At 46.4% G+C, this 283561-nt stretch overlaps 9 protein-coding genes and 4 long non-coding RNA genes across 47 annotated transcripts in view; 5 read left to right on the forward strand and 8 right to left on the reverse strand.

Annotated features, from left to right (window-relative positions):
- The first annotated feature begins 8713 nt into the window (after nucleotides 1–8713).
- Nucleotides 8714–19687, forward strand: PIK3IP1 (phosphoinositide-3-kinase interacting protein 1). Its single transcript, XM_082697961.1, has 6 exons — nucleotides 8714–8981; nucleotides 9947–10063; nucleotides 10160–10279; nucleotides 11211–11411; nucleotides 11509–11587; nucleotides 18088–19687. Exons 1-6 carry the CDS (start codon nucleotides 8897–8899, stop codon nucleotides 18290–18292), a joined length of 807 nt encoding a protein of 268 aa, XP_082554087.1. The 5' UTR covers nucleotides 8714–8896; the 3' UTR covers nucleotides 18293–19687.
- A 1193-nt stretch (nucleotides 19688–20880) lies between these two features.
- LIMK2 (LIM domain kinase 2) lies at nucleotides 20881–82275 on the reverse strand. Of its 3 annotated transcripts, none has more exons than XM_082697886.1 (16): nucleotides 82064–82275; nucleotides 69083–69182; nucleotides 37968–38103; nucleotides 37202–37311; nucleotides 36440–36628; nucleotides 35132–35237; nucleotides 34574–34770; nucleotides 32090–32276; nucleotides 31173–31259; nucleotides 30145–30276; nucleotides 29931–29987; nucleotides 27680–27745; nucleotides 26584–26758; nucleotides 25804–25859; nucleotides 24631–24788; nucleotides 20881–22713 (listed from the first exon to the last, which is right to left on the reverse strand). In XM_082697886.1, the coding sequence occupies exons 1-16, from the start codon at nucleotides 82077–82079 to the stop codon at nucleotides 22569–22571; spliced, it is 1917 nt and encodes a 638-aa protein (XP_082554012.1). In that variant the 5' UTR covers nucleotides 82080–82275; the 3' UTR covers nucleotides 20881–22568. The 3 variants fall into 3 exon arrangements, with proteins under 3 accessions (XP_082554012.1, XP_082554013.1, XP_082554011.1); XM_082697887.1 differs by lacking the exon at nucleotides 82064–82275 and adding an exon at nucleotides 74363–74522; XM_082697885.1 differs by lacking the exons at nucleotides 69083–69182; nucleotides 82064–82275 and adding an exon at nucleotides 47693–48062.
- A 4276-nt stretch (nucleotides 82276–86551) lies between these two features.
- On the reverse strand, nucleotides 86552–124674 carry RNF185 (ring finger protein 185). 2 transcript variants are annotated; one of them, XM_082697963.1, is made up of 8 exons: nucleotides 124511–124674; nucleotides 101826–101876; nucleotides 99329–99549; nucleotides 96701–96719; nucleotides 95409–95521; nucleotides 93926–93980; nucleotides 90521–90638; nucleotides 86552–89024 (listed from the first exon to the last, which is right to left on the reverse strand). In XM_082697963.1, exons 3-8 carry the CDS (start codon nucleotides 99502–99504, stop codon nucleotides 88927–88929), a joined length of 579 nt encoding a protein of 192 aa, XP_082554089.1. In that variant the 5' UTR covers nucleotides 99505–99549; nucleotides 101826–101876; nucleotides 124511–124674; the 3' UTR covers nucleotides 86552–88926. The 2 variants fall into 2 exon arrangements, with proteins under 2 accessions (XP_082554089.1, XP_082554090.1); XM_082697964.1 differs by lacking the exon at nucleotides 101826–101876 and having other exon boundaries at nucleotides 124511–124666.
- Nucleotides 124675–132572: 7898 nt separating this feature from the next.
- On the reverse strand, nucleotides 132573–139345 carry LOC309847309. Its single transcript, XR_014302390.1, has 4 exons — nucleotides 138834–139345; nucleotides 138399–138452; nucleotides 136019–136230; nucleotides 132573–133052 (listed from the first exon to the last, which is right to left on the reverse strand). It is a non-coding gene; the product is annotated as an uncharacterized lncRNA (long non-coding RNA).
- On the forward strand, nucleotides 136862–144888 carry PLA2G3 (phospholipase A2 group III). Of its 2 annotated transcripts, XM_082697296.1 has the most exons (9): nucleotides 136862–137653; nucleotides 138316–138477; nucleotides 140394–140598; nucleotides 141614–141746; nucleotides 141994–142128; nucleotides 142439–142746; nucleotides 143372–143501; nucleotides 143608–143724; nucleotides 144310–144888. In XM_082697296.1, the coding sequence occupies exons 1-9, from the start codon at nucleotides 137432–137434 to the stop codon at nucleotides 144515–144517; spliced, it is 1620 nt and encodes a 539-aa protein (XP_082553422.1). In that variant the 5' UTR covers nucleotides 136862–137431; the 3' UTR covers nucleotides 144518–144888. The 2 variants fall into 2 exon arrangements, with proteins under 2 accessions (XP_082553422.1, XP_082553423.1); XM_082697297.1 differs by lacking the exons at nucleotides 136862–137653; nucleotides 138316–138477 and having other exon boundaries at nucleotides 139818–140598.
- Nucleotides 144889–145533: 645 nt separating this feature from the next.
- On the reverse strand, nucleotides 145534–154205 carry INPP5J (inositol polyphosphate-5-phosphatase J). The gene is made up of 13 exons (XM_082697295.1): nucleotides 154026–154205; nucleotides 151280–152439; nucleotides 150801–150917; nucleotides 150578–150686; nucleotides 150229–150345; nucleotides 149710–149885; nucleotides 149223–149334; nucleotides 148972–149081; nucleotides 148648–148831; nucleotides 146910–147047; nucleotides 146735–146812; nucleotides 146505–146609; nucleotides 145534–146302 (listed from the first exon to the last, which is right to left on the reverse strand). Exons 1-13 carry the CDS (start codon nucleotides 154134–154136, stop codon nucleotides 145796–145798), a joined length of 3024 nt encoding a protein of 1007 aa, XP_082553421.1. The 5' UTR covers nucleotides 154137–154205; the 3' UTR covers nucleotides 145534–145795.
- A 7026-nt stretch (nucleotides 154206–161231) lies between these two features.
- On the forward strand, nucleotides 161232–164487 carry SELENOM (selenoprotein M). The gene is made up of 5 exons (XM_082697965.1): nucleotides 161232–161616; nucleotides 163183–163218; nucleotides 163598–163632; nucleotides 163974–164052; nucleotides 164125–164487. The coding sequence occupies exons 1-5, from the start codon at nucleotides 161497–161499 to the stop codon at nucleotides 164281–164283; spliced, it is 429 nt and encodes a 142-aa protein (XP_082554091.1). The 5' UTR covers nucleotides 161232–161496; the 3' UTR covers nucleotides 164284–164487.
- Nucleotides 164488–164650: 163 nt separating this feature from the next.
- On the reverse strand, nucleotides 164651–186795 carry SMTN (smoothelin). 17 transcript variants are annotated; one of them, XM_082697873.1, is made up of 22 exons: nucleotides 186620–186795; nucleotides 184769–184896; nucleotides 179892–180040; nucleotides 179399–179492; nucleotides 179229–179307; nucleotides 179035–179132; nucleotides 177792–178112; nucleotides 177631–177703; nucleotides 176959–177036; nucleotides 176356–176877; nucleotides 175982–176154; nucleotides 174007–174099; nucleotides 172971–173123; nucleotides 172808–172883; nucleotides 171538–171702; nucleotides 171378–171440; nucleotides 171093–171159; nucleotides 170016–170189; nucleotides 169682–169796; nucleotides 168946–169097; nucleotides 167821–167986; nucleotides 164651–164952 (listed from the first exon to the last, which is right to left on the reverse strand). In XM_082697873.1, exons 2-21 carry the CDS (start codon nucleotides 184817–184819, stop codon nucleotides 167842–167844), a joined length of 2841 nt encoding a protein of 946 aa, XP_082553999.1. In that variant the 5' UTR covers nucleotides 184820–184896; nucleotides 186620–186795; the 3' UTR covers nucleotides 164651–164952; nucleotides 167821–167841. The 17 variants fall into 17 exon arrangements, with proteins under 17 accessions (XP_082553999.1, XP_082553998.1, XP_082554003.1 ...); XM_082697872.1 differs by having other exon boundaries at nucleotides 169682–169799; XM_082697877.1 differs by lacking the exon at nucleotides 174007–174099.
- Nucleotides 186796–186878: 83 nt separating this feature from the next.
- LOC309847529 lies at nucleotides 186879–197871 on the forward strand. Of its 4 annotated transcripts, XR_014302486.1 has the most exons (5): nucleotides 186879–187024; nucleotides 188870–188903; nucleotides 196388–196523; nucleotides 196622–196795; nucleotides 197412–197871. It is a non-coding gene; the product is annotated as an uncharacterized lncRNA (long non-coding RNA). The 4 variants fall into 4 exon arrangements; XR_014302487.1 differs by lacking the exons at nucleotides 196388–196523; nucleotides 196622–196795; nucleotides 197412–197871 and adding an exon at nucleotides 189975–190576 and having other exon boundaries at nucleotides 188870–188980; XR_014302488.1 differs by lacking the exons at nucleotides 196388–196523; nucleotides 196622–196795; nucleotides 197412–197871 and adding an exon at nucleotides 189975–190576 and having other exon boundaries at nucleotides 188870–188970.
- Nucleotides 197872–198714: 843 nt separating this feature from the next.
- Nucleotides 198715–200224, reverse strand: LOC309847531. The gene is made up of 3 exons (XR_014302491.1): nucleotides 200033–200224; nucleotides 199540–199607; nucleotides 198715–199001 (listed from the first exon to the last, which is right to left on the reverse strand). It is a non-coding gene; the product is annotated as an uncharacterized lncRNA (long non-coding RNA).
- Nucleotides 200225–266738: 66514 nt separating this feature from the next.
- LOC309847596 lies at nucleotides 266739–276996 on the reverse strand. Its single transcript, XR_014302515.1, has 2 exons — nucleotides 276922–276996; nucleotides 266739–269167 (listed from the first exon to the last, which is right to left on the reverse strand). It is a non-coding gene; the product is annotated as an uncharacterized lncRNA (long non-coding RNA).
- On the reverse strand, nucleotides 267293–276913 carry TUG1 (taurine up-regulated 1; the record flags this gene model as incomplete). Its single annotated transcript, XM_082698179.1, has 2 exons — nucleotides 267293–273356; nucleotides 274512–276913. A coding segment is annotated over one exon (468 nt), but the record flags the coding sequence as incomplete, so codon positions are not given.
- The window catches only part of MORC2 (MORC family CW-type zinc finger 2), a 61542-nt gene continuing 54877 nt past the window's right edge, over nucleotides 276897–283561 (forward strand). For 9 of the 12 annotated variants that reach the window (XR_014302497.1, XR_014302498.1, XM_082698012.1 and 6 more), the window contains exon 1: nucleotides 276907–278460. Coding sequence is in view for 10 of the 12 variants with exons in the window: in XM_082698012.1 (XP_082554138.1) it covers nucleotides 278393–278460 (68 nt within the window). In the remaining 2 variants the exon portion in view is untranslated. Of the gene's footprint in view, nucleotides 278461–283561 lie in introns of all 12 variants that reach the window. The other 3 variants (XM_082698007.1, XM_082698008.1, XM_082698004.1) reach the window with 1 other exon arrangement.

The raw sequence follows: 283561 nt of genomic DNA on the forward strand, positions 1-283561 counted from the left end.
ATCCACAACTGTATACCAAACCCCTAGCCATTACAGAACCCAGACCGCCAAGGTCTTTCATTCTTTAAAAATCTTTAAAAAAATATTTCAATCTTAAAAAAAAAAAAAAAAAAAAAAAAAGATCCCAGGGTTCTGTGATTGAGCCCTGCATCGGGCTCCCTGATCAGCAGGGTGTCTGCTTCTCCCTCTCCTTCTCTCCCACTCATTCTCTCACTCTCAAATAAATAAATAAAATCTTAATTTAAAAAACCTCTTAGAACAGTATCTGGCACATACTAAGTGCTCAATAAATGTTAGTGATGATGCTTTTATTACTGCCACAATTTGAGCTACTATTTGGTAAATATTGGATGGCTGGATAAAATGTACATCATTCTAGGCAGAGATTGCTGGATTATCCAACTCACTGGCAAGGGAGGACTATAGTTTCTTAGGAACCCAGAGAGGAGGGGCACATGGGTAGCTCAGACAGTTGGGCGTCTGCCTTTGGCTCAGGTAGTGATCTTGAGGTCCTGCAATCGAGTCCCATATTGGGCTGGGGAGTCTGCTTCTCCCTTTCACTCTATTTCTGTGCTTCCCTCTCTCTCTCTCAAATATATAGTTAGAATCTTAAAAAATAAAAAGAAATCCAGAGATGAGCTATTAAAGCTCTAGTAAGTAAAAATACTAGTGTGATAATGTTTTGACCTTTTTAAGACTCTTTGAGCTGACAATGGCTATAAAACAGAGGAAACCAAATATTTTCAATTCCATTTTCAGATAATTTGGACTTGCTTAAACTATCCAGCAAAATAGGAGCAAAATCAGAGGTTCAGCTTGGCTCTAGCTTCTGATCCTAGATGGTGGCAGTAACAACAACAACATTAATAATAACAGCAGAAGTTCTTAACATGTGAGGTGCTCTTCCAAATGCTTTACATACATTAACAATTTAATGTTTATGGGAGATTTCCCTACTATATCCAAGATAGCAGAAACTCAGAGCAAAAAGGTTGTTACTAGCCTAATGGCAGAGCTATTCGAGGAATGGGAGCCTTTCTCCTAAATCTGATGACTTATGAAGGTGACAAAAGGTTAGGCCACTCAGTGTTGGAGAGGACAAGATCCTAGAAAGTGGAAATGTTCCACCACTGCCGAGGTATCAACAATGTGGCTGCAACTGGGCAGAATTTCTATTTCTAATGTCAGGATAATAAGGAAGTTGCTGCCAATACTGCATAAAACTCAAGACACTTAGCAGGGATGGCTGGCTTCCAACTGAGCCATTAAGGTAAATGTAAAAGAAAGCTCCAGGTAGAAATATCATTAGGAACTCAGAGAACACACTGAGTGTTTGAAGCTGGTACTTAACCTTCTATTATTGAACTCAGGGTCTTGCCATGCTGGGACCAATCTGAGTTCACTTACGACACCCCCTCGTGCCTATAATACTGCTCATTTCTGTTATCTGAGCTTCACGGAGGTAATTAGAGCAGCAATCTCTTATGTCTGGGTCTCAAAGTACCAAGATGTTGATTTCTCCTGTCCTTGCATTTCCTTCCAGCCACAATTGTTCTGTGATCTTGTTTGGGATTCCTTTTTTCTTTTTTCCATTTCACTGTAACAGAGTCTGAAGAATATATAACATATATTAGCATTCCCTGACATACAAATCCTTCAGAGGATCTCTCTTAAGAGGAGAGGGACTGGAGACAACCATGAGAAAAGATAGGTAAAGGAAGTTTTGAAGAGAATAGTTCACGTGACTGTGCAACATGATAGAGACACCCAGGAGGGAACTGAGATGGATAATAAAAGGAAAAGCAGTGCTTGACACAGAAGATACTCAAGAGCTGTTTGAGGACTGAGAGAATTAAATACTAACAGGAGAAAGAAATACCAGGATTCTAAAGGTGGAACAGACATATTTTCCCAGGTACCTTGCTACTCCCAGACCCAGCATATATTTAATAGATAAACATCAGACTTACATTGTTTATGTAAATACAAATGCTAATTACAACACTAAATGATAAATTAATCATTACCTGTAATTCATGGTAAATATCACAGTCCAGGGGCACCTGGGTGGCTCAGTCGGTTAAGCGTCTGCCTTTGGCTCAGGTCATGATCCCAGGGTCCTGGGATCAAGTTCCAAATCAGGCTTCCTGCTCAGTGGGGAGTCTGCTTATCCCTCTGCCCCTCACCCCACTTGTGCTCCCTCTCTCTCTCTCTCTCTCTCTCACTCGCTCTCTCTCCCTGTCCTTCAAATAAATAAATAAAATCTTAAAACAAACTAACACACACCACAGTCCAGGCTTGGCACACCTGAAATACACAGATGAATGTTCTTTTTACATTTTGAAGACAGAACAAATAGGACAAAAGTGTTGCCTTCCTCAAGTTAACCCATAGAGCCCATGCCAAGGTCAATTGTTCCAACTCCAAACTCGGGACTTTCCTTTCCTGCTCCCTCTCCCTGACAGTTTAGAACTGCTGGGCTCCATCTCTGAGCAACTCTGTTTATTGTGAATTCTCTTGGCTTGGTTTCTCACTTCCACTTTGAGACCCATTTCCTACCCACCAGCACCTGCCTTCATGGATTTCACACACTCTCATTGTGCTCATGAGTTCTAAGTCTAGATCCAGAGTTCCTTTGTGCCTTCTTCTCAGCCTCCTTTTGTTCTGGTACCTCCTTAGTTCATCCCACTAACCTGCATCTTACTGGGATTTTTCTGTCCATTAGTTCCATATCAAACTGCTCGCTGGGCATTTCTACATGCATATATCAAATTCAAAATCCTGAGGCCAAATCCATTATTTATCCCCAAATCAGCTCCCCCTCTCAACCTCCCTTGCATAGCTATGGGTTAATTAGAATGGAGGCACAACCATTTAGAGAACTACCACCGGTAGGTGAGATCAGTGTATTGGGTCCAATGTCAGGCTTGCCCATAATCCTTCTGGCCACTTCCAGTCCTATTCAGCTGAACTTCTTTAGGCAGTTGTCCATTCTCACATTCTCCCTTCATCATCTCCTTTTCCTTCTGTAATCCATACATTTAGCTCCCCTGAACAGCCCCACCCAAACAAAACTCCTCCTGACAAAATCACTAATGGTTTTCTTGTTGCTAAAACCAATGGATTCTTTTTAGTTCTTTTTTTTTTTTTTAAGATTTTATTTATGTATTTGACAGAGATCACAAGTAGGCAGAGAGGCAGGGGGAAGCAGGCTCCCTGCTGAGCAGAGAGCCCGACGTGGGACTCCATGTGGGGCTCAATGTGGGGCTCAATGTGGGGCTCGATCCCAGGACCCTGGGATCATGACCTGAGCCGAAAGCAGAGGCTTTAACCCACTGAGCCACCCAGGCGCCTCTCTTTTTAGTTCTTAAGTGACCCTCTAGTAGCATTTAACAATGTTGACCACTCCCTCCTTCCTGCAATACTCTTTCTTTAGCTTCTCTACCACCGCACTCTCCTGATTGCAATCTACCCATCTTTGGCTGCTTTTTCTCAGCCTCCCCCAAACCAGCTTTTCCCCTTGTTCCTTATCTCAATGAATGACACCACCATCTCCTAAGTTTCTAAACCCAGAAACCAATTTCCTTGGCTTCTCCTACTTGCTACTGACATCCCTCAGTAATAGGGTCTTACCTATTCTTCTTCCTAGTTTGCCTTTCTTCAGCTTCATTACCTATATTTGTAGAGCACTTACTATGTGCCAGGCAGGAGTGTTCTAGATGCTTTAATTCTCACAGCAAGCTCCTTAGGTAAATTTTATTATCATCAGTTTTCAGATTAGGAAGAGACCTAGGATGGTTAAGTAACTTTCGTAAGGTCACATAGCTATTATGTGGTAGAGCAGGATTCAAACTGAAGCAGCTTGACTTAATTCTGGGTCCAGGCCCACCATTCTCCTTCACCTACATTAGTCCAAAAGCCTCCTTACTGGTCTTTCTGTCTTGGCTTCTTCTAATCCTCTACTCTTCAGCCTGAGTGATCTTGTTAAAACATGTCACTCTCTTGCCTAAAACTTTTACTGACTCCTCATTGCCTTCAGGATAAAGTCTACTCTCAGGGACCTACATAACCTAGTCAACAAGTATTCACCTCTTTGGTTGCTTGTTTTTTGGCCTCATTTTAATCACCATCCTGACTGCCCCACTAGCATACTGATAGCCTACATTTCCAGGCTTCTGCACATTGTCTGACCTGCCAAGAACACCAACTCCTTCCCCATTCAGATTATACATTATCCACTAAGCCTTTTCTAACATCCTAAAACTAGGCCATAACCCCCCACCCGCCCCGTGCATTCCCACAGCCCCCAGTACTAATATCCACTGTAGCATTTATTTCACTGTTGTTTTGCCTACTAGTATCTGCACTATCACAAAATTATGAGCTTCTTGAGAACAAGGACCTTGTAGAGTTCACTGTTGTATCCTCAGTACTCAGCTTAGTGCCTGACTGGTATGCAGTGGCTATTTAATAATCACTGAATCAATAAGCCTTTATTGTCTGTATCACACTCTTAACACCTACTTACAAATGCCGTCTAATATTTTCATTTTCATATGTGTTAGCCTGATCTTTATGACCAGATTCTGAGTTTCTGGAAGAGAGCAAATATACTCAGTACTTCAGAGTTAGAGGTTGCTGACACAAAGACTGACACAATTAGTATTTATTCAGGGCTGAGTGAACATCAACAATCTAGTGGTGTATGTACTATTTTAATCTCTCTCAACCTCCATTTGAGGAAACAGAGTCATAGAGAACTTAGTAGTTTCCCTAAGATGACATAGCCAGTAAGTGACAGAGCTGGGATTTGAATTCTGACATTGATACCTTTACTCCTTTTTTTTTTTTAAGAGATTTTATTTATTTATTTATTTGACACACAGAGAGAGATCAAAAGTAGGCAGAGAGGCAGACAGAGAGGGAGGGGGAAGCAGGCTCCCCACTGAGCAGAGAGCCTGATGCGGGGCTCAGACCCAGGACCCTGGGATCATGACCTGAGCCGAAGGTAGAGGCTTTAACTCACTGAGCCACCCAGGCACCGCTGGTACCTGTACTCTGAACCACAGTAAGAACAGGCTGAGGAAACAGAATTACAGATGCTAAGTAATTTACCCAAGACCATACTATAGTGCTGAGACTGGAACCTAGGTCTTTCCAAAGCCTACACCCTTAACTATTTGGCATAAGGCTTCTCTTGCTTTAAATGTCAGCACTAAAACGCATACTAGGTGTTGATAAATTTTAAAAGCTGCAGCTCTGGTTTCCTGAGATTGAAGAATATTACATTCCCTTCCCAAAGAGGCATCACTGTAGCTTATTGGGTTAATTTACCTTAAATATCAACAGCTTAGTGTTATAAGCCAACTTATATAGTCTCTAGTGTTATCCCTGCAACACTGAAGACTGTGTTTTCTTCAGTGTGAAAACCCATGTTTTCTAAGACTGGCCTCTAAGTAAAAATTGACTCTCATTCAGAAATTTACTATTCCCTTTATTTTTCCAAAACCAGTTATGTGATATTCCCAAGTTCTCTGCTTTTGTGGCTCCTCATTTCCTCAGTGTAGAAGGTCTTGTTTCCGAAGGTAACCTATGATCCACAAGCCCTCTTGGCTGTTTTATTGTTTACCCTTAAAAAATTACCATCCTCTATAGGCTTATTAGACCCTTTATGTTTGTGTGGTACTCTGCTTTCCCCCTTTATCTCAAACATTTATTAAAAACTTAACTGTGTATCAAAATGCAAATAACCTAACTCATTGAAGGCCATATTTTCAAAGAAAATGGGCTTGGGGTTTAGATATTGGAATATTATTTCCTTAACAAGCTTCATAAAGTCATCCTCTGCTCGGTCTGCAATTATACACCCAAGTATCTTTCAACAAAATCTCAGTAGCTACTTCTACAGCACATTATATGGAGAGAGTAGCTGGAGCCAACTCATTAGATCTTACTCCAAAGATTTTTACCAACATGTTAGCCCTTTTTTGCTGACAAAAAAGATTCTCAAGACTTATTAGAGCTCTTCCACTAACATTCCCTGTTATCCAAATGAACTGCCCATCTTTCTTGGGAAATGTTCTGGAGGTTATTTCCTGAATTAACAGTATGGCTCTGTCTTTCTGGATCAGTAATGATTTAATATAAAACTGAGAATCAAACATCCCTGAAATATTTAGCAAAATATGAATATTATATTTCACAATGTTGTCTTCAACGATATACACAACCCCAAATGAGTATATGAGTAGTGCTGTATCATATTGTTATTGTAGTAATATTTCTGGGAGAAATACGGAATTTGGAGTAACTACAGGCCATGAAATATGGCCATATTGCACCAATACATGAGGAAAGTTCAAAACTAGATCATAAGAAAAAGACCAAAGCATCATCAGTGATGATGAAAGGCACATCTCTGAACTAAATCTGATTTCCCTGAGAAAGGAATAAGTACTGAACTTATTATAATAGAATACGAAAAAAAAAAAAAAAGAATACGCCTTTTAAGGACTGAGAAACCAGTCTGTCATTCTAGAAAAAAAAATCAAATCATGCAGATAAATGTCTTACCGGCGAGAAAAAGCAGAGATGACTAAGCTGAAAAAAATCTCCTCTAGCCTGTCTTATATCGTTTCTAGGTAGTGCTGTTCCTGATAAGACACATGGCACAAAATATGGTTTCTCTGTATATCAAGGTAAGTTACTGAAGATAGCAGTTTTCTGAATAGAAACCTTAGATAACAGCAACAGGTAATGCAGTTTGAGATCCTGAGGAAGAAATACTGGCACCCCTACATGGGCTCAATAGATAATCTGAAAATGGTACAAGTGCCGGCCTGTGTATAGCCTGTCTATTATAATCAGAGGGGAGAGTGTTATAATCTGGCAGAAGTAACCCTTCAGAGTCTGCAGAGCATTTCATCAGGTAACTGAACACTCACTGCATACACAGGCAATAGATTAGATGCTGAGAAATCAATCCAAAAGAACCCCCTGCTACTCTGAAATTAAAAACTTCATTTTCATTTTCTCAAGCCTATATATTTTATGATGAAACAGGATGTACATTATACTTCTCTTGCAATGATGTAAGAGGATTTAGGATCCTCAAGGAAAATCGTGCAAAGAGCCCTTCTCCTCCAGCCTTCTGCCTCTAGAAATATCCTACAGATTCCCTGAAAAATAATGTAAGCTTTTTTTAGCAAATGAAATACACCCTGTTATTCTCTCCCTGACCATTTCACTTTGTTTTTCATGACACTTAAGACCACCTGACACTTTACGTATTTATCACTTATCCTTCCCAACTAGAATACAAGCTCCTAAGGGCTGAGGTTTCAAGTATTTTGTTCACAGATATGTTCTCAGTATCTGGAACTGTATCTAGTATGTAGTAAGTTCTCAAAAAAATTACAAAATTTATAAGTGTTTTTAAAAGACCCCTGAATAATATATTAGAATTAAATCCTAAAATTTTGGCATACCTGTGTGTATGCATATGTGAGTAAGTTTATAGATTCTGTGTAATATTCAGCATAGGTCAAGTCAGGAGTCAGAAAATCAGAAGCTTGTGTGGGGAAACAGAAGCACGACTGTAAAAACAAAGCAACACGTCTTATTAAATGGACTGAGGGAATCAAACACAGTCAGCAAACTTCTGTAAAAGTAAATTAAATTTATCTCTGTCCTTTCCATATCTGAAATCTGACTGTAGTAAATTCAAATTTACTTCAGATTGGTTGGATTGACATTAGCTTTCTTCCTTGATAAAGCTTTTGAAAGTTAGTGAAGTTTTTTTCCTTCTCCCTATAAAATACTGCCTAAGTTATGCTGTAAAGATACAAGCCCTCAGATCGAAACAGTTTCCTATTTCTATTTTGAGATTTGCCTGAGTCACAACATAGTCTTGGGAGAATCACTCTGCTCTGTCTCTCCATTTACTAAGACTGCCTGGGAACTCAAACTGTCAGCCAAACAGGAAGAGGACCCTTCTGCCTAACTCCAAAAGGCCTAAGTCATATGAATGTGGTGAGGTTTAATGATGGATATAAATCACTGCGAATGGACTTCCCACAGGGTGGATGAAAAAAGTCAAACATTTGACTTAACTTCCTCTATATGAATTCAGGGCTGTAGAAAAGGTACACTATTAAATACAGCCGAGCGAATGTCCCAATGTTTGTATAACATGTGTTTTCAACTAAAGAGACCCCTTCTGTGTTCCTACTATACATGACCCCCCCCCCCAAACCCAAATATAAGCAATGTAAAGTGACTGATCTGATCTTGGCAAAGTTATACTGTTAAAAAAAAAAAAAAAGTCAGTGTTCATAAAGATGTATAAGCCACAAAGGCCCTTTTTCTTTTTTCAGAAATGGATAAAAAGAATTCCACCTGGATTCTCTTATTTGAGCCCTATGTGGTCTTGAGTTCCTCCTGCTTGTGTAGTTAGCATGTCCTAAGTTGTTCTGCCTTTGTGACTATAATTTCAAACCTTCTTCCCCACAACAAAGCCTTTTGACAGAGTTACTCTTTCTGTACTCACACAAATGGAAACAGAAGAGATGAAAAGCCCTGGGGATGCAGTAGTTATAGGTCTCAAATTGATCCTCTGCTAAGTACAACCTGAACTCTGCCCCTCTCTTGTCTGGGTGGAGTTCCTTTCTGGGCTTAGTGATCTTGCATGGCATAGGAGGCTTAGGACCCAGGGGGCGCCTTTCAGCCGAAAAACACCTCGCTGCAGCAAGCTAGCTGGGAAGCTCCCAGTTCTAAAGAGAGGCTGTTTACCAGAAGAGCAAAACAAGGGCAGGTCTGACTGCAAGGCTGGGACTGGGAGGCAGAGCCGACGCCAAGGCGACCCCGGTTGGACACTGGTTGGTCAATCACCCGCAAGATGAAGGAGGTGAGGATGCTCTTGGCCTGGGTGCAAACATTCCTCATCAGCAACATGCTCCTAGCAGAAGCCTATGGATCTGGAGGTGAGATTACAATCTTTCCTTCCTACAGCAACTTAATGAAGTAGAAAGGGTAAAGCAGTTTCCCAAGCATGGCCAGGCTAGACAGGAAGATCACTGGAAATGAAGCTTTTAGCTGGTTTCTCTTATTCCAAGAAGACTTCTCCACCCCCTCCCCACCTTTTTTTTTTTTTTTTTTGCTCTTCTTTTTCCTCCTTTCCCTGTCAGGGTTTGCAGCTCCATATTTGCCATTAAGAACAAAAGCAAGTAGCCACTTTCTCTCCTTCTCCTTGCCTGTGGCTCATGAATGCATGGAGTTTGGGATTCATCTCCCCTACTCCCTAAGTCCTGCTCTTTTCATGGTAAGGTTAGGGCACAGGCCCGCCTTCCCCATGCTCTCCTGCTGGGGGGAGTGGGAGTTTGGAGTCACATCCAAGCAGCGATGAGGTAGGTTCCCTCCAGTTTGAGGCTCTCTTTTGCCTGACTGAATCAAGGCTTTTGTAGAATTCTCTTGGGAGGGAGTGTTGCCAGTGCTAGTGTGGCCATATCCGTGAAAGGAATACCCCAGTTTATGTAATGTGGAATTACAACACAGGGATCAATTTCAGGTCCGGCCACCCACCGACTCAAAACTCCCAACATCTCCAGAAAGGTACTCGAACCCAAGCCTCTCCTGCACACTCCTCCAAAGTGGCCACAAGTTCCAGAATAACAACCCCTTGCACTTGTGCAGTGCTTTCCGCCTTTCAAAAAGCAAAGCAAAGCTAACATGCTCTGACCGCTGAGTGAGGGCCGGGCACCAAAGAGGCGCTTTAGATGCGCTTTCTCTTCCTTCTTTTTCGGGACTCACAACAACCCATCAATCAAGGCAGCAGGGGTTTTCCACATGAGGTCAGGGAAGCCCAGCTGGGCCTGTGGTCGCCCAGGCAGGGTAGGCCCGGCTCCACTGCCGGTCAGTCAGTGTCTGGTGGGGCTCCTCTTCCTCACAGACTGCTTCTGGGACAACGGCCACCTGTACCGGGCGGACCAGCCCTCCCCAGCACCGGGCGTGCGCTGCCTCAACTGGCTGCAGGCGCAGAGCGGCCTGGCGTCTGCCCCCGAGTGGGGTGAGTGTCCGCCGGGGGTGGCGGGCGGGCGGCGGCGGGCGGCGGGCGCGGTCTGGGTCCTGGCCCCGTCTCATGGCGCCTTCTCTACCCTCCCAGACGCCGGCAACCACAGCTACTGCCGGAATCCGGACCAGGACCCGCTAGGGCCCTGGTGCTACGTCAGCGGCAACGCCGGTGCTCCCGAGAAGCGGCCTTGCGAGGACCTGCGCTGCCCAGGTACCCGCCCGGACTCCGAAGACCTGGGGACCCCCGAAACCCCCACGCCCTGGAAGGCCTGGGAGCGGCCGTTACACCCGCCGCGCACGTGCGTCCGCGCGTCGCCGGCCGGCCCCGCCCCGCCCCCGCGCCGTCCGATTGGCCAGGGCTGTCTCCAGGCCTCAGGGCCTAAAGCCCATTGGCCGCTGCCGCCTCTCGGAGTGAGCTCATCCTCCGCGAGCGCCTTGTAAACAACCGTGGGAGGCGAGGCCCCACCTCTTGGCCGCGCTCTCCCTCCTGGGTGCGCAGCCTCCGGGAGCTCACCGGGCTTAACTCCCAGCCCCACACCCTTGGCGAGTCTTCTCAGTGTGTAGTGGTCCTTTGTGGAGCGTCTGCTGTGTGTTAGGCGCTCTACTCGCAACGCCGCTGGAAAGAAGGTGTTTGCGGGGATCTGAGCCTCAGAGAAGTTCAGCGACATATGGAAGGACATGGCAGAGTCCAGATTTGAATCTGAAGTTTCTTAGATTCCAGAGCGAAGGCTGGTTGCTCCTGAGGCGGCTAGACCGTTCTCTGAAATTAGATGGATGTGTAACGCATATAACATAGTGATTGGTAAACAATGTGGATTCATGGATTGTTTCCTAGCGCAGAGGGAGACCCCTTTGAGAAGACGGCAAACTGAGCCGGGCCTTGAAAGACGGCAAGGATTTGAACAAAGATTAAAGAAAGAGAGGCTCTTTCTTAGTCCTTCCTCTCACATTTGCCTTGTCCCAACTGTAGTGTGGCCCCCTCAGACCTGATCTCGCCCCTGGGGCAAGGATGGATTTCAGTGTGTGTAGGCATCCTAAGGTGAAATCCTTTCCCCTTACATCCCCCAACACTCCAGGCCAGTTTCAGGTGTGAAATTCACTCAGGCCACTCTAATGAGACATATTTTACACTTCACCTCCAGAGACCACTTCCCTGTCCCCTCCAACCTCCACAACAGAAACTGAGGAGGCATCTGAAGTGCCAAGTGGAGAGGAGGTGCAGTTGTTCGCTCCTGCCAACGCCCTGCCTGCCCGGAGTGAGGCAGCAGCCGTGCAGCCAGTGATTGGGATCAGCCAGCGGGTGCGGGTGAACTCCAAGGAGAAAAAAGACCTGGGAACCCTCGGTATGATTGTCCCAACCCCTCCTGTGCCGATCATTAAGAAATATTTTCTGATCGTCTGGGGTGAAGCTAATGGGACCTTGTGCCCTCTCCTTGGCAGGCTATGTGCTGGGCATTACCATGATGGTGATCATCATTGCCATTGGAGCTGGCATCGTCTTGGGTTATACCTACAAGAGGTCAGTAGCTTCTCTTCTGGGCTCTCTGAGAGGAGGGGAAGAAGGTGAATAAAGCCAAATCCACCTTCTTTGTGGCATACATGCCCAAAAAGGACGTGAAGTTTGAAAGAGGAAAACTAGCTTAAGATGTATAGACTTGGTTCTAGTCTTTAGCAGATGACCTTGGACAAACCTTTTCCTTGGGGGCCTCTACTCCTCACCAAAAAGCCTTGTTAGGTAGGAGCTCTGGTTTCCCACTTTATAGATGAGAAAGCTTTCATCAGAGAGGTGAATTGACTTGTTCACGGTTGCAGTGCCTGGGAGTGGCAGAACCAAGATTCAAACCCAGCTCTTTTGATACCAGATTCTCTACTGTCTAACCCAAATGCCTGGTATGAAGTGAGTGGTACTGCAGAAATCAGGCTGAACACTCATTGTAGGGTCCCAGAGGTTGATTTCTTTCTTTCTGTGACAAAATTCTACCAGAGGGGCACCTGGGCGGCTCGGTTGGTTAAGCCTCCAACTTGATTTCAGCTCAGGTCATGATCTCAGGGTTGTGAGATTGAGCTCTATGTTGGGCTCCATCACACTGGGTGTGGAGCCTGTTAAGATTCCTTCCACCCCTCCCCATTTAAAAAAATACGTAAAAATAAAATAAAATCATACTAGAAAAGGTTCCTAGCCACTCCTTTTGCAGTTGGGGCTTGAATATCCTGGACCCTAAGTGGGATCTCCTTCAGAACAGGAGGAAAAAAATGAGTTGGAGGACATAGAACCTGTTTGCTATTCATCACCAGATATGAGAAAGCCAGAGAGGTTTCTGGGAAACTCAGGGACCTGACCTGTGGCTGAAACAACAGGAGGAGAAATGCTCATTTTGAGAGGCTCTCTGAAATATCCTATGGAAAAGGCTCTCAAAGTCCATAGTGGGTGCATGGTGATAAGTCAGAGTTGCATTCATTTTTACAGCATTAGGAAAATTATTTGCCAGTCTGGGCAATATCAGGAGGTTTGACTTCTAGCCCTGAGTGCTTGTGATATTTCTCTTCTGTGGTCTGAGAAGGCTTTCTGAAAGGGAAGTGACATGGTAGCCTGCATTTTCTAGTGGTAAGAGCTATGACTGAGCTTACAGCCCTGGTGGGTCACCCAGCATTAAATAAAACTAGTGTGTCCTTAGGGACTGTATAGTTACCCTCCTCATTTTACAGATGAAGAAGGGGAAGTGTTGGCTAACAATAGTGGCAAAAGTGAACATTTGCCATATGCCAGGCCCTGCTTCAAGCAATTTGCATGCTTTAACTCAGTTCTTACAATCACCTTTATGAGGCAAATGCTGTTATTATCCCCAGTTTACACATTGGGAAACAGACAAGAGAGGTTATGTACCTTGTGTGAGGTCACACACCTAGCATTTGGTGGAGCCAAGTCTTAAGTCTTGCCACAAACTATCTGTGTGATTTTGGACAAGTTGCTTCCGTTTCCTACTGCAGAGCTTAGCTCAACGTGTAGCACATAGTAAGTGGTCAGTAAGTGATAGCTGTTTTTTCTTTTCTGTAAAATGTGAGTCTTGTACTAGCACTCTCTGAGCCCTGGTTCCTTCTCTAGTTTTCTATGATTTAGGAAGCAGGGGTTCCGAGAGAATCAAGTATTGATGTAAGAGGCTCTCCTGACTTCTGTTCTGAGGCTATTGCCCTTAGTGGAATGGTTAACAGGAAGGTCCAGGGACACCTGCTTGTTCATTTTAGCAAGTTAGAGAAAATTATGTGGTAGCCCTGGCCTGCAGTTCATAATCAGACCCAAACTTGTTGGCTGAGTTGAGTCCTTGAAATATTTCCTTCTTCCTCAGCCATTGGATAGCAGTTGGCTCTTCTCCAATCTTGTGACAGTTTCCAGGTGCTTGAACTGACTAAATGTTCTTCATTCTGAGCTCAGCTCTCATGCCCAGTAAGGAATCCAGGCCTTTTTTTCTTCTAAATTTGCTCTCTAGGTTGTCACAGGACTGCCCTGAGGCCTAGAATTTACTGTCCTGTAAACTCAGGGCAAGGCACCAAGTCACCAGACTCCCTGTCACTAACCACCGGACCACCCCTTTCCTCAGCAAAAGTGCCCTGAGAACAGACTGTAACAGGAAACCACATGTGGGCTAGAGCAAGCTCTCAGCTCCCATCTCTCTCCAAAGTCAGAGAACAGTGTGTCCTGGAAAGAGCTGTTGAGTGTAGGTTCTGCTGTTCCTCCAAACTTCAGTTTCTTGATTGTTGAATGGGGATATATCCCCCTCCTTACACCCATACCCACCCACCCAAGATTATCATAAGTATTAAATATAAGCAGAACACCAGTCAGGTTAGATAATCATAATAGCGGCCAGCATTTATTGCATGCTTTCTAAATAAATAGAACCTTACTGAATGTTCTTCTCTGATGATCTATTTCAGGCCTCATGACCATACTTACAAGGCTCATTTTTTTTTTTTTAAAGATTTTTATTTATTTAACACACACAGAGAGATCACAAGTAGGCAGAGAGGCAGGCATAGAGAGAGGGGGAAGCAGGCTCCCCGTCAAGCAGAGAGCCCAACGCGGGGCTCCATCCCAGGACCCTGAGACCATGACCTGAGCTAAAGGCAGAGGCTCAACCCTCTGAGCCACCCAGGCACCCCACAAGGCTCACTTTTTACACCGTTTTACAGTAAGCTGCTGAGACCCAGAAGAGTTAAGTGCCATGTCTAAGCTACATAGCCAGTTAAGATGTGTCCAAGGATTATCAGTATCTCCCCAAAGCCCAGCAAGTCTCAGCAGCGTCATGCAAATTTGCTTTGAAATTGCAAAGTATAGTAGGAAAAATGGAAACTGAAAAAACAGCTGGGTCTAGAAGTCAAAAGAACCATGATGTAGTTTTGGAACTGCTGCCTATTCTGGGTGCGACACTGGACAAGTAATTTACCTTCTCTGGTTTCCTCAGTTTCCTCATCTGTAAAAAGTGTAAAGGCAGGAGGTCAGATGTGATGATCCTCTGAGTTCTAATGTTTCCTAAAAAGACAATATTACTTGCTGGTGGCTACGGACAGTACTGGGTTCAAATCCCAGCTCTGCTATTTGCTTAAATAAATGATTTAACCTCTTTGCACCTGCCTTCCCATCTCTGAAACAGGGATCCTAATAGATACCATTTGGTTTGTTGTGAGGATGAAATTAGACAGTGTATTTGGGCATAGGGTTTGTGTGCATAGATTTAGCTACTTTGAGGAACTTTTCCTGAGCAGCAGTATGGCACAGCACTACTTCCAACTGGGAAAATAGTGAAAGAATAATTGGAAGAAACCTATGTTGCATGAAGGAAGTCTGGGGTGTTTCCATCACCCCAAAGAGGAGTCAGAGGCAGGCAGCAGCTGCATTCACGCCAGCTGACTCTGGCCAGCTGAGCTCCTGATCATAGCTCTGTTGTAGTCATAGATAGAATTACTGTAACCCTTGAACTTTGCAAAGGACCAGGAGGCTAATGGGATGGAGCTTTCCCCTGGCTGGGAAGGACAAGCAGGAAGCAGGCTTCCTCTCAGGGGAGTAGGGCCGCAGGTGGGGGTGGGTGAAGGCTCAGCCTGTTGGGTCTTTGTCATGGTTGTCTAGGCTACAGGGTTCAGCCAGCCAGTCTGCAGCTCCCTGTCCCTGCCCCAAGAGCGGTTTCTGTGCTATCCGGAGGGAGCAGGGAGCGTTTATTTTCTGATAAAAAGGCAAGGGAAAAACTGTAAGTCAACACTACTCCACCCCCTTAGGAGAGGAGCTGAGTCAGTGAATAAGCCTTTTGTTCCTTCTTGGCTGCCAGACAACAGCCTGGCTGCCCACCCCCTCCCCCCCACCAAGGCGGTAGGAAGGGACTGAGCTGCTTGATGGTCAATACTGCAGGCCTGGTGGTCTCTCTTGGATCTTGACAGGAGCTAGGGACAGGCTCTGCATCTCAGACTCCTAAGCACCATTAACAGGAGGCCTGTTGGGTTGGGTGTGTTTTGAGGCTTCTAAATGAATGAGACTATAATCCAGATAAATCCCAGTACCTCCTTCCTTTACCCTTGGCTGTTCCTCCAGTCCTGTTCTCCTCCATTAGTATGAATTGATATATTGTCCCCTAAAGACTTATGATGCAGCCTGACCATTATCAATAGCTGGCCACAGCCAGGTGTTTGGTAAAGAAGGTAGCTGAGGAAAGCAGGACAACTCCAAAGCCTTAGTTTCTTTATCTATAAAATGTGGATAATATTATCTTGCAAAATTGGTGTGGAAGTACACCAATTTTACTATGTAAAGTACATGGCATCCAGTAGGTGCGTAGGTAGCTCTTTTCATCTTGGATAATGGGAAGGTCATTTCCTGGCACCTTACTAGGTACTGGATGTATGAGTTCTCACTTTCCTTCGTCCTCCAGCCCCTTAGATTCTGAAATTCAGGCCTCAGCAAAGGACACTTGCATACTCCTCTGCTTTTGTTAATTGCCTTTTGGCCTTCTACTGGCTTGGGGTTCCCTTAATAAAATTAAATCCAGACCTTCCAAGTTTTTCCTTACTTGGGCAACCTTGAAGAATCTGGCTTTTGTTTTATTATGGAAGGAGGTATTTCCTTCTGTGGTGGCAGCTGTAATTGATGAGCAGAGGTCAAAGTGAATCTTAAGCTGAGTGGGCATACACTTGGGCCAGACAGCCATCTTCCCATGTCCCTCTATTTCCTTTCGGGGTGCTCTGGGAATTATTTTGCTGCAGGAGTTGGTGGTATCCAGTCAGAGGCTAATGATGAGGATGGGGTAAGTGCCTCAGGCTTGCATATGCAGATACTCAGTCACGGAGGGTGACTCAGGGAGATGAGCTCACAAATTTGCCTTCTGTGACCTTACAATGAAAAAATAGGCAATCAGAGCACATCTCATGTGAGGAATCTTACATGTCAGGGACCCTGAAAGTTATCAAGTCCAAGTCCTTGTTTTGCAAATGATAAAATTAAGGTCCAGAAAGAAGGGGAACTGCTGAGGTCACATAAACAATAATTGCCTTGGCTGGTCAGTAGGAGTTTCCTTGGGAAACAGATTAAGATAACATGGCTTGGTGAGTCACTCATATTCAGGGCAAATCATAATAACCTCCTCTGTGAGTTTTACAGAAGTTCTGCTGTTTTCAGAATGCATTCTCTTTCATTATCTTATTTTGAGACAGATATTGTCCCATATCACAGATGAAGAAACCAAGGCTCAGCAAGGCTAAGTGTTTTGCCAGGTGTCACTCAGCCAAGGCTGAGCTGGTATTAGAATGCAATAGAATTGGTTGATTTACAGATAGTTCTGAGGCACCTGTGCAGACTCCACCCCCTCCCGGTCCTGCTGTTTTCTCAATATCCCTCAGTCTCTAGAAACTTGTCATTGTACCTCATATGATGGATGTGTAATCCATCTGCTCTCCCTGAGGTCATCCATCAGCTGCCTGTTTCAAAGCCTCTTTGGGGTGGGCTCCTTCTAGGAAGATTTCCTCTGACAGTTGAGCCCATGTGTCTAGTTGTGACTTCAGAGTATGCTGATTTGGGTCCTGAGTATTGGTTCTGGTGTGTAGTGTGCTAGGCACTCACCAAATTCTTTGGCCTGGAACAGGCATGGGCCAGGCCAGTGGGAAGGACCCTAAGTGTGCAGCCAGAAGACTAGGTTTGAGTCCCTGTGCCACCATTTCTTTGGGATGACCCTGATTAGATCAGAACTTCCCTGAGTATCAGCTGGAGTCGAACGGACTTGGGTTTGAGCCCATTAGGTTACTGGAGAGTTCCTTCACTTCTTTGAACTACTTCATCTCTAAAATGAATGATAAGACCTAATTGCTGGGGTTCAGCCAAGAATGAAGTGAGATAATGTACACAAAGTTCTTAGCATGGAGTGAGCACTCCCATTTGAATAAAATGGGCAATGCCATGGTCTGATTGGGTCACTCAGCACCATGAGAATTCAAAGGTGTGTGAACATGGAGGGATCCGATAGTCACTGTTTCATTGTCTCCTATTGACCTGAACAGCCTTTAGTCCCTTTTGCCCCCTGCATGGGCTGGGGACAGTCCTTGTTTCCAGCCAGTGCTCACATCTTCCTTGAACTTTAGAATAAGAGAGCTGTCTTGGAATAGGTCAGTTTTCTGCACAACTTTATGAGTTAGGACTGAGATGGTTCACTGAGATGGTTCTCTGGGTCTCTTAGAGCCTTTGGCCGAAAGAACAAAACTGTATCTTGCTTTCAGTCTCTCCCCTCTACACTATCTTCACTGAGCCTGTCTGCAGCTGTTTGAGGTTCATGCTACTATACACCAGTTTTACAGATGAGGAAGCAGAGACCACAGGTGTAGGAGCTTCTTGTTAAGGCAGTGTGGCAGAATGGAAATCTCAGATATCAGCCACCGATTTGCTCTGACTATGCTTAGCCCTTGCCTCTTCCTGGGTGCAGCAATGCTGTTTAATGAGCAAAGCCACTCGGGAGGCACAGCCTGAATGCTTCTTTCTTTTCCTGCCAGGGGGAAGGACCTGAAAGAGCAGCATGACCAGCAGGTGTGTGAGAGGGAGATGCAGCGAATTACCCTGCCCTTGTCTGCTTTCACCAACCCTACCTGTGAGATCGTGGATGAGAAGACTATTGTGGTCCACACCAACCAGACTCCAGTGGACCTTCAGGAGGGCAGCGCTCCCCTCATGGGTCAGGCGGGCACTCCTGGGGCCTGAGCCACCAGTAATGGGCAGGAACCCAGGCAGATACTGGTACAGGACAGCCTACCCTCCTCCTACAGTTGGGAGGAGCTACACTTTCTGTTGTGGTTAAAACCGACCCTCAACCTTTTTTTTTTTTTTTTTTTTTTAAATTCTAAAACAGAAGCAGGTGTTGTGCTAGGCAGGGTCTTACCAGTGTTCCTCCTCCATCCCTTGGAGCAGGATTTTGCCTATGGATGGAGACAGCAGCAGCCCACACAGCAGTGCTGCTGACAAGGGCTTCCAAACATTGCCTGTGCCCTGGAACTGAACCAGGGACAGACAAGGAGCTCCCCCAGGCTCCTCTGTGCTTTATTATCTAAGATGGCCTCAGTCTCCACCCTTCCATTTGTTCTCTGTGGGCTTCAGTGGCGCATACTGTTATCCATAGTTCAGGTCAAGTGGGTCAAGAGGTAGTATTTTAAAAAATATATTTAGTTTTTAAAATAGTTGGGATGTAACTCTCAACTGACCTCCGAGAACCAGAAATGAGTTCATACAGAAGTCAAAACTGTGGGTTGAGAACAGGATCTAGGCTGGGGGCTCCTGGGGGTGCTCCAGCTTGTTGGTGGTGATGTGCCTTGATAACCGTGGGCTGGCCCCGGGCCCAGGGACTCTTTCTATTTCAAAAAGAAGGGAAGGGATTCAGAATCACATTGAACATTCCACTTGGGAAGAGGGCAGAAAAGGATCCGCGGCTGCTTTAAGCCACAGGACCTGAGGGGGACCTGGGGTACCCTAGACAGTCTCTGTTCAGGGTGGATAATGACCTCTTCATTTTTCAGGGGTAAGACAACAGCTAACTAACCTATGGGAATTACACTGTGGGGCATTGTGAGCTGCTTCTGCTTCTTAACTCAGAAACTAAGCTCAGAGTTTGCAGGTGGCTCTCTGGCCACTAGGCCAGTGCATTCCTCTGGGGTAGTAGAGCTAGGGTAGTAGAGCTAACTCCTGAACAATCAGAACCATTGGAAGGGACCTTAGGGTTCCTCAAGTCTTTGGACACAGGGGCCCATAGAGGGAAAGTAATGCTCAAGGTCATAGAGCAAGCTGCTGGCATGGCCAAGAGGAGAGTAACATTTCTCCACAGCACTGTGCTGCCCTGAGCCAATGGCTCAGCAGGGCCTCCAAGCCCTGATGTCACACTTGGAGGCCTTAGCAGTGCTCCCTATCCAGTGCTTCCTTCCCAAAGCCCTTCCACTGCCCCACATGGAGAGGAGGGTCAGTAGGGACCATTCTCTTCAGCAGACTCTTTCTGGGAGTGGTTTGCTGAGGGGACCTAGGCCTCATGGGTCCCTCGGTGTTAGTGATGCTGAAGAGAACAGTACATTACTGGTTTCTACTTTTCTATAAAAGCATTTTCTCTGTGTACATGTTTTATATACCTCATTCTGATACCTGCATATACAGTGCAGGAAATTGCTCTGCATTTGACTTGTATAAATTAAAAAACAAACAAAAAAACCCCCAGAACTCTGTATCGCCAAGTTTTCATGGGGTGCCAGGACACTCCTCTTATAAGGTGGCTGGGTTTTGGTTACCTTGTCCACACCTGTGTGGCAAGTGCTGTATGTCTATCATTAACCCTGGCCCTGTAACAGGGAGGCAGCAACTGAGTGGTGGGTAACTGCTGCCCCTGCGTTCTGTCATCAGTAGGAATCATTCAGGTTGAAGCTGTAGGAAAAGATGGGTATGCTGACTTCCCCACAGGTGATTTTGGTCACTGCAAATCTCCCACCTCAGCATTCTTCCCAAGGTGGAGTTAATTAAAATGAACATCCAGGCAGCCCTTAGTAGGGGCTGGAGACAGAAGTATTGGATGGTGGTGCTGCAGCAGCCAAAGAGGGGGATGGTCCTTGGGCTGCAGGGAGCAGCTTTAGCTTAGAGGAAGGCCCCTGTGGGGTTAACTCCTAGGGCTCCAGAAGAAGCTACCAATAGAAGTTGTTGGACTTTCAGCATGAGATTTCAGCAACATGTTCTCTATGTCTTGGAACACCCAGGGTGATCTCTGTCCATGCCTAGACATTGCTTATACTTCTACAAACAAGGGATACCCTAGATTATCAGTTTAGCCAGAAACCAGGTTCTGTCCTTAAATTGAACTCCCCAAGCTTTGTGAGAAATCACCTTTGGGTTATAAGGATTTATACTGTGCCAGGATCCTACTGGCCAGATATTATCCTGTCCAGTGCTCCATATCTCCCATATGCAGAAGGCAGGTCTTCTCTCAATCAACACAAGGGGTAGAGGTGACTTGCATTCATTTCTTCCCTTTACGAAGGTGGCACCCAGCCTTGCAGAGAGGATATCCAGGTTTATAGGAGTATACGTGCATCAGAGGGTGGAAGTGCTGTCCCCAAACGAAGGACTGGGTTGCCTTGTTCCTTGGAGCAGATTGGTGTCTATATAAATGGGAGTCGGAGGTGGGGTGAGGCATGAGAAGTCCCCGCGTTGTGGGGAGTCAAGCAGGGGCCTTGAAAGTGGCCAGCAGACCACCCCACCCCCACGTGTATCCTCCTGCTGAGTCAGGCCCCAAGTCAATTTTTCATTCTCAGTAACATCACTTATGTTAACTGCTTAATTTATTTGGTCTGCTCAATGGCCCACCATGGGCCCACCATTCCCATGCTTGCTGGGGACAGCTGAGATACAACCAGCTGACTTAGGGTTGCTCAGAGCCAGGACTCACCCCTACAGCAAGCTTACACACTCCACACATAAGTATGGTCTATAAAGCAGGTAAACTCTGTCCAAAGAGGACATCTAATCCCACAACTTATCAGGTCTATGTACAGTATTTTCACATATCACCCAACAGATAAAGCAACAAAAACAGTATTAACATCAACCACTCTCCTGGATCACTCCCCCCTCCCATGACCTCCCCCTATCTCCCCAAAAAACACAACCACCACACATTGCAATAATATCCCAAACCCATTCCCAATTTGTTAAATATGGTGCAAGCTCACAGACACACAGGAGGCGGCAAATTTTTAAGGGTCCCTGAAGTTCTGGGAGCCAATGTAGAGCATGCCTCCAGCGCTTTTGAGTGCCCATAGCTGTGCCAGGAAGCTGCAGCCAGGAGCTACAAGGAGCTAGTGAGCTGGGACAACCAACAAGGGAGGTAGAAGCCAGAAAGCCCAGCTCAGGGAGCAACCTTCCCCAGCATCCCAGCTCTACTCTGCCACCACCTCTTCCTGCCCAAGTTGCTGCCTGGACCAGGCATGGTGAAGGGGGAGCAATGGCTGCCACAAGGGAAGGGCTGAGATTGCTGAGACAGCCATTCTCTTGGCTCATATGCTGGGCCTGTGGCAAGCCACACAATCCTCCAGAACCCACCCAGGACTAAGCTAATGGTTCTGGGCACTGAGGTGCCCACCAGGGAATGAATGACAGCAGCCAGAGTATGGGCTTTCTAAAGGGCAGGGCCCCTTTCTCTCCAGGCCCCCGTCTCTTGCTGCATTTGTGAGTGAGTGCTTGTTGCAGGTAGAGAGGCCCAGGAGCTCTCAGCTAGCCTCTAGCAGTACAGTTTGACAGCGTGAGGAGGAAGCTCCCCCTCACACTGATGTGGCCCCTAGGCCTGGGAGATGAGCACTCTAGCCCTTCCCCTAACTTCTGGCCAGTTCCACCACAAATGAAGGGACTCTTCAAAACCTGACGCCTCAAACCCTATCCCAGAGGGTGGGTGGATGGGACACAGAGTGGAAGGGGAGGGGTAGCACCACTGTCATTTCACATCCTTGGACAGCCGCCTGGCCACCAGCCTTTCTCTTGTCCACACTCCCACTTGAAGTCCTCCTGTACTCAGCTGGACTAGAGACTTCAGAGCCCACAGGCAGGTTCACCCTGGAATCCTGCCCAGCAGGTCCAGGTCATGCTGATTAGTGTAAGGAAGAGCCTCCTGGAATCCCAATGCCAGGGAGGTCCCAAGTGGTCACAAGTAACAGATTCCTCCTGGCCCATGGGCCACACTTTTTTTTTTTTTTTGCTTTTTTTTTTTTCTTTTTCTTCTTCACAGCTTTCAGACGAGTGTTGATCTACAGACAGTAACCAGGCCCCCAAACCTTGATGTGTTTTCCTGGTGCTGCACCCGCTTGCCTCCTGGGGAGGTAGTAGGGAGGGCTTGTTCTGTTTCTAAACAAGCCGCCAATCCACAGGAAGCCTGGGTGACCCTGCCCACAGCAGGGATGGGGTGCAGAGGGGGCAATGGTGGATGCAGAACGCCCCCCTGCAGGGGGCTGGGCCAGGGCTAGGTGGGTGAGTCCCGGGTCAGGCCGTACTGCATGCTCACAGTGTGGTCCAGCTCTTCCAGCTCTGCAGGCAGCGGGATGCCCAGCTCTCCCAGGTACAGGCAGAGAGCCTCAAAGGAGTCCTCCAGTTTTGAGAATGCTGGTCTATTTAAAAAAAAAAAAAGGGGGGGGGTGAGTTGGAGGCAGGTGAGACAAGGGCAGGGCCACAGGATACTGTGTAAGGCCTGCAGCTCAACCACTTCCTAGTTGTGTGACCTTGGGCAAACCCCTTAACCTTGTGCCTCTGCAGGAAGCGGGGAAGTTACATAACTTGACAGCTACTGTGTAGGGCTGCTGTGAAGATGAGCGATAGCACTGTGACAAGGCTGGCCTTGCTACAAGGGGTAGCTTAAAAAAAGAAAGTCCAGGGGGAAAAAAGCTCATCTCATATCTTGGAGAAAATGCCCACTCTCACCACCGTATATAAAATTACAATTCATACTCTACACATCCCTCTTTCTTCAGTTCTGCTCTTTTTTCCATACCATTTGTCACTTCCTAATATTCAGTGAAGGATATTCTACCTATTGCTTATAATCTCTCCTCGTGAGAATGTGAGTTCCAGGAGGACAGGACCATGTCGAGCTAGGGTAGGCACTCAGTGTTATCTGAGTGAATTAAACATGGACGATTAAAATGACTAGGAAGGAATGTTAGCAAACAAATACTATGTAGCTTCACATTTTCTCCTCATGCTCTTACTCTGGTATTATTATTGAAGGACTGCAGTCCTTTGGCCCATGAGGGGAACAAAACGCAGAACCTCTCACCAGCAAATTCCAACTCTAACATGGGCCTTTGGAAACTATTTTAAAATAAAGGCTATGTACCAACTGGTTATCTTGAGGGGATGGAACAGGAGAGTGAGGAGAGCTGAGGGGCATGATAGTTATATAATCACAGAAAATGTGTACTTTCTGTGCTATGTATTTTAGTCATATAGGAATTTTTTTTGAAGATTTACTTATTTAAATAATCTCTATGCCTAAAGTGGGCTCGAACTCATAACCCTAAGATCAAGAATTAGATGGTTCACTCACTGAGCCAGCCAGGTGCCCCTTGAAATTGTTTAAAAGAAAGGGTTTTTGAGAGCAGGGAAAAAAAGGCATAGATTTTAGTTGTGTAATGCAGAAACTTGGAAAGAACTGGGGTAGTGCTGACAATAATGAAAACCATTACCTGAGATGAATAAAGGTCATTTAAAAATTTTTCTTTAGGGGCGCCTGGGTGGCTCAGTGGTTTAGGCCTCTGCCTTTGGCTCAGGTCATGATCTCAGGGTCCTGGGATCAAGCCCCGCATCGGGATCTCTGCTTAGCGGGGAACCTGCTTCCCCCTCTCTCTCTGTCTGCCTCTCCACCTACTTATGATCTCTCCCTATCAAATAAATAAATAAATAAAAATCTTAAAAAAAAAAAATTGTTTTCTTTAAAGGAGATGATTAGCTGAATGCATAAAGACATTCACTGCAGTACTACCTATTATAAGGAAAAACTGAAAAAAACCCCGAGTATCTACATTATGTATATTATAATATGTTCGGACAGTCTCTTGAACTGAAGTTCACGTAGTCAAAAAAAAAAAATGATAAACAGGAAGACTGGGTAGTGGAAAATGCAGGGCAAAATATAAAACTTTTCTTTATTTGAGAGTATAACTGTATGTATTTGGACATAGATGAAAAACACTTATTCTGTGAATTTTCTTCTGTTCCAATTAGCAATAATCGCGCCTCGGATAAACCTCATTGGCTACGATACTGCCACTGCGCAAAGCTCTTCTGTTCCAATTTGTTTTCATGGCTGTGTCTGTGTTATATCTAGGTCACTCATGGCTATGCCCTTGTCCCCCTCACCACCCCACTGGGCATGTCAGAGGTGTTAGAGCAGCTTTAGCGGTTGACGGCCACATCCTTGAGCTCAAGGCTTTTGCCACCTCTGCACCTGGCAAGGGCTTGGGGATGGCCAAGGCTGGGGCAACCATCCCAGGTCTATGTGAGCTGGCAGAAAGGGGCAGGATACCAACCTGCTCTCGGGCTCCAGTTTGCAGCAGATGGCAGCCAGGGGGAAGAAGGCTGGGGGGCAGTCTGTGGGGACAAACTTCTCCCAGAAGAGCTTTACGTTGAGGCCAAAGTCCAGTGTTCGGGGCAGGCAGTCAGGATCTGCATACACCTGCCCGATGATCTGCAGATGAGAAGATGGCTGGTCAGGAATGGACTGTGGTGGGTGCGGTCACAGGGGAGTGGGATACTAGTGTATGGACAGGAAGGATGGGTAGAAGAGGGAGATAAAAACCAAGATTAGAGAACTGTCCCCCATGCCCAATTGTCACTAATTCAGACTCTTCTCTCAACTCAGAATCTGGTTACTGAGGAGGGTTTAGAAGAGGCTTCATTGTAGTAGAAGCAAGAGGTTTCAAATTGGAGAGGCAGTTACACACATCCCACTCTGTCCTGCTGTGTCCCCTCATGTCTATGTCCCCTGTCAGAGTTCAGGCTCTGGGAAGTAAGGTCCTGGGTCAGATTCATGTCTGCAACCTTTCAGTGGCAGCCTTGTGCTTTGCACACAATAAATGTTCAACTGACTTCTATTAAAGAAAATAATTTTTTAAAAAACCCTCCTTCATTATTCCAACTGTCCCTTGTCTCCTCTCACCATTTGTAGGAATTACAGAAGACTCTGAACATACGTGCTTGGCTGTTTCCAGAAACACTGAGCTAAGCTCCTAATGGCAGCGATCTTTCCAAGACTCACTGTGTCCACCCCTAGTGCTCAGTACTGTGCTAGACAGGCTGGCACTTGTTGCAGTGGCTACTTCCACTTGTGGGGCTGAGGACCAAGGCACTACTAGGATCCAGGGAAGGGAGACCAAAGGGAAAGGTTACATCTGGACCAAGAGCTAGTCGGACAACTGTAAGGACCCTCTCATCTGTCCCTTACTGGCTGTGGGACTAAGAGCAAGTCCCTGCCCCTTTCTGAGCCTGTCTCCTCACCTGAATAAACCCTGCCCAATCCTTCTCATGGGACCAAGGATTCCAGTGTGTCAAGAGATGTGTGATAAACTGTACAACCCTACACCACTTGTGCGGATTTTATGGTGGAAATGCTCATCATGAGGCGCAGTAGTCCCAGTACTAAGGCAGGGCAGAACTACTAGGCCTGCTGCCTCAGGCCTGGCCTCTGTGCTGGCTGAACTCACCTCGCAGAGAACGATCCCAAAAGAGAAGACATCCACCGTCTCATCATAGCTCTTTCCTGGGGGAACACAGGAGAGCAGGCTGTTAGGTTTAGTCTCTTACCCACTCTGTACTGAGTCTGGGGCAAAACCAGGCCACAGCCAAGAACCAGGGCTAGAACAGGCTCCGCTGGGATGCCGTAAAGGCTGTTCAGGACAAAGTGCCCTCTGAATAATGTCTTTCCTCAGCCCTGCATGGGCTGCCTCAGAGTCTTATAAAACACACTGCCCAAAATGAAACTGCATGGGACAGTGAAAGAGAACTGGATCGGGGTTTGACCTGCACTCTGTCATTAGCTAGTTGTATGTTCCTGTGCAAGCCACTGAACTTCTCTCGGCCTCCGACTCCATAAAACTGTTGAATCAGGCCATTTCTGAGGCCTCACACCCCGGTTCAGTTCAAGAATTCCAGCCCCAGAAATCTCTGGTTGGTTTGAACATTGTCCATAAGGGGGCACCATACTTCAGCTCTCAGCAGGGAGCTTTTCTCTGGCAAATTCTCTGGCAATCAACACCCTGAGTTCTCAGCTACCCCTAGGGCACAAAAGTCAGTCGGATCTCACCCTAGGTCCAGGAGATCAGGGAGAAAGGAGATAATGAGATCCAGTCTGGCAAGGGATAAATCATCTGCTATCAGCTGTGGGTACCTGGCCTTATACTTCACAGGCCTCCCCTGAACACCCAGGACTCTGATCCAAGATGTGGACCCCAAACTCCCCTCCATTGTCCAGTGTCAGGACTCACCATTCAGCATCTCAGGGGCCATCCAGTAGGGGTTTCCCACCACTGTATAGCGCTTCTTGCGGTCATTCTTACGCAAGGTGCGTTTCTTGGTGGTGGCCTTCTCCACTGGGGGCTTTTTCCTCTCCTCAACTATGAGCCGTGACAGCCCAAAGTCTGCCACCACCACGGTCTTGTCCTGGTAGGACAAGGCCAGGTAAGGGCTTGGTGAGGACATTCCCAAGAGAAGTCATTGAGAAAGGGAGAAAAGGTATGTAGTAAAGGGGAGTCACAGCTAAAGATCTCTCTCGCTGACAAGGCTTAGTTATTTGTTTTCTAACAATCTGCATCTGTGTAACAGATTCCCCAGACCTTGGGGTGTTCACAGCAGATATCCTGGAGCCTGGAGGGGTAAGGCTCTGGGATCTGGAAAGTGGAACTCAGGGGCAGAAATCTGTTGTTCCCCAACAGATTTAAGGCCTGGCTAGAACCGGGATAAGACAGAAAAAGGTAAGGTGGAGAAGTCAGTGGGGGAACTTGGGGGGAGATAAGTTCTTCAAATAGCTCCAGGGCAGTCATGCAGAAAAGGGTTAAGATTATTTAGTATGGACCCAGACGGACATCTAGCCAGGGCCAGTTACTGGACACCCAGGGAACTAGACTGCAAGCTAACAGGAGAAAAGACTTGCTAACAACCAGAGCTGATGGGTGGTGGGGAAAAATGCTGGCCTCAAACTGGCCCCTGTATATTTACCAGCTCTGTGGCTTCAGAGTGAGGCTTCGAGGTGCCACAGCTATAGAACAGGGTGTGTAGGGAGCTGCATTACAGAACTACCATGGGGTGGAACCAGGAAAAACAACAGGGCATTATATACAGTTAAGGAACTTCTGGAACTCCTTCTGACCAAAGGATTTCAAAGCCTGCTACTGGGAGGAGGTATAACTGTGTTGGCATCTATTTGAGAGCCCCAGAAGACAGAGGAGAGCATCAGGTGCAGCAGGAAGGGCAAGACAGGAGCCCTAGGTGACAATTTAGGTCAAAGCACAAGGGGACAGTAAGTCTCCTCTGTGACACGGCAAGAGGGCTGGCCCCAGGGAGACTCAGGGTGGTGGGACATACCAGCTTGATAAGGCAGTTGTGGGAGTTCAGATCCCGGTGGATGATACACATGGAGTGCAAATAGGCCTGGAACAGAAGTACCAGCTGAGGCCAATGGCCAGTAATTGAAGCAGTTGCAGACACCGCAACTGGGGGCTGCTCTTCTCCCAGGCCATCCCTACTCAGCTTCAGAACCCAACCTGGGCCCTAGGGCGAGGGCCTCCTGTAGTCACTCCCTTATTCCAACACCAAGAGAAAGCCAAAGGCTGCCTGGGCTTCCTCTCTCTTCCTGCTACCACCTTCTGACCATCCTTTGTTCACTGACCCCAACCCAGTGGCTGCTCTAGACCCTCACAGCTCCCTCCTAAAGTCCCCAACTCTATGGGCCCTGGCTCCCGCATGCTCCCAGCCCCTCTAACCACCTGAAGTGAGTGCCCTCAGATGCACTGCTCCTAGGCCCCCTCACTGCCATCCTCACCCCAATCTCTGGCTTCAGCTGCCCTGGATCCTTCCGGCCTGTCATAGGGGAAGCAGTGACTTCCCCCAGGTTAGCTGGTTCTGTATTCCTAACATTCTCCTTCCCTGAGTCTCAGCACGCTCCTTGCTCTTCCCTGTCTACACTTTAACTTCTTCCTCTTCCTACCCCAATGTTTTCATGCAAATCTCTGCTATTCCACTCCCGGCCCCCACAACATCCAGGCCTCCACTCCTGGCTCTTGTTACTCTGCAGCCACTTCCTTTTCTTTCTCTTCCCGTCCCCATAGAATGTGGAAGGAGCTACCTACACCACCCCTTCCAGTCCCTTACAATACTGCTTCCATCCCAGAGGTTCCTGGCTCTGATCACATACCCAGGGAGCACTTCCTGAATGTTGAAGCTCTTGTGACCTGCCTGCCTGTCCTTTCTCCAAAGGCTGCCTGCACTTCTCCCATGATACCTACTCCTGAGACTCTTAATGTGCCCACACTTTCCTTCCAGCCTCCTCAAAGCCACCTTCTCTACACATGCTGACCCCTACTAACCCAAGAGAAGTCATTGAGAAAGGGAGAAAAGGTACAGCTCAAGATCTCTCTACTAACCACACATCTGCCTCAGCCAACACTAGCTCTTCCCAAGCCTGTTTCCCCAACATCTCTTTCCTGGGGGAACACAGGAGAGCAGGCTGTTAGGTTTAGTCTCCTGCAAACTGCCCCAGCAAACATCTGGTAAATGACCCCCATTCTTCTAGGTACTTCAAGCCACCCCAACTTCTCCTCCCCCTACCTCTGCTCCCTTGCTGCCAACTAGTGTCTCTGCACCCTGCCTCCCAGTCTCCCATCCCCACAGCCATACCTTAACTCAGAAACCAGGAATGTTTCACTAGCCCCAGCCCTGGTCTCCCTGCCTTCGGTTCTCCTAACTTGACTACCTACTGACTGCACCGGACTCATATTAAAATAAAATAAAATATAAAAATCGCAGCTCTGCTCACAAAACTTTCTTAAGTATCTTTTACACCTGTCTTTTTGGCTTCCTAAATAAAATCCAGACTCTGTCGTCTGAAACACAGGGATCTTCATGTATCTCCATACTAACAGTCTTCATGGACCCCACATGAAGAGCAGTGATTAAAATCTCAGGCGTGGGGGTCAGACTGACGAGCCTAATCTCCTTGCTCTGTCCGTCCCTTTCTAGCATCAGCTTCTCATCTGGAAACTGGGGTTGTCATGAGGAACACATACATACATGTTACTCCCTCAGCTCAGTGCGTGGCATATAGGAAGCACTGAGCAACAGTCACTGGTATTACTACCATAACTGGTCTCCTTTCCCAGGTGAAACACTATTTCCTCCTCCCAGGTCTGTGCTGCTGTCATCACCTCACCTTGGGGCCTCTCTGCCAAGAGGAACTTTTATCTAATTCTGATCCATCTTTCAGGCTTAACTAGAACATATATCCCCCTCTCTGATTTCATAGGCCATGAGGTTCTCTACCTGCGCCAAGTTCCCACAGCAGCTGGACACTACTAATTTGCCTTACCCATGCCCTGTTTGCCTTGAAGATTTAGAACTCGTTGAGAGCAGGTTGTGAGTGAAGAGAAGGCAACTGGGGACAATTTCACAGGAACTGAGAGCAGCTCATTAAACAGCTGCTGACTGACCCAGCCCACACAAGCTGCCCAGGCTGGGGGCTCTGCCTTCCAGCCCCTGGCTGTAATCCCTGCAGCTATTCTGACTCCCCAGCCTGCCTTGCCCCTCACTCCCACCCTTGGCAGTTGTTGGCAGAACTTACCATTCCAGAGGCGATGCCTTTGGCAAATTGGACCTTCTGCTGCCAGGGAAACGGATCCTATGGGATGGAGGAATGCCATCAGAGGCTGTGGGGCCCTGTCCCATTTGGAATCCAGGCCCCACAGGTAAACGTGGTCTGCCACTGAACCCTGCCTGTGCCCAGTCCTGCCCAGCATGACCCTTTGTAAGCAAAGCTGTGAGGGTGGTTTGCTTACCACACTGCGCAGAAAGTCCTTCAGCGTGCCCCCCTCAATGTACTCTGTCAGCAAGTTCAGCTTCTTGTCCTTGTATAGCACACCAATGAACTTGAGCACATTGGGGTGGTCTAGGCTTCGCATCACCTTCACCTGGGGGTGGTAGAGGCCAAGGAGGGTGGATGGTTACTTCCTCCTATGTCTTCCTTATCGCCTTCCCTCCAGGGAGTCAGTCTGACACGTGTCACCTGGGTCTCCTACCTCCAGTCTTATATGACAGGATAGAATACTTCCACATGGATAGGGATGCCTCAGAGGCCTCACCCTTGGGATCCTGCTTTTCTAGGAATTTTATTTGGGGGGAACTGGAATGGGAGGGTTTGAGAGTAAAACAAAGGCCTGGAGGGCAATGGCCAGACCAAAGGAATACCAACCAAAGGAATAGAACAACTTGGGAAGGGTGGTAAAAACTGTGTAAAAACTCCAGGGATGGCAGTTCTCTGGGAGACCCCACTCCAGGCTCCCTTAGCAAGGTGTTCAGGTGGTGAGTGTAACTCCTAGTTGTCCTAAACTGGTCTGTTTTCATGTCCATCACCCCCACTAGCTGTAAGCGCCTCTGAACCACATCCCATTTGTTACTGTATCCTTTGTAACCAGATCATGCAGTCATTAGTAAATGCTCACTGAAGAGATAATTATCCCGTCTTCTAGAGCTCTTTTCTCCTCTGCTTTTAGGAAAGTGATTCTAAAGTAAGTTTTCTCCCAGGGAACCTGGATGGCTCAGTCATTAAGAGTCTGCCTTTAGCTCAGGTCATGATCCCAGGGTCCTGGGATAGAGTCCTGCATCAGGCTCTCTGCTCAGCGGGAAGCCTGCTTCTCCCTCTTCTACTCCCCCTGCTTGTGTTCCTATTCTCGCTGTCTTTCTCTGTCAAATAAATAATAAAATCTTAAAATAAAAAAGTTTCCTCTGAAACTCTTGTTTATTAAGATCTTTCCCTCTTCCAACAGTGACACCGGAACTTCTACTTCCCACCACCCCATCCTCTTACCTCAGTCAGGAAAGTCTTCTGTGTTTCCTCATCACACCGAATTAACTCCTTCATGACCATCACTTTGCCAGTTGCTTTGTGTGTTACCTAGTTACAAAGGAGGGCAACTATTACTGGCACAGAGTCCTGGTGAACTGTGTGGAAATATATGCAACTGGGCATCCCATCCCCTGGAAGACACACTGAGCCAGATCAGACTGACAGAGTTCATCTGTAGAAGACACAGCATGAGGTAACAGGGGCCTCAGAGGGAAGCATACCCTTTTCCTTGGAGAGGTGGGCATGCACAGAGGGGAGGCGAGAATGCAGAAAAGGGAAGTGTAGGAGGCAGGAGGGGACACTGCCAAGCCAAGCAGGGGCTCTGGTCATCTGACACAGGAGTGAATCCCTTGGACGAAAAGAAGTCTAGGGACAGGAGGGTCAGTGCCACAGACATGCACCAGGGAGCTGGGTGGGTCAGGGTGAACTCTCCAGCCCCAAGGCCCTAAAAGCTGAGACACACGGCTTACCTGACCCCCCCTCCCAGCTCTCAGCAGAGGAGGAGGAGGAGAGAAAGAGAGAGAGGTTAGTCCCCAAGACTGTTCATCAGAGAGGCAAGAGCCACTCCCCCTTTGCTTCCTGCAATATGCCCAGCACTGAGGCCTCAGGGTACCTAAAAACACCCGCTGACTGGAGGTGGCAGAACCATGGGCACAATTCATCCCAACCTGGGTCTCCAGGTCCACCAAGCTCACTGTGACAGCAACGCTGCCTTTAGGTGGCCTGGGAGGGCCAGAGTGTAGCCCTCACACCATCACCTGCAGCCAGGAAAGGGGCCTAGCGTCCTGTAGGGTGTGGAGTGAGAGCAGGTGATGAGAACTCCCTGAAAGAGAGAGAGAGGTTGGGGGTAGAAGAGCAGAGCAGCTGCCTGTGCTCACCTTGATGGCCTGCCCAAAGAAGCCTTTCCCCAGGACCTCCCCGTGGATCAGGTCACATGGCCGGAAGATCTGCTGTGAGTTACTGCTGGAACAGCGGAGGGATTCTGAGCGGCTGATGTCACGGCTAAAGAGCAGGGGCTCCTTTGGGGAGCTGGGGCCAGGGGACTTGGAGATGCTGTTACTGCGCCTAAAAATGAAGAAAGATGAGGATAGGGCTAGGGTGATCCTCAGAGACCTGCCAGTAAAACCCTTAAGTAGAAACCTCAAGGCCACCCTACTACCCTACCAATCCCAATGTCTGTAGTTCTGGTGCTATGATGAGGGGAAGGAACTCTTACGTCAGACAGATGTGCCATTTTGGGGCTGCAAACATCGGCAGTTTATTTAAGTATCAAAGCAGGAACCCTTGGGGTACCTGAGTGGCTCAGTGGGTTAAAACTCTGCTTCAGCTCGGGTTATGATCTCAGGGTCCTGGGATCGAGCCCCGCATTGGGCTCTCTGCTCAGTGGGAAGCCTGCTTCCCCTCTCTCTGCCTGCTCACCTACTTGTGATTTCTCTGTCAAATAAATAAATTAATAAATAAATAAATTTTTTAAAAAGCGGGAACCCTGAGTACTCACCTGAAATGACTTTTACTAGCTTATAGCGCTCAACATGTGACAGCTCTGTAAGGTGGCAATCCACTTCCCATGTCTGCTTGAGTCAAAGTGCTAAATGGGTTAGAGTGAGAGCCTACCACCATCCAAAAAAACGACATGGGATTCTGGCTATTTTGCTCATCTTTCTACCTGTCTACATTTCCCAAATTCTAAAATAATGAGCATGTATGATTCTTACAGCAACAGAGCCACTGTATTTACATTTTTTTTTTTTTAAGATTTTATCTATTTATTCGACAGACAGAGATCACAAGTAGGCAGAGAGGCAAGCAGAGAGAGAGAGAAAGGGAAGCAGGCTCCCTGTGGAGCAGAGAGCCCGATGCGGGGCTCGATCCCAGGACGCTGAGATCATGACCTGAGCTGAAGGCAGCGGCTTAACCCACTGAGCCACCCAGGCGCCCCTGTATTTACATTTTTAAGAGCAGTCCATAACAATAATGGTTGGTAACTGTTACTGACTTCTTTTTTTTTTTTTTCTCTTAAAGATTTTATTTATTTATTTGTCAGAGAGAGTGAGCACAGGCAGACAAAGTGGCAGGCAGAGGCAGAGGGAGAAGCAGGCTCCCCGCTGAGCAAGGAGCCTGATGTGGGACTCGACCCCAGGACACTGGGATCATGACCTGAGCCGAAGGCAGCTGCGCAACCAACTGAGCCACCCAGGCGTCCCTGTTACTGACTTCTTGAAGGATGGACAAGAAGGCTGAAGTCACTGCAGGTGAATTGCAACCCTGAAAACTTGTCTCCCATACATCCTGTCTCACTTGGGCTCTGAGAAAGGACTGTCCACAGGCTTCTTAGCCCTTGCTCTACTCTTTGCCGCCCACCAACCACGCCCACAGAAGCACGTAAGCTGAGCTGCCCTCTCTCCCACAACGGCATCTAAGCAGCTCTCTGGCTGCACCCATGTGCTCAAGGCTTCTCTGCCCTCGGGCGCACTACTCTACCAGCTCACTTGTGCTGAGGCCAAGAGGGCAGCCTGAAGTTTATGCCAGCAACCTGTGGAGAGGGCCCTGTTTTCAACAGATGCCAGGCAAGTGCCCTGAGTGATTCAGTCTGTTTGATCAGGAGGGCGGATAGAGAACTTGACTCTTAATGATACCAACAACACCTCACTTAGTGCTGACCCTTTGCTGGCACTGTGCTACTTTGTATCCCTTTCCACACTGAATCCTTATGTAATTGGTGAGACAGCCATCTTTGTCTTACAATCCCACTTCATAGATGCAGAAACAGAAGCTCGAGAGATGAAGTGATTTGTGAAGGGAGGGAGCTCAGCTCAAAGGCATGGTATGGGTGTGTCTATCTAGAGAGCTGCTGCGTCTAACTCCTGTTCTTTCAGTCTCCCTACTTGGCACCTGCATCCAGGGCGAGTGCTCCCTCCTGTTGCACCTGGACAACTCGGGTTTTAACTGTTGGTCCCTCAAATCTAAAACAGCTTGCATTCATCTCTTGCTTTATAGTTTTCAGTGTTCTTATTTATACTTATTAATCCTCCCTGTGCCCCTACTCCAGTCTCTGAGCCCCATGCCTCCCTTTGCTGGTCCTTTAGGAGCCAGCACTGGTGCTTCCTGTTCAGCTCAGGAGTTCAGTGGACAGGGCCTGATTCTCTGGTTTCTAAGGAAACCTGGCAGACAGTGGGTCAGATCACACACAGGCCCTGGCTATAAACTGTGACTCCCATGGGGGAAGCTGGGTCAGCACAATCCTCATGGCCTGTCCCTGGCCAGCGGTTTCCCTTCCTAACCCTGCCAGCCTCCCAAAGCCAGCTCAACCTCATCTGAGGGATAAGCATGGGTCAGCATGGAATCAGGATAGGAGGCAGCACCTCAGGGAGCGTCTCCTGAGTGTCCCTTCAAGATTCTCCTTGGTGTCCAGGGTGCTGAGGGTATGGGAGTGTGCAGCATTCTGCATGTGGGGAGAGAGTCGTGCATCCAGCCGCAGCTGATCCAGGCGCTGGGAGACAGGATCATGTTCAATCAAGAGCTGAAGTGTCTGGCTTGTCTGGTTAATCGCATCCTCTACCTGTAGCCAAGAGCAGTGTAAGGCTGGCTCCCACAGGCTGTCACAACCCAGACCACCCACCGTCAGCCCAGATGATCCAAGCACATTATGGCCTATGTTCAACTTGCTAATGGTGGCCTCCAGCTGCCAGGAGCCCCCCACTGCCCTGTCTCTGGCATACTGTCAGATATCTCATCTGTCAGGCCACCCCTGCTGTCCTGGGAATGTGCCAGCCTGATAGAGGAGGTCACCAGTGGTCACAAGCTCTGTGGCAAAACAAGAGAGAGACTGGGGGTGGAGAAAGGCAAAGGCCATAGCATGATGTCCCAGAGGGTCTGTTCCACATCCTATCCTCATGTGACAGACAAGACACACATTGTACCTCTTCCACTCGGAGTGTGCGGACAGGGGTCCCATTGATCTCCAGGATACGATCCCCAGGGTGGATGGCGTTGCGGTTGTTGGGACTGATGTGCATCCGGTTGACCCTGGGCCAGACAAGAGTTGAGGCAGGACGAAGACATCCTAAAAATGTATCTGACCAATTTCACTTCTGCAGGAAGGCTCAACACGCCCCAGGCTCCTCCCAGCCCTCAAGACTCAAACCACTCACAGGAGAAATGCAATGCCCTTTACAGGGTGCCCTCAGTGAAGGGCACCCCCACTCACCCAGTGGCCTAAGCCAGACACTTGGATGGCATCTTCTCTACCTGGAGTCCCCCAACCCTCTCTGTCTTCAAAAACCCTGTCTTCACTTCATCACCATAGTTACCAACACCTCTCACCTGATCTTTCAATAGCCTCCTAAATGGTCTTACAATACCAGGCTTGTGCCTCTCCCATCCAGCACCCATTCAGCACCCATCCCAGCAATCCTTTTAGAACACTAACTGGGTTGCTTCACCTTGTTGCTTATCCCTCAAAAGACCTCCTCAGTTTTCACAATCCTTATATGTCTTAATAGCCCCTTTTCTGGCTATTCCCAACCACCCAATCTACACTAGACACAATCACAGACTCCCACCTCTGCACTGAACACAATGGCTTCCCGTCTTCATCTAATGAGGTCTGAGTGCAGATCTCACTTCCTGATGACTCCCCCAACCCTCGTACCTCTCACCTATACTGCAAGCACCTGGTGCTCAGCACACAGTAAACACACAATCACTATTTACAGGGTTGGCAGCCACAGGTGCCTCATTAATGGTATGAGACAAACACAGACTCTTTCCCTATCTGGTCTCTGGTCTGGACCTAGGATGAAGTCTTAACTTTTTTCTCTTCCTTCCTCCATTTACTCAACCAACAAAACAATCATCAATGAACATGTACTACATGCCAGGCACCGCTCTAGGCCCTGGGCATGCAATACCGAACAAGACTAAGTTCCAGAAGGAACTCATCAGGAGGACAGATGATAAACTAATACACATACTCAAGCCAGATAATTTCAAAGAATAAACATGATCTGAAACTTGACATGTGAAAGGTGAGCCGTTCTGGCATTGGTATCTGGTGGGAAGCAATCGAGTCAGAGGAAGAGTATGTGCCAAGACCCAGGTGGGGTTACAGCATTGCGAGCTCCAGGAGAAAGATATGAGATGGGGGTGAAAGGAACTCTGCACCCCTGGAGCTCCATATAAGGGCTCTGTGTAACAAGTCCTGCTCTAGAGGTCCTCAAAGTACTCACTCTTTGACTTGCACAGTGGTGGCGTAGTTGGAGCAGGCCCTTTCCACGGACACGGAGAAGCCCCGTCTGCCCTCAGTGGTGGCTGGCATGGAGATGTGTGTGACGGAGTAGGGCAGCTGGTCCTGAACAGACTCAGTGGAGAGCCTCTCAAACATGGGTGCCAGAACCACCTCATTATGGCACTTCCCACTGGGAAGAGGAATATAAAGGGGGTTAAGATCCTGGAGCCCCACCTGGAAGCCCCCAACAACTACTGCATCATGTGGCTTCAAGCAATAGTACCCACATTCCCACTATTACCATCCTTGTCTGCTCAGAATGAGGAGCCCAGGGTCTCTAGGGTAGCCTAGGAATGTGGGTGCAATGACCTGGGTTCTCTTCGCTCTGCTTCTGACTCACAGTGAGAACCAAGCCCCCTTCCCCTCTTAGGGCCTCAGCCTGACTTCTTTGTCAATTGAGGCAATTGGACCAAGTGAATTTTAAGGGGCTTTTGCCTTTAACTTTCTGGTATCCTTCTCTGAGAGCATCTTCCCAGCCATTCTCCCTTCGGGAGGACTCCAGGGCCAAGTGTCATTATTCTCACAGCAGGTTGAGGACAGAGGGCAGAGAGATGTTAACTGTCTTGCTTACAGAGGTGGTTACAGGCATTGGAATGATAGGAATCCAGTGTTGTGATATGCTCGCTGTTTCTGCCCAATTCACACTGCCACCTCTTTCTCTCTCTTGGCCACTCTTGCAGGGGGAGGATGGACACCACCTTACCAGTAGAGAGTGGCATGCTGCACCAGGGCATATGCATCCCCATCCTCAATGATCACCTTGCAGCTCATACAGGCAAAGCACTCTGGGTGGTACTTGAACTCCCCAGCCACCTGTTAGCAGACAGGGAGAAGGGTAGACAAGAAGACAGACATCACCGCTGGAGGGTAGGGGTAGCTGAGGTGACCTTCAGTCAAGGATGTACAGGTTCTAGTCACAATCCACCTTTGCACTCCTTGCCCTAGGAGCTTCCAGAGGACAAGTCAGATTGGTGCCTCCCTGTCATTTCTGAGATTACAAAATGTTTTGGTCTAATCCATGAAAGCAAGTCGCCAGAAGTCATCATCCCCACTAGAGAGGGACAGTTCCTCCAACACAGGGTTGGCAATTCTGTGATTAGGCTTAAAGCCCTTTTCTGGAGCAGGTAGGGAAGGTGGAACTTCTCTCTAGCGTCCCACTCCAGGGTCTCCTTTTCTGATTCTCTACACACAACGTGAGTGTATCCTCCTCAACCTGTAATGCTCTCCTCTGAGGTCTTCACCGCACTGTATTGTGTTTCCTCCCTGCCCACCAACCCACACCCAAAATCAGACTCTTCAGTTTTTAAGGGAAAGATCTTACCTGGCACTTAACTGGTATTCAACAAACATTTGTTAAATGACTGAAAAAATAAAAGGGGAGGGCTTGGCTGATGGAAGACTAGATCAAAGGCCATGGGGAACCAGAGGTGCTGTCAATGGACTCTAATTACCAAGAGGGACTCACTTACCATGACAGGTCCTGTCATCAGCAGAGAGCATCCATGGCAGAACTCCCCGAACTTCCCCCAGTAGTCCTTGTGGCAATAAAGCTTCCCATCCTTCTCATAGTACCAGTTGGTGAGGGAATCCTGGCATTCTGAACACCTGAAAGGCAGGAGGCAAGAAATTCTTCTGGATCCTTGGAGCCAGGCTATATAGGCTGTCTCTAGCTCCCAGGTTTAACAACAAAACGGACAAACCTCTCTTTGATCCAAAGCGAGATGGGGGTAAGTTACGGTTTACTGCTAGCCCCTCAAAGGAAGTTGATTCAGAGTGAAGATGATCCCAGAAACCAGTTCTGTATTGCCTGCTTCACCTAGCAGACATTAACCTTTTTGGGTCTTCAAGCCCTTAGAGAATCTAACAAAGGTCAAGAAGCCTCTCTCAGAAAAAGGCACACACAAGGAAAATGTGCGTATTTTAAAAAAGATTTTATCCATTTATTTGACACAAAGAGAGAAAGATCACAAGTAGACAGAGAGGCAGGCAGAGAGGGAGAAGCAGGCTCCCCACTGAGCAGAGAACCCGATGTGGGGCTCCATCCCAGGACCCTGAGATCATGACCTGAGTGGAAGGCAGAGGCTTAACCCACCGAGCCACACAGGTGCCCTGAAAATGTGCATATTATTTAGGTATGGGCTGTGTGTGTGGTGTGTGTGTGTATGTGTGTCAAGGACTGAAACCAAGTCATGGCTCCAGTTAAAAACCTCTAGTCTACACAGGTATCTTGATGAACCAAAAAAGCTCAAATCACCTCTTTTTAAAAAACCTACCCACCACCACCACTATTACTGATGTAACACTCCTGTGAAAAAATTATGTTAAGCATTAAGAAACAATCACGCAAATCCAGAATGTGGGTCATTTTTTAAGACTACTGGTCTTGACTCTTCCAAAAAGTTAATGTTGTAAAGGAATAAAGGTACAGGGATTAAAAAAGCCTAGAGACGCAGTAACCAAGTGCAACACAAACCTAGGATTCAATTCTGGACTGAAAAACAAAACAGCCATGAGTGACATTTTTGGAACAACTAAGGAAATTTGAATTTGGGCTGTACATTAGATTATATTGTGAGGGGCACCTGAGTGGCTCAGTGGGTTGGAGCCTCTGCCTTTGGCTCGGGTCATGATCCTGGGGTCCTGGGGTTGAGCCCCGCATCGGGCTCTCTGCTTGGCGGGGAGCCTGCTTCCTCCACACTCTCTCTCTGCCTGCCTCTCTGCCTGCTTGTGATCTGTCTGTCAAATAAATAAATAAAATCTTAAAAAAAAAAAAAAGATTATATTGTGAAATCACTTTCTCAGGTGCTGTAATGATACTTTGGTTATATAGAAGAATTTTTAGAAGAAACATTGTTAGAGTAAGGGTGAAAGTTACCCACAACCTAGTTTTTCATAGTTCAGCAAAAATTAAATACATTGTGTGTGTGTGTGTGTGCATGTCTGTGTGTACATACTTAAAGAAAAAAGGGCTTGAGGTTAACAAATCTAGGTGAAGGATACATGGGTATTCTTTGAACTATTCTTTCAACTCTTCTATATAATTGAAAATTTTCAAAATAAAATAACTGGGGCAAAATTCCATTAGCACTGTGTGAGACACGTTAGATCCACAGGTCCTTTCTCCTCCAAGTTACCTGGTTGTAAAGCTCCACCCCTCAGCCAGGTTGGGTATGTTCACAGGCCAAGTCTACATAAGATAAGCTCCTCCTCATTTCTGAGCCTCCCAGGACCCAGAGCTAAGTGCTTCCTGGCCCGCTGAGCCCATGTTATCTTTCCAGTGAAGAATCTACTCTTGCTGTCAAGACTTTATACCACCCACCCTGGCCACATCCTTCTTTCTAAGAGGCAGGATGGAGCCACCTCTTAGTGTGAAACCTGACCCTGCCAACTCATGTCATCTTGGGGAAGTTACCTTATTTCTTTGACCCAGTTTCCTCATCTGTGAAATGGACTACTGTGAAAATGAAATAACACGTATCGAACTATACAGATGTTTGTATAAAAGGCTAAGTCCAGGAGGAACTCGGGAAGTGTTAACTGCTAAGAGCAGATGATAATTATGCTAGCCACTAACATTATTTGCCACTTCCTCCACTAGCTGGGTAGCTCTGGACTTCTCATTTGCTTTTCCTCCTTGACAAAATGTGACCAACAGCATCTTAGTACAAAGAGCACTGTGAAGATCAAGCGAGCTAATATATGAGGAAAGCCTTTTGCAAACTGTGAAGAGCAAAGCAAGTATACTATTACAGTAACTTGGCAAGCACTGTAGATATAAAAGATAGAGGTACAAATTTCCCTACTCCACTTTCCAAGAGCTTATAATGAGTTAGGGAAGAGAAAGTCTAAACAAGACTTTACAATGAAAGGTGAGAAGTCACAATGGGTGCTACTACTTCCGGGCACTGCAGGAGGTAGAGGAGGGAAACAGGAAGGCACTAAAGCAGCTGTGGAAAGCAACCAAGCAAGAGAGGTCTAGAGAAGAAGGACCCTGAGAATTTCTCTTTAAGGAGTGTCCAGTTCCCTCTTGGTGCTCAACTCCGATGGCATCTGCCATCAGTCATTCCAATCCTATAGCATTTCCTCTTGTTCTTTGGATGCTGAACTTCAAGGACTTGAGAGCTGGGTACAGCATGAAGAGTATGGGTATGCAGTACCTAGAATGGTGTATAATCAGAATTATGAATTATTGGAGGTGGTGGAGGAAGACCCTGTTCTGGGCAAGCAGTTCAAATTCCTTTCAGTGTAAAAGGCATGCAAGATGAGCTCTGAATGAGGGAAGAATGAGGTCTGGTTCAAGTTCTTGGGAGCTACCTGTCCGAGCTACTTGCCCTTGGACAAGGCCCTTTCTCTCTCTGCATAGTTTCCCCATCTGAAAAATGAGGTAATTATACCTCATTTCCTTTAATCCTGTGCATATCAGGTCTTTCCCTAAATGATCCAAGGTTCAAATCTCAGAATCACCAATTACCACCTAACTGATGTTGGGCTGGCGGCTTCACTTCTCATCTGTGAAATGACGATACTACCTACTTTTAGGGTAGCAGTGAGGACATTAAATCCAGTTCTGAATGACTGCGAGAAGCCTAGCAAATGGCCAGCACTAGAAGCAGGGGCTTCCTTCTTGCCTCCCAGCTTCTGACTTGAAGCTCTTAGGTACCAGTCTCTCTCCTTCACTGGATTGTGAGCTCCTTGAGGACAGGAGCAGTCCCATTTACTGCTGGTAGATTCAGCACCTAACAAAGGACCTAGCAGAGTAAGCCCTTGGCAGATGTTTCCAAACTGAAAATGGTGGGAGTGGCAAGAACAGGCAGTCTAGATGGGAGCACAAGCGTTCTGTGACTCACGGTCACCAGGTCTTGCCCTTCTGCTGTCTGCAGTGGAGAAAAGCTGGTGCACATGTATTTGCACCTAACTGCAGGCCTGGGCCCTGTTACACCCTCTCAATGGTATGTGTGCTGCAGGGCACAGGAGTACCAGAACATGTCCTCCTTTCCACTGCCAATATCCTGCTTTTGTTTGTTGCGAGTAGCCCTGGCCAGGCCCAGGAGAGTGGGGAGAGAAACGAGTGCAGACACGCCGGACAGAGCCACGCCAGGCTTCTGGGAAGAACACCTGCCTGGAGAATGACATTACCAATGCACACATCTGTTGTCAAGAAATGCCTTTGGAGGGTATGGCCAGCTATAGTCAAAGTTGGCTGTCAGAGGTGTCTGAAGAACAGGAAGCTGAGCAGCTGATAGGAGGGCTGGCTGTGGATCCCTAAGCTGTTTTGTCACAACTGGTTCTTAGGTCACTGGAGTGGCAGACTTAGAGTCCTAGTTTAGAAATTAAGGAGAGTTACTATTACCTGTTACTTGAATGCCAACCGTATTCTGGGCACTGTATGAGGTGCCTTACTTCCACCATCTCTAGTCTTTTTTTTTTTTTTTAAAGATTTTATTTATTTATTTGACAGAGAGAGATCACAAGTAGGCAGAGAGGCAGGCAGAGAGAGAGAGAGAGAGAGAGGAGGAAGCAGAATCCCTGCTGAGCAGAGAGCCCGATGCGGGACTCGATCCCAGGACCCTGAGATCACGACCTGAGCAGCGGCTTAACCCACTGAGCCACCCAGGCGCCCCTACCATCTCTAGTCTTGATCGCATCCTACAAGGTGACAGGATTATCCCTATTCTAAGACCAGAGACCGAAAAGCAGAGTCAAATCACTCCTGCAAAGTCACCTAATACATACTGATGGAGCTGGAGTTTTAACCTGTGTATAGTTGGCCATGAAGCCATTTCTACTAGACTAGAGTAATGCAGCACATTCACTAAGCTGGGCCTCAGGATTTGCATCTGTGAAAATAAGGTAGTCTGGAGCCCTGAGAGCTCAAGTCCTTTTGGGGATTAACACATAATGAGGTTTTTCTTTAAATCCAAGTGCTGAATGTTAAATGGCACAATGATTCTCTCCTTCCTTTAGTCCACAGCTGTGTGTTCCCCAGCAGTCTCTGCCTTTTTAGGAATCTAAAATACACTCTGAAAATTTAAGAAGCTACTCCAAAATATCCCCCCTCAGATTCTTGGAGGACATGGTCACAATATATTTTCCAAAGCCAAGGCTTTTTTTTTCCAGCTTTCAATTTTTTTTAAAGTTTCAAGTGAAAGTCAAAATCTGCCCTAGCTGTGGGCTACCCAAGGGTATCCAGCGTAGAAGTAGTGGAGCTATAAATCAAGGTCTGAGGCATTGGTCAACACCCTCTCCCAAACAACCAGAGTGAACAGACCCGAACCCCTCCAGCCAGGAGAGATCACAGAGAGGTCCACATGCACTGAGGGCAACCTCCAAAATTCCTCTCCCAAAGCATTAAAATGGGCCTGGGTAGCCACCAAGTGAACTAAAACTTGGGGGTTAGTTCAGTGGGCAGTTCAGATCCAAACTAAAGACTTTCTTTCTTTCTTTCTTTTTTTTAAAGATTTTTATTAAAAAAAATTTTTTTTTAATTTACTTATTTTAGACAGAGATCAAGCAGGTGAGCAGGTTGTAGGGTGGGGTAGGGGAACAAAGAGAGAAGGAGAGAATCTGAAGCAGATCCCTGTTGAGCATGGAGCCTGACCCATGCTCAATCCCAGGACCTTGAGATCATGACCTGGGCCGAAATCAAGAGTCAGATGCTTTACCCACTGAGCCACCCAGGTGCTCCTAATGATTTTATTTTTAAATAATCGCTATACCCAATGTGGGGCTTGAATCCACAACCTCAAGATCAAGAGTCACATGTTCCACCAACCAATCCAGCCAGGGATCCCAAACTCCGGACTTTTGAGTCAGCAGGGAACACACAGTTTAAAAAAAAAAAAAAAAAAAAAAAGATAATCAGGTTGAGATTCTCACAAGTAACTCAAGACCTGGGTCTACATTCCTTCTTTGCCATTTACTATCTGTGTCACCTCAAGCCAGTTATTTCATGACTCTGGGCCTTAGTCTTCTCATTTGTGCATTGGTGATGACAAAGCCTCATGAGTTTATGAGAATTACGTACAAATGCCTAGAATGATCCCAGGCAGGTGTCCAGTAAATGTTCATTTCCCTTCCTCCCCTCTTTAATTTAAGAATAAGGGCAAAGGCAAACAGACTTCTTTCCCTCTGTGCCTAAGCAGTATGGATCTGTACCTAGGCCCAGAACCAAACAGATTTCTGTGAGTAGAGAATGTCATAAAATGAATTATTTATCAAACCAGTTAGAAAGCAATTGATTATTATCAATTCCTATCAATTGGGAAATAGTTACTGTGCATCTAGAATGTGCAAGACCAAACAGGCAAGGTGCTGTGCTGGGAGAAGCCAAGTAAGACATCATCAGCCCAGCCCTCACTCACATGCACATTCTTCAGACCAAATGTTTACAGGTTAAATTTTCAACCTTATGTGGTTGAAGCAGCCACTATTCCAGTGTATTTGCAAAGGTTAAAGAACAAGCCCTCCCATGTCCTGGTAAAGGCCTGGTTGGATGCTCATCCTTAGCCTCCTGGAGGAACAGACTGTTGGAGAGCAGCTGTTTCTAGCCCCTTGCCTCTGAGCTCTGACTGGGCTAAAAAGGGAAAATGGGCAGGTGTCTCTGCCACAGCCTGAGGGTACTGTGACCAGAGATGCCAACTCTCCCCCAGGCACAGAAGGGCAGATGTAACAGGGGCCTAGTGACACTGGACCATCAGAACTCAGTCCCCTACCACTGAAAATCTCTTTATCACTCCTCTTCCTGCAGAATCTGTAGACTGAAACAGGCTGTCAATGAAGCTGTAATTATTATGGAGTATGTTGTTATCCAGTTTAAAAAAAATCAACCAAACACATAAGCCTCTGATCAGCAAGAAATAAGCGTTACCAGAGTGTGTTGATTCATTTCCAACCCAAAGCCAGGAAACCTGTAGACTCAAGTAATGCGTGTAGTCACACTTCAGGGTAAAGCCTTCATGATAAGGAAAACGTGGAAAAAAGCTTGTGTGTCTCTGAGGAGCCACATGAGTTGCGGACTTACAGGAATCACTCACCTGATCTGAGTCCTTCACTTTCCAGATAAAGAGTCCTAAAGGACCTAAGGCAGCTGCCAATGTTACTGCTAAGCTGGACAGAGTTAAAAATAATTTTTCCCTTTAAACATGGGTTGCAGGGGTACCCGGGTGGCTCAGTGGGTTAAAGCCTCTGCCTTCAGCTCAGGTCATGATCCCAGGGTCCTGGGATCAAGCCCCGCATCAGGCTCTCTGCTCAGCAGGGAGCCTGCCTCCCCCTCTCTCTCTGCCTGCCTCTCTGCCTACTTGTGATCTCTGTCTGTCAAATACATAAAATCTTTAAAAACAAACAAACAAACATGGGTTGCAAAAACAACAGAAAAACCAGGGGTTGCTTTAGAATACAAAGATGTACTTGTTTTCTTCAAGAGACAATGTGTAAATCAAATCCATTAAGTCAATGTTGGACATTAAGTGAAATTCTCTAAGAAAAAAGACAGATATCTAAGAAAAAGATATCAGACAAAAAGTCACTGCTTAATTTACCTCTCCTATAAATTCCAATTTGAGCGTTTTCTTACTTGGAGCACACCTGTAATTGTATCTCCCCCCTTTCACTAGGGGCAATGGCAGAGAAGACCATGCACTCTGCTGAGTGCAGTCTGTCAGGCAGGGTGGTACAGGTTACATTAATTACATTCTTCGTTCCCTGCTCCCTCATCCCTCCCTGGTGCATTGTCACGCCTGATCATGTCCCCATGGAATTTGGTTGCGTCACTTTCCTACAACCACAGCACTAGAACTCCTGTGGACTTTGAACTCCCCCAGATACTTGGGGTCAAGGACTTAATTTGTTTCACAGAATCTGTCAAGGGTTGTGTTCAGGAGCCCAGGAAGTCCAACCCCTATGCCCTGCAGCAGAGGAAACTGAGGCCCAGGGAGGGGACTGGCCCCTGGTCAGTGAGGAGCCCTTGAGGATGCCCTGTAATAACGGAGGAGGCAGATAGTGGGAGCAGTTTTCTGACCAGTGACAGTGGTGATTGATTAGAATGATACCTGGGAGAGCAGGTCTGGGTGATCCCTCCTATGGGGCACAGGTCCCTGCATGCTGGCTATCTCTTCAGAAGTGGCTCCAGGAATGTGGCCTCTCATTTGGGGGAGGTTGTGGGGGGCTAAAGTGCATGAGTACACCCCTGACTCCAGCTGGGCAAATAAGAACTGGAGCAGAGAGAAGGTAGTCAGTTCCCCAAGGCATGGAGAGAGCAAGACAAGGAACAGGCAGACCTGGGCGGCATTGGTGGCATGACCCTCAAAAGGTCCAGGTCGAGAGTTCATTATCTGCTCTAGCTCCTAAGTTGTGTCCAGTTCCCAGAGATTAAAAGGGGCACGGCATTCCTTGCTCCTAAGGGAACCACCCCTCCCCCAAGCTGCCTTTCCAGGATTAAGAGTAAAAGGATTAATGAGGCCCTGGTCTAAACTAGTGGCTACTTCAAACACTTGGCATCTTGATTCCACATGGTAAAACCTACTCCTCAACTCAAGATCAATTCCCATTTGCTCTTCAGAAAAGAATTTTTGCCATCCCTTCAATGCGCCAGGCAAACTATGGGAGCCCTTTTTGGACTCTTTCTGCTGGAAGAGAAAAGCAAATCTGAGACTTGCCCTTGCAGGAAGTGTGAACAGAGGATGATGCAGCCTCCTGAAGGATGAATCAAACTCAGGAAGACGGGAAAAGTTGACCAGAGATCCCCCCACATGTTAATTCTGTTGAAAGTGGTTGCCTCTTCTGTAAAATGGGGATACACAGTTCCAACAGGCTTTGAGAGAATCAAAGGATAAAGTGCCTAGCGAGGGCGGGGGTGGGGGGAGCGCCTGGGTGGTTTAGTCGTTAAGAGTCTGCCTTTAACTCAGGTCATGATCCCAGTGTCCTGGAATGGAGCCCTACACTGGGCTCCCTGCTCGGTGGAAAGCCTACTTCTCCCTCTCCCACTGCTCCTGCTTGTGTTCCTTCTCTCACTGTGTCTCCATCAAATAAAAAAATAAAATCTTAAAAAAAAAAAGTGCCTAGCAGAATGCCTGGAAGGGTCAGCACTGAGGACTGGTTCCCTTCCCCCTCCCCCCAAATCCAAAGGCTTCCCACCACTCTACCAGGGTCCAGTAATTCCGGAAAACCACATGGTGTTCTGCTTTTCTGCTCAGGGCATGGCCACCTGACTAGTATCCTGGCAGCGAGGTTTGGGCATGGAGCTGAGCTGAGGAAGCCAAAAGGGAGAGGTCGACCAGGACCACTGGTGAGGGGGAGGCAGCCCTTGGAACAACAGGCTGCTCCCAAAGAATGAAAACAAGCCCCACCCTGGCCAGGAATGGCTCCATTCAGGAGGGACCCTAAGGGCCAGAAACCCCCTGGGGAGTTTCTGTTGGAGGTAGGGTGGGGCAGAAGCAAAGAAAGGCAGGTCAGAAGTAGAAAGTTTCCACATCTCCCTCGAGAAGTCCTGCCAAAAAAGGCCCACAGAGGTCTCAGGCTTGGGGACCTGGCCTGCATGGGGTGGGTGTTGGGCGGGGGTAGGCAGAAGCTCAGAACACTCCAAAACCAATTGCTCCAGTCTTGGAAGCACCTGCCCAGGCCTTTCCCTAGCAACTGTACTCATCTGGGAGCTTAGAAGCCCTCAGAGCCAGAGGCAAAGGTGCCTTCCATTAACAGAAAAACGTTTATAGAGTACCTACTGTGTACCAGGCTGCCCACACCCAGGCCTTGCCAGCTTCTTCCATGCTGTTTGACAAAACCTGCCTATCCTGTTTGTTCGGACAAATTCCTGGCAGACAGTACGGCCTGCAGGTAAGACATGTGAAAGCTGGAAGAAAACACCCTATTTGTGCTCTTCCCCCGGAAGCAGTAAGAACAGGCAGGGTCACCGGCATCTTCTGGAGGCTTTTCCAGGTGTGCCTGGGAAGGAAGGAGAGCCGGAGTTCCCCAGGAGCTTCCGTCTGGGCATATCCCCCACCTCACCATTTCTAGAACATGGTGGAAGCCTTCACCAGGCCTACTCTGCTTGGGAAGAGCTTCTGCTAGCTTCTGCCTGACAGTACCAATGGTGAAGGGACAAGTGAAATCTGAGAAGCAGGTTCAGGGAGACCTCGGCCCTCCCCTCAGGACCAGGGACCAGGAAGAGGAGATGGAGAAGGAGACTCAGAGCCCAACTCACCGAAAGGGGTCTCTGGAGGTGAAGTAAGCCGGGATGGACAAGTAACTCCCCATCTTCTTCCCACACCAGATAAACAAGCTCAGCTGCAAACCCGCCTGGGAGTGCCTCAGGCTGGCTGCGGACGGCCACCATGACAGGCCCAGGGCTCCCAGCACCTCTGGCTGTGGGCGGGCTGCCCAGGGCTCACCTCTCCCGCCGGAGAAGCCGGAGGGGCGTGAGGACTCCAGGCCACTTGCCCTCCAGCAGATTCCCGCAGGGGGTCATGACTGGGACGGCTCCTCCCCAGTTCTCGGAAGCTCCAGCAGACCCTCGGGACTCCGGGAGAAAACACCTCTCTGCAGAGGCTATACACACAGAGGGATTCTCCGGCCGGGCCGGCCGGGCCGGTGACTAGCTAAGAAAGAAGCGCGGCTGTCAAGTTAGCTTCTTCTTCAGTCCCTCCCCTGATGAGGGAGGGAGGGAGGGAGGAAGAGGAGGGGCTCCTCGCGGAACCGAGGTGTGTGGTTGGAGCAGCTATTAGGAAATAGACCTTGCAGACAAGGGGTGGAGCTGGGCTGGAGGGAGGCTGCAGGCTAGCGCCGCAGACAATAACCAGGACTGGCTGAGCGTCCATCCCTGAGCTGGGGAAGGGCAGGGAGAGAAAAAGAGCCCATCTGCCTCCGAGTGTCCCTAGCTTGAGGAGCCGCCCAAAGGATAGTCAGTTCTGCTCGGAGATGAAGGAAAGCATAGGAGACCAATTCCAGGCCAAGCCACGCCCCCCCCAAAAGCCGGGGAGGGGGGTATCTTGGGTAGGGGAGGCCGGTCTAGAGACTAGAGAGCCAGGTCTAGAGAGCTGCCCTCTAGGCTCTGTGCTCGGGGCTGGTATCTACTGGGTCCTGGCGCTAGGTCCCCATTTATCCCTTTCCTCTGCCTGGCCTGGGGACAGCCCCCAGAGCTAGCCAATGCGGGTTGCCACTCCACTTCTGGGCAGAGCTGTGCTAAGCATGAGGAAAGGAGACCTAGAGTGTTAACTGACACCTGATGTTTCTCAAAGTGGCAAGCCCTGTAAGGCACTCTCTTATTTCTCCAAGATGAGAATTATCTCCATTAACAAGGAAAGCAAGGTTCAGAGAGATTAGCTAACTAACCCAAGGCCAAAATATTATTCAGTAGCAGGGCTGGGATTTAAAGATTTTTTCATTTAATATAGAGAGTGAGTGGGGGGACAGAGGGAGATGGAGAAGCAAGCTTCCTATGAGCAGGGAGCCCGAGGCAGGGCTTAATCCTGGGACCGGAGGATCACGACCTGAGTGGAAGGCAGATGCCCTACCGACCAAGCCACCCAGGCGCCCGAGGGCTGGGATTTAAATGTAGGTCCCTATGAGAGCTCCATAGCCAGAGCTCTCAGCCCAGAGCTCATTCTAACTCTTTTAGGAGAAATATCTCCCTCAAAGCCTTTCTTCAAGTTGGAAACAGCACAGGAACTGGAGCCCAGGTCACCTGTTACCTCTCTCATTTTTTTCTTTCATTGCTAGAATGCCATCCATTGGCCCCAGGGGGCAGTGGTGGTGCTTCTACTGTGCCATGGCAACCAGGCTTCTCAAACTGAAAAATGGGGCATGATGGAGGACAAGCGTCTGGGGGGATGATGTGCCTTGGTATCTGGAGGGTGGCCTGGCAGAAGAGTAACAGCTGAGGGGATGACCAAACGGGAGCTCACCATTGGGAAAGCCCCTTATCCCTCTGCCTGCAGGACTGTGAGGGAGAAAGCAAGGTTGCTGGAGTGGGACACGTCCAAACCTCACTGTTGGACTTGAGGGAGTAACAGCAGCTCTCTCTCACCAGGCACACATTCCTCTCTACTGAAGTCACCCTGTCACCATGACAGGAAAATCTATGGCAAAGGTGGTGGCTGGGTTACAAGGGAACATTTCCCCATTCCTCTATTGATTGGGCACACAGGTAACAATGAATGTGATAAGAAAGATTGTGTTTAAACTCTATTATAAGATACCATTTATTAAACACTTAGTATGTTCCAGACTCTGTGTTAAGTGCTCTCCACTTGTTATCTATCATACTTAAACTGCTAATATACGGGGTAGATATTATCATCCCCACTTAACAGATGAGGAAACTGAGGTTTGGAAGGGTTATATCAATAACCTGAAGACAAAGCACTAATAAGTGGTACAGCCGGGTTTCAAACCTAGTCAGTGTGATTGTAGATCAGGGGTCAAGACACTTTTCCCCTAAAGGGCCAGAGACAAATTTTAGGCTTTGCAGGCCTACACAAATACAGAATCATCAGTGCAGTGCGGAAGTGGCCATATATAAAATATAAACAAATGAACATGGCTATTTCCCAATAAGCCTTTATTTGTGGACAATGAAAATTGAATTTCATGGAATTTTCATGTGCCATGAAACATTCTTTTTCTCCCCTCCCATCGTCATTAAAAAATGTAAAAATCACAGGCCAAACAAAACCAGGCAATGGGCTATAGTTTGCCATCCTCCACTCTGTAGCCAAGGCACTCAACCACTCTGCTAACTGCCCCTAATACTGAAGACCAGCTTTTGGCATGTGTGCAGAGCTCAGCCACATCTATCTACTAACACACACAGTCACCACACTCCAGACCCAGAGGCAGCCAGCAGGGAGTAAGCACTGGACAGGCGCTCACTCTACACCAAGCACTGCTCACAGCACTCACACATAAAAATGAATTTTAACCCACACTAGTTAGTGCTATACTTTCTCCCTATTTTTTTTTAATTTGCTTTTTTTCCCAGTGTTCCAACATTCATTGTTTATGCACCACACCCAGTGCTCCATGCAATACAAGCCCTCCTTAATACCCACCACCATGCTCATCCAACCTCCCACTCCCCTCCCCTCCTCCAAAACCCTTAGCTTGTTTCTCAGAGCCCACAGTCTCTCATGGTTCATCTCCCCCTCCGATTTCCCCCAACTCCCTTCTCCTCTCCAACTCTTTCTCCGTTTTTACAGAGGGAGGAACTGAAGTACAGAGTCTAAATTGCTTGTATCAGGCTACCCAGTAGTATAAGTGAAAGAACAAGCCAGGATTCGAACCACAGTTTCTATACTAAGCTCCACCATCGCTATGCTGGAGCCCAGTCTGGGCCGGGAGCCAGACTGTCTGGGTTTGAATGCGACAATGCAGTGTGTGTAAGCCCTTGGCACAGAGTCTGGAATACATTAAGGGTTGATAAATGTTAGCTGCTAATATCATTAAGACTATTGTTACTATCACTATGGGCTAGCTATGTGGCCTTCAGCAAGTTGCAGCCTCTGTCTGGGCCTTGGTAATATGTCTCTAAATAGCTTCCGGCTTCAACATTTGTCAACCCTATGAGGTTCCAGAGGGCTCCCTGTTTTCCTTGGGTCTGAAATTAAGTTTAAAGCTCTTGAGCCAGCTCTGAGGTGATTGGGATCCCAACCTGGGGGCCACACAGGAGCAGCAGAGGAGGTCAGGCAGGGTGGAAAGGGTAAACAACACAAAGGATACCAAAAGGCCTGTCCAGCTGGAAAGTTGGGAGCTCTTTCTCCCAGTGACAGAGCCAACTATTTTGCACCAAAAATCTATTATGTTCCCTTGTAATTTGATCAGGCCAGAAGGGGGCCCCAAATTAAGTCTGGAACTAGCAAATTATCTTCTAATTGCACCCTCTGATTTCCATCTGATGAACAGAGTGCAGATGGAAGAAAATGCAAGCCACAAAGAGACTGGGGCCAGGAAGCCCATGAGCATAACTCCTCTTGACATTTCACACAGCTCTGCTGTTCCAGCGGCGGCGGGCGCAGTGAGTCGGTGTCTAGGAATGCGAACAGGAGGCTGCAGGCGTTCTCTATTCCCCCCTAACTCTGCTTACAAAGGACTCGGTGGGTGGGTGGGCGGGTGTGTGTGGAACTAGTGTGAGGGCTTCTCAATGCTATGAAAACTGACTCCCCCTCAAAGAGGGGCAGCTGTCTCCCCACGTCATGAGCGGAAGCCCCTCCTAGGTGGAATCCATCTGACCTCCATAAATCCAGACTGCAGGAGGAACCACTGAAGGACTGATCACCAGATGTGATAAGCTGTTGGCTGCTCAGACCCAAGTGCGTGGTTCCTCAAGGCAAACTTCAAAGGCCTACACCACCAGAACTGGGAGGTGAAAGGTCACAGTGGAGACTATACTTCCCCCCCCTGCCTTTGGATACTGGCCCTGGGTGGAAAGCTGCTCTTCTAGGTCCCTTCTACAGCATCTGGCAGAGGATTCGGCAGTTACAGATGACAGAGGCAACTGCAAGGATCCTTGGACTGGCAGTTACGGACAGGACAAGATGGCAGGAGAGGTACTAATCTCCAGCACATTTCATAAGTTGGAAACCTGATGAGGAGCCCAGCAAACTGATGCTTCAGAACCAAATGGGATGCAAGAGGCTGAAGGCAATAGCCTTCAAGGCCGGCAGACCCAAGTGAGCACTCTGCTGAGGAGTGGTGAATGAATGAATCATGGGGACCTCCCCTCAGAAGGTAGCTCTGGTTAGATCATCTGAAGCCCAAGAAACTGTGTTTGTGTGGGGCCCTCTATTGGTTGGGAGGACTCCATCCAAGGAAGGGAGCTTCTGGGGACTCTATAGCTTCTGAACCTTGAAAGGTGAGCATTGCCACCCCCATTTTCTGACCATCAGTCTCTGCTCCTCTCCTCTCTTTTTTTTTTTTTTTTAAAGATTTTATTAATTTATTTGACAGAGATCACAAGTAGGCAGAGAGGCAGGTAGAGAGAGAGAGGAAGAGAAGCAGGCTTCCTGCTGAGCAGAGAGCCCGACTTGGGGCTTCATCCCAGGACCCTGGGATCATGACCTGAGCCGAAGGCAGAGGCTTTAGCCCACTGAGCCACCCAGGTGCCCCTCCTCCTCTCTTTCAACATGACTATAGCAGTCATCTTTCTAAAACAGGAATCCTGGAAATTCCACTGATAGAAATTTTGCCCAGAAGGGGTGCCTGGATCAGTTAAGCATCTGCCTTCTGCTCAGGTCACTGATCCCAGAGTCCTGGGACTGAGGTACCCCTCTCTACACTCACCCCTTGTGTCATCAGGGTCCCTGCTAAGCTGGAAGCCTGCTTCTCCCTCTGCCTGCCCCTGCCTCTACTTGTGTGCACTCTCTCTCTCTCAAATAAATAAAATCTTAAAAAAGAAAGAAATTTTGGGGGCGCCTGGGTGGCTCAGTGGGTTAAGCCTCTGCCTTCGGCTTGGGTCATGATCTCAGGGTCCTGGGATCGAGCCCCGCATCGGGCTCTCTGCTCAGTGGGGAGCCTGCTTCCTCCTCTCTCTCTCTACCTGCCTCTCTGCCTGCTTGTGATCTCTGTCTGTCAAATGAATAAATAAAATCTTAAAAAAAAAAAAATTTTGTCCAGAGAAATATTCCTACAGATGAGCTAGAACATATCCAGCACTGTTTAATACTAAAAGACTAGGAACAGTTGTGTGTCTATTAATAGGAGTGGGCTCGGGACACCTGGGTGGTTCAGTCAGTTAAGCATCTACCTTTATCTCAGACCATGATCTCAGGGTCCTGGGATTGAGCCCCTCATTCTTCTCCCTCTCCCGCTCACCCTGCTTGTGCTCTCTCTCTCCCTCTCTCTGTCAAATAAAGAAAATCTTAAAAAAAAAAATAGGAGTGAGCTAAATATAATTACATAAGCACACTATAGAATATTATGCAGCTGTTAAAAATAATGAAGTAAGGTGTTACATAAAAAATCCAAGTGTCAGAGAGAGTGTACACTATAATTCCATTATTTAAAAACTATGTGCAGGGGCTCAGTGGGTTAAAGCCTCTGTCTTCAGCTCCGGTCATGATCCCAGAGTCCTGGGATCGAGCCCCACATCAGGCTCTCTGCTCAGCAGGGAGCCTGCTTCCTCCTCCTCTCTCTCTCTCTCTCTCTGCCTGCTTATGATCTCTGTCTGTCAAATAAATAAGTAAAATCTTAAAAAAAAACAAAAAACTCTATGTGCACAATCCTTAAAGAACATCTGGAAGACCCCACTACTTGGTTATCAGTTTCTCCTCTCAAGTAGTGAGACATCTATAAGCAGGGATAAAAACAGCATTGATTTTCTACCATGTTGATACTGTTCGCATTATTTTCTTACACTTAAGTGCTGCTTTTTAAAATGATAAGTGGGGGGCGCCTGGGTGGCTCAGTGGTTTAAGCCTCTGCCTTCGGCTCGGGCCATGATCTCAGGGTCCTGGGATCGAGCCCCGCATCGGGCTCTCTGCTCAGCAGGGAGTCTGCTTCCCTTCTCTGCCTGCCTCTCTGCCTACTTGTGATCTCTGTCAAATAAATAAATAAAATCTTAAAAAAAAAAAATCTTAAAATGATAAGTGGGGGGTGCCTGGGTTGCTCAGTGGGTTAAAGTCTTTGCCTTCGGCTCAGGTCATGATCTCAGGCCCTGGGATCGAGCCCCGTGTCGGGCTCTCTGCTCGGCAGGGAACCTGCTTCCTTCTCTCTGCCTGCTTGTGATCTCTCTCTGTCAAATAAATAAATAAAATCTTTCCCCCCCAAAAAATAAATAAAATGATAGGTGGAGGGGCGCCTGGCTCAGTCGTTGAGTGTCTGCCTTTGGCTTGGATCATGGTCCAGGGGTTATGGGGTCCAGTCCTGCATTAGGCTCCCTGCTCAGTGGGAAGCCTGCTTCTCTCTCCCCAACTCCCCCTGCTTGTGCTCCCTTTCTCACTGTCTCTCTCTCCCTGTCAAATAAATAAATAAATAAAATCTTAAAAAAAAAAAAAAGATAAATGGATAACAACTAAAAGAAGTCCCAAGATTTAGAACAAACACCTCCTTACACTTTTTTCCTAGTGCTCTTGTCCAAAGACAAAGCCTGCCTGGGTGCACTGCACTGAAGACTCCTGGGGCTATTTCTTTTTCTTTTTTTAAAACAAAGATTTATTTATTTATTTATTTGAGAGAGAGAGAGAGAGGGAGTACATGCACAAGAGTGGGGGGGAGGGGGAGAGGGAGAAGAAGTGGGAGAGAACCAGACTCCCCACTGATAAGAAGCCTGATCCCACAACCCTGAGATCATGCCCTGAGCTGAAATCAAGAGTCAGACGCTTTACTGACTGAGCCACCCAGGCGCCCCTCCTGGGTTCTTTCTTTAGCTTCACCAGCAGGGTCACGGCTCTGGCCACCTCCTGCCCCATTCCACTTCCTGACCCAGGGACATAGGCTTGCCCAAGCCTTTGCTGTCTTAGCTCCTCCCAAAGTCTCCTCCATCTTCAGGCTGGTGGCTGTCTCCTCCTTTTTCCATGTCTAACTTCACCAGAGCACTCAATCTCCTCTGGGAAAAGTTCCTATGATGTGTCCCTAAGCACCACACGCAGGAAGGGCTCTGAGCCTGTATCTGTCTAGTGTCAGGTCAAACTACACAAGGCCCATACCAGGCTCACCCTGCATCCACTACAAAACATATGACTCAGGAACCCCCTTATGAGCAACTACAGTAGTAAAGAATGACAATGTTAACTAATGTTTATAATGCATTTTCAGTTTACAGAGGGTTTTTATACTTACCATCTAAACAGCCTCATGAGGACTACCTATAGCACAGACCGGGTAAGGGAAGCCCAGAGATGTTAGGTGATCCATCCAAGGATACTGCTGGGAAGTGCAAGACTGAGATTAAAAGCTGCCTGCTGACCTCAAATCCCATGCCTTTTCCTCAACATGAGCCCTACCTAGCAAGGTGTTTAGGAATCCCACCTCTCTAGTATAGAGCCCCAAACTGCTGGGTGTGTTGAATTCCTGCATCTGATTTTTCTAGGTCTCCTGCCCATATTCTTACTGTCAGGATCATGAAAGAGTTTAACAAAAGCCTTGGGGCAGTCAAGAGAGGATCTCATGACTTTCAACCCAGTGAAAACATGAAGTCATGCCTTATTCACTGAATTCATGAACTTAGTCAGTGTTTCTGACTGAATCCTAGTGATCGGCTCTTTTCTAAGTGCTCCTGTCCACCTAGTTTATCATCTGCAGAATTCCACAGAATTCCATTAGGATTTGATGAGGGAGTCAAGTCAAAGGGATTTTGAGTTTGCTTTTTCCAGGACCTCTTTTTTTCTCCTTTTTGAAGACTGAGCCAGTTAGCCATTTCCACTTTATTTTAATAGATCCCTGGTACATGGCAGGTGTGAGTCAAATAATCATTATACTTGGGTACTGTGCCCATTCTACCAGGTTTCTCCAAAAAGTTACAAATAGTGGTTCCGCTACTATGTCACAGAGATTTTTCTTTTTCTTTCTTTCTTTTTTTTTTTTTTCAGTATAGTGAGAAATAATTTTCTGTCTAAAAATTAAACACATTTCATGTGATTGGGTACCCTCATGCATCTTGGGCTTCCCATTCTCCCTTCCTAGTTTCAAGTTGATGAGCTGTAAATCAAAGGACTGGACTAAATCTCTAAGGTTCTATCCAGATTTCCATGACACTTAAGACGGATACCAAGGATTATCTTTTGCTGGGTGTTTGTTAACATGACACCACATTCCAGAAGTTGTGGACACTGTGCAAAACACTGACTTCAGTTCCATGAGTTAGGCACTGAGATAGGCTTGCTCATATATGCTTTCATTTAATTCTCAAAACTTTGTGAAGTTGAGGTTGCCATCTCCTTTTTACATATGAAGAACTAAGGTCACAGAGAAGGCTGTGATTTGAGGTCATGGGTCTAGGAATTGGCAGAGCTGGGATTTAACCCAAGTCCTTGGATTCCAGATCCAAGACAGTAAAGTTGCCTCAAATAACTATTTTACACTTGCTATTTGAGTTGCAGGCTATTTCTGAAATGTAGTTGAGAGAATAGCAGCATCAGACTCCTGGGGGCAATTTGTTGACAGTGAAGACTCCAAAGCCTTACCTGAAGCCTATAGTAAGAACTGCTTAGACTGAGCTCAAGAATCCGCATTTTAAACAAGACCCAGTGTTTCTGATGCACACTGAAGACTGAATCCACTACTTTACTCTTTCCTATAGGCTCTTCCATTTGATTTTACTCTTCTCTCACATTAACCTTGAGAGGCAAGCAGGATAGGTCATTATTACCCCTAATAATGAGGAAACGATTCAGATAGGTTGTTCACCTTCTTATTGTGGACTGAGCTTAAAAAACAAATGTTTGGAGGCTGACATTTTGTAAAGCCTTGGCTCACTGCAGACTTTCACCTTCCTGGTATTGTTCTTACTCATTTGTAACCCCACAGTAGCTGCCTCTCTTTTTTTTTTTTCAGTGACATTATGTGGTATTCAGGGTACGGTGGGAAAAGATGGCTCCAGCATATAGGATCATCTCATGCAAGGCCACTTTTGGAACTGAAACAAAACACAAGGGCTGACATCAGCCAATTTCAAAAACAGCTGATGCCACTGTAAGAGTCAGTAATATTGAGGGGGGCCCAGTTGAGCACCCTCCGATCTAAGCAGGATCACTACAGAGCAGTCTGAGGAAGGTATGAACAGAAGATGACTGACAGAGAGAAGAAAACTGTCCTCAAATCTGGTTTGAGGTACTTGGGAAGTTTTTCCGTAATAGTGATGAATATGGAGAAAGAGCATTTGTTAGCACCCCTCTAGTACTGCCCAAGGGAAAAGGGATTCTATTAGCCTTTGGGGGAAAAATACAAGGCAAATTAGCTGCCACGGTACAGAAGCCATGCCATCCCTTGAGCTTTGATGGTTTTAGGCTTTGTAATGACATTTATAGGCAGAGGTCTGCTATGTCTCCATACTCTCACTTCAGAAGGAAAGCTCTTGCTTAGGCGAAAACTGCAGAGCAAAGAGATGGTGACGATGCATACCGAAAGGGCTTATCCATATGTCCAAAGAGAAAGGTGGTCATTTGATAAAAACATCATTTGCCTAACAAACACTGAGTACCCACTACGCTCTGGGCCCTCTGCTAAGCTCTGGGATACAAAGACGAACTAGATATGGCTCCAGACCTGGAGTGATGTTAGATGTGTAAATAAATACCAACAGAACTATAACAGAGGTATGAGAATAACAAAGGAGAAAGGCTCCTCTGTTTGGTGGGGAAGGTTCACTGGATTTGGTGAGGCTCTTCCACAGGGGACAAGATGTATCAGTTGAATCTAAAGGCTGATTACCAGGCAGACAAGAGGTATTCCAGCCTGGTGGAACAACATGTGCAAATGCACTGAGGCGTAACACAGTATGGTTCCTAAGCTGCAGAGCAGGGCACATGTGAAAGGTGACCAGAGGGGAGGCTGGGATGGTGGGAGAGGGCTAGGGCAGATCACTAAGACATAGGTCTGTCAGGTAAAAGAGTCACCCACAGGCAGTGAAGAGTTATCAGAGGTGTTGACGCAACCAGAGGTTCACAATAAATGGAACATAAAGCCTAAAACACCAAAGACAGTGCTGGTCTTTAGTGGTCAGTTTGTCTCCTTGAATGTCTCAAGTCTACACTGGCTGCAGATATGCTCACTTGAAGTTGCTGGCCAGTTAGTGTTCACAAACAGCAAACTATGACTTCATCCTCAACCAACAGTAGAGACTGAGCTGGTCATTTTATCAGCTGAAATTTGCCTGTATGGGCTACAAGCACTTAAGAATGAGGTTGTGACCCCTTATAGATAATCATCTACTGTTGCTCTGTGATACAACTTAATGTCCAACATTCAGTGTCCAAAACTGTGTTTACATAGACATTCTTCTCCTGGCTGCACTGGAAAATAAATGCTTTGGATACCTTAATAAATCTCCAGGTGATGCCAGGAAAAGAACCCTGGCCTGAAAGAGAAGATGTGAAAATTTGACCTGGCTAAAAATAGACTTGCTATGTGATCTGAGGCAAGCCATTAAACCTTTCTGGGCTTCAATTTCTTCCTCTGTAAAAGGAAGGATTTAGGTTAAGAAAAAAAAAAAAAAATTCCACAACAGTAGGCCAATACTGAAGACACAGGGAAGGGTTGTGGTCAGAAAAAGGTTGACTGGCTGATCACCCAGGGACCTTTCCAAGGCTAGCATTACCTTGGTGAATGACCCTAATTGAGGCTTCATTTTTGGCCTCTGAGGTCCAGAAACAGGTACCCAGAGAGGTGAAGACATTCTAGGATGGCTCTAACCATTTATCAATTCCATGGTCCATTTATGAATTCACACTTGAAATTAGAACACCTATATCATCTTACAGTTACCACCTCCAGACCCTTCCCGTTATCAAGAAGTGCAAGAAGCTGAATTAGGCATCAGAAGGTTGTTCTATGAGCATGGACTTAAAGGGACATGAGCAGCCACAGAGGGAAATTTCATTCTGGCACTAGTGAGTCAGCCCAACCAACTCTGTTTACACTAAAGAACCCCCTTCTGGTGACCAAATCCAGATTCAATATTTTTATCTGGTCACTGAATACTTCACTGGATTTTAACTCATTTTTTAAAAACATTATTTATTTATTTATTTATTTATTTATTTGAGACAGAGCGTAAGAGAGAGAACATGAGCAGGGGGAGGGGCAGAGAGAGAGGGAGAAGCAGGCTTCCCACTGAGCTGGGATTCCAATGTGGGACTTGATCCCAGGACCCCAGGATCATGACCCTAGCCAAAGGCAGAGGCTTAACCAACTGAGCCACCCAGACGCCCTCCACAATTTTTAATGGAAAAAATAGCATTACTTCTTCAGATACTTAACAATCACCGATTCACATATTATTCAGTTCTGAGAGACATGTGGCTCCCTAGTAGCTAGTAAATGGCTAACACTCATGAGTGCTCACTCCTTGTGAGGCCCTATTCCTACCTAATACTACACAGGACTTCCTTCATTTACCCCTCCATTATAACATTAGGAACTAGGCAAAAGGTTAGTATCTCCATATTATAAATGAAGAAATTTGGGCACATGGGTGACTCAGTAGTTAAGCCGCTGCCTTTGGCTCAGGTCATGTTCCCCGTGTCCTGGGATTGAGACCCGCGTTGGGCTCCCTGCTCAGCAGGAAGCTTGCTTCTCCCTCTCCCACTCCCCCTGCTTCTGTTCCCTCTCTTGCTCTCTCTTTTTGCTGGAAAAATAAATAAAATCTTAAAAAAAGATAGATGAAGAAATGAAGCACAGAAGGGTAAGTAACTTGTCCAGCGTGTACAACTAATAAATATGACAGAATCAGGACCTGAACCTAAGCAATCTGGTTCTAGAGTCTGTGCTCTTAACGACCATATGACACTCCTATTACATGTAGCTCTAAGTATTTAACCTCCAGAGGACAAATTTCATTTCTAACTTCTTGGAGAATCACCAACCTATTAACCCACTCCCTACCAAAAATTACCCATAAGTAAAAGATACTTTGTAAGTATTCCATTTTTTTCACACTCTACTTATGTATATCTTTAGCTAATGCTATCCTTCAAAGATTTCTAAAATATATAAAAAACAGGGGCACCTGGGTGGCTCAGTTAGTAAAGTGTCTGCCTTCGCTCAGGTCATAATCTTGGGGTCCTGGGATAAGCCCCACATCAGGCTCCCTGCTTTGTGGAGTCCGCTTCTCTCTCTATCTCTGTTCCTCCCCACTGCTCATGCTTTCTCTCATTCCAATAAATAAAATACTTAAAATAAATAAATAAGGGACGCCTGGGTGGCTCAGTTGGTTGGACGACTGCCTTTGGCTCAGGTCATGATCCTGGAGTCCTTGGGATCAAGTCCCGCATTGGGCTCCCAGCTCCATGGGGAGTCTGCTTCTCTCTCTGACCTTCTCCTCGCTCATGCTCGCTCTCACTGTCTCTCTCTCAAGTAAATAAATAAAATCTTTAAAAATAAATAAATAAATAAAATATTAAAAAACAAATAAATGGGGGTACCTGGGTGGCACAGTAATTTAAATGTCTGACTCTTGGTTTCAGCTCAGGTTCTGATATTGGGGTCCTGAGACAGCCTCATGTTGGGCTCCAGTCTCACCATGGAGTCTGCTTAAGACTCTCTCTCCATCTGCCCCTCCTCCCACCATGCACTTTCCTCATTCTCTCTCTCTCCCTAGTAAATTAAAATATAGTGGCACCTGGATGGCTCAGTCAGGTAAGCATATGGCTCTTGATTTGGGCTCAGGTCATAATCTCAGGGTTGTGGGATTAAGCCCCGTGTTGGGCTCTGCGTTGAGTATAGAGACTGCATAAGATTCTCTCTCTCTATCCCTCTCTCCCCCAGTAAACAAACAATCTTACTTATGAAATTTGTCAGATTTCAATTCAAATTTGTTTCATCTACAGTAGTTGAACTCATTCTTCCCTCTACTGCTTTTCTCTCCAGTGTTTGTTCCTGTCTGGCCGGTACCTACAGAGAAGTATCACTCTGGGTCATCCTTATCTCCTTTAGGGGAAGAAGACAAAGCTTTAACTTCTCGCCTGGACACTTGCAGGCAATTTTCCAGAACAACCCAATCTCTGGAACCTACTCCTCTCTGCCACTTACAGTAACTGCAGCCACAGTGGCTGCTAAGGGAAGGATATGGAGAAGGGCAGGGAAAAGCCTCACTTACACCATATCTCTTGGCCACCCCTGGCAATTCATATGACAAATATCTCCCCCATACCAATGATGTGCTCAGTGGTGACACAATGGGGGGCAAAATGTCTCATGGTCCATGACTAGGTTACACTTATAGAATATTAGAGGTCTCAGGATATCATTAAGGAGATGATCAAATGAATAAATGTAAAGTTAAAACCACAAAAAAAGCTTTAAATGGAAGGTCTGTGAAAGCATAGAAGAGGGGCCGTGACCTATTCTATTACTATCTCCCTGAGACATCCAAGTAAAGATCTGAAGGTTGAGGAGGAGTTAATTAGGCCAAAAGGGAGTGAGGGCTTTCCACACAGAGAGAAAAGCAGGAACAAGGGCCTGTCAGAAGGAAGCAGAGTGTATTCTGGGCCCTGTGAAGAAAAGCAGTGAGACTGGAATAGAGAGAGCAGAAAGTTGTAGGGAGAGGCCAGACCACAAGGGGCTTTGTAGGCCACATTAAGGACTGGTCTTTATCCAAGAGTGCTACCAAGTCATGGAGATATATAAGGATGGGGAGAAAGCAGTGTGAAAAAAACAGATTTTATTTTTTAAAGTCATTCACTCTGGCCACTTTGTGGAGAATGGATTGCGTAGTGTGAGTGACTGCACAGTTAGAAGGCTATTGCAGTTATCCAGGTGAGACATGATGGTAGCCTGAACAGGGTGGTGGTAGTAGAAATGGAAAGACATGGATGCATTCAAAATATAATCTGGAGGGGTGCCTGGGTGGCTCAGTGGGTTAAGGCCTCTGCCTTCAGCTCGGGTCATGATCCCAGGGTCCTGGGATTGAGATCGAGCCCCAAATCGGGCTCTCTGCTCAGTGGGGAGCCTGCCACCCCCCTCTCTGCCAGCCTCTCTGCCTGCTTGTGATCTCTGTCAAATAAATAAATAAATAATCTTAAATATAAACATATATATATATATATATATATATATATATATATATATATATATAAAATGTGGACAAAAAACCTGACAGGTGTGGATATGGGTAAGAGAGAAGAGCTATCAAGAAGCACTTCCAGGTTCTGACTTAGGCAGAGGGATGGATGGTTGTGCCATTAAACAGGATGGGTTATATTGAAGAGAAGCCAGTTTTGGGAGAAGATTAAAAGTCTAGCTGTGTCTGAGATGTCTGGAAAACACTCAAATGGGCAGGGGAAGTTGACAGCAAGACAAACAAGACTAGAGCCCAGTGGAACGGTTCAGACCGAAACGGTTCTGAACGAAATTCAGATATGAATTTCGGGGTCATCAGAGTGTGGAGGACAACAGAAGCCATAGGTGTGAATGCGATTGCCTGGGGAGAAACAGAATGTGCCTAGAGAAACAGTAACATTTCAGAGCCAGAGAGAGGATAAGCAAACTGGAATGACCAGAAGAATGTGCATGGGGGTGGAAACCAGGACAGTATGGAATTTCATGGAGGCCAAGAATTTCAAGAGTGACAAAGACAATAATAATAAATGCTAACATCTATTAAATCCCAATACGGCCAGGTACTGTGTGAAGGGCTTTGAATACATGATCAAATTCAATCAGCACAACCTTTTGAGGCAGGAAACATTTCTCTTCCCCTTTTCTAGGTGAGAAAACTGGCAAAGAAACTCAAAGTCAGCTGACTCAAGATAAACTAGGACGAAAACCCAAGCAGGCTGACTCCAAACTCATTTACTTGTCTCTACAACCTCTAGTGCAATTTGGGAGGTCATATAATATGAAGCCTGAACAGCAGCCAATGAATGGACCAATGTGACTGTCCCCTGGAAACTTACCAAGGGAACGCTGTTTCAGGGGAATGAGAATGGAAGCCAGACTAGAGCCCATTATTAGAAATGCTCCATATTATGACTTTAGCTGTCTGAGGGAGTCTGAGGGAGTCAGTTATGAGACGAGGCCACTATGTTAAATCTGTATCCCCAACATCATCTAATTTGGTAACTTTAATATAGCAAATGATGCTCAAAATTATAAGTGAACTGCAAATGTAAGCAGCCCAAAGTTGCCATGTGTGGCTTGCTGCTAACCCTTTACAACATACCATCCTCCAGTTTTCAGAGTGCTTACTTATCCATCACCTCTTTGATCCTCACAACTTCTTCATGAGGTGGATTACCTTTACCACATCTTTTTTTTTTTTACTTTAAAAAATTATTTATTTATTTATTTGACAGAGACAGAGAGAGCACAAGCAGGGGGAGTGGCAGGCAGAGGGAAAGGGAGAAGCAGGTTCTCCGATGAGCAGAGAGCCCCCTATGGAACTCGATCCCAGGACCTTGGCAGCATGACCTAAGCCAAAGGCAAACACTTAACTGATTGAGCTACCCAGGTAACCCTACTTTTACCACATCTTATAGATGAGAAACTAAAGCTCACAATGACAAAGGAACTTGCCCACAGTTACACAGCCAGCCTGGCTCAGCCAAGATTCAAATCCAGCTTCTCTGACTCCAAGTCTACTATTCCTTCTGGGGCGTCCCAGTGCTAAGAGGACCCTCTTCAGAGCCAGGGAGACCTGAGTTCAAATGTGTGAGACCCTGAGCAAGTTCTACCTTTCTGGACTTTGTTTTGTGTAAAATGGGGTTGTAGGGTTATTGTAAGGGTTGAATCAGATAATCTAAGTAAAACTCCCAATACAATGCTTAATAAATGTCTGTCATCCATCCCTGGCTCCACTCTACTCCTCTTCATCCCTGCCCTAGACAGTAGCTGTAGGGCTTCTTTGGGATCTTCATTCTCTCTTCCCAAGGAACAGAGCAGTATTAAGGCATGTTGAAGGTCACATACTGCTGCTATATGCTAGGAATCCCACTCTGTGTTCATGCTGGACTCCCTCTTGTGGGCAGAGGAAGGCCCAGGTGTTTGTCCTCTGTCAGGCACGCACCAGTCCCCTGTTTAACTGCCAGCCTTAATGAGTTGCTGGCTGGCTGTTTCCTTAGAGATAAACTAGACAAATAAGGAAACTAAAATCAAAGTCTTGGGTCCATAAATGCAGGAGCAACATCAAAATTACAACAGCAGAGGGCAGGGTTGCTCCATGAACTCCCATGCCAGGAGCCAGGGACCCAGGAGAAACCTAACAGCACGTTTATTTGACACTTGAAAGTTCATAAAGCTTTTGAACCAATACCCTTCAGTGTTATCTGACACCACCAGTGTTTGACAGGCAGGGTGAGTGTATTTTATTCTGAAGCTACAAAAGAGGAAACTGAGCTTCACGAGGTTAAATGACATGACCATATTCAGGAATGCAGAGACTCTTGTAAGCAAGGAGTTAGAATGCCTGGATTCAAATCTCAGCTATGCTACTTACTAGCTCTGTGACTGTGAGCAAGTAAACTTCATTTCTCTATTCGTAAAATAGGTATGACCAGTACTATAGTTATTACATTGTTATAAGAATTAAGTTATGGGGTGCCTGGGTGGCTCAGTGGGTTAAAGCCCCTGCCTTTGGCTCAGGTCATGATCTCAGGGTCCTGGGATCCAGCCCCGCATGGGGCTCTCTGCTCAGCGGGGAGCCTGCTTCCCCCTCTCTCTCTGCCTGCCTCTCTGCCTACTTGTGATCTCTGTCTGTCAAATACATAAATAAAAAAAATCTTTAAAAAACAACAACAAAAAAACTAAGTTAGATGGGGCGCCTGGGTGGTTCAGTTGGTTAAGTATCTGACTCTTAGTTTTGGTTCAGGTCATGATCTCATGGGTTGTGAGATGGTGCCCTACATCAGGTTCCCTGCTGAGCTTCTCCCTCTCCCTCTCCTCTGCCACCCTCCCACCCCACTGCTATCTCTCTCTCTCTGAAATAAATAAATCTTAAAAAAAAAAAAAATTAAGTTAGATGATACAAATGTGAAATGCTTAGGACAGTGTCTGGTACACAGTAAACACTCAATAAACAGTAGCCTTACTATAATTATGATGTACTATGCTTGTTGAGGTTGGGGTGCGGGTTAAGAAAATGAGCATGGCTTTCAGCATCACAGAAGCTATCCTATTGTCACCAGCCCATTACACCACAGTCTCTGGCTGCTCATTTTCACCTATCCTGAAGTCACAAATTTAGCAGAAATGGTCTGTTGCCCGATAAAATGACGACAGCTTTATATTTGTATTATTCCTTTTCCAGAGCATAGGCATTAGAAATCACTTCTCAAAAAGAGAAAGCTCAAAGAGTCTGTGCTCATGATCCCATGAAAAGAGGCCTGAAATGTTCCCAGGAGCCTTAAGTATGGAAAATACTTCAGTATTTTCCCTCTGATAATGTCCTTAGGAACCAGGTCAAGCTAGAGAGTCTCAGGTAAGGGTGATAAAGATGAATTAATAGAGGCAGTTTTCCCTTTTTCCACAACCCCTCCTCGTTGGCTAAGCACTTTTGATGAGGGTTAAAGGACAATCATCAGAAAACGTGTCAAGTTTCTTTGGTTTTCCGACATGCCAAGTCACCATTAAAAACATGCCAGCTCTATACTTTAACCTCAGCTACAAAGAATATGAAGTCTGGTTGCCTTCCTGGCCTCCTTCATGGAGAGGAAAACCAGTTCCAGAGAGCTTCTGAGAGAATGGCCCCAATGGTAGAACCAGTGGCACTGCTCAGGCCAGAGGTACTTAAGAGTCCAAATAGGCCTGTTGGGAAAGCTGTGGAGAAGAGGCAGGAGGGCTACTCAGACAAGCATCCAGGATCAGAAGGATCCTGGCCAGGTGCCCAACTGCACCAGACTACGCTACTTCCAGGAGGTTGTCAGCTGGCCTCTGCTGTACAGTCCCAGGTTCCAGCCTTCAGTGACTTCCTATTGTCCCAGGCACCTGAGAATCTGGCGGAAGCTTATCAGAGGCAGAATTATGGACGGCTACGAATGAGAGGGATGGGGTAATATAAGGAGAAGGTGAAGGGAGGAGAGTTTGGGCCAAACCCCAGCAATTTCTCCATTGAATACCCAGCTCCGCCCTGTAACTAGAAAAACAAAGGTGTGGGGGAAGGGGAAAAGAAAAGTCATTTCCTTTATTGTAACTAACTCAACTGCGTAAGAGCGAGGCTGGAAGGGAGACATGAAAAATGAATTTCTTTAGGTACCATGCAGGGAAGAAGGTCCTGCTTTTAGCAGGACCTAGACACTGTGCCTAGACACTGAATTTATTAGAGAATTTAAAAGACATTCAGCTGATGCCTCATGATCCTTATAACCAGGTTATTTCTGGGGTCAGATACAGTGTTCCCAGCCCTGTAGATCTTTCTCCAATCTGGGCAAAAGTCATTTGGCTCCAAAGCAGCCTGTCTCCCCAAGGCAAATTACCAGGCTTTGTCTGAGGACTTCATGTCATCCAATTTTTGTGGGAAAGCTCAGGAGTCAGGAAATGCGCTCCTTCAATAGAGCTGGATTAGAGAAACCCTGTCCTTGAGACAAAGATGTAACTAGGAGACCTACCCCAGATGCTCTACTTCCCCACAGGCATGATCTTTGGTGTAACTGTGCCAGGGTGGTTCAAAGTTAACCTTAATCTCTGAGGCTCCACATTAGAAGACCAATGGGTATGTATTAAGAGAAATAAATGCATGCATGTAGGTGTACACAGACATACTCAAAATATAATATAAAGTGACAGCTACTGAATATTATAGGAGTTCTATGTGTCAGATGCTATGCTGAGCACTTTATATAGATTATCACATTTAATCCTCCCTGACAGCCTGTGGGATGAGTACGTATCTCCATTTTATAGATAAGGTGCCTGATGCTCAGGGCAGTCACCCAAGGACAGTTAATAAATTGCAAAGCCAGGATTTGAAACCAGACAGTCTCATTCCAGAAGCTGCACTCATCCACCAGTATCACGTACCTTACTTTTTTCTGAACATGTATGTGCGTATATGTTTTCCTCTCACACACACACACACACACACACACACACGTTCCCTAACAAACTAGCATCTAATTGGACCTAAGACTTGAGTTCTTTTTTCTTTTTTTAAAAAAGATTTTATTTATTTATTTGACAGTGAGAGACAGAGAGGGAACACAAGCAGGGGGAGCGGGAAAGGGAGAAGCAGGCTCCCCACTGAGCAGGGAGACCCATGCAGGCTCAATCCCAGGACCTGATCTATCATGACCTGAGCTGAAGGCAGATGCTTAACAAGTGAGCCACCCAGGCGCCCTGACTTCAGTTCTAAGGTCAACTCTGGTCATCCATGACCTGTCTTTGTAACTCTTTTTGTCTTGTTGGTTTCAGGCCTCTCAACTGTGATATGAAGGGCTATATCACACAATAGATGGTCCCTTCTGGTTCTGAATTTCTTTGGTGTTCAGAGAATCCAGAAATCCCCAAAATTAACTTGTTCTATCCTATTCTGGTTATTTTGGATAGAAAATATTAACACAGGGCGCCTGGGTGGCTCAGTTGGTTAAGCGACTGCCTTCGGCTCAGGTTATGATCCTGGAGTCCCCGGCTCCCTGCTCAGCAGGGAGTCTGCTTCTCCCTCTGACCCTCCCGTTTCTCATGCTCTCTCTCTCTCCCATTCTCTCAAATAAATAAATAAATAAAAAGAAAGAAAGAAAGAAAAGAAAAAGAAAATGTTAACACAAATAGGAAAAGAGCAGGAATAAATATGACTATATGGGTTAGGTGCCAACGTGAGCCCTGGACTAGAAACTCATTAGGATTCGCTTCAGCTCTAAATGAAAGGGCAAGTCAAAGGCTTTATCTGTTGGTCCCTTATATTTCTGACATTTTTGCTCCAGCCCTTACTAAGAATCAACTTCCCTGAGGGTAAAAGGAAGAATCAAAGCAATTAGATCCACAGAGAAGACTGGAGAGCCCAGAGTTTGAGCTGAAAGGGCAGAAAAATGCAGTTCCTCTCCAACTCTTCCAGAGGCCAGAGCTCTCCAGGCCAAACCCCCCACACCGTTCCTGGGTGGAGGCAAGTGCTTAAAGGTCAATTACATTACTTGATATCAGCATGGGGGATGCTTTGTAACATGAGCTGTGTGTGGGAGCTGGAATCTACAGCACTTGGTGCCCGTCTACAGTCTGTCCCATCTAAAGATATGAGCAACAGCCCTACCACTTCAGACCACGGGGGCACACATGCCCACCCAGCCTCCAGTGTGGAATGACTGTAGGCCAGGCACTGTTTTATGTTCTGGAGAATGCAGACAGGCTCCCACTCTTGAAGATTCCAGTCTCACAGGGGAAAGAAATAACCATTCAGTGGGTGCCTACCATGAGCTGGGCCCTTGGCATATATGATTTCATTCGATCTCAACAAGTCTATGAGATAAATTTTTAACATCCGTGTTTTCCTGATGAGAAAACAAAGTCTCAGACAACAGGGACAAATCCAACTTTAAAGTCTCTGTTGTTATTTTTAAGAAACAGAGATGCCTTCAAACAATAATCTAAGAGCTAAAATAAAATTAAATAACAAAAAGCAGGAAAGTAAGGAGGCATCCTGCAGTGGAGGGCTGACTCTGCCAATTGCAGTAAAAACAACCCTTGAGGCACCTGCATAATGAGTAGGGTAGCTGTGGGAAACTCATTCTTTCTGGGTCTCAGTTTCCTCATCTGTAAAGTGAGGGTGGTGCTGGGACACCTTGGAGAGGCTGTTCCCACCACTTCACCCTACTTCTAGCTGTACCCAGCCCATTTGTGACTCTTTCACTTTCACACCAAACATTTGCTCACATGCTCTTCCTTGGCACGTTCCTCCCTCTCCCCTCAACCCACACCAAAATGGGAACTCTCAAGTCAGAAACGTGTTTTTGTCTTTTCCAGAACATGAAATAGTGGCTGGCCTGTAGTACACTGGCAAAGACAGGAGGATAGACCCACTTACCGGAAGCAAGAGCTGTGCCAGGCTTCGTTGACAGTCCTGTACCGCCTCTGGCTTGGAGAGACATGGTCCCCACAGCCCCGACACTTCCAGGTATCTTCACCTGCACACAAAACCAGGGAGTTTAGAGGCCCAAAGTAGCAGGAGGTACAGGACGGGATTCTTATCATGCAGAGTAAAACTGAGTTAATGGACTTACAATGAAAGGGCTGGCCAGTGCTCTGATAAATGCATAATTCCCTCCTCCGCAAGTTCTCTGGGAAGCACTTATCCAGCCTGCTCATCTCCCCAGGGACAGGAATTCATGGCCTTAAAAGCTGAGTCACATGAAAAAGCGCTCAACATCACTTAGCATCAGGGAAATAGAAATCAAAAGAGATGCTACCTCACACCAGTCAGAAAGGCTAAAATTAACAAGTCAGGAAATGACAGATGCTGGCAAGGATGCAGAGAAAGGGGAACCTTCTTACACTGTTGGTGGGAATGCAAGCTGGTGTAGCCACTCTGGAAAACAGCATGGAGGTTCCTCAAAAAGTTGAAAATAGAGCTACCCTACGACCCAGCAATCGCACTACTGGTTATTTACCCTAAAGATACAAATGTAGTGATCCGAAGGGGCATGTGCACCTGAATGTTTATAGCAGCAATGTCCACAATAGCCAAACTATGGAAAGAACCTAGATGTCCACCAACAGTTGAACGATTAAAGAAAATGTGGTGTACACACACACACACACACACACACACACACACACACACACACACACAGGAATACTATGCAGCCATCAAAAGATGAAATCTTGGGCACCTGGGTGGCTCAGTGGGTTAAGCCGCTGCCTTCGGCTCAGGTCATGATCTCAGGGTCCTGGGATCAAGTCCCGCATCGGGGGTCTCTGCTCAGCAGGGAGCCTGCTCTCTCTCTCTCTCTCTCTCTCTCTGCACCTGCCTCTCTGTCTACTCATGATCTCTATCAAATAAATAAATAAATCTTTAAAAAAAATGAAATCTTGCCGTTTACAACGATGTGGAAGGAACTAGAGGATATTATGCTAAGTGAAATAAGTCAATCAGAGAAAGACAATTACCATATGATCTCTCTGATATGAGGAATTTGAGTTTGAGAGGCAGGGCGGGGCATCGTGGGGGGAAGGGAGTGTGAAAAAAAAAAGATGGGACCAGAGAGGGAGACAAACCATAACAGACTCTTAATCTCATGCAACAAACTGAGGGTTTCTGGGGCTGGGGGAAAGGGATAGGGTGGCTGGGTTATGGACATTGGGGAGGGTATGTGCTATGGTGAGTGCTGTGAACTGTGTAAGACTGAGGATTCACAGACCTGTACCCCTGAAGCAAATAATACATTATATGTTAATTTTTTTAAAAAGGTGAGTCTCATTCCATCTTCTAGAAATGTTCTGATTGTTCCTTTTTTTCACAGAAACAAAACCTGCCTTTTCCTAGAATTTCAGCCCTTGCTTATTATAGCTCTGAGTAGATAAAATGAACAAGGTCTCTTTCTTTTCAGGGTCAGGCCTTCCTGTGACTATTCCCAGTCAGCACCCAGAAAAACTTCTCTGGGTTAAACATGTTATTGCCTTTTCCTATTCCTCAAAAGCCCTGGTTGTATAGATATTCCATCACTGAGTCCAGGAGCTCATTCATTCAACCAACATCATGGGTCCTCTTACTGGACCCATGGTTCCTCTCCAAACTCTATGTTGGAGACTCCTGGATAACATCATCTCTGATCTTCAAGGAGCAAATCCACTGAAAAGGAATCCTTCTCCCACATTGTAATTTTTCCCTTACATCTTATTGCAGAGTTAGAAGCAAAGTGCTATTTTAGTTTGGAGAAAGAAGTTATGGGTATAGAAGAAAAAGAACATTTAATGAACCCTTCCTATATACCAAAGGCTTGTGCCAGGTGCTTTCAGAGACCCAATCTCATTTAATTCTCAAATCAATCCTGTGAAACAGGTATTAAATTTATTCTAGGGGTGGGAGACTTGAAACCCAGGGCTAGGGGGTATCAGGCCAAGCAGCAGATCCAGCATTCCAACTCGGGCCCAGCTCATACTAAAGTCCATGCTCTTTCCACTCACTCTACCATGTTGATTCCTGCTCATTCCACTTAGCGAAGTCAAGAAAGTCTTTGTAAGGGAAGCTAATACTTGAGCTAAACCTTGAAGGATGGAGAAGATTTGCCTGAGGCTGAGTAAAGATGGGGAAGGGCTGTGTAGGCTGAGAGGTTAGCATGTGCAGTAACACAAAGTGAATCCATGTCCCTCCAAAAAGGACAAAACACAATATCCCTGTTGTGGCTCAGATACCAACTTCTTGAAATAAAGAAGGCAGCTGAGATCAAGCTGTGGTACCTGACTCAGCCCTAGAAAGCAGGACAAGGTTGTTACAAAACTCTCTTTTATGCTCCGTGTATACAGCTTTGTTCTCTCTGGGTAACTCCAGACTGCCACAGGCACGGTGACAGTCACTGAACCCTGTTTCATAGGCATAGGGGTCATGAATAGACAATGCACAGCTCCAGACACTTCAAGATTGCTCAGCAGCATTCTGGGACAGTCAGGACACAAGCTGGCAAAAGGCTTTAAAACCTTGACCCACCAGTTCCTCTCCTCCAGTTCCACAGCGGTAAGACATATATGCCCATCACCACATGAATCTAAAAATTCTCAGACTCTCAAGAGGGGCCTTTTTGGTTTTTTTTGGTGGCAGTGACCCAGAGAATGCACTACTATACTCACAAACTCAAACGTACAAAGTCTGAGAGACTTACTCAAATTAGGTTATGGATAGTGAGTGCCCAAGCAATAAATTTGTAAGGTTTTCTTTTCTTTTTAAAATTATTTATTTATTTGAGAGAGAGAGAGAGAAATAGTGCACAGAGCCAGTGAGAGAGAACACAAGTGGAATGGGGATGGGCAGAAGGAGAGGAAAAAGTAGACTCCCCTGCTGAGAAGGGAGCCCGATCTGGGACTCGATCCCAGGACCCTGGGATCATGACCTGAGCCGAAGGCAAATGCTTAAGAACTGAGCCACCCAGGCACCCCTATAAGAAGGTTTTCAATGAAGACAGACGTCCAAATGAATCTTCCAAGTTATAGAGGTACAGGTTTGAAACGTTTTTGGAACTCTTAAAGGGAAGGGTTTTTAGTTCAGTTTGTGAACTATTTTGTTCTATCCCCAGCAAATCTCATTATTTTAAGCCACATCTTGTTTCTAATTTTTATTTTTTAACCCAAAGGAATGGTCTCTAACTTGACTACTTACTCAACAATACAGCATCTTGGACCTGAATGACTTCTGGCTATTTACAAAATTCAAAAATAATCAGGACTTTCCACTATGAGGATATTTAAGATAACTTGTTATTGACACACCCTCCAGAACCTGCCCTTTCTTGTCTTGAGAAACCCAAAGCCATCCACCAACACTTATTTAGCACCTTCTCTGTGCTAAGCTCTAGGGATATAACTCCAGACTGCCTTTGGCTTAGGTCATGCTCCCAGGGTCCTGGGATTGAGCTCCACCTCAAGCTGTCTGCTCAGTGAGGAGCCTGCTTCTCCCTCTCTCTCTGCCTGTCACTTCCCCTCCTTGTGTTCTCTCTGTCAAAAGAACAGGTAAAATCTTTAAAAATATATATATCTAGGTTAAATCTCTTTCTCATTTGCTGCTCTTTCCCAACACGACACATAGTTGGCATGGACTAAATATTTGCTGAAAGAATGACTAAAGTGTGTCCATTCAATTTAGCAATAAGTGGTCACTTTGACCCTCAGTGAGACAGTTTCAGAGAAATGGTGGGGGCGGAAGTCAGATTGCAGTAAATGGGAAGTTAGGAAATGAGGGCAGTGATGTATAGATAGCTTTTTAAAATGTGTAGCTGTGAAGGGGAGAGATGTGGTAGCTCAAGCAGAAAACAGGGTCCAGATTTTTTTTTTTAAAGATTTTATTTATTTATTTGACAGAGATCACAAGTAGGCAGAGAGGCAGGCAGAGAGAGAGAGAGAGAGAGAGAAGAAGGAAGCAGGCTCCCTGCCGAGCAGAGAGCCCAATGCAGGACTCAATTCCAGGACCCTGAGATCATGACCTGAGCCAATGAGTCACCCAGGCGCCCCAGATTTTTTTTTTTTAATGGGAAAGACTTGAACTAATATAAATGATAACCAGAAGGAGCCAGTGGAGAAGGGAGTAGTGATAGAGATAACAGAAAGTGCACATCTTCTGAGAGATGGGATAGGATAGACTCTAGAACAGGAGTGCCATACGAAATAGTTGAGCCTTTCTTCTGTAGACACTGGGAAGTCTGGGTGAGCCAGCTAAGACTGTGCTGTAGACAGGGAAAAGAAGTGAAAGACCTGAACCCAGGCTGTGGTGAAGGACAGGGAAGGACTGGAGAGACATTTGGAAGGTGGAACCAGGTGGGTATGAGAGAAGGGAGTAGTATAATATTAAAGGAATGAATGGCCCTCTATAACGTGGCTCCAAAGAACCTTTATTTCTCACATCTGTTACAAAGGGATGCTCTAATCACATCTTTTTTTTTTTTTTAAGATTTTATTTATTTATGTGACAGAAAGAGAAATCACAAGTAGACAGAGAGGCAGGCAAAGAGAGAAGGGGAAGCAGGCTCCCTGCTGAGCAGAGAGCCTGATGCGGGCCTCGATAACAGGACCCTGAGACCATGACCTGAACCCAAGGCAGAGGCCACCACCCAGGCACCCCACTAATCTTGATCTATTTTCTGTTTCTGCTACACACATTGATGTTCTTGCATACTAACATTCACATCTCAAGCTTTTGGGTGTTTAAGATACTTTACTGTCTCTTTCCTTAATCAAACTTCTATCCTTCTTTGATGGTCCCCCAGAGGGGGACTTTTTTCACTTTGTCTATACCTGCTTTATATCGTTTGTTTTGTGATTATAGTTCATTATGTTTCATTCCCTCCCTCTCTCTGTTCTCCATCCCCACTCCTAGATCTAAGGGACAAAGGCTGCATTTTGACCATCTTCAAATCTCCTGAGCCTAGCATAAAACCTGATGTAGAACAGACACTCCTTTGTGTGGCAAATCCAACCGAAAAGCTGGACCAACTGCCAACTCTAAAGGTAATTTCCAAAGATAAACTTCAATAGTCAGAGGAATGATTCCATTGAATAAGGATTCAGACTCTCAGGATAATTACCTATGGGTAAAGTCACAGGTAGATGCACAGGCCTCAGCTTTTCTGTTGAGCATTCACACTGTTTTTCAGTTATGTACCTGAGCAAGAGGGGCGCCTGGGTGGATCAGGGGGTTTAAGCCTCTGCCTTCGGCTCAGGTCATGATCTCAGGGTCTTGGAATCGAGTACCGCATCAGGCTCTCTGCTCAGCAAGGAGTCTGCTTCCCCCTCTCTGCCTGCCTCTCTGCCTACTTGTGATCTCTGTCTGTCAAGTAAATAAATAAAATCTTAAACAACAACAAAAAAAGTACCTGAGCAAGAATATTCACCCAAAGCCTTCAGCTTCTCAAGCCCAGATACTCTTTAAAAGAAAACTCTTGGCTTCTTCAACTCTCTACAGCCCTGAAAGCTGATGATCTTAACTCTCTTACAACTTCTTTTTTTTTTTTTTTTTTTTTTTAAGTAGGCTCTACACCCAACATGGGGCTCAAACTCACAACTCTAAGATGAAGACCTGCATCCTCCCCCAACTGAGCCAGTCAGGTACCCCAACCCTTTTACGACCTTTATTCTAAGGAATGCAAGAGAAATATAATAATACAAACTCTTGGAGATTACTATGAGGCCCAGTGAAAGACCAATCCAGAGTCCAGTCTGCCTGGAAAATATTTCATCTAGGAAAATACCTCATTGCACCAGGACCTTCACCCTCTACTTCTACAATATTCACTTCTCATATCAACCATGCCTACTGATTGTCAGAGGCCATAAAAGGAGTTTGACAAATTAAATGTCCCCAGCAGCCTCAAAACAATAAGGGGCCCTTATTAGGAGTTTAATAATCAGAAAATGATTCCACAGTTTTTATTGCAATTTGTTGCTTTTAAGAAGTTATATGTATACAATGCAAAGAGGGTAAGAATTACAATAAATGGCTCATTACTAAAGTTCTTACCTTCAGGATCTTTTGAGTCCTGGCATAAAATATAGTTAAAAAATACATACATATATTCAGCTTATACACACTTCTCTCTCCTGCCTTAATAATTGGTGATGTGGCCCTCAAATAATTTCTGAATCCACTGGGGCAGGCAGTAGGATGACAGGAAGGTAAGGCTAGAAGGGCCCTTAAAAATCATCTACTCTAGTCCAGTCTTTCTATTTTTCTGGGAAAAAAAAAATGGATTTGAAGAAGGAAATTTGATTTGCCTAACCATCAGAAAACTGGTCCAGGAGGGGCTCAAATCCAAGTTCTGAAACTACCAGACCAGTTGCATTTTTATTATCATATGCAGCCTAAGACAAGTTAGGACTTGCTTAAGACTACACAGTTATTCAGTGGAAGGGCTCAGCCTGGTACCCCAGCTCAGTGCCAGCGCATTTCTCACAAGACACTAACGTTCACCTTAATCTTGGTCTAAGAAATGGATTTCTGCAAACTAGCCCTTTTCAGACTTCAAAGTGATGAGAAAATTCCAGGTACTGAAAGCTCATGAGACCATAAAGCCTAGCCTGAACCAACATGCACAGACCCAATCCTTTCATTTGAGAAAAATCTTTGATGCTTCTCATGTTCCACTAGACAATGAGAACCAGGAACAAAACCCAGCCAGTTCAGTGCAGCACAAACAACTTTTATGGTAACTGCTGTGCTCCCTGGGAACTGGGAGGTCAGGTGTATAAATCCCACTTGTCCCAGGATAAAGCAGGAAGCAGAGGGGCAGGGCAGCAACTGGTAGGGATCAACCAAAAGGGAAAAGATCACACCTTAATGAAGTGAGTACCAACAAGACTTACAGTACGATTAACATTCCTCTAGATACTCTTCTTTATATCCCAAAGGTTTTCCTCCTCACTAGCTTACCAACTATTACCAAGTGTCTATGGAAAAAAAGATTAGATGATTTTTTTTATTAACATATAGTGTATTATTAGTCCCAGGGGTACAGGTCTGTGAATTGCCAGGTTTACACACTTCACAGCACTCACCATAGCACAAACCTTCCCCAATGTCCATAACCCCACCACTCACTTCCTACCCCCCCACCCCTCAACCCCCAGCAAGGATTAGATGATTTTTAAAGGAGCTTCTGGACTTCTCCAAACCTTATATTTCTCCTTCATAAGAGGAGGGATCAAATTATTCCTTCTAGCTCTGAGGTGGTGACACCAAACTGGGGACTCTCATTTTTTGGCTTAAGACACATACACACACACACACACACACACACACACACACACGTGTACACACACAGACAAGACACAAACACAGACATCTCAGAAGGTTTCATTCTTGCTGTTGTTTCCATCTGCCTTTTATTTTATTAGGAAAACTTTGTAAGGGTCAAGAAGAAGAGCAGGAACTAGACCTAGGTTTGAAACCTGGTTCTGTGTCCTTGGGCAAATTATTAAACCTCTCTGAACTTGTCCCTTAATCTTTAAAAAGAGGATAACCACCTACCTTACAGGATTACCAAGAAGATGAAGAGAAATAACTTAATGGTTGTGAAAATACCTCCTGTGGTGCCTGGCACTTAGTTGGCAACTGAAAGCTTTTCTTTTTTTCCTTCATGTACATCTAGAGAGTTGGCTAGGGAAAGGGTTGAGTTGAATTACACTAACCTCTAAGATCTGTAGGAAATGTTTTCAAAACAAATTCAACAAACGTTTTCTACGTGCCCGTGTGCAAGACAAAGACTAGGTCATGAACTTCTGGGGCCCTTGGTGAGTAGTCATGGAGTGTAAGAGACAAGGATGTGTACAGAAATAACACATGTCAGAGAGGGACAAACTAGGTGCTGAGAGCAGCGCAAACTTGGTAGAGTAATAAGACACTTGGTAGAGAAACAAATGAGACAGATGGTTCCTGTGGCTTTCTAGCGCTCAGGTTCTCCTTTCCAGCCATAAGTCTCCTTAACTGTGAATGAATAGGCATTTTCTTATCTGGGAGAAGGCATTTTCTTATCAGAGAACTGGTTAACCAATTAATATGTTCCCAAACAGCAGTTCACTACCCATTGTCAATGATATGGTGAAAAAACCAACTACTTTCGAGTCCTTATAACTGGACAATGGTGTCCTAAGCATATGTGAGCATGAATTAATAGAATATAAAGATCTGTAAGATGAAGACTCATACTGAAGGACTATTACTATTCCCATTTTATGAAGATGAAGCTGAAAAGCTCAACTAACAAGTGTTAGAGCTGGGTTTAGACCCAGGTCTGCTAACTCCAAAGTCTATATGTTTAACTATATTTTAGATTTTCTTTCCTAGAATAAAGAAATTATAGGCAGAAAGACTCGACAATAAAATGCCAAGGTAGATGCTCAAGGAATACTCTAATAAAACTAGGCGATGGTTTCATGTTCTAGCTCCTGCTTGGTATATATTAATAGGTCAAAAGAGTCTAATTCTTTTTACTATATAAACAAAGGTTAAGAATGAGAAGGTTGACAGGCTTGTAAAAGAATCCTAGAGCTCCAGGTCTTCTCACTGAAACGCCAAAGTGATACAGTACCCCTTCCTAATATGCCCCTGAACCCTAGCCCTTTCCAGGTTTGCACTGACCAAAAGCCAGCTCTGCAATGGTAATAAGCTCAGTCTCCAGAAGACATTGTAAACCTAACAGAGCCCTTTGAACATGATGGGTTTCTTTTTAGCTTTAAAACTTTGTGGTCCTCTTGGACTCTATGTTGCTCCCTCCATCCCATATCCATGGTATCCAAATCACCCTGTCCTGCCCAACATGAGGTAATTCCTATGGTCTGTGCCTTCTTTTTTCTTTTAATTTTTAATTTTTTATAAACATATATTTTTATCCCCAGGGGTACAGGTCTGTGAATCGCCAGGTTTACATGCTTCACAGCACTCACCAAAGCACATACCCTCCCCAATGTCCATAACCCCACCCCTCTTCTCCCAACCCCCCTCCTCCCAGCAACCCTCAGTGTGTTTTATGAGATTAAGAGTCACTTATGGTTTGTCTCCCTCCCAATCCCATCTTGTTCCATTTATTCTTCTCCTACCCGCTTAAGCCCCCATGTTGCATCACCACTTCCTCATATCAGGGAGATCATATGATAGTTGTCTTTCTCCGCTTGACTTATTTCGCTAAGCATGATACGCTCTAGTTCCATCCACGTTGTCCCAAATGGCAAGATTTCATTTCTTTTGATGGCTGCATAGTATTCCATTGTGTGTATATACCACATCCTCTTTATCCATTCATCTGTTGATGGATATCTAGGTTCTTTCCATAGTTTGGCTATTGTGGACATTACTGCTATAAACATTCGGATTGGTCTGTGCCTTCTTCCTCATTCCTGTCACTAACACCTAAGCTCAGGGCTCACTGTACCCACCTCCAGATTAATGCCTTCCTCAGTCTTGTCCAATCCATCATGCCCACCAGTCAGATATACAGTCTAAAAATAAAATACATCATGACTCTCCCACCCTCTAAACCTATGGTCTCTACAAATTTCGCAAGTCTACCATTAAACTCTGCACGGTCTGGCTTTACCTACCCTCTCAGCTTTATCTTTCACTTCCTATAATTTCCCCATTTGTGCATTCTGGCCTCTACCATACATATCAATTCACTCTCCCTTGTGAAAACCTTGAAACTTGCCCAGCTATGCATCCTACTTCCAGTTTCTTCCCTACCAGGATATCATACCCCACTCCACCCTCCACACCACTTTTAATCTACCTAAAACTTCACAAATTTTACCTCAAATTTTGGTCAGCATTTCCTGACCAGATCTGGTAGCCACCCTGGATATCTTGCTTTTCTTCAAACATGCCAAGCACATTCCTGGCTCAGGGCCATGCCTCATTCCCTTTTATTCCCTCTGCCGAAAACGTTCCTCCCACAGAGATCCAAATAGCTCACTCCCTTGCTTCATTTCTCACTTAGATGTCATTAACCAGGGAGTCTTCCCTGACCTCCCACCATCCCTATGACTTTATCCTACTTTCTTTCTCTTTGGAGCTTTTATCACTGATGTTTAATATTCATATATTTACATATTGTCTATCTCTCCCACCAGAACATACTCTCCATTAAGGAAGGGATTTGGTCTGTTTAGTTTCTTGCTGGTTCCACCAGGGCCTAGAAATGCTTGGCATATAGTAAGAATTCAATATATATTTGTTGGGATAGATATATGAATAGAGTTCTCCCCTACCTTTGAAATTCTATAATGTTATCACATATAGGCTTTCTTTCTTTCTTTCCTTCTTTAAGATATTTAATTTGACAGAGAGAGAGATAGTGAAAGGGACAAACCACATATTATTCATTTCCACAAATATTTATTACGGACTTTTTATGTGCCAGGCTCTTTACCTCAAGCAGCTAGAGTATCAGAAAGAGCACTGGAGGAGAAATCCTAGGTTAGCCCTGTCTCTACCATTAATTGAGTGACCCTTGACAAATCCATTTTTCTCCCTGGGTTTCTTCACATGTAAAACAAGGAGAGTTACATTATCTCAAGTCTCTCCTGGCTCTAGCATCTGTTAAAATTGATAAAGGTAAAACATGGCTCAGTTCAATGCCTTAGACATCACAGGTATTCAGTAAATATTTGGTTTCTTTGTTGTTGATTCTCCTGTTACAGAGGAATCTGAGTATTCTTGGAACAGTTTAGACAGAACAAGTAAAAGTTTAAGCCCCACTTCCTTCTCTGACTCCACGGGACAACGTCATTCTGGTGTTTGTGATAATAAAGGATTCTGGTGTTTGTGAGAGGACAAAGCACTGAATTTGAAGTTGGAAAATATGAACTCTGACCACTGCCATTTATTTGGCTACAGAACCTTGAACAAGTCATTTCTGAGCCTAAGTCTCCCCACACATTTAAAAAAAAAAAAAGTCATATTGGCCTACCCTCAACTCCTCAAAGGCACCTTTTTATGCTGTTACGTCTACTTGGAATGTTCTCTGCCCTTTTTTTTTTTTTAAGATTTTATTTATTTATTTGACAGAGAGAGATCACAAGTAGGCAGAGAGGCAGGCAGAGAGAGAGAGGAAGCAGACTCCCTGCTGAGCAGAGAGCCCAATGCGGGACTCGATCCCAGGACCCTGAGATCATGACCTGAGCCGAAGGCAGCGGCTTAACCCACTGAGCCACCCAGGCGCCCTCTCTGCCCTTTCTTTGTTGGACTACTTTCTACTTATCCTCAAGGACCAGCATAAATTTGCTTTATTCACTCTCCAATCCCTTACTCTTACAACATTTACCTCCATTGTTTATCTCAATTATTATAGCATTTATTTCCATTGTTACCTCAATTATTTACTATCTGTTTCTAGAACTGTAACCATCACAAAGGCAAGGACTGTGTCCATTATACTACTTTATAGTAGTATATATAGTCCATTATAGCCCATTATTCTACTCAGCACTTGGTTAAGTGCATGGCACAGAAGTATCCAACAAATATTTTTATGGACAAATGTCTAAATTAATGCACCTAGACACTTTAATACCTCTAGAAAGCTTTTCGTTCACTCAGAGCATCTAATAAACACTATCACCCTCTAGAATCTTTTACAAGCTTCTGTGAATCAAGGTTCAAAACAGGGAATGTACACAGAGGTTAGAAAAGTCACTGGAAATCATTTGAGTTGGAGAACTCTGGAAGCTAAAAAAATCAGAGAAAGGGACAGGGGATATTTATACCCCAGCCCTCTTGCTCCAGAAGCCTATTATCAAGAATGAGAAGAAAAATCCCATGCTTCCACGGTGAGGAAGTGAGCCACTGGTGGCCTGGTCCTTGTATTCAGGATGGAGGAAGTGACTGTCCACGAGCTGAAAGCCAGGAAGTGGGGGCAGATATCCAAGGCAGCCTCCTCCCTCCTCCACCATTCCCTCCTGCCACCTCTAGAAATCTTCTGGACGCTGACCCTGGTCAACCTAGAGGCTAGGCCACCCACACAGGTGGCTGGGAAACATAGCCAACAGAAAGTCCTGGTGTAGGGAGGACAGGGCAGAAGGGCAGGAAGCTGTAGGGTGGTGTGTGAGGTGACTGGGAAGGGACTGCAGGCCTGGCTAACCTAACTCTAAAGCGACCATTCACCTCTGGACAACTCTTCCTTCCAAGAGTGGTTTGGCCACATTTCTCTCTTGTCTCAGAGAGGCCAAAGGAGGACCCAGTTCCCATGGAGGCCCCAGAACCCTACGGAATAATGCTTCAAACTCTCTCTAACCTCTAATCCGTTTCCTAAACGCCAAGGGAGCCCACGCTCCGGGTTGTGGCAAAGGACCAGGGGTCACAGGCACCAAGATATCCGCGAGAAGCCTTGGATCCGGTCAGAGAAGTCATACTATCCACCATTTTCCACAGAAAACGCAGAAACCAGGGTAACTCTCGATCCTCTTATAACTGCCCCGAACCCTGAAGATCCCGCTCTCCCCATATTCCACATATCACTCACGCCAAGGGAACCCAGACCCCCAGCTTTCTTAGAGTTTTAATTTGAGGGCTTGTGGTCACCACAAGAAAAGCTGGCCCCCTGACAGAGCCAGCATCTTTTCCTTCAGAGACCTCAACTCTCAGGGAGCCTCCCAACCCCCCTGCTCCTTGGAGCCTTCTGTCTCCGGTCCTCCAATTCTCGAAGCCCCACAACCTCTTCGCGGAGTGTTATGCTCATTCCCCCCAATTCTGCTAAGGAGCGGAAACCCACGGGAGTCCACTCAGCCCGAAACCCCCGAGGCTGCCAGCTCCCTTCAGGCGTCTTGGGCCCGGGCTTCCGAGATAACGGCGGGACAGGACAGGGAGGCCCTTCCTTACCCGCCTGCGCGGCCATGGTCCCGGGACGCGGAAATGGGGAAGTGGCGGGGACCGCAGCCGCTCCTCTCCGATCCCGCAGCCAGCCGCTTCAGGCGCCGGAGGAACTCAGCCCCGGGCGCAAGCGGGATGCATCGCCTACGGCGCCCGGGGAGGACCAAACCGCACCTGGCACCGGGGTCCGCCCGCCGACACCCCGCCCCACCCCGCCCCCGGGGCCAGGCCCCGCCCCCTGGCTCGGGCTCTATGGGGACCCTGACGCCTCCTACTGCGACCGGCGCGGAGCTGGTAAAGGTGGTTGTCAAAGGCCCTGAGCTGGCTCCTCAGGAGAGTCCTCAGGACTCCCTGGTGGTCTCATCAGAGGACCTTTAGTTCATTTTACAGATGCGGGCAGCCTAGGACCTAAGGGAACAAGTTTAACTGCCTTGAAATGGCTCAGCTCATTAGAAGCAAAAGTGAGATAGGAACCCAGGTCTCCAAACTCCCAGGCAAAAGCTCTTTCCAGTAGAGTGTTTGGGACCAAGAATATGTATGAAGGGATGCCTGACTGGCTGAGTCAGTAGAGCATGTGGCTCTTGATCTCAAGGTTGTAAATTTGAAACCCCACGTTGGGTGTAGAGATGGTTTAAAAATAAAAAACTAAAAAAAAAATGAATATGGAGAAGATAGCCCACAAAACTTAGGAGTCTGAGGGTGGACTTTTCTTAGAAGCTTCCAGCTCAGAGAAGACACTTATCTGCGCCACTATGAGTAAACTGGCACCCAGTAGACAATCTCTAGGTCAAAGATGGAACGAAAGTGGTGCAACCAGCATTCCAGGGGCAGATCCTTCTTGAAGCCAAATAGGTATATAAATGAATCCAGCATACCAGATCTTCCAGTTTTTCAAGATAAGTCAAAACTCCAGGTATTTAGGTGAATTTTCCCACTTTTTAAATGTTAACATTTGGAAATTTTTTAAGCCATGTAGACAAAAGGAAACACTTGTGGAGTGGATTTGCCCTGCTGGCTCCTCTTTGTGGAGGAGAGAGCAGTGGAAAAAGTAGTTAGAACAGAAGACTGGTTCCTGACAGCTGTTAGCTGGCTGAAGGATCTTGAGAACCACTTCCCTTCATTGGGCTTAGTAAGGAACTGAGGTCTTCCACGTGACAAAGGATGGACTACATCAGCTGGACCTGCAGTCCCTCCCATCTAATTCTCTGTTACTGGATGTTTGGCAGCTGTCATTTCCTCTAATTGGATTTAGGTCATGGGAAAAGTGTCCAAATAACCAGGAAGAGGCAGGGATGGGGCTCAAGGAAATGGATCATGTCCTACCAAGGACAAAGTTCAATCCTGCTGTATCTGATTCCAGCACTTGAGTAAGCAAAGATGAGCACCATTCTCTTTCTTGCTGCCCTCTACAATCCAAACTGGATGCAGGTCAGTTGGTTCTCCTCTGGGTGTGGCAGGTGGCTCCTGAAGTCCAGAGTGTGGAGAAAGTGCTGAGGGGGAGAAAGTGCTGAGGAGGGGATGTGCCTGACTTCCTTTAATTCCTGGGAACCTCCAGTGGTTGGTTTTTACAGTTTGAGGAAATCTCTGGATTATAACAGCCACAGGATTGTGTGTTGAATTAAAGTGACAGGTGACAAGCCACCTATAGCTAGCATAAAGAAAGCAGGGATTCTATTTATCCTATACGTGCAAAAAAGTCATGCTGTGTTGCCAGGCTCACGGGCACTGACAGCCTTGAAACCAAGACCCCTGTTTGCCCCCTTTCCTCTGCCCCATAGCAACACAGTCAGGTCTGTCTCTACTCCCTCCTCTCTCATTCCACTTCCTTCCCACCTCCAGCCTCCAGGTGTTCCCTAACAGTGAGTGCAGGGATAACCAACTCCCCCTAGTTCCCTCCAAGTAAGTTTAGGTATTTTTTGAAAAACACAAATTGAAATATAAAGAAAGAAAGTAATCTATAGAAATGGTACAACCAAGAGATAGCATTCCAATATAGATCCAAAGAATAGTCCCAAATCACTTGTGAACTTCAGGGGAACTTCTGGAGGACAGAAAAGCCCTGTGTAGGGAGAAGATGGGGTTTTCTAGTGCTCAAGTCACCTGTTCAGGTTGATTACCTGACCATAGTTTGGTCAGTCCCTGAGGCCAGAGCCTGCTGACTGATTCACAGTCAACTCTTTGGACCTATAGACATGAGAAACCTGGACACTGAAAACCACCTTAAGGTTCAGACTCTGCCTCTCAAAAACCTTCAATAGCTCCTTGTTGCCAACAAAATAAAGGCCAAACCAGACCCTCATGAGTGAACTACATCTCACTTTGCAGCCTTCTCTCCCTACTGTCTTCACTCCAGAACTCTTTTTCCTGAATACATTCTGCCCTTGTACCACTCTGCCAATCCTATAACCCCTCCATGTTCTCTGTAATTTTATTGCCCTATTCTACCCAGAAATGCACTCGTCTCTAAATGCTTAACACATTATTTTGAATTATGTCATTTTACAAACCCTGTAAATTAATAAAAATCCACACTGATAGCCCCATTAGCCACAAGGGGCTATGTAAGTTAAAATGAAATAGAACTGAAAATTAAGTTCCTCAGTCCACTGTCCATGTTTCATGTGCTTGCTATGTATGCCTAGTGGTTACTGTGTTGGACAATGCAGATAGAGAACATCTCTATCATGGCAGAAAATTCTGTTGGACAGTACTGTTTTAAGACAATGATCAGGACGGGCTGTTAACATCACAAAGAAGGACCACCAGGCATTATGTGCCTCCTGAAATGATGCAACAAGAAGTATACACTACCATTTATGACACAGTTGTACCAAAAGACAAGTCTGAATCTGGTCAAACTTCTGGATCTAACAAGCAATTTATAGGAAATATAAAAGGAGGAGGAGCTTCTTAACACCACAGTGATACATGTAGCAAAACACTGAAGCTGTGGGAAAAATCAACAGGACAAATGAACTGGTTTCTTTTGCAGATAAACTACAAGAAAAAAGAAAAGAGGGAACGTATGGCTGTAAGAGAGACTGAAGAGAAATCTGATACCAGGGTATGGATCTGATTTGGATCTCAGTGCAAGCAAACTGAACAAAAATGTTGAGACAGGGGTGCCTGGGTGGCTCAATGGGATAAAGCCTCTGCCTTCGGCTCAGGTCATGATCCCAGGGTCCTGGGATTGAGCCCTGCATCGGGCTCTCTGCTCAGCAGGGAACCTGCTTCCCCCTCTCTCTGCCTGCCTCTCTGCCTACTTACGATCTCTGTCAAGTAAATAAATAAAATCTTAAAAAAAAAAAGTTGAGACAACTAGGAAGACTTGAGCAATGATTAGATATATGATGACATTTAGGAATTATTGTTAATTTTTTTAAGGTACATTAAATAGTATTTTGGTTATGTTTTTAAAAAATCCTTACCACTGAGATGCATATTTAAAATACTTAATGAAGGGCGCCTGGGTGGCTCAGTGAGTTAAGCCGCTGCCTTCGGCTCAGGTCATGATCTCAGGGTCCTGGGATCGAGTCCCACATCAGGCTCTCTGCTCAGCAGGGAGCCTGCTTCCTCCTCTCTCTCTCTCCGCCTGCCTCTCTGCCTACTTGTGATCTCTCTCTGTCAAATAAATAAAATAAAAAAATCTAAAAAAAAAAAAAATAAAAAAAATAAAATAAAATACTTAATGAAAAAATAAAATATCTAATAGATGGCATAGGACTAGGATTCCCTTCAAAATAGTCCAGGCAGGAGAGAGGAAGCAGTGTGAGGGTGGTGATGAAACAGGATTGGACACAAGTTGATTATTGGGGTTGGGTCATTGGTACATAGAGGCTTAACTATCCTGTTCTACTTCAGTGTAGGTTTTGTTTTCCATTCCTTATTGGGCTCAGAAGTTCTTGGAAATCCCTCACCTTCGCATTTTCTACCAAATCTTGGTGCTACTCAACTTGCTAACTCTTAGGTCAAAGTGGAAGAGAAGGAGAAAAGAGACCTTTTCAGAGGGATGACCTACAGCTCTGGTGTGCTGGGGAGCCTGAGGCTAGGCCAGGTTTGTAACCTCACTATTTTCCATCTCATCTGTGCTACTGAGGAACCTCAGGAAACTGCACAGCCACTGTTCTAGGTAGAGGGCTTGGCCAGGGGCCCATCTGCCCCCTTGCAGAACATGTGGAGATACAGACACTGAATAACCTGTCATTGTCCTCAAGGTTCTGACTAACCACAAGCTAAGCTCCATCATGGTAGCCTGCAAGCTTAGGAATTCCATACACTTGTCAGGACCAGGACCGTCAGATGGGTCACACCTTGGGCAGGGATGTGTATGAAGCACTTCTCATCTCTAATTGTTGATGGCTACCTGAGCCTTTGCTCCTCAATGTGACATTCTCACATATGCAGGGTTGTTTCTCAGAGGCCAGACCAGTGTGACTACTCCCCATTCCATTCATGCCCCACCCCATCCCCTTACCCAGACAAGTCCACAACTCACAGTAATGTAAAACCATTTGTTTAATTCTAAATCAAATCACTTTCACAACAGTGAAAATTAGTGACTGGTTAGGGTGTGCCACTGTACATGGCGTCATTCTCTGACTGTGGGTGGGACCTGGTCCTAATCCACAAAGGTGGCAGAAGGGGGTGGAGGCCAAGAACATAGACAACACACAAAAGAAAGGAAAACTGCCTTGGTAGAGGGGCAACGTGGTGAACCTGCAGAGGGGTGGTGGAAGGGGGTTTCCTGTTGGGGCTGGGCCAGCAGTCCCAAGTTGGCTCTCCTGCCCTAGCTCCCAATAGAAGCTGAGTGGGGACCTAGAAAGTTCAAAATCAAAGGGCACATGACAAACCTGGCTTTGCTTACAGGTTCCTGGGATGCCTTTGCTGGTGGAGTTCTCCTGGGCTTACTACTTTGTTAGAGTCCAAGTGATTTCTCTTCCTATCCACAACCCTTCTTTTTTAACTTTTCTTCTTTCTGGAAACCCATTTCTGGTTGAGCCCATCTGACGGAAGTCCTCTCCCTCACCACTAGGTGGGGCTACCACACTGAGCGATCCCACCAATTCACTAGTGCTGAGAATTCAGGACATCCTCTTCCCCACAACTTTCTCAACTTTGGGGATTTCCAGGAGGTGATTAAAGAGGCAAAAAAAAAACCACTCATGAGTGGGTGTCCCAAGGTTTAAAATCCATCAGGGACACTAAAGCTGGTGGCTTAGTCCTACCAAATGAATTTGGCAAACCAACCACCTATTCAATACTTACATTTTGTCTGATTAAACACTGAAATCTGGTACTGACAGGTACAGAGGGGCAGGGGTGGGGCCTGTGGAGAGGACAGTAGGACCTCTCTCATCTTCCTTAAGGTCTTGGTTTCCACATGCTATGCAGAGCCACATCTGGAAAAAACCATTAGGTGGGGCTTTCTACCACTTGTTGGCTATGGCTGCAGGTGAGCTAGGAACAGTGCGGATGGAAAAGTGATAGAGAGACCTCCAAAGGCTGTCCATTTCCCTCCATCTCTGGACTCTCCTGGAAGAGACTGGATTTCTAGGAAGAGGTCTGACCAGCAGAGTGTGAACCATTCTACAATTAAACTGTCCTCCTGCCTGGAATCACTCCCTCAATCATATTCTGAGGAAAAAGTTTATGAAATGGAAAAAAAACAAGTCAAGGGCTTGGGAAGATGATTCCCCCTGGAAATTTCCTGGGGAAGACCACACCGTATCATCATGCCAAGATTCTCTAAGCCCTGCTGCTTGGCTTTAGAAATCCTCAGGAGTTGCCTGCTCCGCAGTTCCATGCTTCTCTGGCTTTAGCACACACGCAAGGAGTTTTCAGGGGTATCCACCCAAACCAGGGTTACATGTGGGTCTCCCCACTCCTGCCTCTTCATAAAGGACAATCTGGCTTCTGGGAAGATGGTCTTCAACATGCAGCTGAGCTGACTTGACAAAGCATTCCACTGGATGTACCCAGAGCTTCTGTAGCCTTGGGGACAGGGCTGCTTGTTCAGCTGTTCCTGCAGCAGAGCTCCAAATCCCACCAGAGTCCCACTGGCAGGTCTTTCCTAATGAGCAGCAGTCAGTCCCAGCTTCAGCAGTAGTCTCCACTGTGGGTCCTCTGGCAGATGTGCATACTTTGGGAGGGAAAGATGATGGGAAATCTGTGACTGAAGCCACATGTCTCTGGGGATAATCTACTCCAAGAAACCAGGAGGTCATTCAAGCCACTCTCTGAAGCCAAAGTGACTGAGCATGGCTCAGAGCCAACGCAAGATCTTTGGATCTCTGATTAATTCTAATTAGTTAGCAGCTAATTAATTAGCTGCTGCAATTATGATCGTCACAGAACAGCAATTTCTTGCATTTCTGCTCAGGAGGAGGAGACAGGGCAGAGCAGCACTGGGATATGGGGGAAAACCTCTATATGAGGAGTCCACTGATTTTGGGAGGCCACTTACCAAGGGGTATTTAAAGAGATGAAACAAAGTTTCTATTTGGTTCACCCCTTTGTTTTCCTAGTATCAAACTCAGGTGAAATTGTACTGACAGTTTCTCTCTTCCTGCCTCTTCCTTGTGCAGAGTCAGGACCTGCTGAGCTGGCTGGAACAGGACTTGAGGGTGTAACTCATGAGACAGGATTCAATGCCAAGGACTGAGGTTATAGCAGGGTGTTTACAGCAGTGGCCATACTCTAAAGTCCTTGACAACTGGTCTTGAGTCCCTAAGCTCTGATGGAGAAGCAAAACTCCTTGATGTGTTACTGACACCACTGATTCCAGGGGTCAGGATTAGCCAGGAAGCCAAACATCAAGAGTGGGTGTGGCATGTCACCAGTCCAGAGGCCCTGCCATGGATGTAGGCTGGGAGCTAGGCAATCAGGAGCCAGAACATGATCACTAGGGCCACAAACAGGAAGAGGCGTGACAGGAACTGCTCATCCACATACTGGGGTGTTCCAGGGACAGCTGCAGAGACAGGAGGGAAAAGAGAGGCTGTCAGAACGCTGCAGCTGTGCACAGTGCTGCCCAACTGGGCCAGAAGTTGAGAGCATCAATCTTCATCTCCTTATAGAACTGCAGAGAGCCCCACACAGTGTGTCTTCCTTTTCCAGAGGAGAGGAAGTAGAGCCCCAGAGGGAAGCAGTGACTTGTCTTGCCTATCACACAGCAAACTAGGGGCAGAGCTAGGCTTCCACTCCTCCCTGCTTTGAGAAAAGCTCCTAGGTAGCTGTCCAGACATTGGGGAAAGGAGAGTAAGAAATCTATATCCAGAATGGGAAAGTTTTATCAAATATGACAAAGGAAAACTGTAATCGTGGCAAGGAGATAAAGAGATCCAGAGTCCAGCCGACTGTAGAACTCTCTTTACCTAAGGAACCCAGGGTGAACCCTGAAGCAAGAAGGGAAGCAAGCTGCCAAGGGTTCTTGCTGCCTCCATAGTGCCCTGTCCCTCATTCAGGGAAGAGCACATCCTGCCCTTTGAAATCTCCTTTGAGAAAATGCATAAATGAAGGAGAAACCTTTGAGGTAGAGGAGGTAAAGAAGGGCATTCCAAGATCTCTTGGGGCTGTATTATTCCCCAGGTAGGTGCTCTGATGATTCATGCAGGGTGTCAGTCAACAAAAACTTGTACTCATTGCCTGCAATGTGCCAAGCACCAGGATAGGGGGTGAGGAAAATTCCTGGGATGACCCAGAAATAGGTTTCAGTCCATAAGAGCCTAAGCTCCTGACCAGGAACCACACACTGATCCCTTCTACACCACACACTGTGCCCAGCACACAGGAGGTTCCAATGAGTGCAAGTAGAGCTCAAATGACCTCAGCACCTCTGCAGACTCCATGGTAAGGATCTTGGCACAAGTGCCAGATTAAGACAAAATACTGGTGCTGCTGGCAAGGTGCAGCTGGCACCTTTAAACTGGCTGGAGAGAAAGGTAGTAGCAGATAACAGACCTAGAAAGGGAGAAAGGGGGCTGGTCCCAAGCCCCACATGTATCCTGAGGGAAGCTGGACAGAGATACCAGAGAATAGAAAGGCCTTGAATCCTGGTGGGTTGCCTCACTCCTTTCTGTCCCTAAATGGGACATGCACAGGGCTAGGCTTTTCTTTAGCTAGGTATCCTGGGTCTTTAATTAGGTATCCTAGGTATCATTTTATTCTTTTCATCTTATAGGCACAGAGTAGGTCTTGGGAAACATACTGAACATTTTCTGATTGTAAAACAGAGCTAAACAAACACTCATCCCACAGGCTTATGGTGAGGATCCCCTGCATTTGTGATGACAAGCACTTTGAACATGCCTAAGTGGGCAATATACATTATCATGACTACCAGTAATCCGAAAAGAGTTCACATTTTGAAAAGGCTGACTGACCAAGCAGTGACAGTTATCTGTAATCTGCATACTAATGAATTCCAAATAGCCTTCAAGCAGAATTATCAAGGAAGTAGGGTCTCACCTGGAGGAGGCCGCCCATCATTTATGTTAAATGCTGTGGCAAATATCCCAAAAGGAAATGCCCCAATTCCAAAAGACATCTGGAAGCCACCATCTCCAAATCCAAAACCTTGAAATCCCTGTATGGAAGAAATGCAATTCAGAACAAGCAACCTGTCAAACATGTCACCCACAGGTGGCACCTGCCTCTCCTCCCTACCCTCTGCCACCTGTTTCCAGGGAGATATTTTTTCCTTCCATTTAGACTGCAAGGCAGAGGAACCCTGGTGGGCCCTCTGCCCTCCTGGCCTGCAAGGGGTCCAGCTAAGGAATTGTGAATGCCAGAAAGGACTGGCTCTGGTCCAAAGTAAAACAATCTGCTGGTGCAAGTTAGGGTTCTTAGAGCACCATGTTTTTTCCCAGAGGCCCACCCTAGTCAATAAAATTTTCTACATGCTTTAATAACATACATCTTATATATATATATATTGCATATATATGAGAAATATAACGAGCAAAACTGGCAACAACCCCTATACCTAATTACAAGGGAACATCGGAACAAGCGGCACATTGCTGATAATAGCAAAAAAAAGTGGAACCCTAATTAACCAACAATGGAGGTCATGATCAAAATCTTGATACACACTCTCTAAAGACCATCATGCTGACTATGCGACAACACAGAAAAACTCCTGTGACCAAGCTACCAGACAAAACTGAACACTATGGTCACAAGTACATGCCAACATGCAGGTATGGGAACAAGATATAAACAGGTATTTTCCCTCAGTTTTAATATTTTTAAGAATTTAAAAAACACAAGACAATTTTTTTCTGATTATTTTCATACATATGCTTGTTATAAGAAACTTACACATGAGAAGAATAATTGACGTAAAAAGTCAAAGATCTCCTTATTCACCATCTTCATGGTGTATCATCCTCAGCTTTCCCCCTCCTTCTCCCACCCTCAACTTTCCCCTATACCACATCATCTTTCATATGAAAAGACTTAGTAGGAATTCTAACACTGTGAAAAAGTGCATTTTCTATCCTGACCAAGGTTGCAGATAGGGGAGGGGGTAGAGTTTAGACCAGAAACTAGGTCAATATGATCTGAAAACCCATGCTCTTAATTACTGTGCACATCTTATTAAATCTTCTCTCCTCCCCCACATCCCTAAGTAGATATTTAGAGCAAATGATTAAAAAATAATAAGTAGAAAATGCATTGGGTCAACTGCGCTCCACAAAGAGCTGGTTGGCTTTCACTGATGAGTCCTCTGCAAGTCATGAAAGTGGCTGTTCCCTATCCCATACCAAGCAGCTTGGCATCCAGCTCCAAACATCTTGCTGGGCAGCACTACCTACATAAAGCCTAGTAACAGATATAACAAGAGGGTAAGCCTAGACAGAAAAAAACAACCAGTTTTCCATCTCCTCAGTGCAGATGCCTCCTACTCAGAACCAGCATGGTTGAGTTTGAGGGCTCCTGGGACCGAGGCTGCCTTACCCAGGAAGGTGCAACTGTTTCATCACGAACTACCACTTCACTGAGAGTAATCCGGAGGACTGACCCTCTGGCCTCCCTTTTAGCAACCTCCACACAATTCCACAAGCCCTCACATATGCGGAGTTTATGTTCCTGGGAAAATGTAGGCAAAAAGCATCACTGGTGCCTGCAGGTACTTGTATGTGTTACAGCTATGCACTAGGACCTCTGGCTTCCTGAGGTTAGGAGCTGATGCTCTCTGTTGAGAAACAGAGTCTGTGAAAGTTAAAGTGATGTCACCTGGTAGTCAGGGGGTAGCGTTTACACCAAAAACTGTCAATATGTCAATAGCGTTTAGATAAAAAACTGTCAACTGTCAATATGATCCTGGGGCACCTGGTTGGCTCAGTGGGTTAAGCCTCTGCCTTCGGATCAAGTCATGATCTCAGGGTCCTGGGATGGAGCCCCACACTGGGCTCTCTGCTCAGCAGGGAGCCTGCTCCCCCACCCACTGCCTTCCTCTTTGCCTACTTGTGATCTCTGTCCCAAAAAACCTGTCCATATGGTCCAAAAACCCCATGCTCTTAATTCTTATGGGGAAATGAAAAACTCTTGTGACCACACTGTCAGACAAAACTGAACACTATCGTCATAAGAATCCTCAGGACAATATGTAGGGATGTAGACAAGATACAGATAGGTATTTTCCCTCCAAAATTTTAATATTTTAATCTGGAGAAATGAAAATATACTTGTTAGTGTGGATAGATATTCTGCTTTTATAATTTCTTCAATATTTTATTTTATCTTTTGAAGATTTTATTTATTTATTTGACAGACAGAGATCACAAGTAGGCAGAGAGGCAGGCAGAGAGGGAGGGGAAAGCAGGCTCCCCACCAAGCAGAGAGCCCGACGCGGGGCTTGATCCCAGGACCCCGAGATCACGACCCAAGCTGAAGGCAGAGGCTTAATCCACTGAGCCACCCAAGTGCCCCAATTTCTTCAATATTTTAACAAGAAAATTTTAATATTAGGGCGCCTGGGTGGCTCAGTGGGTTAAAGCCTCTGCCTTTGGCTCAGGTCATGATCCCAGGGTCCTGGGATCAAGCCCCGCATGGGGCTCTCTGCTCAGCAGGGAGCCTGCTTCCTCCTCTTCCTCTGCCTGCTTCTCTGCCTACTTGTGATCTCTGTCTGTCAAATAAATAAAATCTTTAAAAAAAAAAGAAAATTTTAATACTAACATCTGACTTAAATTAGCATTTTTGAGCTAGTGATTTTTCTAAGAATTTATCCTAGTAAAAAAACCATGAACCTCAAAAATGTATCTATAAGTTCATCAGAGTATTTTTAAAATGAAAAAAGAAAACAGTTAAATGTCCAACAAAGGATCAAATAATGTTAAGTTCATACAACTCAACACTAAACAGCCTGGCATGTAAAATCTCAAGATAATGTCATTAAAAAAGTCTCCCTCTCTGTGATATAAATTGGTAAGGCCAGGAATCTTTGCTATGTTCACTGATGTATCACCAGTGCCTAGAATAATGCCCAGCATCCTGAAGGCACTTAATATAGAATGAATGAAATTTTTAAAAAGAGCTACGAAACAGGAGCTAAGTATTGTTAAAAATAAACAAAAATGTATGTATACCCATATGTATACCCACTATAAAATACGTGCACATAAACAGATCTATAAAATTTACATGTGTGTATATATAAGTATAGAACAATAGAAAAAAATAGACCAAAATATTTCCTGTAGTTATCTCTGGATGGTGTGATTGTAAGTTTATTCCCTCTCCTTTCCTTTGTGTTTATTTCAATTTTTCCATTACTTTCATAATCAAGGAGAAAACGTATAGGTCCAAGATGGAAACTTCTTAAGCCATAAGCTCATTTCTAGAAGGTTCTCCTAGAATGTTCCTCACCCCTCTGTTCTCTGGCTCTGGCCTCTGTCCTTGAGGACGGGGAGGGGTCTTCTCTCTGAAACAGAAACATCGTAAAATAAATAATTATAAAATGCTTTCAGCGGCTCTGAGTGGGGTGGGAGCTCAGGGTCAGGTCCACTATGCGCAGCACAGGAACTTATACCAAATTAAACTAAATCCTAACCTTCATTCTACTTGCGACTGTTTTGCCAACTATACAGAAAAGCAGAGAAAAAAATCTGCTTATTCTAAGATGTTCATCATGTTGCACTAGAGCCTACTCCTCTCACAGGAGCCTGACCCAGACTGGTTATGAGTGCTAGCCAGACACCTTCCCTGGACCTGTGTAATAAAGAGGTCACCAATGTTAAAAATCCCAAATCCAAACTGAAACAGGAATGGCCTTTCAGCATAGAGGGCTGAAATTCAGGATCTCTCTATCTGCCCCTATTAACTTCAGCTTTACTTCCCACTATTCCTTGGTAAGCACTCTATACACTTTGCTTTTTGCCTCTGGGTCTTAGCCTCTTCTATCACTCATCCTCAACATACTGGACTGAGGGCTTGTTAGCCGTGAGGCACTAGGCAGGACACTACCAATACTAAGGCTGTGATGGACTCTACTCTTGAGGTGTTTATGGTTTAAAGGGGGCCACAATCAATCACAATACAGCATGGGAAGGGACTTCTTGAACAGAGATCTCAACCACATAGGATGGAAGCATGGCTGAGAGCAACTGATGTGAGGAAGAAGGACCACTTCAAGGAGGAGGTAACTTCAGGACTGCTCCTTGAAGATGGACCAAAATTAGCGGAGGAGGAGGGTGTTGAGCAGGACTGGGGAGAGCAGAAGAGACAGAGGGAAAACAATTACGAAGGCTCATGAATGTGAAAGGCTAAGTTCCTTTAAGAGAAGTCCAGTATATGTGGATACAGGGTATGCTGGGGGTGGGGTAGTAAGAGACAGTATGAGACACTGCTGGGAGAGTCTGGGGGTGTGTGAGCGTGTGCACGCATACGAGCAGACCATGAAGTGCTCTCAGCATGACAGGGCTCTCGTAGAATGACAGACCCATCCACACCCCAAACTCCACAAAGCCTCCCAGACCTCCTGTCCCCTTTCCCTCTGTACTTTATATATCACTGCTGCAGCAACCCCCCTCCTTGCAGACTCTCCTGCTAGACACCCTGCTTCCCAAGCTGCTCCTTCACAGCACTTTGCATACTTACAACTGTGCTATCTTGTGCACTGCCTAGCACATTGCCTGCTCGCTGGCAGACACTCAGTGGATATTCATATTATAGCCCAGTGAGGAGCAACTTGGCTTCCCTTCCTTCCTGATGAACTCCCATCTGGATCCCAATTGCCTCAAAACTGAGGGTCTGTAAGCACTAAGTAGAAGGTGGAGTGAGAAGGTGCTAAATGGAAGTAAATTCATATCCAAAGGGAGGAGTAGGTGTGAGAGGTGCCCCAAGGCCTCACCTGGGGTCCTGCTGCCCAGTGCTGCCCCTGCCATAGAGCGGGATCACTTTATCTCGGCTGATGCCGGCTTTGCAAACTGGACACACTTGTCTGTTAGGTCTGGTCTCCAACCACTGCAAACAGGAGAGAAAAATGCACGAATGGTGTTTAAGCCCACTACAGAGCAATCACAGACAGCAAAACAACATGGGTCAGGGGCCTCAAACTGGAAACACTGACACCAGCACGGAACACTTCAAGGAACCCCATTCTCTGATTCCTGCTCCTGGCACTCAATAAATATTTACTAGCGGTAAAATAAAAATTGCCTTTAAATACCTCATAATTAAACAGGCTTCCTCATGCTTCATTACTTCTAGGGGCTCCCTGCAACACAGCAGGAAGGAACTCAAGCCTAGAGCTGTGTCAAGGGGTCAAGGAGAAAGCAGCATTTAATGATTTTATATCCCACTTCCTTTATCCTACTGTTGAAAGCTTCAAAACTTATGTTATGTGCTTTTTTAAATTTCCAGCAGATAAATTTATAAATTTATTAGGTTCTGCTGGAGATCAGAATGCATAGCCCTAAACGTAGTGGGAACCTCTCTCTTCCTTCCTTTACTTCTTTCTCCCACCTCAATTCTGAGACTCTAGAGCTCTGGAACTTCTGTCCTCCCCCTACATGCCTAAGCCACCTACTAGTGTGGTGCTCTTTTGCCAACAACCGTGGAGACAGTCAGCTCACAGTGATTATTCACAGCCAGCTGTGAATGCCAAGCCCTGCTCTGTCTCACCGAGCATGTGCCTGGGTCTTGGTGAATACTTAACTGACTGGTTTTCCTAATAATGTAGAGCTGAGAAAACAGACTTTTTCCCCCCTCACACAAAAACTCTCTGTTGAGACCAAAAAAATTTCTTCCTTCCTAACATTTTCAAGGCCTTTACAGGTAGGGGGAATAGTTGATATTCTAGGAGGTTCTTTTTGTAGAGGCAGAATCTCAAAAATAAAAACCACACATACTATCAAATCCAAGCTATCTATAGATAGGGAACTGTGAGCCAGAGAGGTGGCCTGCTAAGGACACAAAAACCATCGATAACAGAATCAGGACCATCCCAGGTACTATACTGACCCCTTGTTTTCAGCAAGTATCTGTCAGTGGGCAGGTGTATAATGAAGGTTGAGGGGGGTAAAACAAGCAAATGAGTCCACAAATGGGAGATTGCAGCTTCTGACAGTAGTCTCCTGAGATTAGGGGTGTCTTGTGCAACCATAGCTGATGAAAGACAAAGTAAAGTGAAATGTATCTTACCTGATGTAAACACGGCCAACTGCCAGAGTCCCCAGGGCAACCAGTCATCAAGGAGAAAGAGAATGGGGGTAAAGGAAGCAAAATGCTTTCATTAGAAAAAACACCAACAGTGGGAGCAGAAAAAATGGGAACACAGGGTGGAACTATGGAGCACTACAACCCCCCTGAGTGTCTGTGGGGAATCACTAGTACCAGAAATCAGAAAAGCATGGGCTAAAATCACAGGAAAAATCAGGCAACAGAGAGACAAGAGCCCAGTCTCTACCTCTGGGATCTTACTTGTAAAGGACCCCCATGTCCCAGACCATCCCAGACTCAGCTTCTCTACAAGTCAATCTCTGAGGGATTGTGACCTCTGAAGGAATCCAATATAGGCTAAAGACCCTCTATGTAGAAAAATTCATGAGGCATTCTCATACACACAGCGCACGCACACACGCACGTGCACATACACACACAAACACACCGTATTTTAGACTCCATTTCAGTGGGTTCCTAACCTAAGACTCACAATGTGTGACTCTAGATCTGGTTTAAGAGAATCTTCAGGCTGTCCTCAACCTTGAGTGCTCTGCTGGCAGGAAGTTGTTTAAAAGTTCAAGTTTACTATTAAAAAAATCTTTAAATAATGAAAACGGGGATGCTTCTTGGCAGAAAGGGCTACCTTTCACAGCTTAATGAGTTGTATTACCATGAACAGCTGCCCAGTCTCTCATTTTTCAAAAGAGGAAACCAAATTCAGAAACAAGAAACAACTTGCCTGTGGCACCAGGACTAAAAAGTCTCCTAACTTTCAGCTTTATTGTCCCTTCTATCACCCAGCATTGGGTGCAAAAAATGATATTTACAGAATTGAAGGAAAAGTTACTCTAACTCTAGATTTTTCATTTTTACTCTCTTGGTTTATTCATCCAACTAACAGATATCCACTGCACACCTCCTGTGTGCCAGGACAGTGGAAAATGTGGGCACGGTTTCTGTCCCTCATAAAACACGACTCCTTTAGCTGAGTAAAATTCATTGGACTCAGAGGTTAATTCCTTATCCAGACATGCAATCTCCCTGAATGTAACAGACACACCTGACATCTGACTCCTACATTAACCTTGCAATGTCATTCCAAACTGAGCCCAATGCACCCGAAATCACAGATCCCCTCCACTGGCAACTTCCCTTGAAGTCTATGGGGGAGAAGTGGAGGTGACTTTCCTTTAATGGAAAGTTCAAAATTATTACAAAGATGGTGATCGCTTCAATTTATTAAGCAACTATTGAGTGCCAGGATATGGCTGATTAGCTTTCCATTTGTTAATGTCATTGGAGGGTCATATTAACCTAAGACAAAGTGTAATTAATTCCATTTTACAGAAGAGGATACTGAGGTAGAAAGAGGATTGTAGATTTGCCCAGGGATAAACCACTCTGACAGGAAGCATCTGTTTCATTTTAGAGTCTATTCTTTCTAATGGTACGTTGATTTATTCTTAATTTTGTCACTTGTTTCAATTCCTGGTTTTATACTGCCCCAGAGAATCTTCAATTTCTAGGAAACAACGGTTTCTGCATAAAACTTAATGATTAGGGCAAGAGCTGCCAGAACAAAATATGCCCCATTCTGTTAATTCAATAAAGTTATCTCTTTATCTTAAACTACCTTAAATAATACTTAAATGACTCTTTCTTCACACCACTTTCCTGCTCAAAAATATCCCACAGCTTTATGTCCTAATCAATCAAATCTGGGTTTGAGAATCTGGCCCAACCCTCTCTTAACCACTCTTGTTCCCTAACACTTCCCAGTCCCCCATCCAAGGTGCTATCTGAGGTACACAGCAGTCTCAGGGTCTTGAAGTCTCATACCCAAAAGTGCATATGTCTACCCTAGAAAATGTCTGCCTTGGGGGGCATGTTCTCTTTGTCTTATCTGCCATTCTTACCCCTCCACTTAGCCCAATTCACCCTTCAAGGTCCAGCTCAAAATTAAGGGAGAAGAATAAAATCACAACATTTACCCAGAACCTCAGATCCATGAGGGACTCCTATGATGGAGGCCAGAATGAAACTAACCCTCCCACTTCATTTTGATATACATAAAATATAGCAACAATTATTAGGATCATTGCTAATACACAGTATGCAGTGTGTGCTATGTGCTCTTCTAAGCTTTTTATGTATTTTGAGTCATTTGATTGCTCACTGACAACCCTGTAAAATGAGTGTATGTAAGCACCTTGCCCAAGGTCATCCAGGACCGTAGTGGCAGAGTCAGGATTCAGAACAAGGAAGTCTGGCTCCACTGTCCTTGCTGAATGGTATACCACAGTATAACCACTGTACATACTGCCTCTTCACTCAGCACAGCAAGTGGCACTTCGTAATTGATCACTAACTGCTATTTTCACATTAGAGGTGGGGGTACAGAGTCCAGAGTGGGGACAGGATTTGCCCAAGATCACTCAGCTTATCAGCAGCAGAACTGGGATAAGAACCCAGGGCTTCTGCTTCTTGGACCCGATCATATCAGGAGGCCCAAAGTGAGTGGGAAACCTCCTGTTCCAAAGCTGCCCAAACCACAGGTTTTCTAAACATGGCCATGTGTCTTCTGTGGGTGGTGGCAGGGGCACTGACCAGAAGAGGTGGCCACACAGGCTGATGACAGCATCCTTGGCTGTGTCCAGGCAGATGTTGCACTCGAAGGTGCTGTCCTGCCCTCCACTCTCGCCAGCACCATTGCTGCTACCGCTGGGCCCCCCTGCACTGGAGTTCTCAGGGGAGGCAGAGGCCGAGGGCCCCTTGCTCGCCATCCTTGGCTGTCGGCAAACTGACTGAAGATTCTCCCCAGGAAAATCCTGAAAGGCAGAGAGGCCTTGATTATTCATTTCTGCATACCACTCTCCCCAGCTTCCATGGCAATACCCTAATCTTCTCTCAACTCCAGAAGTTCAGATGACTGAACCTTTACACAGACTCTGCAGAGGCTGCAAAGGATGATACTCATGGGGCACTACCCAGAGAACAATGACTCAAAAACTTTCATGAATAGCCTAGAAAGTACCACGCAAAACATACTGCACAAAAACAGAACATCCTCCATGCAGATGGCTCTCCAAAGGAAATGAAACCTTTTCTCACATGTCTTTACATTCTCCCAGGATAACCAACCCAGGTAATATGTGCTCAATAAAACTAAATGTTCACAGACTGTCCTCTAACTTTGGACTGCCTCTATACTGGAGGGTGAATCTGCTTAGACCAGAAGGCTTATGTCACTGCTATACATAAAAAACCAGTTATTAGTTACTGTAAGTGAAAAATAAATACAAATACATAATGACAGAAAAGCTGTTTATCCTCACACAGAACCATGTGGCAATTCATATAATGCTTTAGGCAAACTTGATCTGGTCCAGTTTCTTCAGGAAACTGCAGCCCAAGACCTCTCCTCTAACTGACTAATGTGGAGCTGAGACCGGGAATTCATGACCTCCAGTCTGTATTCAAACTACTGCACTGCCACAGATCAAGCTGGCCACCAAACGCTGAGAGAAACGGACCGCTGTTCAAGACTGCCTCCAAATCAAAGAACGCGCCAGGAACTGAACAAGAATGTAGACAAGACCAACACCAACGACACCCAGAAATTCTGGGTGCAGATTAAGAATCTGTGAAGAGCTTGGTCGGGCCACCCCCACCATCTTAGAAATTCTAAGCGGGAAGTGCTGGCTGGTTATCACAGCCAGAGAACCACCAGCTTGGATGCTGGCTTCAGCTAAGCCTCCAGCTTGGCAGATGTTTTAAGAACCTCCCTTCTCTGTGGGCCACAGTTTCCTCATCTGTAAACTGTCTCCTAGTTGTCTCCTTCTAGCTCTGATACTGTGCTACTCCAGGTCATCTCATCCGCTCTTTCCAAAGTGGGCAGCCCCTACCATAAGTGTGGGACTCACCACTGGAGTGTCAAAAGACCGCTCTGATGTCAGCTTCCAAAGTTTGAAGATGTGAAGGACCAAAAAGCCAGTCTTCTCAGACCAACAAGCAAGCCTTCCTACACACCACCAACTCAGAACTCTGGACTCACGAGTATCCCTCACCACCACAGCACCTCTGTGACTTGGGCAGGGAGAGGAGACCGGCTCACTGCCACTTTTTCACTCAGTTACATCATTTTACATAATGTCCCTGAAGGGCAGCTGGCTGCTGGCAGCACCAGTGCCTCACTGGCCTCAGCTCCAAGACCTTCTCCCTGACCCAGTGCTTCTTCCTCTCCACATACAACTGTTCTCTTCTTCTTAGGATAGAGGCTGCTTCTGAGGGACATGTTATGGCCTTCACATGTCATTCCAGCTCAAGTCCTGACCTGTGCGAGCTTCTTTAAAATATGTTTATCTTTTAAAATTAAGAACTGTGTGGGTACCTGGGTGGCTCCGTCAGTTAATCATCTGTCTTCAGCTCAGGTCATGATCCCAGGGTCCCAGGGTCCCAGGATCAAGTTCCTCATCAGGCTCCCTGTTCAGTAGAGAATCTGCTTCTCCCTCCACCTTTCCCTGCTGCCCATGATCTCTCTCTCTTACTCTCTCTCAAATAAATAAATAAATAAAACCTTTAACATTAAGGACTGTGCATACAGAAGTGGAAAGACAATCATAAAGTCAGGTTCACTGATCAATCTTAATGATAGTCTCCTAATGTGATGCAATAGGAAATACATATCACCAACAATAAAGCACTCTTAAAACATGGACTCTAGGGGCACCTGGGTGCTCAGCAGGTTAAGGCCTCTGCCTTTGGCTCAGGTCATGATCTCAGGGTCCTAGGATGGAGCTCCACGTTGGGCTCTCTGCTCAGTAGGGAGCCTCTTCCCCCCCCACCCCCGCCTGCCTCTCTGCCTACTTGTGATCTCTGTCAAATAAATAAATAAAATCTTCTAAAAAAAACAAAAAAACCATGGACTCTAATGATGTCACCAAAATAAATTACCCATTTACAGAAAATATGGAGCATAGAAGGACATGTTTAACAACTCCAGAAGACAATCTCCAGAATACCGGATCTTTTAAATACAAATAATCCAAGTTCTTAAAAACTAAATAGTGGGATGTGGAGTTCTAAATTGAGACTTGAGACATACCGACCACTGAAAGTGTGTGGATCTCACCGGAACCAGGTTCAAAACAACCACCTGTAAAAAGACACTTGTGAGATGATTGTTCAAATTAGATTTAGTCTGGGTATTAGTTATCTTGAGAAATTAATTTTATTGAGTATTAATTTTATTGAGTATGACAATGGTATTGCATAATTTAAAAAATACTCACCTGCTAGAAATATTTTTTTAAAAAAGATTTTATTTATTACTTGAGAGAGAGAGCGAGAGAGCGCACAAGCAGGAAGTAGAGGCAGAGGGAGAGAGAGAAGCAGGCTCCCTACTGAGCAGGGAGCCCAATGCGGGGCTCCATCCCAGGACCCCAGCATCATGGCTTGAGCCAAAGGCAAACGGTTAACCAACTGAGCCACCTGCCCCAAGAAATATATACTTAAATATTTATGAAGGAATGATGTCTGGGATTTGCTTTAAAGTACTCCAGGGGGAGAAGTGAAAATGGAGAGAAAAGACTAAGAACAGGGAAGGTGGAGGTTGTTGGAACTAAATGATGAATGGGGGCTTATCCCATTAGCTTATTTCTGTGTGTGCTTGTACATTTCCACAATAAAAGGAATTTTAAAAAAACAGGTGAGGATGCATAAAAGTATGTGTCTAAACTTATTTGGGTAAAATACAAAATATATAAAAATACAAAATATATAAAATATATAAAATACAAAAAATACAAAATATATAAAATACAAAATATATAAAATATACACATATATAGATACACACACATACACACACACACACACACAGAGGCAAAGAAAACGTCTAGAAGGCACACACTAAACTATCAACAATTATTTCTGGGATTAGGGAATGCGGAACTTCGAATTTTATATTCTCATCCTGTTTTAATGTTTTATGAAAAAGCAGGTTATTACTTTTATAAGAACGTTTAAAAAAACTGTAAAATGTATGTAAAATATTAAATAGTTAGAATACTGAAATATAAATATTAGAAAATGTCTTTTAAAATGTGGAAAAACACACCTGGTTTTTTGTTTTTTTTCCTTTTCTTTGTTTTTAAATTATTATTACTTTTTAAAGATTATTTATTTATTTATTTGACAGAGAGAGAGAGAGAGAGAGGTATCACAAGTAAGCAGAGAGGCAGGTGGAGAGAGGGGGAAGCAGGCTCCCCGCCGAGCAGAGAGCCCGATGTGAGGCCCGATCCCAGGACCCCAAAAACATGACCCGAGCCGAAAGCAGAGGCTCAACCCACTGAGCCACCCAGGCGACAATTTTAATTATTATTTTTATTAACATATAATGTATTATTGGCCCCAGGGGTACAGGTCTGTGAACCGTTAGGCTTACACACTTCACAGCACTCACCATATCACATACCCGCCCCAATGTCCATAACCCAACCACCCTCTCCACACACCTCCTCCCTGCAGCAACCCTGTTTGTTTCATGAGATTAAGAGTTTCTTATGGTATGTCTTCCTCCCAATCCCATCTTGTTTCATTTTTTCCTTCCCTAACACCCAAACTCCCCACTCTGCCTCTCAAATTCCTCATATCAAGGGAGATCATATTATACTTGTCTCTGATTGACTTACTTCGCTCAGCATAATACCCTCTAGTTCCATCCACATTGTTGCAAATTCAAGATTTCATTTCTTTTGATGGCTGCATAGTATTCCATTGTGTGTGTGTGTGTGTGTGTGTGTGTGTGTGTGTATCACATCTTCTTTATCCATTCATCTGTTGATGGACATCTAGGTTCTTTCCATAGTTTGGCTATTGTGGACATTGCTGCTATAAATATTTGGGTGCATATGCCCCTTTGGATCACTACATTTGTAGCTTTAGGGTAAATACCCAAAAGTGCGATTGCTGGGTCGTAGGGTAGCTCTATTTTCAACTTTTTGAGGAACCTCCATGCTGTTTTCCAGAGTGGCTATACCAGCTTGCATACCCACCAACAGTGTAGGAGGGTTCCCCTTTCTCTGCATCCTCGCCAGCATCTGTTGTTTCCTGGCTTGTTAATTTTAGCCATTCTGACTCGTGTGAGGTGGTTATCTCATTGTGGTTTTGATTTGTATTTCCCTGATGCTGAGTGATGTGGAGCACTTTTTCAAGTGTCTGTTGGCCATCTGGATGTCTTCTTTGCAGAAATGTCTGTTCATGTCCTTTGCCCATTTCTTGATTGGATTATTTGTTCTTCGGGTGTTGAATTAGGTAAGTTCTTTATAGATTTGGATACTAGTCCTTTATCTGGTATGTCATTTGCGAGTATCTTCTCCCATTCTGTCAGTAGTCTTTTGTTTTGTTGACTATTTCCTTTGCTCTGCAACAGCTTTTGATTTGATGAAGTCCCAATAGTTCATTTTACCCTTGCTTCCCTTGCCTTTGGCGATGTTTCTAGGAAGAAGTTGCTGCAGCTGAGGGTGAAGAGGTTGCTGCCTGTGTTCTCAAGAATGCTGATGCATTCCTGTCTCATGTTGAGGTCTTTCATCCATTTTGAGTCTATTTTTGTGTGTAGTGTAAGGAAATGGTCCAGTTTCATCCTTCTGCATGAGGCTGTTCAATTTTTTCAACACCATTTGTTGAAGAGACTGTCTTTCTTCCATTGGACATTCTTTTCCTGTTTTATCGAAGATTAGTTGACCATAGAGTGGAGGGTCTATTTCTGGGCTCTCTATTCTATTCCACTGGTATATGTGTCTGTTTTTGTGCCAGTACCACACTGTCTTGATGACTACAGCTTTTGTAATATAGCTTGAAGTCAAGAATTGTGATGCCACTAACTTTGGGTTTCTTTTTCAACATTCCTCTGGCTATTCGGGGTCTTTTCTGGTTCCATATAAATTTTAGGATTATTTGTTCCATTTTTTTGAAAAAAATTGATGGTATTTTGACAGGGATTGCATTAAATGTGTAGACTGCTTTAGGTAGCATAGACATTTCCACAGTATTTGTTCTTCCAATCCATAAGCATGGAACATTTATCCATTTCTTTGTGTCTTCCTCAATTTCCTTCATGAGTACTTTATAGTTTTCTGAGTACAGATGTACAGATTCTTTGCCTCCTTGGTTAGGTTTGTTCCTAGGTATCTTATGGTTTTGGGTGCAATTGTAAATGAGATTGACTCAATTTCTCTTTCTTCTCTCTTGCAGTTGGTGTATAGAAATGCAACTGATTTCTGTGCGTTTATATCCTAACACTTTACTGAATTCCAGTATGAGTTCTAGCAATTTTGGAGTGCAGTCTTTTAAGTTTTCCACATAAAGTATCATATCATCTGCAAAGCGTGAGAGTTTGATGACTTCTTTGCCGATTCAATGCCTTTTCTTTCTTTCTGTTGTCTGATTGCTGAGGCTAGGACTTCTAGTATTATGTTGAATAGCAGTGGTGATAGTGGACATCCCTGCCGAAACACACCTGTTTTAAAACTGTTTATAGTGACTATCTGTATTGGTGGGGTCTTAGAGGTAGTGACATATTTTCTTAGTCCTCCGATTTACAAAACTGACATTTTTACATGTATTATTATGAAATCAGACAAAAACAAGAGCAATCGTGCATTTGAAAACAAAAACAAAAACAACAACCTCTGGGGCTCCTGGGTGGCTTAGTCAACTAAGCATCTGCCTTCGGCTCAGGTCATGACCCTAGAGTCCTGGAATGGAGCCCTGAGCTGCCACAGGCTCTCTGCTCAGCAGGGCATCTGCTTCTACCTCTCCCTTTGCCCCTACCCATTTCAGGTGCACATGTACAGCTGTATGCACTCTCTTTCTCTCCAATAAATGAAATCTTTAAAAAAAAAAAAAGTAAAAATCAAAAACATTTCTCAGTGTTCCAATTTTCCCCAAATTCTGGAAATCAACCACTCTGAGTAGATACCTTGATGACTACAATCTCTTTTCTCACCTGAAAAGTGAGGGTGTCATGCTTTCTACAGGGCTGCAAAGGTGGCCCTAAGAGATAATACAGTGACCCTCAGTGACACCAGAGGGTCCACCAAGGTAGGAGGGGGCCACTGCTACTGGGCAGATGTACACAGACACCCCTTATCCTGGTTCATTACCCCCCCACTGGACCCAACAAGGCTCTACATGGCTCATAATCCTAAGGGACAGAAGGCTTAAGGGGACAGTCAGGATTAAGGCAGGTGTGAGGGTGGGAATGGCCAGGGGACAGTAACAGGACAGATTAGTTTGCAGATAGCAGCAGGCTTACAGCAGGTTAGACACTGGAGAGGCCTGCACATTTCAACTTCGAGCAGACCACATTAACTCTCATTCTAATTCTTAGTAGACTGACCACGTGGTCCCTACTCAGGCTCTAAAGCCTCCTCCTAGAAGGCACTCAAATGTTTGCGAAGTGAGTGCGTGTGGGCACGTGTGACTGGTTTTGATTAACAGGCTGGCTGCTCACAAACCTCTCTTTGCAACACATCATGGGCCATAGAGCTGTGCACCTACCCATGGAGCCTTTTCTCCTCACCTCCTCCCTACCCTCATGTAAAGGAACTTTACCACGCCAAGGCAGTATGGCAGAGATGAGCAACCTTCCCTGGGGGCTAGCTACTAAACACTGCCAGAACAAGAGAATGTGACCACATCCTCCTGTACCCAGCAGAAGTGGGACAGTGGCTAGAGGCCAGAGGACCCTGGTTGGCTCAGGAAGTGCACAGAATAAAGGGAAGCAGGTCCTGAGCATGCCTGAGCTGCCATCCTACTAAAACTTTCTCCTGGTCCAGGTAGAGACTATGAACTTCAACCTGACCACACAGCAATCCTGCTCAGGACAATTCTTCACTCCTGATCTGAATCTACTTTCTGCTTTTCAAGCACATTCACATTTATTTCCACTCTGATTGTCACTCCACTTTATAGAACAGGCTATCAGGCCAGGGAGGTTGGAGGACCTGCCCAAGGCCAGGCCACCACCCAGCGCCAAATTCAGACTTTCCAACACAACACTGGCACTCTTTTCACTTTTACATGTTATGCTTTACCATGTAGCTTTACAAAATTAAATAACTGGTCTTTGTTTTCTGTCAAGTTTATTGCGCAATGCTTTAACTTTTGAGTGAGTGTGACTCATACATTCATGCATTCAATCAATGTATGTCTAGCACCAACTACATTTAAGGCTTGGGGCTACCAGCTCTGTGTGTGGAGGGAAGTCACAAAGACCACAGCCAAGCTGAGGCTCTGGAATCTGGAATAAGAGCTAAAGAAGACACATGGATAATTATAAGAATTCTTATCCAGGGGCTCCATCAAACTTGCCTGTTTTCCTAAACAAGGCACCCTCTCAGAAATCTGGCTCCTAGGGGTACCTGGGTGGTTCAGTGGGTTAAGCAGCTGCCTTCGGCTCGGGTCATGATCTCAGGGTCCTGGGATCAAGTCCCGCATCGGGCTCTCTCTGCTTGGCGGGGAGCCTGCTTCTCTCTCTCTCTCTCTGCCTGCCTCTCTGCCTACTTGTGGTCTCTCTCTCTCAAATAAATAAAATCAATCTAAAAAAGAAAAAGAAGAAAGAAAGAAATCTGGCTCCTAGACCCCTCACTGATTTTCTTTTTTTAAATTTTTATTTATTTGACAGACCAAGATCACAAGTAGGCAGAAAGGCAGGCAGAGAGAGAGGAGGAAGCAGGCTCCCCGCTGAGCAGAGAGCCTGACGCAGGGCTCGATCCCTGAGATCGTGACTTGAGCCGAAGGCAGAGGCTTTAACCGACTGAGCCACCCAGAAGCCCCCACTCAGTGATTTAAATAGGATTTGGATCTGGACAGTGCCCAAGAATCTGTATTTTCAAATAAGTGCCCCTACCTTTCACATCAGGTAATTCTTTGATGAAGTTTTGGAAACCCAGCTTCTAAACTCTACCAAAAGCACAAAGCAATATGACACAACACAGAGTTTGGGAGGGACAGCGACCTCTGGGCCTGTTCTTCAAAATGTACAAATGTACAAACCCCAGCTACAGTACAAAGAGGTCAGATAAACTTGGGGGATGGGAGACAGACAAGTCAGCTGAGATCTCAGACCAGTCAGCACTTCTGGTCCATCTAAGACAGAACTGATCCTTAAACAAATTCATTGGGGCACCTGGGTGGCTCAGTGGGTTAAAGCCTCTGCCTTCGGCTCGGGTCATGATCCCAGGGTCCTGGGATTGAGCCCCGAATCAGGCTCTCTGCTCAGCAGGGAGCCTGCTTCTCTCTCTCTCTCTCTCTGCCTGCCTCTCTGCCTACTTGTGATCTCTTTCTCTGTGTCAAATGAATAAATAAATAAATAAATAAATGAAAAAAGAAAAGAAAAAACAAATTCATACTTAGTTTCAAAAGACATTCCTAAATTTGAGATGTTCAGGTTGGCACAAGTGGTACTGGGACTAAAGCAGTTTGCAATACTTAATGATCCCTTAGGAATGCAGAGCCTGGAAGCTGATATCGGCTTCCAGCTGATATCGGCTGACCCAGCATCCTCACTCCTATTATCTTCCCAGAGCTGGCTTGGTCTACCTCACAGGAACTGAGCAAGGAGGAGAACACAAAAGTTGCATATCCCTTCAGGAAACCCTGAGGAACTTGACCTCATAAAGAAATCTCTTCGTAGCATCCTTGTATTCAGTTCTCAGGTTCTAGAGAACTGCAGGTATTCAAAATCTGCCTTCTTAGTGCCTTTAAACTCTAAGAATTCTTGGACCAGCGTATGCCAAGGTATCTAAGTTAATCCTAGTGATGAAGATTATAAATTTGGGTGATAAATGACTAGCACGATCTCAGAGGATACCCAGAAGAGTTCTTGTTCCTGTGGACACATGCTTGTTCACGTGCCCTCACGTGGAAGCCTTCTACCAGGAACTGTAGCTTGCCCGAGCCCATCTGTGTTGCTCATTAGGCTGCTGCTGGACCACGTGTAGGCAGAGATGAGAACTGCATTCTGAAAATGTCTACATCACACTCACAGAAGACTGGAGTAGGAAGAAATCTAAGTAAGTTGATTGGAACTTGGAACACACAGAAACCAGGCTCTAAAATTTTAGAGTCTGAATGTGGTTTAGATAGGTCCCTAAAGAGAGGTCTGGCCCTCAAATACAGGAGCATGGGCATGAATGACCTTCCACGTCCGAAAGAAGAGAGGAAGCTGAGATTGGCCTCTTTTCTTTGGAGCAGCACTGCTCCTTTTCTATGGCATCCTTTAACCTCCCTATCTGCTCAACTAACCCCTCACTTATCTTCAAAGATTTTTTTTTTAAGATTTTATTTATTTATTTGAGATAGAAGTGAAAGCACAAGCTGTAGGGAGGAGCACAGGGAGAGGGAGAAGCAGGTTCCTCGCTGAGCAGGGAGCCCAACCAGGACCGAGATCATGACCTGAGCCAAAGGCAGGCAGATGCTTAACTGGATGAACCACTCAGGCACACTATCTTCAAAGATTTACCAAAGATCTTATATGCCAAGCATTCAGGATACAGAGATAAAGGGTTTCAGTCTAAAGGGGGACACAGATAAGTAAACAAGGCAGCCTAAGCTTGCTGAGTGCTGACAGAAATACACATAGAGGGCATGACTTCAAGGCATGCTGGGGAGACATAGAACACAGGAGAAGTGGACAATGCACTGTGCTGGGTTCAGGGTGGCTGGAGCCCAGAGCGCATATGGGCATGGTAAGGCAGCAAGGGGCTGGGACTGAAGCAGAAGAAAGGCCTTAGATTCCTTGTGCCCTTCATATTTGAGTGGGGACTCTGGGATCAGCTATTCCTACTTTTTCATATTGTCTTCAGATACTTCTGCATAGAAAGGGTTTTTCTTTGATTTGGTTTAAACTTCAATCCTTCTCCTTTTTTTTTTTTTTTTAAAGACTTTATTTATTTATTTGACAGAGAGAGAGCAAGAAGCAGACTCCCCACTGAGCAGAGAGCCTGATGCAGGGTTTGATCCCAGGACCCTGAGATCATGACCTGAGTTGAAGGCAGAGGCTTAACCCGCTGAGCCACCTAGGCGCCCCTTTTTAAAAGATTTTATTTATTTGAAAGAAAGAGTGAGAGAGAGAATGAGCCAGGGGGAGGGGAAGGGTAGAGGGAGAGGGAGAAGACTCCCCACTGATCAAGGAGCCCCATGTGGGACTCAATCCCAGGACCCTGGGATCACAACCCTAGCTGAAGGCAGATGCTTAACTGACTAAGCCACCCAGGCACCCCTTCAGAGCTTTTCCTTAAAGCTTACCAGGTTTCATAGGAAAAGGTAAAGGAGGATTTGCATGATCAACGGTAAAAACTTTCAAGGGTCATCCGAGAGCTGCCTTTTATCATCCTTTCTATCACGGTCTTAAAATGTTCTTTATGGGGCACCTCACCCCTGCTTGTGCCAGAGCTCACGTGCCCACACTCTCTCTAAAATAAATAAAATCTTTAAAAAACAAAACACAAAAAAACAAAACTAGCATAGCAGAGGAATTTGACGGCTTTGGGTTCAAATCTCAGCTCTGCCACTTACTTGGTTAACTTTAGACATTATTTTCTGAGCCTTTATTTTACTCCTATGTGTAAAATGGGCTATTACCTTTCTCCCAGGACAGTTTATAAGAATTAAAGAGATAAAACAATAAGGCACTAGCACAGTGCCAGCAGACTTAAGAGCTTGAAAAATATTAATCTTACCCTCACTGTCAGATCTCACAAGGTACATAAAGATCTCACAAAATATAAAAAAAGTCATCCTTTTTTATATTCCCCACAGAGCTATGTAATCAGCAAGTACTTGGTTAATTTGCTTAATGAATGAGTCACAACTTCCCTTTCTGAATGGCCATCATTCTTTGAAGGCATAGTAGGTGCAACATCAGAACTGTATATGAGAAAATCCAGAATGGGATACACTTAATTTGATTCAGGCAAAATCAGATTTTCACCAAAAGTTTTAAAATCAGGAGCCATTTTTAATATTTATTATTACCATGAATAATGTCAGCTAACACACAGCATTCTTTACATGAATTATCTCATTTAATCTTCATAACCTACCTCTGCGGTAAGTACTACCATACCATTGTTAGCATCCCCTGGGGTGTTAGATTAAGGGTTAAGAGTAGTCAGGTCATTTGATCAGAGCCAGTCAGAGGCAAAGCTTCCCAACTCCCAAGCCAATGTGCTTAACACATTTCAGTGAGCTGTTTGTGTGTCTCCATCCTTGGTCCCAGCTTCCAGGTGCCTTACTCAGCACAGGGCCAGGAACCTGAAGAACACCTCATAAATGTGCGTGGGTTGATAGATCTGATAGCCAGACTTAGAACTATACAACTCAGACATCCCTCCCCACCCCCTCCTGCCTGCCTCTCGGCCTACTTGTGCTCCTTGTCTGTCAAATAAATTTTAAAAATCTTAAAAAAAAATCTTCAGATTGGACAGATCTCAGTTAAGGGCTGTAGATTTCAAGTATAATACAGGGAAAGGAAAAATCTGGAACCAGAACTAGTCTGACACTCAACTCTGCCATTCACTAAGCCAGGGTCCTCACCTGCACATAGAGTAACTTTGTCTGCCCTTCCTTCTTTTTGAGAAAAGTTTTCAAAATGAGAGTTTTGCCTTTGTTTTCATGTGGTCAGTAAATCCTTATTAATACAGAATCTATAAAATCTCATTAATTCAGATTTTACCTGAGGCTGAGCTAAAGAGCTCTAAAATATCCTGAAGGTAGAGTATAAAAAGTAAATAAAAGATAAGATTTAACTAATTAAGGAGAACACTTCATAAGAATTTAAGAACTCCTAGCTCATACTTGACAAAACAATGATCTCACTTCTCCTTTGAAAAGGAGGTCCAAAAAAAAAGGAGGTCCAAAGGAGGAACATCAAGAGAGCATATGTAAGATAAACCAACTACAGTTTAAAGTAATAAAACCAAAATGATACCATTTAGAATAATATATAATACTGACTTTTACAAATCAGGTTTGTGTCCTGAGCCACTTGATGTTAATTGTCAGAGCAGTTCGGGAAACATTTGGAGAATGCCAAGGACTATGCTCAATGATAAAAATAAATTAGAGGGCGCCTGGGTGGCTCAGTGGGTTAAGCCGCTGCCTTCAGCTCAGGTCATGATCTCAGGGTCCTGGGATCGAATCCCGCATCGGGCTCTCTGCTCAGCAGGGAGCCTGTTTCCTCCTCTCTCTCTCTGCCTGCCTCTCTGCCTACTTGTGATCTCTCTCTGTCAAATAAATAAATAAAATCTTTAAAAATAAATAAATAAATAAATAAATAAGACAAAGTTCTGGGTCCTGCCCTCAAGAAATCTATGGTCTAGTCATAATATAACTGTCCTTTTAAAAAAAGAATCTCACTGAAAAATGCCTCTGCAGAGCTGGTAGTGCTAAGAAAAGACAAGTAATTTCCCTGGGCTTTTGCCCAGGACCCACTCCCATATTGAGAGAGCTGTTCCTCTTTAAAAACTTCCCCCATGACTATACCACACAGCACTTCTGAGGAGCAACTGGGAGCATGGATATCAAATAACCAGGTGCTACAGAGACTACCAGGGGAATCAACCTGGTGACTAACACCAAGAGTGGAATGGCCAGCCAGACCACTAGACCATTTCCACAGAAACAAGTCACAGATTGCTGATTCTGACCTCTGTGTGTCCTTAGACCACCATTCAGTCATGTTTTCCTGCCACTGCTCAATGAGATGTACTCATGACATCCTAGCTGATGTGAAGAGTAGAAAAGTAGGGGCCGTGGTAGTACTATGTGACAATTCAGGCCACTTCAGAGACTCTTTTTTTTTTTTTTAAAGATTTTATTTATTTATTTGACAGAGAGAAATCACAAGTAGACAGAGAGGCAGGCAGAGAGAGAGAGAGGGAAGCAGGCTCCCCGCTGAGCAAAGAGCCCGACGCGGGACTCGATCCCAGGACCCTGAGATCATGACCCGAGCCGAAGGCAGTGGCCTAACCCACTGAGCCACCCAGGCGCCCCCACTTCAGAGACTCTTAAGCCAGAACCTACTTGGTAGCTTCTTCCCTCCTTTAAATACTACATTTCTGGGAATGATTTTTTAGACAAAACATCAAATGCAAAGGCAACAAAAGAAAAAAATAGACAAATTAGATTTCATGAAAATTTTAAAATTTTGTTCATCAAAAGACACTAAACAGAATAAAAAGGCAATTCACAGAATGGGAGAAAATATTTGCAAATCGTGTATCTAAGGGATCAATATCCAGCATATATGGAAAACTCCTAAAACTTGGGACACCCTGGTGGCTGAGTTAAACGTCTGCCTTTGGCTCGGGTCATGATCCCAGGGTCCTGGGATGAAGCCCTGCAGTGGGCTCCTTGCCAGTAAGGAGCCTACTTCTCCCTCTCCCTCTGCCCCTCCCTCTGCTTGTGCTTTCTCTGTCAAATAAAAAAATAAAATCTTAAAAACAAACAAACAAACAAACAAAATCCAAAACTCAACAACAATGAAACAACAGTCCATTTCAAAAATGGGCAAACGAGGGGAGCTTGGGTGGCTCAGTCAGTTAAGCATTTGCCTTCAGCTCAGGTCATGATCCCAGGGTCAAATTCCCCATTGGGCTCCCTGCTGGGGGGGGGGCTGCCTTCTCCCTCTCCCTCTGCCTGCTGCTCTCCTTGCTTCCCTCTCTGTCAAATACATAGAATCTTTAAAAAAAAAAAAAAAAAAAAGAATGGGCAAAGAACTTTATAGACATTTCTCCAAAGAGATACAAGTGGAAACAACATGAAACAACATGAAAAAATGCTCAACATCACTAATTACAAAAATCCAAATCCAAACTACAAAATACCACCTTATACCCATTAACATGGCTACTATAAAAACAAAATAAAGAAACAAAAAACAGAAAGTAACAAGTGTTGCTGAGGAGGTGGAGAAACTGGAACCTTAGTGTACTTTTGTACTTTTGGTAGGAAAGTCAAATGGCACAGCTGCCGTGGAAAACACTATGGCTATTCCTCAAAAAATTAAAAATAGAATTACCATATGATCCAGCAATTCTGTTTCTGGGTATATAGCCATAAAAACTGAAAGCAGGGTCTTAAAGAAATATCTGTACACCCACGTTGATATTTCCATTATTTACAACAGCTAAAACATGGAAATAACCCAAATATACAGCCACAAATAAATGGATAAACAAAATGTGATACATGCATACCATGGAGTATTCAGTCTTAAAAAGGAAGAAAATTCTAACACATACCACAACATGGATGACCCTTGGGGACATTATGCTAAGTGAAATAAACTAGGTGAAAAAAGACAAATACTGTAGGATTCCAGTCATATGAGGTACTTAGAAGAGTCAAAATCACGGAGACAGAAAGTAGAACTGTGGTTGTATGGGAAAGGAGAGAATGGTGAGTTACTGTCTGTTTAAAGATTTTATTTATTTGACAGACAGAGATCACAGGCAGGCAGAGAGGCAGGCAGAGAGAGAGAGGGGCAAGCAGGCTCCCTGCTGAGAGAGAGCCTGATGCGGGGACTCGATCCCAGGACCCTGGGATCATGACCTGAGCCAAAGGTAGAGGCTTTAACCCACTAAGTGACCCAGGAACCCTTGACTTAACTGTTCAATGGGTACAAGAGTTTCAGTTTTGCAAAATGAAGAGTTCTGGAGATGGATGGTGGTAATGGCTGCACGACAGTATGAATGTACCTAATACCACTGACCTATACACTTAAAAATGGTTAAGATGATAAATTTTATTATGTGTATTTTACTACAATAAAAAAATTGGAAAAAAGATCCTATGTTTCCACAAAGTGTCATTTATTTTATGATTCCATTAACAGAAAACATCTACAACAGGAGTTCCTGGCTGGCTCAGCTGGTTGTGTGTATGTCTTTTTTTTTTTTTTTAGGATTTTATTTATTTATTTGACAGAGAGAGGCACAGCAAGAGAGGGAACACAAGCAGGGGGAGTGGGAGAGGGGAAGCAGGCTTCCCGCTAAGCAGGGACCCCCAATGTAGGGCTTGATCCCAGGACGGTGGGATCATGACCTGAGCCGAAGGCAGAAGCTTAACGACTGAGCCACCCAGGTGCCCCAGTGTGTGTGACTCTTGAACTCATGATAGGTGTGGAGCCTACTTAAAAACTAAAACAACAACAACAACAATAAAAATGGGTGAATGCTGTCTTAATTTTAAAAAAAGAGAAGATCTACAATAGACAAATTCATAGAGATAAAAAGTGGATCAGAGGTTACCAGGAGCTAGGATGAAGGGGGAATGGGAAGTTACTGTTTAATGGGTATAGAGTTTCTGTTTGGTGTAATGATAAAGCTTTGGAAACACATAGTGGTGATGGTTGCACACACTGTGAATATACTTAATGCTACCAAATAGTACACCTAAAAATGGTTAAATGGTAAATTCTGTTATGTATATTTTATCACAATAAAAGTTTTTAAAAGAATCTGTGCTCCTTATTAGAAAGAAACCAGAATTCTCCTCACTAAGAACATGCTGTATACTCAAGCAATACTTATTAATTTACTGAATAACCGAATGGCTAAGTGTATGTATCAGAAGTAATGCTTACAAAAAAGACTGGCAAAAGCACAGAGACATCAGCATTAAAATGCTAACACAAGGGGCCTCTGTGTGGCTCAGTCCTTCCTTAGAGTGTATGACTCTTAATCTCAGGGTGTGGGCTCCAGCCCCACCTTGGGTGTGGAGATTGCTTAAAAATAAAAAATCTTTAAAAAATGCTAACAAGAAAAAGCAAGCTATAGAACTATGTGCACTGAATGGTTCTAACCATTAAAAATGTACACACTGGGGGAGGAACAAGGAAATTTAAGCAACTTAATAAAGGCTCTTTTCAGAAACAATGTGGGTAGGAAGAGAGGTAAGCTTTTCTGTATTTCCCAATATGAACATGTATTACCTTCACAATTAAAATTACTGTTTTGTGCCTCTCACCCAAAATAGTTTCCACTTAGAACTTCCTAACTATTTCAAAAAACAAGTTCCAAAGTTATGTGTCCTTTTAAAGGTACTGTGATACCAATTAATAGGGGAAAAGGGCTTAGTAAAAACCAAAGTTAACTGTGGAGAATTTATTTAGGTTGAAAGAAACCTCTGTACTTCATTTAGCCCTAATTCCTCATTAAACAGCTCTGACTTCTTTACAACATAGTTCCAACCCTAGGTTGATCAGTGAACAAAGAAAAATTTAATGATGATCAGTGGACCCCCCTTACACGTGCAAAGGTACCTCTCTACAAACTCCTCACAGAACAGTGTAATTTATAGTACAGACACACACACACACACACACACACACACACACACTCATTTCAAAGAAGAAAGTATTAAATAGAACTTATTGTGAATAGATTATCAGTGTAGCTGATTACCAAGTCTAATCTAATCAGTGCGCATATTTCCTTTGACTGAGCTGGTCATGTCCTTTAATTTCTCTATTTTAGCATCTGCCTAACTGCACTTCTCTCCACCACATTTCCCATTATTTTTAAGAGTATGTTCAATATCTCCAGAGATAACCTGCCTGGTACCTGATCCAGCCACTTGCTTCTTTAAGCTTTTCATTAATATCTTGTTTTCTGCTCAACTTCACCAACCCCTGCCTGTGGCCAGGCTCTAAAATTCATCATTAACTATTACTGGACTACTAAAACATGTATTTCAGTAGTCTCATCATCTGACCACCACTTCCCAAATTCTAGCAAATTCCTTCTTAACTGTTCAGTTTGATAAGACTTCAAATACCTGGTATGGCTGGTTCACTAACTTTACCCTCTTTCTACTGCACATTAAGGCTCTTCAAGTGCTTTCTTCCTTTTAATCTTATTTAGATCTCATGGTCCATCCTTTTCCCCATATGCATACCTCCATAATTTCCTTCCCCCCCTTAGTTTCCATAAAGGACTTACTTTAAAAAATGTAAACCAGTAAAATAATGCCTTCCTATTTACTGATATATTAAAAGAATTGAATAGGCCTACAAGAAGGAGATTTTCTGATCAACTTACCTTGAATTTATGACCTCAAGACCCCCTGCAATTTTTTTTTTAAGATTTTATTTATTTATTTAACAGAGAGACAGCGAGAGGGGGAATACAAGCAGGGGAGTGGGAGAGGAAGAAACAGGCTTCCCGCTGAGCAAGGAACCTGAGCAGAAGGTAGACACCCAACAACTAACTGAGCCACCCAGGCACCCCAAACCCCTTGCAATTTTTAGCAATCCTTTCACCATATTTTGAGTCAATGTAATTTATAAGTCTGTGATGGCTGTTTCGTAACTTTTTACTCCTTCAGTTATAAACAGCCCTTACTTTCTCTTCACCTTCACTAATGACCATCCTTATTATTTCCCTGAAAAAAACTAAAAACAAGAGAGCTGCCTTATCTTTCTACTTCCAAACAGGACGACTTGGCTCTGTCTGTAGTCTTATATTCTTTTTTCTCTCTTTACTACCATGCATGAACTATCTCTGCTCTTAACTAAGGCTAAACTACCCACTCATACCATGGATTACATTTCCTCTAACCTGTTCAAGGTATTTGCTCCCCAAAATATACCTTTTTCCTTACATCTTTAAAGTTTGGTATTTGGCTAAATCTTTTCTTATTTCTAAATCAATAAGAAAAATCTGTGTTATCTATACTGTAATGTCTCCCATCTTAATTTCTACATACTTTATTAAAATACTTATTAAATGAGTGAATTACTCAATTAATCGTTCTCAGGAATATGCCTCTATTTGGTTTCTAATTGTGAGGATTATCATATCTCATTCCTCATCCCCCAGTCCTTCTAATCTTTGGAAAAGGAAACCTATCCTTTTTCTTTCTTTCTTTTTTTTAAGATTTTATTTAACTGTCAGAGAGTTTCAGGCCCCTAATACTAGAAATGCTCTTAATCTGTTATAAGTCTAAAGTAAAAGGGGAATGGTGTACATTAGTCTAACTGAATAATTCCTCTTAGTTAAATGTAAAGATTCTGCATTTTGGACATTTTTTTATTAAGGACACGAATTCTACCAACAAATAAAATGCTGGAGGAAAATGCAGACAACCCTTGTTTGGTACAGTAAAGCAGAACAATAAAAATGCAAGCTGATACTATGAAAAATGGTCATAATAATCAATGGGAAAATCACAATTATCTGTGAATTTTTAAAATTTTATCACATTAAAAACACTCTTACTATTGGTACACATGCTTAGTGAAGTGAAAAAGTAATCAATACTCATTTAGTTTACTGTAACTTAAAACATTAGAAACATTGAAAATTAAAGTGTCCCTTTTCTTTGTAAAAACTTTCTTTTAAAGAGAGGGGGAGGGGCAGAAGGAGAGGAACAGATAAAATTTCTTTTTTTTTTTAATTTTTTATTTATTTATTTTAGAGAGCATGAGAAAGAGCAGAGAGCACAAGTTGGGAAGAGGTGGAGAGGGGCAGAGGGAATGGAAGCAGCAGATTCCCCACCAAACAGGGAGCGATGTGACACTTGATCCCAGGACCCAGAGATCATGATCTGAGCTAAAGGTAGATGCTTAACCTTAAGGGAGAGGTTCCACACACAATGCAGAGTCAGATGCAGGGCTTGATCTCACAACCCTGAGATCATGACCTAAGCCAAAATCAAGAGTTGGATGCTTACCCAACTGAGCCATCCAGGTGCCCCTGTTTTATTTTTTAATTATATGTGTAAGACAGTCTGGGTATAGCCAAATGCTCTGGAGTCAAAAGAGGCATAGGTGCACTGGTAGCTCTGCCACCCCACGCAGGTGCCCAATATCACAAGTCTGGAGTATTCCAAACCACCACTGACTCCTCTACTCCTTGACTGTGACCAGACAACCACCAGAGTAGCTCTCAGATGTCAGGACCTCCTAGTGGTCTTATCACATTTCAAATAATACTGTAGTACCCCTTTTACCTGACAATGGCCATGCCACCTGTGCATGATCAGTAGTGGTTGGAGCTGAGAGAAGCTCTGAATGGTCAGCAGTTTCAAAGGGACAATTACTCTGCACTTCAACATGTCCAAATCCAACCTCATTCAGATCAGGGAGTTACTGGCATTGCCCCAGATTTTGCAGTTCAGCTCACTCTCAGTTACTTCAAGGGCTTCAGGCAATCTGCAAGCTCTTTTAATATTTACATGCAAAACTGTGCATGTTAACAAATAACTCAATTACAAAACAGACAAAGGATCTAAATAGACATTTCTCCAAAGACACACAGATGGCCAATATGCACATGAAAAGATGTTCAACATCATCAGTCATTAGGGAAATGAAAATAAAAACTACAATTAGATGCCACTTTGCAACCACCAGGGTGGCTATAATAATAACCACAAAAAGAGACAATAACAAGTGTTGAAGAGGATGTGGAGAAAATGGAACCCTCACATATTGCTAATAGGAATGTAAAATGGTGCAGCTGCTGTGGAAAACAGTATGGCAGTTCTTCAAAAAGTTAAACATTGAGTTGCCATATGACCCAGCAAATTCCACTCCTAAGGAGACACATCTAGGAGGACTGAAAATATGTTCAAACAAAAATGTGCACATGAATGTTCACCAAAGCATTAGTCATAATAACCAAAGGGCAGAAACAATCTAAATGTCAATCAATTAATGAATGGATAAACAAAATGTGCTGTAACCATACAATGAAATATTATTCATCAAATATAATGAAGTACCAATACAGGCCACAACATGGATGAACCTAGTGAAAACATATGCTTAATGAAAGAAGCCAGACACAAAAAGACACACATTGTAAAAAGGGCACATACTATATGAATCCATATTAGTGACTGCCAGGGGATGGAAGACGGGGGATCAAGGAGTGACTGCAAACATGTGCAGGTTTTCTTTGGGGGGACACAAAAATGGTCTGGGATTAAAATAGTGGTAATGATTATACAACCTTGTGAACATACAAAAAACTACTGAATTGTACTCTTTAAATGGTAAATTTTACAATATGTGAATTCTGTTTTTTAAAAAAATCAAAAGGGGCGCCTGGGTGGCCCAGTGGGCTAAAGCCTCTGCCTTCAGCTCAGCTGAGATAGAACCCTGCATCAGGCTCTCGGCTCAGCAGGGAGCCTGCTTCCCTTCCTCTCTCTCTGCCTGCCTCTCTGTCTACTTGTAATCTCTGTCAAATAAATAAATAAAATCTTAAAAAAAAAAAAACAGAAACAAAAACCTCTGCCGTCAGCTCAGGTCATGCAGGTCATGATCTCAGGGTTCTGGGATTGAGTTTCCCACCCCCAACCCATGGGGCTCCCTGCCCAGTGGGGAGCCTGCTTCTCCCTCTGCCCGTCCCCCACATTTACACTCTCTCTCTCTCAAACAAATAAATAAAAGCTTAAAAAAATAAAGTTTACAGTTATGAAAGACAAAAAAGACTTGAGGAGGAGTGCCTGGGTGGCTCAATGGATTAAGCCTCCGCCTTCAGCTCAGGTCATGATCTCAGGGTCCTCGGATTGAGTCCTGCATCAGGCTCTCTGGTCAGCGGGGAGCCTGCTACCCCCTCCCCCTCTGTCTGCCTCTCTGCCTACTTGTGACTTCTCTTAAAATAAGTAAGTAAAATCTTTATACATTAAAAAAAAAAAAGAACGAAAAAGACTTGAGGAACTGTCTCAGATCACTAGAGACTCAGGAGACTTGACAACTAAATGCAATGTGGGAAAGTGGGCTGGACCCTGGAAAAGAAAAAGAACAATGGCTAAATCTGAATAAAGTCTACAGATTAGTTAGTAGTACTGTATTAATGTTAAATTACTTATTTAGATAATTTTAACATGGCTATGTAAAATGTTAACATGAGGGAAAGCTGGGTGAAAAATATACAGGAAGTTTGTGTATTATTTTTGTAAGTCTAAAATTATTTCAAAATAAAATAAATTATACAAAAGTTTAAAAATGTTAAAAAAGTTAAAAATGTAAAAAAGTCAAAGAGTTAAAAAATGTACATGGTAAAAAATTTAGAAAATGTACACAATGCAAGTCGGGGCTGTTAAATTCTTTCTGTAAAATGCCATACCATAAATACTTTAGACTGTAAACCATATGGTCTTTGGGGCAACCACTCAACTCTTCCGCCAAAGATGATATGTAAATTAATGGGTGTAGCTGTATTCCAATAAAATCTTATTTATAGTTTTAATTTTCCTGTAATTTTCACATATCACAAAACATTATTCTTTTTTGGATCTATTCCCCACCATTTAAAAATATAAAATCCATCCCTAGCTCACATGCCATGCAAAAACAGGCAATAAAGCCAGATTTGGCCTGCATACTATAAACTGCAGACTCTCCAGATGAGAATTTGCCAATGTAAGAAGCACCAGGGTGGGTCCAGTCCAGAAAAGCATGAGACTCTTGATCTCAGGGTCATGAGTTCAAGCCCCATGTTAGGTGTAGAGACTACTTAAATTAAAAAAAAAAAAAAAGAAGAATTTGCCAATGTGTGCTTCAATTAAAAAAGAAGTGTTGCATGCACAACAATTAAGTCTGGCAACGCTAGGTTAAACAAGATTAGGTATGCTTCTTTATTATAGGACATCTCACTATATTTAATGTGGTATTATATGCCGAGAAGTTCCAAGAAAAGATAATGATATACAGCATTTTCCAAACTTATTTTTACTTTTTTTTCAGAAGCATCACTTCCGAGTAGCGGCCTGAAGAACACACTTTGGAAATGCTGATTCAGGTACTTTTTTAAAAGAAAAATTTCAGATTAGTAAGTATTAAAGATATCACCAAATTATGATCATTTTAAACCAGCACCTGGATATTATCTGAATAAGCATTTCACAATTTTGTTTTTAATCCTAGGAAACACAAACAAAGCAGGAAGGTAAACACAAGCAGGAAGCCTTAGCGCAAACACAATCTATTTTTTGGGAGGGGGATAGGATGTAAGCAGAACTGGTTCATAATATGGAATTTTTGCTCCATAGGGCACTCTATATATTCTTCAGGTTTTGAAAACGTGACCTGCTTTTAGGAACTTCAACATTCAATTAGAAAACTAAAGACAGGGATGCCTGGGTGGCTCAGTTGGTTAAGCCACTGCCTTCGGCTCAGGTCATGATCCCGAGTCCCACATCGGGCTCCTTGCTCGGCAGGGGGCCTGCTTCTCTCTCTGCCTCTGCCTGCCATTCTGCCTGCTTGTGTGCCCAAGCTCGCTCACACACACTCTCTCCAAGTAAATAAATAAAATTAAAAAAAAAAAAAAAAAAAAAAAAAAAAGAAAAGAAAAAGAAAACTAAAGATGATCTAGTGGTGCATGGGGGGCTTGGTCAGCTCAGGTCATGATCTCAGGGTCCAAGCATGAGCCCTGGGGCTCTGCACTCAGTGCACAGAGTGTCCCTCTGCACTGTTCCTCACCCCCACAGGTCCTGCTCTCCCTCTCTCAAATAAAGAAATAAGATCTAAAAAAGAAAAGAAAACTAAAGATATGCTAGAAGCATTACCTGTAGATTATACATTAGGGAGGATGAACTGGCAGGCAAGGCAAATCCCTAGGATGACTGGTTTTAAATGCTGGATGAAAAGTTAGCCGACAGATTGCAAAAATTCTCTCATTAGATACAAGAGCTATATAATACATTGGTGGAGAGAGGATTAAAGAGGGATTTATGATCCGGGCAGGAAAGGCTGGCCTGAACAACCCTGAGGGGCCCTTCTCGACAAAGGTTCCTCAATTCTGTGATCCAAAGAGTTCACTGGCTTCTCCCGATCAAACACAGTCTCTCTCTCTCTTTTTAAAGATTTTATTTATTTGAAAGAGAAAGAGAGATCATGAGCAGAGGGCAGAAGAAGTAGACTCCCTGCTGAGCAAGAAGCCCAATGCGGGACTTGATCCCAGGAGCCTAGGATCAAGACCTGAGCCCAAGGCAGATGCTTGACTGACTCAGCCACTCAGGCGCCCTCAAACACAAAGTCTTTAACAGCATTTCCAAGTTACTCTAAGAACATAAGCTACACACCAATGGGGTGGGGTACCTCCTTAGTTATTCAACAACACTTAAGGAGCCCTTATCAGATGGGCCATTCCAAAGTCCCTGAAAAAAAAAAAAATGGTGCAGGGGCACCTGGGTGGCTCAGTGGGTTAAAACCTCTGCCTTCAGCTTGGGTCATGATCCCAGACTCCCGGGATGGAGCCCCACATCGGGCTCTCTGCTCAGCAGGGAGCCTGCTTCCTCCTCTCTCTCTCTCTCTCAGCAGGGAGACTGCTTCCTCCTCTCTCTGTCTGCCTGCCTCTCTGCCTACTTGTGATCTCTGTCTGCCAAATAAATAAATAAAATCTTTTAAAAAATAAAATTAAGGGGTGCCTGGGTGGCTCAGTGGGTTAAAGCCTCTGCCTTCAGCTCAGGTCATGATACCAGGGTCCTGGGATCGAGCCCCACATTGGGCTCTCTGCTCAGCGGGGAGCCTGCTTCCCCCTCTCTCTCTCTGCCTGCCTCTCTGCCTACTTGTGATCTCTGTCTGTCAAATAAATAAATAAAATCTTTAAAAAAATTAAATTAAAAAAAAAAAAAGATGGGGATAGATTACATTAAATCAGACCACTGGCCTTACTTCTAGAAAATGTAGGCTGGCTCGGGGGGGATGAAGGTGTCAAGAAGAGGGCAGAAAATATAAGTCAGTCAGCACCAGAAAGGTTGAAAGAGTTACTTAGAATCAGACATTTCAGGTTGGAAAGGACCTCCATCTAATATCTATATACCTCCTTTAACCGCAAGCTCATTACTTTTGGAGCCAATCCATTCCATTGCTGGTCACCTCTGACCAGCATTAAGTTCTTCAATTAAACCAAGAGAATCCGCCTACTGGTCTGAGCTCTGCCACTTTCAACCCCAAAGATAAAAAGTGAAGCCCTTTTCACCATAACAACTGTTCTCTGTTTTTAAAGACAGTTTCCTTCCACTCTTCTTTTCTGGGCTAAACATCCCAATTCTTTCAAAGATCCAGAGACGGCTCCAGCTGCCTCAAAGCAAAGAATAGGGATATCTAGTACTCACAGCAGGAAAGCACTTCAAATCAGTGGCCTTCAAACATCAGTGTGTACAGGACCCCCGAGGTGTTATGTTCAAAACGTTCCCAGGTTCCGACCCAGATTCTAAATCAGAAGTCTTATTTGAGAACGGCGCTGAAAGCATGCACCTCGAGACATTTCAAAACAGACCAGTATAAGAACCATATTTTAGGCACACTGCCCTGTTTTACAAACGAGGAAACGGAGGCGCAACAAAGGGAATGGATTGGGCCCATAACGCACAACTGGCTGTATGCCGCGAAGTCTCTCGGCTCTCTCACTCCCAAGCCCAACTGTGCAAAATCATTTAAAGCACATCCACCTGAGAAGGCTGTCTCGAGCCGGGGACAGAAAGTGAGTTAGAGTGAGTTCCTGCCCGGAAAGGAGAGCTCGTGGCTGTCTTTTTCCTTCTCGGGGCCTCAGTTTCCCAAAACTATAACCACAGGATAAAAGACCACAACGCCGACTGCACCTCTTTTCTGGGGCGAGGGTCCCAAGCAGAGCGGGGGTTGTTGTCTCTGCGCCGCTGGGCCAGGTGTCTCAGCCTGTGGGCCCGGTTAAGGCATAAGTAAGGCAGAAACCCTGCCCGCGTCCCTCAACTTCGACAGCCGCTAAACTACCACCCGAGCCCATCACGTACCTGCCTCTGTTCAGCTAACACCGCTGAAGCCAACCCAGCTTATCCGTCCGTCCGATGCCCTGCCACTCTGCCCCTTCAGGCTGTCGGGTAAGAACTGAGATCACTCCTACGCAGACTCCGGTCACCTGACACAAAGCCGCCCCTCTCCGAGGACTTCCGGCCATAACCGGAAAAGGTTGGTCCGCTGCGCGGGTCTCCCGCCCAGGTCAGGGGCCCTAAGGTTCCGCCTGAGGGCAGGAAGCGGAGAAACAGGGGCTGGTAGGCAGCTTTTTCAAAGAGCCTGAGTCAGGGCAGGGAAAGTACCAGCTAAGCTTGGAACATCGTGTTGAACCGAAATGTAAGGATGATGGGAATCAGAATGATGAGAACGTGTTAAAAGACACAGGAACTAACTTGAAGGAGAGATACCACTGACCAATTAGGGGCAATCTGAGCACCAAAATACATGATGATAGTGACAGAGTGTAACTAATGAAATAAAATGGTAACCCACGAGTCTGTGCTGATATAAATAAAGAAGTAAATAGATAAGGAGAAGGGAAAACCCCTCCTTTTAGTAGAATCCCAACTAACAAAACTGATGGAGTTAGAAAAACAATAATGAATGGTAGAACTAGAGGAATAGGGTAATTACACATTAAAAGTGTCTCCCATAAATTATTTATTGATTACGAAATGAAAATGGTAATTTTACAGAGGTATAACCTCGAGCAAGTGAATCAAAGTGATCCGAATTATAGGTCAAGTAAAGATCATGGTCCTTCCAATAAGACGCACTGATAAGGACACAACATCTTTTCTGTGATATTTCTATCAAAAATGTATAACCCATATCTCACATGGAAACATGAAATAATCCCAAATCGAGGGCACTCCACAAAATAACTGTCAGTATTATGAAAGTCAGAGATAGGCTGAGGAGCTATCCTGATTTAAAAGAGATTAAAGAGGCATGACAACAAAATGTGGTGTGTGATTCTAAATTGCATTCTAGAGGGGGAATGGGAAGCAGAATAGGTGTGATGTACAATATTGGAATAAGTGACAAATTTGAATATGGATTGTGGACTAGTTCCTAATGTCTATTATATCAATGTTAAATTTTCTAAATTTGATCACTCTATTGTGGCTTTGTTAAGAGAATGCCCTTGTTCTTGGGAAATACTCACCGAAGTATTTTGGAGCTAAAAGGGCACAACTTAATTTTGGATTACTCAGAGAAAAATGCATGTATGTGGGGAGGCATGATTAAGCAAATGAGGTGAAATATTAAAGCGTAGTGAATCTAGGTAAAGGGTACATGGGAGTTCCTTATATACCTTTTGCAACTTTTATTTAAGTTACTAAAATTTATCGCCTAAATGCGGGAGTTCCTGGGTTTTAGCCAATTTACTTATTTATCTATCAAACATTTGTTTGTATTAGGGACTGGCGATAAGAGACAAAACAAGATCTTTGTTTTCATGCCTTGTGGGAAAAATATTGAACACATGATCACAAAACTAACAGACTACTTATCCTGAAAATAACAATAGTTAACATTTGCTGAGCTCTAACTAAGCACACTCCACACAATAGTTTATTTGACCCTCACAGCAGTCCTTTGAATGGCTTTGGTGGTTTTCTCCATTTTACAAATGGGTAAAGGAAAACTTTTTAAAGTTTACACAATGTTATCATTTAATTAAAAATTTCCAGGGATGCCTGGGTGGCTCAGTTGCTTAAGTCTCTGGTTTCAGCTTGGGTGGTGATCCCAGAGTCCTGGGATCGAGTCTTGCATCAGGCTCCTTGCTCAGTGGGAAGCCTGCTTCTCCCTCTGCCTGCTGCTCCCCCTGCTTGTGCTCTCTCTCTGACAAATAATAAATAAAATCTTTTTAAAGAATTTCCAAATTACATACTGACAGGTGGTGGAGATGCAATTTGCACCCAGATAGTTGTTCTCTGGAGTTTTTGACATTTTCATTATTTCATTAATTCAACAAATATTTATTAACTGTCTGCAATTATCCCAAGGACTATAGGAGAGGTTGAGTCTGAGTAGGTGGTGAAGGTAGTAGATGAAATAAACTCATAGATGAAATTCTTTGTCTGCTTGTCTTCTTTTCAGGTTTCTATGAACAGAGAGTAACACAGGAAATGTTTTCAACCACACAAACCTGGATCTGGGTTCAGGCTCTGAGAAAAATAAAAGCAGTCCCTAGTATCCAGGAGCTGGCCTGGCACATACTGGTAGGCCTTGGTGTTCTCCTGTTGAACATACACCCTCCCCCAAATTACTTAATCTAAGCCCAAATCCTAAATGTCCTTTCCAACCCTCTGTTACTGAGATATCCCATCATACCTTATGTTTTGCATCGTCCACTTTGTGATAACAAGTAATAAAACCAACCTATCCAACCACAGGTATGTTCCTGGTGGTCTTTGACTGGAGGGCATTGAAAATTCCCATGCTCACCAACTATATGAATTTAGATGAGCCGTTTCACTTACAGAAGCCTCTATTTCCTCATTCATTTAATGGGGAAATTTATTTCTTCAGAAGATTATTTTGAGTATGTAGAACAGGCTTAGCACTGAATGAGCTCTGTATACTTAAAAAAAAATTCCTGCTTGAGCTAATTCCTTTGAAAAAGCCAGAGTACCATCATTATAGAACAACATGGGAGCATCAGCTTCAATTAAGACAAAGTTGTCAATTACATTCTCCTTTGATGTTTTTGCTGGTTTCATCAGGCAGACCAAAGGCAGGAGTTCAACTTTTCCTTTGTCAGAAATAAGGTCATTCTCATGGTCTCTTCTGGAAAGCAATAACCACATTCCTGAAACTTTAATATTAGGGAACCAGCACTGTTTATTTCTTCATGTTCTTGTTATTAAAGAAATTCTCAAGAAATAGCAGAATTGAAACTACCAAACTTGGAAGCACTTCAGTTTAAAAAATATATCAAGTAATATCTTCTCTGTTTTACCACACTAAGGCACTTATGGACCACAAAAACACACTGTTGGTGATGTTTGCATGTATTCTCCTATAACCCAGCCTGGATTTAATGTGATTTAATGCTTACAACAAATTATGATGAATAAAAAATATTCATTCCAGTGGGAAAGATTAAAATAAATAGAAATGCTCCGATTTCTTCTTCTGCTTGCTCTGAGCATCCCAAGGACTCTCATTTTAATAGCTCTAACCTTTCTCCTGCCCCCTTCCTTCCCCTCCCCTTCCTCTTCTGATATTAATACTAAAATTAATACTAATTCTGGCAGCTAATAGTTTGAATGTTTATTAAGGTGCTACACACTGTGCTAAGGGTTTTATGCAATTTAATCCTCACCCCTGAATCATGAAGCAAGTATTACTACATACGAGGATCTAGAGACCCAGAGAAGTTAAGCAGTGCCACACAGCTGGTAAAACTCACACTCAAGATTGGAATCCGCCTACAAAACCAGCACTTGTTGAAATGTTGCTTCACTACCCTGGGCCTGAGAGTAGGGTCTACGAAGGGATGGAAGGAGGGATGGGGCTGGAGAGGAAGGAAAGGGCTGGGGCATGCGTGGTTGGAATCTATGCAGAGGCATTCAGATCTTCTCCAGGGTACAGAGGAGAGGGTGGAGATTAGGAGCCCAAAACAAGTAAGATGCTCCTGCAGAGCCTCAGAGGGAGCAGGAATATCAGTCAAGGAGTTTGAAGGGCCGGGAAGGTTGAATAGTGGGAAAACGCAAGTAATTGAAGTAATTGGGGATGAGAAAGCTATGATTAAGGACTTGAGGCCTCAGATGTGTATCTTCCAGTTGAGGAGAGGCAAGAAGTCTGGTAGACCTTCTGGCTTCTTGGATCAGTTGAGGCTCACAGGTCCTTGCCCTTCTCTGAGCCTCCGTTTTCTCTTCTGTTCAATGCAGGTGGAAAATATTCCAGGATCCTAGGAACCAGCCCAACTCTGGTGGATGGCATCACTTTTTACTCTAGTCTCCTCACCTGACATGGGGGAGAATATTCCCTGGGCCTGGCCCACCCCCACCCTCACCCTTCACCCTAGGCTGGAGTCGGCCTCCCCTCATGGGTACAGGAAGCTCAGAGAGGAAGACCATGTGTGCAGACAGAAGGGAGAAAAGGCCAGAGAAATCATCCCCTAATCCTCCTCAACCCCAACCCTTAAACCAAGGAGGCTGGCAAGTTAGGAACATGACCTAGTTACCCAACCCACGGCAAATGTGCAAATCCTTGCTGTATGTCCTCGGGCATGTTACTAAGCGCCTGGGCCTTAGGTTTCTTTTGTTCTGTGCTTGGGTCCTAAGGTTAAGATAAAGCTCATTGCACCCCTGCCATTAAGCCTTGTGCCCCAGGACAGCTTAGGGTCTGTTTCTTCTGCCTCCTGTTGGAGCCTGACCTAGGACTCTGCCCTGATGGTGACCTGTTGGCTTCTTAGGTTTGGGTCTGGATAGCATTATTTGTTTAGGGACATGGCCATGAGGTGGTGTCAGAGTTGTATTCTAGAATCTTCTGGGATCCAGATCAGGAACACCTTATTCCAGGGAGATAGGCTCTTTCCAGAGGATTCTGGAATGTTCCCAAAACATGAGGTGTGGAAACCAAGTCTAGAAAACCAACGAAGGGGAAAACTAGTGAAGGAGAGGAAAATCTGAAGGCACTAAGAAATCCTGGGGTCCAAGCCCTGGGCAGTGTAGGGAGGAGGGGCCCTCACTGGGCAGCCCATCTCTGCCTTCCACCTCCAGAAGCCTAGGAAGAAAAGGTAGAATGTTCACTTAGGGCCCACTATGTGGCAGGCTTTATGGGGAGTCCTTTTTAAATATTTTTTCTCAGTGAATCCTCTTAATAGGTCATTAGGAAAAGAATTATTGACCATTTTACAGAAGAGAAAACTAAAGCTAAGAGAGATAAAAAAAAAATGTGGTCAACATCCCACCAGGAAGTAGAGCCAGACTGCATGTTTCAGAGTCCTGGAAGATGAGCTAGAAGTTAGCTCAAATAAAATACATGATACCCAGGTAAGTCTGAATTTCACATCAACAACACATGGGTCACACTTACACTAAAATTTTTTTGTTGTTTATCATAAATTCAGATTTAAATTGGTGACTTTTATTTTTTTCCTAATCTAGCAATCCTAGGTAGAGGAGATGCCCTTAGCCCCTACATGAGAATGGGAAGAGCCTAGGACTGTGGAGTCCAGGAGAGAAGTTTGGATGGGACCCATGACCCCTCTCAAGTCTTGGGGACAAGTCCTAGGTACCAAGGCTACCTGATCCCTGCCACCTGCTACCTGAACAGCTCCTGGTTAGTTGTCTCTGAACACTTTCCCAGGGCCTGGGAGCAACAAAGACCTAAAGGGACAAAACCCCTCAGGCTCTCAGCTTTTTCTCACCTTGTACCCCATCTGTTTTCCTTCAACCTCTCCCATTCCAGGAAATTGCCCCACCCTTTGTCCATCCAAGTTCAGGCCAGAACTGGAATTACTCTTTTGTGTTTTCTCAAGACTAGATATAATTTGCACACAAAAAATGTCAAAGTCTTAAGTGTTCAGCTCCACAAATTTGTACATATGTACACATTCAGGTAATACCCATACAGATGTGTGTGTGCAATACAGTGGCTTTTGACCTCATGGAATCCAAATTGAGACATACGTTAAGTGTAAAATACGCACCAGATTTTAAAGACTTAGTATGAGGAAAAGAATGTGAAATAGGTCATTGATAATTTTAGAATATTGACTACATTTTGAAATAATATTTTATGCATGGATTACATAAACATGGATCATGAGGGGCACCTGGGTGGCTCAGTGGGTTAAGCCTCTGCCTTCAGTTCAGGTCCTGATCCATCCCAGGGTCCTGGGATTGAGCCCCACATCGGGCTCTCTGCTCAGCAAGGAGCCTGCTTTCCCCCTCTCTCTCTGCCTGCCACTCTGCCTACTTGTGATTTCCATCTGTCAAATAAATAAATAAACTATTTAAAAAATGGATCATGAAAATGAATTTCCCTTGTTTCTTCTACTTTTTAAACTGTGACTAGAAAATTCCAAATTATGTTTGTGGCTCACGTTAAGAGTTCTGCTGTCCAGCACTAGTGGACAGAGCGTAATTTATTCACCTGTGAGAAAGAGGTGGACCCGAAGTTCATATTGCCTAACTGGCAGAGTGGGATGGAAAATCAGGTTAGTTTGAACCCTGAAACTGTGGGTGGGTTGAATGAACTGAATGGACTGAAAGGACCTCTTCTAGGACTGAAGTTGACCTCTTCTAGATTCCTATCTTCTTTGAGACCTAAATCAATCTTCTCTGGGGGCCTAAAGTACACTTGCTGTCCTGGGTTGTGGGCATCAAGAAATAGGGCTTCCTGGAGTGGGTAATTAAACTGACACATGAGGATGAGTAGGAATAAGCCAGGTAAGAGAGTGTTTTAGGCAAAGGGAATGGCATATACAAAAGTCTTAAGAGGATCCAGTTATTAAAGAAATAAAAATAGCTCTGTATCACTAGAGTGGAGAAGTGGGAATCTGGTAGGCTTAAATCATGCATGGTATGACAGGCTTCACAACCTGAAGCCCAGGGTGGGTCAGGGGACAGACGTGGTGAGGGCTGTTTTAGAAAGATCAGGCCTGCTGCAATTTGGAGAATCCATATTCCAAGAGAGAAAACTGAGAGCCAGAGAGGCGAAGGGCTTATCATGGTTCGACAGTGAGTTAGAGGGTAGAGACCAGAGAAGAAGGACCAGGAAGGTGCAAAAAGGGACCAGAAACTTGCAAAGACAGCCTACCTTGTTCGGGCTCTCTATGAAGTGCTGGCCTTGAGTGCCCACTAGATGGTAGCAGAGGCTGCCCCAAACATTGTGGGCTCCGGAAGCGCCTACTCTGGTGAACCCGCAAGCCTTCCTGTTCCCATCTCCCTAGTCTGGGCGTGAGGGGGCTCCTCCCTGGGCCCTCTTGTCCAGACCCAAGAGCAGCAGGAAGAGCCCCGGGTGTCAAGAGGCCCAAAGTCTCGTTCTAGCTCTAACTCCTATCTGTCATTGACTTTGGGCAAATTGACAGATAAAACTGTGCTTAAGGGGCACCTGGGTGGCTGAGTCGGTTAAGTGTCTGCCTTCAGCCTTCAGCTCAGGTTATGATTCCAGGATCCTGGAATCAAGCCCCATGTCGAGCTCTCTGCTCAGGGAGGAGCCTGCTTCACCCTTTCCCTCTCCCTCTACCTGCCATTCTTCCTGCTTCTGTGCGCTCTCTCTCTCTGTCAAGTAAATAAATAAAATCTTTAAAACACAAAACAAGGGACGCCTGGGTGGCTCAGTTGGTTAAGCAGCTGCCTTCGGCTCAGGTCATGATCCCAGCGTCCTGGGATTGAGTCCCACATCCGGCTCCTTGCTAGGCGGGGAGCCTGCTTCTCCCTCTGCCTCTGCCTGCCATTCGTCTGCCTGTGCTCGCTCTCTCCACCCCCCCCCCTGATAAATAAATAAAATTTAAAAAAAAACAAAACACAAAACAAAACAAAAACTATGCTTGAGAACTTGAGTGCTTGGCTGTAGAAATGGGATATTTATTATTTAGTCTACCAGGGCTTGAGTTCTGCAGTCAGATCCCCCTCTGGTCTCCTGATCCTTCTTTTATGCTCTCCACCACCCTCTCAGTTCTGTTGAGTGAGTTAGAATCCCAAGGTCCCCAAGGTCCTCAAGGGCCAGTCCAACCCAAAGAGCGAAGGGGGGCGGGTATTGTGAGCTATGGTCTCTGAGTTAGAGCCAACAAACAGCCCAGGTTTCATCCTCAGACAAAGAGCCCTACGTAGATTGAAAAGGTGGATAAGCAGCGGAGCTTTGGGCAAGTCCTATCTCCTCCTTGTGCCTCCACTGTGAAGGGGAATGAAGAGTTGCTGCCCTGCTTATACTCATCTCACTGCTATGTAGGGTCATCAGATGCAGCAAATAAAAAACACAAGACACCCACTTAAATTAGAATTTCAGGTAACCAAAAAATAATTGCAATGTTGGGAACATAAACTTTTTTTTTAAGATTTTATTTATTTATTTATTTGACAGAGATCACAAGTAAGCAGAGAGGCAGGCAGAGAGGTGGGGGAAGCAGGCTCCCTGCTGAGTGGACAGCCCCATGTGGGGCTTGATCCCAGGACCCCGAAACCATGACCCGAGCTGAAGGCAGAGGCTTTAAACCCACTGACCCACCCAGGCGCCCCTGGGAACATACACTTAAACTAAAAATTATTCACTGACTTCTGAAATTCAAACGTAACTGGGCATCTCTGTATTTTATCTGACAACCTTACTACTTGGGCTTGGTGAAAATATAAATGTCAAGTGACACCTGAATAGGAGGGTTGTGATTCTTGTCCTCAGTGGCATTCTGTCCCATACCCCGAGGCCCCCTGTGGTCACCACATTGAGTTAGACAGAGCTCTCAGGGCCCATTCTGCTCCCTGTTTCCCAACAGTTCTGGAGGTGGGATCTCATGCCGTATGAACTCACATGGGCTATTCATGACCTGATGTCAGTGAGCTCCTTTCACTCCTTTCACTCCTGGGAAGTGAAAGAAAGAAAGAAAGGGGGGGGGGAGAGAGAGAGAGAGAGAAAAGAAGAAGAAGAAGAAGAAGAAGAAGAAGAAGAAGGGAAGGAAAGAAGAAAGAAAAGAAAAGAAAAGAAAAGAAAAAAAGAAAAGAAAAGAAAAGGAAAAAAAAGGAAAGAAAAGAAAAAGGTAGGCATGAGCATACCAACCGATAGATTATATTATGGGATCCAGCCAAGATAAAAGACTTCCCCTAAGCTGATTAGGGAGGGGAAGTGGAATCAGAGGTTGAACTCAGGGTGTGGGTAAGATCTACTGAACCTCCTGGGACCCAACTGACAGGCTGGAGTCAGTTGGAAGAATGGAAGGAGCCCACATTCTGCAGCCTGGAAACTGGGCATTAAATTAGTCGCCCTGTGATCCTGCCTGACTCCTGCCTTCAAATCCCTGTCTACTTACCCAAGGCTGTATGTCAGCCACGGAGGTACCTTATATACAATCACATCAGTCCTCATGGTATAGGCACTATTCTCATCCCCATTTTACAAATGAGGCACAAAGAGGCAAAAGGACTTGCCTAAGATCACACAGAAAGTAAGGGAGAAGCTAGGACTCAAATCTGGATCTTTCCTGGACTTATTCTATTCCATTACACTGCTTTTTCCCATCCCAGGCATTGGATACACCTGCAGTTTCTAGGTGGATAAATCAATCTACAAACAATGACAGTTTTGTTTTTTCCATTTCAAACTTAACAATTAATATTTCTTTTTTTTTTAATTGCTGAGAGAGACAGAGCACAAATCGGGGAGAGAGACAGGAGTAGAGGGAGAAGCAGACTCCCTGATGAGTAGGGAGCCCAATTCAGGGCTTGATCCCACGACCCTGAGATCATGACCTGAGCCAAAGGCAGATGCTTAACCTACTAATCCATCCAGGTGTCCCTGTATTTCTTTTTCTTATGTTATTGCATTGGCTGGGACTTCCAATAGTATTAATAGTGGGTACCCAAGACATATACCTGAATCCTTCTGTGTTACTTATGTCTTGCTGTGTAATAAATATCTCAAAACATAATATCTCAAAACAACAAACATTTACCATCACACAGTTTCTGAAAATTAGGGATTAAAGAGTAGCTTCGTTGAGTGGCTCTGGTTCAGGTTCTCACAAGGTTACAGTAAAGATATCTGCCAGATTTCTTCAAAGAAAATATGCAAATGGCCAGTAAGGATGAAAAGATAATCAACATCATTAGCTGAAAAATGTAAGCAAAGCCCATAATGAGATGCCACTTTACACCCACTAAGGATGCCTATAAGATAGACAACAACAAATGTTGGCAAGGATGTGGAGAAATCAGAATTCTCAAACACTGCTGGTGAGAATGTAAAATGGTGTAGCCACTTTGGAAACAGCCTGGCAGTGCTTCAAGTGGTTAAAGATAGAGTTGCCACATAATCTAACAATTCTACTTCTAGGTATGTGCCCAAGAGAAATTAAAACATATGTTAACACAAAAATTTTTACATGAATGTTTGTGGAAACGTTATCCATAGTAACCAAAAAGTGGAAACAATCCAAGGCCCAACAGCTAATGAACAAATAAACAAAATGGAACTTTCGTATACAATGGAATATTATCCAGTCATAAAAAGGAATGAAGTACTAATACATGCTAACAGAAATGAACCTTGAAAACATCATGCTATGTGGAAGAAGCTAGTCACAAAAGACCATCTATTGTATGATTCCATTTATATGAGATGTACAGAATGGGCAACTCTATAGAGACATGAAATAGATTAGTAGCTAATTAGAGGAAGGGAGGAAGGCAGAATGATTGTTACTTGTTACAGGATTTCTTTTTGAAATGATGAAAATGTTCTGTACTTAAAACCATTAAGTTGGATACCTTCAGTGAGGGAATTGTATGGTATGTGAACGATATCTCAATAAAGCTATTACCAAAGGCAGAGGGCAGGGGAGGTCAGGTGGTGCTGTATTCATCTGAAGGCTTGACTGGGCCTTAAGGATCTGCTTCCTCGTATGGCTGTTGAATGAGCCCTTAGTTCCTGTAGGCTTGCTTGGGTGTCTTTGAGTGTCTTCATGACGCGTCATCTGGCTCCCCCAGAGCGATTGATACAAGAGGGAGAGGAAGAAGGAAGGAACAATGCCTTTTATCACTTAGTCTCAGAAGTTGCATCATGTCCACCACATTTTATATATTAGAAACAAGTGACTAAGTACAGCTCACACTGAAGGGGAGAGGAAGTAGCCTCCACCACTCGAAAGGAGGAATATCAGAGAATTCGTGCGCATCTTTAAAACACCACAGCTTCTAATATTGTTCAGTTAGTGGAATAGTTTCCAGGGTCCCTCTGACTCCCCATCTCTCTGTCTCTCTTCTACGCATAGTTTAATAAGCTGTTGAATTGAATCTAATGTGTTTCTTCCTATCTACTGAGATGTCTAGTTTTTTTAAAAAGACTTTGTTTATTTGGGAGAGAGTGCACATGTGCAGGAAGGAGCAGAGGGAGAGGGAGAAACAGATTCCCCACTGAGCAGAGAGCCCCATGCAGGGCTCAATTCCAAGACCCTGCATGGTTGGTTAACCAAATTGGTTAACCAAGTCAGATGGCTAACCAACTGGGCCACCAATGGCCTCTGAGATGTCTAATTTGAAACACTGTTGTTTCTCAGTATTTATTCCCTGAGACCTGGGACTGGGCTTCATTTATGCCACAAATACTTGGGTTTGAATCCCTACCTGGAAATCTATTTTTTTTTTTAATTTTTAAAAAAGATTTTATTTATTTATTTGACAGACTGAGATCACAAATAGGCAGAGAAGCAGGCAGAGAGAGAGGAGGAAGCAGGTTCCCTGCTGAGCAGAAAGCCCCAGGCAGGGCTGGATTCCAGGACTCTGGGCAGAAGGCAGAGGCTTTAACCCACTGACCCAGCCGGGCACCCCTCTTACCTGGAAATCTTATGAGGGATAGTTCTGTACTCAGATTCCTACTCCTCAGCCCTGGAATCTCTGGAAGAAGACTGCCAACTGCGCTTCCTCCCAGCTTTCAGACTCCATCTGCCCGTTGAGTTTCTTCTTCTGATCTGCGGCGGGGGCTGCCCCAGCCAAATGGGCGGATAAATTCCCAGATGTGGCAGGACCAGCTGCAACAACTTCAGCGTCTGTAGCAACATCGGGGTGGATGTCACTGCCCTCCTGGGCAGCCCCCAACCAATGGCAGGGCACAGCCAGGGCACTCGGGCCTGCCTGTGTCTGCCCAGCTGGGGCTCTTCCATGGGCAATCTTTGGCCTAGAGCTCCCTGTTGGCTGGCTGAGATCTGCTCAGACTGGCCCCGAGGTGTGATGGTCTTACCCAGCTCTCCTTCCCTTCTACTCTCTCCTCATAGATGTCAGACTTGCAACAGTTTGAAGGCTTTCCCTGTCCAATCCTGTGTCTTCCCTATCCCCTCTATCTTCCACAGGCATTTCCTCCACCACATCTCTTGCACTTCTAACTCCATTTTGGTGGTGGCTTCCTAGAGGACCCCACTGACACTAAGGCTCCCCCCGGCAGAGAATGTGTTCCTTTCCATCTCCTGACTTGAACATGCTCTGTCCCTCCTCCCCTCCTCTCTCTGTTCACGGCTTCTGCCTGTGCCTGGCAGTAGTAGACACTCAACTGTTTTCAAATGAACGCAGAATGTTCTGGAGCTAGGCACTGCCCGCACCATTCTCCCAGCACAGAGAGCTGTGGAGAGACCTCCAGATGGGGGAGGGAATACAAGCTCCAAGGACTCCAGGCAGTGGGGAGGAAGTGCCTGAGATGGGGAGAGGGTAGGGGAGTCAAGAGTCTCCCAGGGTCACAGGAGGTCCTCCTCACAGGCCAAGAAAAATCTGACCTATCTTCTCCCCTGGTCTACTGTGTGGCTTTTGCCAAGTTCCTTCTTTTGTGAAGCCTCACTCCATCCATCTCAACAAAGGGCTGAGAAAGCCCTGCCCTGCCAGTCTCCCGAGGGAGGGGCAGGGATTGTGAGCATTAGATGAGGTCATGGCCTGGGAAGGGCAGGATGCACTGGGTCCTGGGTCTGGGGTCAGGGTGTAGGGGGGTAAAACAGAGAAGGAAGAGAGAAGAATGAAGAGAGAGAAACAGACACGCACACACACACACACAAACGAGGAAACCATGAGACATAACAAGGGAAGGAATGAGAAAGAGAAGAGGAAGGGAGGAGAGAAACCAGAAGACATTACGAAACAAAAAGAGAGGAAAACAACGAGAGGGAAAACATTAAAAGAGAAACAGGAAAAAAAGGGAAAGAGTTTGGGGAGAGGACAGGGATACTCAGAGCCAGAGAGTGGAGAAATGAGAGAAGAGAGGGTGGGATGGAGACAGGCAGAGACAGTAACTCAGAGGGAGGGGACAGCAAAAACCGGCACAGACAGACAGAGTTGAGCAAGAGAAAAGGAAAGGAAAGAGAAAATGAGATAGAGAGGGAGGAATGGAGGAGAGAGAGGGAGAGAGAAAGAAACGAGGAGAATCAGAGCCAGAGAGGGCAAGAGACCAGGAGACCGAAGGATGAGAGAGAAGCCCGGGGAGACAGAGCGGTGAGGACTGATGGACAGAGACAGGGATAAATGACCGGATCCCATGGACCCCAGCCTCTCACCTTCCCTGGCACCCACTGTGCACCCTGCCCAACCCCAGACATGTGGGAATCCAGAGGAAAACTTCATTTCCCCTTTTGTCTGCAGGGCAGGGCCCATCCTATCCTGTTCTGCTGGTTTGACTTCTGGGATCATTTGTGCCAAGGCCTCTGAGGGGCACTCCAGTGGGAGGCAGGGCTCCGAAGTCTATCCTGTACATTGACTGACGTGGCCACCAGGTGGAATCTGAAGAGGAAAAACCGAGTGACACCTTCCCTCGAGGCCTAGGCAGGCTTCAGCCTGCCTTCCTTTGGGGCCTAGAAAGGAAGAGACCTCAAAGGTCACTTCCATTGTTTTTTTCACTGTACAGAGGAGGAAACCAAGGCTCAGAGAGGGGCAGGGACTAGCATGAAGTCATACAACCAGGTCATGGCCTAGCTGGGACTAGCTCTTGTGGATGTTGTGGTCTGAAAATCTGGGGACTTGCTTTCTCCTGGCTAAACTGTTTCCTGCCCAGGGATGTCCTGAGGTTTTAGCAACAGTGTCTTGGGTGCCAGTCACTGTGCAGAGAGCCTTCCCCAACATCCTGTGAACCGACTACTGTGATTATTCCCATCACACAGATGAGGAGACTGAGGCTCAGAGAAGTTAAGACTTCAAAGCCTGAGATCCCACAGTGCCGGGACTCAAGTTACATATGTCTGACCTTGAAAGGTGAGTTCCTGCCACCGGACCTCCCAGCCTTCCTGGGTGATGGACTCTGTAGTACAGAAAAGAGGGCAGAGGTGAGTGGCCATTCCTACAACTGGGTAAAGTTACCAGAACATGGTTTCCAAACAATGGAGTTCTTTCCAGAGAGACAGTGGTGTCCCTACCTTTGGGAACCCCAGGTCTCCCTACCCTTCCTGCCTCTACTCTTTTTAGTCCACACTCCCTTCCCCTGCTTCTGGAGAGGATTTTGGCTCCTGGGCTATTCCCACCCTCTTTCCCTTTTCATTGTCCCCAGCCATGACCTTCTGAGAGGCAGAAGCTGGCTGGTTCTGAAGCACAGAGATGGGCCTGCACACCCAGCCACCCCTCCTTCCCCCTGCTATGTATAGTGAGCTTCCCTTCCCCAGCTCTACCCACGGCCCTGCCTCACCAGGCCTTGCCCTCCTAGGATGAAGACTGAGAGGGAGGTTGGGGAGCAGTAGGCTGATGGGCTGATGGACAGACAGACAGTCAGATCACTGTCTCTGCCAGCCCTGACCTCCCAGCAAAGCTTTCTGAGAGCCGTGCTTCCAGCCTTGAAGTCCTCCCTCACTGGAGCCTGTCACCTAAAGTTTCCTCCCCCTTGATGATCCTCAGTTTCTTCATAATAGCATATGAGCATCCCAGCTTTCCTGGATGGTTGGAAGCTGGGTGATACATTAGCTTTGGGACACAGAAACTCGTGCTGGCAGTAGCCCTTCCCTGACGGAGAGATCATTCCTGTCCTTTGGGAAACACATGATGCTTGCTGTGTCCCACTGGTGGCTAAGTCCAAGGATGGAGCTGGCTGCAGACTCAGCCCTCTGCCCAGCCCTCCACTCCTCTGGGGACTCCAGTCCCTTCAAGTCCAGAGCATTAGCCCTGTCCTATTCTGTGCTCTCAAGGCCTTCTCTGGCTCTGTTTCCACCATATATCAGACTGGGAGGGTTGCTGCTTGGCCAGGCCTGTGTCTTGGAGTCCCAGGAAGTGGGGTGCCCTGGGGCGCTGTCCCCTGATTATGCCTAGAGGCTTTCTTAGAACCAGCTCTGGGCAGTGGTGTGCCCCAGGTGGCCAGGGGATAGCCGCTTCCTTTCCCAGAAGCCTCAGAACCTCTCTGGGAGTCGGGGTAGTGGCCACAGGGCCCCAGGCCTTTCTCACCCCCTTCACCTAGGTCTGACAGAGGCCATGGCTGTCTGCCAACTTCATGGAGGTGGGTGTAGCAGCCACCACTGGGGAAGGGGTCTGGGGACAGAGTTCTGGGAGCTTCCTCTGAGCCTCTGAACTCTCTTCCCTCTCCAGGAAGGTAGAGATCCCCTCCTGGCCCCCTGCCCCACAGCCCAAGGCTTTGGCTCCCACAGTCCCCATCCAGGCGGGGCTGGCAGCAGGTGACTGGATAAGAAAGGCGTGGTGAATGGGGGCGTGGGCCCTGGCAAGTGCACTCCTTGGCCAATCAGCAGCCTGCCCAGCCGGTGGATTCAGTTACAAGTCTGAGATCACCCCATACTCCAGCCTCCTTCCTACTCCTCCCAAAGCTCCATTCATTGGCCCCGCTGCACTGGGTCTGCAGGGCACTGCTTCCGCTCAATTGCTAAAGCTCCTGCCTCGTGGGCTGCGGGGGTAGGTGTCCTGGGGGCTTTGTCTGACTGGGCTGGCCTAGGACAGAATGGGGGTTCCGGTAGTGCTGTTAGGGATGCTGAGCTTCCTGGGAGTGGGAGGCCCCTCTGCCCTCCGCTGGGACAGCACCTCCTGCCACTTGGCCAGTCCCATCCCTGGCAGCCCCTTGGGGACCCTGAGCTTTCTGAGCAAGGGTGCCCAAGGACTGGCCCTGTTCCACACCCGCTGGGACAGGCATGGGAGGCTGCAAGCGTGTAGCTGGCAAGACGAGCCAGAGCTCACGGCAGCCTTCAGTGCCCTCTGTGCTGGTGAGATCACCCAGGGCTCCTTCATCCACACCCCCGGCCCCGAGCTGCAGAGAGCCCTGGCCACCCTTTGGAGTCAGTGGAGGGCCTGCAGAGGGCCTGAAGGGGCTAGGGAGAAGCGAGCGGCAGAGACCAGGGAAGACCAAGCAGGTGGAGCTCCTGGGAGCGTAAGACCTCAGCGGGTGAAGAGAGGCTGGACCATGCCTGGCACGCTGTGGTGTGGAGTAGGGGATTCTGCTGGAAACTCCTCTGAGCTGGGTGAGGCATGGGGATGTGGACTGTGTTGGGGGGCGGTAGGGGAGTGCTGGCTTTCTCCCTGGCCCGGACTCTCCCAGGCTGTGTGTCCTTGGGCGAGTGACTTAATCACTCGGTATTTCAACGTCCTTTTCTGTAAAATGGGGGTGACCTTAAGTCTCATCATGGGTTGCTTAATTTAGGTCATAGATGGAAACCTCCTCGTCAAACTTGGAGTCCTCATTAATCACCAGACCTGGGAGGGGTTGGACTGGGATGGGTCCGAGGTTGGCTGAGCCAAAATACATTACCCAAGAGGTGGTTTTATGAGGCAGGATACCCAGGGGAGTGGATGCTGAGACCCAAAGGCCTGGGTTAGCAAATGCAAGCTAAACAAGTCACTTCCCAACTCGGAGCCTGGGTTTCCTCCCCAGTACATGGAGGTGACATTTCCCTCACAGAACTGCTGGGAGCTTGGCTGTGGGAAGTGCCAGGCAATTGGGAAATGCTCAGTAAAAGGCACCATTGCTCAGACTGTAACAAACTTGGATGACTTTCCTGCACTCAGTACAGCTGTCTTTGTGCACGCACGTCGGGTTGGGGGAAGGCTTTGGCACCTGAGTTGGAGCAGATTGGCATCGTGGCAATCAATGCTTCATCATGCCAGTGAGAAAGGTTGCACCCTGCCTCTTTGCCATGCCATTCTGTGCACATTCATAACTTTGGAGTTTCATTCGGGGCATGAGCTTGGAAGCTCTGGAGGCAGACTTCACTTCCCTGGAGGAAGTCCCTTTCTCAGACAAAGCCTCCTGGGTGGGCTCCCTGGCATCTGGAGCTGCCCAATAAAGCCTGTGCCTGGTTGCTCTCTTTAAGCTTTGAAACCGAGAGTCCCACAGAGGGAGATTGACCTGAGGCCACTCAGGGCATCTGTGTCAGGGCTGGGGCAAGAACAAGGCCCCTGCTCCCTGTACCAGCGAGGTACAGCCAGCGTGGGGAGCCCCAGACCCTGCTCAGCTGATGCCCCCTCTGCTTCCTGCAGGGGTCTTCCAAGGCCCTGATCTCTGCTGCCGGGAGCATGACCGCTGCCCACAGAACATCTCGCCTTTCCAGTATAGCTACGGCATCCGAAACTACCGATTCCACACCATCTCCCATTGTGACTGTGATGCCAGGTTGGCGGTGGGTAGAGAGGGCTGGGGGCTCACGGGTGGGGTAGTTTCTGGGTGCAGAGACTGCGATTCCAAAGAACCCTAAAGGATCAGCCAGCCAGACCCCACCTTGCAGGTGGGAAAGCTGAGGCCTAGGAGAAGAGACTCTTGGATCCCAAACCATTGGCATGGTGGTGACTGGGTGGTCTTGGAGGAGGAGCCGGAGGGGGCCCTCTTTGGTCCAGGGACCTGAGTGCCAGCTCTTGGGCAGGTTCCAGCAATGCCTGCAGAACCAGCGCGACTCCATCTCGGACATCGTGGGCGTGGCCTTCTTCAATGTGCTGGAGATCCCCTGCTTTGTGCTTGAGGAACAGGAGGCGTGTGTGGCGTGGTACTGGTGGGGAGGGTATGTGGCTGCCTCCTTCGATCTCCTTCCCAGCCAGAGGGGGAGCCCAGGCTCCAAGCCCTAGGAGGGAGGCTTGTCTGTATGTCTGTCCTCCAGCAAATGATGCCTCATCCTCCCTTTGCTCTCCTCAGGGCAGGGCCCAGGATGAGGAACTTCCCTGGGTGCTCTACACAGGCCAGTGGGATAAGGGATGGGACTGGCAGAGCCTTGGTCTCCATGGAGATGAACCTGGGGCTTCTTGGTTGGGGGGTGGTGGGTGGGGGAGGAAGGGATTGTGAAGTACCAATTGCCACCAATTGCTACCTTCCAGGTGTAGAACATATGGCTCCATACCCCTTGCCCGCCTCCAGTCCAGGACCATCTACAATGCCTCCTGGAGTTCCCCCACCACCCCCGTGACTCCCAGCCTCCAAAGCCCAGCCCCCAGCAAGCCTCGACAGAAGCAGCATCCTCAGAAGCGGCTGCCACAGCGGAAAGGGTCTGAGCACACCCACAAAACCAACACCACAGCCCTCTGGGTCCCCATGGCCTCTACCAAACCTGATATGTCCCCAACAGCCTGGCTGGAGGTCACCCATCCAGGCCTCCAGTGGCCACATAATGGCCTAAAACCCTGGGGTGAGCACAGAACCTAACTTTGGGGGTTCCTAATATGGGAAGGTGGCCCTGCCTCTGTGAGGGGTTGTGTTGCTTCCTTTCTTTTTCTAAACTCCTACTGGGATATCCCAACCTCCTATCAGGTCATGCTGCAGCTAGAAGGATTTTTGTAAGCCCTAAACTTAACCATTTCACTCCTCACTGAGCCCCTACCATGGCTCCTCTTAACTCACGATGTGCCCACATACAGGGGTCCTTAGGCACTGGTCCTGCAGACTCTACTCCCCAGCTGAAACTCCAGTCTTATAAGCCTCCTTTGGTTCCTCAAAAGCAGCTTGCTCTCTCCCACCTCTGGGCCTTTGCACATGCAGTTCCTTCTGCCTGGAGCACTCTTCCTGAGTCTTCTTATCCTTGCTCAGCAGTCTCTTCCTCCAAAAAGCTTTTCCTGATCAACAATCTGGGTTCTATGGTAGCACTGCTCTGTGTGTGTGTGTGTGTACATGAGACAGGAAGGATGTGAGACAGGAGGACCCTGTGTTTGTGTGGCTGAGCACGTGTGCCTCTGTTTCTCCTAAATGGCAGTGGGCATCAGTGGGGATTTGCTGGGGTACTGGGCTTCCCTCACCACCATGCCCCCCAAACCCAGATGCCCGCCGGGCCTGCCGCAGCTTCCGCCGCCTGGATCAATGTGAGCAGCAGATTGGGCCTCAGGAGACCAAGTTCCAGCTGCTCAATAGCGCCCATGAGCCCCTCTTCCACTGCAATTGCACACGTCGGTGAGGCCTGCTCGGACCCTTGGGGGTGGGCAGCCTGCTGTGTCTGTGAGAAGGGGCTCCCGGGTGGCCAGACCCTACCCCAGCTTAAGCCTGCCTCTGCCCTCAGTCTGGCACGCTTCCTGAGGCTCCACAGCCCACCTGAGGGCACCAACGTGCTTTGGGAGCTGCTAGGCATGACCTGCTTTGAGCTTGCCCCTCCACTGGACTGTGCTGAGGGCAAAGGGTAAGTGGTGGCCAGGCCAGGAGGGAGGGGGCGTTTTCTGAAGGGGTGGTTTGCCCATCCTCCCTTTGTGTGCCAGGGCTGAGGGGATGGGGAAGCGGGTTAAGGCAGCTCTGAGTTCCATTGTCATCTTCCCCCTGCTTCCTGGTGACCTAGCAAGTTCAGTCACCTCTCCATGCCTCCATTTTCTTACTTGTAAAAAGCTTGTAGAAACCAAGGAAATGGTATGTGCAACCCACATAGCCCAAGGTCTGCCTGGCACATAGTAAAATGTTTGCTTAACTCTCACTCCTCACCTAAAATCTCATTTCAGCTCTGATTCCCAGAGCAAGCCCCTTGTTACCATCCCCATCCCCATTTCAGGGCTGAGGAAACTGAGGCCCAGATTGGCCCACATCTCTGCAGCAAGCTGGTGGCCAAACTAGGGCCTCTGGGTGCCAACCCAGGTTTCTTCTGCCTTCCCCATTCGAGGTGTAACCCCTCCCTAGCCCCAGCCCTGCTTCGCGCCAGGTTCAGCCCCTGAGTCTGCAAAGTAGGGTGGGATCTTTGGCAGCTATGACCACCTGCCCCACTTTTCTTGGTCCACAGCTGTTCCAGAGACCCTAGGGCCATTAAGGTACCAGCCCGGCACTTGCGGCGACTTCAAAAGAGGCGACGCCAGCTCTGGGGTGTGGGCACAGGTGAGGGGCAGTTGCAGCCTTCGGATCACCCAAGAGCCCCCATGTCATTCTATGACCGCTGCCTGCAGCTGACCTTGCAGAGACCCAACAGGAGGGAGAAATCCCAGAACTGGTGATCTCAATTCTAGCTCTCCTGGGCTCCAGACGGGGCCCTGCCTCTAGCTCTGCTAGGCCCCAGGGGTTCTTGGCTTCCTCTCCATGTGTTAGACTGAAGCGTGGCTCGGGACCCCCGTGGACAGCCAGGAGGCAAGGGGAGGTGAGGCTGAAATACTGGACCACGTCTCCTGCTGTGCTGGGTGATTTTGAGCTGGTGACCCATCCCCTCTGTGCTTGGCTGTGGTGTTCAGGAGGCACACTCTGATGCTCTGGGCTTGGACCTTGCCAGATGGGAATGAAGAAAGGGTAATTTATTACAGCAGCCTCCGGAGGTAGGAGGAAGAGTACTGTATCTCCTGGTTGCAATATCAACACGTATCTCAAAAACTTGTCCAGAGGAGCCCCAGGAACCTAATTGCTGAGGCCTGAGGCAGCCGATGGGAAATGGGATGTCACAGAAGCGCCTGTGTCTGAATCCAGGGAAGGGGAGGGTGGCTGGGGGGGCACTGTCCAACCCTTTTCCCTGGGGGGTCCCTTCTCAACAGCTGCTGTGCCCTTCCTAGCCCAGCCCTAGCCCATTTTTTCCTACCCTAAACTTAAAACTCAGATCTCCTCTGTGTCCTTGAACGAGGAACCTCCCCCACTCTGAGCCTTAGTAACTCCTCTGAAAAGGGGCAGTGTGATGAGGGCCTACTTCATAGGATTATTGAGGATTAAGGAAACCAATACATGGACAGTGCTTAGCACCTAGTAAACATTCCCTCCCTCTAACACATAGCTAGACTGTGGTTGGGTGTCTGATTCTGAGAGGTTTGCCTTCTGGAGGCCTCAGTTTGCCCACCTGTGAAATACGTCTAAGAACTACACTGAACTCAACACAACTCAGGGTTGTGGTGCAGATTAAAAGAGATGGCATCTGTAATGTATACAGCTGGAGCCTGGTAATGGTCAGATCTATCATCCTCTTGCCTCTTTAGTCCCTTTCTCTGACTACCCCCACCCCCAGACTGCTAACAAGTTAGAAAGGAGTCAGGAGTGAGGCTGGAGCATTTAATTTCTAACTGATGGCCTCCAGGATCGCATCCCCTTCCCCATCTCAGATGGGGGTCAATAGGGGTTTGCTGATTGTCACAGTTGAGGTGCCAGGACTGAGTTTGGGGGACCCCATGTGGCCAGCCCTGGCCAGGATAGAGTGGCAGGTGCAGATAAAGCTGGAGCAGCAGCAAGAGGGACACAGGTGGGTTTGCAGGATTTCAGGGCACAGTGGAGGCCACCTGGGCCCACCTGCTCACCCACCCTCAGGGCCCCAGACCCCCTTCCTCCAGCCCCTGCCGGCCCTGGGGACTGGTAGACAGGCTGCTGGGGGCTGGGGCCTCCCGATTAGGTCTCCAGGAACCCCCACCACCGGGGTCGACAGGCTCCAGGCGCAAGGCAGGCAGCAGGCCGAGGCTTTGAGGCACAGATGGTGGGAAGGCCCAGGGACCAGGCAACCCAGAGGGCCCCTCCTCACTACTGCCCCGGCTGCCACCATCATGGCTCCTGTCAGGGGCCACCCGGGGCAGGCGGCGGCTCTGTGGCGAGGGGCTGCGGCTGGCACCACGGCGTTCGCGAGATGAAGGCCGAAGGGCAAGGCCGGGGAAGCGGGCTAGGCCTGGGCTGCGGCTGCGGTGCCTCTTGGACTTGCCAGGGCTGGGGCTACGGGACTTGGGTGCAAGCAGCTCCAGGGTACTGTCATCCTCGTCCTCTGAGCTGGCACTCGAGCTCTCTGTGCTGCTGCTGGCCAGCTCCGAGGTAGGCAGAGAGATCTGGGGGAGAAGGCTGGTCACTGGGCTGCCCTATTCCCCAGCCAACCACTCAAGGCGTCTTGGAACCACTCCCACCCTGGCCATGAGCAGACCCGGGAAAGGTCAGGCTACTTGTAAGAGACCATGGAGCAGAAGATAGAGGCTACAGCTTTGTGAACAGGGTCTTTGGGAAGCCCCCACTCCCACAGTGTGATCTACTCACCTGGAAGGGCTCAGTGACACCAATAAGGATACTGTGCGTGTGGCTGTAATAGCCCAGGATGAAATCTCCATGCCCCTTGGGCAGTGACTCCTCACTGAAGGTCACCTGGTGGGCCCGGGGCATAGGCCCAGGTTGGGGTGAGGGAGGCAGCCTCAAGGACTGCCCAAGTCAAGTCCCAAGCCCCAAGAGCAACGGGGGCTTCCTCCCACCCTCGCCCTCCCTTTCAGTACCTGGTAGATGCTCCCATCCACATCCTCGTGTTTGGCCCACACGTAAGCCACGTAGTCCTTGCAGTGGCGGAAACCCACCTGGGGTGAGAGGATTCAGGGTAGTATCTCCCCCCACCCCTGCTGCTGCTCCTGCTCCTCCCTTCCCTGAGGCACTGACCATCCCTGCCCTTCTCACCCGGTACAAGCCGATCCAGTCCCAGGAGCTGCGGGCAAACACGGTTTCAATGCGGTACTTCACCACCGCCTGCTCTGGCCGCACCCATTCATCGGCCACCTCCAACCGCACTAGCGGCACATCGTCCCTGTAAGCGAACTGCCCAGGGGTGGGGGCAACATTAGGGGGGGCCCCTCCTGAATGCCCTTGGGCCCGAGTCAGCACAAATCAGCTGAGAGTCAGGGCCTCTGAAACCACCTTACAGACTGGGAAACCAAGGCTGAATAGGTCTAGGATAAATGCCAGGCTTCTCACCTCCCAGTGCAGGGCTCGTTATGGCAATAGCCTCCTTAGGGAGCAAGTATACAGCTTTGAAGGGAATAGGGCAGCCCTGGTTCTGCCCTTGCCCCTCCTCTGTCCCTCAGGGAAGGACTCAGATGGCGTGTCAGCCTCAGGCCTTTGTCCGCTCCCCTCCTATTTATCAGGTTTCGGGTTTCCCTCCCTCCTCAGCTTTTGAGCCAGGCTGTTTTCAGAAGAAACCAGAACATCCTCTCCCTGTCCCTAGGTTCCTAACAGCAGTTTTGCCAGGGGTGGCCTCTTGGAAATGCTCTCTGGGGCCTTGCAAGATCAAAACTCCCACTAAGTCCCACTCTGATTGTGTTGCTTCAGTTAAGAGACTTAAGTTCTCTGAGTCTCAGTTTCCCTCACCAGTAAAACTGGGAGGAGAATTTGGCACTCTCAGGGCCTACAAAGACATTCAAACTGATGACAGAATCCCAGGGCTTGGCATGCGGTAGGCACTCAACAGGTAACATTGTGCAAGGGTCAGAGTCCTGGATGAGGAGGGAAAGTCAGGGTAGGGTACCAAAAAGGAGTGGTTCTCAAGATGAGGCCCCTGACTGAGGGTGAACCTCATACCCAACTCCTTTACCAAAGGTCACAGGAGGCCAGACTTGGGCAGCTTTCCATTCCCAGCTGAGGATACTGGCCAATGTCCCATGGACTGACCACATGACAGAGTTACCAGGGAAAACATTCTCTGGCCTGCAGGCTCCCTCTATGAGATCAAGGAAGGGAATCGGACAGCCCAGAGTTGGGGTTTAGGACTGATGTGCAGCTTGGGGTACATGCCTGCCCTACTGGGGGCCTCAGTTTCCCCATAGAAAAATAAACTGTTGGACTATGTGGTCTCCCAGGTCCGGTTCTGACATTCTAGCATTTCTTTTTACTTTGGCAACCAGACACCTCACCCCTACACACCATGCTAAGTTACAGTAACTGTTTAGAATTTAGCTTTGTATTTTTCATCTCTCAACTCCTTCTCCCCATTACTACCTCATTCACGGTGCTTGACACATGGTAAAATGGTAAATATGAATGAGTGCTATATGAAGTTTGAATAAACATTTTGATTTTGCGGGTCTTATTATATGATTACATAAGGTGAATTTTCACAAAAGTGGTCCTAATCCTTTCTCGGAAGAACTAAATTAGGATTAGTGGAGAAGGCATGGACTCTGAAAACAGACTAGCTTGGGTTCAAATTCCAATTCTTCCATTTCCCAGCCGTGTGACCCTGATGTGATGCCATGTTTCTGAGCCTCAGTTTCCTCATCTGAAAATGGGGGTCATAAGCCAGTCCCACTCTGCTACAGTGAATGGATGCTGCTGAGGGTAGGTGCAAGGGGTTACCAGTAGGCCAGGTGATGCTGAGTTGGACCTGGGGATGTCATGATGGGAGGATGAGGCCAGGACTCACCTGCAGGACGAACTGGGCAGCAACTGGCTTGTGGTCACTGACTGTGTATTCCATGTGGCTGCGGTAGCTGTGCTGTGTCACCTGAAGACGGTGGCTTTCCCTTCCTGAGGGGCTGGGACCCACACCTGGAGCCTTGACCTTCCACAGGATACGGTCTGTCCAGGCTGGCTTCCGCTTCTTGGCACTGAAGTGGGTAGGGGTGACCTAAGTTTCAGGGGTTTGAGGCACAGCCCCCAACCTTGCTTCTTGCCAATCGTCTTCCCTTTCTTCCCTATCCAGAAGACCTCAGCCCATGCCTCCACCTCATCCCAGTGCTGAGCTCACCTGGTATCGTATTTATTAGTACCCACATCAAATTTGAAGGTGGGCGCAAAGTTGAGGGGCCCCTCCTGGAAGCCCTTCAGGATGGGCCAGGTGTTCTTAGCCATGTTGAGCTGTGAAAGTCCAAAAGGGCAAAATTGGACAATGGCTTGGATGGGACAGGTGAAGCCAAGAGCCAGAGCCTAGTAGACAAAAGTGTGGTGGGTCATGTTCTTTGTGTTTGGTGTTTAGGGTTGCAGGCTGGGGTTCTGCACCTGGTCCTTCTCCCAGAGCTGGTGGAGCTGGTCGCTGTCAATGGCAAACTTGACGAAGTGCAGGTCATAGCTCTCGATGCGGAAGTTGAGGTCCCCAAACCAGAACACGAGGCTGTTTGGGGATGGGGGTCAGCAGGGTCCATGGGAAGAAAAAGCCCAACCCAGATCCTTCTCCACCCACAACCAAGCCACCAAGGAATAGCAGGGGGATGTAGGTAAAAAAGAAAGTTTGATTGGACCCCAAGGCAGTGCCTCTGGGCAAAGCTCCACCCGGCAGTTTCTGCCCCCCATCAAACTCACCAGCAATCGTGCTCCTTGATGTAGTTTGGGGGGGCCGCCCACCCCGCATAGGCTTTGCCTCTCCCTACAAGGCCCACCCAGGCTGGTGGTACTCAGGTTCCAGGAGCCAAGTGTTCGAGACTCTGAGGCCCACCTCTCCTTCACTAGCCCCGCCCAAGCTCCATTTGGCCCCGCCCAGAGCCCATACTCGTGATCCAGGATGCCGTGTGCCCCGGGCCCCGGGAACTGCTGGAGGCTAAGGATGGTCTGGAAGTTGTCCTTGCGCTGCTCTGCCTTGTCCATGTGCGCGGGCAAGTGGCAGTTCAGGAAGCAGAGCATGTGCCCGAAGGCAGCCAGTCGCACGCTCACTCCACCCTTGTTGCCCTTGGGAGACAGGGTTGGTCGAGTCGTGGGCGGGGCCTCGGCAAAGGGAGGAGGCACTGGGCGGGGCATGGAGAGAGGGGCGAGGCCGCCAGCGAGTGGAAAAGGCTTAGAGAGGGATGGGTTCTAGGCAGAGGAGCAGAACCCTGGGATGGGGCTGGGACTGGAAGAGGGTTGGGTCTAGAAAATGGTGTGGGGTGTGGGGTGTTGGGCGGGGTTGGGGAGAGGCAGGCGTCAGAGTAAGGGGCGGAGCATGGGGAGACCTGGCCAGTGCGAGGAGCACCCAGAGAACTAATCTATTGACTCCTTAGGGCCTTGTCCCCTCCCGGGCCGCTCCGATGCTCACCCAATAGCCACCCAGGCCGGTGCGCGTGCAATCCGTCTGCACGTCCCTCAGGAAGGGCAGGTGGTAGTACTTGGCGAACAGCAGCAGGATGACGCCCTGCATCCGCACTGTACTCACCTGCGGCCGGAGGCAAGGTGATAGAGGGACAGGACACAACCCCATTCTCCGCCCTCTCCCCTCCCCCGCCCCGCCCGGCTGTGCGTTTTCCCCTAGTCTTTGAGATCTGCTCCTCCATCCTGTTTCGCGGACCCAGCAACAGAGGTCCAGCAGGCCTCACAGTGAATCAACGCAGAGCTCAGGCCGGGACTCCAGGGGGCTCCCCCGTTCCAGGGCCTGAGGGAGACGTTACCAGCACGAAGTTGAAGGGTGCCAGCGCGTCCATGAAGAGCTCGCTCCACTGGTCTGTGAAGAGCGCGTCCTTGAGCCGCTTGTTGATCATGGAGTTCACTTCCTGCAACCTGCGGGTAGGGGTGGGCATAGGGGTGGGGGTGCCCTAGAAGTCCTTCTCATGGGCAAGAATCTGGGAGGCAGGAGGGATCCAGGAACGGGGTCCACACCCCCAGCCCCCTCACCCTATGGCAATCATGTCTGCCCCGTCACTGTCATTGCCGCCGCTGCCCAGGTGGAGGAGGGATGTAACGTCGTCAGGAGGCATGGCAGTGCCCACATTCCACGTGACCACAGTGATCCTGGGGTTGGGGGTATAAGAGGGGTTACCACTGGGCACCACTCCCTCCTCAACCTTCCTCCCACAGGGCTCTTTCTGGGGAAGTAAACTGAGGCAGGTGTGGGTGTAAGCTCTCAGAAGGAGGACAAGTGGGCCCAATATCCCTCCTACCAAACTCTCCCAGAGGAGGTTGATCGAGGCAGGGGAGGGCAAGTCCCTCAGGAGAAGATGCTGTCTCCTGAGGGTCCCACAGTAGGCCCAGAACCCCCAAAGAATCTTCCTTGGGCAAGTAAACTGGGGTAGTGTAGGGTAAGCCACCCCGGGAAGATGGCTAGCTTCAGAACTCAAACCCCACCAGTGTTTCTTGGGAGAGGGCCCCCTCACCAGAAGCCAGGGTCACTCTTGCAGGTAGGCTGAGCTGACCAAGAGGATGATGAGGTGGAGGTAGAAGGGGAGGTGGTGACCGGAGCTGGTGTTTCTCGGGGCTGAAGACTGGGGCTTGCGTGCCCACAAGACCCTGTACCCTGGGTGCCGGGCCTAGGGAGGGCTGTCTCAGGGGCTGGGGGGACACAGGGGGAGCGGTTGGGGGAGCGGCTGGGGGAACGGCTGGGAGACCGGGGTGGCTTGGGCAGAGGTGGGGGCACAGTCTGGGCTGAGGAGGCTCCTGGCCGGAAGGTAGGGGACAGAAGTCCTGGCGAACGGGTGGCAGGCTCTGGAGGGCCCTGGCCCACATCCAGGGGCAGGGTCTGGGGTGGCCGGGGCAGGATAGGATCCTCAGGGCTGCTGCGGGGGGCCTCAGGCCGGGCTCTGAAAGAAGGGGAGATCCGGGTGTCCGGGGGGGGTTGGCTCAAGGATGTGGAGGCCACAGGACCAGATGCCTGAGCTGAAGCCTGGAGATGCCCTTCAGAAGAGGGGAGAGGTTTAGGGGCTGGGGGATCCCTCTGTTTAGCTGGTGTCCATCCCCCAGAGGCCAAGGTCGATGTTACAGAAGCTGGAGCCAGGACCTGGTCCTGAGAGGATGACAAAACTGGACTGAGCACTGGGGAAGAGTTGAAGGGGGGCTGTGGGGGCTGCTCCTCAGGGGCCAGAGCCAGGCTCAGGCCTGAGGCAGCCAGCGCTGGCTTGGGTCCCACGGAGGCAGGTGGCACCTGCTTCTGTTCCCTGGACGTCGGAGACAGCCGGGGCGGCAGGGTGGGTGGGGGAGGCCTCGGCCCTCCTGAGGCAGACATCACCAGCTGTCCCAGGGATGTTGGAGCCAGGACTGAGCCTGCGGTCACCGGAGGAGTCTTTGGCCCACCTGAGGCAGACACGACCAACTGACCCACAGATGTTGGAGCCAGGCTGGAACTGTGGCGGGTAGGAGCTGTCTTCTGCCCTCCCGGGTTAGAGAGTGGAGCCAGGATGGGAGACACCAGAGCAGACCTTGGACCCTCTGTGGAAGGTGGCATAGCTGCTCTTGGGCCCACAGGCACTAGAGCCAGTCTTGGTTCCGAGGGTGCTAGGGCCATGTTCTCCTTCACTGGGAGCTGAAAACTTGCATCCACCTTGCAGAAGACAAGTCAAAGATTCAGGGTAATCCTAACCAGAGGCTTGGGCCCCAAGTTCCATAGAGACCCCAGCAGACTCCGTCTAGCTAAGAAAGGCATGTATTTGCAAGGATGTACTCCCTAATTTCTCACCTCAATCCATTATGTTATGAGTCAGCTTCTCTTTTGGAAGAATCAGGATGCAGAATTTTACCCCTCCCTCAAGTCTGACCCCTCTCATAGATGGGGAACCTAAGACCCCAGCTCAAATGAGGCAGGTTGTGAGCCTGAACCCAAGGGCTCTCTCCTTGCCCTCCTGACTAACACCCACTCCCTGGGCACGCTGAAGGTTGGGTGTCTAGAGTCAGCCCTCCTTGTATTTCCTCCTGCTCCCCTGGCTAAGGGCTACTGACCTAACTCCCCAGATCTGCCCTCTCTGGACACCCTGGATCTAGCCTATTAAATTTGTGTCCTTTCTCCATAGTTCTTCAAGGAACCCCCAGCTTTGTCCCTGCCAAGCATCCCAAACTCCTTGGTCCCAGTCCCAGAGTTCCATATAGGAGCAGGAGCCCAGGGCTAAGACTAGCCATGTCAATTCCAAGCCCAGCTCAGTTTCACCGCAGGCAAGCACCTCTCTGCCCAGGGCCTCAGTTTTTGTCTGATGAAGGCATCTGGTGAAGGGTGGCTGGCCACATTTTGCTCCCGAAAAACCTTGGTCTCCCATTCTCTGTGTTTATGAGCTAAACATTTGCTAGGATTCCATCCGAGCCCCTGGAATAGTCCGTCCTTATCAAGAGTGATTCTAACAGAGCAAGTCCAGGATTCTGTTGATCCTGGCATTCACTTCTCTGTGCCCAGCTGTACCCTCTCCTCTGTCTCCCCCACCTCTGAGGACAGGCAAGCAGGTATCCTCCTTTTGGTAGGTGGAGTTGGGGGATGTGAGGCTCTGCAGGGACCTCCTCTCTCTTTCCCATCTGTCCTCTGTTTCTGATGCCCCTGTCTCCTGAAGACAGGATAAAACGTCCTCTGCCAGGGAGGGCAGAAGAAGATTACCCTTGCCTTGAGGCGGCCCATCCCTGCCTCCAGACAGGCAGCTCTGTCTGTGTCCCATGTCCTTCTCGGTTCAGAGAACCTGAAACTCTGCCTCCACCTTCCTCCTCAAACTTAGCTCTTTGAGCCTGCATTTTGGGCGTCCTTCTTGGCTCCAAGTGTCCCCCCAACCACCATACCGCCTCCAGCACTAACAACTTAGACATCCCAGATGTCACCATTTTAGTCTTCAGGGACAAGCCTCCTCATTTTGCATTGGTTCAGAGAAGACAAGCAACTTGCCCAAGGTCACACAGCAAAGCTGGAGTACAGCTGGATCCCCCGACACCCGGCCCAGGGCTCTCCTGGGGGCTCCCAGAGATGTCTAACTCCATCTGTCTCTGGGTGTCCCATCACTGCCCCCTCATCCCCCAGAGTGCCCTGTTTGCCTAGCCCCTGCCAGTGGGCAGAGGACAGTGCCCACCCCTCAACCAGGGGCACCAGAGTGCCTGCGGTGTGTGGGGGTGTGTGGGACCAAGGATCAAGGATGGGGGACTAGGTTTTAGGGTTCTTACCTTGGAGGGTGCCCCAGTTTGGGAAACCCCACGGGGCACGGGCACCGGCAGGGGTCCCAGGCCAGCCCGGGTCCCTGGCCTCCTGCTGCCACTGCTGTTCTGGCCCTCCATGTCTGCAGCCCCTAGCAGCCCGGGCTCCCTCGGGCTCTGGCTCTAGCTCCTCCGCTCCCGGGAACCAGTGATGTCATCAGCCGTTTCAACCTGCTGAGAATTTAAAGACACAGGCACCTACTTCCCAACCTAGAGGTGGCCAAGGCAAGGTGGCCTGCTCTCTGGGAACCCTTCAAGCTGACTGCTGAGGCTGAAATGGTCATGCAGCGGGGTAGAGAATGTGCCCATTGGCCTGGCTTGGGTCCCAGCTGGCACCTGTCTGCCCCCACCCTCCAGCCATTAGCCTGTGGGTCCTTACTCAAAGGTGGGTTATTGACACACCTGAGGGTAAGATAGAGACAGGTAGCTCAGAGGTCAGCACCCTTTCCAGGGCCGCAGAGACACCCGAGTCCCTGCCATAATCCTGTGAACTGCCTTGACTCCCTGCCAGCCCAGGGTTTGCCTTGGCCCCCACCTTTGTCCCATTTTTGGGCCTTAGTGCCCGCCCCCTGCCGGGCTCTATCCTTCCCATCCCAAAGCCAGACACTCCGGCTCCAGCCACTGGAGTCCTCTCTGTCTCAGCCTCAGTACCGCCCCTACTCTTCTGCAGACACCTGGCCACCTGCCCCGGATGTTTTCACAGCCCAGCCCCTCTCTGGCAGCTTTTCTTTTTCCAGTACTCAATTGGGTGTGGTTTGGGTGAGGGACTAGCTCAAGGTCACCTGGTGGGGAGGTCTCAGCATCTCTGTTTCAGTGAAGAAAGGGAGCTTTTTCAGTGACCCAAGACCCATGGGAGCCAACTGGGGTTTCTGAGGGCAGGGAACTAAGGTGGAGAAAGGCCCAGCAGTGGGGGAACAGGTTGGTAGGAAGGTGAAAAACAGGCCCAGGAAACTTCGATGGTCAGGACCCAGCACAGGGTCCCTGGAAATGTTTGCTGAATGAACTGATGATTCAGTCAGTGAGTGAGGAGAGTAAATGAGTGACAGGGCTCAGAGGTGGGCCCTCTGCTTCTGCCTCTTTCCCTCCCTCTCTCTCATCTGCTAAGTAATCCCCGAGATCCTGATGTTTGCAGAATTGCTGGATTGCTGCGAGAGGAGTGATTGCACTCAGTGTGGCTAGAAAATGCCCAAAGTTTTGTATCCATGTACAAAGGTACAAAGGTGGTCCACGGTCACCTCTGTATCCTCATGGGCTTGTGTGGTCCCCTGCATGAAAGCTGCATGGACAGATGCCTCACCCCTTCTCCTGGATGGGTTTCCTCCCTCTGCTTAACTGTCTCTGGGTCTCATCTGTGTTTCCCAGAGAGGGAAGGAAAATTTGGACTTACCCCTCCCAGTCCTCTGACTCCCATTGTATAGATGAGAAAACAGGACCTGTGAGCATGGAGGATCATGAGGATTGGCCTCCAATGCAATCCTGGAAGATGGGGGGGTGGGGGCAGGGCAGATCCTTGTCCCTGGGGCCTGTTACAGGGCTCAGCCATCCACCGCTGAGAAGGGGCATCAGTGTCCTTTGGAGACCAGGCAAATGTCATGCAAATGAGAGTACAGAGGCCTGCTGCAGGCTGCAAGGCAGCCCAGGACTTCTCGTCCCTCCCTGACGTCAGATCCTATAGGGGACTTTGTTCCTGGCCCTGCCACTGACTTACCTGGGGAGGTCGCTCTGATTCCCAATTTGCGATTTGTGTAAGGGAGACGAAAACAGCAGATGCTTCGTATGGTTGCGGTGAAGGTTCATCAAGAGGATGTAAATGGACTGTTTAGCCACGGAGCCAGAGCTCTCAGTGAGCTCTCCTTGAGGACAGCTGCTCTGGAGTTAACATCATCAGTGCCGGCATCAGCATCAACATCACTATCATCAGCATCTGCTCCAACCTGCCCATTTAGCGGATGCTGAAACTGAGGCCCAGTGTTAACTGCATTCCTGGGGGAAGGGACAGGGACTGTGAGACCCAGACATGGCTTTGCCAGGAGAAGGGGGTGGGGGAGGCGGACCCTGGCTGAGAAGGGAGCAGGGTAAGAGCTATATTTGAACTCCTGGTGTGATGACTAAGGAGGTTGATAACAGGCTCTGGGGCTCTGGGCGGCAGGCTGGGGGCAGCTGCCAGGGAGAACCGCCCCCCTGGAGACGGCTGTCTCCAAAGGCCCCTCCTGGTTCCCTCCCTTCCCTCACTCCAGGGAGTAGGGGGGTGGTGTGCTGAGGCAGAGGGTACATCTTGTCCAGCCCCCCTCTTGGAAACGCTTAATGCTACCCTTCAGGCTGTTTAGGTCAGGAATAGGAAAGGAGAGAACTGGTGATTGACAAATTATCTCACTCTCCATAGTAACCCTGGGAGGTTGGTAATAAGATCTCCATTTGACAGGGGAAGAAACTGAACTCTAGGGATTACACAGCCTTTAGGGGACAGAGCATGGGGTTCCCAGGAGAGAGTGGATCATTCTCCCCTATAGAAGTGACTGTTGAACTCCTTCTTTGAAGGAGAGTTGGTGTTGCCAAATTGAAAAAAAGGAGACATGCCCTGGGAAGCAGAGGGAGGAGCAGGGGCAGAAGAATGGAGTGCGGAAGGTCCAGGCTATGTATGACAGGGTATAAAATCTGGATATGTGCCCTTTGGTCCTTCGGCTCAGAGTAAACCCACTATAAGCAGGAAAGGGAGAGAGATTTTCTCTTTCCTTCCCCCCTCTTCCTTCCCCTTATTCCACCTCCCAGGGGCACCTGAGGATGGTAAGGGTACAGAAGGGGCCTATCCTCTTTCCTTTTGCTCCCTGGTCACCCTGACCCACAGAGAGGGAGGTCACACTGTGGCCACTAGCTGATAAATAAATCCCTTGTGATGTAGAGTGTGCCATAGGGTCCTGTAGGAAGATGGAAGAGGGAAGCATTGAGGAGGGCTTCCCTAAAGAGGAAGCATACACGGCATAGAGGAACATTTCTCTTCCCCTTGCTCCAGGGTTCCTTATTGGCTCCAAGTGCCACATGTTATGTTATTGTCTCCTCCTTCTCCCACTCTGGGGCAGGTGTCATCCTTACCTCCCATTCTGCCCTGCAGAAAATGGGTTCAAGGACAAGTGACTTTCCCGAGGTCACACAGCTGGGGCTGCACTCAGGCATCCCTCCTCCCTCTCCTCAGCTCCCCCTCCTCCCAGGCAGCCCAGCACCCGCTGTCAGCTGCTCTGAAGTGAGCAGCTATTTTTATTCTGGTGCGAGGGGATCTTGGGCAGCAGAGCCATGTAGGTTAGAAGGCTCTAGGACACCGGCTTCAGCAGGAAAAGGGAGATTTACTGCAAGAACGTATGTTTGCCTGGGGGCTTGCATTTCCTGCATACCAAGATGCCCTGGGCTCTCATGTATCCAGAAATTGCTTTTCTGGAGCTCAGAACAAAGCACAGAACCAGACTAAACCATGGCCCTGAGCCCAAATCCAGTTTGAGCCCTGATTTTGGTGTTAACTGAGTGCTGATCCCATGCCAAGACTGACCCTATACCCTATCCTGATGTAGTCTTAGATGGTGCCCTGATTCTACCCATGTACTAAACCCTATCCAAGCCTGACTAAGGCTGATCCTAACTTGAGACCTTGAGTCTGGACCCAGACTGAGCCCTGATCCTTATCTAAGACTGAGCCATAGTCATTTACTGAATTATAACCCCAGTCCAGACTAACCCTTGATTTTTAGACTGAGCCCCGACCCCAGGTCTAGGCTGAACTCCAAGTCTAGTCATTAACTAAATCCCGAACCTGGTGGCAGATTGAGCTATGATCTTGGTCACAGACTGAGCCCTGAGCCAAATCATTGATTGAATCCTGACTTCAAAATGAGCTCTAACCCGGGGCGCCTGGGTGGCTCAGTGGGTTAGGCCTCTGCTTTTGGCTCGGGTGGCTGGGATCAAGCCCCGCGTAGTGCTCTCTGCTCAGCGGGGAGCCTGCTTCCCCTTCTCTCTCTGCCTGCCTCTCTGCCTACCTGTGATCTTTCTCTCTATCAAATAAATAAAAATAAAATCTTTAAAAAAAAAAAAAAAAGAGCTCTAACCCTGGGTCACATAACTCTGGTCACACACTGAATCCTCGTTTCAGACTGTGCACTGACTGAATCTGGTCAAAGCCTGAGCCTTGAATATAGTCATAGACTGAGGCTTGATCTTGGTTACAAACTGAGGTCCAAGTCCAATTATTGACTGAGCCCTAACCTGACTCCAGCCCTAGACTCGGTTCTAAACCTGGCTTTAGGCCAAGGGCTGACCCTGACCCCAGTGCAGACTAAACATCAAACCCAGCCCCATCTGAGGAAGGCTGCTAGCCTAGATTTAAAAAAATGCTACATAAGGGCATGGATTACAAGCAGAGATCTGTTCTGGGAGATCCTGGGCTTCCCATGGGTGCTGATGCCAGAATGTTCCTGCTAGTGTCTCTACCACTGGTTCCACTGGCTGGCTAGTCAACCCTCAGCAGCCCAGACAGTGGCCCCTCTAGGCCACAACATCTAGGTTAATGCATTGAGAGTGATTTGGTGGCATCTGTCCAGTGAACAACATGGGCCCATGAAGAGCTGAGGTTTGGCTCTGTCAGCAGAAAAGCCACAGGCTCCTTGGGGCCTCTGGCTTTAGCCACTCTGAGTCTCTTGCTGGGGTATGGGCTAAGGGTGAGGGAATCCAAGGCATTTGCCCCATTATTTTTGTAAATAAAGTTTACTGTTTGTATTTAGGTAATACATAATTATTATAGAAAATAGAGAAAACAGTAGAAAGAAGAAAACCTTCACCCTATAATTCTGTCTACCAAGAGATGACCATTTTGACTTCTTGGGTTGTTTCCATCTAGATTTTGTTATTTGGTCTAGGCATATATATCTATATATATGTATTTTATAAAACTGGCTCGCTACTATGTTGATGCTACAACATCTGTTGCAGCCCACATCCTTGAGAGGCTTCTGGAATGGTTCTCAACTTGTTAAGCCAATGAGAAATTTCCATTCCCCTAGCCACAAGACTGGATCACAGATGGACTAGTGAGATATAAAGAGACTTTTACAAAAGAGAGCTTGCTTCTCTCTTGAAAAGGTTACCAAAAAAGATAATCTCCTCCTCATTAGATATAAATGAAGAACTCTGTGATCCTAGTTACTGTTGGCAGCCATCTTGATACCATGTAGCTAATGGGCCTAATAATAAGCGGACACTATGGAAGGCAGAATGGAGAGAAATCAGTTCTTGGTGACTTTATCAACCAGATCAAACCTTACCTGAAGCCCCACCTGCCACTGAATATTTTTTTTTAAGCCAACAGATTTCCTTTATTGTTTATGCCAGTTTAATTTGGGGTTTCTGTGACTTGTAGCCCAAAGTGTCACAACTCCCAACTGATATTACTGTTTTATAGCTTAAAATTTTTTTTGATACCATAATTATGAACATTCTCCAGTTGTTCAGCACTATGCTGCATCATTTAAAACAATTGGATGATTTTCTTATGGAGGTACCATCATTTACTTAACTCATTCCCTGAGGAGACATGCTTAGGTTGTATTTCCAGTTTTTCACCATTATAAACAGTGGTTTTTTTCCTAATCCATAAAGAGATTTATTGCAAAAAAAAAAAAAAAAAAAAAAAAAAAAAAGGCTTACACTACTGTGGGGGCCAGTCGGCATGTCTGAAATCTGTGGGGCAGGCCAGCTGTCTGGAAACTTGTAGGCAGGAGGGGATGTTGCAGTCCACAGATAGAATTTTCTCTTCCACAGGGAAATTCCAGTTTTGCCTTATCTTCCACAGATGTATGCCTTGAAACACAAAAGCTAGCAGGTACAAGGAGTCCAGTGCCCAGCAACTACTCAGCAACTCCTTTAATGGATGCTGCCCATGCCTTGGGAGCTAGAGTTTAGCCAGAGCCCCTGCTGACAACCACAGCTGGGTAAACAGTGTTTCAATAAACAAACTTAACCTAACAATTGTTGCCTTCTCTGATGGTTACTTTGAGCCAAATCCTGACAAGTGGAATGACTGGGTAGAAGCAATGTTTCTGGGGTTTTGATTTATTGAGTCAAATTGCCCCGCAGAAAGCTCAGATGAATTCACACTTCCATAGCAGTAAATAGAGTGTTAGATAATAGTTTATCATGTCAACAGTCTGGATAAAACCAGTTATATTTACAGTGCCTTACTGTATTTACAAAGAATGGGTATTCAATAACAACTCTAAGCCCATTATTATTATATCTTTACAATCAAGTCAGTGAATGTGAGGTAGCAGGGTATAAGCAAAGGTGTCTGTGCAAACCTGACTTAGTCCATCAGGCTTAGTGTTGTGGACCCAAGATACTTTTAGAGGTTATGAACTTGTTTTAATTTTCATTTCTTTTAAAATTTAAAGAAAAAAATAGACATATAATAATGAATCCAGCCAGGATTATATTCACTTTTTAAAAAAATTAAAGCCGTTGTAAAATGCCATTAAAAAAATTAACTAAATTTATTTTAAAATGCCTTTTTAAATATATATTTGTTTAATGGGGGAAAAGGCCCAGGAAGGCAAAAATGCCTAGGGGTCCATGAGAGTCATAATGCAGCTTTGACTTCATGTTGAGAAGGATTCTAATTCCCAGTCTAGATTCAACAGCAAAGACCAGTGTGATCAATTTGCTGTGTCTGCCTCAGGCTTAAAGAGGGGAGGAGGCGTCCTTATCTAGTTAACTTTGGTTTGATGAAATGAGCGCAGGGACGTTTCAGGTTCAATTCCCAGATCCACGACGTCATCGGTCTACCTTTCTGATCCTGCTTCTCAACTTGCAAAACGGAGTTCACAGGGTAAGAAATGAAATAATGAAAGCTAACACTGCCAGGGACTCTTCTAAAGGGCTTTATGTGTATTAACCCTTTTATCCTTCCAGCCCCTACAGAGCACGTAATATCCCACATTCCTGCCATAATGTTTGCTCCAGGGATTTGAAACCTAGATCGGAATTTCACCCAAAGAAATTAAAGACACACAAGAATTCCCCAGTCTCAGTTTCTCCATCCTCAAGTCAAGTCGCTGGCCCAGAAACTCCCTTGTCCATGCGAATCCCTCCCACGCCCCCTGCTGGCAGAAGGGGGCACTGTCTGGCCGCATCCTGCCTTAGCGTCTGCGCTCTCGGTGGGCAGAGGGAGCGTGGACACTCTTGGGGCTGGGAAAATAAAGGCCTGAGGGCCAGAAAAGATCCCGAACCAGAGAACATTCCGAACCTTGTCAGAAGAGAGCTGAAGGCCCCAAAGCCCGCCCTGGGGCGGAGACGGACAGCTAGGGGCGGGGCCTCTGGCGGGGCGGGGCCAGCCGGCTAACCGAGACGTGGCGCAGTGGTCCGGCCGTTCGCCTGTATCTTGCGGATCGTCTTCGGCCGGATTTCGATGCACCTCCCGCTGCCTCCACGGCCCCTGCTGCTGCTTCTCGCAGCATTCGCGGCCGCCGTCACTACCTTCCGGCCCGACTGGAACCGTCTGCACGGCCTGGCCCGGGCCCGGGTAGAGGTGAGTGCTTTGATCTCTAGCTCAGGGACCACTGCCCCCAACCCTGTGGCCTCTTAGCTTTGGAATCACCGCTCATTTTGGCCCCAGGACCCTCACGACTCCCAAGTCCCCCTCAGGGCCGGGACACTCCCTTCCTTTTCCCAGCCTCAGGACGCCCCAGCACCCACTGTGGAAGCCTGAGACACCCGATCTTGCGGCCTGGAAAACCGAACTCCTCCCTAATTTCCCATGCGCCTGGACAGGGGTCCCCAGACATACTGGCCCTGTCCCCTAACTCTACTCCCAGCCTGTGACTCTTCCAAACCTGCCTTCTGGGGCCTAACTTTACATCGTCCCATCACTGCACTTTTTCCCCGGACTTCCCCCCACCCCACCCCAGTTCCGGTTTGTCTCTCCCTTCCCAGAGGGAGGGAAGACTTTCTGGGCGCTTACCCCACCGTGCAAAAGCCAACTGCATTACCAACACTTAACTTTGCAGCAAGCCCCAACCTCCTCTGTGGGGAAATTACCCGTCAGAGTCCCCATTTTGTTGTGTGACTTGAACCATCACAGATCTTCTAGGATCTTAGTTTTCTGTCTGACAAAAGGTGGAGGAGGAGGAAGGAAGACTAGAATAGGTGGTCCTGGGGTCTGGACTCCTGCTGGTGGTGTCCCTCCCCTCTGGGAGTGCAGGGAGGGGCCCACACATCGTTCCACGTTGCTCCCATGTTGCGGAAGCAACCAGATGGAGGCCCAGCTCTGCATGGGGACCAGATGGGAGGTATCTCTAATGGGGTCTCGAAGGGCAATTCAGAGCTGTTTCCTTCTGGCCTGCCTCCACCCTGACGTTCTAAGGGCCAAAGTCCAGGCCCAGGACTCTACTGCCTGAGGGAAGTAACCATTTCTTTTGGGCATTGGGAGTGAGACAACAGTAAGGTGTGCAAGCAAGAGCCCCAAGGCTGGTAAGCACTTTGGGTCTCTGGTCTTGCTCCTCTTTTCTCTGATGGCCGTAAGCCTCAGTTTTCCTATCTGTACAGTGTTTCCCCCTTCTTTCATAAGGGAATTCCATCTTCACACCTTGGGAACTGCTGTTCCAGGGGTAATCCACAGCCCCACCCAACTCTGGGAGTAGGGTGAAATGGTCTTGAGGGTGTGTTTGGAAAGGTAGAAGGAAAAGTAAATAAAGTTAAATTTCTTCTAAACCTAAATCTCATTAACAAGGATGCTTGATAGCAGGAATGTAACATTCCACCAGACTTCCAATTGTCTTTACTTGATAGCAACTAAGCCTTCAATATCCTGATAGTATTCTTTGCCCCAATAGCCCTTCTGAACACCCCTTTGTCCTCACCTACCCAACTCCTGTGTATATAACCAACCACTCCTCACAACCCGGGGCAGCCGCATCTCTGCCTGCCCACGGGCCCTGTCCCCGTGCTTTAATAAATCACCTTTTGCACCAACGACGTCTTAAGAATTCTTTCTTTAGTCGTCGGCTCCGAACCTCCTCACCCCACCGAACCTGACTTAGGTTCTGGGACTTCATCAATATGAAGGACTCCCTGACCTAATTTTGTCCCCCTCCAGACCTGTGGAGGATGACAGCTGAATCGCCTGAAGGAGGTAAGTTGTTTTTTGTTTTAAAAGAGGGAGGGGGGCAGAAGGAGAGGGAGAGAATCAATCTTAAGCAGGCTCCACACCTAGCACAGAGCCCAACTCGGGGCTCGATCTCACAACCCCAAGATCATGACTTGAGCCAAATTCAAGAGTCCAGCGCTTAACCGACTGAGCCAGCCAGGCGACCCTGAAGGAGGTAAGTTTGAAGAAAGAGTCTCCAGCTTTGTCTCCACTCAGCCCCTTGGGGGATGGGTAACATTCCTACAGATTAGCTGGGGGCACGTTCCCGGGAGTGGGAGTCAAGAATGTGTGATCTCAGCTGGCTTCAGTTTCATGCTGGTATCTGGAAGGAGTTGGGGGTCTGATTCTCTTGTTTTTTTCCCAGGTGAAGGCCTTCGTCACCCAGGACATCCCGTTATAGTATCCTTCTTCCGTCGTGGGGGAGGGTGAGTGGGGAGGAGGATCTGGGAGAATTTCCTTCCCCTATCTTCAGAGATAGGGTTTCCATCTGACAAGTGGAATTGATAGTGACTGCCCAGCGACTCTCTAGGTGGTAGGCAAGAGAAATTGACTAGTGATAACTGCCACAGACAAGAACCGAGAAGAGGAGGGCCCTTTACTTCTCTGAACTCTATTTCCTCACGTGTAAATGGGGGATCCCTGCCTACCTGGGCAAAAGAGGCAGAGCTGTTCACCTGCTGTTCATAGGTGGGAGTGCCCCATCTGCCTCGGGTCACCACCACACACCTTAACAACTCCAGTCACAACCTGGTAATGAAACACCTTCCAGGGGCCGACCCGGAGCTCGTCCTGCTGGGCCACCGCTACGAAGAACTAGAGGTGAGGCCTTAGAAGCCGGGCGGGGGCGGGGGCGGGGCCAGGCGCACTGACCCCAGCCCTCCTCTACTTCAGCGGATCCCACTCAGTGAAATGACCCGCGAGGAGATCAATGAGCTGGTGCAGGAGCTCGGCTTTTATCGCAAGGCGGCGCCCGACGAACCTGTTCCTCCTGAGTACTTGCAGGCGCCCGCCAAGTCCGCCGAAGGCGCTCCGGATCGCCCTGACCTTTAAGTCCCGCAGCGTGGGCCCAAACCTACCCCCCCCCCCAACGCCCCCGCCTGAGCCCTGGGGACAGAATGAAGCGCTCAGCGTCCCGGGAGCACTTCCCTCGCTGAGGGCCGACGCTTCGTCCCAGAGCCGGCAGAGATGGAGTTGGGGTAACCTCCTAACCCCTTTCTTCCCTACTCAGATCAATTAAATCCTCTTCCGCATCAACTGAGACTCGACTCCTTCCTTGCTGCGGGAGGGTGGGGGAATAGGCGCCCTCCTAATACTCTCGAGAGACCCAAATACCTGGCCGCTGGAGTGGGGATATGTGCGCCCCTTGCCAAGCTGCCCTGAATTTAACAAGCCTAAGAGAGGCAGAGAGGAGTCAGAGTTGTTGAAAACCAATAATTTATCAAAACGCAGCGTGTGTATGCGGGGGAGGGTGTCGCGACTGACGGCAGCAGTGGGCAGGCGCGCAGGGAGGGGACGGTGCCTGGATGGTGGGGGCAGCTTGCCGCAGGCCGGCCATGCGGGCAGGCAGGCTAGACATTCTTGCCGCGCAGGCGCAGCTCGTGGCGCCGCAGGTGGTTGTAGAGCGACTGCACATAGGTGAAGACGCACTTGGGGTCGGGCTTCTTGCCCATGATCATCATGTCCTCCACCTCCACCAGCGGCACGCAGTCCACCAGCATCCTGTAGGGAGGGGACACGGGGGGGGGGTGTGGTTGTCAGCGCCGGCCCCACCTCCTGTGGCTACCCTCTACCTGGAGGTCTTTTCACTGCTTGTGGCCTGTTGGGTCTTCCATAAACTCCAGATTTTTGATTGACTGAAGGGGTAAAAGCATTCCGGGAAGACAGGAAACCTCAGGCCCCACTCACCCAAGCCTAGAAGCTTCACTGTGGGAGTCAGGCCAGATAGGTGGAGGTGGAGGTGTCCTGCCTCCAGATCCCACCCATATTCTCTCTGGAGGGCCATCTCCTACACAGCCTCAATGGCACACTCCTACTGGCACAAGCCTCTGGGTTGGGCCATTGTATCCAGTGGGGCCTTACCTATGGGAAATCTTTCTCTGCAGTCAGGACCTGCCCCTGTAACCCTCTGTGCCCTGGATTAGCTCTCAGATGCCTGTCCTGGTATCTTCTGCAGAAAGGCCTGGGAAACCCTGTCCTTGCATGTGGGGATCATCCTCCTATATAAGATGGAGGACAGTGAGTGTGCGTGGGGGGGGTAGTTATTTAATTCTTACCACCTGCTTTGGGTAGAGCAGGGGAGGCAGATGAAGGTCCCAACCAATACAGACAGGACCACCTACAACATCCTCAAGGGTAGGGCTGCCCTTCTGTCATCCTCCAGAGTGCTAGCTGTACTTTACAGATAGGGAAACTGAGTCACAGACCAGGAAGCATGTTTCAAGACCCATAGCTTAGTAGGTGCAGGGCTGGGCCTTCTGGGACTCAAGCACCCCAGCCCTGGGTGTTGATACCTGCCTGGAGCCCCCTCTTCCCTACTGCAGGAGCCATCTCCCCACTCCGGAGTGAGTGGGCTGCAGCCACTAGGCAAGTGACAGCCCAGAGCTCTAAAGCTGGTGTTTGTTCTTTGGCTCCATTTCCCCCTCCTCTCCCAAAGCAAGACCTTTTCTGCCCTGCTCCCTCCCATGTCCATGTTAACTGAATTTCCTTTGGCAGGGAAGGTATAAGGGCAGGAACTGTTTCTATCGCCAAAACACGAAAGGGTCCAGGACTACCTCCTCTCATCTTGTGCCTTGATCAAAGTCAAACCTGAGACCATGGTAGGGCTGAGGTCTACTCCCCAGCTCACCTGGACTCCTTCATGGAAGAACCTTGGGAGGCAGGAGACCTCTGTTTCAGTCCAGGCTGTACCCCTAATCAGCTGTGTGCACTAGATAAAGCTCTGCCCTGTTCTGTGACTCAGTTTCTCCATCTTTATAGCAACAATGTCTCAACCTCATGGGAGACCATGGGAGCACTTAGGATGAATGAGGTGGTTTTTGACTCTGTTGCTGATGTGCTATGGTGCCCTTGGCTGGATTCATTTCCCTGGCTCTACTATAGGGAAAAAGACAGCCTCTCTCTGCAGCTTCTTCAAGCTGTGGCTATCTCCCCAGGGATCCTGTGCTCCCCAACGTGGAGCTCCCTCCCACTTCTGGTGTCTTCCCTGGAGACCTTATAAAGCCATTGTTTACACTGGGGCTCACGGCTCAGGGCTCCAGCTGCCCCAGTGACAGGCCAAACACAGGGCAATTCAAGCAACAGCATGGCTGAGTCACACTTTCCAACTGGATCAGGGCTGGGTTGGGCCCCTCGCCTTCCAGGCCAGCCTGCTGGGCAGCAGCTCCTAAGTCCATATATGACCTGGAGACAGAATCAAGCCCATCCTCCCCTCACCTGCATGGCTTCTCTGGGTATATGTGTGCACATGTTAGCTTGGCCCCCCACCTCCCTTCCCCGGCTCCAGGCTTTGAGGGGCATCTGAGTTCACCACTAGCTCTGTCCCTGACTTACATTACTTTGGGCAATCCCCTCACTCTGAGCCTTTGTCTTTTCTTCTCTGTATACAATAGATGGGAAAGTGATGGGGTAAGGAAGATGGGCCGCTAAGTGGGGAGTCTGGAGTTCCAGTTTCTAGCCCTGTCTCTGACCTAAAACCTCCAGGATGCCAGGCCACTTTTCTCCTTCTCCGAGCAGCTTATCTGGAATGGACAGTTAGCTCAGGACCTGAATTCTCTACTGTGGCTCTGAGGTGAGGTGACTAGAGAGAAAATGCCAGAACTAGTTTAGAGATCCAGAAACATCTTCCTGTTACACTGTCCCCGCTCTTGAGCTCTCCAATGAGTATGGTACCACCAGCTCCCCAGGGCCCAAACTGGAGGCCTAGCAGATTCCTTGAGCCTCCTTCTCTCTCCCCAGCTGGATACATGAGGAAGTCTGTCCTGCTTCCTATTAAGTTCCAGCTATCTAGCCCATTCCTTCCCTCCCCATCTCTCATCCAGGCATTGTTCTAAAATGCCTACCAGACGACATACATCCCTTCTCTGTTTGGAAAACTTTTATGACTCTTGCCCTCAGGAGGTAGTTCAGACTCTCATGGCCCCTTCTTCCCTTCATACCCAGACTAAATTTCCTTCCCCTCTGGGTGTGCCATGCTCTCCATCCTTCTTGCCCCCAGCCCTGTGCATAGGCTCATCCCTCTTTCCAGGACTCCCTCTCCCTCCTTTAGCCTGAACTTGTCCTTCAGATCCCAGCTCAGTTTGCACTTTTTCAGACAACTGTCCTGGGCCTGCAGGCTGGGTCAGGTGCCTCCTCTGGGGTTCCCTCCTAGGCTTGTTCCATCTCAGTCTTGCTCATGTGGGTGATGACTGCCCCTTTATAGAATGGTCTTGCCTGCTGGGCCCTGAACTACCAGAAGACAGGGCCATGTCTGGCTCCTTCTGGCTCTTCTCGGGGTCTAGTTGCTTCCCCCACCCACCTCCCGGGTCTCTCTCTGTGCCCCTCTGAGCAGATTCCAGATACAGCACAGGTGGACGAGGCGGCGTTTCTCACCGTGGGGCCCCTGAGCAGGGGTTAGGACTTTTTGGTTTTTACCAGCCCCTTCTGGACCAGACAGCGGTAGAACTCCTGGATGTACGTGTACACGCACTTCCAGTCAGGCTCTCGAAGCCGCACCATGTCCTCTGTGTCCAGGAGCTGCGGGCAGTCCGCATGGGTCCTGGGGAGGGTAGGGGGCCGGGAAGGGGCGGGGAGGCAGGGCCCGGGAGAGAAGAGGGGGAAGAGGCAGAGAAGAGAAAGGGTAGGAGAACAGAGAGACACACAGATACACACACACACAGAGACAAGAGTTCAGTTACATTCTCAGTGCTGCAGTCTGTCGGCTCCCCCCCCGCATGCCCCTTCCCCCTTGTGGACGTGCCGCTCACTACCCGTCACTAATGGTGTGCGATGCAGACAGGGGTGGGGGGCCAGACCAGTCACAGGTGCAGAGAACTCTTGGGGCAAGCGGGAATGGGGGGGGGGGCAATGGCATTGGCAACTGAGGTTGGAGAGGAGGGCTGTGCCCCAGGGAGGGGGGGTGAGGGAGGCGTGAGAGGAGGTGGGGGAGGGGGAAGAGGAAGAAATCTGGGGGAACCAGAAAGAGAAAAGGAGAAAAGGAAAGACAGATGGAGGGTGCTGAGGGTGAGGTGAGCAGACAGGGTAACGATTCCAAAGTGGAGGGCTTGCTGATGTCCTATATAAGCCTCTGGCAACACCTATATAGGCTGGGCGGGCCCAGGGCCCGGGCCAGGAGCCTCCTTTTGGAATCTCCAGCCGGGATCCCGTGGGAGCAGGAAGCTCTGGTGATGGTGGGAGGAGAGCAGGACAGAGAAAGGGAGAGAGAGAGGGAGGAAGGGGCAGAGGGAGAATGGAGGGGATATGGACAGGGCCACCTGGTGGGCCTTGGCAGGGGCTGGTAGGCGGGCCGGCGGCTCCTTCGTTCCGGCGGGCACCTGGCACACTCAGCAACAGGTGGGCAGGATAGAGAGGGGAGGGGCCTTCTGGGGAAGGGGGTCTCTGCCGCTGTCTGACAGCACAGCTGGTCAGCTCCAGGGGGCCTTGGGGCAGCTGGGCCTGGCCCAGATGCGTAGCCCCGGATGCCCAGCTGACACCAGCGGGGCTGGGGCCCACACTTACTCAGCAGATGAGAAGGCCACCTCGAAGTTCTGACGCCGGTTCTGCGGGCTGAGCTGCCCATAGTCGAAGGCCTCGGGGAAGAAGTTGTGCACTAGGGCACAGAAGGCCATCCCATCACTCCAACTTGAGGAGAAGTTCTGGATGTCCACGTGCTATGTATGGATGGTGGGAGGGCTGGTCAGCTTCCCCGTAACTTCTGTGCCCCCAGCGTTTGGCATTCCAGATGTAGGGCAATTGGGGTCAGAGAGGCCCTGTATCTCAGGGCCAAGGATGCACAGCGGTTGGGCAGTGGGAATGTGAGCATCCTTCTATTCAGTTTGTCAACTCCCACATCTGCTACTTATTGGCACAGAGCCACCAGGAAGCCCAGCACCACCCAGCTAAGACATGGTCATGCCTCCCCTATTTCCCTTGCTAATATAAATTTACGGAGCTCCCCAACTCCTATTTCCGAAAGCAGTGAGGGGGGACTCCAAGGGTGAGGTCTGGCTCTGAGCTGGGCCCTCAGTAGACCCTTCCACTTAATCACTTATTCTGCAATCTAGGGCATGCTGTGTGTCCTCTTTGAGCCCGTTTCCTCATCCCACAGAGGGCTTCCATCCTCCCTGCTAGGCATGGGGGCTGTGAAAAGCACAGTGGGTGAGAAGGAGTTCTGCCAAGAGGTAGGTGCAGAGCTGCCGGGTGGGGATTGGGGGTAGAAGAAAGAAGCTAGGCTGCCTGGCCTCATAGAGCTCACCTCATAGCCACGAGTCTTGGCTCGGCACCAGTCCAGCAACATCTGCTTGATGCTGTTGGCGTTAGGGACCCCAAAGCTAGTGGAGCGCTGCACGGCTGCACGGGGTCCACCAGGGCTGCTGTAGGGGTGCGTTGGGGTTGGTGGGTGGGGGAAAAGAGGCCAGGTCACATGACCATAGGGGCCGCTGCCTCCGCCAGCACACCCAGCCTGTCCCCGCCCCTGCCTTCCCCGTCCTTCAGGCCCCTTCTAGCACCGCTACCACAGCGCCTTCCGGTCTCTGGCCCCGCCCCATGTGGCCATTAGGCCCCGCCCATCCACACCCCCTGCCACTCACCCGGCGGCACCTTCCTTCTCCAGCTTCTCAATCATGGCCTTTCGCGCCTGAGAGGCCGAGGTCTTGGGCAGGCTCTGCGCCTTCATCAGCTCCTTCTTCTTCTCTGCCTGGCGTTTCTCGAGTGCCGCCAGGCTGCCGGGCCGCGGGCTGGCCTCATCCTCGCGGTCAAAGATGCTGGGGGGTAGGGAGGAGACTGTTAGGCTCCTCCTGAGCCTCAACCCCACTTGCCAAGGAAGTCGTCTTGTACTCTACACCCTGTGGTATATCCACCACCAGCAACACCGGTCAGCAAGGGAGGCATCCTCATCACACCAGTTTTGCAGAGTAGACTGAAGCTCAAAGGACATAAAGGCGGGAGCCATGCTTTTCAACAGACTTGGGCCCTGGGAGTTCTCTGAGAAGGCTCAATCTCTGATCAAGTTACTAGGTGAGTTCAGATTCTGGACACTATCAATAATGCCCACCAGCATAATCAGAATGATGGTAATAATAATAGGTCATACCTACTGAGCCTTTCCTATGTGCCATTTTAAACATCACAAGGGGAGGGAGGACCCTTGCCATTTCCACTAAAGCTGAGAAAACAGGCCTCAGGTTTCATAGGGCATGGGCGGGGGGCGTGCAAGAAGGTGATCACAGGTCTTTCTGACTCAGAGTTCTTGAACCCTGCTGGTTCCCAGCCTGCATTCTGAGCCTACCAGCCCCGAGATACTCTGTAGGATAGAGGTGTACTCCTCCCTTATGAGAATAAGGTGCAGAGTGCTCTGTGACATGGGATGTGGTCTGCAGACACTGGCAAGTGGAGGGCCACCAGGCAGCTCAGGGGCAGGCATGCCGCTCTATGGGCTCAATGCCATCACTGCCACTCAGAGCTGGGAGACCCTGAGCAAATCTCTGGCCTCCCCAGTGGTGTGGCTGAGGATCAGGAGAGATCACAAGGGGAGCAGGAGTGGCTGGATTCCTACTCTGACTCTCCCTGCCTGTATGCTTATTACCTTCCAGCACTATGGTCTACCCCTCTGTGGAATGGGTGTGCAGTGAGGTACCATGTAGTCGGGGATGGGTACCTGTGCTCACCTGCCCATCTTCTTGGATGACGATGAGGAGAAGGTCTTGGTTTGCACCATGGTGCTGCTGCCACCATCTGCAAGAAAGGGGAAGAGGAGCAGGGTGAGGGCTTGGGCTGAATGTCAGGAGATAGGGTAGGGAGTTGTGAGGGGGGGATGGTGGTAGCCACAGGCAGAGAAGAGAAAGTGACTGCTGGACAGAGACACACAGATGAAGGTTCGGAGAGAGAGCTTGAGGAAGAGTCTGAGGAGGTGGGCAGGCAGGCAGGCACAGGGCGACACCAGGCGGCCTTACTCTCTGAGCGCCTCACAAAACTGGACTCCACTGTGGTGGTGCGGGCCGTCCGCGTGCCATCATCTGGAGGGGCAGGGGGTGAGAGGAGGAATGTGAGGTATGGGGCCAGTGGGCTGGCTATATTCCCACCTGGAGCCCCCAGCCCTGCTCAGCCCCTTACTGGAGTGGACGAGCCGCTCGGTCTTGGTGACAGTGCTGATAGCTGAGCCATCAGCTGCCCGCTGGCTGTGCTGCGTGGTGGTCTCAGTGGCTGTGTTGCCACGGCCCTCCCCTGGCCGGGCCCGTGCCTCTTGCAGCCGCCGTTCCCGTTCCTTGTCCCGCTGGTCTGGGCGGCGTGAGGGTGGCAGGGGGGAAGCCCCATGCATGCCCAGAAGGGCCACCCATCACCCACACAGCACATATGCACAGGCACACGGGGCACACAAGATGGGGTGGAGGGCAATTTGTTAGAAATACGGAAGACACAGGGGACAAGGGCCCTCTCTAGGAGTAGCTGAGGGTGAGGAGACAGCTATAATTTGGCAGGAGGGGGTGGGGTGTGGTGGGTGGCAATGGACTCAGGCAGGAACAAGGGAATATGGACTAGCTAAACTCAAAGGGGAAGTATTTGGATCCAAGAAGGGAGTTCCTATGGGAATGAGTAGTTTAGTTTATTCCCAAGTGAATGAATATGCAGATCTAGGACGGAAGTAGTAGAGTTCAGGGAAGGAGAAGCTGAGTGAGGCTGGTGGCTGAATGGGTCTTTAATGGGTCCAAGGGGGAAAAGAGCAGCTGGAGGAAAACATATCTAGATCCAAGGAGGGAGTAATTGCGGGTACCTGAGAAGTAATTCAATCCAGGGAAAGAGTGGTCAGGAGAGAAGCTGGCAAGAAGGGTAACTGGGCCTAAAGAAGTAGGTGGGTGAGCATAGGGGCTAGGCGGTCATCAGTGGGGCCTGGAGGAAGCAGTCAGCTTCAGAGTATCTAGAGCAGCAAGTGAATCTAGAATCTGAGGGAAAGAATAGCTGGATCCAGGAAATAGCTGTGCTCAGGGAAGGGGAAGCTGGGTAGGGGCAGAGGCTACAGAGGTCATCAGTGGCTCTCAAGGAGAGAAAAGCAGCTGGGGGAAAGAGTATTTGGATTCAGGGAAGGAGTAGCTGGCAGTACTTGGGGAAGCAATAGGATCCAAGATGGAGTAGCTAGGAAAGGGAGTAACTGGGTCTAGGATGGAGAAGAGAAGCTGGTTGTGGCTGGTATAACAGGAGTAGCCAGGGGGAAAGGCAGGGCTAGGGAAGGGAGACGCTAGATCCAGGGGGAAGGAGGCAGGGAACATCTGGGGCTAGAGAAAAAGCTGGGTAGGGCAGTTTATTGAACTAGAGGGTCCATGAATGGACCCCAGGGCAACTGGGCAAGGGAGCAGCTGGATCTAGAGTGAGGCAAGGGACTCTCTACCTCTCTTCTTTTGTCGGAGCTCGCGTAGTGCAGCCCGGATAAGCTTCCGTTCCTCAAAGTCTGTCGTCTGATCCAGCTGCAGAGAGAACCGCTGTCATTACCCATCTGCTGCCTGCTGGTTCCTGGCCCCTGCCAACCCCTAGTCCACCAGATATGGCCACACCATCTTGTCCAGGATGCTTTCATCCTCGATGGCCATCAGCTCCTCAGCACTCAGCGGGCTCCGCCTCTCTGGTGCCTTGTCCACCCGGCTTTGCTCAGTGCCATTAGCCACTTCCACTGCTGCAGAGGGGGACTCTGCTGGCTCGGGTTCCATCTGGAGGGCGGGGAGAAGGCACACAGTTTAAGGAGGGGTATAGATGAAACCAACCTTGTCCCCAAAGGATGGGGGACCAGGCCCTGGGTCTGTTGGCAATCACCACAAACTGGTCAGACTGCCCACACGAGGATGGTCATATTGTGGTCAGGCTCAGGTAAGAGGTGCTGACAGCCTTGCCATAGGGCTTCCCATCTCCCTGGAATTGTGTTACTGAGTTCTTTCTGGTACTTCATCCCCAGCCCCCTCCCAGGCAGGCTGTGCTGGGAGTTCCCAAGGCCTGGGCCTCCTGGGCCAGTGCCCAGGCAGCACAAGCCATGCACATACACACACACACATGCCCCAAAGGGGCTGAACCAGGGCCCTTGGGCTCCTGACCAGGTGTCTGTCTGGGGCTGCTCAGAGCCAAGTCCTCTCTGAAGCCTGCCCCTGCTCCCTCTAAGGGGCATGCAGCCCCAACTCAGTGCCCTACCCCTCCCAGGCCACCTTCCAACCACTTGCAGACAAGCCCCCAGCCCAGTTATTATAGCCCCTCCCCTCCTGGCAGGGCCTCTCTGTCTGCTGTGAGGGTAAGGAGAGCCGAAGTAGCAGCTGCTTTAGAGAGACTCAGCCTGGCTGGGGCAGAGTAGGGATGGGGGTGGGGGTGGGGGCTGGGGCCTGGCCAAGGGCTGCTAGGGCAGCCACCAAGCACGCCTCAGGGCCAGGAGCCTGGCACCCTCTCGCCTGAGCGTTGGAGCACCAGCATCCCCGTACCTCTGCAGATAGGTAAACTGAGGCTCAGTGATGGTAGAGGCATATCTTAAGGACCCTCAGCAGAAGCAGAACCCCCTTAACACCACCCGCCCCCTCCTCTGCCCCGCTTCCCCAGCCCAGAGGGACTTACGAGACTGCTGCTGCGGGCAAGGCCGGCAGAGGAGCGGCGGCGGGTACTGAAGGCAGGTGGGTGGGCCACGGGGGTCCCAGCATCCTCAGCCGCCTGGAAGAGGGCCTCGGGGTCGGCAGCGGCCAGGAGCAGCTCGCTGGGCTCCAGCTCAGGCTCAAGGTCAGGCGCAAGTGGGACCCCCAGCCGAAGGCTCAGCACCTCCACCTGCCTGCCCAGTGCATCCAGCCGCCGGCTCAGCGCTGCCGTCTCCACCCGCAGCTCTTCAGCGGCCCGGGCCACGGGCTCCATGGCTGAGGCTGCTGCCTCAGCTGCCTGGGTCACTGCCGCCCGGCCAGCCTCAGCCACTGCCCGCAGCTCCTCCAACGCCAAGCCCAATCGCTCCTCAAGGGCCACAGCCAGCTCAGACCCGGGCCCCGGGACCCCCGGCATGGTGATGGCAGGGGTTGTATGGTTGGGTGACGATGGGGACAGGGATAGGGACAGTTGCCTCTGGCTGGCAGTGTCAGAGTCTTTGCAGCTGGCCTGAGGGCGAAGGCAAGGGCAGTGGGCCTGCCCCGCCCCTGCTGGCCTCCCGGCCTCCCAGCCTGCCACCCGCCAGCTGGGGCTGGGGCCCGGGCCCAAATAGAAACCTATTCTGGGCTCCCTGTGGAGGGGGGTGGGGGGGGGCCTGCCCAAGCAGGCAGACCGCCAGGCCTGGCCCTGCACAGATCGCAGACGGGCAGCACAGCAATGCTGCACAGGTTCTGAAGGACTACCAAGGCCACAGCCCCATGCTCCGCAGATGGGGGAACCGAGGCAGCAAGGAATGGGCCTGCCTGGGCCACCATTTGCATGAGCTGTGAGGATCCAGCCTGCCAGACTCCAGAGCCTGCGCTCCTTTGCCTTTAGGCCATGCAATTTTAGAAAGGCTTGAACAAATGGGGGAAATGGAGGCAGAGAGGCAGGACTTTGAGCAATGTGCTAGAACAAGTGTCTCATCCCTGACATAAACATTCTCTGGCCTGCCTATGGCCCTTGGATCCAACCACAGATTCTGAGCCCATTTGAGGCACTTTTCTGCTTTCCCTCCATTCTAGACGGGGAAACTGAGGTGAGTTGCATTAGACGCAAGACTCACTGTTGTTACCTCCCACCCACCCCAAAGGCATCATCCCCTCACTCTCTTGGCAGAGAGCAGAGAGGTCCTGCTCTGAGGGGGAAAGGGTATTTTCTTGCCCCCACCCTCTTCCAGTCACCCCCGAGAAGGCCCAAAGCTGGCTCTAGCCATCTCACCTCAACCAAAGTCCCATTTAGTCCCCAGTGAAGCCAAGAGGACATTACCTGGGCAGCCAGACGGCCCACTGGGGAGTCCCTTCCCCAGCTCAGCTCCCAGCTGGCTGATCCCAGGCTCGGGAATGAATAATGGAAAGGTACGGCGTATTCAGTTCCCGTGGCACCTGTTAGGCTGCTGCCTCCCCCTGCCTATCCCCCCACCCATGCTTCTGCTCAACCCCTCAGAGATGTAGACGCAGATGGTAATCACTAATCTCCAATCTCCTAAGAGGCCAGGCTGATCTTGGATGAGCAGATCAGCAGCTTTGCTTCTTGGGGCTGAGGTCCAGTTTGGAAAGGAGCAGGAGCTCTGGGGCTACCACATGAAGAGGGGGCAAGCCCGCACTACCCTCTCTGAGCCTCAGTTTTCCCATCTGTTCATTAGGAATGAACCAACCAGTTTTGGAGTAAGGACCACACCAGCATGAAGGAAGCCTGAGGCCAGTACAAAGTAAGCTCCTGACACACCTGCTGGGTCTGCCCTTAGTTCTGCCGCCAACTGGCTCTGGACTATAGGTAGCCATCTTCTCTCTCCAGGCCTCAGTTTCCCTGTGTGTGCAATGCGGGGAGAAGCGGAGCAGAGGAATCCCGCTAGCCCTACATCCTGAAGCAGTCTATAGAAGACTGATGGATCGTGAGGCTGGTGGGGTAAGGAGGGGCTCACCTTAATGCTGCAGCCTCCCCGGCTACCAGGGGAGGCATGGCTGAAGCTGGTGACGTGAGTGATGCTACCCAGCTGGGCCAGGGTCCCGGGGCTGCTGATATGGGTAATGGTGCTCTTGCCCCCACTGCTGGTGCTGAGGAGGGTGGGAGGCGCCCGGAGCCCCAGCGTCAGTTCTGGAGGGGGAGAAGGGCTACTGTCAGATCAGCTGCAGTGAGGGAGATGCCAGCCAAGGCTAATGGTGCCCCTTGCTCCCAGCACAGCCTTTGGAGACACCCTGAACCTTGGCCACAGCGCTGGTCCTATTTGCAGAGCTGGGTGGGTGGCTGGCTGCAGACACTCCTTCCCAGCAGTGGTGAGAGAGCAGGGAGGCCTACCTGCCCTCTGGTTGCCTGTGGGCAGCAGCACTCGGCTAGTGGATGCTTGGCCACGGCCATCCTTGATCTCGATGGTGAATGTGGTCTTCATACTGGCCCCTGGCTCGGCAATGCTGACAGGCACGGGAAGCGGGGCACTGGGCTCCTCTGAGCGGGCCACGGGCCCCCCTGCTCCGTTTTCAAGGGGCCTGGCAGCTAAGCCCCGCCCCCTGGGGCCCTCCTCCCGGGGGTAGCTCTGAAGCTGGGCCAGGGGCCTGGCTGTTCCTCGTGGCTCCTTGCTGGGGTGGGAGGAGGTGTCACTGGGGCCCCGTGAGGAGGAGCCGCTGGAAGAGGAGGCAGGGGTAGTGCTGATGTGGGAGGGGCCCAGGAGTCTTGCTGGGGTCGAGGAACCCAGGGCCAATCGGGATGGACCATCCTGGAGCCTGGCAGCCATGGGAGAATCAGAGGTGAACTTGCGCGCACGATCCCGCACGGAGCCAGCCCGCTGGAATGGGGAAGGTCCACCGGCAGGGGTGGGGGGCTCTAGAAGGGATTAAGAGGGCTATCAGTGACGTGGTGGGCCAGGGACTGCCCCAAGTCTCCAGAAGTGGGAACAGGTAGTACCTCGGTTCTGGGCTGGCTGGCAGGGGCTGAGCACCGACAGGGAGCGTTGGCAGGGACGGGGTCCAGCCAGGTCTAGCACTTTGGAAAAATGGTGGTGGCCAGGTAGGGGAAGATAAAGGAGACTGCCTATGGGGGTTCCACATCTCATAGTTCTCTTCTCCACACCACCTCAGCCTCTCAGCCCCTTCTTGTACTCCAGCCTCCCCATCCCATCTTGTACCTCCTTAGCTCCTGGCTTCCCCATTCAGCTGTATCTAGCTTATAGGCTCCTCCTTCTCCTCCCACACTGACCCTAGGATGACTTGGACACTCGTGGGGGCTGGGGCCAGGCTTGGGCTGGAGGAAGGGTGCCTAGATTCTCCCTGCTGATGGGGGTGGGGGACACCCCCCCCCCGGGGGGGGCAGTACTACCCATGGCCTCAGCTGGGAGATGGGTGCACTCCCTTATTGGGGAAAAGAATGTGCCTGAGGCCCGTTGCCTTTCAAGGCTGCTGGGAGGCCTCTGGCCATGGGTGGGGGGGCGGGCCAGGCTGGGGGTGGGGACACTTCAGGGCAGTGGGAGGAGTGTCAGGGACTGCCTAGCCTTGAAGAAGCTGAAGCTGTCTAGGCAAGAGAGCCCATTTTCCAGACACAGAAGGGGAGGCTTGTAGCTACCTCTGCTGGGACTCTCACCTGCTCTCTTTGTGTTGGAGGGACCTTTGGTGGGACCTTGGACAGCTGGGGGCTCTGTGAGGCCAGGCAGGAGCTGCAGGGGAAACACAGCATAGGCAGAGCCTGTCTCCCAAATCAAGGAGCTCACCTGCCTGGTATCCCTGTCCCTCATCCAGACTCACCTTGCTGATCACCTGCCTCTCAGTGCTGGGGGTGGCTGGTGGTTCCTGGGGCTCAGGACTGGTGGCTCTGGGTGGCCTGGAGGGTGGCTCAGGGCTGCCCACAGCCTCAGCAGCAGGACACTGGGCCTCAGCAGGCTCTAGTGGAGGCTCAGGAGAAGCAGTGGTGGGTGAACTGATGGGCGAGGCAGGTAAGCTGGGTGTGCCCCCAGGTGGGGCCCGAAGCAGGAGTGTCACCGTGGTCACATCCCGGGTGGTGCCCTGGGGGGGTGGGGTTGGCTCTGGGACCTCTGCCTGCTGCTCCTGTTTCTCTGGCTCTGGCACCTGTGGGTGATCCACAGGATGCCGCCAAAGCTCCCCAGACTGACAGGTGCCCAGGGCAGGGCATGCAAAGCAGAGGGGGTAGGCAGAGCTTCCCATGAGCATACCCGCACACGCATGCAGGCTGATCTTCACTTCCCCGCCTCCCGGCACTGCCTAGTTGAGGGTGGTTTGGAGAGGACCAGATCCTATGCCAAGGGTAGGGGATGACAAGAGACCTGCTGGGGACTCCTGGCCTTAATAGATCCCTGGAGCAGAGGCCCCCTGACTCCTGGATCCTAGTCAGACTAATCAGTGTGTGTGTCTGTGGGGGTAGTCCTTCAGGGACTGGGACCCAGCGGCCTCTGCTGGCCACTTAGGGAATCTACACAGCTTGACCTCTCACCCACACTCCCTAGAGAATAGTCAATTCCCAGCAGTGCTCCACCCATCAGCTGGGATGTGATAGGCAGGCCCTGATAAGCCAAAGTCAGGATGTGGGCTTCTGGATAGGGAGGCACAGCCTCAGGGATTGGTTTAAGCTGGGGAGGTTACCAGGGTCAGATTTGCATTTCAGGGAGACTGCACTGGCTACAGAGCAGAGGTCGGATGGCCATGGAGGGCCGGATGGCCATGGTGGATGAAAGGTAGGCATGGAAGTTGGGAAGCCAGCAGGGTGGTAATGGGAGACACACTCGGGAGCAGTACAAACAAGATGGCTTTGAGGGGACGGCCTGGCTAGATGCAGAGCCTGGACTGGGGGACACATGGCCAGAAGTTGTGCAGGAGAATAGGCAGAGGCCTGAGACAGAGCCTTAGTGTCCCCCAAACACCTCCCACCCCCAGTCAAGTACCAGCCTAGCAAAGATACACTGGTGCTCTCTGCTGCTGGCATCCATGGGTGCAGGACACTGGGCTACCCTTCCACCCTGCCCACCTTCCTTACCTCACACCGTTCCAGCCTCTGTGCTGCCCGTCCCTTGCTCTCCTCTCTTGAGCCACTGTTGGCATGCCCACTGCACAACCTCCCGGCCAATGTGGCGGCTGGAAGGGAAGGAAAAAAATGCCAGGTGAGTGGCCAGGAGGGGATGTGGGTGGTGAGCAACAGGGCACAGGGCAGGACTGGGGCAGGACACATACCCTCAATCTCCTGGGCCCTTATGCGGCGGATGGCAGCACGGATTAGTTTGCGTTCTTCATACTCACCGGCACCTCGCAGCTGGGGATGAGAAGCAGGCCGTGAGAGCTGGACTGTGGAGTCTGGCTCTTCACCCGCCCTGGCCCATCCCCTGCCCTGGCCTGGGCCTTACCAGTGCGGTCAGCTCTTCCACATCATTCATGGACTCCAGCCGCCCAGCCAGCCGCGCCAGAGCAGCTTGCTGCTCCGCCTCCTGCTGCTGAGAGCTGCGGGGACATCAGGACTCTGACCCCCACTGCCATAGCCAGGTCACAGAGGATGCGGGCTGAGGGCAGTGGCCAGGACTAGGTACCCAGAACCTTGGCAGGGGGCAGGTGGCAGTGCATGCCCTCTGGCTACACATTGGCACACACATGCCCATGTATGTGAGCACTAAGACCACGGGCTCCGATATGCTACTGACACAGGCATGTGTAGGACTCCACGACTGGCGAGGGGTCCGGACCCACAGACATCTCAGCGTATTCCAGATGCCTGCCTGTGCTGCCCTTTGCACACCCAGCTGGGGAGTAGACACCTGTGCTCCCACCTGCCTGCACAACACCTGCTGAGCCCCCAGTGTAGCCTCCTCCCACCTGTGTGATCAAGCCTCCCTGGCCACTCACTGCAGCCAGTTCTCCTTGTTGTCCTGCCGCTCAGCACGGAAGCGCTTGGATGCCAGGGCCTCCTCCTCACGCTGCAGCTCCTGCCGCTGCAGCTCCCGGATGGCTGAGCGGATACGGCGCCGCTCAGCCAGATCTGCTGTGACCTCCAGCTGTGGGATAGGCGGGGGTGAGGGGCCAGTCATTTTGGCTGCTGGGGCAGAGGGCGGGCACCAGCTGCCCACAGCTTGGCCTGGGCCACAATGAGTGGTCTGTATCTACTCTCTCTGCCACATGCCTGTCACGAGCCTGCCCTCCCACCCACCCAGGGTCTCAGGGAGACCCGGCCCATGGAAATAGAGCTCCTAGATGGCTCACTGTGCATGATCGCTTTATAGAGTGGGCGGCGAGCGACCACCCGCCTGGGCATTGCTTCCTAAGATTTGACTCCTGTCTCAGAGTTCTTCATTGAACCCCCTAAAACAGCCTGGGAGTCAGGAGGAGTGAGGCCACCCTATGGGCTCCCAACAGGGTCCCTGGGGAGGAAAGCGTGCTTAGGATAGCTAGAGTCCACCATGTGAGCAAGGAAGATTCCCATGTTCTGTCCCAAAGCACTACAGCCTTGCTGAGGGTGGCAGCCTCATCCACATCGGATTGATGGAAAAACCTATGCAGAAGCAGGTGTTCAGGAGTCCTACTAACTTGACTGGCTAGAGGCTATTTTTCCCCCCCATACTGACCCAGTCCTAACCACCATCAAAGGCTCCAGGGCCCAGAGTAGGAGGGTCAGCTCCCCAGACAGATAATATAGCTGCACTAGGATCTACCCAGGGCCCTAGAGAGGGTATAAATGGGGGGGGGGTGCTCCCACCAGCTTCTTAGCCCCTCAATCCCTGGGAGATTGGGGGTGGCTGGTCTAACCAGGTTCAGAAAGGGTACCTTCGCTGGGCAGTCAGCCAATTCTGTTGTACTCCCCCCTGCCCAGGCCCCACATCTCTCCCCTCTACAGTCTGTGGCTCAAGAGAGAGAGGACTGGCCCAGGGAAATCATTCAGGGGTAGGGTCCAGGAACCCTCTACCTCCTTCCTTTATAGCCTTTTCCTCCATCATTCCTTCTTACTCCAGGGGCAGGGGGTCAAGTGGTGGGGACAGGTTTCAGCAGGGGTATGGGTTGGTCCAATCTGCCATCAGGTCACTTGCCCTGGTCTGAAAAGAGTAAGGAGAGTTCTGGGGGACAGATCTCTCCACGAGTCCCTCAGGCTCCACATTTCTGTGAAGCTATGGGAGGATCCCTTGAGGTTCAGGCCAGAACCCCCAGCTTGCTCCACCCTCAGTCTGCGCCTGGCTGGGTGGCTGGGAGGTCCTTAACCTCTCTGTGTCTTGGTTTTCTCATTTGCCAAAAGGAACAATTGCTCCCACCTCAGAGCAGTGGGTGGGGATGGGGGCAGTGACTTGGGGTCCCCTTGCATAGCTGTACATATAGTAAACATTACCCCCTCCGTGGTTCCAGCCACTTAGAAGGAGAGAAAGGCAAGGACAAATAAGTGTAAGATATGACGCATAAGTAACATTTATCGGGAACCTCTATGACAGACCCAGCACTGAGCCCCCAGTCTGCCCTAATCTCACAGAAACCCTAGGTGCTTTATCACTCCTATTTGACAGGTAAGGAAACTGTGGTTCAAGGGGAGAAAAGTCATTTGCTCACAGCCAAATGACCTGAGCCAGGATCGAACCCATGTCTCTCTGACTCCAGCGTCAGCCTTGTGCTGAAATAGCTCTTTTGCTGGGGTCCCTCTGCCAAGGTGGGTACCTCAAGGGCCTTGGCACCATTGTGTAAGGAACCCTCTCTAGCCTGGACTAGAGACAACTATAAAGGCCAAAGAGGGCCTATTATAGCAGAGGGAGGGAGCAAGAGGCTTACCTTCCCACCCTCCAGTCTTGGCCTCAGAACTAGAGCTGTCTGTGTTACACTTGGCAATTGTGGGTCTGAGGAGTCAACTGGTTCAGTGCCCTTGTACAGAGGGTAAAGAGGCTAAGAGATGTCTAGCCTTCTTGTCTCCTGGGTACCTCTTCTGAATGCCCTGGGTTCCAGAGATGGGGTTCTTATCCCTGAAAACAGCATGATGTGGAAACATGGCTACCTCTGAGAAGACTCACTGTCCCCATCTGGAAAATAGGATCCTCCGGCTGATCCCCCCACCAAATGAATAGAGCGGGGCTGGGGGAAGGAAAACCTCATGCTACTGGTCGTCTCCAGCATGACGTTGCCCTTGAGCCTGGATACTGTTGGCTGACAGTACCCCTGTTGTGTGGCTTATGTTCCCTGCCCTCTCATGCCCCACCGTTGTGTGTGGAGGGGACTGTGGGAGGGAGGGAAGGAAGTACAAAGAGCCATCGTCCACCAGAAGGAAGGGGAAGAGGATAGGGCGGTTTCCGAAACTGCCCAGTGAAATTCTCCAGGGAGGAAAGACAGCACTTCCTCCTCCTGGGAGGCCGGGTCTCCCGGCCTTTCTGTCCTCGCTCTTGGGGAATGCGGGGTGGGGTCTGAGAGGCCCCAGCATCTCTCTGGGACTCAGTCTCCCCACCAGCACTCCACAGAAGACTTTCCAGGCATTTCCTCAGTCCCAGCTCCTCCAGCGACCCCGGGAAACCGGCCGTGGAGCGAGGCCTCGCCAGGGGGCGCCGAAGGCCCAGAGGCTCCGGAACCGCTAGTCTTCCCAGGGCACCGCCCACGCCCCTCTCGGGCCGCCCGGAACAGGGCGCCCGGTGCGGAGCCAGACAGGAAGCCCCCGCCACAGCCAGCTTTAATGTCTCCGACTCAGAAGAGGAAATCAAAGCACTTAAGCAGCTTCCCTAGGTCACCCAGCTAGTGAGCGCCGGAGCTTGAACTCGGACCCCGGGACCGAGAGGGAGGGCGTCCGGGTATGTGGCAGGGGGACACGCGGCGTGGCTGTCCCCGAGTGCCCCATCCCGCGCAGGCACCCCGCCCCGTCCTCAGGAATGTGCGGGAGCGTAGGCCGGAAGCTGCTGCCCGGGTCCCCGAATCGGCCCGAAGCTGGGGCGCCAGCCAGTTTTCCCTTATAAGGCCCGGCCCTGCGGGGAGGAGCCCGGCTTGGGACGCCCCCGTTCTTGCCACGAAGCCGGCGGGAGCCAGGCCGGCGTTCCGGGCGGGAACCCTCAGCAGTGCCGGGGCGAAGTAATGGCGGGCGCCGGCCGTGGAGGAACCGGGAGTGACCTTGCGCGGCTTCGCTGTCCCAAGACGATGGGCAGCGTCTAGTTAATTCTTTCCCAGCGAGGGCGCGGGGCTGGGCCGACAGCAGCTACCGCTTGGGCTTCTTTACGAGCCCACATGGGCCCAGTCGGGGTTGGCGACTGGAGAGCCCTGAGCCTCCGAGGGGACCCCTAAAGACGGAGATGCGCGAGGGCCTGACTTGCTTTCTGGAACGCTCTGCCTCTATTACCCTCAGCTGACTTCCTGAGGGGAGGTCGAGCTGACGTGGTGGGAACTTCTGGAAAACCAATCTGCCACACAGCAGGCTGTGGCCATGGCAGACACCCAGAAAATCTAAAGGGCTTGTCTGAGGGCACACAGGCTGACTGCCTTGGTACATCATGGCAACACTGGCCACTGCCCAGTGACTCCTGTCCCCAGAAAAATGGTATGGGGGTGGGTAGGTCACTAGCCTTTTCCTAGGAAAGGTAAATCTTAATTCGCCCCCCTCCCCGCCCCAAAGGTTAAGGTCTGGGGGGCGGGGCTCTGGCCCCTCCTCCAGTTCAGTAGCTCCCTGCCCCAGATAGTGGTCACGTGCGTGCCCTGTTGTGTTGCCCTACAGCCTTTCTGTGCACCGGGACTGGTGGGCTATGTTTAGATAGGGCGATCAAGAAGCTGGGAAAAGAGTGGGCCTATTCTTCCACTCTAAGATATGGGCCCATGCCTCCTATCCCCATGACAACTCTAGGACCTGGATATATGTTTGCACAGATCTCCCTCTCCCATTTTTCAGGTAAAGAAACTGAGGATCAGAGAGGGAAAAATGATACACTAGAAATCACAGAGCTTATAAGGAGCCCCAAGCCCCCTCAAGGGCCCTTCCCTCTTTATGGGCTCTTCTTGCTTTGATTTATCCAAGACTTGGTCCCCCATGCCTCTCTTTGGGGTTTGGATCCTGGCACACCCTCTTTGTAGCTGGGTGCCCTCGGGGAAGTGATTTCATCTCTCTGAGACACAGTGCCCTCCTGGCTTTTGGAGCTGCTGTAGTCACAGTTTCTGTGAGATGGTCTAGCACCCAGCCTGACCCCTGCTGTGCCCTGGCATTTTTTTTTTTTAAGATTTATTTATTTATTTTAGAGTGAGAGTGTGAGAGCAGGGGGAGAGGCCAAGGGTGAAAGAATCCTCAAGTTGACTTCCAACTGGAGGGGGGGGCAGGGTGGGCAGACGTGGGGCTGGATCCCAGGACCTTGAGATCACGACCTGCACCAAAACCAAGAGTCTGAGCCACCCAGGCGCTCCTGTGCCCTGGCATTTTAAATCATTGGTGCTACTGTTATCATTGGGCCAGCCTCCAGGGGTAGGCACGGCCCAGGTAGTTGCTTGGGAGAGCAAATCTAGCCTCCCCACACCTATAGCTACACATGGGTGAGTCCCCAGTAGTTACTGTTTAAACAGGTGGTGGCAGTGGGGGCCTGGGAGGGACCAGGCCTTAGCATCTGGCATGGACAGGCACATGCTAGTGGGTCCGTGGCACCAGTCATGCATAACAGGCTTAGTCCTGTTCTCCTGAGCCCTCCTCCTGCCCCCTCCCTCCACCCCTCCCCTCATCAGCTGAGAGGTAGCCTGGACAGGCCCTGCCTCTGACCTGGCTTGCCTGTCATCACAGCAGGGATGAATGGGCCACTTACCAGCTTCCGCAGGGCTCCCTCATCCAGCCCGGCGAAGGCCTCATCTGCCATCTTGCTGGCCCCTACCTCTGTCCGTCCCCTCCTCGTGAGATCTCCAGTGCCTGTGGCACCTGACAGCTCAGGGAATTCTGCAGGAGACAGACATGAATTAGGCATGCTGGGACCTCTGGAAAACACAGGCACTTGGGCTCTGTGCCTCAGTTTCCCTCTCTAACCCATGATCATCTGTTGGGGTCCCATCCTTGCTCCCTGTGGCTCCGGGCTGGGAGTTTCCCTCAGTCCTAGGCTGATATGCTGAAAACTTAACAAACCCTGGTTCAAGCCCAGCTAACTTAAGGCTAGCCTGCTGCGTGGCCTAAACTGGGCTCTTCACAGCGAGAGTAGAGACCTGGATTAAGGCCCACCACAGCCTGCTCACCACCAGGGGGTGCCCACCAGACTCCAGTTTCCTGCCCCACCCACCTATCCCCGGGGCCTGCCCAGCTCCCTCCTGGGCTGAAAGCTCAGACTCCCTGGCTGTGGGCTGTGCCCATATCCAAATCCATGCTGCCACTGCTCCTCATTTCCCCAGTTGATTTAATCCATTTGGAGATAACATCCCGTCTTCCAGTTCTTGATGGCAGCCCTCTATACACACTCCTTTCTTCTCCCTGTCCTAACCTCCCCCTGATGCCAGCTACCTAGACCTCATGAAGCCAGGTGTCCAGGCACCTAGCTCCTCCTGCCAAGTTACACACTTCGAATTGAATTCCCCAGCTAGAATGGCCTTCAGAACCTGTACCATCCAATCTCTGGATAGGCAAAGTGAGGACTGAAAAGGGCCAGGGATTTGTCACAGGGGGGAAGAAGGATCCCAAAGACCCAGGGCAGAGATGGATTTAATCAAAATCTTGGCCCCCTCTTGCTCCTGAAGCCCCCTTCCAAAGTGCCCCTAGGGGCTCAGGACACTCCCTCTTGCCCCATCACTGCCCATCATGGCCCTCTAAATCCTGGCCTAAACTTCCAGCTCTTTCCTTCCTTCCTCAGCCCTCATGTCTTTATGGAATTTGAGGGCCCACAGCCTGACACACCATAGGTGCTTAGTTAATGTGTGGTGACTGAAATGGCCCCAGGATTGCCCCTCCAACCTTGTGTTGATTCATTCCTCAGTTATGCCTTCCCCTTCCTCAGAACACTCACTTGTCGAGTCACCCATCTGGTGAAGGGGTCTGGTGGTGGTGGGATGTCCTAATCCACAGAGCTGGGGTTCTTCAGACCCTGCCTTTTCAAGTGGCTACTTGCCTTTCCCACCCCTTAGGGTTGGATAGGTGTCAACCACCCATCTTCCCTCTGTTGGGGTCTTTGCCTCTTTCTACCTACCTACTTTGGGGTAACCCCCCCAAAGTGCCTCAGCAATTCCTGACATAGGTTCTGTGGACACTCTGAGTTCCCCCATGTCTCCTGAGGGGCAGGGATCCCTAATGCGTAAGCCAGGACACCAGGGTACTACTATAGGAAGTGTCTTTCTCCTTAGTGATTCCCGCCGCTGCCTGACTTCAGTTACAGAGCTCCCTGTCACAACATAGTCTGCGGTCCCCAGGGATTGAGAGAGGCCTTAGAGTAATGTGGGACCTTCCCCAAAGTGTGTGCCCCCACAGACCAGGGACCCTGAGGTTCGTGGAACCTCCTGAAGGGCCGTGGGTGGTATCCTTTCCCGCGGTCTAGAACCTTATGCTATGGTTTACAGCCCCCGTGGATGGGTGGGAGCTATCAAGTCTGGGACCCAGTTCCGGAACCCCTGTCCAGATATCCTGGTTCCACCCCCAGGACCCGTCGGGGGTCCCGGTACCTCCCAGAGGCCTGCACACCCACCTCTCAGTCCGGCCCACCCGTTCGGCGCTGGCTCTGGTTAGGTCGCTCGGGATCCGACAGAGTAGGAGCGGTCAGGCGGAAGGCGCCGCGACCGGGATCCCAGTCCCCCTCAGCAACCGTCCCCGAGATTCTGCTAGCGCCGCCCGTCCAGCCTCGCCGGCCTCCCTGCCATCCCCGCCCCTCGCTGCTGCGCCAGCCAATTCTTGGGAGGGTTCCGCCCATTCTCGTGCCCCATTGGGGAAATTCAATTTGGCGGCCACGCCCCTAGGCAGGCCCCGCCCTACGCGGGCCAGGTAGGGGATTGTAGTCTGGGGGCCACTGCATCCCCCACTTTGGCTGGTTGGGCAGGCGTGGGCAGGAGGACTCAGCTTCGCACCAAAGTAGTGGAGGGCGCCCAAAGCCGGGGTAAGTGGCGCGGGCTCGTCCGACTCGTGGAGTCTTCAGAACAGCCCCTCTCCGCCCTCCTCTTTGTTCGTGAGACCTTGTCCTTTCCCCCGACTCCGCCCCCTTCTCGCGTAAGCGGTAGGTTTGGCTGCCGCCCAAGCTGCTTTCGGGACACCTGGTCCCGGCCACCTAGGAGCAGGGTTTGTGACCGGGCAGCACGTCGATCCTATGTTGATGCATCTTGAGGAGCGTCTCAGGTGGAGTAGGATCCATCACAACTATCCTTCCCCAGTCGACACACCTTTGGATGGACGTTGCCTTTATCTGTCATGCATTTCCCTTCCGAGCCCCCGCCCTGGCCAGGAACCGCCTCTGGTTGCGCTAGCGTCCTAAATAGGGAATACGGAGTCCAGACTCTCATTCAGTAAGTGGGGAAAACAGGCCCAGAGAGATTCAACACGCCCAAGACAACACCAGAAGTCAGCCAGGGGACCCAAGAGCTCAGATCCACTGGGGAGGGTGGTCCCCGGTATTTCGTGCTGGAGGCTCAGGACCTTCCCACCGACCCACAGATCCAGGGTCATTGGATCCTACTTGTTCAAGGAGTTCGGGAGGTGGAGTCTGGAGTCCTGTCTGTCAAATAAAAACAATTCCAGCTTTTTATTTTGTACTTGCCGCGTGCCAGGTATATATACTCCCTATAACGACCATTTGAGCCCAGGGTTACTGTTCTGTTTTACAGTTGAGGACAACAGCTGATGGTGGAACTGTGATTCATCCCAGCACCTTTTGAGCCCAGAATTTGCTTTTACGTGGGGGTTATGAGGGAAGTAGTTTCCGCCTATTGCCCTAGCAGAACCCCACAGCCCTGCTGTCCAGATTCTGGTGACCACCCACCCACCCAACCCACCTCAACCCCATCTAGAGATAGGGCCAGTACACTCCCAGACTCTTTTAAAAGGTGTCATCTTATTTCATCCCCATCTCCCTGAGGGGTGGTTCCACTTTACCTCTGAGAAAACCAAGACACAGAGAGGGAAGAGACTTGTGAAGGTCACACAGCAGGAGGAGCAAACAGAGCCCAGTTTGGGAGCCCACATTTGGAGGTCCCCTTCTGGGTGGGCCCCGTCTAGGCCCTCTCTACTTGACCTAGATACTGTCTTATTCACCGGAATGAGGGGCAGCCCCCTCTAAGGCTAACTTGGTCCTACTTCAAACCTCGTGCGGCCCTCCGAACAGTGGGTTGGGGTGGGGTACACCTAGGCTACCTCAGTTTCTCAGGGCCTGCCTGTGTGTCTCCAATGAATGGCTTGCTTCTTGCAAGCCCCACACCCTCCCCCCGCCCCATACCCCATTCCGGCAGGCTGGGAGGAACCACACAGGTGATTCTATGCCTGCGGACTTACTAGGGCTTACTAATTCTTGCACACGCTCACCAGGTCTTGGCAGTACGAAAGAGGTGCGTGGGTCCCTTCCTGAGGTTGAACCCTCAGGGCTGGGGTCCTCCTCCAGACCTACCGCCCAGACTCTTTCTTCCTCCCTGCAAAGGGTGGGGCGGGATGACGGGGGTGGCAAAACAAAGATCAAAGGGTAGCCAGGTACAGTGCCCAGGAAGCCTTCATCCACAGCCCAGGAAGGAGCAAACATCCCACGAGGAGAGCCTTTCAGTAATTGAGCACCCATTGCATGTCAGACACAGGGTTTGGCCTATTGCAAGTTAAGCACTGTGCAAGATAAGTATTACCTGGATTTTACAGAGGAGGAAGCTTAGGGAAGTGAAGGCACCTTGGGCTGGTAATGGCATTCAAACTTGAGTGGAATTCTGCCCCATGCCTAAGGCCCTTTCCTCCATCTTGCTTCCTCTAGGATGGGGGAAATCCTGGAAGACTTCTCGAAGGAGGTGATTTGCATAATGGTCCTTGAGGAAGGGTGTGAAGAAATCCATCACACAGAGAAGATGGGGAAAGGCATGGAAGGGTATTTGCGGCAGGGAATAGTGTGAGTTAAGGCTGGGAGGTTTGTAAGTAGGAAAAGGAGGAGAAATGGGTTGTAGATGAAGCGGGAAATGGAGATGGAGGTGGGCCCTGAATCTCAGGTGAACAAAATGTACGTATCTTCAAGGCACTGGGGAGGTTGGGCCTCAGTCTATCCATCTGTAAAATGAGGGGATTTGACCGGCCTGCTTCAGGCCTTCCCCAGGCAAGGGGCTATAACAGAAAGGGTCCAGATTCCTCCAGGTCCAGTCCTGGACTGGAAGAGCAGGGAGTGGATGGAACAGCTCAGGAGCCAAGGGTAATATTTTGCTCCAGTGCCCGAGTCTGAGAATAAATATTTTACCAAGCTGGCAGTGCCAGATCCCTGAATCACCCTGGCTTCCCCTACTCCCAGCTTGGGTCCTGCAGAAGGCAAGAGAGATGATGGGTCTTAGCAATGGCTCTGCCCCAGGCAAAGTTTTGGTCCCCTCAAACCTCAATTTCCTTATCTGAAGAGTGGAGGAATTATGGCCTGAGCTTCCTAAGCCCTTTCCTCACTAGACTATACAACATAAAATTCCAAGACTTTCAGGGAGACCCTACCTTGGGATATGCTCACAAGTGGCTGTGAGGCCAGCCAAGGCCAGAACCTTGGGCCTATGAGGGAGTACAGGGGCTGCTGGGCACAGGGAGGGTTAGACATGGGTCAGAGCTGTGCCTGCTGTTGGGGTCTCACAGCCTAATCAGAGTAGGGGGAGACATGGTATGTGGACTCTAAAAATTGTACAGAACGAAGTCCTCACTTGCTGTTTGGCATGCTGAGGGGATGGGGAAGGGCAGTCTGGTGAAGGGAGGAGCATGAACAAAGGAAGGGAGGTAGGACTGTGAGGATTTTGTTGGGAAAATGTCAAATAGATGAAGCTAGAGCATAAGGTCCTTGAGGAGAACTGGTCCTTATTGAGCTTGGTGGAATCTAAGGGCTGTAACCTTCCTCATAGGCAGAACTGGAGGCTCCCACGGTCATGGCCAGCAGTCCCAGGAATAGGAATGGGGACCTGTTTGGCAAACAGGTTTGGCAAGGCTGTCTCCTGTATGATGTCATCCAGCTGCTGTGTTCTCTGAGCAACAGTACCAGATAAACTTCCGGCCTTGGAGAAGAAGGGGATCTGGCTTTAAGTGCTGAAGGATGGGAAAGGAGTGACTCTTCATTGGAAGCTTGGAGTCAAGTGGGCTCCGGGAAGAAGGGGGCCTGAGATGCCCAGGAACCCCACTAACCCAGTTTCATGGAAAAAGGAGAGGATTCAGGATGGGCTGGCCTGGACCTCTTGTGACTTCTGGGGGGTTCTCTGATGTTTGACATCCATCTGAGGTTATGATAGTAGCCCTGTGTAATTGCCACTCAGTGGGTTGGAGCCTGGCTCCAGATCGCCCTTATAATACATGAGTGGCAATTTTGTTATTACCAAGACCCTCACAGTTCTGTAGACCTGTAAGGAAGGACCATCATTATACAGAAGAGGAGACCGGCTCAGCGAGACCAGGCCATGTCCACCCCTCACACAGGATTTGAACCTGGAATCTTTATTCTTTCTTTTTTTCTTTTCTTTTTTTTTTTTTTTTTAAGATTTTATTTATTTATTTGACAGAGAGAGAGAGAGAGAGACAGCGAGAGAGGGAACACAAGCAGGGGGAGTGGGAGAGGGAGAAGAGACTCCCTGCAGAGCAGGGAGCCCCATGCAGGGCTTGATCCCAGGACCCTGGGATCATGACCTGAGCTGAAGGCAGATGCTTAATGACTGAGACACCCAGGTATCCCTAGAATCCTTATTCTTAACCACAGTACCCTGCCCTCTCCTCTAACGTTTGGGATCTGCCATCTGCCCACATGGGCTCTTGTCCTATTTCTTAACTATTCAGTGTGGCAGCTGAATCTTGGCATCGTGGAGTCCTAGATGCCCACCTTGTGATCTGAGTAAGTGCTCTGAGTCCCAACGAGGGCAAGGAACAGGCTTTAGATTATATAGCAACTTGGAAGTGGAGACCCTCCGTACCCCTGATCCCAGCCTCCCAAATCCCTTGTTTCCCCCTTGGCCTGGCACACCCAGGCCTGAGATACCAACACCTGGCACATACTGAGTGCTCATTATGTACCCTTCACCCATTTAATCATCACCACGGCCCTATGAGGTAGATGCTCCGATTATAGCCATTTGATAGATAAAGACACTGAAGCTCAGAGAGGGAAAGTCACTTGTTCAAGTGGATACAACATGTCGGTGGTAGGGCTGAGGCCTGAGCCCAGTTGTGTGGCCCCTTCCCCTTGGAGGACCTAATAGCCCTCATGGGAGGCACAGACCTCGAGGCGGGAGGGCAGATGGTCCCTTTGCCAGCTCCAGAGGCGAGCAGGGTCCAGTTGGTAGTTTCCACACGGGCCTGGCCTCTCCCGGCCAGGCAGAAAAGTGCTGAGGCTGTGGAAATGCTCTGAACCTTCCCAGAGGAGGCGGCCACGGTGGGAGGGAGTGCTCGGTGCAGGCCTCAGAGCCAAGTGGAGACGTGGCGGCTGGACCCACTGCAGGCGAGGGAGGGCAGGCGGGGTGGGGCCCAAACCCAAACCGGCCTCTGGAGCAGCTTTCCCAGCCATCCGCCAGCCAGGCCTGGCCCTGCCCACCCTTCTAGCTCCCCATCTGGATTTGAGATGAGGACTCTGGGCCTAATAATAGCTGAGTGGCAGCAAAGACAGGGCCTGGAGCTACAGCAAGTGGAGGGCTAGGATCACCCCCATTGTCTCGTGCTGGCCTGGAACAGGTTTCAGAACTTTTAAAAATAATAGCAAGGGCTTACGAAGCGCATACCGGTGCCAAGATTGGTGCTAAGGCTTAGCCCACAGTAACTCGTTTATTCCTCACAGTCACCCACTGAGATAAGATTGCTATTAGCCCTATTTGAAGGATAGAGAAACTGAGGCACAGAGTTAAGCAGCTTGCCTCTTTTGGTTGCGGCTGCCTCCAGCTGCTGAGCACATACACGTCTGTCCCAGACGCTGTGCTAAGCACTTTTGTGTATTTTCCCATTTGAGGAAACTACATGAGGCATTAGGGGCAGGCTGCATTTACTGAGATGAGGAAAAAAAACACCCAGAGAAAAAAGGGACTTGCCCAAGGTCACGTGGCTCAAGAGACAGAGTAGAGACTCAAACCCAGGACTCCCAAACTCTAGGGAAGTTAAGACCTTGGCCCCTGGAATCAGACAAACCTGACTGTGCTGGGGACATCATGGCTCCTTAGCTTTGTGTGGCCTTGGCAATTTGCATCCCCAGCCCAAGCCTCTGTTTTCTCCTCTTAAAATGGGGGTTTGGCTGAGAAGATACTATTCTACCCGCCAGACAGTAAGCCCATCTGGGGGGAAGTAAGTGGTTTATACTATGCATTTACATGATACATTCACGAATTCAATTCTCACAATAGCTGCTGAAGTGGGGACTCCTCTCGTCCCCCCATTTTGCAGAAGAGAGAGGAATATAAGCTCAGAGAGGGAAAGGGACTTGCCTGGGATGCTTAGCAGGTGAGTCAGGATTGGAACCCAGTGCTATGATTCCAGAGGCTGAGCTCTTATCTCTTTACACTTTGCCCTCTGAAACTGAGGCACAGAGTGGGTGTGAGCTATGCCTGCGTCACACAGCAAGGTGGGTCTTTAGGGACATATGATGCACGAAGGCCAGGAGGGGAAAAGTTGTCTGCCAGCCCCAGCTCACTGAAATCACAGATACTTTGGGTTTGGAGCTTAAGATCTTCCCCAGCCTCAAAGGCTAGAGCAAGATCCAGATTTGGGGCCCTCTTTCCTAGGAGGCTAGGGTGCTGGATTCTGTTCCAATTATTATCTGCTTCATCTTCCTGGGCCTCAGTTTCCTCGTCTTTCATTTGGCGGGTACTAATATCTCCCGTGGTAGATTGTTTGCAAAAATCACTGCAATGCTTTGCTCCTTCTAAGCAAGACCCTTTGCAATGTGACCTTGAAATCCCTCCCATGAGGAGACAGAATCTGTTTCCTCTCCCCTTGAATCAGGGCTCAGCCAATGACTTATTTTCGCTAACAGAATACAGGGGAGATGACACTGCCAGTTCTGAGACTGAATTCTTAGGGAGATCTTGTAAGCTTCTGCTCGTTCTCTTGGAAACTTCCAGGCTGGCATGTGACCAGACTGGGGTCTCTTGAATGAGGGTGAAAGACCACCGGAACAGGAACAAGTTGTCCGAGCTGTGGCTGTGCTCATCAGTCACCGGCTGATTCCCCGGCTGACCACAGATGAATGTGTAAGCCCAACTGAGACCAGAAGAACCTTTAGCTAGGCTCAGCCCAAATTGCCCATCGGTGAAATCATGAGCTAAATAAATGGTTGCTGTTTTAAGGCACTAAGGTTGGGGTGATCTGTTATGCAGCACTGCTGTGGCAATTAATAACTGGTATACAGGTTTTTTTTTTAAGTTTATTTATTTATTTAAGTAATCTCTACACATGGTGTGGGGTTTGAACTCATGACCCCGAGATAAAGAGTCGCATGTTCTTCCCACTGAGTCAGCCAGGCGCCCAGGTATACAGTTTTATTCAGTGTAATTAACGTAACAAACCAAAAATCTTAGTGGCCTAACCCAGTTGGAGTTTATTTCTCACTCACACAAACTCCGATAAAAGGCAGAGCTCTCCTAACCCATCTCTTTTGAAAGGCACCTCTCTTCCAAGCAACAACTCCCTCACGCCCTCCTGGAATCTGTTTTTGAGTCTTACGCATGTAGAAAGGGAACCCAGAAATCAAGAGGCTCACACACTCTTAATTGCTTTGCCCAGGACTGCAAGCGAGGTTGAGGCTGTGCCCTTCCTGTGTGCACAGGAAGAGGGAATAGGTTGGAGAACCCAAAGCATTGTTTCTGCCACATTTTCTCTCTCCCTGGGCTGTCATGAGGGCTCAAGCAGAGAATTAACATTTATAAAGAATTAATTCTAGCACCTAGCACAGGGTGGTTTGAATAAGGAACAATTTATAGGTGAAGAATCTGAGGCTGAGAGAGGTTGAGGAATTTGCCCCAATAACACAGTAAGCCAGCTGAGCAGCTGTTTTGTGGTAGTGAAGGTTCAGGACAGATCTGGAGTTGGACAGATCTGGGTACTTCCTCGGTGTGTGGCATTAGGTTTCAATGTCCTCATCCACAAAATGGAGAGAGGAATAGGTCCAACCTCATAAGGTCAGGGGTGAGCATTCAGGAACTTGCATATGTCAAGAGCTTAGGTTAGATCCTGGTACGTGGGCACTGCTTAGTAAGTATTAGCTATCTGAACAGATGTGATGCTACTTCTGTTCTTACCTTGCCAGGGTCAACAATTTTTTATGTTTTGTGCAAACTCCACCCCTTCCCTCCACCTCTTGTGGTGTGAATGTTCTTATTTACTTGGTTAAGAGAGGAAAACTTTTCCTCGGTTGGCTATTAGTCACTCAAAAAACCTTTACAAGCATGAAGCCCCCAAATACCCATGGGTGTTCTGCTGACAGGTCTGAAATGCCCTCATTATGGCTCCTTTTAGACTAAAGCTTGGCCCTGTGAAATACATCCCCTTCCCAATGCACCCTTAGGATCATCCCATCACTGAGAAAGGGGCAAGGCGAGAGGGTCTGGAGCCAAGGGGCTCCAGCTGGGGAAAGGCCAGAGCCAGAGCAGACCCTGTTGGGTGTGTGGTCCGGGCATTCTGCAAATGTCTGTCGCACAGAGGAAAGGTCCCAGATGGGTAAGAAGTGGCTTCCCCTCCTTTTTCCCCATGTAAGCCGTCTCTGAGCCTCTCCTTGCAGCCAGCCAGCCAGAGGTTCAAGAGCATATGCTGCAACTTGGCAGGTCTCGTGGAGCTGACAGTCTGGATGGGGAGACAGACTCGGCAGACAGAGCACCATATAAAGTTATCATCACAGATTTGGGTGAGCTCGTGAAGGAGGGGCCGCATGACCATGGGAGAACGTCCTGGGGGCCTACTTGAAATCATTTTTTTTTTTAAGGTTTTATTTATTTATCAGAGGGAGAGAGGGAGAGAGAGCAAGCACAGGCAGGCAGAGGCAGAGGGAGAAGCAGGCTCCCTGCTGAGCAAGGAGCCCGATGTGGGACTCGATCCCAGGACGCTGGGATCATGACCTGAGCCGAAGGCAGCTGCTTAACCAACTGAGCCACCCAGGCGTCCCTGAAATCATTTTTCAAGATGCGTTTCGAATGGATAATCCTGGGAGGTCAGAGAAGGTGTCTCTCAGGAGATAATTATGGCTGGATCTGGAGGATAAGAAGAAATTTGCTGAACAAAGAACTGAGTTGGTGTTGTGAGGGGTGGTGTTCCAGGCAGGGGGAATGGGCTGTGCAAATGCAGGAACAACCTCCAGGAACTGATGGAGGATCAATGTGACTGCAGTTTGAAGGGTAAAGGAGGAGTCGGGTGGGGATGAAAAGGGAGAGGGGAGCAGGAGCCAGGCCAAAGGGTCCTCGTAGGTGATAATGGTTATATAATTTGTGGGGTCTGGTGCAAAATGAAAACAGGAAAACCTGTGTTCAAATATCATTACGAATTTCAAGATTGTGACAGGAGCATTAAACCAAGTGTGGTACCCCATGGCACTGCACAGATCATACACTTGTGATGTTCCTGCCTGTGGACCATGGTAAGAAGGAAGGACTTCACTGAGGGCTGGAGAGAGCCACTGAAGGCTCTTGAGCTAGGGGTGATAATCTCTGATTTGCACAAGCTTTAGCTGCTTATTCACCTGGGTGGTATGTGACCCTCTTCTCTGTACATGTGGTCCGATTCATTTCCTGAAATGCTTTTCTCAGAAGGGCATTCTCCTGCTCAAGAACCTGCAATGGCTTCCACCCCCTAATCAGATCCAGCCCAAACTCCCTACAAGATACTCAATGTCCTTCATAATCTGCCCTCCCACGATTTAGTTAACCTGTTGCCAACCCGGGCCGTGTGCTGAATCCCAGAGTTGATGAACTAACTAAGGACACAAAGCAATTACAGGAGGGCAAGCCAGGACTAGAACCCAGGTCTCCTGACGTTTTCCCACCCTGCCTTGGAGGAGAGTGAAGCCTCACAGTGTACTTTGTAACCCATCCTCCCAAGTTAGCACAGACCTTGCATATAATAGCTGCTTGATACCTGCCCATGGCGCCCATCTTTGCCAGGGTAATTGTGTTCCAGGGTCCAGGATATAGTCAGTGTCCTTCCTGACTCCTCCTCTCCATCCTGGCTACCTCTAGGCATTCACCACTCCCCACCGTACCTCTCAGTGCCTGGTGGGCCAGGTCCTGCCCACAGACATGTCTCTGACCCACAAAGCCTTTTATTTTACTTTATTTCTGAAAGGTTGTATTTATTTACTTGACAGAGAGCAAAAGCAGGGGAGGAGAAGAGGGTGAGGGAGAAGCTGACTCCCTGCTGAGCAGAGAGCTCAGACTCAAATCCAGGACCCTGGGATCATGACCTGAGCCTAAGGAAGAGGCTTAACCAACTGAACCACCCAAGTGCCCCTACACAGCTTTTAAAACCTTTTTAAATTTGTCACTGATATTTAAAAATCAGGAAATTTCACAGGGAAATCTGCATTTTTGTTTCACCGTAGTCTCCAGCCTGGGTCTAGATTCCCCCAGGGTAGCTGCTCCCTTGTGAAGTCAGTCCTCCAGTGAAGGGGTTCTGCCCTAAGCCCCCACTGGGCCTGTGGAATTTTGGACCTTGAAGAAAGAATGCCCTACTTTCCACCAAGAAGCAATCAGGATTCTGGAATGGGACCAATCAGGTGAATAATGGAGGGGTGGGGCCAAGAAAAGTAAACCCCACCCCCAGTCTCTGCCAAATGGAAGAGGGATGCCCATGACCTGGTGTTGCTGGTGTGGGTGAGAGCCTGTACATAATGGGTAAACTGGTTTGCGATTAGGGAGTAATTTGTTACCAGTTAATTAATGCACAATAGAGAGCAAGGGGGCTGGGAGGAGAATAAGGGACAGAAGTTCAGATAGGAACCTCAGGTCTCTTTCTGGAAAAATATTACGAGGGCAATGAGGAATCCCCAGGGTAATTTTTGAAAACCTCTTTTATATTGTTGAAGGAGATGTAAATGTTCAGAAGCCCCTCTCAAAGTATTTGGTCCCTTTGAGAAGCAGGTGGGTCTAACCAGGCTGTGGTGGTTGGGGCTGGAAGGTATGGAATGGGACTGAGACTAACCTGCTCTTACTTTGAGGGGCAAAATGCTTTTGGGTATAAGGAAATGTTCTTTGCAAAAATTAGAAACCTCCCTGGATCGCCCTCAGCAGAAGGGGACACTAATAGAAGGCCATCAGAAGTGGTATCAAGATTGTAAAACTCTAGAAACAGCAGACTCATTGTTTTAGTCCAAATTGTTTTCTGGTTTCTAGACTTCCTTGTGATCAGCCTGTTGGTAAGAAGTACACACTTCCTGCATTCAAAGTGTGGTCGGTGGACCAGTAGCTTTGGCATCTCTTAGGCACATGTTGGAAATGCAGAGTCTCAGGCCTCCCCCCAGTGTTACTGAACCAGAATCTGTATTTCAAGAAGATTTTCAGGGAGATTCATGTGCACATTACAGTTTGGATTTTTGGCCACAAGAATCAACTGGGTGTTGAGAAGGAGGATGGTTCATAAACCTGAAGGTTCCTAGGCCTTCAAGAAGAGCTGTTGCCGGGACGCCTGGGTGGCTCAGTTGGTTGAGCAGCTAGCTGCCTTCGGCTCAGGTCATGATCCCAGCGTCCTGGGATCAAGTCCCACACTGGGCTCCTTGCTCGGCGGGGAGCCTGCTTCTCCCTCTGCCTCTGCCTGCCATTCTGTCTGCCTGTGCTCGCTCTCTCTCCCTCTCTCTCTCTGATAAATAAATAAAATCTTTTTTTTTTTTTTAAAAAAAGAAGAGCTGTTGCCTTGGTGGTCTACAGGAGATGGGTGTTTTCCAGGGTCCACTGGGGAGAAGTCAATAAAATAGGTGAACAGTCTTGAGCTGCTGCCACCGATTTCTGCCCAGGTGCAAGTGGGGCAGGTGGGAGATGGGCCAAAGAAACCCAGTCCTGTGACTTGTCAAAGGAGGAAGCCACTTCAGACCCTATGGGGGATACCCTGTCTGCTGCTGGGTCTCTACTTAGGGGGCTCTATTTCAAGGCACTCATATGCTTGGTGGAAGAAGTCAGAGGGTGGCCTGGGCTGATGTCAAAGGGGACCTTCAACCGTCCTGCTTTGCTCTGGGTAAGCAGTTCCTAAAAGCTCCCCTTGGGCACAGAATGAGAGTAGCAATATTGATTTGGCCCTATAGGGAGTTTCAAAGCCCTTTAGCCTTTATCATATTTGATCTTCATAATGATCTCGCACAAAGGACCAAAAAGAAACAGCCAAGCATGGATGGCTTCTGCCTCTAAATCGGGTTGAATTCAACCCAGTGAGTGACTGTAACAACTAAGTTTAGTGAGAGCTGCTACTTAACTTATACCTCCCTCTTGATTTGTTAAAGTCCTGTTCTCAAATTAGAAGTGCTGTTGAGTTAGGACGCTGGGTCAGGGGTGAGCTCATCCTTCCACACATTATGAAGTTGTTCATTTAAAGTATGCCCATGTTAGTGCTCTCTATAAGAAACAAGCTTCCATCCAAGCTTGTTCATTACGTGGTGGGATGTGAGTTTCCTTTTCAAAGCCAACATATTATTGGAGGAAGGCAGTTTCTTCTTTTACTTAATTCTGTCATGAGAGACAGACATGAGGTGTCACTTGGCACCTTGAGGCAGCTTCCAAAATTACAGACAGACAGATTTGAGAAGGAAGTTGTCAATCTCTGTGGGGCTCACCTTAGGTCTCCAAAACTTACTAAATGACATTATAAGCAAGGCTTGGCAAGTAGGATGAGGGAGTCAGGCCAGTGAGGGCAGATAGAAGCAGGGAGGCATGAATGCAAACAGGATGGAAATGGAGACATGACAACAGGTGGCGGTGATGACAGAGCTGAGATCCCTGGAAAAAGAATGAACGGTCCTAGTTAGCATTGCAGAACACTACTGCGAGCGTGGTCCTCCTTTATCCTTGGCAGCCCTGAGTGGTTAGATAGAATTATACCCATTTTACAGATAAGGATCCTAAGGTCTAGCAAGGACATGGAGCAACACATAACCAAGCCATGCTTCTCGCCCCAGGGCTTAGTGGGTGTACAGCTGATGTTTGTGGAATACAAGTAGAGACTGTGCATTTGATAGCACGTTTTAAATAACAAGAAATGGATATTTTTGTGTAGTCTTAAGTATCTCTCCACAAGACGCTTGCTAATTACAAAAGGGGCCCTTTACAATAGAGAAAGTTGGCAGAGGCCTTAACCAAGTGACCGACGTTAACATCATCAGTAATAATCATATTGACAGAATGTAGCCCCTGAATGATGTACTAAGAAGGGTACAACATTGCTTCATGGTATTCTTGCCAAAAATGCATAATCTTTATCTAATCACGAGACAACATCAGACATCCAAATTGAGGGATATTTTATAAAATGACTTACCAGCACTCTTCAGTGTCTGGGTTATAAGTGAAAAGAGAGCTTGAGGAACCGTCACAGACTGGAGGAGACTAAAAAGACATAACAAGTAAATGCAATGTGGGATTCTGACTTAGCTCCAAAAGAAAACTGGCAAAATTCAAACAAGGTCTGTATATTAGTTAATAGTATTATTATAGTAGTATTGATTTCCTGGTTCTGATCATCGTATTACAGTTGTGTAAGATGTTAATATTAGGGGAAGCTAGGTGAGGGGTACAGAAGGTGAAGATTTTAGTAGAACTCTGAACTTGTTTTTGCAAACTTCTGTAAGTCTAATTTCATGATAAAAAACTTTAAGAATATGATGATAAATGAATTATATCTCAATTTTTAAAACACTACAAATCTTAACAAAGTAAAGCATGAATATGTAGCTTCTTTAGATGATAACGTCTCCTCTACCAGTGCTTATTTTTTCTCTTCTGATTTGAGATGGCATTTAGAATCTCTGTACCTTTTACATATTCTCTGCTCAAAAGTCACGTCTTCCAAGGTCTTCTCGATCTCCACAGCTAGGAGTTATATCTTCTTCCCCTGAACTCTAGTGATACTTTATCTGCCCCTTTACTAGGGTATTTATCATCTCTATGATGGACAATTATGGTATTTTCCACCTAGTCTTCTTGCCTGGCTCTTCTTTCCCCTTCTGATTCCAACCACGACTTTCTGGCAGGAGCTGCCATGTTTTTACAGACCCATCCCGAGCCACAGTTGATTGGTCCAGGGGTGGGCATGTGACTCAGTTGGGCCAATCAGACACCTTCTTGGACTCCTCCCTCCCACCTCCAGAACTGAGAAGTTAATTAATTGGTCTGTCTGTGGAGGCTGGTGTTGGGAGTTACGTGGAAGCTGTTAGCCGTCACCTTCTCTGCTACATGGTGGGGGATCCCTTTCTGCCGCTAGCAAGGGAAGACAGATAACACAGAGAGCAGCAGAGAGTGAGATCGAGAGAGACCGTTTCTGCTTTTTGGAGTTTTTGGAGTTTTTGGAGTTTTCTGTTCTTGCCAGGTGTAGGTTGGTCGGTTGACCCTACTGTCTCCTACATAATCCCCAGAATCCAATCTCCCAACAAAATCTCCTCCCAATAAATCTTTATTAAGGTAGCCAGGATAGTTTTATGTAGCTCTCAACCTGAAGACATTCAAAGAATATAGCTACTCTGAATTATTCCTCTAAATGTTTTCTTTCTCCCACTCATCTGGAGATGGCCAAATGCCCACTGAGATACAGTTTTCACTGGCCTGCAGCTAGGGAAAAAACTAGAAGTGGTGAGTTATAAAGGTAATTGTTTTTAATTGCTAAATTCTTAGATAAGTCCTTATTAAATTTTATAGTGACAGTAGAAGGCAATGCTTTATTTTTCCTTTTCTTTGGTGCTCTTTGACAAATAACAAATGTTGCCCCATTTCGGGAGAACACTTCACAGGGATGTCAAATCCCAGAGTCTGGGAAGCACTGGTCAGGTAATGACTCCTCTGGGCCATAGCCCTTGCCTAGCTCTCTCAGCAGGTTCCTCATACTCTAGGGCAGGGCATACCTTGGAAAGGAGTGAAATGAGCTAATGTGTTTAGAGAGCTGCTCTGATCTCCTGCCTGTCACGGGGGATGATCTGATTCAGAACTGTTATAGCTTGTTCTTTCACTTCATTCTTTTATGATTTTTAAATCAGGCCAGATTTCTTTATCTATTTGCAAAATTCCCCCCTCATCCCACCTGACCTTTCCTTTTCATTGGACCTCAGGTTAATATTCTCTTTTATCCTTATGGGAGGAGGGATGGCAACTCTCCTTTCAGAATGTGGAGGGTCAGTTCACTGTGGTGGGGAGGGAGCACGGGAAGGGGAGTCAGATAGCATTGCAGTCCAACTCTGCTTTCCCCACTGGCTGGTTGCTAACTCCCAGGCAACTCGTTTTCTTTCTCCAAGCCTCAGTTTTCCCATCTGTAAAATGGGGGTGCTGTCTAGCCTACCTCTGCATGGGGCTCTTATGAGGGGCTGAGTAAGGCTTTGGCAGCAATTTGGAAACTTGAAGCAGGGAGAGAGGGGGGCCAGGAGTTGTTTTACAGGGGCAGTTGGGAGTATTTGAGTAGAAAATGATGAAATTTTTGAAATGGGAAGGTAGGAAGGTCAGTAAGTACTTCCTAGCTATTCTTGGTTATATCTCTTACTTGTGGGTGACCTCACCTCTCTGTGCCTCAGGTTCTTTGTCTGGAGAGAGCCAGGTCCCACAGCAAGGATGTCACACTGGGCACTGAATCGCACAGAGAGCTGCTTAGGGAGAGAGAGAGGCGCTTCAGGTGGAGGGGTCTGAAACAAAGGCTTGGGATTAGGAATTAGTGTGGCTTGCATGAGAAACACTGGTCTCACACGATGTGTTTCCTGGGTACGATGAAAATGCTTCTCTATCATGACTAGAAGGAAACAAGATAATGCAGGAAGAGCCCTTGGCACAGACTGATACACAGCAAACTCAGACACGGTGCTTGTCCTTGCTGCTGATGTTTTACCCATGAAGGAACCAGACTCTCTGAGAGGTGATGTGGCTGGCCTAGTCACACAATTCTTAGAGTCAGTCAGAATTTGAATCCACATCTTGACTCTAGAGGCCAGGCTCTGAACAACTGTGTTCCATACAGTCACCCCTTTGTGGGCCTCTGCTCCCGACCCCAGCTGCCTGCCTGACTCAGCAACCGTGGGTGGCCTTGCTCCTGTGCGTGGGCAGCAGAGCCCATAAGAAGCTTCCCAGTTTCTTGAAAACCAAATATGGCCAGACCGGGCCCTCTGAGGCCTGACCCCCAGGCTGGGCTTGCTCCTGCCTGCTCATCTGGGCTGTGGAGCCCTATTCTCGATATAACCTCTTGGCTCTGCCCCAGAGGACTCTGGAGAGCCTCTGTTCAGATCCCCTTCCTTGTGGGATCTTGTTGAGCAAGTTACTGAAGGAGAACATGTGAGACCAGTGTCTCATCCATGCTACAGTGATTACTAACTCCAAGCCTTTGCTCATGAAGTCCCCTCTACCTGGGCCAGCTCACCAGCTCTTATGTATTCTTTGGTACCCAGTGTGAGGTATCCGGAAGAGATACTTCTGGACTGTGTGGCCTGGAGCCACACATCACACCCATCTACCCATCCATCTATCTCTGCCTCCCTCCCTCCCTCCCTTCCCTTTGTCCTTCCTTCTTTCCTTCCTTCCATCCAGTGGGTTCTGACCTGTGCCAGTCACTTTATGTGCCAGTCTCTCCTTGCACACTAGAAGCTTCTTGAGGATTGCAGACCAGGCCCGAGAAGATAATTATTCAACCACTATCCATGGCCCAAGGCTTATCTTCACTATGGTCCTGGTGAAGCTATTATTATCACCTCCATCTCATGTTGGGAAGACTGATACTGAGAGAGGAAGTCCCAAGGATGCCCAGCAGAGAGGAGCAGAGCTGAGACTTTTCCCTGATCTGCTGGACTTCAGAGGCAGTAGGACCCAACTCCTAATGGAGGGACAGATCATGATGAGGGTCAGGCCCTTGGGGGGAGGACTGGGACCACTTCTTCAGTTCTTTGTTTTTTTAATAACATTAAAAAAAAAGATGTTATTTATTTGACACAGAGATACAGAGAGAGCACAAGCAGAGGGAGCAACAGGCAGAGGGAGAGGGAGAAGCAGGCTTCCTGCGGAGCAAGGAGCCCGATGTGGAACTCAAACCCAGGACCCTGGAATCATGACCTGAGCCAAAGGCAGATGCTTAAGCGACTGAGCCACCCAGGTGTCCTTCTCCTTCGGTTCTTAGCTTCTGAGTAGTCAGTCACCTTAACCCAGAGCCTTTCTGAGACAACTGTCCCTCACTTACTTTTCCTCCTCCAGGCCCTCTGTGACTGGAGCTGACACTCAACAGGGTGGCTAGAGAGGATTAATTCTTTCCCCAGGCTCCCCTTTCTGAGCCTTTGAGCGGGTCTATCCCATCTCATAACCTGCAAAGTCCTTCTCAAGGTCACTGGCATCCTCACCTCAGCTCCACAGGGGATGGCAGAGCAGGGAGGATCTTCCCTATGGTTCAAATGGGGGAACTGAGGCCCCTGCACTGGTCACATGCCACATCAGGGGTGGCCTGGCTTCAAGGAGCAGAGCATGGAATTAGCTGCTAGATCTTTCTTTTTCTTTTTTTTTTTTTTTTCTTTCTTTTTTTTTTAAAAGATTATTTATTTATTTATTTGACAGAGAGAGATGACAAGCAGGCAGAGAGGCAGGCAGAGAGGGGAGGAAGCAGGCTCCCTGCTGAGCAGAGAGCCCGATGCGGGGCTCGATCCTAGGACTCTGGGATCATGACCTGAGCCGAAGGCAGCGGCTCAACCCACTGAGCCACCCAGGCGCCCCAGCTGCTAGATCTTTCTTGAAGCCATGGTATGAAGTGTTTAGAGTACAGCAGATCCCAGCACTGCTCCTTGCTAGCTGTGCAGCCTTGGGAGAGTGACTTAACCTTTCTGAACCTCTTCTCCTCCAACAAATGGGGACAGTGCTAGGACCCATTTGAGAGGTGTTGGGAGAGTGAAATAAAATAATGCTTGAGAAGCACTTAGCACAGTGCGTGGAACACAGTGGGCACTCAGACAATGAGGGTATTATTGTGCTAAATGCTTAACATAGAACATCAGACCAGGCCAAGGCTAATTTACTAATATCCCTTTATTGCTACTGTGTGCCAAGCTCATCCAGCAGGACACCATCCCTATAACTTGGTGCCATTTTACAGATGAGGTAACTGAGATTCAGAGAGGGAAAGTGACTTGCCCTCACTCCCTTTCCAATCAGGAAGAGACTGGGTCTGGACTCAGATCTGTGTCCATACCCTCAGCTCTGGTCTGCTCTGCTGGATTCTCCAACTTTACCATCCTAAGGCCCAGAGAGGACAAGGGATTTACTCGGGGCTCCACAGCAGCTGGGAGCAAGTCAGACTGCACTGCAGAGGGTTCTTCCATTCTGGTTGCTCTGCACAGGTCTGGATAATTCTCCAGTTTTAGAATTAAGATGGGAGCTGACTGACAGGGTCATAGTCCTCAAAAGTGTTCCAGAGTCGGGCCCATGGTCTCAGGCCAGCCAGCAGATCTCAGCTTCCCTAGACAGCCCCCTCAGCCTCCGATTCCACCCGGTGACCACCCCTTCCCCACCTCCAGCTTTCTGCATGCTCTCCCTTGTTTTCAATCCGCTGAACCTTCTGCCAAAGAAAACTCTTCAATGCCCGCAAACCAGCCATCCAGGGAGGAGGCTGGCCTGGAATGTAGGAGGGGGGTCACCAAGCTGTTTGTGAGCGGACCAGCAGAGAAATGTGAGCAGCTACCTTTTTTGGGGAAAGTCAGAACTCCTGTGAGAAAGGATCCAGGCTTAGGCCTCAGTTTCCCCAGGATCACCACCACAGCATTTATGGGGCTGTTGATTCAGTAGATCTTGGGGCACTGCTGGGTGCCAGGCATTGAGCTGGCCACTTGGGACCCAGCCAGGATAGCACTGAGCCTGTCCTCAGGGGCTGACTTTTCAGCAAAAGGCAGTCAGTCCCTCAGCAAGTCTCCCGATGAGTGAGAGTCAGCTGCCCCCGGCCCACAATCCCTGATCAGCACTCTTGGGGCTGGGCGGGTTTTTGGAACTCAGAATTTGGGGGCTTTAAAAGGTGACTCAGTGGGGACTGGACCCACCCACCTCCAGTCAAATCTTTGAATATTGATGTAGTGAGAAGTGTGAGTATTGAGTAAGTGGGATTTATAAAGGTCCTGCCCAGGCCCCAGTCCATTCAGGTTGGGTTTTGCCTCCACATGCGTTTTCTTCAAATACACGGAAAAGCCCTTAGTTGTCTGGGCTTTGTGGACTGTTAGAGTTGAGGACAAGGAGCTGAAGCCCTGATTCATCTCCCCATTTCCTCTGAGAGGAAAACTGAGATGCAGGCCAGAGGAGTCACACACCCAAGGCCCTGGTTGGTAGGATTGCAGGAGTCCAAACTCAGAGCTTGTCATGGGCAGGGCCCCTGGATAGGGGAGAAGTAGGGGCTGAGTAGAGAAGGCTCCCGAGCCAAACCTTGGCAGCCCACCAGCCAGTTCTGCCAGGAAGGAGTTAAGAGCACCCTGGGTCTCGGCCAGGCCTCCGCACGCATGGGGCTCCTCCTCACACTGCCTGCCTGTCTGGGGCCTGTTTACCAGGCGGCGCTTGCATCACCGGCTTTGACGGTGCAGTGCAAACACACTCACATTCTTGGGTCATGAGAAATGCACAATTGTGATGACATCATGCCCAGAGAGAAGATTCGCGCCAGCCTCCCTCCTGCCCACAGTCAGAGCTGTTTAATTAGTACTCTTAACCAGAGCTCTTGTCTTCTTATAAAATCCAACTGGAGAAACTTATGGGTAGGGGGTAATGGGGGGTTGGAGTGTGTGTGTGAGTGTGTGTGTGTGTGTGTGTGTTTTAAGGGCTAAAAATAGCCTATCTGGGACTCCTTTTGGGGTATTTGTGAGTATCACTGCACCACTGTTTATATTAAATCTATGTTACACTGGACATTTTTGTCTGAATTTGGCTTGGAGGCAGGATTAGAGAAACCATCCATGTCCTTTTGTTCCCTGTAGTTTTTCCTTTTGGGAGGGAGACATGTAGGCCAAGTAAAAGGGCCCTTGGAGAAGATTTAGACCAATGCTCATTATAAAGCCAAGGAAAGGGAGGCCCAGAGAGGGGAGGCCCTTGCCTGAGGTCACACAGCAGAGACTCCAAATTCCCACACCATGCATGCACATTTGGCAACACTGCCCCCAGTCCTCACTTCAGCTTTGTGAGTTGGATTTTCAGGGTGTTGGGAAGAGAGATGCTTCTAGTTAGAGCTTCCTAGGTATCTTTTGCGATCAGAGTGGAGGCAGTGGTGGTGTTGGTGGATATGGAAGTGGCCGGGGAGCAGAGGAGAGACATTGGGACCACAGGAGACCTTAACCTCACTCTCCTGCACACCCGGCCCTGCAGAGGAGCTTAGCCTAGGCCATCCCAGGCTTCCTTTGTCCCCCCCTTTCTCAGAAGTGCCACCCCCTCTGGCCTCCTTCTATGATGACTGAAGACTTACTTCCCACCAAGGGGTGCAGGCACCCCACTGAATTTGACTTTCAGACAAACAACAAAAAATGTTTTCGTATAAATACGTCTCGTGCAATATTCGGGCATCTGACAACCTCAATCCCCTTCATCTTTATCATTCCCATTGTGGCAGACACAGTGTCTCCTGTCAGCCTTCCATCTCCTTCCTCATTAACTGAACCCTGATGTTGTCTGGGTGGCAGTGTGTCCCAGGCAATGAGTCAGTCATGATTAGTCTAAGCTCGTCATGACAATCCTGTTCTGTGCCTTCCCAGACTCCCTTGCGGTCAGGAATGACCTGGTGGCTTTAAAAAAATGTCTGTAAATTTTTTGACACCCTTCCTTTGAAAAGGTGGAAACTCATCCCCACAACCTTGAATGTAGGCTAGACTTAGTGACTCATTCAAAGAGTAGCTTCTGAGGGTAGGTCATAAAAACCATTGTCGCTTCTGCCTAACTTTTGTAGATTACTCACTGTGGGGGAAACTGGTGACCATATCGTGAGGACACTCAACAGGCCTGTGGAGAGCCCACATGGGAGGAGCTAAGTCCTCCCGCTAGTGACCAGCACTAACATGCCAGGCACGTGAGTGAGACAACCTTAAAAGTGGCTTTAGCCCCAGTCAAGCCTTTGAATGATTGCAGCGTGGGCCACCATTTTGACTGCAGCACGAGCCAGAGATATCTTTGCATGAGTCATATTTTTTTAAGATTTTGTTTTTAATTAATATCTGCACCCAATGTGGGGCTCGAACTTACAGCCCTGAGATCAAGAGTTGCATACTCTACTGACTGAGCCAGCAAGGCATTCCTGTAGTAATCATATTTTAAATTTTCTATATTTTATGATGTTTAAGTGTCTTTGGAGAGCCTTGCTGGCTGGGGAAAGACTACCACTCCCGGTTAGAGCTAGCTAATTCCTAGAGACCGTGAACAAGCTGTTGGTGAGCTCACCTTTCATATACAAACCAACTAATTAATTCTGGTTCCTTACCCCCAGCCACCTCCTTATCTAACTCACACACCAAGCCAATATTTCCCTTGACCTAGATCATTCTTGTGCCAAGTACTAGACAACTAGGGACAGGCCCTGTGCCCTAAAGTCCAATGGAATTATCTAGACTATCCAAACATCACCCTGCCCTGCCCTACTTTTCCCACAGAAAACCCAATGAAGGTTGTGGCCTTGGCCTTCTCTTGCTTGTTTTTGTCTCCTGGCTGACAGTGATGCTTTCTGCGTGGCATGCGGTGCCTCTTGTCTCTTGGAAGATGGTGAGTAGTGGTAAACTTTGCTTTTGGTGGCATTTGACTTTCCATGTGGTCATGTAGTTATCTTTTTTTTTTTAGATTTTATTTATTTATTTGAGGCAGAGAGAGAGAGGGTTGGGGGGGCAGGCTCCCTGCTGAGCAGAGAGCCCGATTCGGGGCTCAATCCCAGGACCCTGGGACCATGACCTGAGCCGAAGGTAGAGGCTTTAACCCACTGAGCCACCCAGACGCCACGTCATGTAGTCATCTTAACTCAGACACAAATCTCCCCTGAGAGATCCTGACCCAGAGCCACCTAACTATGTCATCTCTAGCTGACCCACAGTAACCCAGAGATAGTAAAATGTTTATTGCTGCTTTAAGCAACTGGGTTTTGGGTAATTTGTTTCCCAACAATGTGTAACTAACACGAATGGTCATGTGACCTAGTTCTGACTAGAACAATATAAGGGAAACTAAGCTGGGGTGCTTCCAGGAAGCTTTCTTCATAAAAGGATCAGAAAGAAGAGGAGAGCTGAGGGGTATCACCCTCCATGAACAAGGATGATACTTCAAGAAATGACTGCCATCTGGGGACCTGGAGGCACTGAAAATAAGGATACAGGAGTGAAAAAGTAGAAAGCACCTCTTTTATTTATTTTTACTTATTTTAAATTTGATTATTTTTATTTTTATTAAGATTTTTTATTTATATATTTGACACAGAGAAAGAGACAGGGAGAGAGGGAATACAAGCAGGGAGAATGGGAGAGAGAGAAGCAGGCTTCTCGCCGAGCAAGGAACCTGATGTGGGGCTCGATCCCTTGACCCTGAGATCATGACCTGAGCTGAAGACAGACGCTTAATGACTGAGCCACCCAGGCACCCCTATTTTTACTTATTTTTTTTTAAAAGACTTATTTATTGGGGCATCTGGGTAGCTCAGTCAGTTAGACATCTGCCTTCGGCTCAGGTCATGATCCCAGGGCCCTGGGATCGAGCCCTGCATTGGGCTCCCTGTTCAATGGAGCCTGCTTCTTCCTCTCCCTCTGCTGCTCCCCCTACTTTGTTCTTTCTCTGTCAAATAAAGAAATACAATCTCAAAAAAAGAGAAATATTTATTTATTTATTTTGGAGAGAGAGAGTGCATGCATGCATGAGTTGGGGGAGGGGCAGAGGGCGAGAAACCCAAGCAGGCCCCATGCTGACTGCGAAACCCAACGTGGGGCTTGATTTCAGGATCCTGAGATCGTGATCTGAGCAGAAATTAAGAGTCAACTCTTCAATGGACTGAGCCACCCACGTGCCCCACACTTGTGTCTTTTATAACATCATTAAGCAGGTGGACTAATTCGGTGACCACCTGTGTCCAGTCTTGTCGACAAGCAAACACTCAGTGTGCTTATGGTTTTGAGCTACTGTATCCTGCAATGTGCCGCTTCACGCGTTCCTAACCAATACCATCAGCGTGCACAATAGCATCTCACTGAACTGGAGTAACTTGTGCAATGACTTCATTTACCTACAATCTGAAATGAAGCTGAAAGGCCAACTGAACACCAAACCAATCACACAACGTCCATAACAAGCACCTTTCTCTTAGGCAAGTGGTCCCTGGCCTCTACTCATAGCCTTTTAGCATTTAGTTTAGACACAATTCTAACAAGCATTCCTAAGATGTCTTCCCAGGCAGAGTTGCCTAGAAATCAACTTTAGTTCAATAATCAGTCATTTGCATCGCTTCTCGGCCTTTTGGCTAAGATCAAGTGTAGTATTTGTTCTTATCAGTTTAATAATCAGTCATTTGCTATTGACTATTTGCTATTGTTGCCTAGAAATAAAATTTAGTTCAATAATCAGTCATTTGCTATTGTACAAAGCACTGTGGGAGGCCCCGCTTATCCGTAAGTGAGTTTTAAGAGAGAGAGAGCAACATGATTAGATTGGCCAAGCAACGCGGACTGTAAAGTGGTGACCAGAGCAAGTCCGGTAAAAGGAAAAGAGGAAAGTTGCTAGTGAATGCCAGTTTATTCAGAAAATATATATTTGAGTATTTTTCCATAGAAAATTCCATCAACAGGAAAAATCACTCTAACTCTTCTTAATTGTTACTAGTACTGGTTTCTAAAATACCCAAAATACTTGTATGCTTCAACTTCCTGAATCTTGTAGTTTTCACCAGTAAAATCTGTGCCAGGCCTGGATCTGAGTTCAGAAGAGTTGCAGGAGGTGGCAATTCATAGCTAACGTGATGTGACTGTTATTTCACCTGTTTAGATGGGAATACCATGGCCCAAGAACAGCCCAGAGTGATGCAGCGAGCTAGTGGCAGAGGACTAGAACTCAGAACTCTGAACTTTCCCTTTTTCCAGCAGGGAGGGAGGGAACACCAGTCCCCTCAAACCACCACCCAAACATTTCCTCTCCTGACAAGGAGGGGTCTTCACCCAGTGCTGCCCACTTGCCCCACCCTGGGTCAGGAAGCTCTGCCTGTCCAGAATTTCCTGTGTGCGGGAAAGAAACAGAATGAGCAGATAAATCCTCCAATGCTTATTTTCAAGTGTGTGAGGTGGTCTTCCTGGCCTCGATGCCCTGGCCAAGAGGACCAATCATTGAGATGTGTTTTGTGTGTTTCTAAAAGTATTTAGAAGGATTACACCCATGAAGCACAAGTCTAGACAGGATAGTGGAGGAGAGTATGGGTCATTGTTCCTATGCTTGGGGGGCTGCCTTGGTTTGGGTTCCCACAGAAGCAGACCCCAAGACAACTATCTAAGTTTCAGTCATCTTTCTGAGAAGTGAATCCCTGCAGGAGGGTGGGGAAGTGAGACAGGGAATGGAAGTCAGCCAGTAAGGGAAGCACTGTCAAGGTATTACTGGGGTGGACAACCAGACCTCAGCCCTCCTAGGGACCTCTGACAGTGTCAGAGAATACCTCAGTCATCCCAACCAACTGAGGGTATCTATCCACCAATTTTCTTTCTTTAAAAATTTTATTTATTTATTTGATGGAGACAAAGAGCACAAGCAGGGAGAGCAGCAGGCAGAGGGAAAAGCAGACCCCCAGTGAGCGGGGGTTGATCCCGGGATTCTGGGATTGTGACCTGAGCCGAAAACAGACGCTTAACCGACTGAGCCACCCAGGTGCGCTATCTACCGATTTTCCACCCTTCAGTGGTCCAGGGCTCTTCTGGCAGTGCCATGTCTCGGCACTTCCAGCTTACCTACGCTTAGGCACAAGTGCACATCTGAGGCTAGACTCACGCTGTCAGGCAGTTATAGGATTCACAGTGAGCAGCTGTGGTGGGGAGAGGTGATTGTCAGTGGGACACGGGCAGTGTCTATTCCAGGAGTTGACTGCTAATTGGTTTTACATTCACAGGAAAAGGTGGACACAGGCCCAGGAGACATGTGTGTGCCTCCCTGTGGGAGGATGTGAAGGGTGTGTACACCACAACCACGGGGGCTTTTTCCTCCATCACCCCTTTCTTCTTGTTGGAGAGCCAGTTTTTATGTCTTCGTCTTTGACATTCTGCTAGACCACATTTCCCAGCTTTCCTTGTAGTTAGAAGTGTGCTGATCCCAGACAATGAAGAAAGGTTTTGTTTTTTGTTTTTTTGCCCACGTCTGGAGGAGGCACACAGCCCAAAGGGGAGGGCTGTGTGCCTCCTCCAGACGTGGGCAAAAAAACCCCAAAGCCAAAACCAAAACCCTCCCCCTATTGGGCTTTTTCTTACTTTCACTGCATGGGCAAAGGCCAAGGGGCTGGAAAGAGGAACCCAAAGCAAGTTAGTGCTCCTGGAGGTAACAAGCAAGGAAGAGTGGTGTGAGAGGAAGGTGCATGATCCTGACACAAGATTCGTGGAGTTGTGGGAGGTAGTTGAGGGATTTGGGCCAGACGCAGCTTGGCACCCTCCCCAGTCTCCCTGAGGCAAAGCATCAGTTTAAGAAACCAGACTGTAGGGGCGCCTGGGTGGCTCAGTGGGTTGGGCCGCTGCCTTCGGCTCAGGTCATGATCCCAGGGTCCTGGGATCGAGTCCCACATCGGGCTCTTTGCTCAGCAGGGAGCCTGCTTCCCTCTCTCTCTCTCTGCCTGACTCTCTGTCTACTTGTGATCTCTGTCTGTCAAATAAATAAATAAAATCTTAAAAAAAAAAAAAAGAAAGAAAGAAAAGAAACCAGACTGTAACCAGGAGGGGCTAAACCTAGAATGTGCAGCTTGGATAGTCATGTAGTCGTGGAGTGCAGTGGGCCCCACGCCTGGAGTCCTGTGTCTCAGAGTCAGGGTCCCCTGCCCCTCCCAGTGGAGGAGGAGCTTTGCTGAGTCCTGGTCATAGCCCAGCCTCACGATCAGTGGATCATTCCCAGGTCACCCAGCCTGAATCTGTAAAGACTTGAAATCAGGTGGCCTAGACCCTTTCTTGGGCTGAGTTCCTCTCATTCTGCACAAATGACTCTCCAATACTAGAGCCACTGGCTCTTCTTGTGGACTAGCCTGGGAACCTCACCCCCACTGTTTTGTTAAATGTCAAGTAATGGACTTAACTAATGAAGTGTTGGGGCCAGAGCTGCTTGCCTGACCTCTGGGTCTACTTTTTGCCTGCCCCACCCCCTCCCCGGGAGCAGTGTCCTCTCGGGAAATGCAGCTGACCCAGCTGCATCCGTGGGAAGGCTTGGCCCCCCCACACCTCACCCTCCAAGCCCTGCTGAGGCCTCAGGAAATGACCCTCTTAGCAGCCATGAGCTGCGAGCCAGAGGACAATGACAGAGGGACGGAAGCCTGTTTGTCTCAACTAACTTGTGCCCTTGGCTGGATGCCAGCTGCTGGAAACACAAAGCTGAAGATTCAGTGGGAAAATATATTTTTAAGAAAAACAAACAACCCTGTGGGCTTTAGCCAACTTCTGAGGCTCTGAGGGGTTTTGTTTTCTCTAATTGCGTGTGTGTATTTGTGTGTATGTGAGTTTAAAACGTAGATTAGGTCAGAGAATCAAAGAATCTACGGTTCGGAAGAGCAGTGGTCCCACCCAAGCTGCAGGCTCCCCTGTGGTATCTGTCTTTCTGTGGCTGGGCCCCGCCTCTCCACGCCCGCCGTTAATCACATCACTGGGCTCTCGCCACAGTCCCCACCCCACCTCCGTGTACCACCTAGAGGCCCAAGAGCTTTTCTCAAATCTGAAACAGGTCACCCCTTCTAGGCCAGCTCTGTCCCTGTTCAAATGCCTCCAAGGGCCTCCCTGAGCACCCTCTCTGAAACAGCACCCCTCAGATCTTCTCTCTTAAAACACTCCTCAGGGCACTTAACCCCATCTGGACTGGTCTGGCTTGTTTACATGTGCCCTGTGCACAATAGGTACTCAGTAAACGTTTGTTGACTGAATATTTTTCAGCAGTAGTTGCATTCAGATCAGAGTTGGCTCTGAGAATCTGGTTTTTACTGAATTGCAACACATGTCATTATTGGCTACAAACCGTGTGCCAGGGCCAGGAGGTCAATCAGTCAGGAACTCCACTCATTTGCTCATTCATTTGGAGGGCAGAACCCTGAGTAGGTGGTGATTGGGTCCTGGGGGAGGGGGACAGTGCGGAGAACAGCAGGAAAGCTTCGTGGCAGAGGGAATTCGAGGTGGGTTTTCCATCAAAAGAGAAGCCAGATGGGACGGAGGACTGTCCAACTTGAAACAACTGTCTAGCTTGGAAAGTGTGAACATGAATGTGTTTAAAGAAGAGGAAGAGAGCCATGGAGTATGGAATTTCATTTATTCCCACTCGGGACTGCCAGGGCAGGCAGAGATGTGGTTTTATCTGGGGCTGCAGTGGGGACACTCCATTTTGTTCGCTGAAGCAATGGAGGGATGAATGTGAATGGCTGAGGTGTGGCGGGAGTGAAGCTGTTCAGTCTGGGTTTTCGTTTAGGGACAACGAAGTCAAAGAAAAATAATGATTTTGAGAAGCCTGTTTTAAGATCCTGGATGTCCCTGGCTCTAGAATTCAGTCTCCAATGATGCAGACTACCACGAGAAGGTTCTGGAAAATACAGTTGCCTGGAACCCAGCCTGGGAGAGTGTGATTCTTGGAGAGGCCCTCTCCCAGGAGTTGGGGCCTGGGCACCTGCATTTTTACAACCTTTCCAAAGGTTCTCATCATTTGCTGGGTTTGGTGACCATGGAGGCCCTGAGAAGCGAAGGCGGCCAGACAGGGACAGAGGCAAAACGGGCATTTATTTGAACCAGGTCAATGTGGCCCTTCATGCTGACTCGCTTCATTTGCAGCCTCCCAGTGGACTAGCTCCTTTCTCCAGTTTTCTTTTCCCCTGGATGTAAGCAAGCATCTGGGCCACGGCTGAGGCTCCCCACCCCCAACTTCAAAGGTCAGGTACCTCCCAGCCTCCAGCAGGCATGTCCATTTATGGCTCTGTTGTTCCAAAATGTGGCCAAATTTATAAACTCCCCCTTCCTGGAGACACGAAACAATTTGCGCAGAGTACATTGCGGGGGCAGAGCTGGGAGCTTCGTCCAGGGCCTGGACTTCAGCCCGGCAGCCCGGGCCCAAGCCCAGCGAGTTCTGGTGTTGGATGGGCCCCATTCCTTCCCTGGGCCTCAGTTTCTCCACCTACAGAGCAGAAGAACCGGACTAGATCATTCCTGAAGTCCTTCTTAAGTTTAGACACATCCAATTTATTGCTTACAAATGCCAATTTCCTAAATCCATGGGCCCAGTCATTGTAAGAGGGCTGGCGGATGGACTGCAGCCTTCTATGCTCTTTTTCATAGCTTCTTTTCTTCCTTGAAGGCTTGCTTGGTTTTTTTTAATTAGAAAAATTACCTAAGGTATCAATTTCCATGGTAAAATTAAAGTCCCCCTCACCTGCTCCCCATTCTTATGCTCCTCCCCAGAAATATTGATTGTCAAAAGTTTGGAGTGGTGGGCACCTGAGTGGCTCAGTTGGTTAAACTCCTGTCTTTGGCTCAGGGCATAATCCTAGAGTCCTAGGATGGAGTCTGGCATTAGGCTTCCAGCTCTGCAGGGCATCTGCTTCTCCCTCTGACCTTTTCCCCTCTCATCCTCTCTCTTCCTCTCTATCTCTCTCAAATAAATAAATAAAATCTTTAAAAAGAAGTTTGGAATGGTGCTTTGAAGACAGGAGTCTCTCCCTTTATTTATACATGTATTTGTGTTCATATGGGAGGGTTTTCATAGAATTTATTTCCTACCTACATGAAAATTGCATAGATGGGCATCTCACTTTTTTTTTCTTAATGTCTTATATCTCTCTTGCTATATCAGCTTCTTTTTAAAAACAGTTTGATTGAGGTATAATTCACATACTACAAAATTCATATGTCATGAGGGTATAGGTCAATGACTTGTGAATATCCATTGCCATGCCATTTGGTAATGAGCTCTCTGTCACTGTAGGTATTCAAGGGGAGCCTGGCCAGCCATTTGGCAGGGACTATCAAGGAGCTCTCAAAATCTGATAGGAAACTGGGCTATGTGGCTTCGGAGTAGCAGTTTGGCTAAGGGGTTAGAACATTTCCACACACTCCCCCCCCCCCCCCAACAAGTGCCCTTAGGCCCATTTGCCAGCCCATTGCTCAGCCATAGGCAACCACTGATCCTTCTGTCTCCATAGATTTGCTTCTTCTGGACATTTCCTATAAATGGAATCATACAATCTGTTCTTTTACATCTGACTCCTTTGCTTAGCATAACAATTTAGAGGTTTTCTTGCTAATATTCTATTTTCTAGATATGCTACATCTTGTTTAATTGTTTGCCAGTTGGTGGACCCTAAGAGCGTGTCCAGTTTGGGGCTATTGGGAATGATATTGCTGTGAATGCTTACCTACAAGTCTTTGTGTGTTCTCTTGGGCAGATAACCTCAATCCTAACCCTTTAAACTGCTGTGGTATCCTCCACTGGAAGGATGCACTTGGATGTAACCAGTCCTCTATTAATGGACATTTATTTTTTTATTTTTATTTTTTAAAGATATTATTTATTTATTTGAAGATAGAGGGATATCACAGATAGGCAGAGAGGCAGACAGAGAGAGGAGGGAAGCAGGTTCCCCACTGAGCAGAGATCCCGATGTGGGGCTTGATCTCAGGACCCTGAGATCATGACCTGAGCCGAAGGCAGAGGCCCAACCCACTGAGCCACCCAGGCACCCCTATTAATGGACATTTAGATTATTTTCGAGGTTTTATGCTCATAAACCTGCTGTTCAGAACTTCTTCATCCATCCATCTTTAAGGGTGTATAAAAGAAGAGAAATGGCTGGGTCACAGAGTGTGTACGTTTTACATTTGTTTAACTGTTGCCAAATCATCCTCCATGACACTCCTACCTTCTCTTCAAAGGAACAGAGAGAATGGTGAGAAAGAGAATCTGCTACAAAAATATCAACCTGGGGGTGCCTGGGTGGCTCAGTGGGTTAAAGCCTCTGCATTCAGCTCAGGTCATGATCCCAGGGTCCTGGGATTGAGCCCCACATTGGGCTCTCTGCTCAGCGGGGAGCCTGCTTCCCCTTCTCTTTCTCTCTGTCTGCCTCTCTGCCTACTTGTGATCTCTGTCAAATAAATAAATAAATAAAATCTTTAAAAACAAATCACCCTGCCCACTGAGGTTGAGGAACTGGACAAGGAGGAGAGGGGCCACTTCTGGATAAAATCCCCAGGGTAGGGCAGTTACAAGATACCTGAGGTCAAGCTGGAGAAAGCAGAGGCTGGTAGAGGGATTAGAACCCTTCCTCCCAAAGCCTTTCCTTTGCAAGTGTATAATAATGAGCTCTCTTGTCACTGGAGGCGTGCAAGTGGAACCTGGCTAGCATTTGGCAGGGGCTATCAAGGAGCTTGCACGATTTGATGGGAAACTAGGCTATGTGGCTCCTGAGCAGCAGTTTGGCTAAGGAGTTAAGAATGTGAGCTTAGGGGGTGCCTTGGTGGCTCAGTCAGTTAAGCATCACACCCTTGGTTTCAGCTCAGGTCGTGATCTCAGGGTTGTGGGAATGAGCCCAGCAGTGGGCTCCACGGCTCTGCCCAGAGTCTGCTTGAGATCCTCTCCCTCTCCCTCTGCCCCTCCCCACTCTCAGGTGCACGGGGCACACTTTCTCTCCCTACAATAAATAAATAAATCTTTAAAAAAAAATGTAGGCTTAGGCTTAGCTGGCAGGGGCCCTAGTTCAAACCCCAGCTCTACCATTTTCTCTTCCCTCCAGCTCCAGGTAACCAAGATTCTGACTCCTATCATCACAGATTTATCTTTTCCATTCTAGAACTTCATACAAATATCATCACATGGAACACTCTCCTCCTGTATCTGGCTTATTTCATTCAACCTTATGTTCATGAATTCCTGAGTTCTTTTTTTCTTTTTTCTTTTTAAATCTCTCTCCACCCAGTAGGAGCTATTTATCAACATTCGGTCTTTCATTAATTTCTTCCATCACTGAGTCACTCATTCAACAAATATTTCTTGAGCCCTTACTGTGTGGGGCGGGCTGGCCAAACACAGTAACCTATGGCAAAGACTGGTGAACTCTGAGTCTCTCAGGATGTTCTGGTTCCAAACTATTTTGGCTCCAAATACAATGGTGACAGCCCTACTCTAAACTACCCCAGTATCTGGTAGAATCCCCAAGAGGCCACACTGCTCAGTGGCGTGGGGCTCAGACTCTGGGATCCATACATCGTGTACTTAGTATGTGCTTAGTAAACAGTGGCTATGACTGTTTCTTTGGCACAGAAGCACAGTAAGGAGCAGAGCCCTCCCCTTTGCCGAATCCCTACTGCCCCTAAAAGCTAGGTACCATTACAATCTACATTTTACCAGTGAGGAAAGGATGCTCAGAGAGGTGAGGTAACTCTTCTGATGTTGCACAGCTAATGAGTGGCTGAGCTGGAAATCAAACCCAGACTTGTCGAGTGTCAAGTTTGAGCTTCACCTCTGCTATGGGGAATCAGCTGATGCCTCCTCGCCCTTCCTTTAAGCCAGAATCTCTCTGGACAAAGGTTGTGCACTTTGCCATTTCTTGTTGTCTTTCTTCCACTTTGCAAGGGTCGGGGGGGCGGTCAACCCAGGATGTTTTCCTGGCTTTGGAATTAGTCTGTTTCAGCTTAAAATCATAGTGGAGGGGGTGGGGAGAAACACAACTCACCAGGACCAGCTCGTGCCCCTGTCCAGAGCCCTGGGGCTGGCTTCTAGGTGGTCTCACTGCAATTTGTCCATGTCTGTCCTGCTTCCTGGGGACTCCATCTTTGGGCCTTCCTGGACCCTTACTCTAAGGTTCTATCACGTGATCCCTAACGGCAGCATTTTCCTAAGTGACATGAGATTATACATCTGGGTTAGTTGTTACCAATGCCCTGACTCACCAGACTCAGCTTGTTCCTGGGAGTGAATGAGCCTTTCATTTTAACTGCTGGCTTTTAAGGGGCCAGGCACCCATTTTTTCCAACCATGTAAAATCTATTAGAGAAGGAAAAATGTGGTTCAAAGAAGTAGTGAAGTTTTCTGCATGGGAGCACATTTTCCAGAGAAGAAAATATGTCAATCTTATGATATACTTGAGCAGCTTTCAAAAAACATTTTTTTCAGCACATGAACCCTCTTCCAGAGGTTATTGAAGCTGGAGCTCAGTGTACAAATGCTAAAAGTGGAGCTTCTGTGACAGGAGGAGGAGGGGTGGGGTGGCGCAGGTCCCACTCCCTCACCACTCCACTCCTTTGTGAAACTTGCCACTGGGTGGGGAACCTAGAGAACCTCTGAGAGCACCCTGGCCCAGCAGTTGAACCCTGGGTCTGAGCCCCAGGGTCATCCTTTACTAGTGTGTGACCTCAGAAAAGGCTTCTCCGGACTCAGTTTTCCCATCTGGGAAATAGCCAAGTTGTGACTAAATAAATATAAACTGCTTCCTAGTTCCAAGATTCCGTGTTACTGGGGAAAGTTTAGTTGAAGCTGTAAACTGTTGGAAATATGGGCTTTTGTAAAAAAGAAACAAAATTCTCTTCTTTGAGGACATCCGGTAACAAACTAAGGGCTATAACAGTGCTTTCTAAGTAGACGTACTGTAGGCCTCCTTGCATGAATTCATAGAAAAAAACCAAGAGGTTCATTTACTTCATTATTAGAAAGCAAGTGAAGTCAAATCAGTATGCTGTACAGCTTAAATTTATAGTGTTGTATGTCAATTACAGCTCCATAAAACTGGAAAAAATTGGGGATAATATTAAAGTGTTGAAAAAAAATATCACCTAGGGTGCCTGGGTGGCTCAGTGGGTTAAAGCCTCTGCCTTCGGCTCAGATCATGATCCCAGGGTCCTGGGATCGAGCCCCACATTGGGCTCTCTGCTCAGCGGGGAGCCTGCTTCCTCCTCTCTCTCTGCCTGCCTCTCTGCTTGTGATCTCCGTCTGTCAAATAAATAAATAAAATCTTTAAAAGAAAAAGTCACTATCATATTACCATATGTGGCAAGGGGAACACTCCAGAAAAAAATAAAAAAAAGAAGAAGAAGAAAGTAGGCTAGCTATGTAATTGATTTGTCAATAACCCTTTGCTCATTATATGAAATGTACTGAGTAATGAAAAGTACTTAGTAATAAAAGCCAATTGACATGAATTTAGGCAGTTACTGAACATTAATGTAGACAGTTTTTAAAAAAAAAATCAAACATGCACATGCAGCTGGGATGCCCAACTGTTCCGCTTTGGTTAGATGGAGTGGTTTCTTGGGACACAGGGCTCTTAGTGCTAAAACCAGAAAAATCTCAGGCAAACTGGGAGGAGCTGGTCATTCACCTGACCTATAAGTGGTAAGCACGTGCTAGACAGTCTTCCAAACGTTTTTCACATATTAACTTTTTCAACCTGCTTCGCAACCCTTTAAGGGAGGTTCTATTATGATCTCTATTTTCTAGGTCCACAAGAGGAAACTAAATCTCCAAGAGGTGAGTGGCTTTTCCAAGGCCACACAATTGCCTGGAGGCAGAACCAGGATGAAAACCCTCCCAATATGCCTCAGGAGGCCTGGAACTGTTAACGATCATACCTTCTTGCTCCTGAATTGTGTCTTTGGAGAATCACAGAGCTCTGGCCAATGTGTGACCAAGACCAGCCAGGCACTCTGGAGACCCAGGCCTGGCTCTTTGTGTAGGTTTTTTTTTTTCTTTTCTTTTCTTTTGTTTGTTTTTAATTTGACAGAGAGGGAGAGAGAGAGAACAAGTAGGCAGAGCAGCAGGTAAAGGGAGAGGGAGAATCAGGCTCCCCACTGAGCAGGGAGCCCAACTCGGGGCTCGATCCCAGGACCCCGGACTCATGACCTGAGCTGAAGGCAGATGCTTCACTGACTGAGCCACCCAGGCGCTCCTCTCTGTGTAATATGGAGGAACTACCAGCTTCTTTGGATGCCGTCTTCCAGCTTGGTGAATTATGGGAGCTGGTCTGGAATAATTTTTTTAATCAGTGTAACTTGCCAGACAGTCAAGACCCCAATATATAAAACAGACCATACTCACAAAATTTACGTTGTCAGCATTTAGCTGGAAATTCTTCTTGCTGTACAGAATTTCGGAGACTCTGCTCCATAGCCTAAGGCTTCCAGAAGCAGAGTATGAAAATGTGTGGTTTAATTGCTCTCTAAGGACTTTTGGGGCTTTAAAATTAAATCCAACATTTAATTCAAACATTTCATTTTTTCATCCCACAAAAATGTCTGAACTGCGTAAGATTTGCCAGGCGCTGGTCCAGGCACTGGGGCATCGGAGATGAGCTAGACCAGGATCTCTCCACCTCGGCACTATTGTTACTTGGGGCCAGATGATTCTTTGTCTTGTGTTGGGCCTCGCAGAATGTTTAGCAGTGTTCCTGGTCTCTATTCACTAGATGCCAGTAGCTCCTGCCCAGTGTGAGAGCCCCGAATGTCTTTCAGATGTTGCCAAATTGACCTTGGCGGGCAAAAATCCACCCTGGTTAAGAATTACTGAGCTAAACTTATAAAGATCTCTCATCTCATGAGCTTATGTTCCCTGGGGAGAGGCAGACAAGAAACATTTCTTTTTCTTTTTTTTTTTAAAGACTTTATTTATTTATTTGAGAGAGAGACAGTGAGAGAGAACATGAGCGAGGAGAAGGTCAGAGGGAGAAGCAGACTCCCCATGGAGCTGGGAGCCCGATGTGGGACTCGATCCCGGGACTCCAGGATCATGACCTGAGCTGAAGGCAGTCGTCCAACCAATTGAGCCACCCAGGCATCCCGAAACATTTCTTTTTTAAAGAAGTATGTGATAAAGGGAAAATGGGGTGATGAGACAAATATGACTGGGGGACTTCTTCAGTTGGGTGGGCAGGGAAGGTGCTCTGAGAGGATGACATTTGATCTAGAACAGGAATGTCCAGCAGGAAAGAGCCAGCCATGCAAGGATCTGAAGGAAGAGTGCTTTGGTCAGAGAAAGCACTGAGAACAAAGGCTGAAGGCCAGACAAAACTTGGCTTGATTAAGGTACAGAATAAAGGCCAGTGTGCTAGGAACATAGAGGATCAGGACAAAGGCAGGAGAAGTGAGCTGAGTGGGTGTGGAAGGCAGGTAGAAATGGGAAGAATTAAATCATTGAGGGCCTCATAAGCCAGGGGAGGGAGGCTATGTTTATTTTTAAGATTTTATTTATTTATTTGACAGAGAGAGACACAGAGAGAGAGAGGAAACACAAGCAGGGAGAGTGGGAGAAGGAGAAGCAGGCTTCCTGCTGAGCAGGGAGCCTGATGCAGGGCTCCATCCCAGGACCCTGGGATCATGACCTGAGCTGAAGGCAAATGCTTAATGACTGAGCCACTCAGGCACCCCAGGAGGTTATTTTTAATTATAAGCACCTGCTCTGTGCTCCTGGGCTAGGTGTTGGGGACACAAATGTGACTAAGATCATGAATCCACAGAGGATTATAGTTAGTTCTACCTGGGATGAATCTAGGCAGGCTTCATGATGGAGGTGACATTGGAGTTCACTTGAAGGATAAACAACAACCAATTATGTGGAGAAAAGGGATCAGTGGAAATTGTTTCCCCACACATTATGCATGTGATTCTGTGTAAGTTGTTACATTGCTGACTCCTGGGTCCTATCCCCAGAGGTGGTAGGGCCCAGGAATCGTATTTAACACAGCATTATAATGATTCTGATACTGGCTGGCAGTGATGGGGGGGGGACCTCACTTTGAGAATAGTGCCCCATGATTTTCTTGTCACTTTGGTGCTCAGCAGAGTATGAATGTCTGGGGAAGTCTTATTCCAGTTGGAAAGCATTCAGTGGTTTATTGTATACCAGGATCCAGGGATAGAAATGAAAGGCAGAAGGACCAATTCCCTGCCTCTCTGTGTCCCCAGTTATCCCTTATCTTGTATGAGGAAACAGAGACTCAGAAGGGCTCAATGACTCCCCCAAGGTGTACAGCTTAGAAGAGGCCCATCTGGACCCTGACTTCAGGCCTGTGGGCCCCAGATCCAGTTCTGTTTCCCCTTCCCAGCTATACTCAGACTGTTCTTCCCTGGAGATCCCTGCATACACAATCTACGAAGCCAGCCTTCACTGATTTGAAAATCAACTCTGACTCACACCAGAGGGAGCCACACGAAGCCGAGCAGGCCAGCTGCCAAAAGACTAGGGAGGAGGATGTACATGGGGTAGTCCACACAAAGCCCTAAGTGTGCAAGGGCCCCAAACGCTGGTTGTTTTTCTTCCAACGGACATACATGGAGACGAAGGGAAAAAAAATCCCACAAAAATGTTCAGACCACAGGAAATATGTTGGCAACTGTCAGAAGTGTGGACAGGGGCTCTTGCAAGAACAGGCTGGTATGAGGCAGGCGCCAGAGATGAGAGGGGGCCTGACTGCCAGGAGTGTGACTAAGAGCCTGCCTTTCCTGAACTCCAGCCTCCTTTCCTTGTTAAACTAGGTGTCTGTGCAGCTGCGACCATGCCAGGTCTGGAGCTGGAGCTGAAGAAGTGGGTGCTAAGCGTGTCACTGTGTAAGCTTGTGATCACGAAAGTGTGTAACGGTGTAAGCGACTAAGCAGGTTAAAGGGTAACCCTGAGGGAGGGCAAGCAAGCAGGTTGACGAGTAAGTGTGCAATTGTGTTAGCACTCAAGAGTGCAAGCACGTAAAAGGTCCAGGAGCAAGGAGATGAGTGTGTGGCATGGCAGGAGGTAAACATGGTGAGCTGATAAGAATGTAGCTGAGCAGCTAGGTCAGGGAGGAAGCACATAATTGTGTGGGCAAGAAGTTTGTAAATAAGTGAACATGAGCAAGCAGGCAATCATACACGTGGATGAAAGTGGAAGTGGGTAAACATGGAAGCATGTGGGCATTTGGCTTGCTGCTGGAGCTTACGTGCTGCTTCTAGGCATGTTACTGTTTTCAGAATTGGAACCAGATCACAGTTTTGGGCTTTAATATGGTGACGTGACAGCATCTAAGACCCATTCTAGAGTACTCTCAGCACAAAACAGCCTTAGGTCATTTGGGACATTATTTCTATTTATGACACAGTTAAGCAAGGCATACAAAGCTTCAGCGTGTTGGTGTGCTATAGGGGTGATTCCCCAAAGTGGCCTTAGGTGTCCATAAAGTGATTTCGGGTGGTACAAAGATAAACACTTTTTCAAAAAAAAAAAAAATCAATCATTGCATGAGTCTTATAGGAAAGTTTAGAATTGACCCTCCAAATGCACGAGATCATCATGCCTATTGTTTCTTAGGATGAGTTAAAATTGGTAAAATTGGTTGTTGAGTTTTAAAAACTTGAATTGACCCACTACACAACTGGGGCCCCTATGGACAACTTGAGTTGCTGGTAGTAGCAGCAGGAGCAACGTCCTGGGCCATAATAACTTCAGTTCCACTGCCAGGGCACTATGGGGTGGACCGATCTTTCCATAGTGGCAGTAGCAAGCAGCAGCAGCAGCAAAATCCTGTGTTTCCTTGCTTTCCACCCAATAACATAGGGAGACCTGGGCCCGGCGGAGTCTGCTCATCCCCACCACTGCCAGAAGGTCATCAATGACAGCTGGTGACCCAGAATAGCACTTCTTGCCAACATAGGTCACCAATACAGATTGAGCAGGAACCTCAGCATCACCAGGAGAATGAAGCAGATGATAATGACTTTGCAAGGGCTCAGAAAATTAAGCTGCCATTGGAACTCAAGCCCACAGAAACAGGCCAGAACTTATACCTCAATAAGGTGATTGACGAAATATGAGATTTCCATAGGATCAGGAGCCTCCTAATGTAATGAACAAAATGTCCAGGATGCAATTAAAAAATCATCTATTACCAAGAACTAGGAAAATTACAATTTGAATGAGAAAAGAAACGTAGGAGGTGCTATTAGCAAGATGAAGAGGATGTCAATTATCTGACAAGGACTTTATTTTGTTTTATTTTTTTTAAGATTGTATTTCTTTATATGACAGAGAGAGAGGGAACACAAGGAAGGGAAGTGGGAGAGGGAGAAACAGGCTTCCTGCTGAGGAGGGAGCCCAAAGTGGAGCTCCATTTCAGGACCCCAGGACCATGACCTGAGCCGAAGGCAGGCACTTAATGACTGAGCCAGCAGGTGCCCCATCAGACAAGGATTTTAAAGCTGCCATCATCAGAATGCTTCAACAATAATTACAAATTCTCTTGAAACAAATGTAGAAATAGAAGATCTCAACAAAGGAAGAGAAGTTAAAAGAACCTAGTGGTATTTATAGAACTAAAAAATACAGTAACTAAAATAAAAACTTTATTTGATGGGTTTTCAAAAGTGGAGTGGACATGACAGAGAATAGAATTGTGAACTTGAAGACAGGACAATAGAACCTACTCAAGCTGCACAACAGAGAGAAAAAAGACAAAATACATAAAAGACATAATAAAGCATGCATCCACAATATGCAAAGAACACTTAAAACTCAACAATAAGAAGATAAACAACATGAATTAAAAAATGGGCCAAAAAATTTAGCAGACACCTCACTGAAGAAGATAGAAAGATGCCAAATTAGCATGTGAAAAGAGGCTCCACACCATAAGTTCACATTTAATACAAATTAGCACAACAATTAGATACCACTATATGCCTATCAGAATGTCCAAACAACATCAAATGCTGGGAGGATGTGGAGAGACAGAAACTTTCATTCATTGCTGGTGGGAATGCAAAAATGACATAACCACTTTGGAATACATCTTGGCAGTTTCTTACAAAACTGAATATATTCTTACCATACAATCAAGAAATTATGCTTCTAGTTATTTACATAAAGATGTTGTAAAGTTCACACAAAAACCTACACAAAAATTTTAATAGCAGCTTTATTTATAGTTGCCAAAATTGGAAAGAACCAAGGTATCCTTTTGGGGGGAATAGATAAATCAACTGTGGTACATCCAGACAAATAAATATTACTCACCACTAAAAAGAAATGAGCTATCAAGCTATAAAAAGACATGGAAAAACCTTAAACCCATAGTATTATGTGAAAGAGGTCAATCTGAAAAGTTTACATACTATATGATTCCAACTATATGATATCCTGGAAAAGGCAAAATTTATGAAGTCAGTAAAATGATCAGTTGTTACGAGGGGTTAGGGGTAGGGAGGGATGAATATGGAGAGCACAAAGGATATACGTCATTATCCATTTGTCTAAACCCATGGAATATATAAAACCCTATACGAATTCTAAGATAACTATGGATTTTAGGTGATAATGATGTGTCACTATAGATTCATTACTTATAACAAATGTACCTCTCTGGTGAAGGATACTGATAATGGGAGAGGCTATGCATGTGTGGGGGGACATGGCATATATGGAAAATCTATGTACCTTCATCTCAGTTTTGCTTTGAACCTAAAACTCCTCTAATTTTTTTTTTTTTAATCTGAAAAATAGTGAACATAGCCTTCATGGATCTGTGAGACAATAACAAAGGATCTAACTTTCATACCATATTCCAGAAGTAGAGAAAGAGTGAGGGACTAAAAAATTGTTCAAAGAAACAATATTTGAAAACTTCTTAAATTGGGGGAAAGACATAAAAACATAGATACATGAAGTTTAGTGAATCCGAAATAGGATAAACTCAAAGAGATCTACATCAAGGCACATCATAATTAAACTTTTAAAAACCAAAGACAAATAAAAAATAGTGTAAGCAGCCAAAGAGAAATGACACATTATCTATAAAGGAATTTCATCTTGGATGACTACCATCTTCTTAACTGAAACCAAAGCGTCAGGAGATAAATAGTGCATTTTTCAACTGCTGAAGAAAATAAAGAACTGCCAATCCAAAATTTAATATCCAGTGAAACTATCCTTAAGGAATAAGAAGGGTAATAAAGCCATTCTAAGATGAGTGAAACTAAGAGAATTTGCTGCTAGTAGACTTTCCACTAAAGAATAGCTAAAGTTTGTTCTCTTTTCAGAAAGAAAATAACAGAGGGTTTAGAAATTAAAGAGCAGTGGAATGGATATAAATATAATTAAACTATCTCTCACCTCATGATTTTTAATTATATTTTATGGTTGAAGCAAAATTAATGATACCATCCATTGTGGTACACAATGTATGTAGAGGACATACTTAAGACAATTATATTGAAAAAGTAGAAAAGTAAAGGATCTGAATGGAAAATATAGTTTGTACACTTTATTCAGTGTGATAAATATTAACACCAGTGGGCTATGATGAATTACATAATCATATGGTAATACCTATAACAGCTACTAGAAAAACTACAAATATTTATTTGTACATTATACATTGTGTATAATGTATTATATGATTTATATGTATATTTTATATATATTTAAACCAATATGCTAAAAAAATCATAAATGAATCAAACTGGGATTCTAAAAATGTCACTAAATGTTTAACCTACATGAAGGTAGTAAAAAGCAACAAGATGAGAAACAGAGGGAAAAAACAGAAAACACACAATAAAACATCAAGCTTAAGCCTTAACACATCAATAGTTACCTCAAATGTAAATGGTATAAAGATACCAATTTAAGACAGAAATTGGGAAAATAGACAAAAATTATGATATTTATGATTTTATGATTATACTGCCCATAAGCAGTTCATTTTAAACATAATGATATAGGCAGATTTGAAGTAAAATGATGGGATAAAAATATATCATGCAAACATTAATTTTAAAAATAAGGAGTGACTACACTAATAGTAAAAAATTAAAATTCTGAGCAAAAAAATTGCTAGAAACAAAGGACAATACATAATGATAAAATTATCAGTCCTTCATGAAGACAGAGCAATCCTAAATGTATAAGCACCAAACATCAGAGCTTCAAAATATAAAAGCAAAAGTGATATAATCAGGAGAAATAGATAAATCCACAATTATAGTTGGGAATTTTAACTTATAATTCTCAGCAATGATAGAATTAGTAGACAAAGAATCAGAAGAGATACAGAAGAATTGAATAACACCATCAACTAGAAGGGCCTAATGGACATTTATAGAACTCTTTCCCTAACAAAGACAAAATATATACACCTTTCAAATGACCGAGGCACGTTCACCAAGGTGAACCATATTGTGGGTCATAAAACAAACTTAAACAAATTTTAAAAAATTGAAACCATATAGCATATAGCTCCAACAATACTGGAATCAAACTAGAAAACAGTAATAGAAAGACAACAGAAAAATCTCCAAACTCTTGGAAATTAAATGACACACTTTAATATAATTCATAGTTTAAAGAGGAACTATCAAAGGAAATATTTTAAAAATATACAACTGGGATGCTTGGGTGGCTCCGTGGGTCAAGAGTCTGCCTCTGGCTTAGGTCATGATCTCAGGGTCCTGAGATTGAGTCCTGCATCAGGCTCCCTGCTCAGTGGAAAGTCTGCTCCTGCCTCTCCCTCTGCTACCCCTACCCCAGGCCCCCTCTCATGCTCTCTCTCTCTTAAACAAACAAACAAACAAACAAATAAGTAAATAAAATCTTTAAAAAAATATAGAACTGAATGAAAATGAAAATACAACATTTGTGGGATGCAGCTACTGCAGTGCTGAGAGGGAAATTGATAGCACTAAAATCTTTACATTAGAAAATAGTAAAAGTAGGGGCGCCTGGGTGGCTCAGTGGGTTAAGCCTCTGCCTTTAGCTCAGGTCATGATCTCAGGATCCTGGGATCGAGCCCCACATCAGGCTCTTTGCTCGGCAGGGACCCTGCTTCCCTCTCTCTTTCTGCCTGCCTCTCAGCCTACTTGTGATCTCTGTCTGTCAAATAAATAAATAAAATCTTAAAAAAAAAAAAAAAGAAAATAGTAAAGGTAGAATAATAACCTAATAACCTAAGTTCCCAGCTCAAGAAACTAGAAAAATAAGAGAAAAATAAACCCAAAACAGAGAGAATAAAGATAATAATAAAGAGCAGAGGGAAATGAAATCGAAAACAGAAAAACAATGGAGAAAATTAATAAAACAAAAAGTTATTTGTTTGGGGAAAAAATTAATAAATTGACAAAGCTCTAGCAAGACTGACAGAGAGAACTCAATATCAGGATGAAATGGGCAATATCATGACAAATTGTAAAGCTATTAAAAGGATAATAAAAGAATACTATAAGCAACTTCACACTATTGGACTTGGACTTTTCAATTCTTTGAAAATCATAAATTACCAAAACTCAGTTAAGGTGAAATAGATAACTTTAATAATGCTATAATTACTAAAGAAATTGAAATTTTAATTTAAATGCTCTCAAAAGAAAAAGGCCCAACCTTCCAGGCCCTGATGGTATACTGGAGAATGTTGCCTAATAGTCAAAGAATTAATGCCAATTTTACACACTTTCTTCTAGAATATAAAAGAGGAAGATTCACTTCCTAACTCATTTTCTGAGGCTAGTACTATCCCTATAACAAACACAGACAAAGCCAGCTCAAAAAGACAAAATAATACAGATCAGTATCTCTCATAAATTTAGACACAAAAACTATCAAAAAATTTTTAGCAAATCAAATCCAACAATGTATAAAGAGAATAATATACTACAACCAGGTGGGATTTTTTCAAGGCATGTAAATCTGGTTAATTATTTAAAAATCAGTGAATGTAATCCACCATTACCTGTAAAAATTACACTGAAGCATAAGTGTAACAAAATATAAAAATTATAAAATTCTGAAGAAATCAAAGAAGCCCTAAATACTTGGATAAACATACCGTGTTCATGAATTAGAAGACTCATTATAGCAAAGATGTCAATTCTGCCTACATTCATCTATGGATTTAATAAAATTTCTATCAAAATATCAGGAAGTTTTTTTTTTCTTGTAGACAGAGACAAATTTATTCTGAGATTTATATGGGAAGAAAAGGATTCTAGGATAACAAAAACAAAATTTAAAACTAATAATTTGGGAGGAATCAATTTTCCCAATGTTAAGGTGTACTATATACAGCTAGGGACCTGATAGAGGGACAGACACATGGACCAATGGAACAAGATAGCAAATCCAGAAATAGATCCACACAAATATGCCTAATTTTTGACAAAGAGCAAAAGTAATCCAATGGAGGAAGGACAGTTTTCTCAATAAATGGTGCCTAGATATTTGGCAAAATGAAAAAAAAGGAAAGAAAGAAGAAAACCTCACACCTTATAAAACTTAACTCAATGAATTACAGACTAAAGTGTAAAACACAAAACTATAAAACATCTAGGAAAAATAAAAAACAGGAGAAAATCTCTGGAAGCCAGAGCTAGGCAAAAAGTTTTTTGATTTGATACCAAGGGGCAATGGGTGGCTCAGTTGGTTAAGCATCCCACTCTTGATTTCTGCTCAGGTCATGATCTCGGGGTTGTGTGACCGATCCCCGTGTAGGGCTCCATGCTTATCACAGAGTCTGCTTGAGATTCTCTCTTTCCCTCCCCTCCCCTTTTATCCCTCCTCCATGCTTGTGCTCTTGCAAATAAATAAATAAATTTTTTTTAAAAAGATTTTTATTTATTTGTTAGAGAGAAAGAGATACAGAGCGCAAGCACAGGCAGACAGAGTGGCAGGCTAGAGGCAGAGGGAGAAGCAGGCTCCCTGCCGAGCAAGGAGCCCGATACGGGACTCGATGCCAGGACGCTGGGATCATGACCTGAGCCGAAGGCAGCCGCTTAACCAACTGAGCCACCCAGGCGTCCCAATAAATAAAATCTTAAAGAGAAAGATTTGATACGAAAAGCATGGTGTGTATAGTATATTAAGTGAAATAAACCATTCACAGAAAAAGAAAAAAATAGCAACTGCATGATCACACATACATGTGGAATCTAAAAAAATGAAACTCATAGAAGTAGAGAGTAGAGCAGTGGTTATTAGGGGTTGGATGGTGGGGCGAGTAGGGGGATGGGGAGATATTAGTCAAAGGGTACAAAGTAGCTGTTATGTAGGATGAATATGTCTAGAGATTTAACATACAGCTTGATGACTATTGTTTTTAATACTGCATAATATACTGGAAATTTGCTAAAAGGGTAGTAGATTTCTTGCGCAGAAAAAGTAGTAACTATGTGAGAGGATGATGTTATTTATCTTTGCTATAGTAATTGTTTCTCCATATATGTATACCAAAGCATCATGTTGTACACCTTAAATGTATACAGTTTTTATTTTTATTTTTTTAAAAGATTTTATTTATTTATTTGACACATAGAGTGAGCACAAGCTAGGGGAGCAGCAGAGGGAGAGGGAAAAGCAGGTTCTCCATTGAGCACGGAGCTTGATGCAGGGCTTGACCCCGGGACCCCGGGATTGTGACCTGAGCCAAAGGCAAACACTTAACCAACTAAGCCACCCAGGCACCAATATAGTTTTTATTTTTAAAAAGCATGGTCCAGGGGCACCTGGGTGGCTCAGTGGGTTAAAGCCTCTGCCTTTGGCTCAGGTCATGATCCTAAGGTCCTCGGATCAAGCCCTGCACCGGGCTCTCTGCTAGGCAGGGAGCCTGCTTTCTCCTTTCTCTCTGCCTGCCCCGCTGCCTAATTGTGATCTCTGTCAAATAAATAAATAAAGTCTTTGGGGGGAAAAAAAGCGTGGTCCATGAAGGAAAAATGATAATAAATTGGAGCTCATGAACATTAAAAACTTTTGCTCTATAGAAAAAGAATAAGTTAGGATGAAAAGACAAATGACAGATTAGGAAAAAATGTTTACAAACCACGTATCAGACAGGAGAAGAGTATCTTGAATATATAAAGAACTCTCAAAACTGAACATTAAGAAAACCAAACATTCTGATTAGAAAACGGGAAGAGATGTACAGACATTTCATTGAAGAGGATACGTACAGATGGCAAAAAAAAAAGCATATGAAAAGATGTTCAACATCATTAGCCTTTAGAGAAATGCAAATAAAATCACCACACACTTATATGAATAAAATAATAGTTACAACACTAAATGCTGGTGAGGATGTGGAGAAACTGGATCACTCAATTGCTGGTGGGAATATAAAATGGTACAGTCTCTGGAAAACAGTTTCTTTTAAAACTAAAAATGGACTTATCATATGCCCCAACAATGAAAGCTTATTTTCTTACAGAAACACATACACAAATATTCACAGTAGCTAGACTACTACTGTGAATATCCCTAATCTAGACTACCCGAATGTCCTTTAGTGGGTGAATGGTTAAAAAAACCACACTACATCCCGGGATGCCTGGGTGGGCTCAGTCAGTTAAGCTTCCAATTCTTGATTTTGGTTCAGGTCATGATCTCAGGATCATGGGATCGAGCCCCATGCCAGGTTCTACACTGGGGGTGGATCCTACTTAAGATTCTCTCTCTCTTTCTCTAAAAAAAAGAAAGAAAAGAAAAAAAGTTATGCTACATCCATACCATGGAATAATACTGAGCAAAAACAAAAACAAAAACTCTTGATTCAGGAAATCATTTGGATGAAAGTATGCTGAATGAAAAAAGCCAGCCTCAAAAGGAAGTATACTGCACAATTTTATTTGTGTGACATTCATTAAATAACTATAGATATGGAGCCTAGTTTAGCAGTTGCCAGGGGTTAAGAATGGGTGGGGAGTGGAGTGGGTGTGGCTACAAAAAAAGTCAGGAGGAAGTCTTTTGTGATGGTTGAGCTACACATGCAATAAAATTACATAGAGCCACACACACACAGACACGAGTGCGTATCTGAACGTGTTCCAAGGATTGTACCACAATCAGTTTCCTGTTTTGTTTTTTTAATTTATTTATTTGAGAGAGAGAGAGTGAGCGAGAGAGTCCATGACTGTGCACACTTGGAGGCAGGGAGGAGGGGCAGGTAGAGAGGGAGATGACCTCAAGCAGACTCTCCACTGAGTGCGGAACCCCACCCAAGTCTGACCTCATGACCCTGAGATCATGACCCGAGCCGAAATCAAGAGTTGGAGCCTTAACTGATGGAGCCACCCAGGCGCCCCAGGTTCCTGGTTTTGATATCAAAAGCATGGTCCATACTTCAAGTTATACAAGATGAAGATGTTGCCACTGGGGATGGCTAGGTGAAGAGTGCATGGGACCTTCCTGTACATTTCTTGTTCTTTCCAGTGAATCTATAATTATTTTAAAATAAAACATCTTAAAGTAAGCTTATTTAAGGAAAAATTTTAAGTAAACAGTAAGGGACACAGATATGGCAAAAATCATTTAGATATTGTGCTAACAGAGAGGGCATAGGGTTTTGGGATCCTGGGTTCAAATCTTTGTCGCTTACAAGTGGTGTGACTTTGGGGTCAGTCTTTGCTTCAGTTTTCTATCTGTGAAGTGGGGAGAATCAGTCCCACTTGAGGGGATTGGATGAGGCTCAGAGTTGAGTGGGTATCCTGATAGGGCAGGTGGCTTCTGATGTAGGTTTACAGGGCGAAGGAGCAGGAATCATCCTTCTGAGGTGGAATTCTCTGCCTCACCCATATGTAGGCTAAGCCCCTAGATTTGTTTGACTCCAGTGAGGGAGCTGGCTCTGAGTGATGTATCTGAGGTGGATGGTGGGTGTTCCCAGAGGCTCGGGTTAAACATGGGGCAGCCTGAGAGATAAGGCTCAGCATGACTGTCCTGTCCTGGGACCCAGCATCTCCTCAGGCCACTGTGACGTAACTGAGAATGAGTTTGTCTGAATAGGCCCCGGGGAAGATGAAGGGAAGGGATAAGCTCCCCAACCCAGCTAATTACTAGTGACCCTTTCCTACCTTTTAGGAAACTGGTGAGTTCACAGGCTGGCTTTGCCTTCTGCCCTCGTTATCTCCAACAAGCCACAGAAGGAAGCAGGGCAGCAGGGGTGGTGGCCTGGCCAGCAGACTCTTCTTGTTCAGTGAAGAATGGCTCTGAAATCCAAGAAGGTTGTAGGCCTCCTGCCACATAGGCAGGCCAAGAGTGCTTTATCCAGAACTTTCTCAGCACTGAGGAACAGACTACAAGGGCCCAGAGGAAAAGTTTACCAGGAAAAGCAGCAGCCTTCTGCTTCTGCAATAAATTTACCAGGAGGAGCTGAGATATAACACGGTGAAGTGACATCGACATTCTCAGGCTAGAGATGGTCACCTTCCTTTCTTAAGTGAACACAAGGCTGACTCTTGACCATGACGTGGGTGATGCAAATACCTACAGGTGCCAAGATGCCAACATAAATGAAAGAGGCTCATTGGGCATAAAAAAGTAAAACAAAAACCAGTAAAAGGACAGAACCCACATGATCATCTTAATAGGTACAAAAAAAACCCTTCCGACAAAATCCAATACTTAGTAATGATAGAAGTTCTCAATAAACTTAGGATAGAAGATTATTTCCTTAATATGATGAAAAGCCTACAACAACCGTCAATATGGTGAAAGACTTCAATGCCTTTCTGCTAAGATCAGAAACAAGGCAAGGGTTATTGGCCAATTGTACTCAAGATTGTACTGGAGGCTCTAGGTATGTATAAAGACAAAAGACAGAGAGAGAGAGAGAGAGAGAGAGAGAGAGAGAGAAAGAGAGAAGAGAGAGAGATAAAGAAATTAAAGGCACCTACTTGGGAATAAAAAAGTAAAAACGTCCTTATTCAAATATAACTTAGTCGCATATAGAAAATCCTAAGTGGGAGGCACCTGGCTGGCTCAGTTGGTGGAGCATATAGCTCTTGATCTCAGGGTCATGAATTTGAGCTCCATATTGGGTGTAGGGTTTATGTAAAATAAATGAATAAATAAAAACAAAAATAAAGTAGAAAATCCTAAGGACTCTCTCTCCCATTACACACACAAGCTGCTAAAGCTAATAAATGAGTTCAGTAAAGTCACAGGATACAAAGTTTAAGAATGGAATTTAAAAAAATGGAATTAGAAAAATCATTCCATTCACAGTAGCATCAAAATGAATAAGATACTTAGGAATAGGGGGCGCCTGGGTGGCTCAGTGGGTTAAGCCGCTGCCTTCGGCTCAGGTCATGATCTCAGGGTCCTGGGATCGAGTCCCACATCGGGCTTTCTGCTCAGCAGGGAGCCTGCTTCCCTCTCTCTCTCTGCCTGCCTCTCCATCTACTTGTGATTTCTCTCTGTCAAATAAATAAATAAAATCTTTACAAAAAGATACTTAGGAATAAATTTATTAAAAGGAGTACAAGACTTATACACCAAAATTTACAAAACATTGCTGAGAGAAATTTAAGAATAGCTAAATATATGGAGAGATATTCATGTTCATGACTCATTATTGTTAACATGGCCATTTTCCCTAAATTGATCTACCCTTCTGATAAAATCTGGATCAAAATCCAGCAGGGTTTTTGTAGAAATTGTCAGACTTATTCTAAAATTCATATGGAAATGCAAGGTTCTAAAATAGACAAAAGAATTTGGAAAATAAAGAACAGTTGGACGACTTACACTACCCAAGTACAAACCCAACTGGCAAATGGCTAGATATATATATCAATAGAACAGAATGAAGAGCCCAGAAATAAACCCTTATGTTTATGGTCAATTGATTTGCCACAGATTGTCAAGGTCATTTGATAAGGAAAGGGTAGTTTTCTCAGCAAATGGTTTTGGTACAACTGGATATCAATATACAAAATGAAGAATTTACACCCTTTCCTCATACCATACAGGAAAATGAACTGAAAATGGGTCACAGACATACATTTAAGAACTACAGCTATAAACCTTATAGAAGAAAACACAGGAGGAAAGCTTTATGTTCTTGAATAAAGCAAAGATTTCTTAGATATGACACTAAAATGAATATCCACAAAAGAAAAAAGTTAAGTTGGGCTTTAATAAAGTGAAAAACTTGGGGCACTGGGTGGCTAAGTCGGTTAAGCCATCTGCCTTCAACTCAGGTCATGATCCCAGCATCCTGGGATTGAGCCCTGCATCAGACTCCCTGCTCAATGGGGGAGTCTGCTTCTCCCTCTTTCTCTGTCACTCTCCCTGCTCATTCTCTCTCTCTCACTCTTTCTCTCTCAAATGAATAAATAAAATCTTTTTAAAATTAAAAAAAAATGTGGGATGCCTGGGTGGCTCAGTCAGTTGAGTGGCTGCCTTCAAATCAGGTCATGATCCTAGAGTCCCAGGATCAAGCCCCACATCGGGTTCCCTGCTCAGCGGGGAGTCCTGCTTCTCCCTTTGATCCTCTTCCCTTTTGTGCTCTCCCTCTCACTCTCTCTCTCTCTCAAATAAATGAATAAAATCTTAAAAAAATACCAAATTCTTGAAAAAAATAAAAAAAAAAATGAAAAACTTTTGTTCTGTGAAAGATTTATAAAAAGACAAGAAGACAAGACATAACAGACTGGGGGGAATATATATATATATATATATATATATATATATATATATATATATAGATTGTATTTATTTATTTGAGAGAGAGATAATGAGAGAGAGCATGAAGGGGGTAAGGGGAGAGGGAGGAGAGGGAGGAGAGGAAGAAGCAGGCTCCCAGTGAGCAGGGACTCCACAGCAGGCTCAATCCCCGGACACTGAGACCATGACCCGAGCCAAAGGCAGACACTTAACTTACTGAGCCACCCAGGTGCCCCTGGCAAAAATATTTTCAAATCATATATTTGATAAAGAACTTTTATCCTTAATATATAAATAACTCTTACAACTCAGTAACACAATACAATTTTTTAAAAAATGAACTAGAGTCCAACAATATATAATAAGAACTATACATCATACTGAGTGGGATTTATCCCTGGAATACAAGCTTGGTTTAGTATCCAAAAGTTAATTAATGTAATACACAGTAGCAGTAGAATAAATAACAAAAAGCCACATGATTATCTCAATAGATGCAGAAAAGGCATTTGACAAAACCCAACACCTTTTCATGACAAAAACAATCAACAAAATAGGAATAGAAGGGAACTTCAGCATGATAAAAGGTAACTGTGAAAAACTTACAGCTTTGGGTGCCCAGGTAGCTGAGTTGGCTGGCTGACTGCCTTAGGTTCAGGTCGTGATCCTGGAGTCCAGGGATTGAGCCCCATGTCTAGCTCCCCACTCGGCAGGGAGTCTGCTTCTCCCAGTAACTGTCCTCTCTCTTATGCTCTGTCTCTCTCATCCTCTCTCTCTCAAATGAATAAATAAAATCTCAAAAAAAAAAAAAACCCCAACTTATATCTACCATCATACTAAATGCTAAAAGTGTGGGTGCTTTCACCTTAAGACTAGATACAAGACAAGACAACCACTCTTGTCACTTCTTTTCAACGTTATGTTAAAGGTTCTAGCCAGAAAAATTAGGCAAGAAAAAAAATTGAACTGGAAATGAAAAAGTGAATCTGAATTTTCCAGTGACATGATTTGTATATAGGAAATCCAAAGGAGTACATTAAAATAGCTAATAGTACTAGTAATCGAGTTCAGCAAAGTTGCAGGATGCAAGATCAATATGCAAAATTATCAACTGTATATAAAATTACAATGAACAATCTTAAAATGAAATAAGAGAACAATTCTATTTACAATAGCATAAAAAAAGAATAAAATACTTAGGAACATTTAACAAAAGGTATGTAAAACAAACTCTGAAAACAAAACATGGTGGAAAGAAATGGGAAAAATCTAAATATACGGAAAAAGATGTCATGTCCATGAATTGGAAAGTCTCTATTGTTAAATGGTAATACTCTTCAAATTGATCTATGGGTTCAACAAAATCTCTATCAGAATCCCAGATGGCTTCTCTGTAGAAATTGATAAGGTGATTCTAGATTTCACATGAAATTGCAAAGGACCCAGAATAACCAAAATAATCTTGAAAAAGAACAAAGTTAGAGGACTTGCACTTCCTGATTTCAAAACTTACTACAAAGCAACAATAATCAAGACAGTGTGTTACCGGCTTAAGGAAGAATGTATGGATGAATGAAATAGAATTGAGAGTCCAGAAGTAAGCCTATGTGTCTGTGGTCAACTGATTTTTTTATAAGGGTGCCTAGGTTGTTTAATGGGAAATAATAGTCTTCAATAAATAGTGCTGGGACAACTGGATAGCCATATGCAAAAAATTGAAGTTTGATTCTTATCTCACATCATATATAAAAATTAGTGAGAAATAGATCAAAGACCTAAATGCATGAGCTAAAAGCATAAAAACTCTTAGAAGAAAATGTAGCATTATAGCTCATGACCTCAGATTTGGCAATGGATTCCTAGATATGACGCCAAAAGCATGAAGAACAAAAGAAAAAGAGATAGAGAAATTGAACTTGACCAAAATTAAAAAAAAAATTATGCTTCAAAGTGAAACTGCTTAAAAGCATCAAGTTGAAGAAAAATAAAAATGGCTACACTATTGCTTCAGCGAAGCTTGATTGATTGATTGATTTTTTTTTAAAGATTTTATTTATTTATTTGACAGACAGAGATCACAAGTAGGCAGAGAGGAAGGCAGAGAGAGAGGGAGGGAAGCAGGCTCCCTGATGAGCAGAGAGCCTGACGTGGGGCTCGATCCCAGGACCCTGGGATCATGACCCGAGCTGAAGGCAGAGGCTTTAACCCACTGAACCACCCAGGTGCCCCTGACTGATTGATTTTTGAGAGCATTTGAGCTTGGGGAGGGGGAAAGGTGGGGGAGACTCACCACTGAGCAGGGAGCCCGAAGGTGGGGCTCAATCCCAGGACGCTGAGATTGTGACCTGAGCCAAAGTCAGGCACTGATTGAGTGCCCCAGGCGCCCCAAAGCTCGATTTTAAAGTAACCTTTTTCCTTCCTTCCACAAATCACTCCTCCTCCCTTCTTAGCCTTTTGTTTCAGGAACCCAGGTACCACCCTAAAGACAGGACAAAGAAGGCGGGAGCAAGTACACAATTCCTCTCAAAACCAGCTAGATCCTGTTTTTCCCTATAAATCCCCGCTAGCCCCTTCCTCTGGGAAGGTTTGCAGTTTTTTAAGGTCGCATCCTGCTGCAGCCTCCTTTGCCTGGCAAAGCAATAAAGCTTTTGTTCCTCTTTATCCCCAGCTTTGTCTTTGTGTTATATTTTGGCTCTGACGCATGGAGGTCAGTTTTGGACAACAGATTGACAGCTTCAAGAAAGTGAAATGCTAACCCAAAGAATGGGATAAAGTATTTACAAATCATGTATCTGATAAGGGTCTGGTACCTAGAATATATAAACAACTTTTATAACTCAATAATAAAAAGCCCAAGAACTCAATTTAAAAATAAGCATAATACTAGAACGAGCATTTTCTCCAAAGGATATATACAAATAGTCAATACACACATGCAAAGATCCTCAAATTCATTAGTCATCAGATAAATGCAAATCGAAACCATGAGACCTGCACTTAACACCCTCTAGAATGGCTATAATCAAAAAGCCAATAACAAGGATCAGTAAGGGGTCCCTGAGTGGCTCAGTCCTTAGAGCATGCGATTCTCAACCTCAGGGTCATGAGTTCAAGTCCCATGTTGGGCAGGGTGCCTACTTTAAAAACAAACAAAAAAAGTCGAGTATTGGTGAGGGTGTGAAGAAATTAGATTCTTCATATACCATTGATGGAAATGTAACAAAATATGCTGCTTTGGAAAACAGCTGGGACTAAACAGAATTACCATATGACTCAGCAATTACATTTCTAGGTATATACCCAAGATAAATGAAAACATGTCCACATAAAAACTTGTACAGGAATGTTCATAGTGGCATCATATATAATAGCCCCAAACTGGAAATAATCCAAATGTCCACCGATCAGTGAATGAAAAGACAGAATATGGTAACAATGAAAAATTATTCAGTGTAGAATATTATACAGCAATAAAAAGACATGAAGTACTGATCTAAGCTACAATATGGATGAATCTCAAAAATGTTATGCTAAGTGAAATTAGCTAGACACAACTGATCGCATATTGCAAAACTCCGCTTAATGAAATGCCCAGGAGAAACATATTTGTAGAGACAGAGGGCAGGTCAATGTTTGCCCAGGGCTGAGGTTGGAAGGAGAGATGAGTGCAAACACTCAGAGGGCAACTCGTTAGGGTGCTGGCGATATTATAAAATAATGGTGATGGTTGTTTAATTGTATAAAATTACTAAAAATAATTGAATCATACACTTATCTTTGGTGAATTTTATTGTATAAGTAAGTACCTCCATAAAGCTGGGAAAAATCCAATACTTGGTTGAAGGTATGTGGTGGGAGGCACAGATGAAGCAAGTTTGGCAACATATGGATAATTATTGAAGCTGGGTGATGGGTAATGGGGAGTTGTAGTAGGTTGGATTGTGTCTCCTAAAAAGGTATGTTAAAGCCCTAACCTTCAATACTTGTGATTGTGACCTTAATTGGAAATAGGGTCTTTGCAGGTATGATCAAGTCAAAATGCAGTCATGCTGATTAAAGGGGGATCCTCAATCCAATGATTGATGCCCTTACAAGGAGAGGGAGATCTGGAAATACGGAAACACACAGGACCGCATGTCATGTGAAGACAGAGTCAGAGATCATTGCCCACAAGCCAAAGAACAAAGATTGTTGGGAATCATCAGAAACTAGGAAGAAGCAAAGAAAGTTTTTTTCCCTAGAGCCTTCAGAGGGAGTAGATCCCTGCTCACATCTTGACTTTGGATTTCTAGTCTCTAGAACTGCAAAAAATATATATATTTCTAAAACAAAAACAAAAACTTAAAAATGTATATATTTTTGTTGTTTTAAACCATCCAATCTGTAGTAATTTCTTAGGGCAGGCTTAAGAAAAGAATACAGAGTTCGTGATACTATTATTTCTACTTTTCTGTATGTTTGATATTTTTCACGATAAAATATTAGAAGAGAACATGGTGAGCCAACTCAGAGGCCTCCATATTAGAAACATTGGCCATGGTGAAGTCTGTGCAAACACCTACACAGGGTACACACTCTGTCTAAATGGGACTTCTCCGCTCCCATGATGGCAGCCCTCTGGAACCTACCAGGGCTTCCAATTTGTCTAAAGAAACAATTACAAATATTTCACCCAGGTTTGTAACTCATTCAAAATCTTAAAAACTTGTGTGGCTCTTCATAGCAAGACATGGCAATCCTGTGTGTGTGTGTGTGGTATGTGTGTATGTGTGTGTGTGTGTTTTAATCTTTCAAAATCTCCTCATATAAGTAAGAGTAGGACAACAAAAGAAACCCTTCCCTCCACACACACATACATATACACAGTCCTTTTTTTGGGCCAACTAAGATTTCTGATGAATCTGATACTCAATTAACACTGGAAATACGGGTTTCTTAAGTGCCTATTATGTGCCAAACACTGTGAAGGCATTTTATAGGCTGTATTTCTCTTAATCATCATGAGGTAGGTATTATTCATGAGGAACTGTTTTTTTCTTTATGTAAGCTTTACTCCCAATGTGGGGCTTGAACTCATGACACTGAGATCAAGAGTCTCATGCTCTATTGACTGAGCCAGCCAGGCACACCTCATGAGGAATTTTTTTACATGAGAGTAAAATGAGGCAAAGACTTTGCCTGTGTTCTCTCTAATCCACCATAAGCCACAAATTGTTTTGAAAGGTCTGTATCAACTGATCTCAAAAGAATGGACCCCGGAATCAGATAGACCTGGATTCAATACTCAGGTCTCAAGTTAAACACTATATGATTGTGGGTGAGATACTAACATTCCAAGCCTCAATTTCCTCATGTGTAAAATGGGGATAATATCAGTGCTTACTTAATTCATGGGGCTATTGAAGAATGAAATAAGACAGTGTATGTCAAACTCTTAGTCTGATTCCTATAAAGGCAACTAGTAACTAGTAGATGTAAGCTATTGTTATTATTATTACTTTAAAATATAATTGCTAGGTGCAAGGATTGGTTTTTTTAAACTATAACTCCCGCCCTCCACCTTGGCACATTCAAAATTACTGACTACAAAAATCTGACTGACACCAAACTTTCTAGAAAATCCCTCTGTGAAGAAATCTTTTGGTTTTCCTTTAAAGCAAGTGGATCATAACCGTTGTTTGCCATGAGCACAAAAAACACATGTTCTCTTTAAAATGCCATGTTGCTCTTCTTGCTGGGGAGTTGCTGTCGCCAGAGACAGGATTCTTCCCTTTCACCTTGTACTGGAAGAAGGAACTGTCTGTCCAAGAGACTTGGTCTCTTGACTGTTTCTCCCTGCCTGCCCAGCAGATGGCCACTGAAGTTTTGTTTTCCTTCCAGTTCAATGCTGTAAGGCTGACTTTTGAGGGAATAAGCAAGTCCCAGGGCAGAGTCTGATTTGCTCAGCTGGAATTTGAAATCCACCCCTGGGCCAATCATCTGTGGTCTGAAAGGGTCATCTCAGTAGAGTGCTGGGGAGCACTGATTCTGAGAACCAGAGATGTGGGCTCTCCTGCTCATGCAGTCAGCCAAAAGTTGTTTAGACAGGCAGGTTGATTGTCAGAGAAGTCAACCATGGACCCCCTGGGGCATATCCCTGGGGGAGGTTGTTAATAGTTTTCTTTTTTTGGATAGGCACCAAGTTTATTAACTCATTAATTAACCTAACCTTTTGGGGATTAGGACTTCAGAACAGAAGAAAGAGATCTTCATTTTCCATACCTTTGTATTGTTTAAATTTTTTTCTTTTTAATACACTTTTTAGAGAATCTTTTAGATTCATAGAAAAATTAACAAGATAGTAGAGTATCCTGCATCCAATTTCCCTATTATTAACATCTTCCATTAGTATGACTATATTTGCTTATAATTAGTGAATCATATTGATATGTTTTAATTAACTTAAGTCCATACTTTATTTAGATTTTCTTAGTTTTCACCTAATGTCTTTTACTGTTCTAGGATTCCTCCAGGAAACCCCTTTACATTTAATTGTCATTTCTCCTTAGGCTCCTCTTGGCTCTGACAGTTTCTCATATGTCCTGCTGTTGATGACCTTGACTGTTTTGAGAACTACTGGTCAAGTATTTTGTAGGCTGCTTCACTGCTGGACTTATCTCATGCTTTTCTCATAAGTTTGGATTACTGGTAGGGAGACAACAGAGGTTTCCACTTTCATTACATCATATTAAGCACATATACTATCAACATGATTTATGACTGTTGATATTGGCCTTGATCACCTGGCTGACATGGTGTTTGTCAGGTTTCTCCACTGTCAGGCTACTCTTAGCTCCTCTCTCTATATTGTACACTTTGGAAGGGAGTCACCATGCACAGACTGTGCCCAATGGGTGAAGATTTATGCTTTCCCTCCTTACAAGTGAGTATCTACATAAATTATTTAGAATTCTTTTGTGTATTAGTTTCCAAGAGCTGCCATAACAAATTACCACTGACTGGGTGGCTCAAAACAACAGAAATGTATTCTCTCAGAGTTCTGGAGTCTAGAAGTCTGAGGTCAAAGTGTTGGCAGGGCCATGTTTCTTCCGAAGGGTCTGAGAAAGAATCCTTCCCTGCCCTTTCCAGCTTCTGGTGGCCCCAGGCATTACTTGACTTGCAGCAGCTTAACTCCAATCCCTGCCTTTACCTTCACGTGGCTTTATCAGTGTTATCTCTGTTCTGTGTCTTCTTCTAACACCAATCGTTGGATATAGGGCTCACTCTAAATCCGGTAGGCTAGCACAAGACTCTTAACTAATTACATTTGCAAATACGCTATTTCCAAATAAAGTCACATTCTGAGGTGGGCATGAGATTTTAAGGGACACCATTCAGCCCACTCTATTCTGCATGGGAGTTTTGTCCTCTCTCCCCTTTCTTAATTTATTCAGTCATTTATATCATCATGGATGAATGAATATTTATTTTTTACTTTGGGTCATAATCCAATACTACTTTTTTTTTCTTGCTCAAATTATTTCAGCTTTGGCCATCAGGAACTATTTTAGTTGGTTCCGGTGATATATTCTCATTAAAAAATGTTTTTGAGTATTTCCTTACTCTCTGGCACTACAAGATGCTCCAGGCTCATATTGTATATTTCCTGCTCCTGTCCTAGAATCCACTGTTTCTCTGAGGAGTTCTGGTTCCTTTTACTGGAGAACAGCATTAGAAACCAAGATCTGGACATTAAACATTCTCCTGGCCACTGGAATGTCATTTCTTTTAGGGCTTCTCAGCTGAACAGAGCAAAAAATACTTGTGTTTAACTAATTAACTAACTAACTATACATACACATGCACGCATATCTATGCATTTTTCTATATGTTGCTACATAAAGCTGAACATGAGCTCATGTTGATGCATCCAATACTACATGGATCATTCTAGCCTTCTACTCTTGTGTACCTGTAAACTATTCCAACACAGAAAATTCTCACATCCCATTATCTGATACCCATTTACTTAATTGTTCTATTCCAATATTCAGGTATCAGAATTGTTAACCTGCACCCACATAGGAAACAATGTTATCAACTAGAGTACAGTGCTTATGTGCAGTTTCTTTTGCCTTTAGTCTTACAGACCCAACTTATTCCAAAGATCTGCTTAGATCAGCACCTGCAACCCCTTCATTTCTGAAGGTGTTTTGTAAATTCACACATTCATATAGTTAAATTCTCTTACCACAGCCTGCATTCCTTCCTAGGATCCCCCAACTTCTTAAATGATTTTTTTAAAAAATTTGCAGACATTAAGTTTCACTTTTTGTGTGGTACCATTCTGAGTTTTGAGAAATGCAATAGTGGATTATATCCACCATTACAGTATCACACAGAATTTCATGGATTTAAAAATCCTTGGCACTTATTCAACCCTCTCCATGAATGTTTGGTCTGACATTGTATGTGCTTTTCCAACACCACAGGCAGTTAACTCAATTCTGACACTATCTACCTGGAGATAGCTAAGATCCCACAGGTTAAGGATTCAGTCCTACAAAACACAACCTCCCCACCTGAACTCTCCAGAAGCTACTTGCAAGTCCAGATTGTCACTCGTGCTTCTGACAAATCAGCTATAGATTCAGAGACTCTCATGACCCCATCCTTGGGTTTTATTAATTTGCTAGAGTGGCTTGAAGAACTCAGAGAAACATTTTACTTACCAAAAGAGCCTGGGTGGCTCAGTGGGTTAAGCCTCTGCCTTAGGTTTAGGTTATGATCTCAGGATGCTGGGATCAAGCCCTACATCAGGCTCTCTGCTCAGCAGGGAGCCTGCTTCCCTCCTCTTTCGGCCTGCCTCTCTGCCGACTTGTGATCTCTGTCTGTCAAATAAATAAATAAGATCTTTAAAAAAAAAAAAGATATAACCCAGGAACAGTCAGTGGAGAGAGGCATAAGGCTATGTATGTGGGTCTTCTGGGTGTGTCCCTCTCCTCACACTTCCATGTGTTCACCAACTTGGGAGCTCTCTAAACCCTGTCCTTTTGGGATTTATGAAGGCTTCCTAATATAGGAATGATTGGACTCAATCTCTAGCCCTTCTCCCCTCCCTGGAGGGAGGGATGGGAGTGGAACTGAAAGTTCAAATCCTTGAATCCCTTGGCAACCAGCCCCCACCCTTAGGTTACCGAGGGGCTTTCCAAAAGTCACCTCATTCACGTAACAAAGACATATTTTGATCACTTTCATCACTTAGAAAATTCCAACCGTTTTAGGAGTTTTGTATCAGAACAGGGATGAAGACCAAATACTTCCATCTTGCTCTAAATCACAATATCAGACCTGGCATCCACTGATTATTTTACTGTCTTTAAAGTGTTGGATTGTCCAGTTAGTATCATCCAAGATATAGCCTTTTCATAACAGCTTCTTCCACTTTGCAATATGCATTTAAGGTTCATCCATGTCTTTTCATGGCTTAATAGCTCGTTTATTTATATTTCTGAATAATAGTCCATTGCATGAATGTACCCTAGTTTATTTATCCACTCATCTATTGAAAGACATCTTGGTTGCTTCCAGTTTGGAGCAACTGTGAATAAAGCTGCTATAAACATTTCCATGAAGTTTTTTTGTGTGAGATGTTGTTGATAATTTGGGGGGCTTTGAGCACCTGGCTTTGGCCCCTGATCATCCACATTCTCAGGTCTAGTATGAGAAACACCATTCACAGGTTGCAGCTTCATGGTGGTGGTTCTGAGGTTCTCAGAGAGCCTATTCCTCTGGCTGAGAGAATCCTTCTCCAGACTCAGCCCATAGCTTTGACTACCCAACATACTGACAGCTTGCCTGTTCCTGTTCCAGCCTATGTCGAGAGGGCTCACTAATGTCTCCTCCACCTCCAACTCCACGAATCTCAAAATGAACCCATTACCTTCTCCCTCAAACCTGCACTAGGTTCTTTATTCAATCACTTGGTGGGGGCACTCCTACCCCTATCCCCCATCCCCTCCCTGCTTCCTCCCACATCCAGTTATCTAGCCTGCAGATTCACCCTGAAGTCTCTTCCCCTTCTGTTTCATCACCACAGGTGTTCTTAAGGGGACAACTTTCTGATCTCCTCCCCTGACCCCACTCCACCCCACCCCACCTTCTGAACTTTCAGACAAACCATGCCATTTTGTGCCTCTGCACCTTTGCACAAGCCCTTCCCTCTGCCAGGAGATAACCTTTTCCTCCTTAACTGTCTGGGAAATTCATATTCATCTTTCAAAATTGTGTTCAGGCATCTGGAAAGCTCTGTTTATCTTCTAATTAAATGCTTGCTACTGAAAGTGTGGTCTGCAAATGATCACACTTTTGCCATCACCTGAGAACTGGTAGAAATGCAGAATCTCTGGCTCCATCCCAGGCCTATTGAATCAGGTCTGCCTTTTTTTTTTTTAAATTTAAATTTTATTTTTAAAAAGATTTTATTTGTTTGACAGAGAGAGAGAGAGAGAGAGTGAGAGAGGGAATGCAAGCACGGGGAGTGGGAGAAGGAGAAGCAGGCTTCCTACTGAGCAGGGAGCCTGATGTGGGACTTCATCCTAGGAGCCTGGGATCATGACCTGGGGTGAAAGCAGATGCTTTATGACTCAGCCACCCATGTGCCCACCTCTGACTTTTAAGTGATCCCTACATGATGAATGTGCATGTTAAGCTTTGAAAAGTGTTCTATATCACCTCCGATAATGAATTTTCATTTTTAACATGGGTTGCATTTTTCTATAAATATTCCTCTCAGTTTTCCCCTCAAGACTGTGAGTTCCCTGAGGTCAGGGTCAGGATCCATGTACCATTCAGGGGCCAGGCCAGGCTGTGGCAACTGAAATGGGGCCGAGATGTTTGTTTAACCTTCAGGGATTTTCAGATCTTGGTACAAGCCCTATAGTAAGGGGAAAGATTATACAAGTGAGGCTCTTCTCAAGCATTATTTTACTTTATCCTCACAAAGATGTTAAACGATACATATCCCCTTTTCTCTCCCTTAGGATGAATTCATAAAAGAATAAATGGAAATGTGAACAAGAGTTTATGTATGAGAGGGGCACCTGTGTGGCTCAATGGGTTGGGCCTCCACCTCGGGCTCAGGTCATGATCTCATGATCTCAGGGTCTTGGGATCAAGCCCCGCATCCGGCTCTCTGCTCAGCAGGGAGCCTGCTTTCCCCCATCTCTCTCTGCCTGCTGCTCTGCCTACTTGTGATCTCTCTCTCTCTCTGTCAAATAAGTAAATAAAATCTTTTTAAAAAAAGATTTCTTTTTAAAAAAAGTTTGTGTATGAGAATGTTTATAATTATAAAAAATTTGAAGACTTAAATGTCCGACTAAAAGCAACCATTAAAAATAGAGTTACAGGGGTGCCTGGGTGGCTCAGTGGGTTAAAGCCTCTTCCTTCGGCTCAGGTCATGATCCCAGGGTCCTGGGATCAAGCCCTGCATCGGGCTCTCTGCTCTGCCAGGGAGTCTGCTTCCTCCTCTCTCTCTGCCTGCTTCTCTTCCTACTTGTGATCTTTGTCTGTCAAACAAATAAATAAAATCTTTTAAAAAAATAGAGTTACAGGGGTGCTTGGGTGGCTTAGTTGGTTAAGTGACTGCCTTTGGCTCAGGTCATGATCCTGGAGTCCCCGGATAGAGTCCTGCATCTGGCTCCTTGCTCAGAGCGGAGTCTGCTTCTCCCTTGGACTCTCCTCTTCTTAGCTATCTCTTTCTCCCTCATTCTCTCTCTCTCTCAAATAAATAAATAAATAAATAAAATCTTAAAAAAAATAGTGTTACATGGGGTGCCTGACTAGCTAAGTCAGTAGAGCATGAGGCTCTTTTTTTCTTTCTTTAAGATTTTATTTATTTATTCCACACAGAAAGAGATTACAAGTAGGCAGAGAGGCAGGCAGAGAGAGAGGGGGAAGCAGGCTCCCCACTATGCAGAAAGCCTGAAGCAGGGCTCCATGCAGGGCTCAATCCCAGGACCCTGAGGTCAAGACCTGAGCCAAAGGCAGAGGCTTAACCCACTGAGCCACCCAGGTGCCCCAGAGCATGAGACTGTTCATCTTGGCATCATGAGTTTGAGCCCCACATTAAGTAGAGATCAATTAAAATAAAAACTTAAAAAATAGTGTTGTATGAAAATATATTAATACAGCAAGATAAATGCATTACATAAAGACATACATATAATTTTTGGAAAATGATAAATTATGAATAAATTTAACAAATCCTAACTATATAGAACTCTATGTATGTAAGCATTAAAAGTAAGTCTGTCCCCTAGCATCTGTTAACTAAAGGTTAACATCAGTTATCAGATATTAATTTCTGGTCCACACATAAAGAGTTAAGTAATGACCTATGTGGTATGAAGTGATGGCTTCTAAAGTCAGCTCACATTGGAAAATTTTATTACTGTCAAAATTTCATACAGTTCAATATACATGGTCTTAATATATACTATACCTTCTTTAGTAAGTCCACCTAGTTTTCCTAAGTGAGGAATAGATCACTTTTTTTCACTTGAGTATCAGTTTGCATTTAGGGGTCAAATTGAAACATATGTACACATAAATATACACACATCACATATATCTCTATACCTACATGTCTCTTATTAATTGCCAAACCCTTTGAGTTATATTTGGGTAATTTAAATTGAACTGTTTTTATCCCCACGCCTTTAGCACACTATAATGCTGCCTACACGAGTTGTGTCTTTCCACAGTGTCAGCCTTATTCAATCATAAAGCAAGGTTAACATGGTTAACATAATTATTAACTGGCATTCCAAACTCAGTGGCATTTCAATAGGCATTTGGCTTCATACACATCACATAAAGCAAAGCACGGTACAAAGTAACACAACAAACAAGATACAATAAGGAGTAAGCAGTTAATGAACCAAGCACAAAGTAAGTCCATGAGCATGCAGTTGAAATGAGGAGTTGGTCTTGTCCAGGTCCATTCTTGGGGGTTATTGCTTATTATGTTGAAACAGTGGAGGATCACTATTATGTTCAGAGATCAATAGAGTATAAAGTTTAGAATAAGTTGCCTTTCAAATGCAGTCAGACATGGAAGGGTCAGCATCTAGAATGTCTGACAGTTTCCTGCAAAAGTCCTCCTGTTTTTAATAGTATCTAAAATCTATAAAGAACTTATCAAACTCAATACCCAAAAAACAAATAATCCAATCAAGAAATGGGCAGAAGACATGAACAGACATTTTTGTTGGCCAACAGATGGCTAATAGACACATGAAAAAGTGCTCCACATCACTTGGCATCAGGGAAATACAAATCAAAACCACAATGAGATACCACCTCACACCAGTCAGTATGGCTAAATTAACAATTCAGGAAACAACAATGTTGGAGAGGATGTGGAGAAAGGGGAACCCTCTTACACTGTTGGTAGAATGCAAGCTGGTGCAGCCACTCTGGAAAACAGCATGGAGGTTCTTCAAAAAGTTGGAAATAGACCTACCCTACGATCCAGCAATCTCACTGCTGGGTATTTACCCTAAAGCTACAAATGTAGTGATCCAAAGGGGCACATGCACCCGCATGTTTATAGCAGCAATGTCCACAATAGCCAAACTATGGAAAGAACCTAGATGTCCATCAACAGACAAGTGGATAAAGAAGATGTGGTACATATACATACAATGGGATACTATGCAGCCATCAAAAGAAAGGAAATCTTGCCATTTGCAATGATGTGGATGGAACTAGAAGGTATTATGCTGAATGAAGTCAGTCAATCAGAGAAAGACAATTATCATATGATCTCTCTGATATGAGGAATTTGAGAGGCAGGGTGGGGGTGTGGAAGATAGGGAAGGAAAAAATGAAACAAGATGGAATCGGGAGAGAGACAAACCATAAGAGACTCAATCTCACAAAACAAACAGGGTTGCTGGGGATGGTGGGGGTGTAGGGATAGGGTGGCTGGGTTATGGACTTCGTGGAGGGTATGGTGAGTGCTGTGAAATGTTTAAGCTTGATGATTCACAGACCTGGACCCCTGGGGCCAATAATACATTATATGTTAATAAAAAAAAATTCCCCCCTTTTTAAAGGAATTTAATCAGTCCTGGATCTTTGCAGGCCACTTACCAGCTCTTGGTTCTTCCAGGCTCTCTGACTTTGCTGGTTATGAGTTCTGAGCGCTGTGAGTCTGTGCTGGTTTCAATGATGTCTGGTCCTACCTGCAACGCCCTTTGCTGCTTGTCCCTACTTAACATGAGTCACTCCTTGACATGAGTAGCTCCATCTTGCTCTGTACACCACATAAAAATGACAACATATTTTTCTGCAATTTACTTTCCTTAATATTTTTCCAAGTCCCTTCATGTAAAACCACCTTAGTACTTTCAATAACTATGTCATCACTCATGGGGCCACCATAATTTAACCACACTCTTCCTTTGTTGATGGACCTTTCCACTATTTGCCATTTTTTTGTTATTATGAACAATGTTGTGTGAAAAGTAATAAAAGGAAAGTTCATATAGAGGCTGGAGGGGGCATTCTCAAGCCCTAACATTCCTCAACTGCAGACCCTACAAGAAGAGACACATCAATGCATGTGGATATTTCTTTACTATCCTTCGGGAGGAAGAAAGGCTTTCCTTCTCCCCTGGCAACAGCTGAGCCAATGAGAGACTGTCACAACTCAGCCAATGAAAAGCCACTATATTTGCAGCTCCCAGTTTACTCCAATGGACTTTTTGTTTATAACAGCCCCCCCCATCTTCCCCTTTCCTCAATAACACAGCATTCCTCTCTTTTGTTCTGTGGACTTACTCATGTGGTTTTGCTTTAGATTTCGTATTCCAGCTGCAGTTCTCTGTCTTCCCCAAATAAACCAATTTTTGCTGGTAAAATAAGTGGTTTTCTTTTTAAGGGGTTAAAGTTGTCATGAACATTCATTAACATATACATTTGGCTTTCTTTTATAAAATAATATTTTATGGTTTAAAAATAATGCAGATTTGTGGTTACATTTTTATTTATTTTTATTATATTATTTTCTAAAAACGGTTTATATTTAGGGTGGAATGAATGGATTTTTTAAAAAAAAGTTGGCTCTATGCCCAACATAGGGCTCAAACTCACAACCCCAAGATTAAGAGTTGCATGCTCCACCTACTGAGCCAGCTAAGCAACCCTGTGGTTAAATTTTTAAAGAAAATTACAGAAAATATAACACATAAAGATGAAAATTTTAAAATCATCCTGAATTCCATCACCACAGTATACTGAGTCTCAGTTTTTAAAAATATTTATCTTACCAGAATTTGATAGAAGAAAAAGAACTGAAGTGAAACCAGTTTCCCTCACCCTCCAAAATCCTTCTATATTTAAAAAGAGATTGTGAAATAGTGAGAGTGGGAACCTTGTGTTTTTGATTAAACTTTGTTTTTTCTTAATAGGTATAACTAAATTTCCATGTAGTAAAACCTCATCACCTGCCAAATGAAAATCAGAAGACAACTGTCACTGTTCATTAGACAATAAACACACACATACACATTTAAAAAAATTATTGAACGGGACACAGATTAAAACCTGAACCCACTTGAAGAGAGTAATTGAGAAAGGCCGATCCAAGAAAAGATCCAATAAAAGTGACAGATTGCTTTTAGAGAAGAAAAACAATAGACATCCTGTGAAAACATTTACTCGTGCTATCTATTTTAAAGCCAACAAAGTTAATTGTAGATTCAGATTATTAATCTCACTCCTTTCTCAATTTTTTTGTCCTATAAGGGGGTGGGCAGTTTCATACTGGTTTAAAATAACAAACAACACCTTGCTAAGTTTGAACATGTACATTCAAGCACCTCTACTCAATGACCTGAGGCCCAACAGAATCTTGTTTTGACATCTTGGACTTGCTTGAAAGCAGGTTCCTACCCTCAGTGACAAAGAACTTAAAGGTGACCACTTGCAAACATGGTTTGACAATATGCTTTGTGAACTAGCTAAAGACCACATAGCAGTATCTTGCCTTATTTGAGGCACTCTTTTTCCCCCTCCTTTTTACTTACTTTGAATTTTTGCTCAGAGAGACTTATGAAACTTGCATTTGAGTGACATGACTCTCCTTTGCCAAGAAGGCAATAAAGTCAGCTTTGTTTTAGATGATTTGGTGATTTTTGTTTAAATTTTGTTAAATTTTGTGAATTTTGTTTAAATCACAATCGGTTGTCCAAAATCATGTGCATTTTAGCCTGATCATGATTTTCTGACAAGCCGTGTCTCCCCAGCTTTTCTAACTGCACTCTCCCTTTCTAGCATTCAGAACTTTTTTTTTTTTTTTTTAAGATTTTACTTATTTATTTAAAAGAGAGTGAGGGAGAGCATGACTGGGGTGAGGATCAGAGGAAAAAACAGACTCTTCACTGAGCAGGGAGCCTGATGTGGGGCTCCATCCCAGAACCCTGAGATCACAACCTGAGTAGAAGGCAGACACGCAACCAACCAAGAGGTGGTACACCAGTCAGAGAGTCCTTTATCTTCACTTCATTTTTAATGATTTTCAGGTTTTTACTTACTCAATTTGTACAATGACATCTATTTCATTCATATAGTTTTTGTCCCAGAAATGTCTAATATTCAATTCTCATTTTGACAGATTGTATTGTAGGTCTGCTGATCTATTAGGTTGGAATTTTTTCAAACTTTTTCATGCTTTAGTTCCACTATTTCTTTTTTTTTTTTTCCCTTCTAGTCTTTTCCCTGGACTCCTTTATTAGTTTGTTGGAGTACATCCTCAAATAGTTTTTTTTCAGAAAGGGTGTATGAGAGGAAATTTTGGAGTCCCAGTCTGTCTTCAGATACTTTTTTTTGTCCTCACATTTGCTTAACAGTATGGCTGGAGATGGACTTTTCATTCAAAATAATTTTCTCTGTACGGAGCTTCATGTAACAGAATTTTCATTTTTTTTTTAAAAGATTGTATTTATTTATTTGACAGACAGAGACCACGAGTAGGCAGAGAGGCAGGCAGAGAGAGAGAGGAGGAAGCAGGCTCCCTGCTGAGCAGAGAGCCCGATGCGGAGCTCGATCCCAGGACCCTGGGATCATGACCTGAGCCGAAGGCAGAGGCCTAACCCACTGAGCCACCCAGGTGCCCCAGAATTTTCATTATTTTAACAATAGGTATCAGAATTCATTTAAGGGAGGGTACTGTTTAAAGGATGGGAAAATATACACTGATAAGTTCTTGTAGGTAGAGGAGGAGGGCAGGAATGTTTTGGAAAACCCAGGGGAAAAAGGAAATCAGCCATAGTGTTCATTAGGAGACAAGGCCGGGGGTTGAACTGGTTCCAAGAGAGCAGAGGCTTGGAGACAGTGTCTAATGCCCAGGATGTAGTAGAATATGTGACTGTTATGGTGCTTTTCAAAAACTATGTCCACAAATTCTTTAATACTCCTCTCTTCAAGAGATAGAGCTTAGCTCCCCTTCCCTTAAGTGTAAACTAGATTTGGTGATTTGCTTCTAATGAATAGAAAACAAATAGAGGTAATGATGTGTGACTTCAGCACTGTGGTTTCTGTCTTAATGCCTTTAAGAGGATTGCCCCTTTCTCAGAATTCTTGCTCTGGGGGAAGCCAGCTATCAAATAGAAGTGGTGATTGTTCTGAGACTGCCATGCTGAGGGGAAGGCCAAGCTAGGCATGTGGAAAGGGAGCATCAGGAAAGATGCCCAAACTTCCTCCAGCCATATGACTGTTCTTAGCTCAGGTGCCATGCATAGATATGAGGGAGGCATCTTGGTCATTCTTATCCCAGAAGATACATCATGGAGAACAACTGAGGCCCCAGATATATGGCCTTGGATAAGCTGTCCTGGCCATCTGTAGCCATCTAAGGCATTCCCACTGGTGTCCAGGATATTGAAGCACACAGATGGTCATCCATACTGTCTTCTGCCCAATTCTGACCCTAAAGAATTGTGAGTATATTAAATGGTTGTCATTTTATGCTACAGAGTTTTGGTATGTTATTTAATAATAAACAAATGGAAGAATCCCAAGTTACAAATGTTTAACTCAGGCATTCTTTTTATTTTTATTTTTTTTGAAAGATTTTATTTATTTATTTGACAGACAGAGATCACAAGTATGCAGAGAGGCAGGGAGAGAGAGAGAGGAGGAAGCAGGCTCCCCGCTGAGCAGAGAGCCCAACGTGAGGCTTGATCCCAGGACCCTGGGATCATGACCTGAGCCGAAGGCAGAGGCCCCAACCACGGAGCCACCCAGGCACCCCTCAGGAATTCTTTTTTTATTTTATTTATTTATTTATTATTATTATTTTTTAAGATTTTATTTATTTATTTGTCAGAGAGAGAGAGAGTGAGAGCGAGCACAGGCAGACAGAGTGGAAGGCAGAGGCAGAGGGAGAAGCAGGCTCCCTGCGGAGCAAGGAGCCCGATGTGGGACTCGATCCCAGGATGCTGGGATCATGACCTGAGCCGAAGGCAGCTGCTTAACCAACTGAGCCACCCAGGCGTCCCAGGAATTCTTTTTTAAAGAAGAGTTATTTATTTTAGAGTGAGAGTGAGCAGGGAGGGGAGGGAGAGAGGGAGAAAGAACTCAAGTAGACTCCCTGCTGAGTGGGTAGCCTAATGCAGGGATCATCCCATGACCCTGAGATCATGACCTGAGCTGAAATCTAGAGTAGGATGCTCAACCAACTGAGCCACCCAGGTGCCCCTAACTTAGGCATTCTTGAAAGAATCTTTATTAAACATTTTTTTAAAGTGAAAAATAACACCTGTTTGTTGTATCACATTCAAATACAGAAGTATTATTTAGTGTTGGGACCTTATGGCACTTACCTCCATGACTTCAGTACCTAGTTTAGGGCCTGGACTTCCAGAAGCATGATAAAGTCTACTGGATGAATAATTCTTGCCTTCCTTTTCCCATCTCCTTCCTTACCACCTTCCCTCTCACATTTTTAAAAATAATTTTATTTATTTGGGAGAGAGACAGAGGGAGAGAATGAGCAGGGTGAGGGGCAGAGGGAGAAGTAGACTCTCCCCTGAGCAGGGAGCCTGATGCAGCGCTCCATCCCAGAACTCCGGGATCATGATCTGAGCGGAAGGCAGATGCTTAACCAACTGAGCCACCCAGGCGTCCCTCCCTGAAAGTTCTGAAATGGTATGCCAGGGGTCATTTTAGCTGCTCTGGGGGGTCAGGAGATAACCAGGCCTCAGGGATAGTGGGCTGGCCAGGTCTCAGGAGGAAGGGTGCTGGCTTCCCCTATTCCAAGCCTGTGTGAGCACCCCTCTTGATTGGAGGTTAGGTTGTAACTTACACAACTGAACTCTGCCAATAAGTCCAAAAGTAACAACTTTGGGGATATGGCAGCACAACTATAATGTTATGAGGCATGTGAAGGGGGAGAAATTTCTGGGACCAACAAGCTATCTGGCCTTGGGCATGTCATCTATTCTCTGGCCTCAGTTTCCTCTTTCTGAGTCCCCTTTGCCAAAGCCTAGCCTGGGAAAAACCTGAGGTCATTAAAAGTAGGGCCTGGCAACAACCCCAAATCCCAGGAACAAGTTCACCCCTCTGATGCTTCAGATTCTTTAGAAATTGTGAGCTGACACGGTGGAAAGGACAAGTTACAAAACAGTTTGTACAGAGTGTTCTCTGTTTGTAACTTTATCCAGTCTCTCTAAGTAGAACCTAAGTTGGGGGAGGCGGTTTGCCAATATGTTATCTGCGGTTATTTGAGGGGGTGGGAGGAAATTATTGCTGGTAATTTTTATTTTCTTTTTGGTGTGCCTCCAAATGTTCTACAATAAATATCTATTACCTTTCATAATCAAGATATTAAAAATTTTTTTTAAATAGGCAGTTTGGCATGAAGTGGTGAAAAAGAGCAGAATTATCCATACAGCCTTGTTAGCGGAGATTGTGGGGTTTTCTAATGTATTAGCTTTCCATTGCTGTGTAACAAATGACTTAGGGGCTTAGAGCAGCACACATTTATTATCACACAGTTTGTGTGGCTTGGGAGTCCAGGCATAGCTTGGACTCTCAAGGACTTACAAAGCTCCAGTCAAGGTGTTGGCCAGACTGCATGCTCATCAGGTGGCATAAATGGGGAAGAACCTGTTTCCAAGGTCATTCAGGTTGGCAGAATTGAGTTCCTTGTGGCTGTAAGATGGAGGGCCCAGCTTCTTCCTTTCTTTGGAAACTACCCTTCTCTCCTAGAGGCTGCCCATTGTTTCTTGCCATGTGGACTTTCCCAAGATGGCCACTTACTTCAACAACTCAGCAAGGAAGAGTCCTATATAATGCAATGTAGTCATAGAGGGACAGCCTTTCACTTTTGCCAGATGTTATCGGTTGGAAGCAAATCACAAGTTTCACCTCAGGGGAAAGTCCAACTCTGGCAGAATGATTACTCAAAGGTGATGTTATGGACTGAGTGTTTGTGTCCCCAAAGAATTCATGTTGAAGCCTTAACTCCCAGCATGTCGATGTTTGGAGATATGAAATCATAAGGGTAGGGCCTTCATCTGATAAGGACTAGTGTCCTTATAAGAGGAAGCACCAAAGAGCTGACTCTCTCCTCTTACACACACACTGAGGAAAGGCCATGTGAGGATGGAGCAAGAAGTAGCCATCTGCAAGCCAGGAAGAGAGCCCTCACTAGAAACCACATTGGTAGGTCACCCTGATCACAGACTTTCAGGCTCTAGAACTGTGGGAGAATAAATTTTTGTTGGATGAACCATCCACTCTGTGGTATTCTCTTATGGCACTTGGAGCTAAGACACGTGAGTGCCTGCAAGCACTGATCATGGTGGGGGCACCTTAGAGATTTTTTGCCACACTTAATATTGTGAGGTTGGCTGGAATATCAAGTAGAAATTCTGAAAGCTTCCAAGTAACCCACAAGGTGTTAAAAAAAATGTAGATTGTCCCCATAGTTTTTCATCTTAGGCCAGTGTGTGGCCTGGTAAGTTTCAATGAGCTCTTCCATGATGATTCTAATGAGGGACTAGATGGATATCCACTTGAAGGATAGAGTCCAACAGCTTCAAATCCCTAGCCTTGCCACTTCCTACCTATAGAACCTTAGATCAGTGACTCCTCCATCCAGCCAAAGTTTCTTAATCTGATGTGAAGTGGCAAGTTCCTAAAATTATAAAACACCCTCCGGCATTGGCAGTTCCTTTCCCTAGCCAAGCCCCAGCAAAAGGAGGCTGGAATTTCTATCTTATACCCGTATCCCCATGCCCTTAGGGTTTGGGGCATGGAAAGTTTGAAATCAGAAGGGGGACAGGATTTGGAGAATGTTCAAAATGGAGGTGACCTGGGTCTTGCTTGTCCTTACATTGTTCCTTCAGGGGTTGGGGTGGGAGGGTGCTGAAATATACCACTGGCAGTGAAGAAGATGAAGGTCCAGGTATAGGTCTGGGGTACTGAGGGAAGGGCCAGAGTCCCTGGACACCAGAAGGAAAAGTAGTCCTTGGCCAAAATGTCCATGAGCAGGCAGAGAAGCCTCCATGTGGGGCCAATTTTCTGACATCACAAAGAGTCCCTGGCTGGGGGTGGGGATGTGTGTGGGCAAGTTGCCTTCAGGGCAGTATTAATATAGAATGATAAGGAATGATAATAATATAGAATGATAAAGAATATAGAATGGTAAAGGCATGAGAAGAAGGTTATGGAATAAAACACACCATAAAGGTGTCAAATGGGATGATGCATGTAAATTGCAGAGCACAGTACCTGGCACATACATAAGGATTTTTTCTTTTTAAATGGAAGTTATTGTCCTATTATGTCAAAATCTCCTAGTTTGAGTGCCTATAATGCCTCTATTGTTTATCCGCCATTGTGGATCCCACTGTTTTTCAGGCTGATAGAGATTCATCATGTAGAAGATGGGGTTTTGGTTAGAAATCCAGGTAGAAGACCACCTACAAGTGGAGGGACTCTGATTTTCCTCCATAATGACTGAAATATTAATGGAACATAATGACTGGGTATCAACAGAGTTAACAGGCAGAAGCCTTAGCTCCATTCTTAGCATGAATAAATGATAATTATTACTACATACGGTAATATTGATATCAAGTGTTGTCTGGAACTGGCAGACTGGGTGGCATGGATGTGTTTCAGACTGTTAACCAAGGGGTATTTGAAGGAAATATACCACCAGAACCAGATTCTTGGGCATTGGGCCTGCATGCCATACTTAGGCCCCGCACTTAGGACCTCATATTTAGAAGAGCTCTGTGCTCAGAAAGGCCTCACATTTGGTTTAATGATCTACTGCCACCATCTTGAAATTCTTAACAATTTTTGAACAAGGGCCTTTGCCCTTTCATTTTGCACTGAGCCCCACAAATTATGTAATTGGTCCTGTAATACCAGGTCTTGAGTAAAGTTCATAGTAACAACCTGTACATAAAGTTTTTGAATTTCTTATAGCTGTTTTTCTTGAAGGAGTATTTATCTATCTTGAGCACCTTCCTCCATTATGAAATTTCACAAGGGAGGGGTAGAAGGTGGACACCAAAGAATTAGAGAAAGGGGGAGGAGCCAGAGCTGTGGAGAGTATATGAGGATTTCCTCCATATTAACTTGGTGGTACCCATGGATGGGTAAAAGGAAGTAGCTGGTTTCTTGTAAGGCCCATGTGTGGGGGAACATGGAAGATTGACTCAAATTTTCTAAGTAGAAGAAGACCAAGCAATGAGAGGAGCAAGGGAGGGGGGAACAAGTAGGTTCTGCTTCTTCTTCTTAGGCTGTTAGGCCTAAGGACAAGCACAGAAAGTAAAGCCCAAAGTATCTACTTATCACAAAACAGGTTCACATAGGAAAGGCTAGGCTCTGGAGGGCAGAATATGATTACAGCAGAGCTCTTTGCCTTAAAATAGGGAACTGGGAGAGGTATCCAGGCAAAGAGCCATAAACACAGCCTGAGCCCTTGTTCCCTTTTTGGGTGCCCAAGGCATGAGGAAACAGCAATCCATTTGGCGAAGTGCTAAGAACAACTTGGTATCAACTTGCTTCTGAGCCAGGGCCAAAGATGCCTGCTATTATAGAAGTTTCTTGAAAATTTTCCACATTTACTTCTTTTTTTTTTTTTTTTAAGATTTTATTTATTTATTTGACAGAGGGAGATCACAAGTAGGCAGAAACAGAGAGAGAGGGGGAAGCAGGCTCTCCACTGAGCAGAGAGCCCCCCCCCAACTTGGGGCTCGATCCCAGGACTCTGAGATCACTACCCGAGCCGAAGGCAGAGAGGCTTTAACCCACTGAGCCACCCAGGCGCCCCTCCATATTTACTTCTGATTACTGCAAGTTTTCCTGTTATTAGAGAAAATGAAACATCTCAAAGTGGTTATGGCATGGGGTCTTGCTTTAGACCAGGAAGTGATGGGAAGAAGTCATGTAAACTACTTATATCCTCTGTAGGGACCACAAGGAGGTCTGAGTGTCTCCTGCCACAGGCCGCCTTTCATGGAGACCCCAGTTGGGCTCTGCCTCTGGGGCTGGCTTCCGGGGTTGTGAGACAGCTCAGTGGTGGTGGTGGTGGGGGTAGATGTGTGTGTGTGTGTGTGGCCTTGGACTCTGATTTTATGCTTGTTTTGTCTTATACTCTTCAAAATTTCTCATGTAACTTAAACGATCACACTGTAAAACAAATAGTGTAAAATACATACAGGAATATACTGCAGCATAATTGTGCTGGTCACAAGATAACTAAAGGTTTATTTTAAAATGTTCTGAAGATGGGACAGAAGTTGAATGCCATCTTGGGGGTGGTTGTTATTGTCTTTTGACCATATCAGGGAATCTTCGTGGTAAGAGTGGAATGGGGTTGATGATCCTCCTGTCACCCCCTCCTTTCCTTGCATCAACTCCACAGTCTTTGAAGCACTAATCTGCGTATGTCTTCTGGCTCCTGGACCTAAAACAGCATCTGAACTTGAATACTTTCTCCAGGAAAACTCTTTTCTCCCCAAATCCATGTAGTCCTAGGAATCTTCTGACCTTGAGAAATCAAGAATTCCTGTTCAAAGCAGCCAGGCATTGAATCAGGCAAATAAGGCTAGGATGTTTCTGTTTGTTGCTGTTGCCTCAGAAGAATGACAGCGATGAGGCTGGGTACCCCAAGGTCCCTCAGTGCTTACCACTTGAGGAAATATGGCTCTGGTCCATTTCCATGTCCTAATGACTAAGTCTGATTCCAGTTACTTTCTTTAACACTCAAAGTCCTGGCATTTCAGGATGGTGACCTGGAAGAAAGCCATAGGTCTTCCGGGATTTTCAGAATTACACCTGAACAGAAAGATCTCTTTTATTTTTGTTGGTGTGAAGGACCAGGATTCTTAACTCTTGTGACTTAAACTGGTTTTCTTTTTTTAAAACAAGCAGCAGTTTGGAGTGCTGAGTCTCAATGTGAAGTCAAAAAGTGGTGAGCCACTCATCTGTCTGGAGCATGCCCAGATTGGCCACCTGCTCTAACAGAGATGAGGAAGGACATGTTTCTATCAGTGAAAACTGACCTCCTTAATCCAGGCTTCCTGTCACATTTGCTAACAGGCCAGTTGGCACAGGTGGCATCTAAGGACCTCAGCCCACAAGAGAAATGGAATGTGACATGTTTTGCTGCCATCAGCACTCCCAAGGCTGATGGGGTAAATAAGGAATTGGTTTTTCTTATAAAAGAGATGAATATGATGGCAAGTTGAGGTTAAAAAGATGGCAAGGGAATAGCTGGCTGGCTGAGCTGAGAGGCTTCCAGGGTATTATTGTCGTCATATTATTGCTAACAACAACTGCCATTTATGAAGGGCTTATTAGGTGCCAGGCAGTGTGCTCAGTACTATGTGTTCATTCTTTCTTCTAATCCTCACATTCTTTGAGATAGGGCCTGTAGCTACTCCTCCTTTTCTGAATAAACTGGTTCAGAGAGGTTAAGGAGCATGCCAGTGTCTTCGGCTTTGCCAATGCAGAAATTTCTGTGGCTCTGTCTACTGGAGTTAACAGGTTCTAAGTTTCTTTCTTTCTTTTTAAAAAGATTTTATTCATCTGAGAGAGCAAGTGAGCATGAGAAGGGGAAGGGTTAGATGGAGAAACCAAGTCGCTGCTGAGCAGGGAATCCAATCTGGGGCTTGATTCTGGAATTCTGGGATCATGACCTGAGCTGAAGGCAGATGCTTAACTGATTGTGCCACTCAGGTGCTCATTGATCTCATACTATTTTCTAACATTTACTATGTGTCTGGTGCTAGTAATAAATTGATATGGGATGGTTCAGTCAGGACTGTTTCATGAAACGAGAAGACAACTCAAATTGAATAGGTGAAAGTTAGATTTACTGGCTTGCAAAAAAGGTCCAGGGTTAGTTTAGCTTCAGGTATGGCTAGACCCAGGTGACAACAATGTCTTTAAGGATTCTCCTCGTTAGTCCTCTGTGCATGTTCCATTCTGACAGGTGATCTCCTATGGTAGTGAGGTTGTTACCAACAGTACTAGACTTGTAGCCTTACAGTTCTAAATTCAGTGAATTAAAAGCAAAAACAAAAGCCTTTCTCAGTTGTTTAAACACCCCCACTCTCTCACCTATCAGAATTAACATAGTTTGTATAAGATTGGTTTGGCTTAGATCCTTTCGTTACCCCTTATCTAAACACCTTCACCAAGGACTGCAGGGCTCTGGTTGGTCAGTCAGTTACAGGCTTGCCCTGGAGCCACAGGTAGTTAGCATACAGACAGAAAATGGAAGAGGGAAAATCAAAAGAAGTGAAGATGGGTAGTGGGAATACAAAAGCAATAGGTGTCCATAGCAGTGGTAACTCTGGGAGTGGGAACTCGGGGCATCTGAGTAATAAAGCCAACTGATTAATTTCCGATGGGAGATATATGCCGTTTCATGGTGCAGCCAGTCTTCCACCTAGGGAACTGCACTTCTGTTAGTCCAGCTAGTCCAGCTAGCAGTCCAGGCTCCCTCAGTAGCATAAAATTAGAACAATGGAATAAGATGTTCCTAAGAAATATTCCTGACAAAGTGTTTGTGGGCAGATTAGTTTCAGCTGTGAAGGACAGAAAACCTCAAATACCAATTATGTTAAGAGGATAGAAGTTTCTCTTATAAACCACGTCCAGAGGTAATCAGTGCAGACCTGGTATGGTGGTTCTTCACACACACCTCCTTCTCCTTCATGGTCCGACTATGACATGCTCAGGTTTTAACCTCCAAGCCCACATTATACTCAGCTGAATGGAAGAAAGAGATGGGCACACACTTTTAAGGACAAGTTGCAGCAGTTGCTCATGCCCCATTGGCCAAAATGTAGTCAGTGGGTTACACTTATATGCGAGGGAGGCTGGGAAATGTGTTTATTCTGAGAAGAATAGATACAGGGAGAAAACCAATCTTTGTCAGAAAGTAGCACCCCAATGTATAGCTCTTTGCTGTAGAGTGGCCTATCCAAAGGCTAAAGACCAGTCACCTGAAAACCAAGCACCTTCAAAAGGCAACTCTAAGGGGTGCCTGGGTGGCTCAGTGGATTAAAGCCTCTGCCTTTGGCTCGGGTTATGATCTCAGGGTCCTGGGATCGAGCCCTGCATCAGGCTCTCTGCTCAGTGGGGAGCCTGCTTCCTCCTCTTTCTCTCTGCCTACTTGTGATCTGTCAAATAAATAAATAAATAAATAAAATCTTAAAAAAAAAAGGCAACCCAAAGTATGTAAGACCTAACTAACCATTACTCTTTGTTCTTTTTATCACTCTTCTATTAGCATATTCTAATGAGAAAATGTCCAATTGCAATTTGTTTCTTTAAAAACATTTAAATTTAGAAATGAATAAATTTTCTTAAAAAAAAAAAAAAGTTGTGTGCTTCCCATGACTAGTGAAACAATGCCAGTATATATAAAGTATTTAGTTTCCTTAAACTCTTCAGTTTACTCCAGAGTTTACTGTGTCCACCTTTCATGATCATTCCTTGACATATTTGTAGGTTTTATTTTCACCAAAATGGGTTCACAATATATGTTACTCCATAACTTTGTCTTTTCACTTAAATATATCATGGACATGCCACAGATTAAGACCTAGAGGTCTGACTCATTCTTTTCAATAGCTGTATTAATACTCCAGCTTGTAGTTGTCCTATAAATGATTCAATCGCTCCCTTTGATGGACTGTCAAGCTGTTTCCATTTTTCTGCTACCACAGGCCATGTTACAGCAAATTTCTTGCATTAATGTCCTTGTATCTCAGTGCTTTTAGTTCTTTGAGATTCAATCCTTCGAAGTGGAACTGCTAGGTTTAAAGATGCATTTAAAATTTGTAATTGCTATAGCCAGATCACCTTTTTAAGACTGCAACAATCCACATTCCCACCAACACTGTACAAAACTTTTTGTCGCTGTTTGAAATTTTGCATGATAGGTGACCTGGGGGACCCTGTTTTGATTTACATCTCCCTGCCCATGTGTACACTTGATCTGCTTTCATATGCTTACTGATTTGCCAGAGAGAAAAATGGTTTGAAGTATGGACTCAAGAGTCAAACCACTTGAGTTTCTGTCATATCACAAAACACGTGACCACCTATTGCAGGACTTGGACAAGTTACTTTATTTTTCTGAGCCTGTTTCCTTAGCTGTACAACAGGGATAATATTACCTATCTCCAAGGGTAAGTTGTATTAAATAATGCTTATAAAGTGCCTGAAACAATGTTTAGCACATAGCAAGCTCTAAGTAAGTGGTTAGTGACAATTATTGTTGATGTTTTAGATTTCTTGAGTTGCCTATTGGATGTTCTTTATTGGGATGATTGTTTTATAGTAATCATTTTGTAGGAACTCTCTGTATATTAGGGATATTAATCATCAATCTGTCTTATGTTGGAAATTTTTCATGTGTCTCTCATGTCTTTTATAGAATCAAGATTTGTTTTCCCCAAATTTGTTTATGTAGTCAAGTATGTCTACAATTTCCTTGAGAACTTCTAGATTTTGTTTTGCTTATGGTCCCCATTGTATGATTATAAAGTCTCCTAAAAATTCTTCCAATATTTCATTTTACCATTTGAATTTGCAGTCCTTTTAGTATTGTCTATGTTGTGAGGCAGGAATCTTGTTGCTCTTGAGGCACTTCCTGTAGATCTATTCATATAGCAGTAACACATATCAGATTTAATTTAGAATCTTCATGAAAAGAGAAACTTGGAATCCTGTTCTCATATAAAATATTATAGGAAACGCCAATATACAAAATTTGAGCTGTTTGAAGTGGTCAAAGGCTTGAGTCAGATAATGAAGAGCCTTGTAAACAAGTATAAAGTTTCAGAATAATAGTTTAGATTTTATTCTAAAACAATGGGGGATTGTTCAAAGGTCTTAGGCAGGGGAGTAACACAATCAGATCTGGGTATCAAAGATTACTCTCGTGGCTCTGCAAAGAACAGATTACAGTAGGACAGCAGTAGAGGCAGTGACACTAGAATGGCATCCTAACAGTCCTAGCAATAGATACCCTGGACAAAGCTGACAAATTGTAGATTGTTTTAAGGTATATTTACATGATACACCTTAATGACTAATATGGATGTTTGGGGTGACAGAAAAGAGAAGGAAGTGACAATAATTCCTGTGTTCTAGTCCATGGAGGGCGGAGCCATTTATCAAGAAAAGAACACTAGAAGAAAGATTTTGAGGGGAAAATGATGGGGTCAGTGTGAATTATCTGTTCATCAAGCAAGGGGATATCTATATGACAGGTGGACATTCAGATCTCAAGCTCAAGAAATATATCTGGGCTGAAAATAGGAATCCGAAATTACCAACATAGTTGGAAACCAAAGCCATAGGAATGGGGAATTCTTCAGAGTAGGCGAAGAAGACCCAAGACACAGGAGGGACACTGAATCTGTTGGGCTCCTCTGACTGTAAGTTAACAAAAATTGGCCCTGGCTACCAGGCCTTTGTATATGGTTGTAAAGGGATACTGTTTACAGCCATATATATCATGATGTCTGCACAGCTGATGCAATTTACTGGAAGGACAGCAAGGCAGTTTACAAAAATTTTAGAAGCTTAACATTTAAGAAAATCAGGAATCTGGGTAACTGAGGAAACCTCAGTAACATTAACTCAGATGTCATTTACATATTGTTCTGGTAGCATGGGAGAGGCGCAGCTTCACAAAATGAGCTGCTGTTCTCAAAGAAGGGGGAAAAGACACCTGTTGGGTAAATTCAACCGCCCATTACGTTCTATCCCTTTGCTACCCAGGACATGCATTCTTCAATGTGAATAATTTTACAAATACTTCCGTTCAACATACTGTAGAAAATGTTTTATTCTTCTTCCCAAGGTGAGAACTTAAAATTTCTGGGTAATACTGTCCTTTTAGTTCTTAAATCATACCTTGCATATGCATCTGTTAGCATTTTTAAGCATCAACACACCTGTGTGTATTAGTGAGCAGATTACTGCCTGTAGAATGGCTTCCTTATCCATTTCAAATTGTCCTACTGTCAACAGATACTTCAATATCCACATTTTGCCTCAAGAGGCACATGCTTCTGAATGACAAGGGAGAAGTATCTTTACTGGCCCCTTTGCCAATATAAATTGCTTATTCCCACTACCCTGGGATACAAAGCAAGTTTTTGCTGCCTCTAGTTAGACACAATTCCAGACCTTCCATGTTTCTAAAGGTCTGAAGCCCATTTAACTCTCCGGTATCAATTTCTGTTATCAGTCATTTGGCTGTAAGCAAGAGAAATCTGCTTTGGCTAACAAATGAAAAGGGAATGTATTTTAAGGATATATGGTAGTCTACAGAATCAAAGGAAAATTTGGATAACTAGGCCTTCACAACCAGAACCAGGGCACCATGGGGGATGTCCTTGCACCAACTCTGGTATAGTTTCCTTGGGACACTACCATCAAAACGACTAACCTCCTGATTTTGTTTGCATCACCTCTCTCGAGAGGGGAATTTTGATTGGACAAGCCTTGGATCACATGATCAACTGGGGAGGTTTACAAGGCTTTAATATATAATCTACAGTTCCACTAAAACCTCAGAATGGAAAGGAATATCATTTCAAACAAAAAGTGGATATTTCTGGGGCACCTGGGTGGCTCAGTGGGTTAAGCCACTGCCTTCGGCTCAGGTCATGGTCCCAGGGTCCTGGGATCGAGTCCTGCATCTGGCTCTCTGCTCAGCGGGGAGCCTGCTTCCTCCTCTCTCTCTCTGCCTGCCTCTCCGCCTACTTGTGATCTCTGTCAAGTGAATGAATAAATTCTTTTAAAAAAAAGAAGTGGATATTTCTCATTGAAGAAAAGGGGAAATGGGAGGCAAAAATCAATGAATGGCCATTACACTAATATTTAAATGATGGGGAGAAGAAAACTATTGACAATGGAGCAATAGCCAGAAAGGCAGGAAGAAAATGAGAAGTGTCACAACACCTAAGGGAAAAAGAGTGTGCCAAGATAAATAATGGAAGCTGACTGAGCTGCTGTAAGTTTAGATTATGTACTAGACTTAGCAATAAAAAGGTCACTATTGAACTTGTGTTATCAAAATACTGAAGGATTTCAAAGAAAACATGATTTTTTTTCCTTCTACCTACCTAATGTAAACACTGCAAGAGGTCTTAATAGATTAGTATCAGTTAAGAACTGGAGTAATCTTTGATGAACACTGACACTACGATACACTGATTATAAAAAACTCAGACATTTAAAGAGATATACTTGAAAAATTAAGAATCAATTATTGAGTTCCTCAAAGAAGGTGCAACCTTGTCAGCTTCACTCATGGGAAGACAAATATATTTATCTAAATGTTCACTAACATGAAGATGGGTATTTTAAATTATTTGACTTACAGTGGTAACTTGCCAAAGTCAAACAATAAGTACTAAATTTAATTTTTAAAATTCTTTATTTTTAAATAAAGTTTAAAAGTAATATGAGTAGTGGAAAATATTCAAATACAGAAATGTATAAAGTTGAAAGTCTCATGGAATCTACACTATTTGAAGAAAGCCATTAGTAGACTTTTCTATACATCATAAAACACAAATTTTTAAGTGAGTTCATACTATATATTTGTCTACCGTTTCTCTTAATATATCATGGCCGTTTTCCCATGTTCATACACAATAAATGTATTTTATCAATTTTAAAAGCCATGTAGATTTTCTTATATGGCTGAACCATGTGTTATTTAACCAATCCTTTACCAATAAACATTTAGGTTTTCTTCTATATTTTTCTACCATGTACTTCTTATGCTTCTGTAGTAACTTAAACATTGTCACTTCCTGTTTCATTTTGTCTTCTCATCTGGAAGACTTCAGTGTGGCCATGACCTCCAGTTAATAAATACTTGAATCTGTCAAGTGTCAATGTTGGTAGACAGTATACTAGTCAGGACTGACTCAATTTTAAGCAATAGAAACCCAACTCAAAGTAACTTAAAGCAAAAAAGGGTATTTATTGGCTCACATAACTGAAAAGTCCATAGGGATATACTAGCTTCAGGCACGGCTGGATCCAGGGGCACAAACATTGTCATCAGGACTCAAGTCTCTCCATCATTTGGCTCTGCACTGGCTTCATTCTCTGGCTCATTTGATATGGTGGGCCCTGTTGGTTTGAGCTTTTCATACTACAAAGCCAAGCAACCTCAGTAAAGAGAGCTTCTGAGCTTCTCCTCCACAGTTCAGTGAAAGTCCTAGGGCTGAGTATCACTGGACCAACTTGGATCACATGACCATTCCAGAATGAATCTTTATGGTGAAAGAGATGAACGATGCTGGTTCATCAGGTCTGAATTACATGTCCACCCATGAAGCTTAAAGTTAGGCCAGACTGTCTGAATCATGTGGACTGAAGATACAGAAAAGTGGTTCCAAGGAACATCACAGTTGTTACAAAGACATGGAATGGATGCTGGTCAATCAAAAACAATTGATGTCAATACTACCAGATACTGAAAAAGTTTTTAGTCTCTGTTCACTAACAGCTGGCATTTGTTACTTTCTTGATAATAAATGTATTCTGAAAACATCATGAGGAGTTAAGTTTGTCCTGTACTCAGGAAGCTTGTAATCCATTTGAATGTAATAATTGTGTCCAATAGCATACTTTGGATGATGCAATAGTGTTTCAACAGAAGTAAACTCAGTGGTCTTGAATCTGAGCTCAACCATCTTGCTGACATGATGCTGGACAAGCCTCCCACTGGCAAATAGTTCTGTGAGGCTACTGAAGTCAGTGGTAAGTTTCAACTTCAGTGGAAACCTTTTTCTGTTCCTTTAGTCCTTTGCCAAGGTGAACTGGTAACATTTCTGTCACCTCTGTATTACTGCAGAAGAGAGAAATGGACAGTGCTTTCAATCTGCTGTAGTCTTTCAGATCTGGTAGAAGGGGTCTCAAGTGCTGAAAATGGTGACATATACACGTGTAGAGGCTTACTCTGCACTTAAAAAAAAAAAAGGGCTGCTGGTCACGTAGTATACAGCATGGTCCTTCCAGTTGTGAACATTAAGTTCTGGGGTTGGGGGGCGGTGGTAAGATGCAAGCTGCTTCTATTCAAAACTCCTTGGGTGGAACTGAGTGTAAGACAGACTGGTACCAGTTGGTAGTTTTCTCAGGCACAGCCAGTCTGATTGCAACATGTCAAAAAAGGCATACAAGGGCTGAGTCTAAACATGCAAATAGGTACCTTCATCAGGGCTAGTCACACCAACAGCCAGGATGTGATCTGTCAAAATGGGTAGACTGATGTTGAAGCTCTGTGAATTAGTTTTTATCCTGAGCACTCCAGGGTCATTCCTTAGGATTTGCTCTGGATACCATTTTCTGACCTTAAAGGGTCAGCCAGGTATAGCAGCTTTCATTTTTCTGTTTATCTGCCCAAGAACTTTCAGCTCAATAGAAGGCTATATTCTCAATTCAGACTTGAGGTTCTGTTGTGGAGTCTATGCTACATCTGGGAATGACAAGGTTGGGAGGGCCAGGTTCATGAAGGTTGGCCCTACTCTCTTTGGTAATCAAGTCTCCATCTTCTGAAACTCTGCCCATCTCTTGAGAATCAGTTTATAAAGAAGGCCTTAGATTGGTTGGCTGTTGCTGCCAAAAGACTTAGATTAAGATCTGTGGCAGGGAGAGAGCAGTTAAGATCCTAGGTTTGAGTTTTAGGCTTTCTTCATTTTCAACCATCAATTCTGATACACAGCATACATTAGACTCTTGAACAGATGATCATCCTCACCTTAAGCCCCTCATTTTGACTGTGTTTGACAGGATTAAAGGGAATGACTGGCAGTGTAGATCAGTGTCTTTTTCTGTAAGTACAGAAGAGAAAATCGAGCTGACATTTTGAAGGTAGTAGAAAAATGGAGTTTGTAGATAACTTATGAACAAATAATAGTTATATGTACAAGCAAGCTAGTCATTAGATTTTTATTAGTTGAGGGTGCACAGGCCTTGTTTGATGATTTGTAGACAGAATCATGTAATCAGGGTTAGTCTAGAGAAAAAAAGATACAAAGAAACCATTCCCAGCATTTAACCAGTGCATTCATTAGAGTACAGTTGAGGACAGCTGACCCTTAAGTAGACTGTGAAGGATGGGACTGAGATTTTTCTCATGACACAAACTGACGTCTACTTGTTTAACATGATCTGGTCTGGGATTTCATGAATTGAATCCATCCTGCAGAAACAGATTAAGTGTCTTAATGCCTGGGTGTATCTCAGAGCAAGGAATGTCAGCCACTCTCAGTGTAGAACAACAGTATGGAGACAGATGAAATTCCATGAAAACATCCACAGAGACAAGACACTGTGGTCTTGTAACATTAGGAAGAAGCTGCAGGAAGCTCTTGAGTGTACGAATTAAATCTTAGCTGTAGGCTGTGTAGATTTTCAAGTCCCTCTACATTTCCAACAACAAGGTTGATGATCAGCAGCAAGCTACCATGGCCTGGTCAAAAGGCCTACCTCCAAATATCCCTAACACCTGTAGCGGATGGTACCAGATATCAAAAGATCCATCACAAAAGAATACCTCTCACTGGTTAGAAGAAAATTTTCCAAAGGATCACATTTAAAATCACATACATGAGAGAGGATGTTCAAAAACAAGTCTCTTGTGGATCAGGTGTTACATGTAGTTAGAGCAGAGTATTCATAATTTTGGAGCAGATATGCTAATAATGGAGGAAATTTTTTAAGGTTATTAGCTCATTTATCCTGGAAACAGCAGTTAAACTGAATAATAACCAAGGAGCAGTGTAACTGTCACAGGCTGAGTCACAGTGACTTTAGTTTTGAGAATAAGATGAATAACTAGGTACCCTTTTAGGTAATGTTGCCAGAATTTCAGTTCTACTTTCATAGTTAATGGTTATCCCTTGCACACGAAGTAGAGTACCATGGCTGATGATGGGAGGTCCAATGTACAAGTTGGTCTAATATGGCCTCAATGAGGCATCATCAACTTTAGTACCAGCTTCAATACCTGGCGATTCAGGTATCCAAGGAGGATCAAGACTTCAAAGTTACGTGTTTCAAGTACCACTAGAGCGTCTGGTGTTTGTTAAAGCAGCTGGGTAAGGGGGTGTGTCAGTGTAGAGTACACATGAATTGCTGACTATATTGAATCCCAGGAATCACTGACTTGAAATCCATCTGGGGTTACAGGGCTGCTAATCTAGGTCCATTTGATACCACTTTCAGCCCATATGACTACTCTGGGGGGTGAGGCAAAGATATGCCCATCTTCTTGCACTTTTCTGATTTTGCCCACAGTAAATATTCCTAAGAATATGCAGCATCAACTGAACATGGACTGGGATGGGTAGAGATACAATCAGAATGCCATTCAGGTTGCACATGTTGTCTAGGGCAGTGGTTTTCAAACTGCGTTCTGAAGAATTCTAGGTGTTGTAAAAGTCTCCTTAGGGGTCACCATGGTGGTAAAGGAAGATGCTTGTGGCAGGTTTCAGGCCCCCCACTCCTGCTTCATCTACAGCAGCTTCTCTTTTACTCTGGGCTTCCACATAGTTTTCATCCAAAGGGCTTCATGGTCACAAAGCCTTTGGAAAACCAATGATCTAAGAATAAGTTGTTCACAAAATGCTGAAATACAAAAAATAGGTCACAGAAACCAGAAACTGTGAGCAAAGCCTGTGGTAAGCCAAGAAGGTGTCTTCCTAGTCATTCTTTCCCTAATATGGACCACATTACAGAATGATGAAGTTAACATTCAAGTCTGCTATAAATTCTGATGGCTCAAATTGGGTTTTTGACTATGAGAGAACAGGCTATTGGCTTTAAGTGACAATAGCACTGGATTTTTGCAGTCAACATACATCTGCAAAATGCATTCCATTTCTTTGCAAATATTATCCCAAGTCCATGGCTAGATGACTTCTCTTCCAGCACTGGTATGATCTCAATGGGCCACAACTCAAATTCTAAGAAAATATTTCCTATCATCCCTCCTCCCCCTTTTCTCCATCCTTCTCCTCCTCCCTTCCCTTCCCAAACTCCTCACCAGAGATTTCAATGCCTTTTGAGCTAGATTTACAGCACAATTCTAACAGAGAAGTATATTGCTAAATGTCATGGAACCCATCCAATTTGGGGTGCAACGTTAACTTTTCCCCATTCCCTTCCCATATGTTCCTACAAATCCTCTAGCAGTTCCTTTAACAAAAAGAGAGTTAACGGTCAAGATGTAGGACTCTCAGATGATTAAAGACATACCAATTCAGTTACTGACAAGGTAAGAAATGGCGGGGGGGGGGCCGCCTTCAAAGATGCTTTTTACTCCTGGGTCCCCAGGGCAATCAGGGAGCATTGGCTATACTGCTTTAAAGCAGTTTCCCCATTCCATTTAAAGGAATGCTGTGACAATAACATTCTGTGTTTGATTAAATTTAGGACACACTGGGCTAAACAGCTCAATGAGGCTCTTTGTTGCAAGCCTTCTGAGATCCTTTAATACATGACTCTGAATCAGGGGAGGGAACATATATTTTTTTCCACAATAAAGGATTATGGGAAATCTACGTATATATGTTATGAGTATGCATCAGATATACATACACACACATATATGAACAGCACTGCTCTAAAAAATAATGTAGGACTCATGTTAAGTACATGTTTGCGGGTAGAGGACTATAGATAAGACATTGACGTCTAGTAGTTAATAAGACTTAGGGAAAAAAAAAAGGACAAAAGACGAACAGGAATCTCCAGTTAATTAAGCCATTTGGGAATTTAGGAAAACCATGTGAAAAACAGATCTAAAAGTAGCTTCATGTTTCATATTACAGTCTTATCATCAGATGAACGTATGCCTTGTTGGCAAGAATAATCTACCACTATGAAGAACAGTCCGCTCTTAAACCTTAGGGGTATTGCCATGGAATTCTGGTCTAAATGCAGCCATCACAAGATTATACTTACAAAATACTGGCTGACTAAGGGAACCACATCAGGAAGGTGAAAAATTTTCTGGGGTTACCAATCTCCAGTCATCTTAACACTGCAGGTAAAGTAGAGGCTAAGTTAATTCCATGAGAGAACTGGACTGGGAGTCAGAAGGCCTGACCTCTACCACTTTGTAGCTGTATCACCTTGGATAACCTTTTAAATTTTCATTTCCTCGTTTGCAATTTACTGTGTTATTTTGATAATTGAGATTATTTTGATAATTGAGATTAATGCATGTAAAAGTGCTTTGAAACTATAAAGTGCTATATAAACATAAGGGATTACCATTACAGGTTCTACCTGGAAGTATCAAGAGGCCTTTTCTGGAATCTGACTGGAGCTTTTTGAGATGCTGTTAGGTAAAGGGTTTCCTTAGTAGAATTTCTTAAATTTGAGTGAAAAGTTCTGGTTCCTGAGTAATCCCAAAGATGCTGTGAGTTCACTGTGCCTTTGTTTTAATCCCAATATCTGCTGGTCAGAATATCTGCTTTCTATTCAGTAGGCTACTATAGACTTGAAGTGAAAAGAATAAGATCCAGTGACCTGGATAGGATCCTAGCCACTTCATGAATTTCAATCATTTGAGATTGTGGGGTATGGTCCAATGCCGTTCTTGAAAAAGATGTTGTCATTCTTCAGTGTTGGTAACTAAAAAATCCTCTGGTCCAAATTTATTTTGTGTCTCTGAAGGCTTTAACTGAAGAAATGAAATGCACACTCAAGGAACAAACTGGGTCTTCGTTGTGATAAAATAGCTTCAGCTACTTGGCTTAAACAGTCTGACTTCACTATAAAGGGCTGTGCTGAATCTGGTTGGAACAGGACAGGAGTGGAGGTGAAGGCCACATCATGATGGCTGAATGCCTCTTGGATCACACTGGTCCACAGGAATGATGTCTTCTTCAGCAGTAAGGTGAAGGAATCACTGATGGCAAAAATCCAGGTACCAGATCTGTAGGCTGATGGAACAGTACAAGGAAGGTGGTCAGAAGGTCCAGGTGAACACACTCAGCAGGAGGCACAGGACTGGAAGGGACAGGAACAAAACAGGTAAGATAACAAATGCATGGAATTAGAAACACAGGGACTCTAACACCAGGGTTTGTTTTCAGCATATCAGCTGCCTGATGGGTACTAATTCTCGATAAGCCTAGCTAAGAAGCAGACAAATTTTACTGGGAGTAAAAAAGCTTTCTGATTAACAATTAGTAATGATAAGAACAGAAAGAGTTCTCTGGGAGGGACTGCTTCCTGACTCTTGAGAACAAACTGTCTTAGGGAAGCAGCAAAAAAGAATTGCCCTAGATCTCATAATCTGGGGGAGTAATCTGTATTCAGGCTGCTGAGCAGTGCCTGACTGGGGAGAAAGTAGTCCCATTGGTAGCACAAGAAGAACTGAATTTAGGTTTATACACCAACACCAGAGATCTTGTCCTTCTTCCTTTTCCAATGCTTTCCTCGAATTATCTTACGATCTTGTACTTTTAAAAGCTGTTTTTAACTTTCACTTTAACAAGATTCAGTCTTGTGTGGGAAAGAACAAGGTACCTAGAGAGTAAGACCCTGGTATTTGCACCTTTCTGTTAATGCCCTATGCAATGTATCAGTTTCTCTTCATGTCTGAGGGTTCCCTACATCTTTTAAAATTTAGAAAAACAAAACAAAACAAAACAAAAAAAAACAAACAAAATGAAAAACAAAACAAAACAAAACAAAAAAACCACCAGGAAACACAGAAAGAAACATGACTCATAACCAGTGATCTTTTTCCTAATCACGAGTAATTAGGTTACCACGAAGCAATTAAGCAAATGCTTACAGAGTCTCTTTCGATAGCCCACTCTCTAAATGACTCCTTTCTATGAAAGGCTTCATCATATGCATGTAGTACATGTGGGCAAAAATCCTTAAAACAAAGCCCTGGATTTCAAGGGGCTTGCTATCTGGAAAAAGAGCAAATACTTGCAAATGACTACTTTACAAGGTATACTACGCAAAGATAGCTAAAAGGTAAACAACATGATATACAACTTAAGTTACGGAGACTCAGGGAGTAGAGAACATCTGACTGAGGAAATGGCAGTGTTCTGACAGGTGAAGAACCAGAGGATTCCAAAGCACAGCATGAAAAGGGCAGAGATGGTAAGTAAAGAATGAGGCATTTTGGAAAATGGCAAGTACCATAGTTCACGTTTGATGAAGTGTTGCTAGAGTTTGCACTGAAGGTCTGGCAGACACTCAGGTCTTCAAATCCCAGTAATGGTGCTGGTGGCAGTGCCTGCTCAGTTGCTGTCTCTTCTCAAAGCAAGGTCAACAGCCCCCATGTTCAAAAACAAAAATACTGAGCTCCAGAGTTCTTGTCATATCCTGACACACTCTTCAGGTCCCAGATGTTGAAAATCTGGCAATCTGGAGCCCACGCTGTGGCTACACAGAAAAGCATCTGCTCCAGCTAGTGCAGAACACGGTAGTGAAACCTTTTTGGCCTCGTATCCTGGATATCTCATGTTTTGTCATAGAATTTCAAGCTTTGAGTTCCAGTTTTTTTTTTCTCCCTTCTCCTGAAAAAAGCATCTTATAAGATAGCCACAGTCTTAAGATTCTTTTGAGGTACATCCAGATAATAACAAAAGAGCTAAAAGACCAACACATTTTTCTCCAAAACAGTCATTTTTCTGGAAGTGAGATCATTTGTCTCTGCCCTTTATGTAAAAGGAATAGTCAATTGATTTTCTCAGACATTTGTATGAAATAGCAAAACAGATAAACACCTAACCAGACAAAATACACATAAATGTGTTTATGTTCACTTGCTTAGAGCTGTACCACTGGTAAGCACCACTCCACAAAATGAAAATGTTTGAAATCCAACTGTTCAAACATTTCTATAGTGTTTGCTGGACAATGGCCAGGAATTTGATAAAAGCAGCTGACAATTAACAAAGGAGCAATCACTGGCATCTTGGCCATCTTAGTAACACACTTGCAAGCAAATAGAATACAAAGCCAGCCAGGAAAAAGCTAAGCATTGAAACACTTCCAAATCTACTGATTTTGAAGTTCAGCAGAAGTCATCATAAAACTCTTCAGAGAATGTTAACCTTCAATTAATAACGATAAACCCCCAAACATCTTCATCTTCGGGAATTCCATGCCTGGTTTAGTCTGTTCCAGTGAGCCAGCTTGCTAAAAATCCACCTGCACCATTAGTTAGCTGGCCTTGGCAGCACCATTTAAAAATAAGCCTGCTCACTACCAACCGCACAAAAGATATAAAATAGAAGCAAGTAATGAATGGCAACCATGGTTGTGGAAAATGGTCAATGAAAGAAAGGTAGTCAGGTACCAGTATAAGCAGCAGAACACTAAGAATTGCTGGGCAAAAGATTCAACAGGCTTCTTGATACTAGAGAACACACCCACTTCTGGTTTTAGCTGCTTTATGTGGGGGGGCCATTGAACCATACCAACTTGTCAGCCACCCTTCAAGCACCCTATGGTAAAAAGAAAGGACTCAGAATAGAAGCCAAGCAGTGGAGTGTTGTTACCCCAAATATCCATTATGCATAGAAACAGCTCACATATCCCAGGGATTCAAACGGGCTTCAAATCGGTTGTGAAGGGTCCCAAATGACATCTAGGCCTCAGTTTCCTCCCTGTGGCATAAAACAATTGGAGTTCTTAACTCTTCTGGGTCACAGCCCCCTTTGATAACTTGCTGGCGATGGATCCTCATTCCCCCCAAAATGCAAACTCCCACTATTTCTGCATACAATTTCGGGGAGTTTGGGGTATCTCCAACTTCAATCCAAGGTTCCCAGGTTCAAAATCCAAGAACTGGGCAATTGCTAACTTTTCTTATTACAACTCAAAAAAACCCCATTACAAACAATAATCATCCCTTACGTACACCGACGCTTTATACTTTACAAAGCGCTTTCAACCCCACAAACATTGATAGGCAGAGGAGGAAACTGAGGCGCCGACAAATTACAGAGTGATTTGCCTAAGGTCACTCGGCCAGCTGGTGGCTAGGCCCGGAAGCAAACCCAGCTCTTCCGACTCCGGGGCTTGTCTCCCCACCCCGGAGCTGCCGCCAGAGCTCCCGCCCCTCACTAAGGGGGCATAAGGAGGAAAAGGCAAAGTAGAAAGCCCACCACCAACCATCCCCCGGCGCCTTCTTGCCCCCCCAACTGGGTCCTTGCAGGCCCCGAAGGGTGGCGCCAGGCCTCCAGGCCAGCCCCGGCCACCCCCGCCTCCCCGGCCGCGCCAAATCCCGCCGCAGCCGCCGCCTCCCCGGGAGCGGGGCGGAGCAGCTGCCCGCCGCCGCCGACCACCCGGACGACTCCTCGACGAATCGCAAACGCATAGGCCGCCGCCCGAGTTCTGCGTACGAGAAGAAAGACGCGGCGCGAGCGCCAACGGCCACCGGGCGCGCGCCGCGGCGGCCGGGCCTGCGCCCCAAGAGCTGGATGCCAGAGCAGGAGAAAGAGCCGCCAACCGATCGCTCGATCGACCGCGCGCCCGCTCCTTCGCCCTACCAGACCGGGGAGGGGGGGAGGGCGCGCCAGGGCTTCTTCGAGTTAGGGACCTGACTCCCCGGCGACGAGACAAGATGGCTCCTCCGGTCCGCGCCGCAGCTACCGTCCCGGCTGCGTCGCTCGGCCCGCCCCCGGTACTGTTTCTTTAAATGGCGGAGAGGGTCTTGAAAGCAGGAAGAGAGGCGCGCGCCCTCACGTGACAGGGGCGGGCCCGGCTAGCAAGATCCGGTCACGTGGGGGCCAGCTGCCCGCCAATCAGGAGGCGTCGCATCAGGGCGGGGGCGGGAGGAGCTGCGGCTCCGTGATTGGCCGAATGCGCCGCGGATGCCTCGGGGGCTTGGGGCGTCGGGGAGTGCGCGAGGCGGCCCGGGTGGTGTGCACTAGCGGAGACAAAGCGGTGGCTGAGGTGGCTGTAGCGGCTGCGGCAGCGGCGGTAGAGCAGCCCTAAACGCCGAGTTCCGTGGTGCTGAGTCCTGTCATCCTTTTATCCAGCGCGGCGCGTGGGCGGCTGGTCTCGCGGCGGCGGCGGCAGCGGCGGAGGCGGAGGCAGCACATGGTTCCAAGAGCGCGCTGCGGTTGTTGGGTTCCAATTCCGTGGGGAGGGACAAAGGCAGCTTTGAGCACCGGGCAACGCCCTGTCGGGTTGTGCGCTCTCCACACAGCCCTCGACCCGAGCCTTGAAAGCTGGGACTAACTCCTCTCCGTGAGGAGGAGGCGGCCTCGGAAGCGAGGCCCTGGTGGGCCGAGAGACAGAGGCCTCTGTCTGAGGGAAGTGGGGGGAGGGGCGTTGCCCTCTTCAGGTGATTTGGGCGGGTCAATTCTGAGGCATTTTTGTGGGTCAGTGTGAGGTAATTTGACCCATTACACTGAAGAGATTGGGACTGGAGCTGAAGCTAGGTTGGGTCTGGGCTTTGGAAAAAGGAATCGTCATCAGCGCTTAGGAGACCTTTCAGTTGGGAGGTGGTGAAGCCGGAATTAACGCCATATGCACTCCATCGACTTCATGGCCGCCAGCCTGGGGCCTATTTAAGAATCCTGGAATCATTGGCGGTGAAGAAATGGGTGACTGCTCAGTTTTATGACAGAAGCTGGTGAATTTCCGGATTGGTAAATTTTCTGATCGGAAATTTAGAGGAACAACAAGAAAAAAAAGCTTGAAGAACCTTGAAGATGGAGAAGTAATAAAACCTCCCAACTCTAGTACCATCTACTCCAAGACCACATTCAACTCCTTGAACTATCGCAACTTAATGCTAAAGCTCTTTAAAACTACAGATTTACAAGTTTTTTTTTCCAGAATATTGCATCACAATTGAGAAGATAAAAACTTAAAGGAGAAATCAGTTGTAGTTTTAGACACCTCTTTGAATATATTTTGGATAGATACTAGGTAACCTTGTTTAACAGTAAGGAGTACAGACTTACCAAACCTTTCCTGGAAGGAATCCTGGAAAATCTATTCCATTGTTAAGTTTATATTTCCCAGTTAGTGGGTGAAGGACTGGAGATCTCACTGCACTCATGGCTTTCACAAATTACAGCAGTCTGAATCGAGCTCAGCTAACGTTTGAATATCTGCATACAAATTCGTAAGTATCTTTTAGGTGCCACTGAGGTCACTGCTAACACATTCCTTGATAATGCGAAAATCTTTTTCCCAAAAATCTCTGCTTTTTTACTTTTGGGGATGTATCACTGGATGAGTCTGGAGCTCTGTATTGAAGAACTGAGATCAGTGAAATATTTGTTGCTAATCCAGAAGAATATGATCTTCATTTGTTGGATCAAAATATATTTGATCAAATGCAAGTTTTAGTTTTTGAAGTCTATACATTGAGTTGTTTCATTCAAGGGTGTGATAGAAATCTAACGACTACTCTTCTTTGGATCGCCTGAGTTGGACTATTCTAGAATCAACTGTTTCTCTTTAGTGACACCAGCCAAAACAGTTGGGTTATAATAAGTCTGTTTTTTCCCTAATAAGAGAAAAAAAGGAATGAAGACCTTTAAATGACAACTTGTGAGAAGAAATTATTAGTTTCTCTTTTCAACAAACAGTTGGCTTTATCTTCTTGGGAAATTCGTACCTACATCCCATATAGATTTTATATGCTAAGCAGGAAATGGCAACTTGTTTAAACTCAAAATTTAAATAGCCTTTCCCCAGAATGTGTGCAAATCACAGAACACATGTATTTATGGTTGAGTTCATGAAGAGATTATCGTTACCCCATGTTGACCTGGAATGTTTTAGGGTTAATTCTTATGCCCACTCTCTTGGAAGTAATTCAGTGGGATCATAACCACATAGTGTTTTAACACATTCGTTTGTCACTTGAGTTGAAGGTAAGTATTCTACCGTTTTAGTACCTGGAGAAGTGATAAGCTACATAGATGGCCCAGAGATCTGAAGAACCACCTTAAGGGCTGAGGATACAGACTTCAGTCATCTAGTAATAGTGAAATGACTTTAATTCTTTTATGGGAAAGGAAAATATGTTGTGATGAGAGTCTGTAATTTTTTGTTTGCTTTTTCCAATCGAGGAAATAAAATTTTTCTGAGTAGTGAAGTGAATTCCCAAATAGTGATAGCCTGTTTTTTTTGTTTGTTTGTTTAGGAAGCGTATTATTGAACTACAGTGTTTTAGAGTAGCTACTGTAGGTGCCATTTAAGTGAAGTCTCATGCTATGGATGATGAATCTGAAACCCAGTTAGATAAGGTTGTAGATAGGTTTGTGTAGCTAGTTGATAACAGTCTTGGGTAAAATCTTCAGTATCCTTTTTTATATTTGAACTGCCATGTTTAAGAGGCAAACATTTGGAGACCGCTTAGATGATTGTGTTTGATAAATGGTTACTTCATTTCTGAATTGTGGAATGAGAGGCCAAATTTGGAATGACAGAGTCTGTGATAACTTTGGAAGACCATGAACAGGACTTGAGAAATTGGGTGGGTTCTATCTTCCCCCAAAGACTTTATTTAATGATAAAATAGTAGTTAAAACAGTTAATTGCTTCTTGCCACCTTCAACATGTGTAATCTTTATAGTAACCTTGTTGGAGTAAGGAGTATTCCTATTTTGTGTTTGAGGAACAGGCTGAGATTGAGTTAACATGCCAAAAGTTATACATCTGCTAAGTGGCACATTTCACACTTCAAGATTTAAGGCAATAAAATTTATTTGGCTATAAGGGTTAGTGTCTTTAACCATTAGGCAGTACTATAGTCAGATTTACCTTTAAGGACTTGCTTTCCTTCTAAAGCAAAGGGTTTACTACTTGTTTGGAAAGCCTATTAAATTCATCTCAGAAGTCTTTAATTTGAGATTCTGGAATATTCTTTTGCTGTATTACTAATAGGTAAACAGAACTAAGGTAAAGAACTGAGCTCTAGTTAAGTCACTTGTTTAAAGTGAAATTGGAGAATTTTCTGTGAATTTGACTTACCATACTGAATTGGAACCACCTGCTTGCATGACCATTTGAGGGTTGGATGTACCATTTTGGAAGCTTTAGATTGTCTAATCTGAATCAGACCTTTGAGGTTGTCTACTTTTGAATGTGTCCCATCCTGCCAGAAGGAACTATGAACACTAGAATACTGTGATAAGTTGGTTTATAGCCAATTTCAAGATTATTTATTGTGGTGGCATGACTGGAAGTTCATTTCTAAAAGCAGTTATTTTTTTTTTTTAAGATTTTTCCTTTATTTATCTGACAGAGATCACAAGTAGGCAGAGAAGCAGGCAGAGAGAGAGGAGGAAGCAGGCTCCCTGCAGAGCAGAGAACCCGATGTGGGGCTCGATCCCAGGACCCTGGGATCATGACCTGAGCCGAAGGCAGAGGCTTAACCCACTGAGCCACCCAGGTGCCCCCTGGAAGTTCATTTCTAAAAGAAACAAGTTTTTAAATTTTCATAAGATGTGACTTGTTACTCCTAGCGATGGTGGGTAGATCTTCTCTATGTTAAGTGATGCAGTGTTACCTTTAGAAATGGGAAGATTTGTGTCATAGTACCGTCTCCTTTGTTCTAATTTTTAAAAACCTAAGACTATAATAGGATGTTTGACATCTATGATATTGCCATATTGTGAATTATGAAAGCTATGGCCCTTTGCTTACTGTCCATGTAATTTGAACTTGCAGGCTGAACCCAGGTAGGCTAGAAGAATAGAAATCAATGTGGTACAATGCAGGGAGCATGCATGGGCTTGGGAGCCAGCCAAGTTTAGATTTGCCTGCTTCCATGCTGAGTCTTTGGGCAGGTTGAGTCTTAGTTTTTTCATATATTAAAGGGGGCTAATCTGATCCTTGGTTTCTTCATCTATAAAAGGGGGCTAATCTGGCAGTTTGAGGATTATGTATAATGTTTATAAAGTACTTAGCTCATGCATGGTACACGATAAACATTGAATAGATGGTGATTATTGTTTATTGTTTATTCAATGTATAATAATTTATATAAACCAGAAGTCCATCAGTGTAGTAGCTTGCTCTTTGGTGGTGGTCATTAGGCAGATACATTCTTAGTAAATTCTGGAGCATTTGTTGAAGACAGTAAACATCTGTCTTGAGAGGGTTTTTTGGGTTTTTTTTTTGTTTGTTTTTGTTTTTTGAGTTTTTTTGTATGATGTTTAGGGTAATTGTTGATGGTTATTTTGGTTACATCAGCATTAAGATTTAAAGCAGGCCTGGGAAGTTCTCATGATAACATGAAAGTTTAGGCTACTTTTTAAAAAATACAGGGTGTTGCTAGTATGAAATGGTAAGTTACGGTTTTTAAATAAAAGCAGTTTTATGCTGTTAGCTGCTCTTTTGTGGTAGGTTTTGTCTACTAGTAAAAACTTCCTGAGCAATCTAGATGCTAGATTCCAGATATAGTGGTAGTAGTGATGTTCCTTTTTAATAAGGTGTGTATCTTACATCACTGCAAGTACTGCAGTGGTGTAGTGGTCTGATAGAAAGTGGTCTGATAGAAAGAAGGCTTAAGATTACTGCTCTCTGTGTCTGTTCCTGTTGGCACATGTAATAAATTATCTTGGCAATATGATAGTTGTGGTTTGTTTTATCTATGTATATAGTGAATATAGAGGAAACTGTCCCCTCTAGAGACTTCATATTTTTGGGGATTTAGTTGAAATGTAGGTTCACACTCTAAATATATTAAAGCCATTTTAATGTAAAATGGATGCTCTAGTTTCTCATCTTTATTTTCTAACAGTCAAGGCAATTAACTGTTGTCAGCATCTCCAAGAACACAGCAGAAGCTATTACTGTATATGGACTTGTGGATAACCTGTTGGTTTAAATTCAGGTTGAATATAAATAGGGACACTATTTTCCTTATGTAATGAGTAGATTTACCCATAAATTTGTTACTGGAAATGCTGAGCTGCAAAACTATTCTGATCATGATACAAATGGTATAAAAGTCAATGGAAAGTGAGAGTTTGCTAAAAATCCTTGTCTTTTTTCCAGATGGTTGACCTTTCTTGGATAACACGCAAAGAATCTTTACATCTGTGAAAATAATTTTCTTTGATATTTATTCAAATACATGTTTCAAATGCTAGCAAGCAATGAATGGGTCTCTCTGAATAATACTTGAAAAAAAGGGGGGAGAAATTATGTCGGTATGTTTTTGGTTCTTTAGATTTTTAAGAAATGTTTAGAACTCTGATGTTAAGAGTTTATTAGTAGGACCCATCAATTAGTTGAAGGTCCAGAGAACGTAATGGGTGTTGCCTCTGACCTTCCCAACAGTTGTCACAAAGACCCCTTTTATGATGTGTCAGTACATATCACAAAAGTATCCCTTAGCTACATTTTATTATTTTTTAAAGATTTTATTTTTTATTTATTTGACAGAGAAATCTCAAGTAGGCAGAGAGGCAGGCAGAGAGAGGGAGCGAAGCAGGCTCTCCGCTGAGCAGACAGCCCTATGTCTGCTGAGCCCAAGGCAGAGGCTTAACCCACTGAGCCATCCCAGCGCCCCCCTTAGCCACATTTTAGCGATAGCTGTTAGGGTATCTGAAATACGTATGCGTGGAATAGCATTGACACTCTGGAACAGCGAAGGCCATTTGGAATGTTTTCTTTACATTCTGAATTTACAAGGCACATTTCAAAACATTGTATAGAAAGCAGTGAAAACTTAGCCGGAGATACTCTGTGCTTGCTGTTTGGAGATCTTACTGAATTCTAAATGTGTGTCATTTTCATTTGAAGCAGTCAGAAATAATGTATGACTGAGAAGCAGTTGCCTTCATTTTTTATTTCTTTGCCCTGATGGCAGAGGGTATCAGAATTAGTTTTGAAGATTATTTATATTCACTGTTTTCACTACCAAGGCCAGTACTTCATTCTTTTTTTTTTTTTTTTATAATTTTTTATTTGGCCAGTACTTCATTCTTAAACACATTTATTCCAAAGATTCCTGAATACAAGTTGTAGTCCCATTCTTATTATGGTTGTATTCTTTTTGTTGTTGTTATAGGAGCTATATTTCTGAATTTCCTTCATTATAGTTAAAGTACATGTTCTCACAATGAGAAATTTACATAGAATTTATTTTATATCTATCTAGCTATCCTTAAAAACATTTAGAGTTTAGAAAACTAACTTAAACTCTAAGTTTCTAAGCCATTTCTAATACAGGAAAATGGTTTAAAGCTTGAGAACAAATGTTA

This window comes from Mustela nivalis (assembly GCF_964662115.1).
Source record: "Mustela nivalis genome assembly, chromosome: 14".
In the NCBI taxonomy this organism is placed as follows: Eukaryota; Metazoa; Chordata; class Mammalia; order Carnivora; family Mustelidae; genus Mustela; species Mustela nivalis.

What these genes read in the sequence shown, in the direction of transcription:
- PIK3IP1 (XM_082697961.1), top strand. Translation starts at nt 8,897, where the DNA reads ATGAAGGAGGTGAGGATGCTCTTGGCCTGGGTGCAAACATTCCTCATC. An exon ending in AGAAGCCTATGGATCTGGAG is followed by an intron (nt 8,982 to 9,946) that starts GTGAGATTACAA and finishes TCTTCCTCACAG; the next exon opens with ACTGCTTCTGGGACAACGGC. An exon ending in TTGGGTTATACCTACAAGAG is followed by an intron (nt 11,588 to 18,087) that starts GTCAGTAGCTTC and finishes TTTTCCTGCCAG; the next exon opens with GGGGAAGGACCTGAAAGAGC.
- LIMK2 (XM_082697886.1), bottom strand. An exon ending in CAGCATGCCACTCTCTACTG is followed by an intron (nt 36,629 to 37,201) that starts GTAAGGTGGTGT and finishes TCCTCTTCCCAG; the next exon opens with TGGGAAGTGCCATAATGAGG. An exon ending in ACCACTGTGCAAGTCAAAGA is followed by an intron (nt 35,238 to 36,439) that starts GTGAGTACTTTG and finishes TGTCTGGCCCAG; the next exon opens with GGTCAACCGGATGCACATCA.
- RNF185 (XM_082697963.1), bottom strand. Translation starts at nt 99,504, where the DNA reads ATGGCGAGCAAGGGGCCCTCGGCCTCTGCCTCCCCTGAGAACTCCAGT. An exon ending in ACTGGGCAGCAGGACCCCAG is followed by an intron (nt 93,981 to 95,408) that starts GTGAGGCCTTGG and finishes TTTCTGTTTCAG; the next exon opens with AGAGAAGACCCCTCCCCGTC. An exon ending in CAGAGCCAGAGAACAGAGGG is followed by an intron (nt 90,639 to 93,925) that starts GTGAGGAACATT and finishes TCTTCCATACAG; the next exon opens with GGATTTCAAGGTTTTGGATT.
- PLA2G3 (XM_082697296.1), top strand. Translation starts at nt 137,432, where the DNA reads ATGGAGACAGGCAGAGACAGTAACTCAGAGGGAGGGGACAGCAAAAAC. An exon ending in TGGAAACTCCTCTGAGCTGG is followed by an intron (nt 140,599 to 141,613) that starts GTGAGGCATGGG and finishes TGCTTCCTGCAG; the next exon opens with GGGTCTTCCAAGGCCCTGAT. An exon ending in CATTGTGACTGTGATGCCAG is followed by an intron (nt 141,747 to 141,993) that starts GTTGGCGGTGGG and finishes GCTCTTGGGCAG; the next exon opens with GTTCCAGCAATGCCTGCAGA.
- INPP5J (XM_082697295.1), bottom strand. Translation starts at nt 154,136, where the DNA reads ATGGAGGGCCAGAACAGCAGTGGCAGCAGGAGGCCAGGGACCCGGGCT. An exon ending in CACGGCATCCTGGATCACGA is followed by an intron (nt 149,335 to 149,709) that starts GTATGGGCTCTG and finishes ATCCCCAAACAG; the next exon opens with CCTCGTGTTCTGGTTTGGGG. An exon ending in TGGATGGGAGCATCTACCAG is followed by an intron (nt 146,610 to 146,734) that starts GTACTGAAAGGG and finishes CGGGCCCACCAG; the next exon opens with GTGACCTTCAGTGAGGAGTC.
- SMTN (XM_082697862.1), bottom strand. Translation starts at nt 184,819, where the DNA reads ATGGCAGATGAGGCCTTCGCCGGGCTGGATGAGGGAGCCCTGCGGAAG. An exon ending in GCTCCGACAAAAGAAGAGAG is followed by an intron (nt 171,703 to 172,807) that starts GTAGAGAGTCCC and finishes CACGCCGCCCAG; the next exon opens with ACCAGCGGGACAAGGAACGG. An exon ending in GAGAAGGAAGGTGCCGCCGG is followed by an intron (nt 169,800 to 170,015) that starts GTGAGTGGCAGG and finishes GCACCCCTACAG; the next exon opens with CAGCCCTGGTGGACCCCGTG.